We start from the raw sequence: 224,579 nt of genomic DNA, 5'->3' as shown, positions 1-224,579 counted from the left end.
TCACGAGGCCACAGGCTGCGGCATCCCAAGCCAGCGCTCGGCAAGGTCCTCACGTCCAGTTGACTCGGAAAAACCTAAAGCTCGATGAGTAGCATCCTGAAAAAGTGACCCTGAGGATTGTGGTAGGTCCCAAATCCAGTTTTACTGTAAATTAAGCTTTACTCCACTGAAAATAAAAAGTACACCCACAAATAATAATAAAAAAACCCTTTAAGTATGAAGCATAGTCCTGGGCCCTTTTAAAAAAAAAAAAAAAAAAATTAAAAAATAATAATAAAACAAAACCACCTTCCCAGCTGGAGGTTGCGAGACAGTAACGTACAATGTCACCCCATTAATGAATTCTCCAGAGAAACCCAGATCAAAACCAAGGTTGATGCAGCGTTACTATCCCAACAGACTGATATGCGGTGCCATACTGTTGTGCAGCAAATTATATGGTGCAATAGCATTTTTTTTAAAATGTTTTACTCTTATTTTTGAAAGCCTTAAAATAATGCAACATAATATTTTGATATTACAGTATTAACAAATAGTGCTTGATTAAAGACATCAGCAAGTCTTCATAGCAACACACAAAGTTAAAATTACCATCAGAGGTAAATATAGAAATACAATAATCTGCGCCATAACTGACAGCTAAGTAAGAACATAGCTGAGGATTTAAATATAAATCCATTTATCTTTAATTATTTCAGAGAATGTTAGAAAGATCTAAATGTTACAGCTACTTTTAAAATGTGAGGGTTGTTACAAGTATGGCTGGTGGCCTTGCTGGTCTAGCAACAGTTTTCAGAAAACTAATTCAAATAATAGTGAATCAAAGGTGACTAAAAGGCTTAAATGCAGTAATATCTGGGTTAAAACATGTATTTTTAATTGGAATGGAAGCTTCTCAGCTTCTTCTTTCATTGGAAGAGATAAACCTCCACAGCTACTTAATGCACTGACAGGAACAACATTTTCTTGCAAGACCATTTTGAAAAGCTGTAGCTGAAATTTTCAACTATTTAAGCTTGTACTTGCTAAACAACCTCGACTTATTGGATTGTGACAATTTTATTTATAAACCAGCTATTATGTGCACTTAAAATAGTTAAATGAAAGTAGCTAACAAAAAAGTATGCCCAATATAGTAGTTGGCTCCGTGGTGCTGGCAGGTTCGATATGTACATTGCCGGCTGTGACTATCACTCCAGAAATGGCCCTTCTAATCTTTTATAGTGGTTATAATATTATAATTTACTTTAATTGCATTTGATGGGGGGAGGAGTGGGAAACTGGCAGCTTTCACAGTAGGAGTTTCACACGGACGGCTGGTCCAGGTAACAGAATACAGTTACACCAACATTCAGGCAGCTGATTCACTTACCTTTAGGAATACAAGTCAGATTGAACACAAACAAAGCCACACCAAAACCCAGCCCTTGGAACTTGGTTAACTGAGCCAGGGTTAGAAATAACCACTTAGCAACAAAGCTCAAAATAAAAAGGACATACACTTTGAAAATTCCAGTTTTAGGAGCACTTTTCCACTTCAAAAATGTCAACCAAATGAGAAAAAAACCTTCTGTAAGACAATAATGTGCCGTTTAATCTGTGGTGCATTACCGAGATAAAGTCATGGACAGACCCAGTTTTTAACTCTATTTATCAAAATATGCTAACTTCTGATTGCACTCATGTTGTTCTGAAGAAATGACTGAAAATTCTCATCACCAATTGTACAACTTCTTTATACAAAACCAAAAAAGTTGCTAATATTGTATGTACACAATTCAGTGAGACTGTTCATACGAAAAAAATCACCTCAGGCAGGTCTTTTGCATTTACGAAACGAGATTTTCATGAACACAGTAAGTTTGGTAAATGCAAGCAAATTCTTCCTTGTAGAGGGCTAACAGCAGGTGCACAGATGGATCTTAAAACTTGCTCCTTTACAGGTTTAAACCAGCGAGACAGACAGTATTAAGACCCAGGACTTGAGTTATAGTGACAGGCTCCCAGGAGCGCTGCAGGAGTTCAGTTTTTCATCTGGCAGTCAGATAAGGAACCCAGAAAAAGCATCTGCAGCTGCTCGTCAGCACCCGTAGGGGCTATTTTAGAGCAGTACCAGACATTTGGCATGTGCTAGGAAAAAGGAAGGAAACTACTGAGAAAAAATGGTGACTGGAGATAGAGGGAGACATTTAGGAAAGCCTTGTGGTTTGTCAGTCCCTTCCTTGGGGAGGGCAAAGCCTCCTTGGCACATGCCCCAGCCAGAGCCTGGAAACGGGATATGGGGAAGGCCATACACTGATACTTGGGACCTTCACCACAGTGCCAAAAATACATGGAAAAGGAAAATGTTCAGGGTTTCGTGCTGTTTTTTTACTAGTGGAATAAAATCTGAATACCAGAATTCACTGAGGATCTATATACACCACATTTTAGTTAAACACACACCAATCTTAAATTCAAGATTGACTATTTTTGCATTTGTAAAATGGCTAGAGCTGGGCTAAATTTCAGCCTGGCAGGAGACTTTGGATAAGGTCAGAGTTTTCTGTGTGTTCCGCCTCAGATTCGCATTTTATGACAAATGTGGAAGCAAACAATGCAATGAGCACAGTGCCAAGAATATCCAGGGAGCAACAATGCACAAGAGATATTCTTGTGATATTAAAACTTGTGTCCTGGAAGCGGATCTGAGAATCTAGCCACAGCCCTGAACCATAACACAAACTTCAATTGAAGAGTTTATTCGTTTTATTCTCACTACAAGTTAAACCACCTACAATATCACTTATATATTGCCATTGTTACTCTGTAAAGGTGTGATATAAAATGCTGTAAGACCCAGTACCTTTTCAATTTATATAAACACAGTGAACTTCATTACTGTACATGTACTCTGCAACTACAGCTTAGCTGTAAATCCCCCACACACAATGGTATGGACATTAACCCCTCTATCCCCATTAAACTGTACATCAAGACAATACAAATTTACTGTCCCCACCCACCCCTTACAAAAAAATAATACTCTAAAAGCAACCTACTGCAACTTTTAATTAAGACGATTACATATATTTTAGACCAATTGCTTTAAAGCAAGAAGGCAGTATAAACCTTCTAGGAAAATTTTTATAAAAGAGGTTAAGAAATATAAGACAATTTATACATTTAAAAACTTACAATAAATAAGAGATGCAGGCATTTTTGAATACTAAGTACTATAATCCAATACAAGAACATCTTGATGTTCTGAAGCCATAGGTTGAAACTTAATTGTTCCTCATGTTTCTTCTCATCTCCATGCTTTTAAAATTCATTAACCATGACTGGGTACTATGGCTCATTACTCTTCACAAATACTGTGGCTGGGGAAAAATGGTTAATTTTGCTACTAAAAATGTTATAATACACTTTCTGATCATCATTCTGAAGTGTCCCCCATAGTCAGTGACTCAAAGACAGCAGGGCGATGGGTGCCCCTCTCACAAGTCAAAACAATATTTGCTGGAAGTAACAAGATTCATACCCCATCACAAACAACTTGCACTGAGAAGAATTATAACTTAGTCCTGCAGTGAAATATCCCTTTTCCTCATTTTTGTCTTGCAAAATTCAGATGAAGATCACAGCATATTCATGATAAAGTTATACAACTGATTCAGCACCACAAAATGAATTGGGAGACATGACCGTCTGTCCTGGGTTGCAGGATCACAGGTTAGCCAGGAGAGTGCATTGTACTGTTCCAGAACAAACCTGAAAACAAACAGCCTTCTGTCAGGTCAACACATTTTCTCAGCACAACTTTACAGCCCTAATTTACTATAACCCACTTTCTTTGGCTTCAAAACGTAAAATAGGTTTGTTAACATTCAGAAATAACATGTCTTCTGAATTAGTACAAGCAGTTCAGAGCTAAACTTGCTTTCAGTGGAAAACTATCATTGTAATAGTCTATGCTTAATTCATATAAAGAGGTTCACATTAAAAAAAAAAAAACAGAAAAAAAAATCTGATGTTTTCTCAATTACTATCCAATGTTTACATTGGTCTGGGCTCCCGTCCTTCAGCATTTCTGATTTTCCATGAGATTGCCATGCAATGTTCTTGCTTAACTATTACTGTCTTCTGTGTTAGACCTCAAACTCTCTTCTAGTTTGAGGAACTCATTGTTTTTCAAACATTTTCAAACACTGATTAGTTAAAGAAGGGCTTAGAAATGTTTGGTTTTAATTCCACTGTTCTGTGACACTTAATCACTTAAAGCACAGCAATTTATCTGCACTGAGGGTATCAGCTGTGCAAAGAAAAAAACTCAGAGCAGGAAAAACAAACATGCAGCTTCCCTGCAGCAGCATTTAAAATTAAATGCACAATATTTTTGCAAGTGATCAATGATAAATACCTGAGCACATCAGAAGTTTGATTAGAATCAAGTGGATGGGAGTGTTTACTGTGGAGTAGCTCGTCTGATTGCACTGAAGGCACGTGGAGGTGCAAAGAGGCCTGAGGAAGGAAGAAGGAAGCCAGAAGTTACTGCCTGATCAACTACACCGTATTTCCTTCCCCCATATTGTTGCAGCCTGCAGTCTCCTTCTCTGTCTGACACACAAGCCAAAACAAATCTTATCCTTAGGCCATCAACAAGTTCAGGAATTATCAGAATATAAGGTCTTCCGTTATATTCTCTCACACAGATCTCTCCTAAAAGCACAGTGCGAGTAGTGCAATATATTTTAGTGGGTTTTTTAATCCCTTTCCTACATTAAGTGATTATTAAAAAAGCAACTCAAGTGGCCCAAGATGTCTAATAACACACAGACTTGGAAGTTTAGTTATTTTCCATAGGCCTGGTCTATTTATATTTCATATATAGAGCTGCTTAGTGTAAATAATAAATCCCCTCTTCAAAATAATAACCTATACCAAAGCCACAGCTGAGCTTAGGCCAAGAGGAACTGCTAATCCATACATAAACAAGGCTGCAGAAGATATATCTGTATCATAAGAAAACAAAGCACAGTATTAGAGATGCTGATTTGTTAATACAGAAAGTTTCTCTGTATCCCAATGTATGGCCTTAAATGTGCCAAGTATGTCTTGCTTGTGCCATAAGGAGATAAGGGGCTCAGACAATGCCCAGACAGATGATACAAGGGCCATAACTTGGCAAAGTCAACTTTGAAAAAACAGCTTTTATGCTTTGTGCAATACAGAAAGAGATTCCTTATTTTACCCAGTGCAACTGAGGTACTGCATTGCACTGTGTACCTCCTTTTCTACCACCAGTCCCCACCAGAGTCCAGCCTTAACCAGAGCTCTGTCCAGGAACTCAGCCTGTTCTTACAAAATCCTGGAGCATAAAGCCGGCAAAAAGAGTCCAGACTACCAAGAAGAAACCACGAGCAAGGCAGAACCTTCCAAACAGCCAAATCTCAAAAGTTTCACACCTGGCCTCTCCTGAAGCAAAAGCAGGACTATTTCCAGAGACAGGCACTGACTTTGGTTTCACCAGAACAGCTTTCACCCCCAGATCCCTCAGGCTGCACAAGTCTCTGTGCCAGTACAGTACCTTAAGAAACAAGGGACACTGATTTTGTGCTTGAGGACACGCTGACCAAAACCAGTCAGGCAATGGACCTGCTTTGGCAGTTGACACAAAATAACCGAGGGCCAGTGGCTGCTGCAGTATATTTGTTACTTCATCATGAGATTCTGTGGAAAGCAATCGATCTGTGCCTTGACCCTGGAACACAACAGGCAATGGTTTCAGATTAGGAGGGCACAAATTTAATAGAAATTATCTGTAGCTTCTGAAACACAAAACATTTTGAAATATCCAAGCATGACGTGACAATCCAATATCCAAGTGTTTCAACATCTTTCATTCCACAAAAGGAAATTAACAGATGGAGAAAAAACAGACAAAACACACACACAAAACGGTATTTACTCCAATATTTACCTTGCCCATATCACCTCCATGGGGGTAGTGGGACCCTGGAGAATGCACAGGGGATCCACCAGGAGATGCAGGAAGAATATTTATAATATCAGGATCAAGATCATCTCCAGTGTCTAACAAGTCAAAGATTCCCATTCCATCTGCTCCATCTTGAAAAAGAACAAAACCAGTGAATTCCCACAGTTTCACTATGTACAGAACGTGATGATACATTCAGAAAAAAAGTGAATTTCCATAGAAATGGAAATTGTTCTTAGGAAATTATTCTAACTAAATGGTTTCTTAGAATGAACAGTTTATTCTTATTATAGGGGGAGTGACAAGGAGTTTTTAGAAGGCAAGAACAAATCCAAAGTACAAACCATTGTTTGTGTTAAAGGCCAGATCCAGGTTCTCAGTGGTGTAAGTGGATGATGCCACTTGCACAGATGCAGACGTGGGGAACACCAGGATGTGAGTGCAGGACGTGTCCTGGGGTGTGTTCAGCTGAGACGTTTGCATGTTCAGGGTGGTGCTGCGCCCAAACACAGAGCCGGTGGATACAGAATCTTTGGGAGAGAAATCAAGCATTTCCTTAGTTTTGCAAAGCCTGAACTGTTCTTTCTCGTGCCAAAAAGAGAAAGAGAGAGTTTCCCAAATACCTGGCATAATAATGAAGGATCCCTGGGGTTCCATGGCCACCAAGCAAGCACTGAGAATGCTGGGGGAGTCTGCGGCAGAGATCCCACACATCCTGCACATGTCCTTCAGCCTCTTGCTGAGGGACTGCAGGTTCCGGCGGCTCAGCAAACAGCTCCAGTCTGAGGGTGGAAATGCCATTATTTAGGTTTTTTTCCAGAAACAGGGATAGACACTTGATATTACTGAAAAATTAAAGCTTTAGACTCCAAAAAATGCTACTGTTACCTTTTAATTCCCCATGTCCTATTCTCCCTAAGCGGCCAATTACAACTCTCCATGGCAAAGAGCTCATCTGCACAAGTCCCAAGCACCATTCCCAGAGTTTCTGGAGACCAAGTCTGCGGGCAGAACCCTTTTTCCTGCGAGCTCTAGAGTTAAGAAAGAAGGGAAAACAAAGCTAAAACCCACCTGCAACAAGTTTTTAATGCCACATTTAGAACTTTTTTGTATTAACCCGAACATTCACAGGACCCAAGAGCGTTGGTATTGCAGTCCATCAGCAGCAACTTCAGGTTTTTTGGGTATTTTAAATTAATCACATTCAAAAACTGACCTTAAAAGCCAGTAAGTGAGGAGGGAAAGAATGAACGCACACACAATAACACTCAAGAATCACATGAAACTAAACAACAGTCTTCTAGAAATTTAACTGAAAACAATATACACATAATAGGGAAAATATTCATCTGCTTTAGCCAGTTTTACAACACAGCAAGTCTACAAAAGTCAGTTATTCTTACAGCACCAAACCCAATCCAATTCTTCAAGGGGAGTGAAAGAAAATACACTTGCTAAAAATGAATTAAATAGCTGGGTTCTTACCTGTTTGGTACATCAATATTAATTATGCAAGTTTCTAACTGCTCTCCATAGAGGTCTGTACAGGATGCAAGCAGCCACCTCTGATCATGAGACAAACAGTAGCCCACAAAAAGCACATTATACTTCTGGCCAGCTTCTCCAAAGGTTTCTCCCAGCTCTGTTTGCTTGTCCTTTACTGGAGCCAGTATAAAAGGAGGGGTGTAGAGTCGAATACACTCAGGTCTCTAGAAAGATGACAGAACAGATAATGAAGTTTGGTTATTCCTAACATGAAAGATGGTTGGTTGATAAGCAGAGACCTTTCTCTGATCTGGCTAATTCCACAATCCCATTAACAATACTCACATCAGGGCTCCTAAGAGCAGTTTCCATGGCTAAACCCGGGCCAAAGCCAGTTAAGGTTTTCACGTTGGTGGAAGTTGGGAGAGGTCTCCGACACTGAGTGAAAGCTGAAAATGCCAAAGATTTTAAATGCTGAGTGTAAATCTGCCGGTCCTCGTGTTTCACAGGCTGGAGCAGGTACTGACATGGGACAATCTAGAACAGAGGAGAGGAGAAAATAAATAAATCATTGTTTCATCAATACATTAAATGGCTTTTGACACAGTACTTGGTACATTGCTTTTTGAATTTTACTTTGCAGTCAAATTTCTTCCAATTCTTCTAAAGCCCCATGGGATTTCAAGAAATTATTCTCATCGAAACTGTGTTCAGAGGAAAAAATAATTTGTTTAGAAGAGAAGCTTAATGATCCCTCCAAAAAGCTGCCCTCTGTTAACTGGTCCTGCAGCTCCTGCTGGAAGGAGCTCTGCCTACAGCCCAGCAGGGTTAGAATTGCAGCAGATTCCAGTACAGGACCAGCAGCTTCCCTATGCTTCACTCATCATTGGAGTGGGCACTACATTTCCTCTGAGATAAGACTGGTGAATTTGGAATGTACAACAGGATTCAGCTTTGGTTAATAGCACCCAAACTGCTCTAAAAGCTATAACCTAATGATTTAACAGCTGGAGACCTGTAAGTAATGTTTGCAAAGGAAATGAAACTTCCACCTTGAGGGTGTTATTGCTCCCAAAACACAGCCGAAGCCAAGGATACTCTGTTTGTTTCTGTTGGCTCACCTGCACAGAAATGATGTTCTTGATGTTGGGAGGAAGAACCTGAACCATCTCTAGAAAGCAGCGCAGAAGTCCAAGTGTCCACAAACTAGATGAGCTACTGTTCTCATCCTTTTTTTCATATGTGAAAGGATCAATTATGTAAACTACAATTGCAGGTGGATAGGTGATAGCATGTGAATCTCCATCTGTGGGGACTCCGACTTTATCACGATCCATAGTGCTGGAAATGAAATTTTGAAACCAGTTACAAACAGCTGAGTTTTATAAAGATTTGGTTCCACTTCAAAACTAGATCAAATTGTCAATTATTAATCTGAAAGACCTTTGAGTCAACTGTGGTGTAAGAAACAGTCCTTTTATGTCATTTTTGTGTGGGAGCTTATCAGTAACCCTGAATCCCTTTTCTTTCCTTTAGCCTTTTTTATTACAGCAGCTCAACAGCTCAACTACTGCTTAACTGAGGAACAAGAATATCTACAGTAAGAGCTGTCTTCACCACTCTAACTTTGAGTATAGAAAATAGAACTCTAAGATGGTGCCAATTATCCATCTCCCCCTCCTTCCCCAGCCCTTTAAAATATTGAAGTGAGTAGTTTGGTGAATTTTCTCTCTTTAGAGAGAGAAGAAAAAAAAGGAAGTTTATTTTTGTACCAGAGCAGACAGTGAGATGCAATTAGAACTGCAGCTACAAGTGGAACCAAAAGGTTCGGCTCCACCACAACAGAACTCTCATTCTCCCTACAAAGCAGCTTGGTGAAAATAATTACAGGATTTTTATTGATGGGGTGAAAGTGCATTCATAAGTTCACATTAGTTGAGCTGACTTTTCAGGTGCAGGTGTGATTGCAGTTCCCTACCTTTCAGAAACCTCTGGATGGGGCTGTGCAGGTGCTGCAGCCGTGTCTCCAGACATCCCTGCTGTTTGCAGTGTTGGCTGTTGCTGCTGCCCCCCAGTTTGCCCATTTGGGACCGGTGCAGCCTGGGCAGGCAGGGAGGCAGGAGTGGTATTGTTCATATTGCTGAAAGGTGGGAATGAGGAAGGCTTGCTCGTTGGAATGCCACTGCCCAGACTGGCAGAGGAGGAGGATGGGGCAGTGGTGGTCAGGGTGGAGTTGGCTGTAGTGGCTGCAGAGGACATGGCACTGGTGGAGGTCACTGTGATGGTGCTGCTGGTGGGAGCTGCAGGAGCTGACGACGGAGTGTTGGGATTTGCAGCAGGGGCTGTCACTGGAGGCAGAGCAGAGGCTGCCTGGCTGGAGGGAGGGACCAGGTTTGTTTGGGAAAGTAAAGAATTGTCCAAAGGCTGAGAAGCAAGATAAGGACCTAAAACCAGGGAAAAAAAGCATAAATTTTATATTGCAGCTGTTTTGATGCTTACGTCACCTGTGGAAGTCTACGGTTCTCACAACACAGAGCAAACCTTGAGCATATGTTTTACCTCTTAAATTAAAATACCCGCATTAAATTTCCAAATCACTGCTTCAGGATCAAAGTCACCAATACAAGAAGACAACCAAAGTCCCTGTCAGGCAGCCACACTGCCATTCCCTAAGGGCACTGCTGGATGGTAAGAGGCCATTTTAGCACATATTCAAATACAGCTTAAAACCAGAAAACTGCCCCAATCAATAAGACAACAAGCTACAATTCCTTCTTCTCTAATACAAAGGAGTAAGTGGCAATCGTATGAAATAAGGAATATCAAAAAAAAGGTCATACCCAGCTCATATCTGCAAACTTGAGCGTAGAGTTTGAGTTTGGAGAATGCCTCGTTGTTGGCATTGGCTGTCTGTGAGAACCACTCTGTGACTAGCTTCTCCGAGAGCTTCTTGGAGGCTGTAGGTCCAACCCTCATGATCCCATCAGGCAGTAACTTACAGATAGGTCTGTGCTGACCAAGCCTGCAGGACTGCAAAAAAGGTAAAAAAAAGCCTTAAAAGCTGTTAAATATCACACAAAGGATATCATATATGTATATATTTATATATATAAACTCTCCGTTTATTCACAATATTCCAAAGTAACATTATAATTCTAGAATTCCACCAGTAGGAAATGTTGAATAGTGATTTTATGGCTTATTTTCAGCGTTTTCCCAAATGCAAGCAAACCAGGTTGATAATCACCTACTCTAATCTTCATCCCAATCCAAGCAGTACAAGCATGTAATTAATTAATTAAATGGAGGTAACACAATTAGCGTGGCAATGCGGAGCTGTGCCACCGGGTGGCGTTTATCGGATGGAAACGGCGAATACTGAAAGGAACGGGGAGCAGCACGAACAGCCCTTATCTTCCAAGTGCCCATTCCTAAAATCCCTCCGAGCAGCTTTCCCAGATAGCATTCTGAGCAGGCGTCGCTATCAGCTCCGACAAGCCTGATAAGTCCTTATGAGCACGTATTAGAAACAGCCTTTCCCAAATCCATTTCACTACAAACTGCCACAAATCCTGTACCTCGTATATTGCAGTCAGATCCCTAAAGAAGCTTTTGGCTCCATTGAGCAGAGCCTCGTTCTCCGGGCACACCACAACATAAGCAACGTCTCGCTGAGATCCGTAAGGTTCCAGCATCAGCCTCTCCCAGTAGGGCAATGCAAATGGAGACAGCACCAGGAAATCGTAATCATATCCCAGCAAAAATGTTGGGATTGGCAGTGGTTCCGGGGACTCATCGGTTCCTGGAAAAGCAAGACATGTTTTTAAGCAGAAAGCTTAAAATTAACTTCAAGGAAACATGACTAGAACAGCCTTTGGTGTTCCCAGCATCTCACAGGAAGGAGCACTGGCTATCAATGGAATAGTTCTCATTTTACAGATCCAAAGTGTAGGATCCAACCCTCTGCAAAAAACCCATCAGCTGATTGTTTTTATTTGAAATATCTCAGGGCCTCAAGAAGAAGTTCCACAGTGTTTTATATTTCTGTCAGTACACAGACAATCAATAATACATCTGCACTGTTCAGGAAGCCTTTTCCCACAGAGCCAAAGCAATCAGGGACCAAAGACGGAAAAAATGTAAATATTCTAAGCAAATGGGTAAAGAGACAGAGAAAGAAACAAACTTAAGAACATGAATTTACATGTACTGTAAATGTATAATTGCCACGTTCTAAATATAGCTACAAGAGATCTGCTGGTGAAAGGTCACTCTTGTAACACAGTGGTAAATCAATCTCATATGCTAATGAAGTCATTAAATCGTGAGTGCACAAAATTCACCTTCTATCTGTAAATGCATCACGTGTTGGCCACTCCAAACATTTATCAGAGACAAGACACTGAATAACCCCAGCTCTTGAACACAGTTCTGACAGGACTGAGCAATAGAGCACACTGTGTCAAGCATTTCAAAATCAGTATTGTTAACTCCCTATTTTTAGGGTAATAAAAATGGGGTGACTAGAAGAATTTTGAGTATAAAAACCTGAGCAGTTACTCTGTTTTTAACATTAAACCCATCTTTGCAACTTCAGTCCCTCACTGGGTGAAGTGTCAGGTGTATACAAACAGTGCAACTGAAGTTGTAAATTTTAAATGCACATCTTTAATTCATTGCCTGTTTTAAGGAATATAAATATTTTCTGTTTTTCTAAAGAGAAGAATTCTCCTCTGTCTAATAGCTCTCGTTAGTTTAAAGAAAGGTCAAGTGCTGTTCAGAATTCCAATAGGGCTGAGCAGCACCAGCCGCCGAGTTGGGCTGGATGGAGCAGAGGTAGGAGATTCCATGGAGCCGCCGGATTCCATGGAGCCATTACCGTAGGAGCCTCTCCCAGCCATTTTGTGGAACTGCTGCCACGTGAGGGGGCCCTGCACCCCCCAGGACCGGACCGTCCGCTTCTTCTGGATGGCGTCCTGCAGCACGGGCTGGAGCGAGAGCAGCATGCGGAGGATGTCCTGGGAACACTGCATGCTCACATCCACCACTGCGGGGACACAAACGTGGTCAGGGCAGCTGCACAACAGCCCACAGTCCCAAACCAGCTCCATCTTAAACACTCTCTTCTAAAAAACACGTGCAGGCCACCCAAAGGCTGGAATATATGAAGTTGAGCATGCATGGATTTACAGTTCTCCCTCTTCCCCTGACAAAATATACAGATGGATTATTTCCCTAATTTTTTTTTTCCTCTAGAACTTTTCCCATTGAAAGGGCTCCCATCTTATGAGTTAAACTAAGGGAAAACATCCTAAAATAAAAACAAAAAAACCAAACCAAATAAAAATAACCCACAACCCCCAAACAAGTTGTAGAAGCCTGAAACTCCCAGATTGTCCCTCCCAACAAAGGCGGATTTGCAGGCTGCCACCCAGTGCTCATTTCAGAGAAGTCGAGGGAAGCCTCGAGCAGACTCAGCCCATTTCATCCAGAGCCACCACCGGGCCATTTCAGGTACAGGGCTTTAAAGTGAAAAACTGACACAAAATTTGGCATGGCTACAATCTCCAAGTCTTCTGTTTTAAAGTATCTTTGCATCTTTTTATCCCAAATACCAAAGTCACAGTAACACGGAGTCTTCTCCTGGGTGCCTGAAAACATCAATTTATCTACAGCCTGGGCTTTCCAAGTTAATCCCCCAGCAAGACACAGGAACCTGGCTCGTGTTCTCCCATGAGTTCTCCTCATCTTCACTTACAACTATGAATTGCAGCTACCTGTGAATCATAACTTTATCTTTCACCCTAACCCTGTTAAGAATTGCCATGTGAAAATTCTATTAGAGAACAGTAAGCAAATACACATAATAAAGGGTACTCCAGGAGACACTGCATCATTAATCAGGCCCTCAAAGGAAAAATCCAAGGATTTCTGGCAGACCCAACATACAGTGAAGGCTACAATAATGCTTTTTTTGCCACATATGCCATTAACCCACTGCCCCCCTCTCCTCCTTAAAGAAGGGGGGAAGCCAACTGAATCAGAGCTGTTGTTTGATTCTGCCACAGTGGCCTTGACAATACGGTCACCACTTTAACCCCCTGCACTTCCTACAGGCATCAATCATTCCAGAGCCTCTGTAGAGCCAGTCACCAACAGCTCTTTAAAGGATAAACCCGGTGAAGTGTTGTGGACATTGACAGTGCTCTCATGTTACACTTTAGATATATATTGGGAATTTACAACTGAGGGTAGCCAAGGCCTTACTCTGCTTGGTGATCAGCACAGGACATAGAAGGGCTGCTTATTCTGAACACCATCAAAGAGAAGTTTGTACGAGCACACAGGTGGCAAAAACAGCCTGAAGCATTCAAAATCCACAAAGGAAAACCACAAAAACGACCCTACAGAAACAAAAACCCAAACAAGGGGACGAGTAGAAAATAAGCTGTTTTCAATATTTACCGTTTCTTTTTGACCAGTGGTGCAAGCAAGTAGTTTTCACAAGTGCTTCATCAACTTTCCCTCCTGACATATTGTCCATGAACTGCCGTCCATGTTCCAAGGCTAAGTAGCAGTCATTGCAACAATCCCTTTCTTCTACACGTACCAGGTTGCTAACAGCACCAACTTTGGGGATGGAGTCTTGGTCTGCTGCTCCAAAGGGTGAGAACAGGTTGGTGCATTGATCCTGCAGCAACAGTATCAAGTCATCGGGCAGTTTCTCGGGTTCTTTCAGCCCTCCACTGCCGTGTTCAATGGAAGTAGCTCTGAGAGCTTCAAAGCGTTTTTCTGCCTCTTTGCCACACTCCGTGTTTCGCCCCAGAATATCCAACTCATCTTCAAGAAATAGCCCGGAACTGTTGCCAAATTTTCTATTCATAACAGCACTGAAACCACAGGTACACCTATACTGGGCCTCTTGTGTTGGATCAGGAATGTAAACTCCAACATCAGCACCTTTGATGTTCATATTGCAAACACAAATGCAGCAGCTGTCAAAGTTGCAGTCTTTGAAGAGATTCATGACGGACTCAGAGAGGATGAGATTCACATACAGGCTGTGTGCCTCGGGGATGGAAGGCACCGTCGCAGGTTCCACGGAATTCAGCGGCCGACACGTGGAGGGCGTGGAAGCGGGGGAGTACAAATCCGAGTTCTCGTATTTCACTGAGCCCTGGGCACTCGCAGGCCCGCCAGCTCCACGGGGCGTTCGGGGAGTCCTTGGTGTTCTGGGAGTTGGGAAGCGAGGGGTGGAAGGAGAAGGGAGAATTCCAGCCCCGCTGTTGCTGGGAGGGGCACTGCTCGGGGGCATCCCAAACGGAGTATGGGTCTGTGGGGTGTAGGCAGGGCCGTACTCCTGATCCAAGGTGCTCCCATCACTGACAGCAGCCACAAGAGAAGGAAAGGCTTTAAGTACACAACATACTGGGTTTGAAGTTTAAGACTCAGATTTCTAAAGAAGGACCTTCCTAATTAATATTTGCTTTTTTAAGCTAGTCTTTCATAATCCACAGCAAGATTTTCATTCCCTAAGGAACTTCAAGAGCATTTGTTCTAAATGACTTTGCGGGACTCCTGCTGACAGCACCGTTAAGGAATCTCTCCCTGCCTCCTTTCGTCTTTTCCTTTGCACAAAGCTCCCAGGAAACAAGTGTGGTCAGAATAAATTATAAATTCTGTGGTTGTAAGGAGTCTAAAGGACACCTTTCTCATTCATGTTTTATTTACATGTTGTGTTGACACACACTAAGAAAATAGACCAGGTCTATTGACAGCAGATTCAGCTGAATCCACGAGGAAAGTATCACCTGGAAATGTTTAACGTTTTCTTTCCTAAGCACCTGAGTATCTCCAAAGACTTGTAAGGCTAATGAGACCTGGAAACATGTTGCTTATGAGTAGCCTTAAGAGAAGCAACATCAGGATTTAATCCAAGATTTAATATTCATATAATTTTATCAAGAAATACACAACCTCCTTGCTGCCTAATCCATTTATACCAGCTACTAATGCAGAAGAAAAAAAGAAAGAAATCTTTTCCTCAAGAGGAGCTGCCAGCAAGACCATCCCTACCAAATGCAGGGTACAGAAATGTCCCCTGCAGTTCTGCTGTGACCAGGCCCAGTCGCACAGGGCACAGGAAATGTTTTCCTAGTCCCAGCACAGCTGAGTTTACTGCTACTTAAGAAAATAATTTAAGAAACAGCAGCACCACCTACTAAGCCCTTCCAGTACCAACTACACCACTGCAAAAACAAGGTCCCAAGTTTACATTTATCTTGATTGTTACCATCTTCATTACTTATTAAACCTGGACTTGCACCATTAAGCTTCCCCAGGAAACCTTTAAAGGAGACAACAAATAAAATGTATGTACAGTTAAGAAGCTCTTTGAGAAGAGAGTCTCCTGCAGTAGGTTTAACCAGAAGGATATTTTTAAAGGCACTTGTCAGTTGTATAAACACAGAGTACATACAAATATTCCCATTACTGATTGACAAAATAAATATTTAGGGGTGGCAAAGTGAGCACCTCACAAAGCTTAACCCCTTGTGGTCATACCCATCTTTGATGAAAGGCATGGCAGGGCCTGGAGGAAGCAAATCCAGCTTTCCCACAGTCCAGCTCTGGCGGTAAATGCATTCCTCGGGCAGTTTGATGGGAGGAAGACACTGGCTGGGAAGAGTCTTCAGTGGTGCAAACATGGAACATCCCACTAAAGCTTGACAGTTCTCAGGTTTATAAACGTAAGAATAATCCTGGAAGTCAGACATGGGAAAGCATTAGTGTGTAAATTAGATCACTGCAGCAATTAAATGCTTCTCCAAAAAACAGGACTAAGTTCAAGCAGCAGCTTTTTAATCCAAAATCCTGACACAGCTGCAAGAGAAAGCTGAGATGTGTACACACAATATTCACAATACACCAAAACAAACAACAGTGAACTGCAGTGACTGAAAGGAATTTCTGCAGCTCACTAATGGCTACTCAGGTATTACTCCCTCTTAAAGTTTAGGTAGTAAAACACTACATACTGACTACAAAGTGTATTACCTCCCCCAGAATAATGCAGTTACAGATTGTACTTTATCTTTCCCCCATTCCTACTCAGATCTAAGTAATAAACTGATCAGTAATCATCACAAGCATTGATCAGGGCTATCAGCACTACCTACCTTGATTTCAGCAGGTTTGGGACTGCAGAAGCCCTCATCTACTTCAATTCTGAACTGAGCTCCCACAGTAGAGCTATTCCCTTCCAGCACTGTTCCTCCAAGTGTAGTGTCCATGCTGCCATACTCCTTATTGTTCATGTTCATGGGAGAAAACCCCATAATATGTTGTTCCAGTGAAGGGGGAGTTGGATACATTTTATGGAGATCTGCAGTGCCTAATTTCAGATCAGAAGCAGACTTTAGAGCATGAAAACTTTCTGAAGTGCTTCCTGACTCTCAAAATTTCAGAAAGGCAAATGAAGGGAACATCCAAATTGCCACAACATATTAGAGTCAAATGTTTAGGGCTAGTATTCTCTTTAGGCAAAAAGAAAACACAAATAAATCTTACTTATGCATGACAGTGGGTCTAGATTTCCTGTTTTTGCCTCTTTGCAGTTGGATTTGTCATCGGTGCCATTCACTGTTCGTTTAGATCCAGGCTAAGAAAGAAGTATTGTCATAAAATCATTTCAGACATAAACACATGCTCATGTTTCCTGCTAACAGGAAATCTCACCTGCACATACAAAGCTGGGACATTGTATAATATTTAGAAAAATTAAAATAGCTCAGAAGCCTGAGGTTGGGGTTACACTTGTTCTTAATTCTTGGAACCCAGAGGACCTCTCCCAACAGGTCACAATGTTGTTGAAGGGAAAGAGCAGCTACAAAATAACCCTCAGCCTGTTAGCAGCCAGTAAAAGAAGCTGAATTAGGCTTGCCCACAGTCTACCAGAACAAACCATAACACACCCAGAGCCACATTAACATCACTGGTGTTACCACAGGAACAGAAAAGACAAACACAAATCCTGCAACAAGAGATACAGGGAAGAAAAACTGTCAAAAGTAAAAGAATGAGAGATATTTTACCATATTTAAACAGTTCAGATGTCTACAGAAACTAAGTGTTCATGTTTAAGAGCAAACACACTTCCTGTACACACTGATGACCTTTGGTGGCTGTTAAGATCTTTCAGCCCTTACTCAGCTACGGCTCCCATTAAAGTTGATGGGCATTTTGTCTGGGTAAGGGGATTTAGGATTAAACATGGACCAAAGCACAGTTCAGAAAAGACAACTGATTACATACACTATTGGAATAGAAACTAGAAAGATAATGGATTCAGAGCCATCAGAGACTGCAAGAGAAACTGTTCCAAGATAATAGCTGCTGCAGAGAAGCAGCTTGTTTGGCAGAATGTCCAGTATTTAAATGCCTTTTCTCTTTCAGAAGTTGCTGTTTTGTTTCAATATTACCTTGATGAACCAGTTAAACAGAGCCTAGACCACAGGAAAAGAGCACACTAGGACCTGCTGAATCTGTACAACTCTAACTAAAGGTATGTTCAGGCAGCACATACTGTGGGGATTGTAAGGAAGTAAGATCAAAAGGTTGTTTGCATCAAAAATCTGCCTGCATGAGTCAACCAGAACAGTCCGTTTGCCACTGAGGGGCCACAGCTCTTGTTTGTGTGAATGTTTTGCAACCTCTCCTACAAATGCCAGGAAAAAAAAAAAAAAAATCAAACCCCAAACCACAAAAAGACAAGAGTTGGTCCTTGCTGGTTTTTGGCTGGCACCTGCCCGGACTTTTTGCACATCACTTACTGTGAGTTCATCTTCATCAGAATTGAAGAGATTGTCCAGGTCAGTGTAGGACACCACCAGATCTGTCTCGTGGAACAGGCTGGTCGAGGCAGTGCGGGCGTGGGCAGCCAAACGTTGGGCATCTGTGGAGAGAGACCAACATCACAACACTGGCAATGCATCTTCATTAAAAACTTCATTAAAGAGCTCTTTCCACAGCTGGGGGGAAAGGAAACCAAGGGGGGTGAGATGTCCTTGGTTCCACTCGTCCATCTTACACGTGAGGGCCCTTCGATTTTAGAGCATTTGGATTTTATAGCCAACATTTGTTTGCAAGGTGCAACAAAGAAATGTTCCAAGCAGACTGAAGGGAAATACAAACAATAATAAAACACAAAACTTAGCAGCCTATTAGAACCTATTGACTATTCAAGACACCATTAATATAGCACAATTAAGATAGAGAGGGGGGAAAAAAGCCTCTTTACCTTGCTTGACAGAAGGACTAAACAGAGACATTGCATCCTCTCCTTCATGGGATAGAACTGTAACACTGGATGTCCCATCCTCAGCCTATTAAAAAAAAGAGAGAAAAGTTTGTTTAAATTAATGGGTGGGGTGGGAGGTATTTGATGTCCCTGTGGGAATTCTGTACCTGGAGAAGTATCAGGTTCTCATTACCCTGTGAGCTCAGCAGGGGCAGGCTGGGGGCTGGTGCTGGCTCCGGGAGAGCAGAGCTTGGGCTGCAAACACAGGGCTTGTGTTGGGGATAAATTTACAAAGCAAGTTGTGGATTCTTGCTACAACACCTTAAGGAAAAACCCTTGCTATCAAATGCTACACATTAACTGTACCAGTCCCTGAATGGAATGCATCTACACACAACTAATTCTAATAAGCAAATTTATTTCATAGACCAGCCCCCAGTGCTGTTATATTTTCTCCTTTTCTGTAGGTGCCCTTTTACTTTAAGTACAAGCCTCATGTAGCTGCACTAAAGCACAAAAAAAGAATAAAAATTGCAATTCACTGGCCAGAGAACGAGTCAGGGCTCACCTCACCTACCCCTAGACCTTTCCACTCATGAACAAAGCACTTGCCTTGTTCCTCCTCTCTCCCCAGGCACCTGCCAGCACCTATTTCCACAGGGAGGCCACTGAGCCAGACTGATCCAGCAGCTTTCTCCTCATAAACCCTGATGCAGTGGCACCACCAGTGTGTCAAAAAAAAATTAGATGCTTTTAGAGACATGCTGCTTAATTTCATTGATCATTTCTGCTAGAATATAATTTGTTTTTTAATTTGTTTCTAAACACATAAAGAAGGATTTAAATTCTATCCGGTGCCTAAAGCAATTTGTTTTAATCTCATCACTGATTTGTATCCTCACTCCTTTACTCACCTTGTGTTTCTTCCCCACTTCCCTCTCAATGTTCTGCCTGTCCTTTTTGCTGTCAGGAAATAGGAATTCCACATCTCCATCCACAAAGGCATAAGGATCAATTTCAGGTTCCTGGTCAGCTTCCGTTGCTACAGCTGTTAAATATTGGTTTTTACTCTGATACTGTTGCACCAGTTCATCTGAAACCTTCAAAGGTTTCCTACATTGCACCATTAATCTGAACAGAAGAAAAAAAATCACAAAATCATTTATTTAGCATTTATTATGTGGAATTATTTCTGCTATCACACAGCCTTTACAAGAACAACCTCATCTTCCCACTTCCTTCCTTCACACCTCAGCTTCAGAAAACTTTTGGGGATGAAGATTAAATCATCACTCATTTAATATCACCTCCTTCCACACATCAGATCCAGCCCTGTGATTCATCCTGCCCCTCTCTCCTCAAGCACTGTCAATTCACATAAAGATTAGTAATTTATCCCAGGTCATGGCTGTCATTTACTATAAGGCACAAATGGATTCAACTCTCCACATCCACTAAAAGAAACTCACCAGGCTAAAGAATTACTCACTGCATTCCCAAAAAAAGCCCAAGCAATAATCACAAGTAAAGCACACAAATGCCACTGTGCTCAGGAGCCACTTATATCACTTAGATCAATACAAATGAAGCTTGCAGCACACCAGTAACTAATTTACTAATGAGAAAAATCAAACCACATTTGCCTTTATCAGCATTTTTCTTTTGTTAACATTCTGAGCCATAATTGGAGATGGTAAGTACACAGAAATTAAGGTTTTCTCTCAGGAGTACTAGTTTCACAAATGTAACATTGCACCAGGAAAAAAAGATACTGGCAAAGAGAAAACTGTTCTGATTATGAGCTGTAGATCTGCCCCTGAACCAGCTTTATTTTCTGTATCCCAACATACAAAAGGCACCAGGAGAGGAAGGTGCTCCCTCAAACAAGATGAGTAGTTCCTGCACATTCCTCTCAACTATAGAAACAATTTGACTTTGTCAAAGACACTTCCTAGAAACAAACTGTCCCATAAAACACCTCACAGCCCACAACAATGCCAAATCCATCCATGCTGCTCTTCCATGCTCAATAAACCAGTTTTCTAAATCCTGCAAAAACTGCCATCAGAAAATAAAAAAATAAGGCAAAAAAAGAGATGGGAACTACTTTCTAGGAATGGGGAATTAAAGGCCTTTGCTGTATTTTTGACCAGCATGAGTCAACCAGAGGAAGAGAAGTTAACAGCCAGATATTCTAGGGGAAAAAAACTGGTTTTGGTAAGTTTTCACATCAAACTAGGAAAGACCATGTCTTGAAGAGAAAAAAGGAAACATCTTTCCTTATCTGCTTGGCTGAAGTGAATTCAAAGCAAAGAAAAAAATGCACTAAAAAATCCTATAAACACACATCTTGAAAGAGTCTCTTAAACACTGACCACAAGATAAGAAACTGTGTTGTGAGCACAGACCAACAGCTACAACACATTTACTCCTTCTCCCAGCTTTCCTGCACAGCCATCCCAGTGCTGCCACCAGTGGCTTCCCACTGCCAACAACAGGACAAAAACCAACTCCAACCTTCTGTCTTGTGAGTAGCTGCCTTCCACCACAAATTCAGCACCCTAGCTCCTAAAATAAAACCCAAAGCTCTCAATAATTTGATCCGCATCACACTAAGAGTCTCCTTTCACCTGAACAGGAATATAAAAATTTGGACCAAAAATAATCAACAGAAGTGCACGGATAGAGGCAGCTCTGGGTGCAGTTCTTAATTCCTCGATCACAGCCCTGAGCCCAAGTTTGTCACCTCTTCATCCACGTCCCAATCCTGTTAAGCTCTGACTGCTATTAACAGCCCTGTCAGCACCTGTTACTTCCCATTGCTGTCCTTTTGCGGCCGTGTGTCCGCACGGGGAAGTGCTGTGAAACAGGGATGACAGGAACAATTTCCTACTCACTGCAACAGCACAGGGACACAGCCCACGAGGCCAAGGGGTTCTGGTTCAGGTTTTTTGTTCTTATGGTTTGGGTTTTTTGGTGGTGGTGATCTTTTTTGTGGAGTTGGTTTTTGCTCTAACTGGTAAAGCAAATTCATCTTAACTCAGTCTGCAGTAAAACGGAGCTCAAACCTAAGCTTTAAGACTAAAACCACCAGAGTTTTATTTCCTCCACTGCCCTTAAGCTCCAGAATTTATTAAAACTTAAAACAATATCCAAAGTAGACAATTCCTTTATCCCAATGGAAGCAAGCAGCAGAGCAGAATGTTTTACAAGCTAGGGCTTGTAACACCAGTCTTCTTCTGAGTGAAGACAAGAGCAGAAATGAGAGAAGAAACTTTAACAGGATCTCTGCAGCTCAGACCATTCATATTTTCTTCAAATAATGAAGAAAGCACACACTAAAGTGAAAAGGTTATTTCTGGGTTGTTTTTTGTTGTTTTTTTTTTTGGGGGGGGGGAGAAGGGACTTAAGTCCCTAATAGGCATCATTTGGCTACAGATTAATTTTATAGTATAAAAATAAATATTATTGCTGTCAGCTAAATCAGAACTAAAATGAGAAAAAACTGGAAAGTCCTGCTGCAGATCTGACTGTGCTTTGTGCTCCCATTTCACAAGAACTAACTTCTTGTACCCAGAGTTGTGCTCACACCCTCAGCACTACTGCTCCTTATATAGAGAAACTCCTGCCTCTGGCCTTCCTGTTCCCTCACTTCTTGGGTTACTCCAGTACCAAGCACCACTTACTCTGTAACTGATGTTACATTTTCCTGTCCAGCAGGTATTACTGGATCATCTCTCAACTTATCATTTGGAAGCTGGGGTGGTAAGAACTCCACATCCTTTTTCTTTGGAACTTTATAATACTTCCAAGTCGTGTCAGCTTCATCCTCCTCCAAATTCACGGCAGTGCCGACGTACATGGTGGGCTCTATAACTTCGGGGAACGCGGCTGGAAAAGGCTGGGACAAGCCATCGAGCCTGTCTTCCATTGCTTTTGTGGGAACCAAGGGGTCTGGCGTTGGCATCTGGTAGAAATGTTGACTCTGGGGCGTGGAGGGAGCTTTGGGCACCCCCTCGTCGGCGCCGTCGCAGGGGTGGGGGCTGAGCGGCGGCGGCTGAGGCGAGTTTGCCAGCTCGGCCCCGTGCAGCTGGGGGGGCTTTGCTACATCGTTAGTTCGGATATTGGCAAACCTCACTTGGCTGTCTGGTGCAGTCATCACAAGCCTCTGACTCGCTGAATCTGCCTCCATGGCAACATCATCACTGATAGATACACGATGATGAAAAGGAGTCAAAGGGCGTTTCTGTGGCTTATCCCCTTTGTCTTGCTTCTCATTTGTCTTGTGCTTCGGAGCCGCCGGCTGCTGGGGGCCCACAGGTGGGGCCTGCCCCTGTTGACCTGAATTTCTTGGTTTGAGATTTTTGTGCCTGCAGAATTAATACAGGGGAAAAGACTCCACATTAATCTTTCAAATATGTCTGTGGTGTTCTTTTTCACTAGATAAGAACCTGCTTCTAGGCCATTAAACAGCCCATTAGAGACGTCTGGAACTGAAACCATTTCGAAGTGAAGCTGCCTCTTCTTTCTGACCAGAATTTGAGTGACTTGAGTAGCATTGTAAGATTTTTAAAAATTGTTACATCTGTCCTATGAGCCAAACACACAAATTATCCTCAGAATTAAGACAGTGCTTTATAACTGCTTTAGCAGAAATAGATTGTCACATGAATACCTCGTCACTTTTAACTTGTGCCAGCACTGATGAAGCAGTAGAACAACATAAGAATTAGTGAATGGCTTCTGGAATTCAAACACTGATATGAGTCAAGAGAGCTGCCCAAGCCTCAGAGGGTTGACTGGAAAATTAACACCAAGAACTAAGAAGCCACACTAAGTCCTACAAAAGCTCTTTCCAAGCTATTTCAAGGCTTTTGTAGCTGCTTACCTACAAGTTTAGCAAGTGTGGGAATATGAAAAACTCAGTGTCTCAACTGCATTAATACAGTTGGGTTTTTTCAGTGGAAATGCACTTGAGCTAAAACATTTCATCTGGAAGTTCAAGATGCCAACTTTCAGGATCATCTGACAGAATGAGGCACATGAAATACTGAAGTGTAGAATGAAACGTTTATGATTAAGCCATTGAACTGCACGTACATCCTCAGTGCCTGGGAATTCTTTGCCACTCTTCCATTAGCAAAGTTAAGCAGCACTTGTATTGAAAAAACAGGATTAGGCAGGGATAAAAGGTAAGAGGTATCAAAATCTATTTTTACTTCAAACTCTCTCACACATCCAAATGTTTTTCTCCACTTAGAATTCAAAACACACGGAATAATAGGGGGGTTTAGGTCTTTGCAATTTCTCTTTAGGCAATTGCATATCTCTAATACACACCTCACATAGTTAATTGATTGGTTTTCTCTTAACTAGTGCTATCATAGCTAAATTCTCCTTGAAAAGGACATTTAATCCTCCTCCACATCCCAGCTCTTCTCAGGACACAAGTATTTCCACAGAACTTTAACCAACCATTTCAATAAGGGAGTTAAAAAAATGCATTTCTCTCAAAATGCTACATCCTCCAGACATTAATTTTTTTCTAAGATACCAATATTCACTGCAAAGTAATCAGTGCAACATTTAAATCAGAGAAAGTGTTTAAACCTTTTGCAACACTTCAGTCACCTAAAGATTAATTTTCCACCATAAGTACAGAAATTGAGAATTCACTGAAATTAATGTTTCCATTTATTTTAAATACCTGTATTAACAATCTGTGGCATTACAGCCTCAAAAAAGGCTGTATTATATATTTTTATTTAATCTCAGACTTTTGCCCTTTGTTTTGATCTCTTTTTTCCCCAGCTAATATAAAAAACATACACTGGCATCCACTCCCAGAGAAGTTTTCCACTCAGCCACCCATGGAATGCCACCCTTCCTAGACAGCAGGTTCGGGGGTTTTATTCCTATTTATCCAGCTCATGATTAACAGCTTTGTCCTTTCAAGGCTAATGCCACAGCCCTCTAGAAGAGGTGCTTAAATCCTAAATAAATAGCATTTGCTTCCCATTCCCTGAGAAAGCCTCCCATATCCATAGAGAATTCCAGCCCAGGACTCGGGAATCGTCCCTGCACTGGCAGCAGGTCCCCAAAGCTGATTCACTTGACTCCAACCTCTGCTGTAACTTCTTGGGCAGACTTTGAAGACCTCCAATGACATTTAGGAGAGGAGATACGAATTTTGTTACAGCTTTCCTACGAGCAGCTACTGCTTAATTACCCCTGCAGGAGCGATCAGGAGCCTCTCCTGAGCACTTCAGCCCCGGTGAACATCGGAGGCTGCGCCTCTGCCAAGTGCTGTACCTTGAACAATTGCAATTTGTCCTCTGCGTGGCTTCAACAAAATCCCAGGATGCCACCTTGTCAGCTGTCTCCTCCTCACACAAGCCATTTGATGTAGCAGAATACTTCCTCCTAGGATTCAATACCAGGAGAGTTATTTGGGAGCAACATATGTTCTTCTCTTATCTTCTGGCAAAGCTCAAGAGCAGTTTGGTGACATGGGATTCAGCAAAGAAATGATAAATAGCCTTTTCCTGACATATTAAACTGAGAACTAAGTAAATCATTCCTAAATAGTTAGGAAAAAATTAACTTCTTTAAAAATGGTTTATTAGAAGAGTAAAGCACATTCCACCAGCAGCACCTTTAACAGAACTAATTGCTGCAAGGAACACACAAAATATTGGTATTTTTGGCTTCAGAGGATGAGTACATACTTGTTCTGTGCTCTGTTCATGTTGCACTCTTGCCAGACTCTGTCCACCACTTGGTTGGCCAGTTTTCTGGGGATTTTGCCACCGTGATGGCTGGTACTGTCCGAGATAAATCCGTCTGAAACCGAGGAAAACTTCACCCATTTCTGGGCAGATTGAGCATCAACTGAAAAGCAGCACCAGAGGAAACAGATTTAGGCTGTGAGACAATGCAGTGTCTATTATTCCAATTCAATCACTACAGGAGCATGATAGGAAGAAAAGTAACTTCTTGACTCAATGTTAGGAAATAAAAACACACAGAAAATTTGGGAATAGTAGGAGATTATTATAGGAGATTTTAAAAAGCACCATATATGTTTATGTTGCAGGTGGACTGGCTATTCTTTATCTTTGATGAAAGTGACCTGAAATAGAAAATAACTTGAGCAAAGCCAACATTATGATTAAAAGAAAGGGTCAAGCTCGGGTAACAGAAGATCATGGAAGCAGAAAAGAAACAAAACCTCTTCTGCGCAATAAAACTTATGTAAGTCACCTGAAACTATCTGTGAGTCTCACCTGCTGTGACCTAAATCAGCTCCCCATAACCACTGCCCAGGGCAGAGGGCACACAGCCTTGCTGGAAACTTAACTACAGCCAATCTTCCTGGACTGTGAGAAAGCATCACCTTCTCACTAACGACCAAGGGCACAACGGGGGTTATGAAGCTGTGTCAGAACACAGACATGCACACAGGGGAAAAAGCCCCAAAAAACTTCCCCAGAAGCAGAGCAATCTAAAGGACTGGTAACAACCCCAGCTACAACAGCAGTTCTAATTTCAGTAGCTTACAGAAGAGTTTATTTTGCTCACAACTGAGAACATTGGTTTTACTACAACAAACACAGGACTAAAGAAATGTGATTTTTCCTACCAAGCCAGCTGCACACTGAACACCTGAATCCCCTGCAAGCACTGCTGGGTTTGAAGGAGAAGCCACGGAAATGATTCCCTCATGCAGGAGCCAATTCCTTCCCACCTGTTTGAACTTCCTCCGGGGACGTGGGTGGAGTCAGTGTGACCGAGGACATGGCAGGGTCTCTGGTGGAAGCAGGCACTTGGTGGACCCCCAGGCAAGCAGTGGAGCAGTGGGGAGCCCCCACGGAGCTGGGAGCAGGGATGTCTGTCTGAGGGACCAGCACAAAGCACGCAGGGTACACCATCCTCACACCAGCTGCCAAGAGAGGGCATTTCCCAGTTACTTACCAAGGCTGACACTCAAAGTCATCAAATGGATCATTTTAGCACTCACTCCTAAGCTTACAGACCCTCTTCTACCTACTGAAGCATCTCCTTGGACAAAAAATCTCTGTTGTCACCTTCATCATGACTTGATTTGCTTTATACAGAAGATCTGGGTGAATGAATAAGAAGGGCTTTGTATACACAGGCAGAGACATCCACATGCTGCTACCTGCTTCTATCATTTTGTTTTATAAAGGCTGAAAAAATCCTTTTTAGTATCATGTAACACTGCCAACATCCCCATCAGCACGAGGGTCTCCAGCCATCATTGCACTACGAGCTCCTCACAGAGAAGGGATTGCATTAGCTGGCAAATCAAAGGTCACAAGCCCACAGCAGGACAAACTACTGCATCCAGGAGCTGGGATTTTGGGAAAAATGGCAAATAAAGGCAGTGCCTGAGTACATCAGGTTCTCCAGGACTGTGGTTTTAAAGACATCACTAAAAGGCAAGTGCTCTGTTTGAATTTGCACAGACTCTGAAACAGCACAACTTGATTTTGATGAAGCTCAGATGTCAACAGTGATCATCCAGGGTGGTTTTTTATTCTCTTTATTATTTATTTTTTAAAAAATCTTGCCTCTCAGGGCACATAAGAATAAGACCTCCTACTACTGGGTCTGCAAAATCTACTTTGAACAGCAACTCATCGTAGATAGTCCCCAGCACCAAACAGGAAAATAAAACCCAACAACCATTGTTGCAAAAGGAATCAAATGGGGTCACTTCTGCATTCAGAATTTTGCAGACTTAATCAGCCAGTTTATTTCAGTAATTAAAAGGTAATCAGGCTCACCAACAAGAACTTCAACAGCAGCTAAAGAATCATCCTCCCAATCCATTTCTTCTTGTTTTTCCTCAGATCCTTCCTTCAAGTTGGATGTGACGGGGTAGAATTGCTTCCACTCCCCAATCAGCTTTTTTGTGGATGAATCAGAAAGCTTGAAGGACTGCCCTGTGAGTGTGCCATTCAACCCAAAGGGGCTCAGGATAACTAAAACAGAAATAAAAATCCATTGGAGAGGATATCCACCCCAAATTCCCTCTTCCCCCCTGCAATAGCAGCACTCTTATTTCGGCCACACCAAATGAACAATTTACCATGGATAAATCAAAATGCAGCCTAATCATGATTTACACTACGTGAGTTTTTGGCAATAGGCTCACATTGTTAAATTTATATGTACTATAAGAATTGAGGGACCACAATAACAACTACAAATTAATCAATTCAAACAAGCAACAGGCAAGTTTTCATCTTGGCTTGCAAGGAGTCCCAGATACAGGTGGGATAAAGAAACACTTCCAAATCCTGGCAGAGTTAAGGTGTTTCCTCATCCTTTCATTCAGCTTGTTACAACAACAGGGAATACAGAGGAAATAATCTGTTTCATGTTTAGTCTTGTCCATAGTAGGGAAGCACAGCTGCTGGTAAATTGCATTCAGAAAAAAAAGCAAGTTTGGACACTGAGCATTGCTAAAGGTGTGTGGTCATGCAGGAGAGGTGATTTTGATTTCTGCAGCAGCACAAGGGTCTGACACAGGGAGGGATCACACAGCCCCACTGACCAGACTCAGGCCCCAGCACTCCTCTGTCTTCCAGAGCACAACCTGCATCTGCTGGGGGAACCACAGGGATTTACAGGCAAGGAAGAGCCAAGTAAAAAGGGGAGGGGGTGTGAACAGGTTAAATACACTGAGTCAGAAATGGGTTTCTCACAGAGGGTTGGTGAAGGTATGTGGGGGTTATAGGGTTGAAACGGCAAAATACTTAAGTCACCAATAGGACAGTACTTGGGAACTGTGTCAAGAGGACAAATGATTCAATTACATGCCAAGAGATGAATATGCAAATGCTCCACCTGCAGAAGGGCCAGGACACAGCAGCCTGACAGTGTGAGGACAGGGCAGGACAGCCTGACTGTGTGGGGACAGCAGGACATGCTCTGCCCCCACTGCCAGCCTGCCCCAAGCCCTCAGTGAGCACCCAGAGGATGAATCCAGGTGTAACAGCCAGCACTGGCAGCAATCCCACCTTGGAAGGGGCTGTTGGACTGCTGGGCCAGGGTGAGGTGCTCCTCACTGAGCAGGTACACGGGCTGGTGCTGGCTGATCTCCACGCTGGTGCACACATTGCTGTCCCCGTGCAGGAAGAAGGTGAACGAGCAGGACAAGTGCTCACTGCAAAGGCAACGGCAGAAAGTAAGTCTGAAGTACAGAATTTCAAATAAGTTGGTCTCTTTTTCAGCAGTTTGAAGGCATTTCCTCACAATATATTCATTAATGGAAGTAACTGAAACACTCTTATACCTAAATAGCAAGAAAATGCTAAATATGTGCTCCCTTTACAAGGCATTCCAGCATTAGAGTCAAACCCAAAGAAAAATCAGCTAGAAAACAACAGGCACTAAGTTTTCCATTTCTTCAGCCTGACACATTATATTTTGCTGTCTTGAGGAAATTTAAAACACAATCTTTTACGAGACAAAAACCTGTAACTTAATATTTTTATACCTTATGCATTTATTTAAAATCTCTAGAAATATTTCTGAATGTATTTTATTTTTAATGAGGTCATATCTAGGTTCTCCTGTAACAGCTCCACTAAGCAGAATTTAATAACAGCCAACAAGTCACTTAAATTTAAGAGCAAGAAGAATGGCAACAGCTTTGAGAAGTGCCTTTGTTTTGTTATTTAAATTGAATCTTATCTTCATGTTCTTGAAGCCAATCAAGTAACTAAAAATGAAATCCCATACCTACACACAAAAAGGAAGATACAATCAATTTTAAAAAACCAAGGCTCAAGACATTCTTAATTAAAGTCATTAAGGCAAGTGTCAATGTTTAATAGCAGATGCTTCACTGACAGCGTCTCTCATGGTCCAGAGTTTTAGGGAAAAAAACCCAAAAGGCTTGAACAGCAAAAATATCCCCAACCATAAACATTTCTCTCCTTCCTACAACACTGGGCTAAATGCTGTTTCCCAGTGCTGGGCACAGTTATTGGTGAGCATCTACATGAAACCTTCTGCTCCCCAAGATCACGCTGCACAGAATTCCCAATTTTGGGGGCCCTGCTCCCTGCTGTTGTTACAAAAATACAGCTGGCCCCTGCAAGGACAACCAGCAAAACATTTTATGTTGCATCCACATCAGTTCCGTGGTTTATGTGAAATATATTTCACCAACTTTAATTAGAGGGCAGGAGGAAAGGAAGGCAAAACCAAGCAGAGTGAATTATCAACTGCTTCATAACAGCTGAAATCCCACACTGCTCAGGAATCTCAGGAAAATTAAGTTTCCAAAACGCAGTGAGGATGGAGCTGAGCATCTTGTTGATGATTTCAAGTTGAAGAGAAGTCATGTGGCCAGGACACACCACTAAATTCCTGTATGGAAATCTGATTAAACTTTAATCCTTATGCAAATAGTGGAAGACTGATTTCCAAACTGAATTTTATTTTCCAAACCATATTGGATGTTTTGAGGTGAAGGAGTTGGCAGTGTCTTGGTTCCCAGTGACAGACACAATTCAGAAGCTCAGTATCAGCAAGATAAAATTTAAAAATAAAAGCACATATTCCCTATATACACTTTAAATGCAATTAAGCTTCACCTCTTGTAAACACCCCATTGTTAGCCAGATAAAGGGCAGACAATCACAGCATAATCTGATGGAATTCAGATAAACCAAGACAAAGGGAGGCATCAGCATGATAACAGAAGCATTTCAATTCATCACACTGCAAAACCAGTCCTAAGGAGGAGCAAGGAAAACTCAAGGTCACCATTCGAAAGCCAAATCCAAAAATACAAACAAAAAAAACCCACCCAAATCAGATCTCCTGTCTCCCCCAGCTCAGCAGGGGAGAGGTTTCCAACAACATAATCCAGTGAGAGAGCACCCAGTGCTGGCACCTCCATTGTTCCCAGCCCTGGATCCATGGCATGGAGAGAGGATCCACTGCTACAATTCATCCTGGAAAACCCAAATATCACCCCACTTCCACTAATCCTGGTTATAAATTTAAGTGTTAAACAGCAGAAGGATGCACAGCACTGTGGGGGTTTCTTTCAGAGGTGCAGCAAAGTCGCTTTATGGCCAGCAGAATAATATGTTTCACAGGACAAATACACAGTAAAAACAGGGAAGCTTAGGATAAGGGAAACATCCCACCAGGGACAAAAAGTATCCCCTGAAAGCAGGAGTTTGCTTTAAACTAAAGGTTAACCTGAAATGCAAACTTAACACTTCATGGACTCAAACACAGTTTGTTTCTTCTGAGCCAGTCGTGCGCAGAAACTGCTTCTTCACATTTAATTTCTTTTAGGTTACAGAACTTAAGAAATACCAATGCATGTGGAAATAATCACAAGAAATACAAATAAAGAATCCTAATTAAAACAAAAATCAAAACCATAGAGAAGCTCTTTGGAGGGAGTGGAGAAAAGGAGGAAGGAACACGAAGAACCAGAGCTTTATGGTACTGGATGCCCCTACACACATTATTTTATGAACTTAGCAAAAAATTCTAGAAACATGCATGCTTTTTATTATTGTTTTTTTTTTAGTTAATACATTTGAACATCCTCCAGTTCTTTAAGTTTCTAGAGCCTGGCTGCCAGTGTACAACCTCAGCTTAGGAGGAATATTCCAAACCTTACCATAATCTATTAAAAAAAAAGGTGTGTGTGTATAGATATATTTCCACTATTTCCTTAAGTCTGCCTCTAATCTTCTCAATAACTCACCTCACAGCCAAAAATCCTCATCAAGCAAAAAACCCACCTCGTATCACTTTGGGGTAAATAGGCAAATTATCTTCACAAGTCAGTCAAGGACACAGTAACAGAATCAGGCTGGTGGTTTCCTGCCTGCTAACGGAGAGTTCATCCTATTTTTATTTGCAGACTATTTTAGGTAGCTCAGAAGATCACTGGTAATTTGTGCAGAGCATCTCACGACTGAAATATTAAAAAAATCCCTACATCTCAACACTTTGAAATTTTATTCTGCCTAAAGAGAGAATCAGTGACATCCTTAAGGTCAGATATAGGAAAAAATAGCTGATGGTAAAATCAGCATTGATAACCCCCTTTTTAGTACTTTTACCACTACCACCATGTACTGTTGCACATACTTTTATTCAGAAAATTCTGAAAACAAAATCCTAACTCTCAAAAAACCTCTTTTTCTTGTCTGACCCCAAACATCAAGTTGCTCCATTAACATTTCTAATTAATTTCATTTCAAGTCCCCATCACAGAATTTAAGTATCAATAATCCAGTTTCCAACTGATCTCTGAATAGATATGAAGTGCCATCAGAAAAAGCATTCTTTATGATTTTTGATCTGAACACACCAGAATTCAGTTAGATTGAGGCCCAATCCTGAAAGCAACTTTAAAAACAAATAAAAGATAAAATAAGAAAGAGATTCCTTGGGAATAACGCTATTTGAAGCAACCTTCAATCCTTACCTACACTCCATTAAAATACATTTGTGTAAAACCATTTGATTCCCCCATGCTCCCTCTTCCCTCTAATCATACAAAACAAAGATGTTTTAGTTTCAGAGACAAAGGCTTATGATTTAATGGGGGGAAAAAAACAGAGGCTGCTGTGGACAAATTCAATACAATTTCTCCTTCTACCTTTTTAAGAGTAACTGAAGGGTAGGAGGGGAAACCACACTAAAATCCACATCTACAGGAGGTTTCCATTAGCAAATCTGAAAATATCTTCTTGATAAAAAGGTAATTAGGTCTGGTTTTGTCTCCACATTAGGACTTCTGTAGAGCTTTAGATCTTTAAAGTGCTTCATTAGGACCCCACTAATCCACACTCAAATCACCTCCCCTCAACACCGACAGCACCAGCACAAGGAAGGCTCCAACTAAAAGCACATTCTGATAGTAAATTAAAAAAAAAAAAAGGCATCCAAATGTTTCAGCTGAAAGAGAAAATGTTTGTTTTATGTAATTACTATCTCCTGTTTTCCTAGGCTGTCTTTGTGAATTACTTCTGAGTTGAAGTGGGAGCACCTTACACTGCCAAAGCACTGCTAACCCAACCAAAATATTTACTGAATCCTTATAAACTACACACACTCACTGCCACTCCCTACACGAGGGAAACAGACAGTGCAGACTGGAATTTCTGTTCCAGGACTAATGCTTGTCCCAGTTCTGATCCCACCATTTCCCTTCCAGTGGGGCAGAACACACTGTTTGTTTAGGAGCACAAACACATCAGCTGAGGTAAGGCTCTATGTAATTAATTAATTTGCACCATTATTTCAGTCTGTTATAAAATGATTGCCAAAAACTGGTACATCTTGCCCAGTGCCCAGAATCCTTGGGGCATTTTCCCCAAGAATCAACACCAGGACTGGCTGACAATAATTGCCAGCAGCAGCCACAGACCTGAGAGCTCCCAACTCTCAGTCACCCCAAGAGCTGTCCTTCACCACAGACAAGTTCTGGGTGCCACTTAAATAAATTCAAAGCATTAAAGAACCTCCTTTTGAAAATGTGACACTTCCCTTCTCTAGTAAATTCTTGGGCTGGAAAACAGAGTCTTATAATTAAACAGAAATAAAAATGTGAATAGGTTTAAGGTGACACCCCCCCCCCCCAAAGCCCTAAGACCCTTCTTTTGTTTTTTGTTTTCTTTGCCCTTTAACCAAGCTGGGATACAACAGAACAGTTCTTTGGGACTATCCACACTTCCAGGTGCAGCTGGAACGTTGCAGGTACTGAGGAAAAGCCTATTCTCCACCTCCTTCCCACCTCTGCTGCTCCAAAATCCCATCCTATTTCAAATGGGGCATCTTCAATTCCCACTCACCATCCACAATCCTGAATTGCCAAACCTCCCAAGTCTTAATTCTGACTACAAAGGAGCAGGAAATTCAGTGTGCTTGTGCTGTGATCAGCAAAATAGGAAATAAGTGAAACACTAAAACCAGTGCAAAGAACCTCAGCAAATGCAACGCTACAGCAGCTGGAGAGCTGCACATTCCGTATCATAAATGAAGCATCCAGAGCTGAAATTCCAGCTGCTTCTCTCACTCTGGACAAAGCCATGGAGCAGAGATGTTCTTCCAAGCATCCCTGAGTAATTCCCCATGGCCAGGAAGGGAAATACAGCAGAAAGCTGATTTTGATGATAACACAAAGCAGAAAAACATAGCTAATAGCAAAGTAGAAAAAACCCTTCCAGTTCAAAGCACATCATTAATGACTCCTGTCAAAAGGCTCTCCAAAGCATTCTTTGTGGCTGAGGATGTTTTGATTTGACTTAGACCTGAGTTAAAAATATTTATTTATTCCATAACTGAGTTATGTGCACTAAAACAAATATAAATGTAGCAAGCAACCTGTATTCCAGAATAAGCCACAGCTGCCTTAGACTTCTAAATTTTAAATTAACTTCATTATTAATAGGCTTAGCTTCATCCCAATAGAAACAATTTTACTTTTATACACACTAAAACTCCAGCATGATATTTTAAAAGGAAGCAAACTGATTTTTTTCAGAAGGCAGCAAGAAGGTTATATACACACACAAAGGTATAAATTTTTCTAGATACAACTACAAACAATACTACAAAAAGAGTTTGCTCACGTTCCTGTATTTCAGAACTTAAATGAGACTAATAAACCTGTCACCTTGTATTTTAGCATCCTTTAATTCGAGGCTGCAAATCTCAATTATCTGAGCTTGAGCTTTCACAGGGAAAGATACGTGTGCTATAAAGAATAAGGAACCAGAACATATTTGGGAACAGGATAATAGCTGAACATCCCTGTGTTCCAAAGCCAGGGGAACAGCTTTCCCTGTATTGCTCTTTCCCATTCTGAAACATTTACAAACATCTTGTTAAGCCAGATTTTTTCAAAGTTCAAAATGGAAATGCATTATAAAATTGTGATCTAACAAAATCTGAAGTATCTGTATGGCTTTTGTATTATTTTATTGTTCAGTGAACAAAAAGAGCAGATTTATGGTTGAAAGCTAAAAACCAAGAGCCATATCATTTTTTTCCTTTTTCCTGATGAACCAACTACCAGTGTAATTTAAGCTAAATAAGAGAAAACTGCTTTGTGATGTAAAGTGCTAAATTTGTCTGCTTGTAGTCTCTCTAGCAACCCAATATTCCAAAGAGACAATCATGTGATCAATGCTCTCAGCTCCTGCTGTTTATCCTGCACTGTCCTACTTACAGCAGCTCTCAATTCCAGCTGTCTACAGCAAAAGGAAAAACATCACCTGCTCTCCTGCCGGGACATGATGCCAGAACAGCCTCATTAGAGCTGCTGTAAAAAAATGTTGACATTGTTTGATTTAAAGATTAACATAGGGAGGAAATTTACACTGCAAAGACTTGAGCAGCCTTAAAAGAAAATATTCCAGCACTATCAGGGAAGAGCCACTTGGTTTCAGACTAAATAGACAGAAATACACCCAAAACCTGTGGTTGAACCTTGTTTTGGTAGTTAACTCTCTCAAGTATGAAGGAATTTTTGAGCTTTAGCACCCAGAAATCTTATTCTATTCCTTAGTAATAATTCCCAGCAGCATCCCAGGGGATCAAGAAGTAAAATTTTCTGTTCCTGAAAGACGTCCTGAAAGACGACCATGGGAACTGGGAAAAAGGGATGCAAATGGGGATGAGGCAGAAATGTGGGTTGAAAAAGACCAAAAGCAACATTCCCTTTGTCTTAAGGGCAGTGAAGACCAGCCAGGCAAGAGCTGATCCCATCCATGCTGTTCAATGGCAACACAAATATTTCTGATGGCACAGCAGGACCATTTCCAGGGCCCAAACTAAAAAAATATTCCCCAAACACACAGTGCAGCCATGGCCATCCCAATTCCAGACTGCAGGGTTGCCACCAGGCTTGCACCACGCTCAGGAATCACACCCACAGTTCCACCTCTTCCTCATGGCAAGATGAGGTAAAGAGGGAAAAAAAAACCTCTCTCCAGAACCATGATAAGCACACCTTCAAAACAAGATAGCTACATGTACAGAGGTGTCAAATAAAACCAAATTGACATCTAGAATATTTTACAGCAGTCATTTCCCACGAAGTTATATACTTATTATTTACATTACATGTTATTTACATAGCTCAAATAGTATTTCCATGGAAAAAAAAAAAAAAAAAAAAAAAGAGAATGGTGCCCTGGCCTTCTAAAATCCTGAACCCAGACTTGTGGTAAACAGAATTACCCTGAAACCTGTACAGCAAGTTATGATAACCTTATCACTTATGAATTTCCAAGTGGCTTGTGGGGTATTTTTTTTGTGTTTTTTGTTTTGGGTGTGTGGTGTTTTTCTCTGGTGCTTTTTCACAATTTTTAAGTGAACTTATCAGACACAAGTTCTGCTTTGCCACCCACTGCAACTGGCTACATTATTTCCCAATTACAAAGGGGGGAAAAAAAAGCAACCATGAAAGTCATATAGCAGCTTTTAGCATTCTAGACTTTCAGTTGTCTACCAGATCCACCCACAAATTCAGGATTACTCAATTGTTTGCTTACTGCTATTTCAATTGTGTTAAAGTTTAGCAAGTTGTAATTATTACAAAAAACTTCAAGAGATGCCCCTCACACAAACACTTGGTACTTGTGCTTCATTAGGAGTGTCATATTTGATCAAACTAGTATTTAATCTGACGGGTTTCCTAATCATACTTATTCCAGGTATACCCCACTAATGCACTAATGAGTAAGAGGAACAGTCTCACCCAAAGGAAGTGCAACCAGCACAGGCAGACAGACAGTGGGATGAAGCAGATCACAGTCTCCATCTCACATTTTTGAGGGGATTTTGGAATAAACCATACACAACCGTATTCTTGAAAGTGGCAATACCAACACAATTGGTTGGAAAGGAGAAAAGAGAATGACATTCCTATTTGTCAAATTTTAATTTAATGTGTACTCATTTAAACCCCATTATTGAGCGTCTGTAGTCTCCAAGTGACCAAAACAGGTTGTGACAGAGACGATTTTTTTTTTTGCTTAGTTGCAAAGACCATTAGCAAAATCCTCTCTTTAGTCTTTTATTCATCTGGAAAACTGAAATCACCTACTTAAAAATGGGAAACAAGACCCCAGCACACACTGCCCCCCTCCCTTCAGGGAGCTGCTCCATCCCTGCCCCATCTACCACCAGGAGTGGAACCAGCAGACGTGAAAACCTCAGAGAGTTTCCCCAGGCAGGGTAATCGTGTGACTTGTTCTGAGATCAAATTTCAGCCCATCCACGAGTGTCTCACTTTCCTCAGTGCTGGTTTTAGACTGGGGAGCAGCAGGGGAGGGAGGGAAGAGCAGGTCACGGTTGTTACCTCGCAGCACGTGACTGCACAACGCAAACAGCTGAGGCTCCCACAGCAAAACTTTTAAGAGATATCATATAATAGAGGTTAGTTTAATAAGTTTATTTGTTTAGGAGTCACATCATTAAACAGTGAACACTCAAAACTATTTCATTCTGACTTCCCTGTCATCTGCTCATGTGCCACACCGGCATCAATTATGAACATTTGGGACTGGCCTTTTAAAATTTAAATGTACAATGACCTGAACTTTTTTTTTTTTCAATATAACCTTATACAAGGAGGAAAAAAAAACCCCACCACAGCAACAGACAGGAAGCCAGAGCTGCTGGACGAGCTGTTATCACAGCCCAACACCTATTAGAATCACAGCCTCCTGGCTGCTGCGCCACCACCGACAGCTATTGTTGGGAGAGCAGAGCACAGAAAATCTCCCGTTCTGGAAGCACATGCTTTCAAACAGAACTCGGAAAAATCCAGACGGGATCAGCTTCAAATGAAAGAAACAGCTCTATTTGCACATCCTTCAAAGGGACAGACAGGGACAGAGCAGGGCTGAGGTCCCGCAGGTCGCTCAGCCACAGCCCCAGAAAGCCCAGGGGAAGGAGTCACCTCCATACCAAGGGCACTGACTGCTCCATTTCCAGTCAAATTCCTTGAAACTAAAGATTTCCAGCAAGAACAACCAACCTGATTGAAATCTGCAGTTGTAAAACACAGGGAACAAGTCTCTAGAGTGGCTGGCCAAGCCCCAAAGTGCAGGGTGAGATAAATTATGATCCAAAGCACACTGGTAGCAAACTTCACATCCCCAGGATACCAAATTACCTCAAATTACATAGGCACAGGAATTCCTTCACAGGGTTTCTGAACCTTAATGCAAAGAACAGTCCCAAAGACACCACAAGTAATATGAGATGAAAGACAAAAATACAGCTTCAAAACTGATTCTTAAGATATGTGCATCAGTACTCACAAACACAAGAGGGGCTGTTGGGAGTTTAGTTTGGTTTTTAATTAAGTCAGCCACATCTACAAAAGAAATTATAAACTTTGTATAGGTTTGGCTGATTAAATGGATCCTAAGGAATGAAAAATATGCAGAAGTTGTATTAAGGTTTAGTTTTTGTTAGTCCTAGACCAACTGTCTGGTAGGAAACATATCAGCACCCTAGGTGCAACATTCAGAGCTTTTTCCAGGCTGGCTACAAGTCTCTTTATGTGGGGCTTGCTGCAGTGTCACATTTAACTTTTGCCATGAGAGAAATGTTCCTTTTACTAGAAGAGTGTTCCAGACTGGAGCTACAGAGGTGGCATCACAAAGCACCCATGGCAGTGTTTGGGTTTCTCCCACAGGCCTGAAGTGACACCTCTGAAGAGCCCAACTTTCCTGAGAGCAGAGAATATCCCAATTCTAGATATTCCTGGAAGGGATGAGCCAAATTTGCCACGAGAATACACATCTGTTAACCATTCCCCCCACTTCATTCCATAAAAGCCAGTGCTCGGAGCATCACATGGTATCGAGCTATCTGGTAGGAAATACTGAAATTTCTCAACAATAAAATATCTTGCACAGATCTGCCAAAGCTTTTTACATATTTTTCCAGTAGTTCCGGGCTACACATGATGAAATTGTGTGAGTAAGCACACAATTCCTTCAGTTATTTGCATCAAGCATGCTGATATTCTGACCTTCTTTAAAAAAGAAGCAGAGCCTCCAAATTAAACAAACACTGCTATTTTATTTTAAAAGCTTTCATCAGCTTTTCCAGCTGCTCTAGAGCTTTACAGAATTACTCCAAGAGAATCCATGACATAACTAATGCTAGTTTAAAATCACAATTTGGTAAACCAGTTCCTCAAAGGAGGAAAGCCCAGACTGTGCCAACACGATATTGGCCAAAATAGTTAAAAGTAAACTTCTTACTATTGATTTATAGCAACAACACACAGAAAAAAAATGGATGGGCAAGGACACCCTGGAGAGGAAACATTTGCCCTGGCCAGGGTGGAGAAAGAAATGCCTGGAACTAAAGGACAAGTTTATACATAAATTAAAAGCAGCAGTTCACAACTACTAATAGAAACACACACAAACATGTGCTTCTGCTTCTTTTGCTCCAAAACAGCCTCTAAATTTCTTTCAAGTTTAAATTTATTGCAGAAGATGCCAACAATGGCCAACTCCACACCCAAAAAGCAAAGCCACTGATCTTAAAATTTCCTGCATGCAAGATTTAACACATACATAAACACACACACACACACAAAAAGCCACACAAAAAACCCCATCATCTAAGCTTTAAATTACTTTGGATTTTAAAAGCTGATTTGGGAACAGCGATTAAACTTGTTCCAGCTAACCTAGTTTTTATTCATTTCATTATTTATTGCTAGGCAACATAGACCGTGTCAAACCACGTTAGAACCATGAGAAGAAGTCCTTCCAATTTAGATCAAAAATTCTCTCCTTGCCCTCCTCCCCCTCAGTGTGGAGGCCACATGGATTCTTTTAACACCAGCATTCCCAGACACCATCCTCTTTCTGACCAGGAGCTGACATTCCAAATGCTCAGCATCTCCCATAGGATGCAAATTATCCAAAGCTCAGGTGGGATCTGCAAAGAGCTCTCTACAATGAGTCTTTCTTGGTGTTTGCAAGCAGAATTAGTCCCAGTAACCTGCAGGTCCAGGGCAGATATCTCTTCATTCAGGTATCTTTTTCTTCCTTTCTAGAAGGCTCTACCTTCTTTCCCAACCTCCCCATTATCCATGGTCTGGACATGGGCAGCACAGAAGACATTGTTTACCACATTTAGCATTACTTCCTTTCATCATAAGAAAGTTTTGAAGAACTCCAAAAAGGCAGAAAAATAAGAAAGCGCAGAGACCCAGGCTCCAGAATAAATCATGCATAGGAGTCTTTTAATTAAACCTTTCTTGTAGCACAAAGAATAGACCCTCCAACTTCTCTAATAAAGCAAAATAAAGCCTCCTACCTTTTGTTTATGGGTTTCTCATCTTTCTCGTAAGGCTTCACAAACCATTTCCCGATGCGGACGAAGTTCCTGTTCATCAGACACCTCTCCAGCAGGTTGTGCACGGCTTTGAACAGCAGAGTGCGGCACTCGTAGGAGAGCCCATTCTCCCAAACCCCATCCTCCTCTTCTGCAAGGCACAGGGAAAGCAGAAATCAGCACTGAATTCCATCCTCTTATTTCAGACATATCACAATGCCCTTTTCTCTCCCACAAGTTTTTAAGATATTCACAGCGTAACATGCAACCAAAACCAGCCTGTAATGTTCAGATAACTCTACTTACTTTATAATAGAGCTGCTAAATGTGATCAGCTATAAAAATATCTCAGCCCCCACAAGGAAAGAAGATTCAACAGTTATTTGTACACAAAAGGAAACAAGTAGCACCAGCACGTTACATATTTCAGCCTGCAAAAGCACTGTGTGATCTGTCTGTGAAGTGGCTCGTGTTTTGGGTAGTCTGAATTACTCATCCTGCAGAGTTAGGTGACAATTAGGCTTAAAAATAAATTTCCCAAAGCCAGACTTTTAACATATCCTGGTGTCTTTTGATCAGCATTGACTGAGGAAAGCTGGGAACAAAAGTCAGCAATCAACTGACCTTCAATGATCAACAATTTGCTAGAGATGACAAAAAATACTCAGATTCAGAATATTGGTAAGAGCAATCTGAGTCTCCTCAGAAGACTCAAAACTGTCATTAATCTCTTTAATTCAACATTAAAAATGAAGATATTTAAGCAGCCTAGCCCTGCTTTCTGGTGTACACACAGAAGAGAAAAATCAGCAAGACAAAGCCCAGTTCCTACCAATGGGATTCTGAAGTCAAACACTGACATCTTCTGTGCCCCACAAATCAAACACAGGCATGGAATGCAACTTGCACAAGCCAAGTTGGTTTGCCAAATGGAAAAGCAAGATTTATGACAAGAAACTGCAAACTCTTCCACCACTCTGGCTCCTGCTCAGCGTTTGAACGGGGTCTAGAGGCCCTCAAAGCACAAGCACTGGTCCCAAGAGCAGCACTGGCACTAGAATTCCCTTAGCCAGGTAAAACAAGGAACACCTGAAAGTTCCTGGGGTGTCTCTCAGGATACATCTGATATCACTCATCCCCAGCAACACTAATAAGGAGGATAATATAATAAAGCTTGAGATATTGTCCTTAAACCACTGGCAATCAGATCTTACCTTTATGGCTCTAATTCCTCATATTTTGTGTTTTACATCTATCCCTAAGGATCTGCTCCTGGTATCCTTGGACTAACCTAGCAGAGTTACTCTTCAAATGCCATTGCTTTTATACTCCAGGTAGCAGCAGAGACGAGAAGTTTGTCTGACATAGATAAGGAGACATATTTTTACTCCAGTCTCTGGATAGTCATGGAATAATTTAGGTCGGAGGGGACCTGTGGAGGTCATTGCTCCAACCTCCACACAGAGCCCAACGTGAGAACAGGTTGCTCATCTGTCACATTCACTGTCCCTGCACATCTCCAGGGACTGGAGCTTGAGTCCAGCTTTGCTTCAGCACCACAGGTCTGACAGCAGTGCCCTGCCTGCTCACCTCTCCTTCACAGAGCATTTTGGTTCCACTGCTTTGCTCCATGGTCAGAAAACCTCAGCAACACAGCCAAGTCCTTGCATTTTAAATCCCCCTTGGAAATAAGCCCCTTCACCTTTCTCTGGAAGCCACTTACAAGCTTAAAAGGTTGCAATATTATTAACTAAAGTCTCGGTATCCTTAAATTAGAGAGCATCTAGAAAACCAGACACCTAAGAGTTTTAATTAGGAAAAAAAACCTTACAGATTATTACAATAAACAATATTTAAGACAAGGATGACAGAGAAGGGAATTTCAATGCTATTGGAACCAGAATGTGGTGACCATGTTTGTGTTTTGTTATATTCCACATAGGGAAAAGTACATTTTCACACAAGAGCAGTATTGTGAGTAAAGGAAAGTTACTCCCGGTAACTCTGAGGGACAGAATAAGAATAAACAGACCTGCCCCATCATTTATAAAAGAGGAGGTGTGCATCATTACAGATGAATCATTCCATGAAATAATTTTCTGGGTAAGACAAGGAAAAACAAGGAGCAGCATTTCCCAAAGCCGAGACCTCACCACGCCTTTCCCACCCTACCACCTTACCCCAGCCTGGAGTTCAGCAAAAGCTTGTTTTCAAAAACTGCAAAGCTACAAGATAACACAGTAACTCACTAAAGAAACATCATACACCATTCTTGTAACAAAAAGCAACAAAAGTCCAAAGTCAAAGGGTGTAAAGTGCCCGTGCCAAGCACAGAGGCTGTTCCCCAGCTCCAGCCCTGGTGGATGCCCAGGCACAGCCCTGTCCCACAGGCAGCAACTCTGCTCCAGAGCGGGGCCAAAAAGCAGCTCAGCAGAGCAAACATTAACTCCAGAGCTCAGTCATATTGGACTTTACCTGCACAATAAACTCCACACCATTTCAAAGGTTACAGACTTGGTTTGTACACGGCTCTTGTCATTTCAAGGAATCCTTCCAAGCACATCCCCTGCATCCACGACCTTCTAGAAGAGGGAATGGAAGGAGCTAATTCCAGTTCTATGCCTAATTTTGTTTGGGCATGTTAGTGTAGCAATGACACAGAAGATGCCAAAATTGCAGAGACTGAAGTAACACCAGTCTTGTGTTTTGATGGTCACACTGTGGACACAAAGGAGAGGTTTCCATTCTCTGTACTCAGGTGCTTCCTTTACCATGATCAGCAAGTTTCCAGGCAAGAACTTGCCTCAAGATGTAACTCTTGAAAGCTCTCCTCCCTTGGATTATTACTGAACCAGAGAGTCCTTAGTTGAGTGTGTTATGTGGGGAAAGTATAAGGTGTGAGATGGAAATCACAATTAAAATTCCAGTGTTTGCTCACCAGGACCCAAACCCGGACCACCTGTTCTGACTGAAGTGCACCTTGCCACAGAAAGGGAAGGTAAAAGAAGCTGTGAGTTCAAGAAACCCTCATTTCAGAACATTATTCAAATTCATGCAAAAAACCCAGCAGTAAGTGTTCTGTGACTTTCTGAAACCTATTTAGTCATTCCCCTTCCCCCATTTTTAGTGGTGGAGAGAAGCAAACATGACATCTGCTCACATCTGCCAACTATTTTTCTTCTTAATTCGAACTGTTGTTTCTCAACATGAGAAAACCCCTCCCACTTAATAGAAAACTGTACACAGCAAACCATTCATTAAAAAGAGGGGGAGAGGAAGAGGCACTTTTGTCTTCTAATCTTCCTTAAACAATAAATTCAAATGTTCAATCTGATAATGGTAACAAAGCAAAATAAGTTGCTGACTCATTTTCAAAAGGTGCTAAGCCACAATTTCACTTTGGACAAGTGTTATCCACAAAAGTGCTCTGGCAACCTGAAGGTTACAAGTACTTTATTTTTGATGAGTTCTCTCAGCTGTCCAAAGCACTCAACTCTTCCCCAGCACACTTATCTTTATGTCAATCCATTAAACAATTTATACCCATATCCCACTGCTCCCTCTCTCTTTACATCACATATTAGACAGTTTTCCTCAAATGAAGCTAAAAATTATCAGGGAATGAAGAATTTATGGAAACAATGGCCAGGAAAAAGCAATTTGCATACTACACATAAATAAACTTTTTCAGTCAGCACCTTTTTGATATTTCCAATTTTATTGGAGGCCACTTGCCTTCAGTACTTCTATGTTCTCCTTTCCATTCTTCCTACAGTTCACCTGAACCAGTAAAGTTCATTTTTACTGATTACGCCCTTCTGTCTGTGTGCTGCTCTTGGAGAAGTGAAGAAAAAATTTGGAGCACCCTGAGAATATAAAACTCTTGCAATTTTTAGTGAATTCTGAAATAGGAGTATCTTTAAACCTTACAATTTAATTCATGTCAGTTTTTTAAAGCCTATTGTTATTCACAGATCTTTAGCCAAATTTATTAATCAAGGATTTCTAAGAAGTAATATATATATTATATAATGACAAATCTATATTGTAAATACAGAGACTTGAAAATACAATTTTTAACGAGACTTTTAAGAACATGGATTTCCCTCCTTCCTTTAACACACAGACCACCAGTAAGCACCAGTTCTCACACAGGCTGAGTGTTTACCACACCATTAAAAATATCTTCCTAATGCTCAATGAACCTCTAAAATAAACTATGCAAAGAAACAAAGCCTCCACTTTGGACTACAATCCCCCCCAATTACTTCAATTACACAGGATTTATGAAAAAATCCATTCTTTCATATCATGATTGAGACTTGTCTTTTGGAAGCATTTCTTACCTCACAGGCTCCCTTTTTTGACATTATGTGACTTTGCCAGTTATAAAAACACTGACACAAACCTGATATACAAATCAAATTTCATATATAAACCTCAGATTCCAAGGGAAGTAAATAAGCAAAGCAATGTGAAATTGCTGCAGTACACAATATTGTAATGATATGACAGAAACACTTTGAGTAAAAGTTTTCTATTTAAAAAACAGATTTTTGAATTAAAATACCTTAAATTGCTCAAAGTGAGAATTACACAGCAAAGCTACTGAAATACTGTTTTGGGGGCCTACATCCCTTATGAAACAAGTGAGAAGCAACAGATTTTGCAGGAAAAAAGGAGACCAATACAATTTTAAAATATCAATTTAAGAATCTGAGTAAGACAACTGAAGTTTGTTCCTAATAGAGTGGTATCTCTTATCTCCAGTCATTGAACAGAATCTAAATACAAGACTCTGGATACCCAAACTGTCCAAAATACCACACTGAAAATACTCCAGCACCATTCCAGGTTAGGTTTTCTGCTGCTTGCCCTTTACCAGTCTCACACATAGAGGTTTCATGCTCTCTACCCAGCAGAATATTTTCTAAATACTGACAATTTAAAACTAGAACCTTTCTGTAAGAGTGTAGCTACGGATGTTTAAAAGGATAACAAGGTAACTGCTCTCCCTCACTCTTTGTGGGGTGTAAGTTTGGCTGCTCTGGGCTACACAGCCACAAGAAAAGCTGAGGAACTTCCCAGCTAAATGACCCAGCGTCCTCCTCCTTCACTGAGTAATTCCATATGCAGGTACATGTAACAGTGTAAGTAATATATTTCAGTGTTCTGATTTATCCAGGTCATTATGCATGTGACATTGTACACACAACCAACATGACATGATGCCAAATCCTCACTGCCTGTGACAAAGCATTTTTCACCTGATTCCACAGAGATTTCACACCCATGTTGGTCAAGAAAGAAAGGGGGGAAAAAGTTAAATCTTTGTCACCTTTGAGCTCACAGCACGTCACAGAAGTTTGATAAAACTGCTCCAGTAATTTTTGCATAATGCTTATCAGCAGTTTTGCTTAAGTGGCTACATCTCTAACATGGAGGACTAAAGAAATGCTGAAGCATCAATGCAGCAAGAACACTTGGAATGCCTCTCCTGACTGACACAGAACACACAGATCCTTCCCAGACAAGGGGCTGCAGCTCACCGTGCTCACATCAGGTGCAAAATGTTTTTAAAAGCATCCTTTCCTTTTGTATTTTTTTTTTCCTGTAGGAGTTAAACGATCTTAGGGAGCAATTGTTATTTTAAAAAAGCATCACTGGCTGAACTCTTTTCCAAGCTGCCTTTGCCAACTCCTTGCAACTGGCAGGGTTTGCAGCCCCTTGGAATGATAACTGGCTCATCCTCTGGTTTCCATTGTCCTGGAGTAATGAGACACTCAGTGCTGACATCAGCACAATCTCACTGATTTTTTGGGGACAGGGATTTGATCTATAATGCACATGCATCGAGAACTACACAACACATATTAGTCTTTGGTGCCAGGACTGTTTTTACCACACAAACAAGCATCAGGATTCTTCCAAGCTCTCCTCCAACCCGCAATATTTTTATACATTTCCCCCTCACAGAAGCATGAGCAAGATTGTTCAGCAAACAAAAACTGATTATCTTCATATATGACAGACAACTCTTTAATCTTTAAAGTAAATTAACCAAATCTAATAGACACCAGAATGAAGAAGATGCATCTTGCAGCTCACCATTTAAAAGATGCAATTTGAAGGTCAAAGCCATATAGCAGCATTCCCCTATCCCAGCATTAATCAAATTGTAACCATTTCCTTGGGACTATGTCTTGTACATAATTCATACCCGACTGTTCTCAGGTTTAAAATCATCTACAGTCAATTTAAAAAAAAAATAATCCAAGTGTAGAGGTAGCCACATGAAAATAAGAAAGAACCTTTCTAATAAAACAACTGCTGATCAGAGCAGTGAGAGACCATTGCCTTCTGAAATTGGAAGAGATATCCTACTTTAAGGTTTGAGTTGCAAGAATTACTATAATCAAGCCTCACCGTCAGAACAAAAACATAACCTTTGAGGTTGTTAGAGGCTAAAATAACATTTCACTAACTTCTGTCTGCCTCTAGCTACGTTGGGTTAGAAATAGACTTCTGTTTTTTCGGCTGTATGTACAGTAAGTAGGTTCCTAGGGAAGGGAAAAAAAAACATGATTGAGTGAAGTCAATATTCCTGATCAATCAGCATCTCTGAACAAGTCTCCTTTTGACATGCCCCCAGGCAACAACAATCCCTGACCATCAACAAGACACTTAGCCAAGGCTTGGAATGAGAACTCCGACACAGCCATGAGCAGGATTCAAACGTGACTCCAGGGCAGAGAGTGAACTTCTAGAAGGTACAGCTGAACACAGAGATAGCATTTATTTTTTCACCGTAGCTGTACATTCACAACCCTGTACATCCCCTTTTGGAGGGATCTTGGGAAGGGGACAAAAGGGTTCTGGAAGGCTGACATTTTTCAAATCCCTCAGGGCTGATAACCAAGATGTGTTCCAGTCACTGAACACCCATTGTTCACTGGAACTACACATCACCAAAAAAGTCACAAACTGTCAAAATACCAACCTCTCTTTAACAGGCAGAATTTCATACCAAAGGGAGCCAGAACCAAGAGTTACTAACGTGGCTCTGGCAGATTTCTAACCAGGGCTCTCTCAAGGGCCCCTTCCCCAGGAGAAATCTGTCCAAAGGCACTAAGGGAGAAGCTGCTCCTTCTCCCCATCCTCCAGGACAATCCTTCACCTATCCAGCAGCAAACTTCTAAATGAGGCAACACCTCAACCTCCAGCAGCAAACAATTTCCAATCAATTTTGCAGGTAACAAGCCTGTACTAAGAAGTCATTTATCATTCCCATTGAAAATGTTACAAGCAATCATTGGGAGAACAAGGCAGTGTGAATTACCAGGAGAAATTGTCCACCGATGAAAAAATCCATTAGGCTACGACAAAGGTCAGATAACATTGTTTGGGTTCAGCCATAATTCTCTCTTCTATGAGATCCACGTTAAGATTTTGTGTAACAGCAAAGAGAAAAAGTGCAGATGTGGGCATCCGCTCAGCCACCTCCTCTACAATCCATCTGATGAGGATCTGTATCAACTCCTGGGCAGAAGAGCCTCACACACACTCACAGATTATGATGTCTCTTTTCCATTAAAAGAGGACAAAAATGTGTCTGCAAAGCCCAAGGTGTCAGACACACCCACACCCAGACACAGGTGACAGCCTCAGGAGTACCAGCATTACACAGAACACGTGTGGAACAGCTCTGTGGAAGCACAGGCACCCACAGGTGACCTGAACAAAGAAAATACCCAAAGACATGGCTGGGAGACTAATCCTCCACTATCTCTCCCTTATACCCTAAGAGAGGTTAAGAATTGGTAAGTCCCTGGGATGATACCTGCTTATCTGCCTGTGCAAAAGGGTAATTCTGTACAAGCACAAACACGATGCTGATCTCAAACTCCAGCTACAAACCACCACTGTTTTCAAAAGGTCCCTCTGTGCTAAATCACCAGGAGACAGACTCAACAGAAGGCAAAGAAAGTTGCTCAAACAAATAATTTTAATGGTTAGGTAGCACAAAATTGCACTTTCCAAGTGGCTTAAACTTCATTGGATTTCCCATTCAAAACGTACTTGTCTTGATTTAATCCCACAGCCAAGAGCACACAAAATTCACACAGGTCCTTCCACACAAGTGTTGGTCTTGGCTCAGGGCAGGCCCAGGCCAAAAACACCCAGCACTGGGTCTAAGTTAGATCTCAGACACACAAAGGATGTTCCCTGCAGGTCAAAACTGAGGTTATTTATAGGTCAAAATAAGGAAGCCTTAAATGCACTAAAATATCAAGCAAACTCCAGTGTAAGTGCCATTTAAAATGCAAAGTTTGTAGTTCCAGGACAGACAGGAATAGGAGCAACAGCCCAATCTTTGAAGTCAACTATTCAAAGAAGTAAACATCATTTCAGTGCATCAATTGTTTTTCAGATCACAGTATTTTTGTATGAAAATTCCACACGTTATTAAATTGTTTCAAATCAACTTCCTCAGTGGCACTTTAAACTCCTGTTTGTTCTCCAGCTTATCCACACACACAGGCAGCATTAACAATTTCTGGTTACCAGGTCACCAAACCTTGGTCTCATTTTACACTTCAGTAATCTGAATACTGTACATTATTTGAAAGGAAATTAGAGTGATGTGTTTGTTGGTCGGTTTTTTTCTCCCCTAGAATTAGTTTAGTCTCACCTTTAGACTCACCCAATTTAAATATCTAACTCCGTCACCTTGCTGATAAGCAGCTGGAAACCATCTACGTGGGGAATTGAGCTCAACAAGTAAACATTTCCAAAGGAAGGTGCCAAATTCGAAGTACAACATTATTGAGAAATACAAATATTGTCAGTCTTTCAAAAGGCTGGGTTTGAAAGCAGGTTCAGAGCACCAGGAAAAGGGGGGAGAGGAATCATAAAAACTGAAGGTTTACAGATTTTTGCATGGAAACAGCTGGTTAGTTCCAGGTGCCTCCTTCTGACTGATGGCTTCTCACTGATGGTGTGAATTCCAACCAAAACAATTCCGAATGGTTCAAGAGCTGCCCAGATCTCTACAGTTCTTATTACATAATAAAATGAACTTTACTATTTGAATTTGAAAACTCTAATTGCCCAAGATCCCAAAGGGATCTTATCAAAACATGTGTAAGCCATCACTTGTGAATCACAGGCACAGCTTTCAGCACAGCTTTCTCATGAAGAAGTTGCCAAAACTCATAAGCTTGTGTTTTGTTTTTTTCAAGAAAACAAGTGGGGAGCAAACCCCCTGTTTCTTGAAAATCCAGCAGTCCAAGGTGAGCTGAACACAGAGGGGATGGTTGATCACTGCTGTAATAATTTGGTGAGGGTAACAGCAACAAATTTCTCTTTTCTAGAGACAACATTCCACCTCGTACAGATATCAGCAGTACCAGGATGTTTCAGTGACCACAGGAAGGTACGACCAAGCTCCTACCTGAGAGATCATGATGGATCAGGTCAGCAAAGTTGGGGTCATCCCCCCACCAGAATATCCAGAGCTCCCTGCGCCCAGGCCTCTGGTCCCGGCGCCAGACACTGAGCACGTCGGCCTTGAGACAGCGGCTGAAGCTGCTCAGGATGGGATCCTCCTCCGTGACCGGGAAGAGAATGGGGGCAGAAGTTGGGCCCTGCCACACGTAGCGCTTCCATTTAATCCCAGTTAGATCAGCCTGGGGGAGAGAAAAGAACAATCAGGTTGCAGGTACCTCCAGCAAGCACATCCTGCTACAAGGAGATGGCACGGGGAGAAAGGGAGGATTAACCCCCCAGAATTTAACGGGAACCATGTTGGTAAATTTTGTGTGCCTTAGGAGATAAACTGGGAACAATCAGGCATCCTGGTTTAATAGCTCATTAAATAACTGCAGTAAAGCAAGAGCTGCTCATTTTCGCTGCAGCTTTAAGGTTATACAGAGAAAAATCAGATTTGATTTAAAGTAAAAGAGTGAAAGACAAGTGAGCAATGTTATTATTCACAGACTGCAACTGTCCAATCTCCTAAACGCTTGCCTTGTCAAGGAACATCTTTCTTTTTGCTTATTTATGCAAACACTGCCTTTTCCATCCAAGATTACTCCATGGAAATAGGTGATACAGTAAATCACACATTCTTCCAGCCATCTACCACTCTGGAAAATTTCACAAGTTTCTCCATTGTAAAAAATTCTCTGTATTTCCCCCAGGAAGGCTCTCGTGTTCACCGATTTTACCAAGAGCTATCATACTTTTCATTCCTCACACCACATTTCTAGAATTTAAATCCTAGTTTTATCATTCAATTACACATTAGACCTTCATCCACACTGATTATGATCCACTAAACCCCCTTCTAGGCAAAAATTAATTTGACTTTACACAGGGAAAGAGTTACTACTCTGCGTAATGGGAAGCAGACAATTCTTGGATTATCTACACCACAACACCAAGTTCTAGCACTAAGTTTTTCACTCGAGCACCTCACCTTAAGGCAGGTAGGGGAGGCATTGCCCCGGGTTCTCTTTGGGAAGGGAGAGCAAGGCAGGCTGGCATTTGTGAAGAAGTTACTATTTTTTGTCTTCCCAATATGACAACACACAAAAGATTACTGCAACATTTAAACCTAACATGGCAGCCTCCCTACCTTCAGCAGGAGAGCAATTTAGATGAAAGGTTGCCTGCAACAGTTGCTACTTTAGAAAGACTTTCAGATTTAAAATTGCACTATTAAGATGGAGCTGCAGGCCTGATGCAGGCTGCAGACACGGTCAGGCTAACCAGATTCCCCTCCGTCCAAAAATATGAGTGCCACAGCTTGGCACAGGATTGTTGTAACAATCTCTAGAATCATAAATATCAGGCAGGCAGCTAAGATTAGCTCATTTGCATTAAAAGCTGATGAAACAGCTCAGCACAGCCACCAAAAAATTGCATCACAGTCCAGTTATATCGAATTTACTTTCGGAGCGACCAAAACTCAACACTGTGAGCGATTTGATACTCGGGTTAAAAAAAGACTACAAAATGGTGCACATCAAAACACAAGACAGGGAGGGCATCACCAAAAGCAGCCCTCCAGAATAAACACAAGCAAGGAAAGGGATTCGTTTAAAAGCGAGGAAGAAAGGAGGCTTCGCCTCGGATTTGTCTGGGATGTCACGAGTGGGGAGGGAAAAGAGAAAGTTCCCCGAGATGTGGGGCTGGGAGGAGCAGCAGATCCCTTCCCCTGCGAGAAATACCACGCTCAGAGGCAGGAATAGGGAGAAAGGAGGAAAAGTTGGAAGGCACGGAAAGGGAAGGAAAAGGCGAGTTGCAGGGAGGCTACTATCCAGGAAGAAAGCGGAGGGAGGGGCGAGGCGAGACAGACAGCGATGGAGGGGAACCAGAGGGGCATGGGAGAGTTGGCTGCTCCAGGCAGGGCCTACTCCGAGGGCTCATCCAGCAGAAGCTCTGCTAAAAATGGCTGCTTTGCTTCCACTGCCCCTTCCCCCTCCCCCAGAGCTCCGAGCCCTTCCCTCGGTGGCCCCGGGCGTGTGTGCGCCGGGGGCCGACACTCACCAGGCAGAAGAGGTTGGAATGGCAATCCTCCAGGCTGGCCCCGTTCGGCACGAAGCAGGAACTCATCCTCACAGCCACAACCCACACGCCATTATCCCACAGCCTCCGACAAGAAAGAAAGAGACAGAGAGAGAGAGAGAGAGAGAGGGAGAGAGGGAGAGACAGACAGCGAGAGGGAAAGGGGGAGGGGGGCTCTGCACACGCACAAATAATAATACAATTAAATAAGGGATTTACAGACACACGCACACGAAATAGTGGCAGGGGAAATAACCCGCGAGGAGAGAGAGAGGTATGGGAGAGGGGGGTAAAAAATATATTTAAAAAAAAATTAAAAAAAAAAATTAAGGAGGAACTCAGAACATTTTCTCGTCTTCTGGAGCTCAAACGGGGGTGTAAAGCCGCCGTGGAAGAGGAGAACAGAAAGAGGGAGGTGGTAAGTAATCCAACGACGGGAGATTAAGATCAAAATCCTCCCTGTTCCTCTTGTCTTCTCGTTCGCATAAGGAGGGGAGGGAGAGGAGGTAAGGTGAAGGGGTAATTGATCCAACAAGAGAATAAAAATGGGGTAATTAATCCAGGGGGGCTAGGGGTAAAAATCAGTTGACATCCCTCCTTCCTCTCTTCTCAGATGCCAAGCAAGAGAAGCAGGAAAAAAATAAATAATCCAGCGGGGGCAATTAATCCAGAACCCCCCCTCCGCTTCCTCCTGTTCCTTTAGTCATCAGATGAGAAAGGGGCAAATTGTGGAATGACTGGGAACGATTGGCCGTGGGAGAGAGAAAAATCCAGGCTCGTCTCTTCGGAGTCCGAGGGCAACAGGGTGTGGGGGGGTCAGATTCTTCTCCCCTGCTCCAAAAATATTCCAAATAAATTAAAATTTAAAATCATAAAAACAAACTTCAGGGGCCAGAAGCAAGGCCAGTCTGAAGAATTCGTAAAGGCAGAGCAAGAAAAATTTCCTGGGGTGTACCCCAAAAAAACATCTGCGGGGGCAGGGGAGGGGGGAAGGTATTCCTTGAGAGAGAAAGGCCGCAAAAGTCTCCTTAGCAGCCCAGCGGGGGATTAAATTCCCGTGTGGAAACCCCCCCTCCCCAAAACGAAATACTCTTCGCAGCGAGGGCGAAACCAAAATATCATCCGCTGGGTAAAAATTCTTTCCGTGGGGAAAGGAGGGAGGGGGAGAAGGGTGGAAGGAGGAAATTGCGGGTGACCCTCGAAGTCTCTTCGGGGAAGGATGGAGGAGTCTCCGGGAGGCCGATCCCCAGCCTTTTCGGGGGAGGAGGACGCGGTAAATCGCAGAGTGTCTTCGGGGAGCCTGGTCCCCCCCAGCTGTCCTCGGGGGCCGGAGGACCCCGCAAAGTCTCTTCAGGGGAGCCCGGACCGCGCCGAGTCACCGCGGGGAGGGGGAAGCGACCCCCGCCAGACCCCTGGGCGCGGGGGGGCGGCGAGGCGGGGAGGGACCAGCTCAGCTGCGAGGCCGGTCCTTTAAAAATAAAGGGGAAAAAAAAAAAAAAAAAAAAAAAACCAAGACAGGGGAAAGAAAAAAAAAAAAAAAAGGCGGTGTGGGGGGGGAATATAAAGAACGATCGTCTTCGGCCGGAGCGGTCTGTCCTGGGGGGGGCGGGGGAGCCCCGAGACCGCTCGCTCTCCTCAGGTGCGGGTCCCCGCGGGGGCGGTGGGCGGAGGGCCCCCTCCCCGAGGCTCCTGGGCAGGGCGGGGAGGCGGCGGCCGAGCCCCGGGCTCTGCTCAGCCCGAAGGGGTCGGAGCCCCGCAATTCCCGGCGCCGCCGACACACAGGGACGCGGCGGCCGCCGCCGCTGCCGCTGCTGGCGGAGTCGGTGCCGCGAAGCCCCCGCCGGCGCGTCGCCTCCCCTCAGCGGTGCCTCTGTCGGCGGCTGCCCGGCCGCGGCATCCTGTGGCGGCGGGAGCCTCAGCGCGGGTCCCCCATGGCCGGAGCGGGAGCGGATCCGGCTCCCGGGTAATTCCGAGACCCTTTTTCTTTAATGGCGGCCACAGGGACGGCGGTCGGGGCCCCCCTGCCGCGCTCCCATTGGCCGCCGCGCCGTCACGTGGGCGCGCACCGCCATGGCCGCCGGCGCCGCTGGGGGAAGGCGGGTGCGGCGGCGGCGCGCGGCCGCCAGGGGCGTCCCGGGCGCTGCGGAGCCCCCGCCTTGCTCGTTGGGGGGGCGCCATCTAGCGGCTGCGCCGGGCGGCGATGCGGCGGCAGCGCCGAGGCTGCGGGTTCGAGTCCCGCCCCCGGCCGGGCCCGCGGCTCCCGGGCCCGCGGCGCGGGTCAGGGTGGAAGGGCCGCGGTGGGGCAGCTGGGCACACCGCCCTGCTCAGGCAGGGTCAGCCGCGAGCACAGAGCACGGGATCACGGCTGGGATATTCCCATGAGGGAGGCTCCACAAGCTCTCTGGGTAATCTGCTCCAGTGCTCCGTCCTTGGACAAGTTCTTCCTCATGTTCAGGTGGAACTTCCTGGGCATCAGTTTCTGCCTATTGTGCCACGTTCTGGTGATTGGCACCACGGAGCAGAGCTTGTTCCATCTTTTGGCACCCCCATTTAGATATTTATACACGGGCTCGCCCTTCCCTTATCCCTGCCAGGGCTCCCATCCATTCCTGGGCATCAGCGCCAAGGGTGTGAGGTTGATCCCCGTATGGGCCATAAGGGTTGGAGTCAGTGGTCCTTGTGGATATCCTGGGATTCTGTGCTCACCCTAGGGCCCCTCTGGTCAGCCTGGGGCTAAGGTCCGGGCACAGACTGTCCCCCAGCACGGGGAATGCTCGCCTTGGCTCCCCTTCCACAACTTCCACCTCCTGGCAGAGGATTCCCAAGATTTGTGCCGGCGCTTTGCACCACGGAGCAAATTCCAAACCAAGGATGTCGGAGCCTTTTTGAAAAGATAAGCAAGTATTGTGAAAGCTGACTTTAATATTTAATGCAAGCGTTAATGCTCTCACTAGTCCCCCAGACAGCCTCACTGCCAAAGCAGAGCCCTACTCCAAAACCCAGTTTTTTTCATGCCCAGATCCATATTGTGCAGTTCAAGAGGATAAAGTAGGTGGTTTCTCTGTTACTATATGCACAGATTTGCAGAAGGACTGTGAGATTATTCAGAATTAAGATGCTACAGTGACAGTGAAAGCTATTTTTAAGAGATGTTTGGAAAGTGTATGCATCTTACTAATCCTCTCATATTACACATTAATTTTCTAGGCAATGCCTTGCATGTAGAATGGAAAATTTTAAGTTACTATATGCAGAATTTTTACTGCAATGTTCAAGTGAAAACATAAACCAGTGTAAAGCACCTAAAGTAAAGGAAAGCCCTGAATGTCTCATCTAACCTGACATTCACATTAAAATATGATATGTTCATGCAACAGCAGCACGTTGATCACAACTATGCAACACGATGATGTTTCAAAGGCCCTGCAAATTATTTCAGGACTCCTGAACAAGACGAGCGACAACCTTCTGCAAATGTCTTGATAGAGTAGGAGGAAAGAAGGACACTCTATAAATAAACTTATATGATAAGTTTAAAAAAAAAAAAAAAAAGCAAGGCTAGATATATTCACCAAGAGAAACTTTGAAGATTTACTCACACTGAGCCTATTTTTGTATGTCAGTGTAGGCAAGCAAGATTCTTCTTTTCATCTAAATAGAAGCAGAGTATTTTTAAACGCAGGAGATTCATTCCCTCAGTGCTCATCGAAACACGGCAGCTGGGGCCGGAGCCGGGATGCGGGGGGAGGGCTCCGGGTGGAAGCAAACCCCTTTCCAAGGGGAACAGATGGTTTTCCCTGCGGTGGCTGCAGCCGAGGGCTGTGAGGAGCATTCCTGGGTGCCCAGGGCCAAGCCAAGCCCCTCGGAAGTTCCAGCGCCACCGAGCTGTCCCTGCAGGAGAGGTTCTCAAGTCACACCTCCCCAAGGAGAAATCCAAGGATTTGAAGGAAATTAGGGAAAGCAACATTTGGTATTAAGTACACAAGAGCTGGTATGGATTTACTGCTAAGAGGAAAAAGAATCATTTGGTAAAAGGGATTTGGTAGATTTGGAAATCCAGGACAATGGCTCTTGCATGTCCCCACTGATTTCAGGACACCACCGAATTTTCCCTGCTTGGGAATCAATTTATTTTCCTTCTAACAGCACAGCTCAGTGTCTGGAAGAGATGATTAGTTTCTAACACTGGGTTTGGTGTGGATGCACCTCCCAGTTTGGAGGAACTCTTGTGTGTCTCAGGTCACTTCCCTATAAAATGCATTTTGGGATCCAGTTCATCAGTCCTGACACATTCATCCCAATAAATCCTTCTACAGGATCCCAGCACAAGTGCAGAACATAATTTGCCCAGTAAACTGAAACACAGGATAAGCAATTAATAAAATAATCCACTAAAGAGGAAAGAAAACTAACACATCAACTAGAAGTCTTCCTGACTCAGAACCTTGAAGCTGTCCCAATTCCATGTACAGCACCTCAGAACAGTGAGACACACTGGAGAACAATTATATCCATGCCTGGCAAATTCTGGACCTGCTTGCCCTTTGTACTCTTTGGGATACAAAACCTCCTGGAAAACAGGGAAGAGGCAGATAAAAAAATAAAAAAAGAGGAACAAATGCTATTGCAAATACGCTCTGTTTTATAGATAGGTTCTTATAGAGTTCTCATCTCTGCAACTTCCAGAAGTGCATTAAGCTGCATAATTAGCATCTGTCACATGAAGCTTTTTCCTTCCCTCTTCCTCTCCCTAGAGGGAAACTGCATGAAGAAATTTTAATATAAATTTTAGTATCTACTCTGTGCAGTGCAATCATATTAGGAAAGCTACAGGCAAGTCAGTTTGTGCTCAGTCTAAGGTTTATCTTTGTGTAATAGAAACTTTACCAGTTAAAAAAAAATGCTGCTGATCCAATTTAAAAATTAACCAGTCTCTTGGAAAGACAACAGGGTGGGGGAGAGATGGTCCCCATTGCATCAGATTTAAACCAGTGGAATTGCCAGGAAAATTGGGCAGTTAAAGCCAGTCCTGGTATTACATCCCTCCAATCTCACATGGAAACATGCAGCCAAAAGGAGTAAGGGATGTGTGATTTCCCCTTCTAGTCAAAAGCATTTATTTTGAAAGGAATATTTATATTTTAAAAACATCCAAACAAAGTAGGAGTTCATATTGCTTTTTCATTCACATCAAGAGATACTCTGCTGTTGAATATAAAAGTCAATGGACTACAGCATCTCATGGTGAATCTCTGCAGGCAAAAGAAGATGCTGCCTTTTAGAAATAAAGATTAACTAGAAATAAATGCAGCTTAACAATAGCAACATGACAAACAACTCTATTATTCAGCCTCTGATTTCCATTCTGTCTCCTAATTTTTTGAAGTATTTATTTTCTACTTAATTATTCCAAGAAAATTGAGATTATAGGATTGAACATATTGCCAACAACCTGAGGTATGAAGTGCAGACTGAGTGCTTAAACTTCAGTTACAGAGGTGGTAATTATTGGAATTGGTGCATGTGCAGTAAATATATCAAGCAGTGTAGAGTTCAAACTCGTGCCAGTCAGTCTCCAGTTGGCACCAACAATTCTGTCAGGAGGATACAGAGGTCTCAGCAGGACTTATTACTGGCAACTGTTCAACAGTTCTCTTCTCCAAATGGTTTCAAGGGGATTTGGGTGGGAAGAAAGATAATTTTTAACAAATTAAACTACCTAAAAATGGCGAGCTGCCCAGAGCCACCTAGTCTGCCTTAGTCACTACTACCAAACCATTTTAAAAAAGGAGATTAAAAATATTGCTGGCAAAATTGCCTACCTGGCTTTAATGACTTAATCAGATCCCTGCAAAATTACCCCAACATGTGCTGTACACCATCCTGCAAGTGTGTGTAAAATATGTCCTGAGTAAAAGGTAGAGCAGAATATTCACTCAGTGTGTGTTTCTCAGGAAAAAACTACCTCAAGTTACCAGAATCCAAGTATCCCTATAAGGACATGGGCTCTAGTCCCAAGAAATTAGAAAAACAGCTTCACTAAAAAAAAAAAAAAAATTACAAAGATTAGGAGGAATGTTTACTTCCCATTAGTATTTATCTCACAACATTTGTGAGGTGTAAACCAGAGTTCAGCTTTGCACTGGGAGCTTTCACAGGAGCCTCTGTGCTGTGCCAGATTGATGTCCAGCTGCTTTGTTTAGATCTTGCTAAAATGCCTTTTTCAAATGGTGAATATGTCATTTCTAGCAGAGGTCTCCAAGAGAAGATTTGAGTTTAATGCATGGCAATAAAAAGAGGAATATGAGAATTCTTGGTCTCTTTAGTGTCAGCTTTGCTTAAGACGTATGAATGCACATGAATAGTCTTGTCAGAATCTCTGGGGCTACTGACATTCAAGATCTAACATATTATTACTTCTGACCAGAACATTAGCTGCTGTGCAGGAAGGAGAAGGGAAAGAGGAGAAAGGGAAAAAGATAGGACCACTCCCTAATCAGAGAGAAATTGGATTTCTCTGGCTGGAAATCTCTGAACAGAACTTTTCTGCTGTGGAAATACAATGCTCATGTTCTCCAATTTGATTGTACAGCCTCTTTAAAATGTGCAGCAGGAAAAACAAAAATCAGCATATTTTAATGCCTGATCTTGCTCATTTTACTCATGGAAAGGATCCTAATTAACCTATAAATAATGACTGTACAACCAACTACTACATCCTTGTAAAGGACATGTGCTAAGAAAGATTTGAGCATTTTGAGCTGCTGACTCTATTTTTTACTATTTCTTTGAATCACTAGTTTCAGATACAAATAAGCTAATTAAAGAATTTAGTTAAAATAAGCTAATTTTCATTCCAATCTCAGTATATATCAAATCTGGATACCACTACAATGGAAAGATTTGCTCACCAGGAGCAAAAATCTTCCAATGTCCTCCTGGCTGAATTAAGAGAAAACGCATTTCAGATATTCTTAATTGTTGTTGTTGTTCAAAATTCATTTCTAAATAAACTGAAAACATTCAGAAATCAGTTTAATCAGTGTATCTGTGCTCTGAAATTTGAGCTGAAGGAGTACCTTTCACTTAGAGTGCAACCAAAGGGAGTATCTTGCCCTTTGTGACTGAAACCACCTTTAGAATCCATTCAGGAGCTCCAGCACGTCAGACAAAGGCCTGAATTTGTTTGGAGCAATAAATGATAGCAGACCTTTACATATTTGAAGTGCAACAGATGGTCCTCCAAGGAGAACATAATGACTGGCAGACAGTACTTCGTTAGAGTGGCTTGGAATGTCTTCAGCAATTACACAGGCAGTGTTTTGGGGGGAAGCCCTGTCATCTCTGTGATTCTTCTCATGTAAATAGCTGTGATTTCCTTGTTTAGATGCTAAAAAATGACATCTTCTAAAATCCAGGCAGTGAACTGGAAAAGGAAGCACCTTTGGCCCTCCCAGGGCTACTCAAGCTGAGGGTCCACCTGAGAAGAGAGATGTGAATATAAAAAAAAAATCAGCATTAAAGGGAAAGAACTTTGGGCACATAACTGTAAAACTGTTAATCCATAGCCAAATATTCCATGGAAATGTAATTCAGGAAAAAAGCCAAGGTTTAACACAAGGTCCATCAGACTTTAGAAAGTGGGAGGGCTACAGGTACAACAGGCAGAATATCAAGGAGAAAACACTCACAAGGCCTAAATTACCAAGTAACAACCTCCTTCCTTTGGGAAACTGGTGATTTTTGAGGAAGCCTCTTCCACATGAAACACTGTGGCTGCAGTTCGTCAGGGCAGGGGAAAGGGAATTTTTCAAGGCTGTCCATTCTTTCCATTTTCACAGACAAGCTGTTTCACAAGCCAGCAATTAAGAACTAGAATTTTAAAGAAAGAGTAATAAAATGCTGCTTTTTATACGGTAGATGTAGCTTAGAACAATTTAACTTCCATCTCTCCTGTCCCTGTAATTCTAGGATTAGTTCTTTTCTGTTCTAAAACCTTCCCCACCAAACCCACCCCGAGTAAAATTTTATGTGGCAACACAACCACAACAAAAAACGTGTCCTTTCCCAATGTAACTTAAATGTTGATGGAATCATAACTGCATTACTCCCTCTCCAATTAGCAGCAGCATTCTTTATGTTTGCTTACGAAGCGTGAACCCTTCGCTTGTCACTACAAAGACCTTCTGTGGAGGACTTAAAAAAACAGCCCCAGCAATTAAAATGACAACAACAGAGGTGGATTGGTCACATTAAGACACAAAATATCCAGCTGTTTCTTTCCAGCAGAAGGATGAACCAACTCCATGAAATATTATGACCAAATTTTGACAGCCTACGTAATGCTGCTGGATATTCTGGGGAAAATATGGATTTCCAAGAAAGGAGGAGACTAATATGGAACTATGTCTAAGCTCACAGATTGATTTTTTCCACATGATCAGGATTGTCATTCATGCTTTTTATCCATACAAATTTCCCTTTTTTCTTTGCTGGAACTAGAGTTACTCTATTTTGCGAGAAGTTCTCTAAAAATAAGAAAAATGTTGGGGGTTGTCCTCAAAAATAAAGCAAAAAGTGATCTGATAGGGTTAGAACTAGAAAATCAGATTTTAAACTTACTTAATTTGGTTGTGTTGAAAACATTCTAAGAGTTTATTAAGACCATAAGTCTCATTACAACCAGAATATTATTTATAAAACAGAACATCTTTTATAATCACATCTGTCTGCTGCTGGTTCCTGCCTATTCTGCTTCCCAGTAAGATGGGAATTTATTTGTAATACAAGTAGGGAATTTAAAAAATCATTTAAAGCATGTATTTAAATAATAACAAAGGCTGAAAATGAAATGTTTCAGGTTAGCTTTTCCTAGTTAGGATTATAGGAGAGAGATATAGAGAGAGATATAAATACAGATATATTTATACTGAAGTGATAAGGTAGCTTTGATTTCTAATAGAGCAAGAGAAAATAACTGACACACAGAGAACCAGTCAGGGGGGGAAAAAACCCCCAAACACTGTCTATAGAATCCACCTACAGATATGTCCTTGGAGAAAAACTGATGAGAAAATTATCAGGCAGATTTTCCTTGCTGCTTCCTTTCTGGAAGTTTTTGCCTCTCATAACAGCACAGCCATGGCAAGTGATATGTATCAGAATTCATCCATGCAGTATATTTTGCACATCAAATTGATTACCCATGACTTCTTAGGCAAACACAGGAATGCAGAAAACATGTCAGCTGTTATAGATAGAATATATGGGCATTGCACTCCTTACTTTACATTTAGAAAGAGCTGCAGATAATGAGCTCAACCATTACCTTGAGAATAAATTTCATTTCCAAGTTCAGAAGTATGTCTGGATTCTCATCTGTTTTGTGAACCAGAACTTACAGGTAGCTCGTAACATTTGTCTTCTGACCTGTGTTTGTCTCCAGAGTAATTGCCATAAGTGGGCAAAGGCTTTAATGTCCTCATCTTCATGCCTTCAACCATGATGACCTCACAGATTCAAAGCAATCACTGCAAAATACAGAGGACAAGGAAAAAAAAGTTAAGAAAATAAAAGCCCTTTCTTTTTCCTTCCCTAAATTCCCAGAATTCATCTTCAGATTCATGCCTGTAGCAAAAAAAAAAGACTAAAATATTACCCTTCTGTATGTTTCATCTGATATAATTGCTTGACAACAAACATCTCTTGCTCTGCAAGTATTCTACAGTGAATTTATTCACATCAGGAAAAACACATCAGAAAGGTGCCTAGCTTGAAAGTTTCCAAATCAGACACCAGTGACAAAAACCCAGAGTGACAGAACAGGCGAGACACAACCTGGAACCCTTCTGGGGACACACAGACCATCATTTTCATCAACAGCCACAAGAAGTATTAGACAACCAAAAGTTCTGAGGTCAGCAGGTTTTGATAAACCAGTAATTAACCCTGAGCTGTAACAATAATAATGTATGTTTGAGCAATATGTCATAAATATAATTATTCTTTGCAGATGTTTGCTATTCATTACAATGGAAACTGTTCCATTCTACAGTGTGGCCAAGTGGTATCAGACACCATTTTTACCAAGCACAAGATGTTCAATCTCAGGAGGTGAATTCCTAGACATTGGGCTGATAAAGCCATTTTAGATTCTGTAAAATATATATCATACAGTAATTACATTTCATTTTGTGGTTTACAAAAAGCTATTCATGAAACTACAGGAGCTTGTCACGCATTCTTTATTTCCAAAGAATAACACTCACCCATGAAAACTGTCTGATTTAAATCACTGTGAGTGCTGGCAGGTGAAAATTACTGGATAAAGCAAATAGAGCCTTATTGGGAATCAAAGCTCCAAGTTTGAGTCACTCTTACTCCTGAGATACTCAAACTTGACCAGGCTTTAGGTACTAGAAATGCCATCTGCTTTCCAACACATTGGCCTTGCTGTTGGCAGAATTCTTGCAGGATTCTGCAGTGATATCAAAACAAGTCCAAATCTGGAAGACTTGAAAACAGCCTCTGAATGACTGCAAAATGCAAGTAAAGCATTGGGTTGCAATCACAGTGTAGGAGTGGAGATGGAGTTCCAGCTGGAAGTTCAGTTAAACCCCTTTGTATGAAGTGAGTGACCACTGCTCCATATTGCATTTGGCATTAGACTTCAGAACTTGTGGAGCAGAAAACCAGGGACAGGGCAAAACTCGTGCTGGAAAGATCTGAAAGATTCAGTGAGGAAACTGGTGGGAAGTGCCCTTCCTCTCCATGCAGACACTGCACAGCCCCAGCAATTGCAGTGAACAAAGGCAAGAAAACACAACATATGGATCCTAAAGCCACAATTTCTGGAATACAGCATCTGGAAGTATTACAGAGAATAAACCCCCTCCTGTCAGGTAGAGCAGAGCCTGTGTCAACAAGAATCACACACTCCCACTGTTGCTCAACAGATGTACTTGAACTAGAGATAAGGCACTTCAAAACTCCAGGGAAGTTATGTGCAAAAGGTGTTGCCTCCTGTGCCTCTTTCCATGCAGGGAAGGGAACACCAGGCAGGATTCAGACACCTAATTCTGCAGTAAGTAAGGAAAATTGAGCAAAAGAATTCTTGTCAATACAAATTATCCAGAGTAGAAGATGGGGGGACAACCTTAAAAAGCACAAGCACAGATAGAGTCAATACATTTATAAATTAGAATACAGCAAGTACACTTACCATTGGAAAAAACTGTGAGTAAATCTCTCTCCTGAGGAAGGCTTTAAGCCTATTTTCCTTTTTCAAACCTATGTCACCAGTGAAGCCTCATAAATGAATATTCTCTTGCAGATGAAGTGGTTGTCTTCACCTTTTGGCAGCTGCAATAAGGACAAAACATATCCTGCAAGGAGGTTTTACTCCTAAGAGTAATCTCCTCAAAGACTGAGGAGAAAGCATGAGTGAAAAATCACTTGCACAATCATGTTTCATAACTGTTCCTAGTCTGGTGGTGTTGGTTCTTCCTGAGTACAAAAAATGCACAAACTTTTCTCCCTCTTCTACTAAGAGGGGAAAAAAAAAAAATCTGCTTATCCTTGGATACACAGAGAGTTTGGAGGAGCTCCAAACAATGGAGCACTGTGTGCCCCACTCATCACACAGACACTGAAGAAAGAGTGTGGCAAAGAATGCACAAAGTATGTAATTACTGTTTCACAAGATAATTCCATTATTAATACATCCCCAAAGATAGCATGCACAGCACTGGAGTTTAATTAGATGGTAACTGGAGGGGGTTTGAATTTATGAGGTAATAAATATATTTTGGACTAATAAACTCCAAGGCTGAAGTGTTTATTAATCTAGAATATAAAGATTACATAGTTGATAGGAGACAACCTCAGGTTGTGCTGAGATGCCTGTTGTTTATGTATTTCAAAATTAATATTTTCCTCCTTTTGGGAGCTAGATCAGAAAGCCAAGATTTCTGTGGATGGTACTGAAAAATACTAGAAATTGTCCAACAATTCTATGTTCTCAAAGGCAAAGGCTATCTAAGTCTCAGCAGATGGTGTGGTTTTAAAGTTTCACCTTTTAATCAATTTATCACCTCCTAAACTATTAAGCACTGCAAATAAACTGCCTTCTGATGCTGTCAGTGCCTCACTCTGATGGTAAAAAGCACAGATTCCCTTGCAGGATAACCAGACCCTTTACAAGACTAACAGATCTCTCCTCTGTTGCCCCCAAATAATCAATTCCATCTCTATTTTCCTGCTTTTGGATTCACCTGCAAGACCACACCACGCTCCACATGAACAATTTTGGGGTCTCACTGAATTTCTTTCTTTCATGAACATGGTTGTATAAACTTTTTGCCTAGTGCAGCATATTAAGGATTTGGAAACCAACTGTTGTGAGGATTTATATCCCAAACAGCTGTGCCAAGAATTGAGAGGAATCAAATGGTCTCATCTATTAACTTGTCCTCAGGTAGCTACAACTAGAGCTTAATAAATTACCCCACAGTTCAGTCCATTTAAACTACATTTCTCTGTTATTTTGGAACTGCCAATGCCTCACTCAGGCAAGACAGAAGAGCAGATTTGGTCCAGGAAAAAGTGGGCATGATTGAAGTCACGGACCAGGTTGCTTAAGCCAAAGCTAAATTTAGGCCTGAGGGAACTGCAGAGAAAGAAAAAGGAAGAAACATGAGGAGGAACAACTTGTGGGACCTTGCAGGTGAATCAAGACTGACAAGTGCAAAGGAACTGTTCCCATACCTGGCTGAGTGATGGCTGCTGGACATCCTGGATGTGCCAAAGGAACCATGGGGCAGGAAAAGTGGAGAGAGGCACGAAACAGCACAACTTGGATTTATTGGTAAGGAAAAACCCTGCTTCTCTGAGCCAGCCCACGGTGGGTGCCAGCAGGAAGAAACTTTCATTACCAAGGGCTGTAAAGATTTAAAGATATTTAGGAAAATGTTTATTAAGGAGCTTAGGTGATCCAAATAGAGTTGGCTGTGTGTTCAGACAGATTCCAGGGTGGTTCCACAGGTTCAGGGCAAAGGGCTCAACACTAATTCTCAGGAAGAGTCTACAGATAAATCATGGAAGATGACAAAGAACCATTTCCAAAGCTCCTGCTTTTTCATTTCAGGCTTATAGCCTCTCACCAACTGAGACAAGTCACAGAACCAACTTTCCAATATTAAATCTCCAGGCAGTGTGTTATTCATACAGCTTATGGAGATGTCTTTACCCTCTGGAAAAACAAAGTTTAAGAAAAATGGCTCTATCTTTGGGGAACAGTTTAAGTCTCAGGGTAACTACATTAGGAAATCTAACTCTATTACTTTGTATCTTACATTTTATTACAAGATTGGTAATAGGAAATTACCAAATAAAATTGGTATTTTACTTGGTAATTTTTTTCCATGGGCCTCGTCTAATATGAAAGATGGTGATCATCAAATTTATTCAAGTTTTCCTGTCAACAACATCATTAACCAAATCCCTCAATTTCAAAGTAAATAAAAGCATCTGGGCTTCTCGCACAGCAAGACTGACTTGCATATTTAAGCCTCATATATAGATGAATCTGCACTGGACCAAATTTGCATATTAATGAAGGACTAATTGCTCTTTGCAGTCAATTTTATGCAGATGAATTTACTCCTCTCAGTACAATTTTCATAATGTTCAGAAAGAACCAAAAAATGTAAAACTTTTTAAAAGTACACAAATGTTAGACAATCAAGGAAGAAATATCATAATGACTTCCAACAGCTTTCCATTAAATTGTATATAATTCATCTTTTATACTGTTGCTTTATTTTAACAGCCTCCCACAAAGAACAGAACAATCCATGGAATAACTTCAGCCTATTCCCCCTCCTCGGTCTCAAATTTTAACAGCTTGTAATAACCCATTATATGATCCAGTTTCCAGCTGGAAGGATGGAGCCTGAATTTTTAGGAGAAGTTAAATTTGCTAAACAGGAATTTATTTGCTCCCAGTCATCCTCATGCCACAGGACACTCAGGACAGAGTTTGTCCCACACATTTTTAGGGTAGTTTCTATCCAGTTTCACACTATTAAGGAAAAAAGGCCCAAATTCTTGTTGAGTCTCCCCTGAGCTGAAGTACAAAATACCAAAAAAAGGACAGGAAAGTTCATGGAAAAGAAAAACATCAACAAATGCTGAGGGGAAAATGATAATATTAGGGGGAAAGGGGAAAAGATATGGAAGTAGAAGAGGAAAGGAAGTGTAAATGAAAGGAGAGGAAAATGATGCTTCAATGTGTTTATTCAGGTCTGGCTAAAAAGAAAAGAACTGAAGGATTTGGGAGACAGTTCAAGGCAAAATAAACAAATAAAATAAAAAAATGCAGCCACAAATGTAGCCATAAAAAGAAAAAGAACAGGACAGATAATGAAATAAGTGAGAATCAGAGAGCACACGATACATAAAGAAACAAATAAAAGAAAATACAAAACCCACAGTTTTTCCTAATTCTGCCAGAACAGAAGGGCAGAGTTAGTGGGAATGCATCAGGAATCTGAATTTGCATGTACAGCCTTTCTCCTGCCAAAGAAAAAAGACTTATTTTAACTGTGAAAACTGATAACCATAATATTTATATGTATCATAAAATCACTTACAGAAGACCATTTTAATCAGAAAAGGAATTGCATAAAAGAAAGTCACATCTTTAAATGACTTTGGGGCCTTTTGTAGAAGGAACATGGGAATATGGTTCACATTCCCCGTATCTGCCATATCCTTGATTGCATTTTTTGCCCTTCTTTACAGCTTTTGCTGCTTTAACATCTCCTTTTTGAGGCAGAGAGTATTCACACAGATATATGATGAGTTTATAGTGGTACCAAGAAATCTGGTGTGGTTTTACTCTATTTCTTCTCTAATAATTCCTACCATCCCACTTCCTGGACCACGCTGAGCTTACAGTTCTCCTATGATCCCACAATTTGGTTCCTGAGAAGCAACAGTTTATAAACAATATTTCATGATCAAAATAAAATTATCTTCAGAATGAACATCTTTTGACTGAGCTGTTGAGTTCTTCCCAAAGAAGAATCAGAAAATCTGCCAGGTCACTTTGCCATCTCTCCTTTGGTCTTTCCCACCTTGATGACAGAAGCCACAATATACAGAGCATTTTTCTGGGATAAACTCACCCCCTCATGAGCAATAAAGGCAATGGTTTTATGGAGGCAAGATCCCACTGCATGGAGAAAAATGGAAAAAAAAAAGGCTTTAGGGCAGAGGAGTTGGCAGAAAATACCAAACCAAGGGGAAGGACAGCGAAAATGACAAGAGGCTTTCACTAGCTCTCAAAAAAAGATCACAGAACAAAGATAAACAGAACTATAAAATAACAGTAATAACTGGAAAAGAATGAGAAATACTCCACCAGGAAAATATTGGAATGCTACTGCTGAAGAATTCTCACTGAGGAAACAGGACTCAGTTCAGGTGATCAGCCTGGAGGTTTGGGTTTTAAAAGTTATTTGACAACAAATTACAGTTCTTTGTGTACTCTGAATTCTGGATTATTAATACAAAATGTTTCCCTATTTTGCTCATGGAGGAGAAGGAAGGGAAATGTATCTCCTTTATAATTTCTGTACATAGCATTTGAAAACCTGCTCTGGGCACTCCCCCTCTTTCCCAAAAAATGTCTGGTTCAAGTGATTAATGCTGTGTGAATGTAAACAAAGATAATTATTCAAACAAGAACAAGATGTTCCACCCAAAATGATTTGCTTTCCAGTGGCTGAGATGCCTACTTCTAATCATCAAGAAAGGTTAACCTGACCAGATTTAATTAACCGCTTAATACAATAATAAAGATGCATAAATAATGGGTGAGGAAGCCCATAGAGGCAACAGTGAGTCCAAATAAATCCCTCCAGCAAGCACAAAGTCTGGGCTGTTATCACCCAATTACACTGATGTAAGAATTCCCAAGTTTTTAGATCCACTAGGCAGAGTTCTGCACTTGTCCATGTGGAACTTGATTAATAGATGGCTTTAATTATTATTAAACAAACACAAACAACAACAACAACAACAAAAAAGGCAAGAAACCAAATCCCTAAAATTCAATGATAAAATGAACCCAGTGATATTTCTTAACACTGTGCTTCAAATTCACAGGTGAAGTCAGCTGGTTTGTACAGACTATTTGAGGAGTACAGTGAAATAAGTTACTATTTCCTCATATATAAATATATAAAAATATATAAAAGTACATATAAAAGGAGATAAAAGACAGACATTTTCAAGACAAAGTTACTATTTTCAGTGAAAAAAATAGTCTTATTCTAGAATATTCCCTAGTAATGAAGTAAAAGCTTTCCACTACAACAATAAATAATTTGCAAGCATTACATGCCATAAATCGGGAACACTGCAAAATATTTTACATTTCAAAGAATGCTAGGAAATGTTATTGGCCCTGCATCTCTGGATAATGTGTACAGCACTTGCTGGTTGGGGCAGGCTGTACTCAGTGTTACCAATAATGAGTATTAGAGGGGAGGACTGGGCATCAGCCCTTCCATTTTCTCTCAGTAAAGTTTAAGCATCCCTTAAACAACCCAGTGCAAACCAACAGATCTGCTATTGATTCATTCTGTTCATAAAAAGTAACAACATCGTGGTAAATTCAGTCTAGTCAATGAGAAGTTTATGAGCCTAAATATATCAAAAGGGCAATGAAAGCTAATATATAGTGATTAAATAACAATCTGTGAGGAAAAGACACCCAAGTTTCAGTTCCAGGGTGGTGGAATCATCTCCTGATGAAAAATAGGGTTTGAATTGTTTCAGAGGACACTGCAACCATTTGCCCTTTTTAACAGCCTGGAAGTTCACATGGCAAGATTAACTTATAATTTAACTGAAGTGGATCTCAAATAAAGTTTTTTGATTAAAATCTACATTTCTGTGCCTCCTGGCAGCGCCAATATTGCTGGAACAGGACATCAGCTGCAATGCCAGCGACTCTGCAATACGCTGCCATAGACTGTAAATCAGCTTTGTCCTAGTTTAATACTGGTTTAACAATAAAAAAAAAGAACTCTGGTGTTTAATATTTAAATAGGATAATTATGCCTTTAGAACTGAGTGCAGAAGGACAGCGTCCATCGCGGGTCAAGTGATAGAGAGTCAGTGGAGTATAGACAGGAATATGTAAACTTGACTTAAAATATTCCGTGCAACTCAAGCTATATAGCTTGGGACCTTTGTCGCTACCTCTGTGCTGGATCCAATACTTCTGTGGGGGAGCCAGGACTGTCTCTGAGCAGAAAGCGCAGCTGTTTACAGTGATTTGATTACTCAAAGCAATACTCAACTCAAAGCAGCAATTCAAATAGGCAATTTCAACAGAAACCAGAGCGAAGTAACGGAACAGCCCACCAAAGGGAGGCCCCAACCACAGGACAACACAAACAAACGAACAAATAAACAAATAAACAAACAAACGAACGAACGAACTCGGAGCTCGCCGCCGGACCGGGACCGGGCTGCGACCCCGGGGCCGCGGGCCCCGCCCCCTCCGCCCCGCGCCCCACGTGACGCGGCGCGCGCTGCCCACGTGACCCCGCACTGCAAAACTTTCATTTCTTTTTCTCCGAATTGTGTGGAAAGATGCACGGACACAGGGACAGACAGAGGGACGGACACAGGGACGGACAGAAGAGAACGGGCCAGAGCCCCTTGGGGAATCCGCTCCGTTTTACCAGGCACATAAAACTGAACTGGCCTCAGCTGCATGTAACTGGTGTATCCATCTCCAAAATGAGTGTTAGACGTGAAATAGCAAACAGGCTGCTCAGCCAAATTTATCCTATGGATTTGGGGTTTTTTTCTATTATTCCCTTTCAGAAGGAAATGTATCACAAATGTCTCTCAAATTATTTACAACCTCAGCTGCAACCTCCTCCATGGTAATTCAGTCTGGCTGTTTGTTACTCTTTGTGAGGAATAGTTCTGCTCAAGTTCTCCACAGAGAAGGAAACAACTCTGTTTTCCTGATGTACTTCAGATTCAAATTATTGAAGTGCAGGATGGAGAAATGAATTAGATAAGGGCATGGGAAATGTGTAATTCATACCTGGCTGCCGTGATGAGCTTGCTGGTAACTGATAAAGCTGTGAGCGTTAAAAGAATTTTAATGCGAAATGATATTAGCCTAAGCACCACTGTTATCAGCACTACGACATTTAAAATAAATGAATTTTAAAAAAAATTAACTTTGACTTCAGCAGTGTCCACTAACAAATATTTTAGTTTAACACCTACTGCTGATTTCCATTAAAATACCTTTAGACGAGATTATCAAAAGCAATTTCCATCTTACTTTCCTAGAGTCCAATAACTTTTTATGCTCTTATAATAAACTGAAAGCAATTCCAACTTCTTTGTCACTAATTCAAAGACAGATGTAACACATACTTTTTCTACCTCCTGTTTAATTGACAACATTGTTTCTGTTGCAGCCCGTCTGAAAGTTTCCAGCTGCAAACAAGTGTCCAGAGCAGAGGGGGTGCTGCTCCTGATTATTGCTGGAAGAAACTCAAACCATAAAAGTAACTCTCATGATTAAGATAGACTATCAATAATCATCTATTTTTCAGTGCAGCATCCTATAAATCCTTCTAATTAGTAAACTAGATGTCTCCTTTTTAGCAAACAATCCCCAGCCTCCCTCCTTATTTATTTCCCTGAATTCAATTATGTTTGCACCTGCTGGCCCAATCACCTAAATGACAGATTCTGGATGGAAGGGAGAAACTGGGCCTTAAGCATTAATTTCATTGTAGTTCAATTTAAAGTATTTGCCTGCACCTATTTTCTCTGCTTCATGAAGAATGTTGATGCTATTTCCTGCTCTGTGGCTCTGCTCTCCTGTCAGATGCAGCAGCATCAGCAAGAATTTCACACTGCTCCCAATCTATCCTTCACTGCTGACTCCAGAGGAATCAAAGCTGAGATTTTCCTGGAGGGGAAGGACCATTAGAATAAAGAGGGAAGGAGTGATTTCCAAATCTGGGCTGAAAAACTGATAAAAGTAAAAAAAAAAAAATTAGTTGGTTGCTATGAAGGACTCTTTGTAAAATAAAGGTTAGGAAATATTTCTTTAGAATAAAAAAAACAACAGAACTACTTTTACCTTGAAAACCTATGGAGGAGGGGGTACTCCTGGTGATACTTACCTACCACAGGACCTTAAAATCCATCTACTCCCTAAATCAAATTAGTTACTTTTCCAAAACTCTTCCTGAATGCAATTCAGCCTCTGGATGAAAAATCCTGAAAATTTCTTGTTCTTGAGTGGAAACTCAACATCCAAACCATCACAGTTCTACAGCTCAGGTGTTCAGAGAAACCCACATTTCCTTCCATCACCTGAAACACAGTGTATCTTCAAAATATGTTCTGAAGCTGTTACACTTGGAATGTTAAGTCAATATTGGGCAAAATTATTAATTTACCATACTTATCTCACAATAAATAGTAATTTGGGTGAGTGTGTAAAACTGGATTGTGCATAAATTAAAACAGTGACCAAAGGGGAGGCAAACAGGCAGCTAAAGCCCTAAGAGAGGAGCCTTGGAGAGAGGAACTGCACAGCATTTTTATGTAACACGTGGGGAAACCGTGCAGCATGGGAGTTTCAAATGTTAATTCTGCAGCTGTACTAAATCCAGTGTGTCAGACTCTGACTGCAAGCAAGCCAGATTTAAGGAAGAACATTTTTACTGCAGCACTGGAGGCTGAAAAATAGTTAACTTGGTTGGGTTCACCAAGAGGAAGTTTATATAGGAGTCTAAGATGAATTCCAATATTCCTTCAGCAGTGTTTCACTTCAGAAGTAGTTCTTAGTTAAACAGTAAAGTACTTTTCTAATTATTCTTCCATGAATTCTTTCTATTAATGAAGAAAAGCATGGCATGAGCTAGAACTCTTCAATTAAGATAATCATTATCATAAACAGATGTTTTGTTTGACAGTTTGAGGGATATGGGTGTGCTGTGATTTAGTTCAGAGTTGTTAGTTCAACTGAAGGCTTCAATTAAATAACCTCACCCTCATCTCTAATTGTATCAACCAAAAAAATCACCATTCTGAGGGACAGAATTGGAGATGTTTAGTTTTGCTGTGTGACAGAAATGTAAACAAACTGCTCAGGACTGGGTTTGGGGGCAGCATGCAGGAACAGGGTACATGGCAGTGAGATAACACGTGTGGCTTAACAAGCACCCCTGTTATCTCCTTGGAGCAGACACAAGGAGCTGGGCCTGTCTCTCACCCAGAGGCTGCAGACAAAGGCTGGAGCAGGTTGAAAGTCATGTATCAACTCCTAATAAACCTCAACCACTGGAAATAATGGACAGCCAACTATGATATAAATATGAAATGTGGCGGGGGAGATTCTTCTGTGGAAATGAACTTGCACATTTGGAAATGTGGTCTAGTCAACAATAAGGATCTAAAATTCATCTCTGCACTTCCTCCTAAGCCATACAAGCCTGGCCACTGTGCTTTGACTTAACTGAAAAAATGGCTAAGTTAGTGCTTGCTTTCCAAAACAAAAATAATTTTCAGAATAAGGAGTACTTTAATTTCACTTTACCTTCTGAATTAGTGTCTGCATCCTAATTTTTACTGCCTAATTTTACAGACACAAGCAATTACTTTTAAATTTGGTAAGACATTTAGTCACTTGACCCTTTCAAGCAAAAAAATCCTTTTCATACTTGTAAAGTGTTACAGGCATAATCTGGATAATCTTATTACATGACAAACATGGTCTTACTCGTGGATAACACTTCCTAATAAACTAACACACCTCTGTCAGAACAAAATCTTCTTTTGTTAGAAAAGAAATAGAAATGCCCCCATACCCTTAAGATAATTTTAAATATTGTCAGCAAGCTAAAAACAGCAAGTAAATATTAACTCTGTGAAGTGCAAAACAAGTTTTATTGACCTGTGAGGTAAATATTGACTGAAATGAAGCAAATATTTATGTGCTGATGTTAACGGGACGAATCCCCTTCACCACAGCACACAAGATTTTGCCTACTACATTTCTGGGTTTGTATTTATTCCAAAAGGTCTGAAAGGAGATATTTCCTTTTCCAGACATCTGCTTTTTAAAAACAAAACTGTCCTTCCTTAGTGACGAAATTGGACATGCATCCAGAGGGCTGGAATATCGTACAACACAAAGGTTTGGCAAATTGCTTTCAGACAGAGAAGTCAATTAACTAAAATCTGACCAGACAACAACATCCAAGACCCCTCTTTGATCCCTAAAAAGGTAAAGAGAAAGTCAGATTCCATGTTATGAATTATGTTAGAACATTAATTTGGATTTTGAACATAAAATATATTGCTGTATATCACATACATGGTGGGATTCTTGGGGCTGTCCTGTGCAGGAACTGGGCTTTGATGATCCCAGTGGATCCTTTCCAACTCTGGATATTCTCTGATTTAACAAGGAAAATACAGAATAATTAAGGATATAACTACTAGCAGGTACTACAAATGGAATATAAATTAACAAACTCATCTACTCCTTCTGGTAAATCCACTCATGTTTACACACATGAGAATTCATTGTTATATTGAACGATTCACACAGGGATTCACACGTTCAGATGAACACATTAGATGGGAAAAAAACCCTGATTTTCAGAAACTTCAAAGATTCAATTGAAAATTCTGGCACCTTTAAGGACACCCACTAGAGAATACCAACGTCATGATCATTACATCTTCTGACCTAAATTCCTCCGTAATGGTCTAACAGCAGCAATTAACACACACCTCCCGAAATTCTGTAACAGCTGAATAATTTTTGAGTCACTGTATTTAACAGTTCCTCCAGTGTCACTACAGGAAAAGCCCTGTTCAGGAAACAGCCTCTCCACTTGGTTCTGATGGCCACGGGAATCGCTCCTTCCTGCAGATAAAGACAGAGGCTGAGCACCCTCCTGTGCAGGGAGCAAAAACTACAGCTGCCCTTTGTGGCTCCGCTGGCTGATTCTCATTCAAGGCTTTATCTTTACCGAAAAAAAAAAAAAAAAAACAAGACTCCGGGATCTAATTCAGCAGCTTTGGAACAATTACACGACACCATTGCAGTAGAATTACTCTCAGTTTAGAATGACTTCACACGCTGCTGTACACAGAGGGCTTGTAAGCTTTCTGGAAACCTCAGGGAACAGGGTGATGTCATTGCAATATAAAAATATCTGCTTCGAATTCCTTGCGAGTCTCCTTGACAAAGCTGAGAGGATCAGAGTTCAGCAGTGAAACTCAGCCATCACCTCAGGGATGTTTTCAAAACTGGGCTCTATTCTTCACCATCTCAGATACAGGAGCACAGGAGCTGTTATCCTGTGCTTGAAATACAAACTAAAGTCAGGGTTTGTAGAGTTGCAGGAGACAGTTTTTAAAAGATGGAGCATTCAAAACTCAGGAAGCATTCGAATTTTAAAGGTTATTTGAGCCTCTTGGCAAGACTTTCAAATCCTTCAAACAGTTTAAACTAAACCCTCTTAATTTTGCAGAAGTCTTCCATACTCAAGCAGCATTTTGGGTAAAATGAAGACAACCAATAAAGCCTTTGAATATTCAGGACATTCTGCTATTCTACAGACTCTTACCAAAAAGCCCAATTTTTATCATATCATTAACTAAAATTGCTTTCCCTGTATCTGAGATCAGCTTTTTAAAATTCCACCACAGATGATGCTGCACACCTCATTTTAAAGCACCAGTCCCTTCCACACCTTCTGATGAAAAAAAGGTGATACAAAAGATTGTAATCCCTTAACCTGCTCAGATCTCTGCAGAGCTCCTTCAGGACACAAAATATGTTCTTCTACTATTTTTGTCTATAAAACACGTTCTCAGCAACTTTTAGCACAGAGTGACTTTTGCTGCAGAGGTACTGAGCTGCCAGGGCATCCCAGGCAGAGTTCCACAAGGATCAGAGTTTGTTCCAATGTTTTCATGCACTGAACAACCCCAGGAAAAGCAGGTACACACTGATGAAAAGCAGTGACTGTACCAATTAAAGAGGTACCACCTGTTCCTGGGAGGATGAGAAAGTCTGGGACACTTCTGAGTGTGTAAACACCTGGAAATGTGCCTGGGCACTCTAAGAAATTTATTGGCATCCTGGGAGTATGATCCAAATACAAATTGGTAAATTTATCACCAGGTATTCCATGACCTAATATGTGCAATACCCATGGGAAAAGTCTTCCAATTTTCTGTGAATAATCTCCCAAATCTCTCTTGTGTCAGGAGTTACTAAATCCAGAGGTCATTAATGGCACTAGGAAAACATACCTGTTAAATAACAACATCTCTGAAGAGTTACACACCTTCTAATGAGCTGTGAATTGGAGATAAATCAGCAAGTGACCTGCATGAGCAAACACCATTGATTAATAAGCAGCCAGGAATTAATTTCATATTTCCAGTGCATGTAGCAATGAGAAACAGTTTGAGAACAACGTGGATTTAAAGCTACATTTGTACTTTAATGCATTTTATAATTACAAAAAAGAAACAGCTGAACAAATCTTTTATATTTATACCCTTCCAAGAGATGTACAGAAGGCATGCATAATTTCCAATCATAAAGCACTATTTAAAAATAAAAGATTTATAATTGCTTTCCCTGATTTGAGAAGCAAAGTAAGAGTTTTTTCACATTGTCCTTCATAATCCAAACACGATGCGAGTGACTGACTGAGCAAAGAGTGGGAGAATGAACAATATGGCACAGCATAAGCCAAACACAACAGGTTTATGTTATCCTTGGAAGGATGGGGACATGGCCATGAAATTCTTCGAGTGCTTCCTGCCACGCATCTGAAATCTGCACTGGTGCTGCTACTGAGCAGTATTGTGATAATTCGACAGAAAAATTACACAAATGAGAAAGGTCTTCTGAGTTCAGAAGGCCTACAGGAACAGGAGGCCTGTGGGTATGTTTAATACTTAAGTACACCTGTAATAACCAGCCCAGGTTTCTTCCAATCCATCAGCCACAGCCCGAGTGAAACGCAGAGGATATGTGACCTCAAATTTCCAGTCGGGAAATTCTAGGCACCGTTTTCAAAAACATCATAAAAGTGGACCACATTGCCTCCTCAAAACCTACCTCCAAGAGACACAGAGATGCAGCCAGTGTTTTCAGCTACTTCCTTGAAAAGAAAAGAGAAGGTTTATTGTTAGATGGTGTCACTGAACACCAGGCCCCTTAACTCTGCCAAACACTTCATTTTTCACCTCATGAGATCTTTGTCTAAGGGCCCATCCTTTCCCTCTCCAGGAGTTACTGACCCCACAGCATTTCTGTATTTAAGCTTTGGAATTAAACCAGCATTTCTGTTCTAAAAACAACACTGCACCGATTTTCAAAGCTGCTCAGATATTAGCCCCACTTTCCATGTGAGCTGCATATCTAAACACTTTTTCTAGAAAAATATCTGAGCCAAGGAAAACAGATGCCATTTCTGGACGCAAACTAATTTATTCAAGAGCATATTTCAAAAGAAAACCTGTATCTATTTCATTCCAAGCCTCTCCCAAGAGCTACAGCAGCATTAACTAGGGCAGCTCTTTCCTCAGGTTTCCTGGGAGGCAAAGCCAATTTCCAGACAGCAGGACTCCCTTAATCGCCACCGACAAGTAATGATACCGCAGTACACATATATTTATATATATCCCTTCATTTCCTTCCTTATTATTGCCTTCCCAGATTAATTTTAATTGAGGCTTTCAACAAAAAGCAACAGGAACCTCCCCCCTCGTTTTGGCGGGGTTCAGGCTGAGGGGAGCCGCCCCTCACGGGCCATGACGGGGCGAAGGCCGCGACGTTGCCAGAGCAACGCCCAGCTCAGAGCCTTCCTTCTTCTCCTTCCTCTTCTTCCTCCTCCTCCTCCTCCTCCCCTCACGGCTCCTCCTCTTCCTCCCCCCGCCGCACCCTCTCCCACCCCCTCGGCCCCGGCGATGGCGGCGGGCGGCGGGCGGGAGGCGCCGGGCGCCCCATGAGGTACCGGGCAGGGGGCGGGAAAGGGGCCGCCCCCCGCGCCCCCTCACAGCGCAGGGCGGGAAGGGGGACGCGGGGAGGCGGCTGCGGGATCACCCTTTCCTTCCCTGTGCGGGGGTCCCGGGGGTGCCGGCGGTACAAACCCTCCTGGGGAGTTCCTGACGGTTCAAGCCCTCCCGGGGGTCCCGGCGAGGTGCGGGAGCAGCTCCCGGAGCGCGGGGGAAGCAACGGCCCCGGGAGAGACAGGGAATGTTCGAAGGGCCTTTACCAAGCGCCTTAATTTAGCTAATTTGAGCTTATTTTTTGTGGGGGGAGAACAAAATCTGGGTGCGTGCGGGAGTCTTCTCTGAAATCCCATTTAATAACTCGGTGATTTGAAAGTTTGCTCGGCGCGGTGCCAGGGGCGGCTGCGATCCTCCAGCTCCGGCTTTTTAAACACCAAGCTGTCAGTTCTTGCAGAACCCGGCCTCAAAACACCAACTGCAGTGCAAATGAGGTGTTTTTTTATTTCTTCCTCTTAAAACAACGCTCAGTAACACTGTTTACACAAAGTCAATACCAGCTCCAGTTCACTGGCTTTATTCATGTGCAAAAAAAAATGAGGATTTTGGCTGTTTTGAAGTATGATGTCATCTTTGGCCAACAAAAAAATAGTAGTAGGAGCAGCATTTGTAAATAGTACTAAGTTCTCATATCCATATGTTAAAATGGTTTTACTCTTGAATATTATCTTCATTTTAAAGGCTAAAAGATTTGAGGTTTGTGCAAATGCATCAAGAACTTTTTGCTGTGCAAAACCAATTTTGCTTTAACCTTTTTGTATCCCCAGTGAAACTAGCTGTGAAAAAAAACCCAACAAAACATATCAAAGAGGAATCTGTAAGAGCTGGAACAATACGGAAAGGACTGTAACAAAATTCTCAGTGTTTCAATATTACTCCATAGTGACAAGTACTGGTGTCAAATTCAGCTTCAAGGCATTCTCCAAAATCGTTACTCTGATGTCACACCAGTCCAGAGAAGTTGATTTAACCCTATTTGATCAAAGACTGACACAGAAGTGAAAAACTGCCTAGAAGACATCCAAAAGATGCCAAAGGAAAGATAAATCAGACCTCATTTGGCTGCATTTCATTTTTCACTCTTAAATGCTTCTTAGAAAATGGCCTAACCTGGTTCTGCTCCCTTCCCCAGACAGGATAATCTCATTAATCTCATAATGGCCCTCAGTTTTGAGCATGCACTGGCTTTTGACTGGACGTGTCTGAACCAGTGCTCATCAATTAATGGATGCATGGAAATGTACTCCTTGCTTCCTTCCCATCAGTGTTTGCTCCTTTTCTGGCCCACTGCTGTTTCTATCTTTGTGAAATTATGCAGCACTTCCAAGATCTCTCCCATACAAGCCAGTGCTGGTCTCCTGTGCAGCAGCTTTTGATGTTCTCATTTGCACTTTTAGCTGTTCCTAAGGCAGCCAGGTTACTACAGGCTGGGATAGAGGAAAAGAAATCATTTTAATATGGGACACAGGAGGTTGTCCTGTGGAGAAAGGGTGTGAAACTCAGGCAGTATCTCGGAGAATCTTAACCTTTGTGCAATCACTCAGTACAACCTGTTAGATTATCTTTATTTTCCTGAACTATTTATCTCTTTCTTCAACTGTTCCTTTTGATGTCCTGCTCTAGGAGACACAAATTAGAAAAAACTCCAGGAGAAGACCCCACCATGCAACCCAGCTGCGCTCATCTCCACAGCATCCAGGGAAGCGCTGATGACTCTTCCTCCTCGCCGAGGCTGTCGGGAGAGGGCTCCTGCCACTCCAGCACAGGGGACGTGCGCATCCAGCTGAGCTCCAGCGCGGGGGAATCCAGGGAAAACGCGACCTCCCGGGCCTCCAGGCCGGGCTCCCAGAGCCGCTCCCACGGGCACGCCCATGGGGAAGCAGGAGGGCTCGAGGATGCCGCTCCAGAGCCGGAGGAGCAGGGCAGCAGCTCCCTCTCGGAGCTGCGGTATCTCCTGCAGTGGCTGCACAAGAGCCTGCCCTATCTCCTGATCCTGTGTGTCAAACTGCTCATGCAGCACATAACTGGTAGAGTATAACAAAATCAGCTCTGAGGGAACAGACCCTCCTCCCCCCCACCAAGAAATATACTAATAACCATGCCTGAAATGTAATTCAATTTATTTTTAGCTTTATTTTTATTTGCCTTATTCATCAGAAAGAGAGATTTACTAAACTACATTTCACGGGCTTCTGTTTCCTTTGCTGGCATATGTACAATGTGCTTAATTATCCTGGCTTGAGAGTCTGAGCTATTAATTCTAATTACAAAGACATATTAGAAGTGGCTGCTTTTTAACCCAGTTTAGTGATTTTTTTTTTTCCTTTTCATGTTTATAACTGATGCTATTTTCCTAATAGGCATTTCTCTTGGAATTGGGCTGCTAACAACTTATGCGTATGCAAACAAAAGCATAGTAAATCAGGTTTTTCTGAGAGTAAGTATCACCCCATGCAACAAAATTCTTTAAGTTTCCTAAGACTTAAACAAATTAATCCATTTTTGAAAGAAATGTGAATGGAGATAGTGTTTTATTTACTTAATAATATTAGGTATCGAGATGGAAGTACAGTCTTAATGCTTCTGTACAGGGGAGCTTCTCAGATAACAAGGTTTGCAAAATTCAAGAGGGTGATTTTTTCCCCCTCTGACTACTGAAATCACTTTTTCATAAGTTATGGATTAGCTTCTTAACTGTATTTGTGGAATGGAATAGCAGTTGACAGTTTAAATTTTCAGCTCTGTGTTCACTGCCTAAGGGAAGCCTGTTGTTTCTTCAGAGTGGGGTGGGTTTTGGTTGTCTTCAGAAAAAACCTTGGTACACCTAGAAATTGGTAGGTTGAAAATCCTAAAATTACTGCTTTTCCATTGAGTTCTCCTATTTTATGGGGTCTAAACCCACTAAGATAAAGTCCTCTGGTAGCAACTGCCCAGTTGCAACACACTTGGTGTTTGGGGATGTATTTCAGCACTGATTCTGAGGCAAGGACTGCAGATGTGTCTTTACAATTACCTTGCAGGAACGGTGCTCCAAGTTGCAATGCACTTGGTTATTACTCTACCTAAGTGGATCATCTCTCCTCTTGTATTACACCTTCCACTCTCAGTCCTTGTATCACAGGTAAGTAGAGAAACAGCTTTACCCCACCATAAATTACTCAGACATGAACTGGGGACACTTCATCTGCCGTTTTTCTTTAATTGTGGCATTGGTTTCTCTTTCACTTTAATCTCCATTCCTCCTCTTCTGCCAAACTCAACAGGTGCTGTCCTTAGAAATAAGTGTGTTGGAATTTCCTAGACTCCATACTCGACTTAATGGCACTACTGTACCACAGAGAACATTCCTGGGTTTGATTCCCAGCTCTGACCCTTGGGAATTCCAAACGTGGCATCCTGGGGCTCTGTGGAGTTTATGACTCTTAATTGATTTTCCCCCCTTGACCATTCTGTAGCTGCAGCCTTGGCTGGAAATCAAAGGCTAAGTGCCAAACTGAGACAGCAAACTGAGCTCTGGAGGATGGAGGCTGTGGTGGAGATACAGCAAAGGTTCCAAGATGGAAAAGTTGTCAGAGATCCTCAATGATCCATTTACAGTTCATTTTCTTAGCAAATGTTTTCCTTTTGTGTAAACCAGGTTTCCTTTTTTAATTAAACATGCTGTGATAAGCTCAGGTTACAGTTTCCTCTAAAGAGGGTGCTCCAGTAACTTCTGATACTTCTTTTTGTAGCTTAATCTTCTTAAGCCCCACTGTGGATTTTACGAACTTCTGGGAGGTGCTTTGGATTGTGGGAGTCACAGACTTTATTCTGAAATTCCTCTTCATGGGCTTGAAGTGCTTTATTCTCCTGGTGCCTTCTTTTATCATGTCCTTTAAATCCAAGGTAAGGAAACAAGCTATAGTTTTGCTTCCTTGTGAAGATTCTCTTACGGTAAAAGTAACTAATTATTAAATTCTACCCAGAGAAAAATCTTTAATTAAATGTCTGTATATAATCCACCACTTCACCATGGGCAAGAAAACCCTGTGGATTTCATGTTCTTCTCTGCTTGGTGCTAAAAAAGGTTTTCAGTCTGATCTGAAACAATTGCTTGTATTATATCATTGGATAAATGGATTTATTTCTGTCTCCAAGTTGGGGGTTGAAGAAACCTTTTATTTTCTGCTCTGTCGGAATGTGTACACGGGCAGTTGGCCTGGAGCAGCTGGAGCACAGCAAATTTTGTACATGCTCAACAAGAACTGTGAAGATTTTAAGATCTGCATATGCAAACAGCTGTTTTTTTCTGTCTCTTCAAAAATAATCCTGAATTTTCTTTGTTGTTAATAAACTTAGGCAATATTTGTGTCAGATGAAGGAATTTGATTCATAGCTTAACTTCTCGAATCAGTGAGGTTTAATAATTTTCTCAGAAGCTTACACTCACTGGTGGTTTATTTATCTGCTTCCCGAGGTGAGGCAGGCAAAACCAATTACATTTTATCTTAAAACTGCAACTACTAGTGCTGGTTCAGAAAAAATAAATTAACAAGGACACTTTGATGTGGTAGCATTTGAACAGAATGTTTTGAGACGTTTTTATCTCTTATAATGTACCAGAACAAGTTCTTCTCAGGTACAACTGGCTTCTCTAAATACTGATTTATAATCAAGATCTCTATTTTTTTTTTTTACAGCTAGTGATGTAACATGCAAAAAAGTTATTGAAAATTCCATTACACCAACTGTGGCTAAAATAAAGAAGGAAATCTAGTCAATAGTGGCAAATTGTGGCATTATCCAGAGTACAATATAGAAAGAGTTACAAATACAGTTTTTCTTAAAACTTTTGTTTCCTTAAAAGCTAAGCTAAATATTTATGATTGTACATGTACACACAGTGTTCTGTGCAGGACACTTGGGGTTTGTTATTCACTAATTCTAGGGTGTTACTGAACTCTGGTTCAATCCAGCTCCCCTATGCTTCTCTCCTGCCCCCCAGTTTTTGTATCACCCCATCCTTAAAGGAGTTTACTGTCACAAGGTAAGGTTTTTTAGGCATGAAACAGTGTTTACAGGAAAAGAGTTTGTAATTTAGGTTTATTAATAAAAGAATGGGCCTTACTCTCATTTTTTAACCCTGAGTGCAGGACACCACGCTGGCTCATGACAAACTGATCTGTGTGACCAAATTTGTGTTATTCTCCTTTTACATTTAACTTTGCCTTTTTTAATGCTTATGAAATTAAGTCTGACAGCCTTGTTAAGCAGGTAGGCATCTGCCAAGCCATCCCAATTCAGCCTATTAATTGATTTTCTGCAGTTCAGCAATGAATTCTGTTACTGTTACTTGGACACTTGTGGTGAAACTCATCCTCTGATCTCTTTTTTTGTGCTTCACATTTGTTCCATTATGAGAAGAAGCTACTCAAAAGAATAACAGTGCATCTTTTCTGTGTATTTTGCAAATCCTTTGTGGTTTAAATCTTGAGCTATTCCTTTGCATGTCTTGCTTAGGGCTACTGGTACATGCTGTTAGAAGAACTCTGCCAGTATTACCGTATGTTTGTCCCCATACCAGTTTGGTTCCGTTATCTCATTGCCTATGGGGAGCTGGACACTGCACTGGGATGGACCCTTGGGATTCTGCTGGGCCTTCTCTACCTCATCCTCAAGGTATGGAAGCTTCCTACTCTTCTCAAACTTTATAGAAGCTTCTGAAGTGATTGTTCTGCAGGAATAATCACTGGAGGGTTACAGACACGACACATTTCTGAAAGTTCCCCTCTGAATTCATTGGCAACTTGGTGCTTCAGTTTTACTGATGCAGCCTTCCAGGAAAACTGCCTCAGGACTCAAAATCATCTTTTTCTGGCCATGGATTGGGATTGCAAAGCAAAGGACACTGCTACCATAGGTCCGCTCACATCAGACACTGATCAGGCCATCAGCAGATACTGAGGAAAAGAACTTGGAAAAATAAAGATAAAATTACCAGCTAAAAGAATCACCATTTACCAGGAAATGAAATCCTCTCTGCTGGACTATCCTGTGTGATGCTAAGCAAGTTCAATGTGTTCATACTGGCTCTCTGCTTCTCCAAAGAGCTCATCTGCCCCATATATAACCAGGCTTGGGAAAAGTTTGGCTTTGAACACGACCAAAACATCACCATGCTCTGGTACCTTAATTACAGGACTAAAGACCACTGCAAATATGATATTAATGCTGATATATTTGCACTCCAGTGCTTCATTTCAGAACCTCAACACTTTTAAAAACCAGACACCCACTAGGAAGAACTTCAGCCTAAATTCTTAGTTTGGTTACCTATCAAACATTTAAAATAGGGTCAGTCTGAACTATAGCTGTGCTTATGTTCCTTCCAACTTCCAACCAGCAACGAGACCTCCAGTGCTGGAATCAAAAGCTTGGAAGCTTTTTAGTTCACAGTGAAAAAAATACTAAGCATAAGTTTTCATTTCCATTTCAGCTTTTGAACATTTTTGGACAATGGAGAAACTTCAGGCAGGTCCTACGGATATTTTTTACACGCCCAGTGAGTACTGAATTCTCTTATGACAAAACAATAACCCCAATTTAAGTGAAAATCCTTCTAGAAATTCCTCATTCCTATTCCTTTGCATTGTTCTAGCAATAAACAAATGCATTTTTAAATTAAACCCTGTATACTCATTCTTCCATTTCAGAGTCTGAATATCTTGACTGCATGAAAATGTTGTCACCAGAACAACAACAAAATCACCCACCAAAAAAAAAAATCTATTCTGCACATCCCTTCAGATAAAAGGATGTGAAATAATCCTTTTTGTCCTGCTTCTACTTTAAAAATTAGCAATGTTTCCTTGGATTAGGGATTTAAGCTTCCCTGACACAGCAGCCCTTATTCCAAATTCCTTTCGGACTTGGTATTTGGGTTTGGCTTTTTCATCCCCCTCAAAATTAATATTTGCTGAAAATCCTTTGTTTTACAGCACTATGGGGTGCCAGCCAGCAAGAGACAGTGCTCTGAATCTGATGATATTTGTTCCATTTGCCAAGCTGAATTTCAGAAGCCTATTCTGCTGATCTGTCAGGTAATACACGTAATCCCAAATATTTTTTGTGAAAATTAAAGAGTATTCTAAACAACTGGTAATCAAAATGGCATAAAATCAGATGAGTGTATGATGATTATTTTTAGAAATTACACTGTACAAATAATATACAACCTTATAAATGGAAGAGCTTAGAAGCTCTAAGCTGTCATTCTTTTCATTACAGCACACATTTTGTGAAGAATGCATCTCTTTATGGTTTAATAGAGAAAAAACCTGTCCACTCTGCAGAACTGTTATTTCAGACCATGTTAACAAGTGGAAGGATGGAGCCACATCTATGCATCTACAGATTTTCTAAAGCTTATCAAACAACTTTGTTCATACTAAGGTTTTTCAGTTTACTGCAGATTACATTGTAGGTGGCACAAGGAAGGAGTTTCCAAATTCATGCTTCTCTGAAACGTTCCAGGATTTTAAACAGTGCAGAAAATGGTAACTTGACCTTTTTTAAGTAGAGAAAACTTAAGTTTTCAGAATGAATGTTGAAAAGCCAGCATTGCTTCTCTTGTGATTCTCATAGGAAACAGTCAAATCCTTGAAATGTGCTGCATTATTTCTTAATTCAACATTTTATTTTAAAGTTTAATAGGGTTCCAGACTGTACTAAACTGCATTTATCCTTCTAACACGACTCAACCCAAAAGGTCAACCTACTGATTTTCTTACAATTGTGAGCAAATTTTATACTCTGGACTATAGTGAGAATTAGAGCTGCTTGTCACTCTTGGCATTAAAGATCTTTAATGCCTGCCCAGTAAATGAGAGAAATGAGCTCATTAGTGCACCTGGAACAGCATCTGTTTGTCCCTGCATCTGTAGATAAGCACAAGAATAAGGCATTTCCCCTTTAGGTTCTTGTGGGCTTCTGATGGATCCTTGGCTTAATCTTTTGGCTTTAAACCAACCACTGATGTTAGTTTTTCTCTTAGCATTTTATAAAGCTGGTATTTTAAAAAGAAATCTTTAATACTATATTTTTGTCATAACAGGAACCAGATTTTCTTACAGGGGAGAATCTATTTTATACTCTATTTGCAATTTGTAGTTTGCATAAAAATCAGAGAGAATAAATGCATTTGAATCTATTTGTTTGATGCATGTTGAATAAAGAAAGATTTCTTATTGTTTTGGTATTAAGTCATACGTAAGCACATAACAACTGCTCACTTCTTGCTAAAGAAAACAAAAACCCTTTAAATGATACAATTTATTCATGATCAGTTTTTATGTAATTTCTAGCACTAACTTCTGTATAACCTCACTTTCTTCCCTGATTTTCTTTTTTCCCTTTGCTATTCAGATAAGACTGAAAACATCACTCAATTATTCTGTTACAGGACAGTTACATTTAGTTACCATTAAGTTGAGCTTGTCTTGCCTGAGGACGTTTAGAAAACTTGTAAATTCGAGAAAAACAATTAAAAAGTGAAACACTTATTTGAATACCCTTAAAGGTACAGCTCCAAGGGCAGAATCCAGTATTCAGAATAAAAATCTAAGGAGATAGCAGATTTGAGCTAAGAAATGTCATTTACATCTGGCCTATAAAGCTCACCAGGATTATTCCATGGAGCACAACAAAAACAGTGTCAGTGCTTTGAGTCAACCCTCATCCTTTGGTCTTTGTCTAGAACATTGTACTAACAACTGGAGTAAGTGTTGAGACTGGTCAAAAACAGGGATCAGGGAACAATTTCTCTTCTTTCTCTCTTTCTGGTGATTTTTTTATTCAAACCCAGTAATATTAACAAACATGTTTTATTTAAAAACCAAGAATGAAAAGAGATTTTTATCAATTGGTTTAGATTTACACTTCATACATGAAACAGGTCATTCTCATCTTAGTTACAGAGGGAAAAAAGTGAGTACCTCACATCCAGGAATGCCATCCTCTCTGCTCCACTCTTGGGATGGAACTCCTGATCCAGGCCAGGGCCACTGCCCTGCTTGCCACACACAGACACCCAGCAGGTCTGAGTGTGCAGGGACACACAAGGTGACAAATGACAACCAACAGCCACTTTTTAAAGCCCAAGAATCCAGGGGAAGGAACCAGAAGGGACCTCTCAGATCCTTAAAGTTCTAAGGGAATTCCTCCTGCCTCCCTTTCAGAGCTCTCAGGAAAGACAATGATTCACATTGACTGTTATACTTAGGGCCTACCTACTCCCTAAAATAAAAAGAAATCGGTCACTTGGATTAAATTTGCATTAAATTTGTTTAAATTTGCATTTAGTTGCTATTCATGTACACCTTGTTTAGCACTTGAGGATATTTAGTTCCAGTAAACTGTGAGAGATGAAAACCAGGACAGGGATTACCTTTGTTTCTGCTAAGGCAGCTCAAGGGTGTTCTTGCAGACAGCTACAGATGGATTTAGTCTAGAAGAGAACTGGGGAAGTTCATATACGGGAACTGGATCTGCAGGAAAAATATTCAAGTAATTTGCCTTGTTCTTAATGACTCTCCTTTGGATAATGGATTTCCCTCTGAACTCGGAAAATGAAACAGCAATGAGCCTGCTGTAGAGACAGAACTTAAATAAACCAACCAAACCCCAAACATCTGCCCTAAAACCAGAACAGCTTCCCTCAATGTTTGATGCACTTTTTGATTAATACTGAGAACAGGCTGGAAGTTAATATTAAAAAGAGAACTTCAAAATAAACTTCAACTGTACACTTAGAGTGGACTCAAATGTTCTCCAGCAGTTCAGCTTTTAAACAGCACAGCAAAAAAAAAAAAAAAGGGATATTCAAAAGAACAATTGACTCGTTGATTTTTATCTTTTATTATGAGCTAATACCAGGATGACATTCAAATGTCAGATGGCACAATTAAGACAGTCTTGGTAGGAATTATTCCAGCATTCCCAAAATTACAATTTAGTACACGAATGGCGTCAAATGTATGCATCACTCCCACAGAGAAAAATTATGGAATTCTGAATATCTTATACCAGAATAGCTTCTGCATCAAATGGGAAAAAGAAAAACTGCTGGTAACACAGCTGACCTAGAAACCTTTTCTGATAATGACCTGCAGAACAAAATATTTCCCTATTTAACATCTAGTAAAAAAAAATATGACTTTTGTTCAAGTTTAAGATTTAATACTTTTATATGGTTAGCCACAACAGGTATTAACCTCAGTTTTACTATATTTTTGTAATGCTACAAAAATCCTATAAAATCAAATTATAGTGAATTTTTCAGTGATTATAATTAAAAAAGCGCACCTTGTACAAAATAAAAAAAATAAGATTCTATACTCTAATGAAAAATTTAAGACATTTTTAAATGAACAAAAGAAAGCACTTGTTAAGCTCTCCAATATTCAATGCATTCTGCACTTATCTGAAATAGCCAGACAGGAGCTAGAACTCCACTCCCCTTAGTTCACAACTAGTAATTTTGACACTATTATATATATATATAGAGGATCTATGTCTGATATTTTTACAAATAAATACAGGATAAACCATATTGCATAGTGTGTGCTTGCTGTCTGAGTCACACTCCAAAAGTTTCACAGTTATGGTAGGGAATTCAACTTAGAATCTACGGGATGAAACATTGACAGTACATGAAATTTCCTCGGAAAACCAATGGTGGGATTTGTAATTGATCAGTGAACTCAGACAAACAACTCTTGCCATTCTTGCCAGCCATTAAACCAATTCCACTGGACAATTCTATCCAGCCAAGCAAAAAGCAACTGTTAGCTGTAACTAGGATCAAGAGAGATCTGCCTCTAAAAAGTTCTTTTTTTTTTTTTTTTTTTAAACCAAGTTCCTTAATCCTCAGTGAATGTCAGGAAAGTCCAGGTGCTGTGTGTTTGCAGACAGGCCCAAAGCAAACACTCCTGAGCACCTGGATTTTGGTTCCACAAAATCACCCGTGGCCACGTCACCAACTGAACAATGGCAATCTTCCAGTATGTCACTGTAAGGTAACTTGATTTTCCTGTTAAAACTAAAAAAACCCCTAAGTTTTCCAACAAAAGGCTTATCAAGAAGGAAAAAAAAAATACTAATTTTTGTTCAATCATAACCTTTTTTTTTGTTGGTTCTTTGTTAGCATCAAGGTATCGCTGAATCCTTCTGCCTTGCCAATTTTAGCAAAGAGCACTGTGATTGGATTCAATGCTTAGAGAGAGTTTTATGGCTTGGATCCTATGGCTCAAAAAGATTCAGTATCCACAGAGTAAGCAGAATCTAGAATAAAAAAATCCCTACTGTTGTGAAACACCAGAAGTAGACTTTGCACAGTTTGACTAAAGATAATGCAACGTGTGGCAGGCAAAAAGTGACAGGACTTGTATGCAGCTGCATGATCATCTCCACACACACGCACACACCATCCACACTCTAACTCTAGGGTAAAGCTCTGCAGATATTAACCCTTTCACCAGCTATGTTCATGGAAATGCTTTCTCTTTAAGGCAGGAAGTATTTAAAGTAAGGTAAAGTTTACCTTTATTTTATTCTTTGTACCTGTAAGTCAGTTGTACAGATCGTGACAATTTTAAAAACATAAATAGTGTCCTTAAGAACATGTTTGCTAAATTAAAGTTTGCTAAAGTTCTGACCCACTGTGGAAGACATTCACTGAAAGGCCATTGAACACTTTTCTCATACAATCAGCAAATTTATTGCCCCAGCATAGAAAAAAATGTTGATAAATTTAGAAATGTATAATGGCAGGGAACTACCATAAGCAAAATTTCATTATTAATAATAATAATAATAAAAAAAATCCTCAAATTCTTACCCACTGGTTACAAAAATATTTATTTCCTTATACTCTGGAGGATTTGTCTGTGTTTCCTGTGGTACTTCCTAGAGATTTCTCCTGACCTTGTGTTCTGCTGCACTGTTGATCTCTCTGTGGGTAAGAATCTGAGCTGCTCAGCTGTGCCCAGCTGAGGACCAGCGTGTACAAAAGTGATGTTTCCCAGTGAAATGTCTGCTGAGGACAGGGATGAAATAAGCAGGACGTGTGTGAGCCCATGGCTTCCAGTTAAGCCTAGAACATAGCAGCACTGCTGTTTGATTAGATCCATTTGTCTTTGCAGGAACAAACAGGGATTTCAGCTGGGGAAGCAGGGAAACAGTTCTCTCCCACCCCACACTGCCAGGCTGGTCAGCAAGTGATTCACTTATTGATTGGTTGGTTCATGAGGAGGAGAATCAGAACTAGAGCCTTGAACTTTCTTCACAGCAACCAATTAAGTTTGCCTTTTTCATTTTGGGATACTTTCCATAATGAGCTGAATCAAAAAATCTATTTGAAAAATATATATTTTTATATATATATATAAAAAAAACTCATTATGTTTTGAATGTGAAACACCAATTAAGTTTAGCTTTCCTCTTTGATTCCACCCCATTGTAGGAAACCACTTAACGAAGCTTGCATGCTAATTACCCCTCAGCTGCAAGCCTGTAGGCATTCCAAACTCTGCCTAGTGAAAGGGCCAACCCTCCTCGACACATTCACGACTACACCAGTGATTCTGAAGCAACATCCTGCCCCTTAATACTGTCAGTTTCGAGCTCTCAAGCTGAAAGATCCTTGATAAGGTGAGAAGATGTCACTGGAATCAGTAAGATGATGTGCCTAGAGTTCTGCAATACCATTTGCTAAAGTTTTTTTTTATGCACCATTGATTGACAGGAAAAAAAATCCGTTTTTCTTTGCTTTCCAAGTCTCTCTGTGCAATGACCGATTCTTTGATACTGTCACTTTTTAAAAGTAAACCAAGCAAGCCCTCAAATTTCAACTTCAAGGGGGGCTCATGTCCATTCTTGGTTTTCCACCTTCCAAGGCTTACAAAAATGGTGTTGTCATAGATTCATGCGCAAGTGCTCCGGTCGTTTGGAAATCATGGGAAAAGCCTGTTTTTTGTATGGCCCAGAGTTTGGTTGCCGGATTGGAAGTGGTGCTGAAGCCTCTCCACAGACTGTCACATCCATTTGTTCTATTCCACTGGTCTCCATCGGGTATTCCACAGGTGTCTGGGTGTTTGATGCGCCGGCAGAAGCACCTCTTCCCCAGAATTCCCCAGGGGAAAACTTTACAGGGCTTTAAAACAAGAAACAGAAAAATCAGAGATGGAGACATACACAGCACACCAAGGTGTATCCCTCACGCTGCAGGAAACTGGCCTCAAATGCCCATTGAGAAGTAATTCCAAATCCTCCTTCCACTTCCAGGAGTTTGAGAAATTTCCATGTCTGGCTTCTACTACAGTCTCTCTCTCTCATTTCGAGGTGATTGCAGAGGGGTTTTTCTGTACTAACACAATTCTTTAGTGCTTAGGATGTTCTGAAACAGTTTTAGGTGTATCAAAGTCACCACTCTGAGGCTGTATCAGCACTGAAAAGCAACAAATTAAAACTTCTTGTGCTGCCCAACACCACAGATTTGTCTTAAATAATGTGGTTTATAAAACAGAATCACTTTATTAGAAGTCCTCTGCTCAGTCAGAAGCAAGGCTGCATTTTTTTATTTCTAGTGCAGACTTATTTCAACTACTTGTCAAAAAGTGTATTACAAAAGAAAGAAAAAGAAGATAAAGAAGAAGTACCTGACTGGTGTCCTAGGGCTACCTATGAATCTGCGAGGTGATCGGATTTTTGGTTCAAAAGAAAATTTCTCTTTCACGCTTTCAAGTACAGATGGAGCCACATACGTAAAACCCTGCAAAACAGGAAAAAGGCACTGCAACTCACAGGCAAGGCTTGCATTCAGGATCACTTAAACAGTCATGAAAATATTATTATTATTATAGGAAAATTACAAAAAGAAGAGTAAATGTAGACAGATGAACTTCCAGTCACGCCTTGAAGCAAACAGTGGGACTTTAGGAAGTTGCTACACCCCAGCTACTTCTCCTCAGATCACATATTCCCACAGGCACTCAATTTAATTAATTTTGCTCTATAGACTGGCCATTGTTGTCTCTGCATGACTGTGAAAGCAATGCCATGTGCAGGGCTCACAATGCAACTCTGAATCAGAATGCTGACATTCCACATGGGCAGCACTGTTTGTTGGCTGCTGTATAAAGAAAACGTCAGCAATAACCAAAGTATTTTCAAAGCCTTTAAACATTTCAAACCTGTTACAGGATTTGGGTTTAGAGAGTTTGCTTCAAGGGTTAGGAGTCAACAGAATGAACTTAGCTGAAATGCCCCCATTTCCAGTAGCAAACCTCCCTCTCTCCAGAGCCATTCCTCACTTGTCCCTGACTCACTCACCAGAAAGACCTGGTTGGCACTTTCACTGAGAGTTGAGTCATCTGGGCTATCAACAGGTGTCTGACGTGTAAACTTTGAATCAAACTGGCTCACATCCTCTTCAGATTGCTTTGCAAAAACAAAATGATTAAGGGTTTATATTACAGATATCAACCAAATGGCTTAGCGGTGAGCAGTGCAGCCTCTGGGTGGAGTTCATTCCATAGGTTTTTGGCAGAGCTCTGCTGGAGTAAAACCCTGGAGTGGTGTCGGAATCCTGTCGCTGCCAGTGGGAGGTCACTATGGGCACTGACACTGAGAAATAAAGGCAAGGGGGAGGGGCAAAAATTATGGATCAAAAAGGAACACAAATTAAAAAGATGCCTTAAAAAAAAAAAATCTCAAATTACAAACAAAAACTTTTAGAAATACAATGCCAGTTTCTTGCAAGTTTAGCCCTTGTCACAACCAGTATAGAACAGTTGCAACTATTTAGTTTTAGGAAGCTTCTCCAGATAGTTTTGTCCCATTTTTGCAGATACAGAAGTGTTTATAGTCTGAGGGATAGAGGACAACTCTGGAATAAGTGATTATGAGGAATATTGTTTCATTTGCTCAAAGAACAACAGTAATTCCAAGATCCCTTCTCTCATTCCCTCGTGTCACTGGAAAGGCAGCAGGTATTCATTTGTGCAGGCCTTCATGCAACCATGGAAGCACAAGTTGAAAAACCATCTGGTTTTTACAAGAAGCTTCCATAAAATTGCTACTAACAGAAAAACCCAAAACCATCTTCAGATAAATATTTGGAAATATCAGTCTTGAATCTTTATGAATTTCATTCCAAAGGGGGAGGGGGAAGAGGTCTGGAGTCCTCATGCTGTAGAATGCTTGACATTAGTGATGCTTAAGCCAGTTTAAAGTGAGAATTTTAGTAGCTGGGAATTACAGAGGTGGCAATACCCACAGCTGCTGTAGCTGATTGTACCCAGAGGGAAAAAGAGACACCATCAAAATATAAGATGGGATAATAAAAACTTGTTCATCACATCACTGGTTTGAGGTAAACTCTAACTACTGCTTATAATGCACAAGATGCATTGTAAAGATTAATAAGCAAACAAAGAAGATGCTTAATTAGGTGATTTAATTTACTTTTGCTTAGCAACTCTATCATTTTAGTTGAAACTAAGTACTGACTTACTGTATAGGGTTTAGAAGCTGATCTCAGAGTGAACTGCACTTGCAGGTCTGCTTAACCTACGGGTCAGAAGCAGGAGGAATTCAAACTGAAGCAGATCAGGTGCTAGATCAGATCTGCCAGCTTTAATCGACAAGAGTGAATGTGTCCCCTGAGTTGATGTAACTCAAGTACCAGGAATCAGTGGCACTCCTGTTTGTAAAGTGAATGTTTCTAAGTTTTATTAAGGGCTTTCCTAAAGGCACACAGGGAGTATCTGTCACCCAGTATTCCCAGTACATACCAATAAGGGTTTAAAAGGAGGTTCCACCTTGCGCGCCAGCAGCTCGTCCCAGTTGATGTGTCTGAAGAACGCGTGAGCCTGCAGGAGTGGCAACAGCACAGAGTCAGCACCTGCCTCCAGGCACAGATCCCAGAGTTTAACTATTAACATGTTCTATCCAGACCCTTTTTCTGGTGTCTTTCTTTCTAAAATCACATTTGGGTCCATATTCTGCAGCACTACCTCGGAGTAGCTGGAAAAGCTGAGAATTGAGATCACACCTCCAAGTCAGACAACACGTCCCCATTTCCTTGGAAGTGTTAGAAAAAGCCAGTTTACATGCAAAATACATCTGCATTTTCCAACTGTCAAAGTTAAACCATGACAAAACGCTGCATTAATGACAAATTATCAGAACTGTGAAATATGAAGGACTCTCTAATACTTTGTCAGTGTCATCACAAAAACAAAGTCAAGCTGAAGCAACAAGGACTCAGCCTCTTCCTTAGCATTTATCTATGCTACACTTTTCCCTTCAAAGAGCTGCACTTATGCAAGGGCTGGCAGGTTTTTCATCAGACTGCTAAGAGTATCCTCAGTCTTCCAGGGCTGCACAATTAGCATCGTGCAATTACTAGAAATGATCTACTGCAAGACAGAGCTAAAGAACAGAAGTTATTTTCCAAATCTCATATTATCAAATAGGTAGACAGCTGCTTTTGTTAAGCTTTAAAGCCTTCAGGTTTTGATGAGCTGCCAATGTGGCTGTCTTTCTGCTCATTACCTTTCAAGACAGACACTCTCCTTCCCTGAGGTACCTTCAAAGCTGTTTTATTTTCAATGAGGTAATTTAAGAATTCTCAAGTTAAGTTCAAGTTACCTGAACTTCTCCAGCATCTCCAGGACCAGCTCCTAGACGTGAGGCAGCATTTCTTTTTAGCAGCTTGATGACGAAATAACATCCAAAGAAGCTGAATTAGTTATGCTGTTATGACCAGACTAGTTCTGCCATGAATCATCACTTCAATGAGTACAGGATGAATACAGAACAATCAGAAAAATCTGCATTCACTTGAAAACAGTTGTATTGTCAAGGGAAATCACTATCTGTACCACTCAACAAAAGGTGACTTATTCAGTAATAAACCAAGCTTGGACTGAACAGCCACAGTGGTATCATTAGATTTTATATTTTCTACATACATGTGGAGTACTGACATTCATGAAAACTCTACCTTTTTAAGCAGATCTCTGGCTTCTTGTGTGAGGTAGGGAGGCAAGTTGAGTTTACACTTGAGAATCTTGTCAATTGTTTTCTTTCTGTTCTCCCCAGTGAAAGGAGGCTGGAAAGCACCATTGAAACAGAAGGAAAAACAGGACTTGTTCAGATCTCTTATTTGTGTACACAGAAGTCACTTTAGTCTTTTACAGAGCAGGTAAAATTACTGCAAATTATTTAAAGCAGCTCATGTCAGTAGTCAACACAACTTGAGAGCTGTCTTTTGGTTCTTTCTTACTTGCAGTGTGTATATATATACAATTATAGGTATTTATACATGCAGCTGAGTTAGGGTACAGGGAAGCAGAAAAGCTACAAAAGGGAAATACATGCAATTATAACTGTGCACCTACTGCTCCAGTCAGCATGTCATACATTAATGCCCCCAAACTCCACCAGTCCACTGCACGATTATGCCCACTCCTCATCAAGATTTCAGGGGCCCTATAAGCAGAAAGATCAAAAATATGGAAGTGTTTTAACAACCTTAATACGAATGGTGACTGCCAGTTTTCAAACAAAATCCCATTTATCAAGTAAAGTTGCCCTAAGTGACTGAACACATGAACCATCAGTTAAAAAAGGCAAAATGCAGCCATTACCCCCAGAGCAGAGTAATACTTTTGTATTTCATCATGCAGCTCACATGTATTCAATTGTTCCACAGAATGTGTGTGTGACTGTCCCATCGTGAATGGATTCTTTACATAATCCGAAGTCAGTCAGTTTTACATGACCTGAAATTAGATATATCAAATTTAAGGCTTCTCAGAATTCTGCCATTTGTAGAAGTAACATTGAAAAAAATTAGGATTTTTTAACTTGGATATGTAATAACTCTAAACTACTTCCAGACATCTTCAGTGGTCTGACAAAGCAATGAAGCCATAAAACAGAACAACTTACAGAGAAAACCAAGCAGTGCCACTTGACAAACTACCAAAACTTGTTCAAATACAGACAAATGTATTTAAAGACTATAGAGCATTATTTAGCTAAAAAAGTAGGTTACTGAATTTTACTGCTTGCTTCAAAATTCATAGAACGATCTTCCACAAACTGTAAAGTGCTCTGAATAATTCAGTACAAAGACTCAGACTAAGTAAATAAGTTGTTTAAGAAAACATGAAAATTCTGGGTGGTACAGATTGCCAGACTAATCAGTGTCACACAGTCACTGTAACAGTGCAATCAGGAATTGAAACTGCTGTCAGTGGGAAGTGTCAGCTGCTGCCGAAGTCATTTCCGCCACAGATGATTTGGCATCCTACCCAAACTGCCTTTCCTACCACCAGTCATCCCCATGGACTAAAATGTCACAGATTCTACTTCACAATGATCCAGCAGAAGAAAATAAATCCAGAGGTGCAGAAATGGTAAATCAACCCTCAAAACATGCCTGGGTCCATGGAACTTGGAGCTTGCTGTGGCCTATTAAACCAAGGAGGCTGTGTTTCAGGGCAGTTAGCTCTGGCAGCTCTTCACTCATCCCAGCAGTGGTAACAACCCTGCCACTGTTCTAAGGAAATTCACCTAAAACTGAGGTGTTGTGACCTTTTGGAGAATTGTTTGCAAAGGACTGGCAGCCTGACTCATTACTAGGGTTCTACCTTGATGATTAAGCATGATATTTTCTGGCTTCAGATCCCGGTAGATGATTCCTTTTTGATGCAAGTGCCCCAGTGCCATTGAGATTTCTGCCAAGTAGAAGCTGAAAGGGAATTTAAGCAACAAAATCAGACATATTCAATCATGCAGAGCATCTTAAGCAACTCTTTCACAGTCTTCAACCCCCAAATCTTGACCACAGCCCTATGGACAAGAGCCTCACTGAGCAGCCAGCAGTGGACCCTCCTCTGCTGTAAGACTGGAGTTCCACCAGCACAAACTGGTGAGTACAGCACACGTACACCCTCCCCAAACCCACTGAACTGCTCTTTCACTACACCCTATAATGAATGAGTAGTTAAATATAGTTTAGCACTTGGAAAAAACCCCAAACTATTAGTTTACAAAAATAGCTTCACTTACCAAGCTGTGTCTTCCATAAATATCCCTTCTCTCTCTAACTGCATAAATAGTTCTCCTCCTGTCATGAGAAAAAATAATTATACTCAATTAAAAGTATCATTTTTAGTCAGTCAAAAGCCTATTTTCTAGGAAAACTATAAGCAATAGGTATTTTTGCCTGCTGTACAATGGGCTGTTTCACAAAAAAACAACTAAGCCTCTATTCTGCTACCCTCAGGATTCCAGCAACCTGAAAAAATCAGCATTTAAAAAACAAGAGCATTTCTGTCCCTGCTTTTTGTTGTTACAGCTTGAAAAAATTGCTTCTAATCTGTGTCTGTTTCCCTAACCATGGCATGAAGGTAACACTTCCTTCTGTCACAAAGAACCTGCAAAGACTAAACTCTCAGGTAACTCTGTAGGACTGCACAGAACCTAAGTGTAACACACAAAAGTGACAAATCTAGTGGAAGAAAAAGTATTAAGACCCCTCCTGTCCTGTACTGTCATGAAAAACAACTATTTTATGTTTCATTCCTCTTTATTGTATTGAATTAGAAAGTTTATCTCTGTTGTTCTATGTATTTTTAATACAAACCTGTTTCAGTTTAGGACACCAAGCCATCATTAATTGGCCTTTTACTTGTAGGGTAAGAACCCAAAATTCTTGATTGTCTAAGACCCCAAGAAGCATGTAAAAGAATGTCATATACTGACCACTGAGATACTCAAGGATGAGGTAGAGTTTTCCACCAGTCTGAAAGGCATAAATTAAGTCTACAATGAAGGGATGTTTCACTTCCTCCAGTATATTCCTCTCTGCTTTCGTGTGAGCTGTATCCTTGGCATTCCTGACAATCATTGCCTGCAAAAAGCAGGGATATGTGAGCACAAAAACATGCTAAACAAGGCAGACTTTTATATTGAGTTCAATTCTGAGTTTATTAAATCCCAACACTACATATGAGTGACAGCATTAAAAAATTAAATTTCACTATAGTATCTACATGAGAAGCTTCTTGCAGAAATTTAAGTCTTTATTTCATAGAATCACGCAATAATTTAGGTTGGAAGGGACCTCTTGACCTATTTAAATGAGCTGCTAAGAACTACCCAGACAGAAAAATTTGAAGTTTAATTCTAATTCCAACTGTATCTAGGCAACAACTGCATTTACACTAAAAGTTATTTTTAGAGATATTAAATCATTAGATAATTGTAAAAGGTAAATGGAGGGATAGATTTTTTTTTTTTTTGATCCAGACAGTAGTGAAATTCAGGTTACCTTTTTAAGAACTTTCATGGCAAATATTTTCCCGGTGTTTGCTCCGGTTACTTTTCGTACTTGAAACACCTAAACAACACCAACACAACAGCAATCACATGTTTCAGCTGCATTAACTGCCACAAGTTAAAAAGCAAAGTTGTGCAAGAGAGAGAGAGGAGATCACCCCCAAACTGCAAGGCAAGAAGCAGAGACTGGATGCAGAATGAGTTTGGGACATTTCCTGCTGCTTCCAGCAAGTGAGGCTCTGCCAGGACCTCCTCCCCACGACACCAACCTTGGCAGCTGGGCTTGGTTCTACCCCATTCTACCTCTGGCAGAATGAACTTTTCAGAGAAGGGGAGAGGGAGATCAGAGCAAAGCAAGGGAGCACTGAGGGCCTGAAGGATTTAGTGCTGTGGAGGGTTTCTGACCTTGCCGTAGCCACCTTTGCCCAGCACGCGCAGTAACTCGAAGCACTCCGGGCGGATCTTCTCGGGGCCTCTGTTCACACTGGTCTCTGAGATCTCAAATTTCTCACAATGTTCCATTCCACTGCAGAAGAGGAAAACAAGGGTGTGAATCTACCTGGTACTGAGAACTGAGCAAATGAAAGCAATGATTCCCTGGAAAGTGTCTGTCTCACCTAACAGTGACATCCTGGGAGATCTGGAGAACTCCCAGCACAGGAATTATTATTTATTGTGTGCAAAGCTGCAACTTGCACAGAAAAGGTTACCTGCAAATTTGGGGGATTTATAGTAAAAGATTTCCTTCAAACCCCTTCATTTTAATGCACATCTCTGCATTACACCAGAATTAAGATTAGAGGATGAAAGCCTCAAACTGACTCAGATATTTCTTTATATTGTTTTATGTCATTATATCCATATTACAAATATTATTCAAAGACAAGAGATTTGTTAGGAGAAACAAGGATCAAAAGACAAACAGCAACTTTCACCAGATTTTTTTATTATTATTTTTTTTATTTCAAGATACAATTGACAAATTTTAATGTGAGGAAATAGTGAAACATCTAGAAACGACTCAAAATTGAACCAGAATGACAAAATTTTCTATTTACCTTAACAATATAACACAATTAGAAGTTATATGTAGTTAACATGAATCATACAGAATATTTTCCAGCAGCAACTTACAGGTCATATTGGCCAACTCCTCCATGGTCCATGCTCTCACTTAATTGACCCTGAGGATGAGAAGGGAAGAAGAAAGATGAATTAGAAAAAGAAAGCGTCAAAAAAAAATGCATTGATGTGTTTTACAACTTTTTAAGTTTGAAAAGACAAAATCTCTACGTAATTGTAATTCATAGTATATAATTAAACAGGTCAGGAATAATAAATTATCAGCAGAAGATCAAAAAATCTACTGAATTCTGTGCAAGATTTGCAGTACTGCCATGTGTCTCAAACTGTGACACAGGGAACCACTGTCTTACCTGGCTGCATTGTTATTCAATCACTTAAATATTAGAGGTACAACTTCATACCCCCAGGTGAACTTGAAAAATGTTAAGGTACTGCAATTTTCTTTAAAATTGCTCTTACATAGAAATTTTCAAGTCCTATTGCAGTACTATGCAAATTAGACCAGTAATAAGGATTATAAGAATAGATGAACTGGGACTCATCTGCACTAGAAACAAATAATCTACTGAGAAGGTTTTATTATTTTGTATTGGTAAATCAAATCCCAATAGTGATGAAAGAATTCGGCTTTACTTTGGTATTAAACACCTTTTCTGACCAATAATCAGTACTGAAGAAGTTCCTGCACTTCAGCATCAGAACCAGTTACTACTAAGGAATGTGGCTGAATTCTGAAGAGATATTTTCTTCAAAGAATTTCCAACCTGATCCCTTCTGCAAGATAATACCTCCCTCTAAATGTGGCTCTACATGGCAAAAGAAGTGCAAAGCAAGCAGACAGCTGGAATGAATACAAATAGAATGTAATGGACAAGCTTCTAGTGAGCTTGACTGTACCTTCACATTCTTATTTTTAAAAACATGGACACATAATAACAACTGCGAGTTAGTGGTGAACAGCCTGGAACCTACAGACTGAATATAAATATACTGAGTGACCTGTGAAATTCAGAGAGGCAGAAGAAAAAGAAAAACCACTGAGATCTGCAAAAATCAGCCCAAGCCAAAGAGTGCATTTTAAAATATTACCCAAGTGAAAACACTAACCGAAGAAAACTCGAAACTTTCAACAGCTTCCAAACCATTCCAACGTTAAAGTTTACAGAGGCTGGTTTATTTTGGGTTATCTAGAGGAGAATTTAACTCCTGGTTCCACCTACTAACACCACAGGCAATTAGGGAGTCCAAAAGATCAGGTTTGTTTCCAGCTCAGAGAGCTGCCAGCTCATGTCCTCCTGCTGACATTTATTATAGAAATCCAGCTTATTGACATGTTTCACAATAAAACCCACTAAAGCTGCCCTTGACCCCACTCTTAGATGCCAACAAATGAATTTTAAAAAATTCATCACAGAGAATAAACACCCCTCAGTTCCCACAGCAACTCCTCCTGTTACCCAATGGCTCTGGCAAAGTTTACGTGTGCTTCTCTTGCTCCTGTGAACTTTGGGTTTCATTCTCAGTATTAATTTAACCAAAACTCACTTCAGATACCATTCTGGTATCTTTTTCAAGGTTTCTTCTCATTTTGCAACACCAAGAGAGGCACTGGAAAGCCACCAGCCCTTCAGTCCATACATTGTTTCATTCATTACAAACACCGAAATTAACGCTGAGGCTTCTTTCACCATAACAATTAGTGCAAACAACCACCTAGCTTTTGAGGAAACTCCTTTTAAACAACTCTTCAGATTTTCCAGGATGGCTGTGCCTATTCAAACCCATGACTGAGCTGTCTGGGCTCCTCCTGAGCTCACAGTTTTTGGGAGATAGCAGGGACCAGCACCAAAAATTTGACGACACAGTCCTGAGTGTCCCCCTTGCTCAGCCCAGGTTAATGATCTCCACTGCTCTGGCTACATCATCTCTCTGATCCTTGCAGGACACGCACACCCTATGGAGATAACTTCCACTGGAATGTTCTTCCCCTTACACATTCCTGATGTTCCCCTTCTTGCCTGCTCTTACATTTCCTGCTGTTCAGTTGTTTTAATCTCAAGTCCATTCTCACCCTCCTTTATCTGTTTGCCAAAAGGCACCTGTGACCAACCAAGGTTGCCAATGTCCATAAAAATGCCAGTCATGGCAATGTTTTAAAATCCACAATGGTTTAGTTGTTCCCTGAGACTGAATTACAGGAACACAAGAGAGAACAAACTCAACTTTCTTGCCACCTCGCTCAGAACCTGTTCTTGGCAGCATTAACAGTGTGATGCAAGCAATGTTTTCTAAAGCCAAGTGTTTCATTGATTATTGAGCTGACAGACAGAGCTTTTCCTGCAGGTTGAGAAGCTTTCGAGCCTTCAGCTGTCAAACAACGTCTCTACAGGTTACATGGAATGTGGGCAACAGAACATCTGCTTATCTCCTGAAGGAAAGTACCTGGAGGGGAATCTACAGGAAACACAAAGAGAGACTTTTTACAAGAGCATGGCGGTTTAGATTAGATATTAGAGGGAAATTCTGTCCTGTGAGGGCAGTGAGGCGCTGGCACGGGTTGCCCAGAGAAGCTGTGGCTGCCCCATCCCTGGAAGTGTCCAAGGACGGGGCTTGGAGCAATCTGGGATAGTGGAAGGTGTCCCTGCCCATGGCCTGAGATGATCTTTAAGGTCCATTCCAACCCAAATCGTTCTATGATTCTGTGATCTCAAAGACTCCAAGAATGTCATTAGTATTTAAAGAGCAGAACATAAATGCAGTAGCAGTTTGAGCAATAGCAAACGGTTGATATACAAAACAACACCAAAAAGCAACAGAAGCTCTAGAAAAATATAAACAGATGATGCAATAAAATCCCCTAAAGCCTTAACAGAATCTAGATGAACATCACGAACTGCAAACCGCACATTATCAGGTGCACTGCTCACGAAAGCACGAGATGCAAACAGCCGCTAACCCGCCTAACGCAGCATTTTAAACCTCTGCTTTTAATTTTGGCGCGAGAGCAGCGACTTTGCACTGCTCCAGAAAGATCGGCATTTCTGCACTGACGTTCGGACATGTGACAATAAATAAATAATTAAAAAAAACCCCGCTGCGGCGCTTGTGCCGGGATCGCAACGCCGAACTTCCGCGGGCAAGAGCTGCGGCGCTGCCCGCAGCCCCAGCCCGCTCCGGGCGCGAACGTACCGGGGCAGCACGGGCGGCTCGGGCCCCGCCGCGCTCCCGCCGCCGCCTCAGCGCGGCCCCCGCCCGGCCCCGGGGCGCCTCCCGCGCCCTCCCTCCCTCCTTCCCTCAGGCCCCGCGGCCTCCCCCGCTCCCTCCCCGGCTCGGCTCTCGCTCTCACCCCCTCCTCCAGCTCCTCGTCTGAGCCCGCGTCCTCGGGCTGGTCCAGGTCGATGTCGAACACTCCCGCCATGGCGCCGCCACCCCTCGCTGGCTCCGCCGGGTGCCCGGGGCCTGCGCCGCCTCATGGGCCCGCGCCCCGCAGCGCCGCCGCGGCCGCCATCACCGGCTGCGCGGCCGCAGCGCGCCTGCGCACCCGCCCCGCCCGCGCCCGCCGCGCACGCGTAGCGCGCGCCCCGGCCCCGCCGAGCCTGCGCGGTGAGCGCGCCGCGCGCCCGCCCGCCCCCGGGACCGGCGCTGCGCGTGAGCAGAAGGCGCGGTGAAGCCGCGCGGGCGGCGCGTGCGCAGAGAGCGCCGTGAAGCCCCCGCGGGCGGGAGCGCCGGGCCCGCCTGCCCGGAGTGCGCTCTGCGCAGGCGCGAGGCGGGCGGTTCGAAGGCGCGTCCGGAGCCGGGGTGCCAAAGTCGGCGACGAGGTGAGCCCTGAGGGGCGAAACCGGGACCCGGACCGAGATCGGAATCCCGGAAAGGCATCCCGGGACTGCCGGGACGGGCTGTCGAGGAGAAAGGCTCGGGGACGGGGCTCGGGACCGAGGGGCGTGAGGGCGGGCAGCGCCGGGAACATGGCGGCGTTCCCTGAGGGGCGTCCTGTGGCTGCGGGGACCCGAGTGGGGCTCCCTATGCAGAGAATGGGGTACAGGAGGGTCGGTATCACACGCGTTGGACATGAGCCTTTTTTTGGGACAATTCGCATAATTTTGTATTTATTTTCTGGGTGAAGAGGACTCGGTCTCCTAGTGACACCCAGGCTGGCCCCAGGCAGGCTGGCGGCAGTGCTGAAATCAGACCCGGGAATGGAAATGAGCTCGTACCTGCCTGCAGAACGCGTTACAGGCACTGGCAGCGATCCAAGGAATGCTGGTACAGGAGTGCTCCTGCACAGCTGGGGTGGGATTGAGGAACAGCAGCCCAGAATAACCAAGAGAGCTTAAAAAAAAATTGACCTTGTTTCAGTGAAAAAATAGAAAAGTGAGGAAGCAGAGCTGCTGTCAAATGCTGAGTGGGGAAAAACGTCAAAACATACCAGGATGGAGTCAAACACTCTGGTCTGTGGAATTCTGCAGGGAATCCTTTTGTCCCCTCAGCAGGCTCTGGCATCAGGCCTGGTGCAGTACACAGCTGGACAATAGCTACGGTTTTGAACAGGCTTAAGATTTCCGATTTTGCATCCCAGTTCTGTAATTCTTGAGTTATAATTTCTTGTTTCCATCCTGCTTTCCTAAGCAAAAGTGCGAAAGCAAATAATTTTCTTTTTCAGGCTTAAATACCAAGCGAATAAGGATGTCAATTGTCACGGTGCAGCTTGGACAGTGCGGGAACCAGATTGGGCATGAGGTGTTCAGTGCTCTCTGCAGTGACATCCGTGGCAGCCATGGGATGTGTTCCAAGAAGGAGAACGAATCCTACCATGATTCCTGCAAGGAACGGTTCTTCTGCGAGGAGGAATCTGGAGGTACAGTTTTAAAGGGGTTTTTTTCCCTCTCTCAGGGTCTGGTTTCAGCACACAGAAACATCAGGTGGTTTCTTTCCTGGAAGATCTATGGTCTCTGGAGTTCAAATTTGGTTTTGACACAATAACTGGTTCAGCAGAAATCAGAGCATGGCCAAATCTGTTCTGTTTTGACCCATTAATGGTGTGGCTAATGTGGGTGGGAGGAATAACCTTGGGACGTTGTATCCATCCAAGTCCATCCATCTCACCTAAATAATTGGCACATTTTCCCCAATTTTGTTTTCCTTCCTGTGCAGTACCCATTGCCCGGGCTGTGCTTGTTGACATGGAGCCCAAAGTGATCAGCCAGACCTTGTCCATGGCTGCCAGGTCTGGCCACTGGAAATACGACAGCCACTCCCACTTCTGTCAGAAGCAAGGATCTGGGAACAACTGGGCCAACGGGTAGGAACAGCTGCCTCAAGCTCCACTGAGGGAATTCTGGAGGCTGATGAGCTGCTCAGACTCCCTAGGAGTGGTAATACAGCAGCTGTGAGAGTTAAAGTAAAACTGGCTTTATGAATAACTTCACCTTTCTGCTTTTATTTCGGTATAACCTGCCCTTTGTTGCTGTTTTGTCTGTTACCCCACAGTTACTCTGTTCATGGGCCCAGACACAAAGAAGCCATCATGAATCTGGTGCAGAAAGAAGCAGAGAAATGTGACCGACTCGGGGGATTTTTCACAATAATGAGCATGGCTGGGGGCACAGGATCAGGCCTGGGAGCATTTGTGACCCAGTGTTTGAGAGATGCTTTTCCAACCTCGTTCATACTAAACCACCTTATCTGGCCCTATGGCACTGGGGAGGTGAATGTCATATTGCCTTTTAATAGATAATAATAGTTTATATAGAATTTCTATGTTTATAATCACAGTTTACTTTTAAGCAAAATATCTACAACAGAAATAAACTAGAAAATAGGTACATTTTACACTGAAAAAGTTCCAATGACTCGGTAACACAGCTAAAGAATTTTCACCAAAAAATCTTGATAATTTAGGTGCTGAAGTGATGCAGATTCACAAGAAGCTCTGCTGTCTAACTAGAAATCTCCTGATATGCTCTTATCTCAGCATTATAATCAGTTCCCAGGCAGATCTTGTTCCAGCATGTTTCTATGGAGAGAGATGGATAACCTGATTTTCACGCCTCTTGCCCTCTTTCCGTGAAAAGGCTCTGAGCTCTTGACCTCATTCTGCACTCTGGCAAAGAAAATTAATCACTTCCTAAATTACAACTAAGGAAACAGTAGGAGCCAGAGGATTATAAACTAGAAAGAGAATAAGTTGTTTGACTCTTGTTTGTGTGTGTTTTTTTGTTTGCTTCCAGGTCATTGTTCAAAACTACAACTCTGTTTTGACTCTGTCACATCTGTACCAGTCATCAGATGCCCTTCTTGTCCATGAAAATGATGTCATCCACAAGATCTGTGCCCAGCTGATGAATATCAAACAGATTTCCTTCAGGGATGTGAATCAAGTCATTGCACACCAGCTGGGCAGTGTTTTCCAGCCCACTCACACAGCAGGAGAGGGCTCAGGCTACAGCAGAAACCCATTAGGTACCAAACCCAACATCCACACACACCTTTCTGGAGTCAGTTCAGCTGTGAATCGAAGTTCTTCAGTCTCCTTGCTCAAGTATTTGGATACATCCCAAGTTTTAAGACAGGAAAAGACCAATTTAGAAGTTCAATCCCAATGTTGTAGCAAAATCAAAAATAGATCCCCCCACTTCTTGTTTCATTCTTTACCAAAAGAACCCTGTTTCTCGTTTTTCAAGTGATCACAGACACCCTTGTACCTATTTACATTTCAGAGGAAATTTGTGCAGGGCAGTAATTTTGGACTGATTTTCACACTTCACTTTGGGTTAGAAGTTTGTATGAACTGAAACAAACCAAGAGTTTTGTGTTTTGCTCAGGCAGAAGAGGTGAGCAGACAACTGGGTAACAACACACAACAGGCTGACATTTGTACTTTTAAGGAATTGGAAAAAGTTGTCCATATTTCTTGTAAAATTAAACTTTCACATCTGTCTGGAGTGCAGAGAGTCCTTGAGATTTTGAGCCAGACTAAAGTGAGAAAGTCTAAATTGTAAAATAAAAGCTACTAACACCCTGTATAGAACTCAGTAATACACAGCAAGTTTGCATGACTTTGAAATTGCTAAATCTCTGAACATTCCTCACTCTTCTCCCATTTTAGCTGCCCTATGCAATATTTTTGTCAAACATGAGCAGCTGTTGATCTCTTCTTTCAGGAGACTTAATGGAGACGTTGGTTCCACATCCCGAGTTCAAGCTGCTGGGCCTGCGGAACATCCCCCAGATGCCTGAGAGCTCTCTGGCTTACAGCACCTTCAGCTGGCCTGGCCTCATCAAACACCTCAGGCAGATGCTCATTGCTAATGCTAAAATGGAGGAAGGTAAAGTAAACACCATTCACTCCCCTCCAGTCTCCATCGCTCTTTAAACATTTATTTTTACAGATGGAATAAAGCTTAATGTTTTGTGGAGCTCACAGTTCAGAAAGGAGCTGCTGCCCTCAGCAGGAATTTGCCCCCACAAAACCAGCTGCTCCTTTAAGCATTCCCTCAGCTGCCACAGCAGCTCCCAGATTGCTCCTGTTCTGCTTCCAGACATCTCAGTTAATTATAACTATTGAAAATACACAAACCAAATGAACAGTTTGTGGCTGTGCATTTAATTTACATAACTCATTTGGAACATTCCTTGGATAGTGAGCTCTGCTTTTTCCTTTTACACCTTCTACTCATAAAAATCAGGCTCAGCTCTCCCATATAATTTACATGGAGAATTCAGTTACAGCTCCCAGTTATGCAAGGAATGGGCTGGAGGCTTGCTAAGTATAGAAACAGGTATCCATTTTCTCTGGCAGAGTGACTACCAGGCAAATACTGCTGGATTAGCAGTGGTTTTCTCTGGGCATTGTGTGATTGCTGATTAATTCATGTGCAGCAGCTACAAACTCCAGTATGGGCTCAGTTTGGGGCACAGTGATAGTTCCCATCTGCATCTTCACAAAACATTAACTTCCTTTTATATCTCTTTTTCCCAAATCCCAAAGGTATTGATTGGCAAGTACGACCACCACACCCAGGCTCCTCCATCCCCTCCACAAACAAACCTCTGCACTTCAACACTTCCATTGCCAACCTGGTTATCCTGAGAGGAAAAGATGTGCACGACGTAGACTTGGGTAAGAGGGAGAAGCACAGCACCTCAGGGATTCTGGTTTCACATCTCACTGCTCTTTGAAACCGTATCTGATGTAAGTGGAAACATCCCAACACCACATGTTTTGACTCCTAAGGTCAATATTCCCTCTAGAAACATTTTGCTGTCCAAGGCCACATTGTCTAATTGCTTAGGGCTGTTGTATTTTACTTCTGAGTTTCCTGAAACACTTCAGGGAAGGAGGAAGAGACTCAAGTCTGTATATCTGGAATTCTTGGCTATAATGTCTGAAAATATATATAGCTGTTTCTGGAGTGATGAGCATTGCTGGCAGCTGAAGTATCCACACAAGAGTGCTTCTAGATAATCTAATGAATCTGTTTAAAAGTTGTATTTTCAACAGGCTGCCTACTCTGCAGATGTTTCCCCAGGCCTGAATTGATCTGACAGCATTGATCAGGCCACACAGGGATCAAGTTTGGGTTTTGTCCAAAGGGCTGTCCTGTTTCTGCTACAGGAAGTTTCCAAGATCCCTCATTATACACATCATGGCTAAACCCTCAGGATGCTTTTAGTGCATGGAAAACACCCAGAGCATTTAACAAGTATGAGAAGTCTGCTTCTTTGGTCAGCAACAGCCAGTTCCTGCTGAAACCTCTCGACAGCATCGTAGGAAAAGCTTGGAATATGTTTGCTTCTAAGTAAGTGAAAATAATTATGCTGATACTTCACTAATACTTGCCAATATCTTCATTGATTTCTAATGTCTGACCCATTCTTCAACACAGAGCTTACCTTCACCAGTACACAAAGTTTGGAATTCAAGAGGAAGATTTCCTGGACTGCTTCATAACCCTGGAACAAATCATCTCCAGTTACACCAACCTGTGATTTCATTTTTTTGTTAAAATGGTCTGAAATAGAGATTTACTGGAAGAACCAAGCTGGGAAACCTTCCATCAACTTCCTGAAGTATGTGAATTATTGTACTGGAGTTGCTTTTCAGTCTTAGGAACAGTGTGTCTGTGTTTGAATAGCAAGAACTGAATCTGAACTGAATATATTGATATATTGATATTAGTCTTTATATAATTTATTTATTTTTATATATATAGGTATTTAATATATCTAATAAATACCTATTTTTCAATACATTTTCTATATACTGTAGCTATGTCTCTGAACATCATTTTTGGCCCTTCAGTATTCAACTACCATGATCTAATATTTGATAAAAATTGAACAAGTGCTTGACTGCAGCAGTCAGACATTCCTGATCCTCCACTTTCAAATTTTCATTCTAACACTTTGCCCTCTGAATGCTTCAGTACTGATACAAATGCACAGAATCAGAATTATTAATCCAAGCCCCATCTGGGTGCCATTCAAGATACAATTTGCTTTCCTTTAAAGCAAACCAAGATTTTAAGGACCTTAATTTTGACAAAACAACAAAAGTTTTGAACCATCTTTTAAAAGAAATATGAAGAGTTCTTCATTTTCCTGTCATCCTCAATTTATATTAGAGATGATAATTAATTATGTCCTTTTCTGACCATTTCACTTAGCAAAACTACAACTCCTGTTCTTCTCCCTGTAAGTTATAAGCTAATTAAATTGTTAATTATTTAAACATATTTGATATGAGGAGGGCTGGTAAATTGCAGCTCTAAGAGCATTTATTCGATATAATATAATTAATAGAATACATTTTATGATTTCCAATGTCAATTTATGGACTTGGCTCTTTTTTGCACGATTTTACCACGACCACAAGGTGGTGCCCTGGGAAGCTGCAGCTTCTTCCTGGCAGGAGAAGGGATGGAATGGCTTGGGAAGGCACACACTGAATTAAAATAAAATAAAAGAGTACAGTAGAATTAAAGAATAGAGCTTTCTTCTATTAGCCTCTATTAGCTTTTCATTAATGGTAGGGAGAGCTTTGGGAATTCTTGCCATTCCTCCCCCCATCACACTGTTCTCCCATGCCATTTCATTCAAAAGATGGCAGCTCAGAGCTGGGGCCTGCTCTGGTCAGAAGGGGTTTTCTGATGTGTTTCTGTCACTTTCAACCATTGTCTAATTTGGGTGTTTTCACAGAAGAAACTGCAGGAAAGATTGCACAAGAAGTTCAGGCAAACAGCACAGGCAATTTGAGTTTGCAAGGGTCAGGAAAGGAGACCATGGTGAGCTTCTCCCTCCTCCAAAAGGCACAGCATGTTCAGCAACGCAGAAATAAATTGCCCTGGTGTTTTCAGCAGATCCCAAACAGAATTTCCAGTATCAGAAATGAGAATAGGTAACTCCATGAAAAAATGGCCAAGTCCCAGGAATCCTTTTCCTCCTCACTTCACAGAACAGGTAAAAGAGACTTTCAAAAGGCTAAGGACAGGTAAGTTCTCTGAGAAATAAGGAAGAGAGCAATAGGTCATTGTACTGCTGTAGCAATAAATAACTTTATTGCAGAAATAACCTCATGTTATCTCTATGTAGTCATAACTCTGAGCATGAAGCAAACACAGCAGGTGCTTAGTGCCCTATGAATGATACAGACCCATATTTATTATTTATGGCACTTCTAGCTAATGGAGCAGGATATTTGGTTTTTCTTTGTTTGTTTGATGGCAGAATTTGTGCCACGTCAGGAAACACAGCACACAGGTAAGATGTCTAACTCCAAAGCAAAAATTCAGATTTTAGCTGTTATAATCCCTTACTGTTCTGGAGAAGGGGCTGACAGGAATTGTTTTATGCATCTCTAAGCTTCTTCCTGTGAATGTTTTTCAGTCCTGAAATTCTCACACCCTTTCCCAAACTGAGCCTTCATTTTTTTGATCTGTGATGGGATTCCTTTATTTTTTCCCCAGGATGTGGAAAGGGTCAAAGTGACAGGAAGTAAATAGCTACTATCACATATTCATCACTTACAATTACATTAAAAGGTGGAGGAGTAATTCTCTCTGTTATTGATAAAATTAATTATGGAAATGGAGCCTGGAAGAAGGCCTTAATTTCATTAACAGTTACAGTTAATGAGGTAGATCAAAGGTCAGCACAAGCCAATGGCTCAGAGACAGGAAGAGCAGAATCAGTGGCCTTGACCTTGCTTGTTGTAGGCAAAGTCCCGACAGGATGTCCATAAACCAGGAACAATGCTCCAAATCTCACTATTGTTTGTTGGAATGGACAGGTGCAGCTCACTTGGAAGCTGATTCAAGGACTCCAACTATAGCAGACATTTCATGAATAGGAGAATATTTGAACACAAATAACAAAACAAAACAAAAAAGCCCTACCCCCTAAAAAACAACCCACAAACAAAACAAACCCACCAAAATCCAACCCAGGAACAAAAATAACCTTTAGTAACCTAAAATGCTTTAAAATGTTTGGCAAGTGACAGGCGCTGAGGTAGTTACAGATACAATTTTTTGGGGGGGGGCATAAATAATAGATATTGGTGCTTTTAAGGTTAAACCCAGCACCAGCACAGGAAGGAAGGAAATATATAAAGGAAAAAATCTGTAGTTCCCACAACAACCAGGGTTTAATACATGAAAGGTGGAAGTTGTATTCAAATTACCAGTTGAAACATTACTGAGAAACACTAAGATACAAAAGGGTATTGAATGAATAATTCACTTCTTTCTGCATCTGCTAATAAATTTAGTAGGGATAAATATTATGAAATGAGAGCCCAAACATCCAAAAGGAAATAGGACCAAGTGTACTTTAAAGAAATCTGCTTTTTGCTCGCCACCACTTTAAACACTGCACAGGAGGAATCAGGAAAGTGATTCATGGATCTGATAGAGCACAAAAAACTTCCAAAAGGAACTGAGCTGCTGCCTTTCCTCAAGGGCAGCCCAGACACAGCTTTTCCAAGGCAGCAAATTCCCCCGGAGCTTCCTGCTCCAGCCTCTGCCCACGCTCCAGAGGCACAGCCCGGACACTCAGGCAGCTTTTAACGGGCTGGAAGTGGAGCTGATAATCCTGAATTTGAACCATTGAGCCTTTCCGGCTCTTTCAGTCCAACTGGGGCTCACAATGGTCCCTTCTGAGCTCACATTGTGGGAATCCTGTCCCTGCAGACGGCCACTTCCCCTGCCCGGGTGGGGCACTGACTCAGCCCCCGCCCTGGAGCAGCACAACCCCGTTTAACCCTTTCCAGGAGCTACAGCAGGGTGGCCAAACAAATATTCCTGCCAGCCACAGGGAGCACGTGGAAAAGGTGAAAACAGCCCGAGAGAAGAGGTTGGAGAAGCTGCTCCTTAGGAAATAAAGGCAATTTTTAGAGTAAATGTGTTCCATGATAAAGATCATGGAAGAAATGTAAATTTTAACCCCATGTTCATACAAGTGTGAGAGATACCAAACAGTGGCTCATAGGAAAGTCACACTCATCTGTGTGAATTAGGTGCTAGAAACCTTCTTGTCTTAACTTTAAAATCCCAAATGTTACACTGTAAGATAAAAAATAAGTAAAATGAAGGTGCTCTCTAGGCCAATATTCCTACTTTAAAAGCATTAAGTGGAGAAACTAAAATAAGCCACTGGTTAAACAACAACAACAAGACAGAAAAACATTGCTTGAGCTTTTGTTTCACTGGTTGTATGTGAGCAGAAACAAGCCCCATGTTGGATTTGCACTGAAATGGGTGCGTTCTGCAAAAATGATCATTCTACATACTTGGTTACATGGACAATGTCATGTTTATTTAAGGCTCACAAAAATACACTTCAGTTGCCTGAGAATGGTGTAATTGTGGTCAGATGGCAGGATTGAATTTGAACTTTTGCCCAGCAGTCTCCAAGATGTAATGGATCATTTACAGGAGCACGTCAGGAGAGCAGAGCCCATGGAGCCAAGTGGGAAGTGGCCTCATCCCACAGGCTGAAGGTGGAATAAAATCCTGCCTGGACTTGGCTGGCAAGGGCAGCTGTGGCTGCTCCCTGGAATATCCTCAGTGAGGGTGGTGAGAGCTGGGCACTAATTCTGAGCTGCTGCTTTCCAGATGGCCTGGAACAATCCTGAGTTCAAGGATCCATCTTTCCATGCTTGCTGCTGCCTGTCCTGTCCTTCTGCCACTTGCAAACACTGGGAAATTTCCTCCCCACCCCACTTTGTGTAACTCCAGCCTGTGTTAGCTGACTGTGAGTCATTTAAGTCCACAATTGTGTTTATGTAGTGATTTGAAGTTGTGAATCTCTCCTTTATAGGCCAAATTTGGGGAAGAAACTTGAAGTTCAGGCTTCAACTTGGCCAAAAATTGCTCCACACCGAGGGCAGAGAGGGCTCCAAGGCCCAAGGGATGGGACATCAGTGACAGTTTCAAGCAGGGGCTCTCAGGATCTGCCAAACAACACTTAAACCCTTTCCTTCTCCACTGAATTGGAACAATCTCTCAGTCACAACTGAAATCTGCTGCCAGAGATTGCCTCACTTCTCCCACAAACACCTGGCTCCTCCTCGGCAGCCACAAGGCTCCGGTGCTCCAGGGCTGCAGTGGGGTTTGCCACACATAGAAGTGTGAGAGACACTTTGTACAGAAGTTAAAGGAGGCAACAGAATTAAAATCACCACTTGCAGTAGCAAAATATTGCTTTGAAAATGTTTTTGGCCTCCATTACTTGGAACTCAAGTAAATACCAGCTTCAGGCACCTTAAAAGTTTCTTCCTTGCTGCTCCCCACCTCGAGCCTTACACAACACCCAGGAATGCACTGACTGTGTCACAAGAGGTCAGCTGGGCTGAGGAGAGACCTACAAATCCAGGAATCTGAGAAATGAAATGTGTTGTTATGAAAATATCCTAAATATTAAGAGCTCTCCAGAAAACAGCTGCAGCAAACGAGGCACTGAGATCAGTGAGGGTTTGAACCAGACCAGAGAGGTTTTGTGACCATGGCAAGATTTGCACAATGTTGTAAATCTGGACGTGTGTTTTCTCTCTGAGACAGAGAAATGTCGAGCACAGCAACCTGCTTTTCTCATCAAAGGATAGAAAGATCCTAATAAACTTTCTGAGGAAAGCCACAGCCCCTCAAAGTGTGAGCCTTGAACAAGGTATTGATGTTTTAATCAGCAGCAGCTCCTGCAAGGGAACTGCCAGGTTATTTCCTGAGGGTACAGAAGGAAAAAGGCACCACAAGGTCATTTCCGGTGGATACAACAAGCTTTGGGAAATGCACTGGCTCTCTTAAGAATTTCTTACAGGTGGTACCAGTCACCAACCCGTTTGACAGGGCCAGAAGAGCAGTTTCCAGGAGCCGGGTGTGGCCGCGGGGCCGTTATCGGAGCACGAACAATACCCCGAGCTGACAGCTCCTATCTCTCGCCTTTCAGCAGGAAACAGCCGCCAGTTTCCTTATTGCCACTGCCCGGGCAACCCCGGGAACAACCGGGAAGCTTCTTGGAACACCCGAACAATGAACTGGGAGCGACTCCCCTGGAACACGAAGATGCCACATTGCCCCCGACCTCAGCAGCTCCTCAAACGAACTCTAGAGAAAGGTGACCTTTGGTTTAGTGCTAATGGAGCCACTGCTCTTTGACTCATTCCAGGGATGAGAATAATAATAATAATAATAATAATAATAATAATAATAATAATAATAATAATAAAACGCCCTCAGCACAACAAAGGGCAGCGTTAAAGCAAACTAAACCCAAGCTGGGCCCATTCCACAGGTTCACATTTGCACCTTTGTTTTACCACACCTGGACACTACCAGAAGTGAACACACGAATGGCCTCAACAGCCTCTTCAGATGGGGTAATAATCACCTTTTTTGACCAAAATACCAGTTTTTCTCCTGAATTCCCAACACATTCCAAGCACTCACTGACTGCTGGGCTCTCTCCGTTTGCTTGTGCCTGGGAGGTGACAGAACAGAGGTGAGTTTCTATGTTTGAGCTCCTTCCCCTCTTGTCACAACTGACCCAGGTTGTTCCAGCCTCTCCCTCTGACACCACTGCCAGAACAATGTTCTGCTGCCTTTTATGAAAGCCGAGTGGATGCATCAATAAACAAGTGAAATGTATAATGAAATTCATGCCAGCACTTCATGCCCTCAATTAGGCACTTGAATTAGCAAAGCCACAGCAGGCTCTCAGAGTTTTTCGGCATAATCCTTCTAAAAATGAGTTTGCAAGAGCACATGCAAATATTTACCCTCATGTCTGAATCCATCAGAGGTGTTTCACAGGGAAGGCGATTGCTCCACTCCCCTCTCCTGAGGTTACAGTGATCCAGCACTGATCCCTCACCTGCCCAGCAGGATCCCCTCCCACACCCACACACCACCGGCTGCTGCAATCCGGAGAGACCTAGGGGAAGTACTTACTGGTTTTCCTTCTTCTTCTCCAAAACCCCACCAAATTTACAGAAAAAAGGGCAGAATATTAAATCTCAGAAGAGTAATTTCAATTACCTTATCTATAATTACATGCAGCCTTTTAACTGCTGATTACAAAGTATTTTTTAACCATGTGCTTCAAAGAAAACCGATTATTTTTACCTCCAAGGAACTCACCCAACCCCCACTTATCTTTACACCTGCCATCAATTTTGTTCACTAATATTTACATTTCTGCTTGATAATCAGGGAAACATCCAGAATGTTTAGCTTGTGCCTGCAGCGAGAGGGAGGCTGATTCTAACAAATTAAATAATGAAGGCCAAAAGCACAGCAGGGAAGGACTCTCTGGAACAGCATTAAGCCACTGTCAAGTGTTAATGACAAGGATCTTTTAGCAGGAACAGGCAGCTGGGGGAGTTCTGAGGGAGCTGCTTGAACAGAAACACAGCGTGACACTGACACGGAGGGAAGGAACTCCAGGACAGAGAGCAGCCAGCTTTCCTGACTGTTTTGATGGATGTGAGGCTGGAACTGGACGGTTTGACTTGACCTGGCTCGGTGTGACCTGAGCTTTGCTTACACCAACAATTCCTGCCTGCTGGGGCACGGGGTGGCTGCCAGCAGAGGGGCACTGACACCTCTCGGTGCCCTCAGAGAGCTCGGGGAGGCACAGTCCTCAGGGCAGGCAGGAAAACAAGGAGAGAACGCAGAGGAGGAGGAGCTGCAGCCCTACCTGACCTCGTTCCACAGATAATGAGACTAAAAAAAATAATCTCCATCACATTAAAGTCATTAGCTGTTCTTAGAGGGCTGTTACTTCCGTGTGATTTTCAGTCATTCCCAGAAAAAAAAAAAAAACCAAGATACTTTATTTAGTGGCTAACTACAAGAAACAGCAGCTAAAAATAGGGATTTGTGCCAAGATTGTTCCTCTTGCAAGAGCTACTTTGGATTTGTGTCCAACACACTGAACTGACTGACTGCTTCCAATGTGTAATGAAGATTATGTGCAACAAAAGGAAACTTTGGGTTAAGGGAGCAAAATCCATGTTTTCAGGTCAAATGCTAAAGGCTGAGTCTTTCTCTGAAGACACAAAATGCAACTGCTGAATTACCTTCTGTGCTCCCACTGGAGAATGTTTGGGACAGCAAATGTCACAGTGTTACCAAGAGAGTTCAATACAGAGAATGGAAACAATCCAGCTGAAATAAACACTGGGAAACGTTATTTCTTTGTTTATTTAAGCAAACATAAAGCTATCCATTGCAGATCTCATCAGGTTTGTGTCACTTTTGTTTCTGTTATTAGTTTTTTTACCTTTTACCAAGTCTTATATCCCAGATAGAAGCAGGTAGAATGATCACTTCCTTAAGTGTTAGAAAGCTTCAAAATAACAGCAGAGCTTATTGGAATGGACACATGGAAACACAAGCTGAACAATAGATATAGATATATATATTTCACACTGTATATATGTAAACATATTGAACCAAAAGTGGGAGGAAGCTTTCAGTTTTCCTTGTGGTTTTCCAGCAGGCAAGAGGCAATTTTAAGGAGATCTCTAAAGCATTTAGGAAGGTGCAGTTTGTTGGCTCAGGCTCTAGGAAAGGGGTTTTTTTTTTCTCTTTTAGTTGTTGTTGCAGAGTCCTAATTCCAACCTGAGAGCACACAGGAACCCCAACCCCTCCCAAAAGTGTGAGAGGTTAATAAATACCCGTGTCCCTCAGGTGACAGATTTGGGGACCAAAAAGCTGCCACTAGAAGTGGGGAGAGCAGCCAAGGGCTGTCACTGATGCAGTGTCCTGAAGGGAAATGCAACTCTGAGGGGTCTGTAGGCTGAAAAAGTGAAGTTCCAAACAGAGCTGTGGGGTTTGGAATTGTACCAGAACGAGTTCTTTGTGACATTATTTTCAAAGGCCATATTTAGGGCAAAAATTGGAAAGATTTAGTAAATACTGTTCACCTTTTAAAAATCACCAGGAGCAGCTGAACGGCCTTTGTGCTTTCAACTCCCTCGTACCAAATCCTGTGCTCAGACTTTCAGATACTGGAAGTGAATCTGTCAGAGCAGTCAATGCAAATCCTCCCCACTCATTCCCAGCACTGCCTGAAGTTCCCTGTGAAGCCAAGAGAATCGGTACAAACCTCACCCCCCCAGGGGAAGCTTTACAAGGGCTTTGTTCTGCAGGACTGCGGCACCAGGGCCCTCTGAGCTCATTTCCAGCCCAACCAAAGACACTGATGTGCTGCTGATGCTCAATGGAAACAGCTGGGGATGGATGAGAAACAGTCAGATGAGAGATACCAAAATGTCAGACAGCCTACCGACTGTTGTTGCCATGAGATCCAACAGTCAACATCAGTCTGATAAGCTATCCGACAGGATGGTACAGCCATGGCATGGCACGACGCTGGCAACACGACAGGACACTCGGGCAGGCTCGAACACACCTGGCTCCAGCCCTGCCTAACCTGGGGCACGGAGCAGCCTAAGCTAAGCAGGAGCAGCAGCTCAGCTGCCCCGGACTCTGGGCCACCTCCTGAGAACGCTAATTAGAAAGGCAAATTAATTCTTGGTGCTTACCCCCCCCTAGGATAAAAGTAAAAAACAATCGTTCAGAAGTGATCAGAGCAGCGATACAGGTACAGCAGCAGTGGGGATTTGTGCACTAAAGAGGGAAAAGAGCCATTTTAATATCAATTCTGTTCCTGTACATCAGAACTGACACACGCAGATCGTAACAAATCTGACTTTAAAAGCATGAGGTTAAGGGTTCTTAAAAGTTCTCTGCACCATTGCTGGGTAGCCATAAAATCTGCTTTCAGCTGGAATCTTAACTCTTCCCCCTCTCTACTCCTCCACTGCCCACAGTTCTGGCCTCAGGGGCAAACACCTGAGCAGAATTTAGGATAACCAATCTTGTTCTCTATTTAATCTATTTAAGCAGTGACAGTGCTTCAAGCAAGGCATGGCCTTCCCTCCTTCCTTTGCTAAGCAAGAAGTTCTGAAGAAAAAAGAACAAAAAAAGAACAAAACAAAACAAAACAAAGAACAAAGGATTTGAGCACCATTAGTACAGGAAGGATGAGCAAACATGCACAGAGCATCCAAAAGTGAGAGAGGAAAAGAAACAGCTTAAAAAGACTGACACAAGAAATTCTGGAATGATCAAAGATGACTTTATAAAGTTTTTATCTTAACTTCATTCTAAATATACAGAATAAAAAATGTTGGCTTCAGCATTTGACATCAACCATCTCTGCTAACATCATGAAGTGGGAGAGGGTGGCTTTTCCAGCGTGCAATGCAATGGGACACTGGGAATTCAGACAGAACAGCCTTACCATGAGGGACATGCAACAGTTGGTACCCAGTCTGTACTCAGTTATTTACATTTTGATGGTCTTGAAAGTTATGGAAAAAGCAAAACAGCCACCCTTCAAAAGGAAACGTTACCCTCAGGTCAGTCTGAAGTTAAATCAGGAGATGGAGAGTATTAAATCATCAGTTTTGGAAGTAATTTGGATGGACAACATTTGTGTTAAACTCCATTTAACATCCCATTGTCCATCCTGTAAACCACAACCCAGACTCGTGATGCATTTACACCTTACCTTAACATTTATAAGTTTGTCAATGAAACCTTTGCTCTAATATCCAAATTACTTTTAAAATCAAACAACAAAAAAAAAACCAACTTGTTAAGAGTTGAAAATTGATGTTAAAAAATTTTTCCCCCTTTTGAATAATGCTGATTTTTAAACATATGAAAAGATGTGTCATTTCTCGTGTCTGCCAAAACCCATCCTGGGTTTTTTCCCATTTTTCCCAAGCTCATTTGGTTTTTTCTTCGGAGTACATCTTCTGTTGCAGTCGCTTGGCATAGCTCTGGGCCATGGAGTTGATTATAGATAAGATAAAATAACAAACCATGACAATCACCAATTTTTCAAACATCCAGGATAGCCAGTTTTCCCCCTGAAGAGACAAAACAGAAGGAGGAGGAGAATGAAGATTAGTGGACAGAACAACGGAGAGTTCTGGGTGAAAGGGGAAAGCCTGACAGTGTCTTTATTCTGCAATTAATCAAATTAAAAACAGGAACCAAGTGCAAGCCGACAGGATTCCTGCAGGTCCCTCTGCAAAGCTGACTTTAGTCCCTTGAAAGACAATGCAGGAGGGGCTGCCAAATCCACTGGCGGGCAGATGACGAACCCCGAGCGTTCCCAGTGTGCTCCCACAGTGATTTATTATTCCCAGTATTGTTTGGTCTTCGCTAACAATTCGTGGAGTTCAGAATTAGCAGCCCCTGCCTGACATCCCCCGTCATGTTCCTCGCAGAGAAAACAATCAGGTCATTGGTTAACAATGTGTTTTTTCCCTAAACTGCCCATTCTGGGTTATCTCCCCATTAGGATCCGACTCTGGTGTCCCTGGAAGTTCCGGCGCCGGTGCCACTTCACGGGAATTCTCACGTTGTGCTTTTTGTCAAAGGAGGGCAGCAATGCTCTGCCCAGAAATCCCTGCCCAGAAATCACTGCACATTTCCTGACTCCAGCCAGAGCCTCCCCAGTCCGGCTCTTTTGTGGTAAAATGGGCAAAGGGACATTCCCAACAGCCACAAATATTGCACGTGAAATGTGAGTTGGATTCACGGATTTTATCTCAAAACGCCTCAGCAGCCTAAAGAATTTCATATCAAAGCTGCTCTATCCCACTGAAAATTCAGGGCAAGTTTTTTAAAATACCACTTTTTAAATTTTAAGGGGGTTTTTTTCTGTATGAAAGTACACTTCTGCCCCTTGTACCTGCTCTAAACACTGTAATTTTTTTTTTCCTTTCAAAGACTAAAGGCTTGGGGATTTTATTTCTCTTACTGTCCACTGAGCCACAGATCCCACTGGCTTCTAAGGCATCGGTGCTGCCCAGTTTGTTACCATTTCACATGGAAAGGCAACTTTTTTCTCCTTAAGTTTAACTTTCCCAAGAGGCAGCTAATGCAGAGGCAGGACAAACCACTGGTTTTGCTTTATACTTTCATTTATTCTCGAAAGGATTCAAATGCAGTTGCACACAATTAATATTTTTAATTCCCAGGTTGCTTTTAAAATGAGATTTTTATCTATTCCCTGGGTCAGTGCAGATCTTTGGAAAACAGAATCGGGAGTTCTAATCGGTAAAAACTACAAGGCAAAGACACGCAGGGAAGGGAAAAATGAGCTGGGGAGGGAGGGAGGCAGAGAGGGTCTTACCTGTGGCACAGCACTGTCGGATTTGTGGTGAAGTTTTATCCTCTGAGCTTCCAAATATTCTTGAAATGGCTTCTGAAGAGAAGGACCTATACTCGGAATAGCACTGATGGAAAGTTCATCCCAGAGAACAAGACAAAATAGGGAAGAAAAAAAAAACAAAAACAAAAAACATTTTTTTTAAACTTACCACTTTACCTAATCAGAACAAAGTTCAGGCTGAGCCACAGCTCAGAAGGAAACTTGAAGCTACTCGAGAAAACAGAAACCCACGAAATAAAACACATTTCATCTTTTGATCTGATACTTCGGGAGGGATGTATTTCCCCAGATCCTCAAAAAGTGCTTAAAAAGAAAAATACTTCTGAGCAAGACAGTGCTGGGAAGAGAGGAAGAAGCCGGGAGCGGGAGCATTTCCTTGGAGGCAGGAGGAGGCAGCGGCGCTGAGAACCCAATGAATGACTTCGGAGAAGTCCCACATTTATCAGCGGCAGTTCCTGTAAGAACTGGTTTGAACCGATTAATAAGGAAATGACTGGGGCTTGTGTCATCCCTCGGTTAAAAAAGAAACTGCTCGCCCCAAGCCTCGCCCCCTCTCCCGCACGGAGCCGGCCCCTCGCCCCAGCCAAGTCCTTATTAGGACAATCCGTGCGTCATCCCTTCCCAAAAAGAATGCGGGAGCAGATCCTGGAGCGCCTCCCCCGAGCCGGGATTAACAAAGGAACAAAGGAGCGATCTGAACCCTGCCCCGAATCGGGCCAGGCTCCCTGGCAGAGGGCTCGCACAAAAGCTGAACACCTTGTTCCCGATGTTGGAAACATCCCGGTTTGGGAACGGGAGCGCTCTTGGTTGATGCTGGGCAGGCTCTCAGCAGCCTCCAGGCTCTCAGCAGCTTTTCCTTAAATCCTACTTAGCAGGAGATCCAAAACCCTTTAAGAATGGTCACAACCTCTCAAAAACTCCCAAATGAAATATAAATTCTAAATTGTCACCATGGCCTGAGCTGTGTGGGGAGAACGCTCCCAAAGTTGGATCCACACCATCCACCCCATCCTAACTCCAGCCACGGGGGAGTTCTCATTACTGACCACTTGGATTTCAAAGAGAAAGGAGATTTTTTGTTTGATTTTAAAGAAATCACTACGCTCTTCCACATTAAAAAAAAAAAACCTCACCTAAATTTTGATTATTTGGTTTTATTATTTCCACCACTCCTGCTGCTACTCCAGGGAGGGTTTAGTAAAACACACTTCAGACCCAAGATACACCAGTTGTACATCCAACAAGTTGTACAATTGACCATCTCTGGGTGACTCAAACCATTCCCCTCAGCCTCCTATTCTGACACCATATTCCCTTTTCCAGGCCGAAGCCCAATTAAAAACTAACAGCTTTCTAATTTTAGGAATTTATGAAAAGCACGAAACAAAGTGTCTCATTCTCCTCCAGTAAATCTATTTCCTTCATGGCCAGGGGCAAAGGAGGTTTTTTGAACCCATTTCCCAGCAAAAGGTCGCTTCCCCCCCTCCCCGTGATTCACCGCCCCGTGAGACAAACGGGTGAGGAAATTCTCTGCCCGGACTGGTAAAAATTCAGGGAAACAAAAACCTGTGGAGCCCAAAGCACGTCCCTTATCCATTTGACACAAGAGTGTGTCAATGTTCCAAAGGATTCCCAGTGTTCCAGAGCCCTCTCAGCGCTGACTATTCCTGGGAAAAGCTCTCCCAGGGACTCCGGGACGAGTCACACTCTGAACATGAGGAACATTTTGAGGTTTCTTTTCTTTTTCAGACAGTTCTTGGGAGCCCGAAGAGCGACTGCAAGGTAATGGTTTACTTTTCGACTTCTGCATGATTAAGAAATGAGGAATATTTAAATGATGAGGGATCAATGATTAACAGGGTGGTGTTCAAATGACTCCGTTCTTCACAGAAAACTGAACTCAGTCAGTCCCCAAATTGAATTAAACACAGAACAAAAACATGAAACCCAAGTTCAGAGACTTGAGGAGCTCCTGGTGCACCAAAACAATATTTCAACATTTTTCTCACTAAACAATTCCCTTTTTTTTTCCTTTCCTGAGCACGACAATTAATTAAGTGCACAAAATAATTTTATTAAAGCAATTTTGAAGATCTACAAGATCCTGAATGCAAGGACCTCAGCTTCTAAATCTGCAATTTTTTGTACATTTGTAGAGACTTTAATTCTGAAAAAAATTGTGCAGAGATTTAAATAAGGAGTAAAAAAAGCAGAGGAAAACATAAAAAATCAGGAATCCACATGAAATTCTTGAAATCCCATCTTGCCAGCACAGTATTAGTTACTGGTGCTTTTTTGGATCAAATTAAATCATTTAATCACCCAGATATGTGCCACCTGGTATCTGAAGGCATAATCTTAAATCTAAAAATCTTAAAAATAATTTAATTTAATTGGAAATAAGTGAGTTCTGTGTCCCTGCAAACCTCACAAATCCAACTCGGAGATCCCTCTGCGCTGATCCGAGGAGGAGGGGGAGGACTTGGGGATGAATTTTGTGGGATCCGGGTAGGACCAGGCAGGGCCGGGCCAGAGGGGCCAGATTTGCATCACAATTCCTGCACTCAGCACCTTCAAAAACCGCGAATTTCACAGGACGGGAGAAGGAAGATGCTGGAAAATAATCCCGGAATAATCCAAACCCCATTCCCTGCGTGTTCCTTCGGGAATCAAACCCATTTTCTTTCAAATGCAGAATATGGAAGGAGAAATTCTGATTCAGAAGTAGTTTTGATTCAGAAGTTGTTTTAGAAACTCTTAACGTTAAATATTAAATTTTCGTTTGGATCCATTCTGATTCTCTGCTAAATTTTAATGTTTCACAGGGAACTGAAACTGAGAACAAGCTCCCCAAAATTGGACTAGCCTTTGATAATCTTAAATGTATTAAAAGCATAACATTTCAGTCAAAAACATGACTTCCAATACTACAACACAGATTCCCACTAAAAATCTGTATTCCCTGAAAAAACCCCTTGGTGCCTGTTTTCAGAACTGTTACCTGGTATTTGTAATTAAACAGATGCACATTTATTTATTTTTAACTCAGAGCTATGATTTCTATCCAAGTGACAAATTCCAAAGCTCTTTTTCCAATAAATCAAACAAAATTCCCATCTGTTTGAAGCACCACATGACAGAGATTCAGCAAAATTGCTCGAGGATTATTTTTAAAATTACACTAAGAACCTGCAGAGTCTGACTCCTAAAACTTCCAGTCCAGTTACAGCAAATCTCTGTTTAAATTTATTAATTTGCTTTTCCAAGAACAACTGTCAACAGCTGCACCTCAAATGCCTTTCACTGGTCATTAAGTGATTTTTGGGAAACTTTAAATCTTTTTAACAGAACCATTGGAACTACAGGGAGGATTTTTCTCAAAGGCACCAGGATGAAGCACCAAACCCAGAGGAGAAAAAAGTGTATTTTCCCTAGGCCAGCTTACAAAAAGGAGGAATTTGATATTCCAGTCATCTGCATTTTTGCTAATATTAAAAATACTTACACTTAAGACTACTTAATCATAAGCCATAATTTTCATTTTACAAGATCTTTAGGAGTATGGGTTGCTCTTGAGTGACTGAAATCTCTCAGCCCGTGCTTGGAGAGGTTGGGAACACTCAGGAATTAATTCCAACTCTGCTAAATGCTGAAGCACAGGTCTCTATCAAATGCTGCCTTTCAGTGTCATTGTACCAATATCTCACAAAAAATCTGTCAGACCATCAATTAGGATGTAGAATTCCCATTTTATCAAAGCACATGTGGATATTGGCCTGCTTTTCCAGAGAGAAATGTTAGAATTCACAAGTGTTTTCCAAAAGAAAGAAGCTGCCACTGAAGACTCAAATTTTGGGAACAAAACCACGCGATTTTTCATGAATGAAAATTTGAAAGTTTATGGAAGTTTCCCATTTATAAGAGACCTCGAACATCCAGTGATGCTGAAGCAGCTGATCAACCCTGAGCTGTTCTGATGGAAATCAAAAATGTAAGTAAGAACCTCAGTGCAGCCAGCCCTGAGCCTGACCTCTGTGAACAACTGGGATCCTTCCCCCAGGGGGATGCTCAGCAAACTGGGAGCACTGGGGGGTCACAAACATGGGATTTATTTTATTTAATTTAATTTAATCAAGGAAATTCTAACCTGGAGGGAAACCAGAGCCCTGTGGGGGAACAGAAGGTGCAAACAAGGCTGGACACACCTCGGGAAGGTGATGCAATTTTGAGTCACGGCCCCACTTTATGGATAATCCCTCCAATATCCACAGCCCTCAGCTTGGAAAATCCCTTTCCCTCAGACTCCACACGCTCGGGGACTCGGGACAAACACCAGCAGGTTTTGCCCAGATTCGGCTTTTTTGGGCTGAAACAGCGAGAGAAAAACATCCTTTGGGAAATGCCACCACAATTCCAAATGAAGACAACAGGGAACAACAGAAGAGCAGCGAGAGGCAAATCCCCGTGGGGCTGGCACTGCCCAGGCACTGCCCAAGGCCAGGGATTATCTCCCGCTGCAGAAAAGGGAGCGAAGTGGCACTGAGGGATCTCACAAAGAAAGGGAACGTGCTGGGATGGGCTCCTCCCTGCCTGGACCTTCAGCTCTTCTAAAATAATTTATTTCAATCAGATTATTGACAGCCAGGCCAGAGGGGGAAGGCAAAGGCTTTCACCTTCCCAACAATTATGGAAAACACCATTAAACAATCCCACCAACACCAATTGGTTCCTATTTCTCCATTCCCTTGTGAGAACACAAGAAAAATCCATCCTGCAGCTCCAAAGCCATAAAACATTTAGGAACAGGCACCGAATTTGGGTATTTCAGCCATCCCTCCCTCAGAAGTTTCACTCCAGCACGGTGGTATCGACTTCTTTGGAAGTCAGACATTTTCTAAACCACTGAAAAACAGATTCCAGTGGAAATATTTTTATGTCACTGGCCAATTAGCAAAGCTGAATCATTTGCATAACGTGTCCCCTGTCTAAACAGGGCAACCTTTCTTCCTGTGAGTCCTCTGAGCCTTCAATGGTTAATTTTTTTCCAGACAGTGATCTAAACTGGCTTAACGGTTAGTATTTTAATGAGCTGTCATTTCCTGTGCTGATAAAGATTCTCACAGTATTTAAACCATCCATTTCCCCGAGGCTGCACCACCAGCAGGACCCTGCAGTGACTCAGAGGGGCTCAGCCTGAGCCTGACTCAGCTCTGGGACCTGGGGCTGCCCAAAACCTGAATCCTGGGATCTGGGGCAGTCCAAACCTGGATTAGGCTTAGGGATATCAGGGGCTGCCCAAAACCTGAATCCTGGGAGCTGGGGCAGCCCAAAGCTGGACCCAGCTCCCTTTCCAGACAAACCTGGGCTCCCCAGCCCCTGAGGAGCAACCAGAGCCCCCAGCTCCCACCACCACCCCGGCTCTGGAGCTGAGCTGTTTTCTGTGCCCAGAGCTCTGAAGTTGCAGAAAATAAATCTGGTTTATGGTCAGGATCAACAGGAAGGTTTGGGGGTTAAAAGGCTCCTTGGCAGCTTCATTTGCTTTATGAGATGAAGAAAGGAAAGATCTTGGTGAAGTTTACAGAGCTCAAATGGGCCCAGGTCTGACGTGGTTTCCACCTGAGCCATGCTCCAATGCCCACGGCAGCCCAGGAGGCTCCAGGGCTTTCTTCCTTGGGACATTCTGTTATGTTAAATCAATCCTTTCAAAATTAGGAATTGCAACATCCCTGACCTGCCCGTCCTTAGCTCTGCTCACTGCTGCACTTTGGAACAAAACTTCTGCTTGCTTTTAAAAGATTCTTTTTTTAAAACTCAATTTAGGGTAAAAACCCTTGCTTATTCAGAGTTAAATCCTTCAAGCCTTTTGCAAATAAACTCTTCTAATTCTGTTGTGATCCACTGGAAGGCTTTCAACACCAGAGCTCCTCAAATTTCAGCCACATCTGTGTCCCTTTCAGGGCCATTTTTGTGTGGAGCTGCTCTGTTGTGCCTAGGGCACATCCCCCAGGTTTCTGATGAACCTCTGGCAGGAAGGTTGTTGAGTTTTGAACCAACAAGTGCCAGGGGTATTGGTTTAACCTCTCAAAATTCCTCTCAGGAGGTTGTGAAGTGACTGCCCAGCTCTTCCCACCCCAGGACAAGATTTCTGGTTGTTCCTTTATCACTTCTTGCCTTGTGTTCTAAAGAAGTAACCTAAATCTGTATTGTAAATGATTTTTGACTAAAAAACCCCAACAGTCTTTAAGCAAACTTTCCAGTCACATCAGTCACCATGATCTCATTTGTGCTTTTTTGGTGAAAGGAACACCACGCTCCCTTTACCAGCATCACCTGAGATTAAGTTGTAAGCAAAGAATTATGGCACAAGAAATAGCAGCAAACTGGTTTGTCCAGGCAATGCTTCCAGTACCTATGACCAAAAAATTGCTTTTCTTTCAGCTGTGCAATCACTCACGCTGGCCTGCAGAGCTGGGAAGGGTGGAAAGCTGTTCCACAAAAACCACTGAGTTAAGGACACTTCAGAAGCCCTGATATTTTTGGGTGGATTTGTTGGATTCTCAGAGGTGACACCCACAGAACACAGCACTGAGCAAGGGACTTAAAAATCAAAGTAGCACAATCTCACTGGTTTCTGTTTTAACCTCAAATCAGTTTATTCACTCACTAATTACCTGGATAGATGAGTCTTAAAATTAGGAAGGCATCAGAGAGGCTGTGGCTGCCTCATCCCTGGAAGTGTCCCAGGCCTGGCTGGATGGGGCTTGGAGCAGCCTGGGATAGTGGAAGGTGTCCCTGCCATGGCAGGGTGGGATGGGACTGGATGAGCTTTAGGATCCCTCCCAACCCAAACCATTCTGGGATTCTGATTTACTGCAGGTAGAATTCACTGCTGCTGCTGTAGGATCCAGCCCTGGTGCAGCTCCTGGGCACCTCTTGGTGAGCAATCCCAGACACTGCAGCCCGGGTTCATCATCACCCACAGCCAGAGGGAATCTCTGCCTGCAGGGTGGGATTTCTCCCTTAAAAAAATGCAGATTTTTTTTTTTGCTTTCTGAACATTTACCACCAGAATGGATGGCCACGGTTTTGTGGATGGTGTGTGCTTTGAGAACTACTTCTTCAGTAGTTTTCTGGGCATTCTTAATCTGCATTTAAAACTGCCACTTCCCAGCAAACATCATCCTGCTTTGAAGCACTTTGCACAGTGTGACTTCACAAACAGCCCTGCAGCTGTAGGTAAAAAATAGGAACAGAAAGATAGAGGAGCCAAAAAACCCTACAACACACACCATAATTAAATGTCTGAACAGGGCTGGGTTTGGCCTAAAATCAGCATTAAAGTCTTCTTGAAGGGACAGAACACAGAACTCCTCCAGAGCATCTTCCCTCACCAAAGCTCAGGGAGAGCAGGATCCTCTTCCAGCACAAAACAACTCAAAGCAGTGACTGGTGGAACTGGTTGGAAATTCCCAGCCCCAGTGAGTTCCAGCACCTCTGGAAATCCTTTTCAGCTTGGATTTCAACCTCACACCAACCCCACTTCTCAAACCCACTCATCTCCCTCATTCCCCAACAAGGTTTGTTGCCACCACTCACCCTCTGTCCTGTTTTTGTTCTCCAGCTACCACCAAAAAAATTCTCAAAAAATTTCATTTTCTATAAACAGCTTCTTAATTTCCTGCCATGTTTTCTTTTCCATTTCCTTTTTTATTTAATTAACCCAAAAAAATATTTTATGATCTGTTTGTAATGGAGACCTAGACAAAACTATAAAATCAAATTAAATTATATTAAAGCAGCCTGATTATGGCAGGCTCATTGTGGGACCCAGCAGCATCCAGTGACAATAAAGAGCAAGGTCTGCACATGAATCAGCTTTGCTTTTTGACTAAAAATCACATAATTGTCAAAAAATTCTCCTTGGCTTATAAAATCAGATATTCTCAGACTTTATCTCACAATTTAATCTTCTGTCTAGGTTCCATTTATCCTGTCTATCAATATGTTCATTATTTTCAGGTGTTGTGCTCAGATATTTCCTATTGTGTAAGAGCAACAGCCCAGACAAAGAAAGTCTAAAGTCATTGTGGTGAATAGAATTTGATTAAAATAAAGTTACTGACCATTAAACAGAGCTCTGTTTTAATTCAATAATAGGGCTTTTAGAGCAAGGTATTGTTTAACATGTTTGAGGCTCCACTCTAACAGAAATTGATGAGGTAATGCTGGAGACAGCTTGAGAAAAGTCAAGGATACCGGGACATTCCAAAAATCTCACTGTCTCCCAGGAACATTTTTTAACTCTGACATCAACCCTCCAATAAAACTCGAACCCAGCAGAGCTCCTGTGAATGCATTCGAAGTAATTCAATGCAAAATTATCTCCAAGACAGATGAAGTAGGAAAAATCTACTGGTTTTGGCTCAAAGCATCCACAGGAGAGTAAATCCTTGGAAATGTACCTGAGCTAGGGGCAGATCAAACTGTCTGGAGTGATTGATACTGAAAAAAACTCAAGATGCTTAAAAGAAACCACATTTCTCTCTCTTCTCCCCCTCTTTTCAAAATAATGTTCAAAGCAACAAATCCATTGTGAGTTTCGGTACAAAGCAGATGCCCGAGCAGAAGATCAGGAATAATAAAGCCAGGATTTGTTTCATCACTGAAATGCCCTGCCAGGTTCTTCTGACACTCCTTTTCTTTGTACAGCATCCCTGCCTGGAGTTTTGTTTTTAAAGGAATTATTTCTAGACATTCCTCCCCTCAAACTTTTCTTGAGGAGTGTGGATTTTATGTGAAAATAGTTATTACACTTTGGGTAGCAAAATATCCATTTGCCCCAGAGAAGAAACCCTGGAGAAGCAGAAACACCTTGGAATTCATTTTATGGATTTAGACTAAGTTGGATTCATTTTAGTTTAAAAAAACCCAACCCCCCTGACAATAAAACTTTCCATTTCCACGTTAGAGACTCACACTTAAAACTCCAACTCTGCATCCCTGAACCCAGCAGTGCCCTGAGAACAGGCAGGAGCTTCCACCCTGCTCTGAACAATTAAATGGGAATTTTGGATGCAATCCATAGGGTTTGATGCAGCTGCCTACATTTAAATTCATTAAACTGCATCCTTTGTTTGCATCCAAGCAGTTTATGAAACTCCTGCATGGTTTCATGGTATTTGCTGGATTATCTGACAGGGAAGGGGAGCATCAAGAACGGATTTTTAAATGACACAGAATTTCATGACTGAACAGGTAAAATGTGAGGCAAATAAATCCAACACTTCACCTTCAGTGTCCCACCTTCATTAGTGTAAATCTAGGTTTTGTCTCTTTTTTCCCCCCCTCAGTTGCCAACTGAGGGTTTGCCTAATTTTCCTGTTTTAAACTGATATTTTAACTTAAAAAATAAAATAGGCACCAGTTACTAAAAAATTCATTAAAAAATAACCCAAACCGAACCTTCTCGAAATCAGGACACTTCATCCATGGAAACTCATTTCTACCAAATTTAACAGAATGGGGATCAAACTCTACAGACCAAATTCCTCATTCTGATGTTTTATGAGAGATTTAATGTTGTAAAAGTATAAGGTAGTTCCAGTTAAGGAGGATGTTTCTTTTCATCCTGGAGCACTGCATAAAATCTCAGGTTTTTAATAGAGAATCACAGAATTCTATGATTTTTCCCTGTAATTTTCTATAAACTTTCTCATTTTTTGCCATAGGATCACACTACACCACTACAGAAAATGCAGGGCAAGCAGCCCATGTGCAGCTGTAAATGCAGGGATCAGTGAGTGGAAGAGCTGGATCCTGCTTTGGGGTGAAGGTTCAGTGCCGATCCCACAACCCTGAGCCTCTGGGCCAGCAAATTTCTCCAAGGACTCGGGGAAGGAGCTGCAAGCGAGACCTAAACTCTGTGTGGGGCTAAGCCTGGAACAAAGCACGCCCTCAGCACATCTGAGCTGACTCCTCCAGTACTTTTCCACTTAATGGGTGCAGGTATTAATTACTGTGCTGGGAATTACTCACCCGATGAGGGCCACCATCTGCTCCACGATGTGTTTGCTGAACGTGATAATAACGAAGAGTTTCTGTAGGAAGGAAAAGAGCAGTTACAGAAAGCCTGGAGCCGAGGGGAAGCACAGACAATGGAGGGGACACTTTGTGTTCCTTCCCAAGCAGCTCCTACCCAGCTTTCCCTCCTCTCCTCTTTATTTTTCAACATTCTCCTCAAAAAGAGGCAGGAGAGAGAAAAGCTGCTCGCTTTCTGCCTCTCTTTCCTCACAGTCTGCATTTCTTGCAGTGTTTTTGCAGCCAGTTGCTGCCCATTCTCATCCTCCCCAAACTCCCATTCCCAGAAGCTCAAGGTCACTTTACTCCGTCAACAATGTCTGAATGGAAAAACAGCCAGAGAAATTCACAGCCCCTCACACAAACACGTGGGCTTCCAGATCACAGGAGGGGAAAATAATGTGTTTTAGTCCCCCTGATTCAGACAGAAACAACAAAAAATACTCAGTGAAAAACAAAGAAAGAGCCTTTGGGCACCTGTGACAGTGTCTGTGATAAACCAAACTGTTTGCAACAGAGTAATTTCAATTAAAAACTTCTGTAACACATCTTGTTTCGCGGAAAATCTCAATGCCCATGATTTTACCACTTCTAAAACCACTTAAAATGCTGTTAAAACAGCCTCTGCACATTTGTCCTGCTCACCAGCAAGGAGTGAGCAGCCTGTGAGTGGTAGCTGAGGGTACACACAATTCCCACAGCCTCCTCAGACCAATTTAAGCCTGGCCTAAGCAGAACTGCCCTCCCCAGGCTGGGAACAAGGGCTGTGAGTCCAGCTAGAGGCTCCTGTGGTCCGGAGGAAGGGGCCAGTTCAAAGCAGCCCCGGGATGGCCACTGCACCAGTCACTCACTTCCTGTCTGAACATTGCATTAAAAGCCTTTCCATGACTCTCACATTTCCTAAATTCCAAGTCCAGCCAGATCACTCAAAAAAATCAAGGCTATTGCACAAGGGTGTGCTTGAAAAAGAGAATTCTAAAAGCTGAGCCTATTACAAAATCATATGATTTACCAACTGTACAAGACACTGGGAAATGTTTTTTCACTTACATGGGATCTGAGTGTGGAGCACTATAAATTACACAGCAAACACTGTGGTAGCTGAACAAGGCAATTAAAATAATAAAAGGAATATTGATCTAATATTATTTCACTTTTCTGTGTTGCCAGAACCCATTTGAGCAACACACGGATTTAAAAGCAGAAGAAAATTCAGATAATACAAAAACAAGTGTGGAGAAAAAGCTGTTCTATCCCAGTAAACAGAAGAATTTCCAAATCTATTTATTGTTTTCTGTTTAAGCACTGGGCAAAACAAAATAACCATTTAAAAATGATTGGAAGAAAAAAGCTTGTGTTTAGGGCAAAATAAAGATTTTAAAGCAGCTTGATGAGGCTGTAATACAAATTATTTTATACTAAAAGCTTCTGCTATTTTGATGGGAGTCACAGCAGAGATTTCCAAACAACAGAGGCACAAGGCACTGCAAAAACCCAAACTCAGCTGAAAACATCCCAAACAGAGACGTAGCTCATGATACAGCCCTGACCACACCAGAAAATCCTCCAGGGAATCAAAACTTCATCTCTCCTTGGACCAAACGGTGACGCACTTACAAGCAAAACCCAACATTTTGTGAAAACAACTGGATTGTCAAACTCAGCACATCTGGTACAGCCCTGAGCGAGCAGGAAAAACGGGGCCCAGCAAAGCCAGGCCCTTTCCAAATGAGCTGGCCTGGGACACCAAAAATCGCTGCCCCAGCCCCAAAACTGCGGCAAATCCGCCCAGACTGCGCTGGCCCAGCCCCGCAGGGCTCAGTGGGGTTTTCTGAACTGAGCTAAAAAGGGCATTTCAAAGTGCAAATGAGTGTTTGCTACCAAAAAGGCGAGTTCACTCCGAGTGGGAGCCCTGGCAGTCTGGTACAGGCTGTAGGTAAATACCTTGGCTAACCACCAATTTCCTGAGCAGGTCAGCAGCTATAAATTACTCACTTGCCTCAGTTTGGAGGAGCCCAGCAGCTCCTTTATTGTAAATCCCTTGCACCAAATTAATTTCCATTACTTCAGGTCGGGCAAGGAGACTCCAGGATTCATTCCCAAGTAACACAGTGGAACAGGCAGGGAGAGAATCAAAGGCTTCACCTCCCCCCCGCCCCAGCCCCGAGGAAGGGGCAGCACTTGCCTGGATGTGCATTTTAATCACAGCTTTTCCAATCAAGGTTGCACCAAAGAAGGTCCAGAAGGGAACCAGAAAGTGGCCACAAGTTATCCCAGCCAGGTCAAACAGGGGGTTTGGGATCTGTGGAGTGCAAGGGAAAGAGGTTCAATAATTGCAGCACACATTGGATGGACAGGAACACGACAGACCTTGAAATTTTGAAAAATGAACAGTTTCCCCTTCTCCCAACTTGATCCAAAACTCTTGTGCCTTAATAATTACAAAAATGTTGATGTCACACCACATAACTTAAGTCTCTGGGAGTCAGCTAGACAATGTCCCAGACAATTCCATTCTCATGGTCCCCCCTTACCCCTGGATCCTGAAAAAAGCCAATGAAAAGTTTTCCATGTGAAATGCACAGAAACCACAGCAAAGCCATTTTGAGTGATTTATCGAATTTTCTCCCTGACAGGCACATCACTCTTGGAAGCCAATGTTCCAGCTGATCCCCAGTGATTTCCAGCTGAGAAACTACATTAAAAACTGGCATTTATAGTCATATGTATCCAGTTTAAAAGCACTGATTAGATTTTATTAAGCATATGAATTTCATTTAAAATTAAAAGAATTTTTTATTATTATTAAACTGTTGGCCTGACTTTTGGTATTGTGATACTATCTGTAAAATATTTCTGAAATGAAACCAAGAAAGTATCCGAATTCCAACCTTTCCCTCTCAGCCTGGAGCACAGGGGCAGTGTCTGAGCAGGGTCACTCCCAGGAGCAGTGTGGTGCTGGGGTGACACTGCAGCACTGGTGGTGTTTTGTGACATAAAGAAAGAAAGAAAGAAAGAGTGCAGATTGGGAAAGAATAAAGGACACTCTGCCACCAAGCCTGCAATCTGTGAGAAAGGGTTGTACTGGGCTGTTGGAGAGCAGCAATTCAGATTTATGAGCAGCCACAACAGCACCTGCAGAGGAAGAAATCTGAAGCGGGCTCTAATCATGCCCCGGAACGGTCCCTGGGCAGGCTCGGCTGCAGCAGCTCCCTCCCTACCTGGGACAGCTGCTCTGGGCACGGGAGCTGGTCAATTATTGACTCCCCAGCGTTCTGCTCCTCGGAGCCAAGGCTGCTCCAGGTCTCCAGGGTGTTCCTGGCTGCTTGGTCTGAGGGTTCTTTTGTCGGTTCACAGAACATTTTAATCCCTGAAGTGAGTTTGGGGTAGGGGTGCTGTGGGTGCCTCTGAGCACACCTTGGCAACAAGTTACTCAGCAAGTCCTCAGGAGGGTGTCTGAGCAGCCAGCGAGGTTTTCTCTGTGCTTGTTACTCAAAGTTGCCAAAAAAAGCCCACAGAGACAAGAGGGCAAATTCTCACAAGTCACAGTGAGGAACTTCGGGGCTGATTCTTGCTTTGTTCCTTCCCCAGAGCTGCCTTTATATAGAAATAAACTCCAGACAATCCTGACTTCCTTACTGCCACTAAACAACAGGACAGTCAGTTGACTTCACTGGATAAACTTGCAGACTTTTAATTTCCATTTGATGGTGTTTTTATGCAGCATTTAGAAGCCACCACTTAACAGACAAGGACCCACAGCTGGGACAGTTGTTACCACTTCACCAGCAAGTCCTCCAGTCATAAAAAACACATCAAATAAAACTCTGCCTAAAATCCAGAAGTAAGATCACAATTTTAAGGGAGGCAAGCAGAGGAGACACCTGGTAGTGCAGAGAGAAGCAGCAAGAAGCCAGAGAAACCCTGAGTCAAAGCCCTGGGGCTCGTGGGGGTAGGGCCAAATGCAAGGAGCACACATGGGGGGCTGCCTTGGACCCCCTGCCTCACCCAGAGGTGCCATGCAAAGGGACAGCTCTGCATCCCTGCTTTTCCAACGCCTCTGGAACCTTTCACCCCTCCCTTTCTCCTGCAGTTGTTGTGTGAGCACATTTGCAAACCCTCAGCCGTGCCCTGGTGGCTCCTCATCCCTCCCCCAGCTCAGCTGGAGCTCAGGGCCCGAGCAAGGCCTGGGCAGCAAAGTGGGGAAGAAGTTAAGCAAATGTTTAAATATTACTGAGCAGGAACTCCAGGGTGTTTACAGCCACCTCTCTTCCTCCTGCTCTCCATTTCTCCACCTTGCCCAGTCACTCATCCCTGCCACCTCCAAGCTGTGGGGGTGACACAGGAATAGGGAATGGGGCAGGGATGTCTCCCAGGACACTGAGTCAGAGCAGGGAGCAGCACCCTGAGAGCTCCCCAGCCGGGAGGATTTAAGGAGCAGCTCGTAGGCTGCGACTCCACTCTAAACATGAAGACATTTCAAAGGATTAGTGAGCAGGAGCTTTATGTCAGCAACTCCAATCAGATTAATTCTCTCCAGCTAACACAGGTTACCTACATTTGAGCAAGCAGTTGGCTGTGTCATCTTTACAATTTAGGAAACCAAGAGATGCTGGGCAAGTGTGGAGTGAAAACCTCAGCAGCTGGGTAATGCCATGGTTATTCCAGAAAAATGGGATGGGGGGGGTCCCACAGTTCCCCCCTTCACTGCAATCACATCCCACAGTTCGTGTGTGGGATGAAGAACAAGGCACACCATTCCTCCCAGTTCCAGAGAGAGATTTAAACCTCCAATATTTTTTTTATTCTGAAAGAAGAGCATTATCCTACTCAAAAACTAAAACAGCATCACTGGAGATGCTCCTTTCAGCTCTTGCTTAAAAAGGCCACGAGCAGTTTGTAGCTCCACAGCCATGACTGAAATTTGTTTCCTTGTTTTGCCCTCTCTGGATCCTAATGACCCAAAGAGCAGATTTGGGAGGATTGCAATGGATAGACACCCTAACCAGGATTTCTGCAGGTGGTTTTCCACTCTCCAATCCATGCACACCTCTGGATTTGAAGATATCAAGAATGCCAGATACGACACATGAACACCTAAAGAAACCATAACACAATTCCAGCAGATTTTGTTTCCCTGAGCACCCAGAGATCACAGAAACTGCAAACAAAATTAATCCCATGACAATACATCCAAGCTGCAGCTTGTGCCCATAAATCCCCCTGTTCCTGGGAAAAACTCACCGAGGCACAGGCCAGGATCCCAAAGAACCCAACCTTCTGCACCAGGTTCTGCACAGCCAGCTTAGCCCGGGAAGCAAAGTCCTGCAAACAGAAAAACAAAGGTGTTAATGAGGAAAACCCCACACAAACAGAGCCCAGAATGTGTGTTATTTCCAGGATTTCCTAGCTAGCAATTGGGAGAAATTTTAAACCAAAAAGGCCAGTTTGAAACCCTAAGTTTAGAAGGACAATCGTGGTGCTCAGGGTGGAAATCTGCCCACCCACAGCCACTGAGTTTTGTTTTTCCAAACCCTGCAAGTGGCACTAAGCTCCCACTGCTATGGAAACAGGTTTTCCAGTATTTATTCCCCCATATCTTTGGAATGCCTGTGCTGCTTATACCTTATTCCTCAAACAAGCAGAGGGAATGAATTCCTTCAGTGCCATTTCCAGTGTTAAAAAGGTACTTTTTGAGAACAGAAAGAGCACAACAATCCCATTATATCCTTAGATCTGTTCTCCCAAACCCACGATCTCAATCAAAACAGCCAATTCCAGGTACTGCCTACAACAGACTTGTAAAATTTATTAAAATCCATCAAGTTGAGCCCAAATGACTTTAAAAGCAGGGAAGGTGCAGCCCCTGTGACTGGAGCTGTTCTGTACAAAGCTGCCTCCTTTTATTTTGTGATCAGACCTTACTCCTGAGTCCCAACATTTGCCAAACACCCAGGAAACCCTTTAAAAAGCAAAAATAAAGATTCTCACAAGCAGTTTGTTTGAATGTGAGAAGTGAATTTACAGGAGATAAAATTCTTTTGAAGCAAAACTGTCCAGAGAAATAAAAGCAAGGTCAGTGCTCCCTGCTCAGGCTTGGCCACAACAGTTACAGAAAGCTGGGAATCCTTGGGAATAGCAAACATTAAAAAATAATTATTCATTCCTTTTAAAAAACCTACAAATAAGCAATAAAATTCTGATTTTCCAGGAGAAATGCAATAAATTACACAAGGAAATGACTTTAATCAAGAATTAATGATAGTCTAAATTCCACCCTTTACTACTGAATTGTAGAATTTAGACTATCATTAATTCTTGATTAAAGCAACTGCAGTGTAATCCAGAAAAATCACATTTATGCTATTTTAACTTTGTTAAAGTTCTGTTGAAACTTTAAATTCTAAACACCAATGCAAGAAAACTACAATTATTTGACAATGTTCTTGCATATTATTAAAATTTTGAGTTGTAAAATTGACAAAATTTTCTATGGTAGATTAAAAAATAATAGATCTGTGATGATCTTTTTTTTTTTTTTTACAAAACCCCACCTTTTTTAAACCCCTTTTTCAAGTAGTAACTTTTCTCCATTACTGTGCTTTCAAACAGTTAAATTCTCAACTCAAAAATTAAAAACCCCCCAAAAAACTACTTTAGTCAGAATAATTCTGTTTATTGTGTTTAATGTCTGGAAAAATAACTCACATTAAAATTGTGAGTTATTTACTACATACTTATTTAGGAAATGAGATTTCCTAAATCTTAAAGTGGGACATTTTTAACCACAGGGGAGTATTAAAACCCTCTAGAATATTCTTTAAGGGTGAATTTGCACATTTTGACCAGGAGTTACACCTCAGGATCATGATTACAAAATGGAAGAGATCAAATATTCACTCTTTTAATGAAAATTTTTCCTGCTATTTTCCCATTGAACTCAGATCCCCACAGAACACGAGGGATTAAACCTGCTCCCAGCGAGGCTGACACCAAACCCTTGAGCTCATTCTGATAGGAAACAATCTGGAAAGTAAAATTAATTTTTTCATGGTGGTTTTTTTTCATTAAAAGAGCAAATTTTGCCACAAATTGTTATAAACAACAAAACATGACCATTTACAGACGACCAAGCCCAAAAATCTTGCAACATCCAGGGCAGTTCCTGCTCCAGCTGCAATTCCCTCGTGGTTATTTCCAAGGAAACAGAACCCAAAAAGGGGATCCCAGATCCCTGACATGGGGACCCTCAGGATTTGGGATGGGCTGCCAAGGATGGAGGGAATAAAATACCTAGGATTTTCCCCAAGGAAAACAACAGCTCTCCCAATTCTCCAGCCAAACACACAAGTGAAAATCACTCCTCAGGATTTCTTTACCAATTAATTTAACACCAAAAAGTGCTAAACCAGATTTTGTCCTTGGGAAAGGTGTCCTGAAATAGTTCCTTCCTCAGGGATTTCTGGAACAGTGTGACCAGGACATTTTCAGTTCCTATTTTCTCCCCCATTTCCCAAAGCTCACGGGGTTGGAGCAATATTTTCACTTTTATAAGCCAATAAATATTTTTTCTTGCAGCTCCATAAATCTCAGGGCAAAGAATCTTTAAAATAAAACACTCCAAGACAATTATTCAAATGGATCCATGATTTATTTGCATGGAAGTTGTTTCTATTCTGATTTTAATTTATTCCCCCATTATCTTTTACTGTGTTGCTAATGCACTGTTGTATTCATTTTCACAAGCTGGAATTGCAAATAAACTCTCTAGCAAATGACCTTTAAATTAATACTTGCAGCACAGCTGCTTTAATAAAATATATTATTATAATTAGATATAAATTGTATTAACTTAGGGTAAGCACAGTGCACCATTTTAAACCACATTTCTTAAAAAGAACCAGTTTCCCTCACCCACATTTCTCAACTGCTGCAAAATTCAAGGCTGCCTTGAAATTAATATTTCCCCTCCAGCTAAAAACATATAAAACATTACAAAACTAATGATCAAAGTCTTTAAAAAAAGTGTAACAAGTTTCTCTTAAAAAAAAAAACAACCCAAACTGAAACCAATGTTGGAGCAATTTTTCTCACCTTATTAATGAATAACTTTAAAAAATTAAGTTATTACTCAGCTTGTTTCTTTGTTAAGTTTTGGTTTTACATTGTCTATCACGAAGTACTTCATGGAAAGCACAATTTTAAGTTCTAAAAATTTCACTCAAGAACTTGTCATTTGTTTTCCTTTCTTCAAATTTTCCAAATAAGCCAAAAGGCAAATTAAAGATTTTTAAACCTATTTTCTATGATCTAATGTAATCACAGCTATGAATAATTTTCAGGGTAAGAAACCTACCAGGGTTGCAACAAAACTATGAATTCCAGCCTCAACATTTACTCTGTGAAAACAAGTTCAGAACTATTTCTCTTTGGTTCCTTCCTTAAATTTTGTTTGACAAATCTTTGCGACATCTGCAACAATAAAAAAGCCTTAAAAGTTTCATTTCTCCGAGAATACAATCCCCAGTTTCACAACTTTTACCTATTTCACAACAGATTTTTTTTTCTTTTCTAAAGCCTGCATGGGGAAGAATCTTTCCTCTGTTTTTTTAAGCATTTGAAATGAAAGAAAATAACTTTCTTAACTTACTGCTTTAAAAAATATTACTATTTATATATATATATATATATATATACATGAAAAAAGACAAAAGTTCAGCTACTTACAGGCAAACCATTTTCCCCCCAAATTAAAGTTTCTAGACTGGACTGGCCTCTCAGCTAACTGTGATTCATTCTTTATAACATTTCAGGATGCTTTAGCTCACTGTGTCCCTTTCAAAGATGATGGAGTTTTTGGGGTTTGGAAATAGATTTCCTGTGAGTGCCACAGCGCAGGCAGAGGAAGGTTAAATGATTAAACATGACTTCATTGGTTAATCATCAGATCCCAAGAACTGGGCTGGGAACAAGAGGCACGGAAAGGTCAGGGATGATTCCCCAGGCCCAGCTGGCAGCTCAGGGGGAATTGTCCTGGATCTGCTCAGCCTCTGGAAAAGGGAAATTTTCATCATTTGATTGACCCCAGTGGCTCCATAGGACAAAAAACCCTCCCAAAGCTCCACACCTAAAGGGGTGGTAAAGAGAATTTACATGTTCTGCCACAGTGTTCCTCCTTTGTGGAGCAGCTCTGTGTAAATATGGACTTTTTACCCCTGGAAAAGTCCTTCCTGAAAGAAAGAATGGACAACCTTGTCTAAATTACAAGGCTTTGTCCCATCCCTCTGTTTTATTTCGTTTCCATTTATAATTCAAGCTCTCTCTTCTTTTTTCACTGTAAAGTTGGTGAGCTCCTCTGAAGGTGAGGGAAGAACAAAGATCACCAGATTTAACTAACAAGCTCAAGGAAAACAAAATAATTGTAGTAAATAATTTTTCCTCTTTTCCCTCTGAAATTAATTTCAATTAATTGTTCCCATTGAAACTGTGAAACCTCTTTTTTCTCTGCAAGAGCAGAGCTGGTTGATGGATCCACAGGAGTAGTTAGAGGTATCCAAGGAGCTCTGAATAATCAGAGTTGGACTGAATTCCACAGAGAAAACCTGTAATGCTTCTGCAGATCTGTTCTCTGAAGCCTGCACAGATTATGCAATGTGACAGTTCATTTTCTAACAGCTGCAATCAGATTTTAGGAGCACTGAGAAACCCATGGCTCCCATCACATCCCAGCTCAATCTCTGAAAAACACGATCCAGATTCCAGGGATTTGAGGCCTGGAAAACCTTATCTTCTCTCCCATTTCTTTTCTGCTGTAAACACCTCAAGCACTTTACAAATACATTGTTAATATTGGCAGATTTAACACAAGGATGAGCATTATTTCTATTATTGTTATAATAAAAAAATTTAATTATCCAGATAATCATCTTAAGAGGACAACATTTTTCCCCCCAAAGACTGAAGACTGCATATGAAGCTACCATTTAGATCACCAAAATTATAGATTCCTTAACATTTAAAGAGCTGCCTACAAAGACAGTGCCTCCCTTTATGTAAAAATCCGAGTTATGTTAAAAATGAGCTGCACAGTGTTTTGTTTCTTCTGGCTTTCTGTTACAACACAATGGAATCAAACACAGCTTATGGGAGAATGACCATTTGTGGCCAGGCAATGGATTCCAGGATTTCAGAGGACTGGGAAGAATTATTAACTCCTTGGAATAATGCACTGACTGCAGAGGAGCAGTTGCAAAGGAGTCAGAGAGGTACCTAAGGCTGGGAGGTCACAACACATCCCTGCAAACTGTTCATCACTCACTGACCAAAAATGACTTCTCAACCCTCCCCAAAACCTCAGAGGCAACAGATCTCATGAGTGAGTTACAAGCAGGAATATTGTGATAGTAGCTCATGGATCTTTGTTCCAGCTTTCTCCAAAATACTTCCAGTTAAATGCAAACAAGGGGCAAACTAAAAGGGGATATTTCCATCTTGATGCCTGGAGAGCAGAGGGTGTGAGGGGTAAGGTTTAAACCTCCTTATCACCCAAAAATGCAGGAAAGAAAGGTCCTGTCTGGGAAATCAGACCCCCAAAAGAGGAAGATGGATAGAGTTTTCAAGGATTACTGAAAGCAGTGAAGGGATGGCGGCAGAACTAAGCAAGTACTAAGTTTGATGAAAGAAAGGGATTTACACACAACAGGCATAGGACAGACATTCCAAATTCTAAATAAGTTTCATTTCATGAGAAGTCCGGGTTTTCTGAGACATTAAATTCTGGAAAAGGAATTGGGTAATCATGGAAAAGCTGCAAGAGAAAAAGATGTCAATGTTGAACATGAAAACAGTTTTAAAAGGACAAGATGAAGGCGACCAAACAGCAATAAAACAGCCTTGGCTTCTCCAAAGAACTGTGGAAAGAAGAGAGTAGCACCCACAAAGCCTCATTAAATAGTCTGTGCTGGAGATCTGAGGGCTTGAAACTGGTAAGACTTCAATATTCAGAATATTTGTAGGCAAGGATGAATATACAGTAGGTATTACAGACAAATCACAAGTCAACAAGAAATTAAATCTACAGGTGGATTTTTCTACTACATTCTACATTCTGAGGACGAGAATGCTGGACACAGATTGTGAGGGATTTATTTCCACATCTGTTTGTCTTCAAATTCCTGAGGTTGGTTGCATGTTAAGGTTAAGGGGTGATGCTGCAATCCAGAGACAATCAGGAGGATGATCATCTTTGGGACTTTGTAAACTCAGACATGAGTAACTACAGTTAGTTCTTGGGTCAGAAAAGCTGCAGTTTTTCTATAGAAAATACAATTAAACCCATTGTCCTCCTAGCAGATTTTAAAAGTGATGTTAGAAAAGACAGACAAAAGAAGCCACGGAGTCGTGTGAGGAGCTGAAACCTTTGCAAGTCCTGTGGGAGCAGAGACAACAGAGTGAAGTGTCCATTCCAACAGCAGGCATGGCTTTCTCTGGTCATTTTAATTTTAGCCTGTCTTGGAGTAAAAGTGTGAAACTTCCACTTTATGGTAAATAAGATCTCCCCATGAACAGGAACAGGAATGAAGTCAACCAGCTCTAGATCAGTCCATTAGTTCCAGTAGGAACTTCCAGGTATTTTCTTCGTTTCATTAATCATCTGTATCATGGTAGGAACTTTTTATTTCCATCCCCCTTCTCCAAGGAAGAACCAGCAAATGCTTCTTTACAACAAACCCCATCTCAGGAGCTTTAATGTCAAGATTTCAGCCTGTTACAATCCAACACGACACTCAGGCTCAGCAGGGAAATGCCAAAAGGAACATGGATTATAGAGCTCAGTGAGCTCCATAACTCAAATTTAATGCCAGCTTTTTCCACAACTAGAACTGAAACCCTCAGACTTCTATATAAAAAGTCCTTTTGCTTCACACACTGTATGAATAAAGAAATTTTGTAAAGAATGAGACACAATTAAAGGAAACAGCCTAAAGGAAGAGGAAGGAGCGTGTCCTTTCGGCCTTATCAGATCTGTCCTGCAGAGCTGTAGCCCCTTTAACCACATCCCCTGCCACCTCTGCTCCTCAGAGCAGCAACGTGTCCACTTTGAGACTCTGCAGCTTTACAGCCCTGCACAAAAACATGAAATGAAACAATTTCTTTCCTTGCTGAACAACCACTTTCTATTCACATCTCGCAGGAGACCTGGCAGAGCAGACCCTGCAACCCATTTTCAGGGAAGGAAGCTGTCAGTGGGAATGTCACCAGCACTGGAGGAGATTTCCCAGGGAGGTTGTGCAGCCTCCAGCCCTGGAAGGCTCCAGGACCAGCCCAGACAATGCCCTGAGGAACCTGAGCTGGACTAGAAAAGAAAAAGTTGGACTAAGAACTGCCTCAGGTCCCTTTCAAGGTGACTTTTTCTGTGATTCCATGACAAGATACTACAGCCACAGGTAGGGAGAGGAGTGGAGTAAAGGGACATCCCAGCACTCCCCCAAACCCCACTGCAGCTGCTCATTTATCTCAAAGCTACAACTGCCATCAGTTATTGTGGCCACAGCTCTGCCAATTCCAGGACATTGTCAATTTTTTAAAAAATCCATTCTAGAGCATCAAGCCCTATTTTGAGGCAGTTTAAGATCCAGACACTGTAAGGAAGGAATTTTTGATAACCAGTCATGAAAACTGACATTTTCAATCTCTGACAAACCTGAGAACTCAAAGCCATCAGCTGAAAAAAATACTGTTTCTCCACACAGGACTTAGACATAAGTTAAGGATTAAAATAGAATTGAAGTGAGGAACTTCTGACAAAGCCTTTAGCACACACAAGTCTTCTCCCTCTCAGCCCAGATGTGCAACCTCACCCCTGTTCTCCCTGGAAGGGACAGAGGTTCCCAGACAGCTCAGAGAAGTGGTCTGCATACCAGACTCTTGTACAACACAGATATTTAAACAGTGTCTGGAGCAGGGGGGAAAAAAAGCAGCCATTTTCTTGATTATGATACTATAAGTAATTTCTATCAGTTATTGAAGATTGTCCTTAAAAAAATATTTAAAGCAGCTTTTCTGACCTAGCTTTTGATCATTTATTGGTCTTTCTCAGAATGCTGAGGAGTGAAATATCAATTATTTAGGGCCAAATTTTCCCCTTAGAAACTTGTGTTGAGCATTCCCAACACACAGAGAACAGGGCACGGCAAATCCAATGGCAGAATCCAACCCTCTGCTTCTCCACAACTCCTGTGTAAATGCAGCTTCCAGCATTTCCAGGACACATGGTGACATTATTTCTCATTTCTGTTGCAAAGTGAGAAATTTGTTACTGAGAAAATCCTTCTGATGTAATACTGAGCGAAAATGTTGCAAAGTAACCCAGGTTTCCTCACTGCCTGGGTGATTTCTGATTTATGTACTTACACACTAAACATTAAAATAATTTTTTAGGGAACAGATACAAAAAGCCCTTCAAAACAGAACTCAAAAAGTCATCTCCAGTCACCATTAGTAATTAGTGCAGTGCTCTGTGCTGTTTCTTCCTTATCTGTGAGCAGGTGTGCAAATGAATAGAACAATGTGGGCACGTTCTCCTGCCAGTGCCCAAAGAAATCCAACCAGGAGGTGGTTTACACATTCCTTACTCACAGCTCTTATTGTCTACCCTCTGCCTGTTTTAACTCTTTGCTACATCTTTTCTCAGCAAGTGCTCAAGATCAAGTTCCCTTATTTAAAGCTGTCATTGACTCATTCCAAAAGTTATTTTAAACTCGGTAATTTGGAGAAGAGTTCAAAACGAAGCTGTTATTCAGTGTATCCACTGCTCATTATATTGTCTGTGAAAACACACTGTCACTTTGCCACCTCACTCCCCAGTGCTTGTGGGGAGTTTCTGAAGTGCAGCTTCAAGGTTTGATCAGTTCTGAATTTCAATTTAATTAAAGGCCACCCTAAAAGAGGGGAAGAGCCCTCCCCTACAGCTATTAACAAATACAGGCATCAAAGTTGAGGAATTCAGGGTGTGAGGAGCAGCCTCCTGGTGACCACCCACAGCAGCAACCTCCTTGTGCAGCACAATTAATAAAGAGAGGAAGCCGATGAGGAAAGGGGGTGATTGGAAGAGTGAGCAAGAGGAAGGATGAGTGGAGTTTGATGTTCAGTTTAAACAAGTGATTTCTGGGAAAGCAAAAAAAGGGGGAAAAAAGAAGTCAAGGTTTCCCAGTTATTGTACGTGATCCTTCCACTTCCATTTTTATGATAAATGCTTTATAAAAACCTGCTTGTGGTCTGCTTTAACTTCTTTTTTCTTCTACCAAGTACCCTTAAACGCTGTTGATTAAACAAGCCAGCAGCCTTTTCAAGCAGGAACTTATCAGATAGGAGCTGTTAATTTAATCACGGGAGAGATCCGTTTATAATTTGGCCATCTTTAACGCTGCTAATTAAGTGAGATTTCACTTATTAGTTGAGCCTAATCATTCCCCGTGAGTGAAGTCAGTGTCGTGTCAGAACACAGCGCTGGCTTCTCCGGGGTGTGGCACGGACTTTGTTCTGCTCCTGCACAGAGCAACCCCACGTGAAGATGTGGAAAAGCAATCCAAGGTTTTCAGAAACGCTGGGAAAATGGGATTAGCATGTGTGTGACTGTCACCATCACAGAATCCATGGGTTTAACCCCTTGCAGCCCTCGGGGAGCAGGAAGTGGCTCGGTGGAACTCCTGACGCAACCAAAGCCAGGCGGTTGCAGCTCAGTTGAACACGAACCCTCTCGAGTCCACGTTGACAAATTCTTTAACAAGCCCTGTGGTTACAGGGAAGCTGGTTTCAGTCTGAGTCACTCCTGTTCAAACAGTTTACTGGAAATGGAGGGGAGGGGGAATTTTCAGAGAAGTCATGTGATGGCCAGACAAACCACAACCAGTAAAGGTTCAGTGGAGGCAAAAACAGGTCCCAGCAACAACTGACAGCCAGTGTGCAGATAGCACTCGATCATTTCCAAACCAGTCCTGCTACATCTCGGCATTTCTATGCATTTAACCCTTCTCCAAGCCTGTATTCCTCCCGAGGCAGGACACAGCTTGGAAAGTAAACAAACAGCAGTGGCTGATAGTAACATAGGCAACTAGAAAATATTTTTACATGGAAATTTGGCTGCGGCAAGGCTGCACAGAAGCAAAGCCCCGATGTGTAAATCATTAGTTCTTACAGAAATGCCACTTAATGAAGCCAAACACTTACAGCCATTAAGGATTAGATATGCAAAGATATCAGTACTTTCCCCTCCTAGCAAGGAGTACCAGGATACAGCAGTGCCCACGCACTGTCACTGAGCACCTTGAGGGAAGCTGGCACCAAAAGCTGCTTTTTCAACTCCTCAGCTTGAAGTGTTTCAGCATGACAGAGAAACGAGAAAAATCACCAACCAGCAACTATTAAACTGGCAAAAAGAAAGTCCCCGCTCATGTGTGTGGGGACACAAAACTGCACGAAGTGTCTGTGACTGTGTCATTACCGAAGTGCTGCCCCAGCACTGAGCAGTGGATTCACTTCCCCTAATTGAGAGGTTGCTTTGAACGGCTGCACTGGAGATACTCCCTGTGGCTAAAAGGGGAGCTCTGATAAAAACACTCCTTCACTCTGGAATTCGACTGGAAGAGAGCTAACAGCAGCTGAGATCCCGGTGGGTTTTAAACACTGCCTTAAGTAGGAACAAATCCCAGCGAGCTGCTCTGTCTGGGGCGTGCTGGGCTCTGCCTTGTGGCAGCTCTGGGGACAAAGAGCCTGGAGTGAAAACCACCCCCCTTCTGCAGGGCACGGCCACGAGGCAGCTCTGACACTCCCTGCACGGAACTGGGACTCGCTGGTGAGCACACAAAGGGACACAGGAAGGAGAAGTGAGTGTTCCTTTAAAATAAGGGGCTTTTTCTCAAGTGTGCTAATGGAAAGTACAGGACAGACACATCGGCTGCAGGTTAATGAGCTCTCTCAAAAGCCAGCACAAGGAGACAGGTCACTCAGATGTGAAATTCAGGACAGAAAATCCATCAATAGACTCTTTAAAGTAAATGGCGTTTTACTCTGTGTAACTCTGAATGGAGCATTAAACCTTTATGCTGTTTAATCCTCTTAGGCCCCCCTTTTTTTAAGTGCCCAGCCAGCAAGCATATTCCCCCCTCACAGATCCTTCAGGCTGGATGCTGTAGCCATGATCTATTCACACCAGAGAAGATGCTCATCTGTTTCTCCAAATTACCATTGTTTTTGAGGAACAGCAGCAACGAGCCCTCTGAACAACACACACGCAGCAAAAACGTCAGAGCAGCTGGCTCTGCCTCGTAGGCAAAGAGCAGCTCAGCTATTCTTCAAAATCCAACACCCATTCCCAAGCCTTTCCAAAAGGCTGGATGTAACGAGGCCTTTATACTGAAGGAAGGCTCCTGTCACCTGCCATCAAGCATTTGCAGCATCCCCAAGGCACAGGACACTTGTCACAGCCCCCGTGTGAGGTGTCAAACTCGGGAGAGTGGGAGAAAGCTGATGGAGGTAATAACAATTGTTAATGAGCAATTCAAAAATAGACATCACCACTGCTCATGAATACAAATTACAGGGCAAAGAGTGATAAGCTATGGTGGAGACTGGGATTTACAGAGGTCATAGGAAAGGCAGGCCTGTCTCCCACAGACATCCAGAGAAAACATGATTGAAGCCAAAAGCAAAAAGGAAGTCACATTAGCAAATGGAAAAAACTGAACTGTCAGTTTTATGAGCACAATACAATTTAATCGGATTGTCAAAGCCTCATGTTAAAAGAGTTTATAGAAACCAAACCACAAGTGGAGTTTAAAACACTTCTTTTTTTTTTTTTTTGCTGGCCATCCATCCACCAAACAACACGCTTCAATCCAAATTCAATTGCCAAGAAAATAAAATCAAAAGTACTGGTAAATAACACCATCAGTTTTTTTCATTAATTCCACAAGGCCATTTGTTCACTCCGGGCAGTCAATACAGCTATAGTTTGGCCTGGCCTGACAAAATGCTCTCTAGCAAAAATTTTCTTCCCAAGAATCTCACTGTGCGTTCTGGAAACCATCTCTGGCTGCTCCCACAACTGTACACACATATAATTTGCTGGGAGAGTTTCAGTAAACACAGATACTGAAGTCATGTATTGCACTGGTTTCGTTGTTGGTTTTTTTACCACAACTTGATTTTCATACAGTTAGGGGGATTACTTTGCACAGCAAAGATTGATGAGAGAGTAAAGAACAAAGCAGATTCTTTCTTCCCCCTGCTGCATCTTTAAAAAAACAGAAGAATTTACTATTTATAATAGCAGAAAAACCCTTTGGAACCTTCTAGTAGGGGGAGGCTCTCAGGAAACACAGGGTTTACTGTTAGAATTACTAGATTGCATTCAGTATTTCCAGACTAACCACTTTCATGGAAAAGCTTCATCCATTTTTTTTGAAGGAGAAAAAAAAAAAGTATTTATCTCCAGAAAATACCCTGGCAGAGGAGTTTAAAGACATCAGTGCATGGTAAATAGCATCTGCTGGTTTTTAACAGCAGTCTCATGACCCGTTTCAACTTAGTGGCAGACAAAACAGGATAAGAAGGAAAAATACAGAGGGAAAAATTCAGTGGCAAGCAGCACGAGGAAAAAATGTTTAATTTCTTCTAGAACACTATCAGTAACTTGTGACCAGGATGCAAACTCCTGACCTGAAGGAAAAATTATCCACAGTAGTACCAGACTGATGTGCAGCATCAATTGCAAAATGTGCTCTGTTTAACCCCTTGAGAAAATAAATGACAAGAGCAACAAAAAGGCACTTGGAGCAGTTTTGCTGCATTTCCACATCAGGAAAAACGTTTCCTCAGGCTGATGAATGGGTCACACAATGGCCCCTGAGGGTGTCAGTGGCAGGCAGGCAAATGTCATCTGAAAGGGATGAGCTGAGGCTGGAAATAATCTCTGGCCCAGGGAGGCTTTAAATGCAGCCAGAACCACCAGCATTATGGAACAGCAGCTCCTCTACCCCTGTTTTCCCAGCCCAGTGTCTCCCTACCTTTATTGTGCTGTTCTTGGAAATCTAAATCATTGCGGTACTTGTAGCAATACTTGGCTGCACTATTTCATCTGCTCCAACAAGCTGCATTCTTGTCCTCCCATCACCACGGGTATCTACCCAGTGTAGGATCTTTTTCCATCCCCGGGAAGTCCCTTGTGAACTCACACCAACTGATTTTTTGGCCCCTTCTTGTTTAATTGGAATGCTTATTTACTCCTTAGTTGTTCTGTGTTTTATTAATTCTGTTGTTTTGCACGCTGTCCTTACTTGTGCAGTCTCTGCGTGTTCCAGCATCTCCTCGAATTCCTGGTACTCCTCATCATCAGGTTCAGCACCAGAGAGCCGGGCTGCCCTCGCCATAAAATACGGGGGCAGCTCTCCAATGGCTGTACCAGCACCCTGGGAAAAGAACAATCCTGATTTATTTTCCTGTTTATTCCCAAACACAAAATATGTGACACGCACAAATCCCGTGGACATTCTCCGAGCCGACGAGACCAGCTGTTTGGAGCAGTTTGCTTTCATCCACCAGGTCAGAATTCCCATCATTTCCAACAGAATGCTGTCCCCTTTGAATCCCTATTTCCCTTTCTTTCCCTGTGCAGGGGAAAGCCTGGGGGGGTTGCAGGGTCGGGCAGACAGGACCTGTGCATCGCTGGGGCCCCGTGGAGCGGCGCGTGGAGGAGCCGTGGGAGGCTGGAGCTGGTGGCCCTGCTGTCCCACACATCCCTATCCCACACATCCTGAGTCAGCACTGCTGTGTCTCACCCCACCACATGATGCCAGACACATTCCCCAGCATGTGACAGCCCCTGATCCCGAGGGGCCTTCAGAATAATCCAGGAGCTCCTCCCCGGTGCTGTCCCGGAGTTTGCTTGTTCAGTCATGAGACTCTGGGCAAGAGTTTGTTAGAAAACAGGCTCGGGTTTTACTACAACAAGGAAAATAAAAGGTAAAGCAAAGCCTGAGCTCGAGTTTCCCCTCTCCTTCAGCTGGGATAACTGGAGCCAACCCCAGATGAAAGGAGGGCTGCTTTCTCACCGCAGGAAAATTATATTTGTTTTCTCAGGACATCAAATGACTCATTTCAGTCTTGTGGGTAAAGGCAACTTTAGCTTAACCAGGAGAAAAAAGAGAGACAGCTAAGATTGAACATATGGATAAACAGAGGCTAATGGAACAGGAACTTGGAATTAACTCAGGATGGTTTAAATTTAGGGCAGGTAAGAGACAATAGTTGAGCACTGTATGGGAATGTGCTCCCTGCAGATGGCTTTTCTCTCCCAGGGTCAGCAGTGAGTAACAAATGCTTTTCTCCTCCTTTGAAGCAATGTGAAAGCTTTTCAATTTCCTTTGTTCCTGCTCTATACACAGCTGCAAGCAAGAATTCCAGCTGCTGTGGATATTCCAAATCAACAGGTTGTGGTTTTAAATACCACCGAAGTTACCCAAGCTGTTAAATTCTCAGTTTAAGCATCCAAAGTGCACGGCCTCCAATGTTTATGCCCTTGTTTTCCACAGAAGAAAAAATTTAAACGACTGCAACAAGCTGAACTCCATTAATCTGCATATTTCTGACACAAGGGGAAGATAAGCCTGAAAACAGTAGCAACAACACTTCAGAAAAATTAACTTGAGGTTATGTTCTCAGGGTGATGCAAGAAGAAAAAGTCACATTGCTCCTCCAGGCTCTGCCAATTTGCTTTGGCTTCGTTCTGTGAACTGAGGAAGAGGTTTGCATGTGTGTACTGGACATGAACTTTCTTTAAATTGGTTAAGTCACATGCTCATTATTACAAAACATTTCAGAAGTGCAACAAAAATCATATGATTTCATGTCTGCTGCAGATAGGTTCCTTAAGTGCAATTAAGGGCTCCAAACCAGTAACTATTGAACTGCTTTTTGTAACATTAGCTATTTTCACCACTTAACTCTGAATGCCAGTTTTACATGGAGATTCCTTGGACTAACAACAAACTGGAAAGGCAAATGCTAATCAAAATTCTTTTACACAAATACATTCAGAAAAGGAAACTGGGAAATGACTCCACTAGAAAGAGTCTTTCAAACAGATTTGATCCTGCTCAGGACACAGGCTGCCTGTTCTGCTAATCCCGAGCAATTAAACATTTTTATTCTTTCCCCTTATTTCTTGTAAAAAACCAAAAAGGCTGCAACACATTAAAAATATAGGGCACTATTGAATTCCTTGTCCCCATGGGATGGGAGGCTGTGAAAACTGGCATTCACCTACGAGATTGTTTCTGAGCCCTTCTGCAGGCCAGGGCTGCTGGAGCCAACTTTTACAGGGATTGAAAAAAGCATCATTTTCATTCCACCTAATAATTCCTTGGGCACAGGGATATTTAATCCTTGTAACACTCATTATCAGCAGGAATGGCCATCACAGACATGCTGGGGACTAGTAATGATTTTAATCTCTGGCTGAAGTTGGCTGCTGATGGTTTGGTGACCTGAATGAAACCCCTTGTGCAGGTAAATCCTCACATTTCACCCCACAGGATGCTCAGCCTGGGCACTCACAGCTCTGCAAAGTCATCCTGGGATGATTTGCAAAAATCAGCCTTTTCACTTTCTGGAAGTCACCATTATCTTTGCTAAGTGGACATTTAGTTTCAGAGTGACAGAAGCAAAAATAAGTCTCTTTAACAGCTTCCATAAGAAGTGAGCTGGAATTAGGACAAAAGAAACACGCTGGAAGAAGGAGCAGCAATTGCCAACTTGATTTGGCTTACAGGAAATTAGCAAGCAATGTTTATGTACTCATGAAACATTCCAAGAAAGCATAACATTACATTAGACACCACTGGTAGACAGAGGATGCTCCCAAGGGAAAACCTAGAGGAGACAGAGTTCAGTGCAAAGGTAGCTGACAGGGAATTTGAAGAAGGGGGGGAAGGGTGAAAAAGTGGGATACAAATAAATGTTCCTATTCCCTCGTCCTTTCCCTAATCTAATCCAAGGAACACAGCTCAGACCACGAAGGCACTGCCTGTTCTCCCTCATGGCTGCTCTGGAGGACATGAGATTCCAGAGGCTGCAACTCTGTTAATTCATTCCTAAACTTAATTCTTCTCATAGCTCAGTTTTTAAATGCTGCAGATGAAGCAAGAGATGTTTACCCTCAGCTGCATTTTTATTTTCCAGCCCTAGAAACTTAGCTGTAAATGCCATTTTTACTGCTTGTCTCCCTTAAACAGATTTCAGCAGAGGAAGAAAATAAAGAGAAATATATAATTACAGTCTTGTAAGTATTTGTATGTTTAGCTACTTATTGAGCATTCAGGCAAATCTGGCCTCTCATTAGGAGTGAAATTTAAGGTGTAGTTTGCTTTTTGACAGGGCTGTGAGTCCACTTTCTCTGTTACTGTTTTGACTTTAGTCTGTGAATTCACACAACCTGACTGGAATTTTTTTAACTAACACAACTGCTTACATTAAAAAAATTGTAGTGACCAATTACCTGATAAATTAAAGAATACCAGGGCAGGCATCAGATACTGTTTTTAGAATTTCCTTTCTCTGCATTTCAATTGGACAACCAAGAATTTAGTAATTAAATCATCAGCTAAGACAGGAAGTCAGCAGCAAAATAAAAGTTAATTTGGCAGGTAGTTCACAGCAGATCCATCTGTGTAAACTGCAATTCAAAATGATCTACATGTAATGAAAAAAACCAGCCTAGCTGACCAAAATCCTCTAAAAATTAAACTTCTACAAGAAGCTGCAGAGAAAAAAAAAGAGGAAAAGGAAGTTCCAAAGGCAGCATTTCCTAAGACCCTGATTCACTTAAACAGGAAAAGCAGGTCAGCTTTTAAGTGAAACATGGAAACAGGCAGAGAAACAGAAATAAAATATGTAAAATTGTGAAAAATAACACTTTTCTATTGAATCCAATTCACTGATGCAGCCCAGAACAAGCTGTGAGACGAGGGCCTGGGTCCTGCAGATGAGGAACTGCAGCTTCTCATGTCAGGGCCTAAAATTTTTGAAATTATTTCTTGCTTAGACCTGAGCTGCCAGATCATCTGGGGTACAGACACCCTGCCTAAAATTTGCCTTTTACAACAACAGCCTTCAAGTTTTCTGCTGGCATTTAGCAAACAGCACTGCAGCTGATAAAAGATATCCTATTAAAAAGCATTAAAATTATCAGGGCTAAAAGGTTCACCAGGAAAGCAACTTTTCACATTACCTTGGGCAGTGTAAACCATCATTATTTTGCTAATTCAGGAATTTTTGTCTATTGCTGGCCACAGAAATTAAAGACATCAATGGAAATTGCTGGTTTTCTAAACAAGCCTTACCCACATGCAGGCCTCCAGCCTGACTTTTGAGATGATTGCCCACAAGGAGATGGAGCCTTCAGTTGTCTCCTCATCAGGGCAGATAATTTGATCCGGGTAAGGAGGCTCAGGGAAATTCACAGAGTTACATTCATAGGCAGCAAGAGTGACTGATGCTATGTGTGGACCCTGAAAAAAAAAAAAACCCAAAGAAATTTCAATTGCATTTTATGTTAGAATAAAAGTTCAAATTAGCCTCCCCCAACTGTCCCTAGGCTAAAACTTAGTGCTTCTCACTTTGGCCACTGATAATGTGATTTATGTAAAATTCTTGTTTGTTGGCTGTTTTTTTTTTTTTTTTTTAGACTATCTGAATTGCAATGCTGAGCCACTAATGTACTTTAAAAAAATTAAATCTTTCTTTTGAGCCACTAAATTGTTAGGGAGCCTTTCAGTTTTTGCCCTGCCACTTATGAGGTTGCCAAGGAAAAAAAAAGAATCCTTACTTCTTATAAAAACCAGGAATTTTCAAATATTTTACAATGCTCTCCTTAAGGTATTTATGACCTACAGCTTTTATTAGAGGAGGTGTTTTCCCTACTGCTGCTTTTAGAGGATTAGGCATTTAAATTATGTATTGATTTTTTTAATGACTGGTTTTAATGACATCTTGCAGCAGACTTTCTTAACTTCTGTATTTTTCTCCAACAGCCAGTTGTTTAATTTGTGTCTGTTTTTTTCTGAGTAAACAAGAACATGACCTCACTGCTGTTTGCTAAAAATGGTTTGAGATGTAATTCAAAACTTAAACATTATTTAAATACCATTTAACTGAATTAATTTTAGTCTCCATCTTACATTGAAAGATTTTTTTGGCCAGACCTCCAAATCAAACGAGCATAAAAATCTATTCAAGAAATGAACTGCTGCATAGTTTAAAAACCTGAAAGAATTGCCATTATTTTTAATACAAAAGAATTGAGAAGCAATTCAAACAATCTGAACACCAGACATTGTACCTAAAAAACAATCACTTAACAAAGGTCATGGAAACACTGTCCAGGGAAAAAAGAGGAGGAAAAATAAAAATTACTACATTAAGCGGAGGTCTTTATGTAAAAACCACAGATTTAAATAAATCTAAAAGTTTCATTAAGTGCAGAACAAATTACACAAACCTTAACTTCTGCTATTCATTATTTGATGGGTTTTGACATCGGGCTGGGAAATATTGTCAGCAATTTTCTTCTATGTTTTTATCTGCAATCTTAATTTATTTTCACTTTATTAGAGTGAAAAGGGAGTTTGATACCCCCCCAAAAAATCAAAGCTAAATTTATTACAGGCCAGAGGGAAAGTGTGGCAGACCTGAGCACTGCCCTTCCCTGCACAGGGCTCCCAGAGCTCCCTTTGAAATGCGGGAGCCAGGGACACATCCAGCCCCCAAAAGCTTCATTTGCACATTAAAGGATGAAATTCCACCGTCCCACACAAAAGGAGAAGCTCCATCACTCCTGGATTTGCTGGGAAGATGAGGTTCACTCATCAACATTTCACAGCTCTGGACTGAGGCAATTACATCCCCACTGTAATTTTTCAGTGGCAGTGAATTAAAGCTGAAATAAAATACCAGTTTATATTTTCTGTATGGCAGCTGCAACTACTCTTGTCATATGCAAACAATTCAAAATAAACCCATTCTTCTGGCATGCAGTTGATAAAGCACAAGCTGCTCCGATAGCAAAAAAAATTCTTGTATTTATTCCTTGTTACTTTACAGGAGACTAATTCCAAGTGCTTGGGTGTATTTTGGATTGCAGAAATACAGAGCCTGTGAGATGATAAATGAGGCACAGTTTCTCTTGGGGAGAAGAAGATTCATTGAAATAAAACTGAAAAAGAGTGGATCTAGAAATTGATACACAAGAGTGATTTTGATATGGAAGGGAGAACAAAGACTGGGAGAATGAACCAATGAGCAATAATTTCTATTATCAATATTTCTATAGGCCCCAGTGGCAGTAAACTTCTTGGTACTTGTAGCAAGATCCTCTGTCCACAGCAGCTTCAGAGCTAAATAAATAACATCTCTCTATTTTACTCATCGAGGGCAGATGCAAAGAGAGTTGAAACTTCCCTAAAATTGTGAAGTACATTTATGGCAAACCTGGGAACCTCTTTCTCCACTGCACTCTGAAACCTAGGGAATTTAATCCCATCCCCTGCTTGCCCCTCCCTAGGTCTGACAGCTACCTTGGGACCAAAAAGAAAGTCTCAAGCCATTATCCTAAAATTAGTGGTTTTCACCTGCAGAAATTTGCAATGAAACTCTCCTGAAAGGGAGATTTGCATGGAGGAAACTCCCCCGTGTTTGAGTTGTAAATGACCATTCCCTCGGCTCCCTTGAGGCCGTGGCCAAGGCAGCAGAGATACCTGTGGGAATCCAGAGGTGTGGCTTTCACTTCCACAAAATTTGGAATACACACCATAGAACAGAGCGACTACAGCCAGCTGCTTATTTAGAATAGCAAGAGACAAATTTAATCACTACTATCAGTAGTGATAAACAGCCCCCAGCCCTTGCAGGGCTTCAGGATTTTCTTCCCAAAGTGCACCCAGGGTGGATAAAGAGGATCCCAAAATTCCGAGGAGCACACAAGGACAAAATGCCCAACTGGAGATGTTGCAGGAGCCTCTCCCAGCAGAGCTGCCACACTGAAGTGGCTGAACAACCTCAAAACCCTCGTGTTGAGAGCCCTCCCAGTCTCAACAAATGTCTGCAAAAGGCAAGATTTCACAGGGAATAGCCAATGGAAAAAAAAAAAAAAGGCATTTCACAAAACAGCTGCAAACAGCCACCTGAAGCCCACGCCAAGGGAACAGAACTCTCCCAGAGCAATGTAAACAATTCTATAATGGAAAAAAGTCGGAGTGATGGAACCCACAGAAGCCACATTTGAACTGGAATGAGGAGTAAAGCCCAAATGGTTCGTTTAGAGTGATGAAGTGTGGGATGGAACCGGAGCGAGCCGAAGGGAAGCAGAGCAATCCTGCATCCTCCTCCCGTGTCTGGGTGTCCTGTGGGTCACAGGGACACTGTTCCAGGCTTGGCAGGCTCAGAGCAACACCCCCAACATCTGCTTTTGGAGCTTCCCCAAAGCCCTGGTTACCAAGCACCTCCAAACAATGCTTGGCTGAACAGGCCCAGGGCTGCAGAGGGCTGGGAGGAGGAACGGGAGGCTTAGCAGTGGTTCATTTATATTTCATTTATATTTAGTGATGATTTAACTCTGAATAGAGCAAGGAACCAGCTTCAAACAGGCTTGAGGTGCCACCTTTGGAAAACCCCTGACTATATACCCAGGAGGATTCATTCTCATCCAGTTTTTTAATCCTCTTCACAAATAACACCTCCTCCACCCTCTCCTCCTCCTCCTCCACATGGGGCTGCAGGAAATACTGAGTGTTTTGCCTCCCTGCAATAGTTCAGTTTGTTTCAACACTTGGGGAAGTCCTCTCAGATGTCCCCCCCTTGACTGTGACTGCAGCTCTACCTTTGAAAAGGGCATTTGCAAAACTGCTTCAAACCCCATCACACCAAATACTAAATCCCGGGCGATTTAAGATGTGCTCCTTGCCAAACCAGGAAACGTTGCTGAAACTCAAGGCATGTAAGATCCTGAACACCAACTGTCTTTCCTTCACCCTCTTCCAATGATTTTTTTTTTTTTTTCTTTTAAGCTGCAGGAGGCACTAACAAGGGATAGCAGAGAAGAAATCGAGAAGCATTCTGCTGACTCGGGTGAGAAACATTCGCTTGCCACTGCTGACGACCAGAAGGAGCCTGTGGTCAGGCCGGAATGTGATGTGTTAGAAATATCTGTACAATTTGCAAATCAAACAAGACAAGATTTGGTCATCGAGATGAACTCAACATAAATCTATTTTTTAGCAACAGCAGTTTAGGGGAGATTGGAAATCCCTGCCTGCACAACCCCAATGTCTCAGAGAAGGTAACTTCGAACTCTTGAACTCACAGGCCTTCAAAGGAGTTTTGTTCCAGTGATTGAAGGCACCCAAGTCGGAATGGCACAGCTAATCCTCAGAAATAAGTTACTTAAAATGATGTATTATGAAATTTCTAGAAAGTAAAATCTTTTTATCTATAAATTATGCTTGGAAATTCATCTGTGGAAGTAGAAAGAGACAGCAGCCACATGTGAAAAAAATCAGGAGTTAAAAATCCTTAAAAACATGCTGATCTGTATAATTCTTACAGCAGAAAGTCTTTACCATAAGGAAAAGTGACTGAATATCCAATTAAAAATTAATCATATTTTCACATTATTAATCATTCTGAGCACCTGGACTGGGAAGTCTATTAAAGCTCCAAACAATTCCTGTATCGAGTGTTGGTTTCTCACATCCCCCTTCACAGAACGGTCAGGCTGCTCAAGTGATACAAGAACAACCACATCTAATTTTAACCTTTTATTTTGGGGCAAGATATAATTTTAGACTGGCTTTAATTTAGAAACATTTCTCAAAGAAAAGTGATATGTCTGCCAGCAAGAAAAATATTACCCTGAACTCCTTGCTGAACTTAATACACTAAAAATCTGTTTTCTTCCATGGATATGCTGCTTTTCTTACTGGGTTCAAGACTCAGCCCCTTGCACGGGGGTGGGGAACTGTATTTGATGGAGATGAATTGGAAAAACAAAAGCTTGCTTCTCATGGGAAACATCCTGCAAGCGGTGCCCCAGGCCACGACTCATCCCATACTTATCCACGAAGTCATTACACCTCTCCAGAAAGTCACACCACGGTACAGCATCTTTTTTATCTCTGAGAGTGGTGAACAAATACCCACAAAGAGAACTGCTCTGTGATTAAGAGGGAGAAGCTTGGTCTGGAGGTGGCTGGTAAATATGTCCAGTTTGTCTGTGTTACGAGATTAAAATGTCTCATGATTCTATAACGTCTGGTATGTGGTGCTGGCTGCAAATCAGGGCTGGGGATGGAGGATCCTGTACCTAGAGCATCCTCAAGTGACACAAACATCCATCAAGTGGTCAGGGCTGGGTTTAGAAGACCTTGGCATTTGAAGCCATGTATTAATTTTACACTCACGTGGCTGTGGGTAAGTTTCTATTCCCACTTCAGCCAAGCCTTGCCCCACACCACAGAGCTGATGGAAATTCCAAATGATCGGCCACAAACTCTGAATTTAACTAAATAAGAACCACTGAGGGAGCAGCACATGGCACCACTGCCTGTGCAAAGGGCCACGGTGCTGCTCTGAGGAGTAACATGAAAAGCAGATGGTTTTTAAGGCTGTGGTCCCCACTACCTTCTGTAGAGGCAGACAGACTCATGTCAGGGGAGGGCACAATTGCAAGAATCTAAATTGATCCTCTTGTGCTGATAGAAAACTAATAATAAAATAATCTGTCAGGGTTTTCTCCTTGCCCTTCCCTAGCCGTTCACTCATTTCTGAAGAACAAACCTCAGCATCTATTCAAATTGCTACCAGCAGCTGTGATTGGCTTTAGAATCTCCAATTAGAGATCGGTTTGCACAATTATCGTTATTTTCAACCTGCTCCAGGAAGCAGGACATGAAAGGTATAAAGTTCAGGCCGTGCATAAAGAAAAAAAAAGTAGAAACTCCAGGGAGCAAATGAGGAGAAAGCACAATGTGCCCTCCCGGCAGAGATCTGACAGAACAAACGTTGAGGAAGTGGAGAGCAGATAATGAAAACAGGGCGTCAGCTTCTAAAAGGTAAAGTCCATCAACCTTCAGGAGGAAGAAAAGGGTGCAGCCATCGTCCCATTAACTCCTCCATTGTCCCATTAACTCCTCCATCACCCCACGGGACTGTTCTTGCACAGTCTGACCTAAGCCAGCAGTGTTGGGTTTACTCTCTGTAGGTGTCTACAGGGATCAGACACAACAATGGGTGCACTTAGAGGGACCAGGACTTCAAATGAACGTTTTTCTCCTTGAAAACACCACTTTCCATCTCAGATTTTTAAAATGCAAGCGAGCCACCAGAAGATTTAAGAAACACCCAGATTGCACAACTGATTTAGCAGCAGTGTTCAGTTAACCCAGCAGACCCTCCCAGTTCATCAGTGCATTATTAATATCAGTACTGCAGTTTCAAGCAGAACAGAGCCCAGGTGAGCTGTAAGCAGGAGTTTCTGGTGAGATATTTGCAAAAATGATTTTTTAAAAAGTTTTTATGTTGATTCAAGTATTCCAGCTGGAGGAAGTAGTCTAAAGACAGGAAAGAAACAAAGGACACAGTAAGAGACAAAAACGACCCTCACACAAACAGGCTCCATTTCAACTTATTTTAGAATTAATTTCTGCTTTCTGCACCCTCCATGTATTTTTCTTTAAACCCCCTCAGCAATTCAATAGCAGTAATCCGAGCACAGGTATTAGACAGAACCCTTTTTTATTTCCTTTGTTTTAGGCTTGCAAGTTGACGTGTGAACTGGAGAACAGCGAGGGCTGGAAATGAACACCTCACTTCACAAGAAGAATTCAGCGCTGGGAAGGGGAGCACTGCTACACCCTCCCACCTGGCTGAGGCAGCTCAGCCTTTGTTTCTCACTTTTTCCTTTACACACAGAACCATCATTTTTGGGTTACTCACAATGGTTTTGAATGATCTGCGTGGAAAGTGCAAAACCTCTCCTGAAGCTGATAATTACTATGAAAATACTCCAGTATTAGTCACGAGGAAGTAAATGGAGGAAAAAAAAAAAGAGAATAAGTTGTGTGGGTTTCTAAATTATTCTGTCTACTTCATAAAAGTGGAGTAAGCCTCATTTTTGAGCCTCTCTTTTAAGAAGGACTTAAGTAATTTTTATCGTGAGTCCTCTTACAAGCTCAGCTCCTGGAACAAGAGAACTAAAAGGAATTAGGTTTGACTTAAAAAAGCTTTCAGTAGTCCTGACAGGAAACCGTTTATTTGTGTGGGTTTGTTTTTTTTAAATTATTTACACCACCAACATCTTTTTTTTCCAAGATAATGGATTCATTATTGCACAAGTGGTCTGGCTTTTTTTAAATCTTCAAATTCTAACCTAAACCAGTTTGGGTAGGGCCAACACAGGACTCATTTCAGCTGCAAACTATGACTGTTTGGGGAGGCCAGAATGTGACCACTGGTGAGGGGAACCAATTCAGAATGAAAGTGAGATGCTGAGCCCTCAAACCCAGACAAATCCAGCCCGGCTCTCTAAGGGTAGCACTGGCAATAAGGGCACTGCCTTTCTGACTCACTCTTCTCTTTAAAGGCACATTTCTGCTCTTTATTTTTGCTGTGCCCTCTTCCACTCTGCTGCCGAGCAGCCCTGTAAGAATTCCTGACAAACCCACATATTCCAGCGCTGAAATATCCGGGCTGGTGTGACCTCGGCACAACCATGGCTATTGTACCTCACATTTCCTGTTTGTGCTCGCCCAGGGCCTGGCCACCAGCACAAACCCCCTCAGCAGTTGCCCCCTCGGCTCCAGCAGCAGCCAACAGAATCCACATTTAAGCAACAAAAACACAAACAATACAAACAGCCAGAGCTCGCCCTGAGCTTTTGACCGGTGAGGAATTCGGTGCCATTCATCCCTTCAGGGATTTCCCATCCCCAAGGAGAGGGGACGTTTCCCGACCTCAACCACTCGTTTTCAAGCCCAGTTTCTTGGCCACATCTTTGACAGTCCGTTTTTCAGAGCTGAAGTGAAACCAAAGCACGAGGCAGAGCGTTGGGTGGGGATGGCCACAGCCCATGATCCCAACCCAGCACTCCACCTACTGTCCCCTGCTCCGGAGCCCTCCGGCACCGCCACCTCATTCATTCATTTTCGGCAGCAAAGATCTCTCAGAGATGAACAAACACAAGAAATTCCTCATGAGTTACCCTCAGCCATCCTCTGCTGGTAATGAGGTGATTCATGCTGTTCATATTTTAATCTACCACCAACAGAAAACATCTCAGGACCGAGGAAAAAGCCATGTGCTGCTAAAACCAGTATTTAGAGTCATTAATCATAATATTTTATTTCCTACAGAACCACATCATAATTACTATTTTTAAGGGTTGTTTTTAAAGAATTGTGAAAAACCTTTAATGGGCTGCAGGAAAATAAGCCAGCAGACTTGTTTTGAAAGTGTCAGAATGGAAAGGATTCTTGGAAGAGTGGTCTGCTTCCCTGTTCCTGTGATGAAGATCTGCTCTGTGCCAGCCCTTAGCTCAGTGCCAAGTGCAGCATGAGAATTGTTTCCCAAAAAGCCATGTCAGATTTTACATCTAGTGCTGGCAACAACTAAGGAAGCAGCATTAAACTAGGAACTGACACATCAGACAATGTTCAGGCCCTTTATAACACACAGAAAGCTCTCAAATCACAGGAACAGCAATAAAAAGCTGGGTGTCAAACTGGCACACTCGACCTGTCCCTCTTGCACCAAGGATTGGTGACCAAAAAAATCCCAATCAGATGTGAACCAAAATGATCCTGAGGCAGTAACACCCCTCCCACACTAAGGCTGCTTTAAAACTGTCAGTTCCACTTTTAGCAAACTGTTTCCAAGTACTCTCTTCTCAGCTAACCCTGGGATCTCTCCTGGCACTGGAATGCAGCTCCAAAAAGCAGCTGGTGAGAGATGCTCTAAAGGATCCAGACAAATGACAGTTTTCAACACTGGAAAAACAGCTAAGCAGGCCAGGGAAAGCAAACATCAGAGTCATTCATATACTGCAGCCATTGCATAACCACTTCCAGTGCTTGGGAATGGCCATATCCAGTAAATGGATAATCCACTGTATTTAATTCAGATGCACCTGTGTGACAGCTGAAGGAGCCTGAGCAGGTGCCTACATGCCATCAATTCCTCCACGTGCCCTCAGTGGCACAGACAATGCTGCAAGTCCCAGCAGAGCTCAGCACCACATGGGTGGGCCCAAGGGCATTGTTCTCCCAGCATGTAATTGCATTCCCAACAATCTCCCTGTACATCCAGCTTTAAAATGAGCAATTAATTAAAAGCAATTTGAAAGCACTTACTGGGTCTATTCTCTATTGCCAGCAAATCCAGGCACTAAAGCAGGGGAGGATTTGTTTTGTAACTTTTCATTTCTTTGAGTCAATGGAAGAGTAAGTTTTACCATAATGAAGAAATATAATTAAAGTATATGGAACTTGAAAAGTAGAGCAACGGTAATGCAGAAGTTAATACTGAGAGCCCCACTTAATGTGTCATATTTCTACTTTTAGAGTGAACTGCTGTACAAATAACAAAGCAAAATAGTTACAACTCCTCCCTTTGAGAGCTGGAGCTTCTAATTGCATTGTTTCCAGATGGGTTAGACCCAGGGCACTTCTCTGAAAGAGTTCACCCCTAAAAGCTGCAGCAGCAGCCTGATGTTAGTACTCTCTGTTCCCTCTCACAGCAGCTCAAACTGAGCAGGTATCAGGCACTGTTTTACTACAGTGATAACATATTCCATGCACACCTTGCTGATACAGCTGCAGTGATAAGAATATTAACAGTTCAGGTACTTAAAACGTGGTTTGCCAGGGCCAGGAACTGCTGTTTTTACACTCCTTCTGCCATCTAGTGGCAACAGCCGCGTGGGTTCCACCGAGGTGTAAACCATGAGGTGCTCAGACAGGGCCCAGAAGGTGTTAATTGACCTCAGCAGACCATGCTAAGAACTAAATCTTGCTCAGGAGAAAAAAAGGGAAGCAAATCCTGACTTCTCGTTCTTCCTACACTCACTGCCTTCCCTCAGTGTAATAGGAACATGCTCATCTGCCTCATATATTTAAGGCAAACCAGCATTTCTTCTGTAGTGTTTACATTTCAGATGTTGATGGTACATTTTTATTAATTTTACTCTATAACCACCTTCTAACCACTCAGTGTAACCTGTTCAGTCTGTTTCCCCTTCCTAACAAAGTTATGTGAAACCTTTCCTCTTATGTTCCAAATAAATACCTTCCCTAACAATATTAAACTCAATTTCTTCTCCTGGGTGACACATCCCTGTAATCTTTGGAAGATTGTTCACCTCTTGAACATCCATTGTAAGTTATACTGATAAATCAACTGAGAATTTATAATTTCTGTAAGTTACTTCAATGTCAGCTCAGGTCATGGCCAAAGTACATCCATGAGGTTCGTGTACCCCACAGTATCACCAAAGTGATGTATTATGGAATTTAAGTTTTCTACATTGAAGTAATTTAGAACTTTGATAGAGCAAAAGAAAAGTTAACTCATTCCACCTCCTTTAAGAAAAGAAGTGGTGCTGTCTTAGGAGGATTTCATGTGCCAAAATCATCTTGAAGGGGCCTGGAGTATGACAGTGCTCAATGCACAAACTTGGTTTTGTTTAGTAGGAATTCCTTCCACAATCTTTAGGACAGAAGCTCCACTAAGAGTAAATCTGATGCTACTCATCCCATGCCATTCCATCTCCCAGGCACTGCCCTGCTGGGGGGAAAGGCAGGAGTTTCTTGTAGTGTTTTCTGTGTTATTGTTAATGATTAAAGCAGCTCTGAAAGTAAACATCTGTAATTGTTCCAAATACAAGATGACATTTGTTGCATGAACTGGTTTCAATTATTTTGTGGCCATGAATCCTTTTCTTGAATCCAGGACAGTGGTTTCATAAACCAGGAACTAATCCAATGGCCAAAAGCAAAACACACCCAAACATCTCCCTGACTTTCATAGCTAAGTTGAGATAAACAACATCATGCAAATTTTCAGAAGATATTTTATCTTCATAGGAAAACATTTTTCGTCCTATTATTTCCAAAGCAAAATTAATACAGACTGAACTTTAAACCAGCTGCCTACTTTTGTGGTTTCAGTTAGAAAAATGATCATTTTAAGCTACTAAAAAAATACTCTGAAAAATTTTAAATGGAAGCACTTGAGCTGCACACAGCAGAAAACGCTTCATTTAAATGAGGAGATTAGAGGATAGAGCTTGCAGATTTGGCTCATTGTTTCAAAGTGAGGATTAACCAACAGCAGGCCAATATCCACATCAATAAACACAGAGCTTACAAACTACAAAACAAGGTGATGCAGTGTAGAACACGAACAGCATCCACTAGAGCACCAGCTTTAGAAGTATTTGATGTTTAGAACTTGCAGAAAATTATTTATTCATGTATTTTAAAATCTGCAACAATTAAAGTACTCATTCAGAAAGGACATGGTGTGGAAATATCCTTACCAAGTAGAGCAGAAAGGTGTGGAGACCTGTTCCAAGCCCAACAGAGGAGAGAATGCCCAATCCTACCCAGTAGGCACACCAGAAGAACTTCTTCTCCATGTACCGCACATACTGAGCAAGGAAAGTCACAAAAAAGAAAAAAAAATAAATTATGATATCTCCAAGGGAGAAAATTAAGCTACAAGCCAGCACAGACATTTATCTGGATTATAACAACTGAAATAGAATCCTAGATACTTCTGTTTGCAATTTATTATAGTTACAGCACAGACACATAGAGAAAACAGTGCACTTTCAAAAGAAAACCCCCACATCTTGCAATCAGCAAGTTTCCAAGGAGATAGATGAAAATTCAGGTTCAACAGTAGGGGGTTGAAATCCAGAACAGGCCCACGAGAAGCAAGCCCCAGACAGTGTCTAGTAGAGCCCAGGCAGCTCAGAGAATTGTCTGAACAGCTTAAATAAAGGAATAAAATCGGTGGCACTCCCAGTGAGTCTGTTGGATGTTGTATCTTGAAGCAGTGAGTAGCAGGTTTGTTACTTTTAAGAAAACATTCAAATGCTGGTTGTCTGCTGCACACAGACATCAAACCATTTTATATCTCCATATGTGCCTCTCCCAGCTGGGCAGGAGACCCTTGCACAGAAACACAAGAATCATTTCTTGGGAACCATGAAGCTCTGCCACGACTCAGGGTAACATTTTCCCTCAAGAGCTCCCACCACTATGAAAAGCTTATTGACAGCAGCTGTGAAGGAGTGCTGCAGCACCTGAGGTGTGCTTTACTCAGGAACAGATGAGACACCTTCAGACCCAACAGAACAGATCAAATGACACAGCTCATCCCTCCCCACCTCTGAAACACAACTCATGCACAGCCAACGGAGCGCTCACGACTTGAGAAACAAACCCGGAGTGAGCAGTTCAAAAGATACATTATAGATTCATGGGGATCCCAGCACAACTCATTCAATTCCCAGAACAGGGACAGGGAGTGTGAGGCAGCCAGGGAAGCAGAGGTGGTACCTGTTGATGTGCTCCTTCGATGTAGTACATGGCTGTGAGCAGTGCCAGTGCCAGCAACACACACACCAGGACACCTCGCCGACGCCACAATCTTAAAGACAAATGGCAAATTAGGGTTTTTCATCATTGAGCATGCATTTCAAAGTAACTCAGTTACCCCTGGGGACTGGGGCTGCCTGGATGTACTCAGCAGGGACAACGGCAGCTGAAAAGTTTGTTCTAATAGAAGTGTAAACCTCCCAAGAAACTATCTGGGGAGCCTTTACTCTTTAGGGAGAAATCTCTGCTTTACTGTCAAGTGAGATCAAAGTTCAGCCACGCATATTTAATTTTTTTTAACAAAGAAAAACAAAGTAACTGTCTGAAAACAAACACAAGTTGAAAACAATTCAGCTTCTGGAGCCAAGAGTCAGACCCAGGCCCTGAGCAGCAGCTGTGGCCAAGCACAGAGCAAAGCAGGCCCTGCACTGGCCCTGGGCAAGGACGAGCTGGGTGGAATTCAGAAATGCTGATTTCCAACTGTGCTGCTGGGCAGAACCACAGTGACAGTCACAGGAACACATCTTTACATTATTTTGTTTCCCCATATCTATTAAAATGAGTATCTTGTAACAGCTCCAAATTTGATAAATATATTTTAGGTAACTCTGAAGCATTAGGTGAGTAAAGGGAGAAGAGTGTTTTCCAAAGTAATTTGCTACCAAATAATTTTTGAGCATGTTTGGTTTTACTGTTCTTTTTTTCTGCTTGATGTGTATGTGGCCACACACAGTAGATTAGCAAATACACTTATTATTTTCCAGGAATAAAATTAATAAAGATAAATAAAAAAGCAAGTGCTAGCATCACTTAGATTTCCCAGACTATAACAGCAAACTGTGAATGTAACTTAGACAGAGATAGAAATGTGAGACATAATACAGGAAAACAGTCCCAAATATTTCATATTATGCAAACTGAAAAAAACACTCAAAATATTTTAAAATTAAAGTTAGTGCTGCTTACATTAGTACAACAACTGAACCTTCAAGTAATTTTCATTCAAAACACAACTTATGCAATGGAACACAGGAGATCATTAAGAGTCAATCTGAGGTCTCAGCTTAATAGCTTATAATAGTCAGGGTTATTTTCTGTAAAGTTTCTGTCAGGGGAGTGCCAGACAACTGAATGTGCTGCTCAGCAGAGGAGGCAAGTGCTATCTGTAACAGAATTGCATGTCTAGGAAGCCAAATAAAAGCTGAGGTCTTAAAATAAATCCTCAAATGTTATTTCTGCTTAGTTTAAATAAATGCTTGGAGATTTTCAGAAATTACAGATGTCAGACCCAGTAAAACAGCTCTCAGAGACAATTCCTAATGGTAGTTGAAAGAATGCACATAGTAAAATAAATAGGCTTGGGGGTTAGATTTTTTTGGGACGTGTGGCGTGTAAAAGGGAATTAAGACTACACTACATAAACCTTGTATTTTTCATACAAATAATTTCAAAAGAAAATGGAAAATATAAGTTTCTCTCAGTAAATCTGAACTGCCAGCACCTCAAGCCTAGCCCTGAGGGTCAGTGAGCACAACCCTGAGCACCAGGCTCAGCTCACCCTGCAGAGGAGCAGCCCAACAGCTGGAGTCACCCAAGGTGACATTAGATCCTGCCTCCTGACTGGGAAAAGCTTGCTGAACTCAATCCCAAGCACAACAGAGCCCAGTTACCAACACAAGTGCTGGATGGCTGCTATTCTTGGCATTTTCATTGCAAATTGTACTCATGTTTTGGCAGCCTAAACCCTCGGGCCTTGTGCCTTAAGAACTGGCTCTACATTTCAGCACTAGCAGGGAATGGCAGGACTGGTCCTAACAAATTCTCTCACTGGAATAAAAGCTGATTTTATCCAGTGTGAAAATAACACTCAGGGAAAGTGCTTTAATAAATCATTTCCTGCTGTAAAAGGGCCCACAGAGAAGCAAAGTCCTCTTTACAGCATCATAAACATCACTGCGAGCCCCACATAACCCTGATCTCTGCCCTGGCTGAGCTATTTGAAGATTACTCAGTGATACCAATACCTGCATTAGTGGGTCAGTGCTTAACCCCGCAGTTGTAACTACAATATCCCCTGCCTTAAGGGTCGCTAAACACTGTCCCACTCCTTCAAATTGGAATATTCAACTCTTCAGAAAGGCAGTTTGCCATTTGCTCCCCCAAGCACCTTGCTGCATTTAGGTAATTTAGGCAGAAGGTCTGAGTGCACAGCTACAAGTGAGGGATGTTCCAGCAGCCACCTTTAAGGGACAAAAATAAACACGTTCTCTGAAAAAAACAGTTTTCAAGTTGTGAATCATCAGGGAAAGTGAGATGTCAGAATGACCTACTGAATCAGAGCATGGGTTTCCCCAGAACGCTTAGTAGAAGTTAAAGAAATGATCTTTACTTTATGGTCCATTCCTTCAAGTTTATTAGAGTTTCCAGGCAAAAATACTGCAAGGTAACAAGCGGTTTTTTCCACAGTACAATATTCAACCTCTCCTCTCGTTCCCTTCGCTTCCGCTCACTCAACATAGAGGAATCTGCAAATGAAAAGCAAAAGAAATATGTAACAGCACAGGCTGGCAAGTCAGGTTCTATCCCACTGAAATACACTGATTTCTTTTTTATTTGTTAGGAAGTTAACGTGAGCTCTCAGTCATCTTTTCTCCTGATCCCAAAGCATCTGCTCCCAGCGCCTCAGGATTCAGGTGATATCCAGGAAATGCAGTGGTTTGCTCCCCCCTGTAGCTGGCAGGCATTCAGGAAACCAGGGTGCCACAGGCCTGGCACCTCCAGCAGCCTTTCTGCAGGGCACTGCCCGGGGAGCTACAAGCAGCCACCACCCCAGGTCAAACGTGACTTTAGCAGCCACTGCAGGGACATTTCACTCCAAACTTCGGAGTGGTTCTTTGGCAGGAGAGCTATTCCCAGCCTCCTGCGCTGCAGGCAGATGGAATTACACGTGCTCTTTATCCCCCTCAGCCACCGTGTAACTGGATAAGAGCACCTGCCCTCCCAGCCAGGAGCCTGTTCAGCTTCCCCCAAACTCCTCCTGTGGAAAGGAGCTGCTTTTGGAGCACAGCCCTGCCTGGGACTGAGCTCACACCCAGCCCAGGCCCTGCTCGCTGCCAGGCAAGGACACAAAAAGGTTTTTCTTATCAAGGTGTTATTTTGTGCTCACAATCAGATGAGCAAACCCTCAAACTCGAGCTGGTTTTTTTGGGGGAGAATGGTTTGTTCAAAGGTTGTCAAGCTAAGGAGCAGTAACAATTTTTAAACTTTTACAGAAAAGGAATTCTGGAATAAGATTTAAAAAATAATACCAGTAAACAATGACAAAATACACTTGTATCCAAACAGACACCAAACTTGTTTAAACATCACTTACTACACAGTCACAACACATGTATGCTATTTTGCATTGTAATAATATTCATAAATTTTAGATTTTTAAAAAGTTGTTGCATTTAAAATATTAATCTCATCTGATCTCCAGCATATTGCAACCCAAGATGTATTATTTCAGTCTTACTCCAGTAATTGAAACATTCTGCCTTATCAGATGCTGATATTTACACAGGAATTGCAGATCTCATTAGTCACACAGCCCACTTAATTCTGTATTCCTTAGCTGTAAAATCAGTTGCTTTAGATGAACTAACAGAAATCCTGCAATGGCAAATACTGGAGAACATCCACATTCCCTCAGAGTTACAGAATGATTTAAGGCTTTAAGTAAAAGGCTTTAATTTGTTCCATATATACAAACATGCAGTTAATCTTTCTCGCTTAATATGTGTAATAAAAATGTTTCAACCTTGTTTTTATGACCTTGTTTTTAGTAAAAGGTCGTAAAAGACAATGGTGTAAGACTGCACACAACTTGAGAAATCACTTGATTACAAAACTTAATTAAATATGGAACTGGCACATTCAAAGCTGACAGGAAACAAACAAAGAGGATTATAATTTCCATACTTTACTACACAGCACAGATAATTCAGTGACACAAAAATCTTCATTAAGTGTTTTCAGGTTATTTTGCATGAGTTCTAAGCATTAACCTCAGACTACTTCAGACATACCAGTAGGAAAAACAGAGGAGAGGCAGGAGGTGAAGTAGTTAAAACTGTTTTGTTGGTAATTTATCACTGAAACCAATAAATTATAGTGACATTGAATTTCAACAGAACAGCTAGAAATTGGGAGACTAATAACTGGATCTGTCCCAGTGTAAAACAGATTTTTATTACCAAGAACTAACTTTTCAGTGCCAAAGGGTGGGGTTGTACAGCCTGACTTCCACAGCCACACATTTGCCAACAGAGTTTAATTTTTTTAGGTTTTCTTTTTTTTTTTTTTGTTGTAGCCCCTGTTGGTACCCAGGTCAGCTTTGTGAGGCTTAAATGTATGTGAACCACAGATCAAGAGGAGGAGAAAAGAGTGTAAGAGAAACGTGAATGGAAATACACAGCATAAATCTATTCCATGGCTTTGAAATCCTAAATCCTCCAGGCTTCAGGTTTAGAGCTGACTGAGGTTTCTGAGATTGATTCAGGCATTGAGGCCCCTTGAATTATGTGGGAGTAAAGTCACAGAATCCCAGAATGGTTTGGGTTGGAAGGGGCCTTAAAGCCCATCTCATTCCACCCCCTGGCACTGGCACAGGTGCCACTCACTAGATCAGGTGGCCCCATCCAGCCTGGCCTCAACAGAAAAGCAACATCAATTCCTTTTCAATCTTGTGCTGGTCATTTTCCACCCCAAACAGGCCAGCTGAGAACACAAAGTGATTTTCCACCTACCTGTGAAGTTTCCATTGTGCTGCTCTTTGCTCATTCTTATGCGTCTCTGGTCACAGTCTGTGCCATTCTCTGCCATTTCATAGATCAGTCACGTGTGGGGATCTAAGAGCAGAAGAAACCCAAAAAGCACAAGGTGTGTTCCTGGTTAGGAGGACTCCACGGTCAAAGGATACAGGCAAACACCCAGCAGCTCTCCAAATCCAACTCACAGTCAGTCATCCTGCATTACACCATCAACCAGGAGAAAGTGATTCAATTCCCACAGTGACAAAGATTAAAACATTCCCACCTACATAATTCTAAATTTTTCACTCAAATGGCAAAACTCCCTCACTTCTAACAGCTGAACAAAAGCTCTTTTAAACAACCCCTTCCATGACCCAACCCACTGTTTGGGCTCCAGGAGGAGCAGAGCTTCATACAAACCTCACTTCCATCCTGAGATTGGTGCTTCAGGTTCACTCCTCATCCTGGCACTAAAGCTTTGCAGGTTGTTACTATGTCAAAAACCTCCCTGGCTGAAAGATTAGCCCTCAGTGTGGTAACCAAGATACAGAGCTGCATCTCCTGTTTTGCACAGTCTGGTATCTGTGAAGCACAAAAAGCAAACTCTTCAGAGGACAAGAGCTCTCTGATGGAAGCTTTGCTCACACTGTCCATACTCTGCTGGTTTAGCCTCTCTCTAGAGATATCAGCCCTAAAAAAAAAAACCAAAAACCAAAAGAACAGAAGTGGTTTTCCTTATCCAGGAGAGTAAATAATGCACGAACTGGGGGCCAGCATAAACCAGAATGTTGCAAGAGCTGCCTTTTTTTTTTTTTCCTTAAAAAAAAACCAACCTGAACAGCTGACAATTCTTATGCAATCAAACACAAAGAGAGTAACCAGTCAGACTCCTTGTTTTAAAAACCCTCTCCTCAATCTTAGAACAGTTTCTGGAGTTTTGTTTTGGAAAAGAGAGTCCCACAAAGCTAAAACATCTTATTTGCACTGTATTTCTCCCTGTAAGCAAACCTGATTTACAGTTTCTGATACATTGCTTTTGTTGGAAAGAAAAGTGGTGCAGTATTAAAATGACAAGTTATATAAAACTGTCCAGTGGAGGAAATTAAAGTTCTACAGAAAAAATACTTCCCCATTGATTTATGTTAGGCTTAAGAGCCAAGCAGCAACTCAGGTTTGGTAAACAGGAGTGAGATCACCCCCTGGATTCAGACTGCAGCAATTTTGTCAAATTGTTAAATAAAATGTTCCAAGATTTCAGGTACTGTATTTGACATTTCCAGGGTCTCACAAGTCAGTTTTAAAAAGGTGCTTTCTAAACAGGTACAAGCCTTGTGCATTACTTGCATTACAGATGAAATTGCTAGCTAGAATCTGATTATTAAAGGTTTTAGTTAAAATCCAGTAGTGAGAAGCACTGAGGTCTAAGGAAGGAGTCCTTTCTCCAGCACCTCCCTCTGACACAAAATGTGCAGAAATAGAAATCTGTCTGATTAAGCAAGGCAGCAGAAACTCATCTCAAGCGTGTTACAGTTTTTATTCACTGCAACGTGAACCCCAGAATACCCAAACCACCTAAAAAATTTGCAAAAGCTGAAAAATGCCAAGGGCTCCAGAGTCAGCCAAGGACAAGAGCCCTGAGCTGCTGCAGTGGGAGCTCTACAGCATCACTCTGCAGTCACCTGCAACCCAGGGATTGCTCAAACCCCAGGGAAATGTGAACCTCTCTCTCTCCCCAGGTGAGTTTAGAGCAGCCTGACACTCTGGGAGCCACTGGAGCTACCCCAGTCCTCAGGTGAAGATAACTGGCCAGTTGCTATGGCAGTATCAGGATCAAATGTTCAGCCACCCCTTAAATCCATCAGGACAGCGAGTCCAGGTGGATGGTGGAGGGTTTTGTTTCTACTGACTGCACTTACTTGTGCTTATTTTTATATACGTTTAAATAAGTATCTATGAACATCTACAGTGTAAGTTTATATACACAGATACACATGTATGCCACATGAATTTACACACACACAGCTCAAATTGCAGAGGGCAATATTTAAATAACACACCCACACATGGCAAGCCTGATGTTCACAGAAAGCTGCTTAGGAAGCAAAAGCCATCCAGAGCTGTTGAGCACCCACAGCCACACTAAAAAAAGTGGTCTGGTTTAGGGAACTTCAGTCACATTTTGTTGACTTAAATATAGCAAAGATTAGAAAAAACGCCACAAATTTCAGTGGAAGCCACACGTTCCTCATTTTGAAGTCCATCTTTTTTCAATGTGGGCAAATCTAGCCTTCAAAATTAAAGTCTTAACTGGTTTGGTCTCTGCTCTCAGCTTAATTACACTCCAAGGAAGTTCATTTATTGGAATGCCAACTGCTCTCCATGTTTGATGCTAAAGCCCAGGCTGTGCACAACACTGAATTCCAGTGCAATCCATAAAATTCCTGCATCTCTGGGGGGGTCTCAGGTGTGTTGTTCCCTAGGCATGACAGCTTTTTTTTCAGGAGCTCAACTGCCAGAGCCACTTTTACCCTGCCTGCTTGGAAAGGCACTAATCCAGGATTAGCTTTGCATAACACCACCTCAAGTACACAAGTCAACGTTTGCAGTAAGGCAGATGAATAATCCTCATCCATACTTCTGTAGGACAAATACTTGTCAAGAAGGTCTTAAAGTTCAACCATTCTGAAGGAAAGCTCTAAAAATTCCTATTTAAAACCAGAGCTGGCTTGGAGAGTGGATACCTATCACATGGCAGGGCTGAACGGGCTGCAAACCCTTCCTGGCTCCAGAAAAGAACCTCCCTGGTTTGCCCAAGTCTAATTATACTTAAAGCATCTTAGCAAAGGGACTGGAGGATGCACATCCCCTCAGCTCAGCACCCTTGATCTGCTGTGCTGCTTGATGCCCATTAGAATCACTAGTCCTGCACTAATGCCTTCTCACAGGGATTAATTGGAGTGGGAGTCTGACCCCAAATGGAGTTATCCTTCATTAACTCCCTCCATATCCTCAAGTCTACACCGAATCCATGAGAGCTCACCACAGGAAATTAAATTCCATCTGCTAAACAGAACTTCACTTCTGACAGATGCTGGGAAAGACACAGAGCCCATCTCTAAAAATAAATTTGCCTACTACATGCAGTAGTTATCAGCAAACATAAAAATAAACTATTTAAAAGAGCGAGGAAAACAACTATGGACAGTTTTTGTATCAGGGTGGCTTAGATCATTTGTTAGAGCTGTGCTCACACAGGAACTGCTTTGTGGGGCTGAACAAAAAGCCCACAGTACACCATTGTGCTTTAGTGCAACCCAAACCATGAAGTATAAAAAGACAATTATTGCTAGTCAAAAATGCAAATTGGTCAACAAAAAGGGTTTATGGTAACTGTGACTGGCACTTCACAGCATAAGTGAGACAAAGCAAAACAAGCTATCAGAGCATGAGGACACAACAAAATTGGGCACTGCAGTATCTGCTTTCTGTAATCAGAGAAAAGGACTAAAGTCTCTTCTCTGAAGCTCTGGGGAGGCTGTGGAAGCACCCAAGTGTTGGGTGCACTTCTGCAAAAGGAAACGGTTTTGGACAAGGCAGTTGGGTGTTTGCACACTCACTTGGAGGAGCAGAATGTGGACTCATGTTCTGTACTAAGGATTTTTGGAGGACTCCTTTCCAGTGTGCTGGAAGAACAAGGAAGCTGTTTTCATGATCTCACTGCTTTCCCAGACATTGTTTGAGTCACTAATTCTTACCACTTCTTACTGAAAGAGCCCTGACTCTCATCTCTATCAGTTCCTGGTCACACAGCTCCCAGAACCAGGGCTAGAGCATGGAGCATTTTGTTGTTCCCCCCCAGCCACCTCAGCAACACATCATTTCCAGTTATTCCTTGCATTTTAAGCCAAATGTTCCAATCCTGCTGCTCTTTCTCCTCAACTTTTCTGATAACTATTCCTTCTTCTTTCTCTACACTCCTGTCCTTCCCGTACAATAAGGAGAACAAAGGATTAAAATCCAGCCTTTCCAGGTGGATAAGGAATTGCACTAACCTAGACAGTGCTGCACATCTGTGAGGGGCTTTTTTTTCAGTCATGAAATGCTCTACAGAGAGAATAAGTTAACAATTTCCTGGCAAAAAAACAGCTTGGAGAGCACTTGAAAGCCAAAGACTGCCTGGCACAGGAACACACTCAGGTGAAGGATGGGATCAGTTTGGAAGTGAAACATTACATACCCCTTTCAGCTCCTCACAGTTATTCCCTCTCCACCACTTCTCCAGGATCTGAAGGCAGTGGAAGAGCCAACCACGTCCTCAGCTCTGCAGCACTCGAGCCCAAAGCGACTCCTCTTGCAAACCTGCTGCCCCTACAGAGCAAGAGAACACCGTTCATGTGACACTGAAGTGACACAGCCCCTCACTTGGAGGTTAATGACTTTCCTGAAGATGACAGAAAATAGAAAAAGTAACTGCTCGATTTTTTCCAGTCCTTCAGCACTCCTGGGAAGCATTCAATTAAAATAAATTAGGCCACATCTGAAAGATGTTCCAAATCTCCACAGATTTAGCTGTAATGGGTTATTTTGATATGAGTGCATTTATTCCCATACTAAAAATGTTTTCCCAACTAAAATAGTTTAATTCCTCAAAGGAGAAGTAATTCAGTTAAAGACCACAGGATTCCATTTTGTGGGTTATGCCTCTGTACACCAGACCTATTTTCCAATTCCTACCCGAATAAATCATCTTAGAATTTAGAGTTAAAATTCCCATTTTTTTTCCAAAAAGACTTCGGGATGCCTTTTAGGAAAGACCGTTGTAACATGAGCTTCAGGAATGCCATGCAATTTCTTTTGAGTTGACAGAAAGTTCTGTCCCTACCATTAAAACCACATATATTAAACTGTTCTTTTTGGTGTGTTTTTTTTCTGGTGAAACATGCATTTTGATTACATCCAGAAGTAGAATCAAGTGCTAAAATAATTCAGTAGAGACGCTGTGCAATAAATAGATGAAAAGGTGAGACCCAGGGATAAGAGGATATGCAGAGGAGGCACAGCACAGATGAAAAGGGATGAACATGAGGACCTGACAAAGCCCAGAGTGGCTGAAAGCAGCTCCTTAGGTAACAAGTTCTGCTTTTCACAGGAACAATCTCTAAGTGGAGCCAATTCAGATCTCACACTTGGCCATCCAGTGAGGACACACTGCCCAGACAAGGCTCACACAGGCCAATTCTGAGCCCTGGGAGAAAGAGAAATATTCTTTTCATAAGCTTGAACAACTGCCTGCCTCACTAATAGCATCTTCTGTGTCCCTCTGGGCCAAGCAGCACCAAAACCAGCAAGGTTTGGTGGTTTTGGTGCTGCCCCATGCCTGTGTTGGAAGCTGGTACAGGGGTACAAAAAGCTCAGTGTTGCAACAGCTTCGAGGTTGTGCCCTTCGTTCTCAGGGAATAGCAAAGTCCACCCAGCTCACACTTGTCCACAAGGAAGAGAAGTTAAAGTTCCAGCTGGCAGATAACAGTATGTCTCCCATCCCCACGCATCAGGAATTATAGGGGTTTTTCTGTTTTAAAGCCACAGCTTTTTAAGAAATAAGGAATCTCCAAGCATGCACTAATGACACAGATCACCTTAAGGAGAGCTGTTCCTGAGATGCAGTCAGAGGCAGTTATGACATTCAGAAGAAATTCCAAGACAACAACTTAGGAAAAAAGCTTTAAGGTGGAAAGAGTGTAGTTGTTCCAGCCTACTCACCTTCCTCATTGTTACCACCCACTTGAAAGCTACTAAGTCTCCTACTACCCTTCCCCACAGCAATTACAAACACCCTTAATTTCAGCTGCTCAGCAAGACGTGAAACAAAGCTCAAACTAATAAAGAGAGCTCACCTCCCATTGCACAACTGGAAACTGGCTTTTGAAACCCTCATCTGAAAACAGGGGATGAAGCCACCGTTACAACTGTCACTTATCCAGTAAAGAATAAAGGAAAGTTTATTCCATGCTGCAGAAATAATGAATTGGAAGAAAGAGTACTGACATAACAAAGACTGTTTCATTACAAAATTAATGCACTAAGAAGAGCTGATATACGTTATTATGAGGTGTTATGAAGCATGAGAGCCCCCCATCAAACTGAGCAGAAACAATCTCCAAAAGAGCAGAATTCCTAACATCAAAACAACACCAGAATCCACTGCCCAAACACAACACATGTGCTCCAAGGCATGAAAGAGTAACATCACACTTTCTCCACCTAAACCCACATTGTCACCATTAACTAAACCAGGATACACACTTGTTGGTAAGCACACAGCAGAGAAAACAAGGGCAGGAGAAAACCCTGCAGAAATGTCATAGGTGCAGTTGAAAGGGGATAACCTGGGTTCGTAATACCTTATAGATAAACAGCTGCTATCAAACACACTTACCACCCCTTCCCTCAGGTCACCTACATGACCTGCCAAGCATCTGAGAGGCAAAACTGGAATAAAACAAGAACCTTGCTGCTTTATTATCTCCTGTAAACACCAGATAACATTGGCTAGAGAAATAAAAACCAGACGAGGTGCTTAACCCTAGTCAGCAAAAATGTTCCCATGGATTTGGGCCTCACACCCACAAGCCCCAGGCAGTCCATGGGGATGCAGGGAGGACCCAGCCGGGAAAACACAGCCCATTTCTATTGGAAAAGCAGACAAAGGCCATCGGTATCTCATTCTCCGCAGGGAAAAGGACGGATTTCTCCCTGTGTCATCAGGCACCGTCCCTTGGGCCGGAGCAGGGCGAGTCTATCTCACCCTTCCCGGGGCTTTGGAAGAGCAGAGCCGCTCTCCAGCAGGGTGAGATGGCAGCGGCACATTTCTCGCCCTGAAGGCCGGCGAGGACCAGCCTCTCCTCCCGACCTGCTCCTCCACAGCGTTCCCGGCCGCTCCCCGGCTGGCCACACGGGTCCCTCGGTTCGCACAGCACCGCCCGGCCCGGGGGTCCCGCCGGGGCTCCGGAGCCGCCCGGCCCGGGGGTCCCCCCTCGCCGCCGTCACCTCAGAGCCGGAGGGGCCGTGAGGGGAGCGGGGCGGCGCCGCGAGCAGCGCTGAGGGCGGCGATGGGCAGCGCTGAGGGCGGCGATGGGCAGCGCTGAGGGGGGCGATGGGCAGCGCTGAGGGGCGCGATGGGCAGCGCTGAGGGCGGCGATGGGCAGCGCTGAGGGGGGCGATGGGCAGCGCTGAGGGGGGCGATGGGCAGCGCTGAGGGGCGCGATGGGCAGCGCTGAGGGCGGCGATGGGCAGCGCTGAGGGCGGCGATGGGCAGCGCTGAGGGGCGCGATGGGCAGCGCTGAGGGGGGCGATGGGCAGCGCTGAGGGGCGCGATGGGCAGCGCTGAGGGCGGCGATGGCAGCGCTGAGGGGGGCGATGGGCAGCGCTGAGGGCGGCGATGGGCAGCGCTGAGGGGGGCGATGGGCAGCGCTGAGGGGCGCGATGGGCAGCGCTGAGGGCGGCGATGGGCAGCGCTGAGGGCAGCGATGGGCAGCGCTGAGGGCGGCGATGGGCAGCGCTGAGGGGCGCGATGGGCAGCGCTGAGGGCGGCAATGGCAGCGCTGAGGGCGGCGATGGGCAGCGCTGAGGGGCGCGATGGGCAGCGCTGAGGGCGGCGATGGGCAGCGCTGAGGGCGGCGATGGGCAGCGCTGAGGGCGGCGATGGGCAGCGCTGAGGGGCGCGATGGGCAGCGCTGAGGGCAGCGATGAGCAACGCTGAGGGGTCCCGCTGAGGGGCCGGTGACGAGACCCTCGCCCGCCGGGAGAGCCCCGGGCCCAACCCCGCACTCACCGTGCTCCACGCCGGCGGTTCCACTGGGCCCGGCACAACGCGGAACAGGGCCCGGCACAGCACGCCCCGTCCCGCCCCTCGGGCTCGTCACTTCCCGAGCGCCGCGGCTCCGTCACCTCCGGGCGGGCGCGGGGGAGCGGCAGGTAAGCGGTGAGGGGGGGATGCTCCTTCATGGCCCCCTCTTGGCCCCCCTGAGGGCCGCGGGGTCCCGCACGGTTCAGTTCCCGCTCGGTCTTTGCCCTCCATGTCCTCTCGGGCTCCAGCGCGGCCGGGCCTGGCGGGGCTGAGCTGCCGCAGCCCGCGGTGGAGCTGGAGGCGGCCCCGCTCCTCAGTTGAATTTGGGGTATTGGCTTAAAACCTCCACCACTGCACCATTTCTCTCCCCATTTTTAGGTGTAATTTTGACATGAGGAAAGGCTGAGCGAATTGGGAGTGTTCAACCTGGAGAAGAGAAGCTCCGGGGTGACCTAACTGTGGCCTTCTAATACGCGAAGGGAACTTACAGAGGAAAGGTGGGGCACGACTATTTACAAAGGCCTGGGGTGACAAGACAAGGGGGAATGGATTCAAATTGACAGAGAGGAGGTTTAGATTGGATATTAGGAATTGCTCCCTGTGAGGATGGTGAGGCCTTGTCACAGGTTGCCCAGAGAAGCTGTGGCTGCCCCTGGATCCCTGGCAGTGTCCCAGGCCAGGCTGGATGGGGTTTGGAGCAACCTAGTCTAGTGGAAGGCGTCCCTGCCCATGGCAGAGAGTGGAACAGATGAAATTTAAGGTCTTTTCCAACCCAAACCATTCTGTGGTTTTATAATAATTTGCCATTTTATCTTAGCTCTGCTTGCTGAGTCGAAGCCCATCACCGGTGAGGTGTTTGCAGTCAGAAAGCTGTGTCTGGGGAACTGTTCCTTTGTGTTTCTAACAAATGTTCTTTGTCCTCAAATAACCAAGTACAAACCAGGCAAGAGCACACAAAATGCTCTCAGAAGCTGCAAAACACTCAAGTAAATTCTGTCTTTGCCCCCGTTCAGAGCCACTCTCCAAAATCCACCATGATTTCTCTCTTTGAGCCCGAGTTGCTGAATGTCATCATTGGAGTTGTGTGCGGTGTGTGCCTGGGCTGGGGCATCCGGGGGAGACTCCACAGGAAGCCTGGAGCTGGAATGCCAGAGACTCCCAACAGCCTGGGGGGTGAGGCCGACATCATGGGAGAGTCTGGGGAGCTCAAGCTGGTGCTGATCGTCCGCAACGACCTGAAAATGGGCAAGGGCAAAGTAGCAGCACAGTGCTCCCACGCTGCTGTCTCTGCCTACAAGCAGGTCCGCAACAGGAATCCCGAGCTCCTGAAGCAGTGGGAATACTGTGGACAACCTAAAGTGGTCCTCAAAGCTCCCGATGAGGAGACTCTGGTGCAGCTCCTGGCTGAGGCGAAGCGCCTGGGGCTGACTGTGAGCTTGATACAGGATGCTGGGCGTACTCAGATAGCTCCAGGCTCCAGGACAGTCCTGGGGATCGGACCAGGACCAGCTGATGTCATAGATAAAGTTTCTGGTCACCTTAAACTCTTCTAAACCAGTACCAAAAAGACCTGGATGTGTTCATGTATGTCAGTACTGACGGGATAAAAATCCAAGTTGGGTTTTTTTTTTCCAATGTTAATAAAATAAGCAAGTTTTGTAAGATTTAAATTTGTAAATCATGAGTTTCTCTAGCTTGTGTTCCAAAGGGGGAAAGAAAATTCCAGGCTCAGGGCAGGTGAAGAAAGCAGAGCTGGCACAAGAAGGAACCCAGTAAATTTACAACTTGGGCAATTGGTTGAGGATTTTGCATGTTGGTTGATAGAGTTTAAGAGTTTCCTCTTTCTGCCTATTCTTTGAAGTGAATGCATTCTCTAATTGACAAAGGCTCAGCCAGTGAAGCAGTTAAGAACTGGAGCTAGGAGTAACTGTAACCAGCTTCCTGCCCAAACAACTGCTGCAACAACTTGTAACTGGTCCCAGGCTGACCAGTTCAACTGGATTTGCAGCCCAGACCAGTAAACAGTTGTGGGGAGCAGCTGTAAGCTGAGCTTCCCTCTGGAGGGGTCTGTGTAGCTCCTACACGTGCAAAAATGTGCAGCTGAGCCAAGGTGTGGGGAGTTACCCTCATATAAACAACTGGGCACGCAGGGACAGACTTAAATCCTGGTTTTCTTGGCAACAAAAGGCCATCCTGGGTTTAAGGAAGCACCTTGTTACAGAGTTCAGAGCACCCTGGGGTTCCAGTAAATTCTTTCCAGACTCAGTGCAGACTTGTGCTCTACCACCACGAACCACAGAGAGCCTGGGGCAGGTGAGCCCCTGCCAGCGCCCCTATTCCATGGAAGTGCTGCAGTGCTCAGCCCCAGGATCACAGGACACAACTGTGGAGCTCACAGGAGGAAAAGGGAAGGGGATTTGGCCTTAGAGCTGCATTCTGATGCCCAGTGTGGCTCCCAGAGCTTCTACAGGTGTTGGAAATCTGGCCAGTGCTGTCAGACTGGTTACACTCAAATATGACAGTATTCATAGAGAACCATTTAAGTCAATTTTATTTGAAGCTAAATATGTTTAAGGCAATTTACATACCTAGAACATGATCTCAATTTAACTGGCACACCTTACTACAATCCTAACGTATCATCTGGTCAAATATGCTGGAGTTGACCACAGTGCAGCCAACTGGTGAAAAGTGCTATTTTCTTCTCTCTGGCATAATCTCTCTCTAGAAAAAGCATTACATATTTTCCTGTATTGCCCCCTCAGTGCAAGACCCCACCACTGGTCCCCATTGCTGCTCTTCTGCCGGCCCCTCAGACCCCTGGCTGCACACACCTGCATTGCCCCCCACTACCAGCACTGGAATACTCGGTTTGAGTCCAAAGGTCCTTTTTTGAAGACAGTAAAGTGAAGCTACCACTATGCAGCATGTCCACAGTCCAGTAATTTATTTTTAAATTGCGTAATTTCAAATTGCACAAACAAAACTGAACAGCAATATGCTTGAATTCTCTCTTCTGTACACTCAAAACAGTGATCTAAAACACCACAATATCCAACATACACAAACCTCAGGGCAGGGTTAGTAAATACACAGATTGGAATCATGGTGCTCTGTTCCTGAATGGAATGTCCCACAAAAGCACAGGATACAGCACAACATAAGGTCATCTGTTACATATGGAGTGAGCAAAAAGACACTAGCATTTTCTATATGCATAACTGGAAAAACCTGCATAGGTTAAGGGAAAAAAAAGAAACAAAACCAAAACTTTTACTCATTTTAAGTCAGGCAAGGTTGTCTGTACGCATTTTAAATTCTTTTAGAGCTATGCAATCCAACCCAGGGAGGATATGCTGATTAGTGTTGTCTCTTGTCAGCAGTTTTGCAAGGTCAAATACAAGTATCTTGGCTTTAGCTTTCTCCAAATATACAGTGAGACTTAAATGCATTTAGAATAGACAGTACATACTGTAAGCTGCTCACATACAATGAACTTAAGATTCAATATTAGAGTGTAACACTATAGAGTGCAAATCAGAATCTTCACAATAGACTTAATGGTAATAAGCAGTCCTGCAAAAGCCCACTTGAACAAAGTCGTTTAAACTATTCCCCTTCTGAAAGTAAAAGTCTAAATGACATGGAATGTGAAAAAGATTTAACAGAAGTGATTCAAATCGTTTGCGCTAGAAAAAACAGTCCTTCATGAAATAAAGGTTACAAGAACACGAGGCAGAACTCTTTGCTTTTCCCTGTTATGAGTTAAAGCGGGGAGGGACGGTGGAGTTTCAGTAAGAAAAGTTGCTGCTCCAGACTGACTTGTGCTGCATCTCACATGCTGTAGCCGAAGCCGGGCTGTGGCTGCCCGTACGGAGGGGCCGTGTAGCCGTAGCCGAAAGGTGCCTGCGGAGGAACTGCCACACTGGGTCCCGCTGTCAACATCAGCTGGGGCTGGCCTGCAACACACAAGGGGCATCTCACACCTCCTGAACTCAGTCAGCAAAATGCCTGCAAATTTTCTGCAGATATTTGTATGTTGAAGCAGGAAGTCCCTACCCTTCGGAGCCAGAATGGGTATTCCCCACAAAACTCAGGGCACAGCACAGTGAAAACACTACAGTGTAAAGGATACGAAGAAACTCCTGCTAGAATAACCTGGATATAAAGCAAATACCCAAGCTAGACATAAAGCATATTGCACAAGATCCAGATAATCACTTGCTGGAAGCCTGGAATAGCAGAGCCTCCTGTAGACCTTTCCTTAAGGAGCCAGGACAACCTTAAATCCTGCAGTCCCCAGCCCACCTTAGCAGCCACAGCATCAGAGTGGCACTTATCCAGTATTTTGGAACACATTTCTTAAGACTTGATTTCACATGAAGAACGTTCCCATTTCCCAGACTTCCTCAGGAAAAAAAATAAGATTAGGGAAGGGTTGTTTTAAAAGTGAACTATGTTATTGGTAACACATGAACTAAAGCATTACCATAAACAATAGGTTGTGTTTCTGTAGCTTGTTCCTCTTCCTTTCTCAAAGACTCTGATGCATCCAGTTTATCCACCTGGAATTGAGACCAACAATTAAAAAATCTCCTCTAAAACAGGTACTTATTCGTGGCAGAGAAGTGGAAAAGCCTTAGTGGTATGTTAACACCCATCAAGAAAAGGAGACCATTTACAAGTTAAGATCAATTCAAGTAGCAATGTTGGTACTGGTGCAGTCAAGATTGTCTGTTTCCTGAAAAAAAACCCTCATTGAGGGATTTTCAACTACTTTGAAAGCTCACTCCAGACTGAAGCTTTGTACAAAATGTTCTGTACTGGACTGGAGCTGGACACAGACTCAGATTTGAGCTCAGTCTCAGTTGCAGACCTCTGGCATTGGAGCAATTGTCAAGATAATGCCCAGACCTGGAGAAGTTTCCCTGGAGGTGACATTGAGGCAAAGTAGTCTGGTTTGTATTTGGATAGAGCAGACTGCAATAGCATCCGACATGTCACTTGAGCCTCAAGATTTCACTTTCCAAACCCATTCACTCATGCAATTTAAGTTCAAATGCAGAGAATGCATGTGTATAAGACTTGCTTTTTCCACTCCAGAACTGTGTGGCAGTCAGCCTAAACCCACAGCTACTCCAATTCTTCCAGCTTTACACACAGTAACAGACAAGCCTGGCCAGCTGCACTGCGAGCGCAATGGTGCTGTTTGCCCACCCCTACAGAAAGGCAAGAGAAGAAACTTCTTCTGTAGTGAAATATAGCTCATTTCTAAGACAGATCCAAGGGAACTCAGCATTTCTACAGTCTAAGGCAGGCCCTGAAACTAAAACCACAAAATGAGGTATCGGTATTTTACCTGGGAGGTAAGATTTAGAACAAAGTCAGAGATAATCATGCCAATTACTTTGAAAGACAATAATACAACTCACAAGATTAATGTTTCATTTCATTCATGTCCTTGATAAAGGTGTTTGAAGGTTTCCTGCACTTACACAGGATCAGTGTTATTTATTCAGCTACAACATCCATGAGTGAGTTTGCAGCTTAACTGTGCTACATGAGCAAATATCTGCTGGCAGCTCCAAGAGCTGTGAGCTCCTCCTTTCAGCTGTGAGTTACAACCTGTGTTCCATAAACCTGTTCCTCTGTAACCTCAAGCTGAGGCACAACTCCAGGGAGTGGCAGAAGTCCTGAGCTTGAGTTCCCTCATTGACTGGGCTTCCATGGCCAGCCTTGGTGGTTGCCTCCCACAGTATCTGGCTTGCTGCTGCCAAAGTGTACAGGATCGTATCCAATGCTCCAAGACTCATTTCCAGACACCGTGCTGGGAACTGCACTGTTTTTAACTCAAAACAGCAACACACTGAACACAGAAGCACAAGTTTAGAGATGCAAATCCAAGGAGAATGTGCAGAGTTTGCTACTAAGCAGAGGCATTTGGCTTACTCACACTTGGAAAGCCTCCAGCCCAGGACATTCAATACATTTTGGACCCAGTTTTGATGCCTCCCCTCAGAGCTGAACAAATACTGACAAGAACAAGCGCAAGTTTGAAACCAGCCTGCAGGATGGTTCTTACACCACTTGCTCGAGCATCACCAGCTTCAGGGCCCTACACACTTGGAGCAAGATTGATTTAAAGGCTTTTCCACAGGGACTGCAATAAGCTGCAGAGGAAAAGAAACATGCATTCAATGTTATCGTGTTATGTGTGCATGAAAAAGAGGCAAAAGTACTGAAGCACGAGTGAGGTCTGAAGATGACTGCCAGACAGGCTCCCCCCAAAAAACCACACGCAGCCCACAGCAATGCCTTGGAGCTTAAGGAGTAGTGGGATGTAATTGCAATGACTGCTACACATGCGTAGTTTATGCAAACACTGCAGTTCAATTACCTTTTTTCACACACACGCTTTCCTACTTTCCTTACTAGCTGCTGAAGGACCTTACACTACGTGTCTTAGCCTTCAGTTCCAGTGGTGTCTTTACAACCAGCAGTTTTTGCATTTAGTCCATCTTCAAAGCTGTTTGTCACTTTGGTTTGCCCTTTGCTGAACCACATTAATGAAAAACTCATGCTAGGGCTGACCCCTGGGCTAAGGAGGATCACGGTGGCATTTGTAGGGAAGCAGATGGACAGAAAACCTTGGATTGCCCTTCTGAAGGTCAAAGTTACATAGCAAAAGGCAAGCCCTGGAGTAGCCTCAGAAGAGCAATAAGCATTACCATTTTTATGTATTTTTTTAAATGAGGTAGCAAGAGAAGTTTAGTGAAGCTGGAGAGCTTGGAAGGCAGTCTTTTCTTGGACAACTATTAGAAATTTACTACAGGGAGGAGAACCACAGACTTGGTGTAACAGCTGAAGTTTTAAGTTGCTACATGAACTAGAGAGCACTGTGTGGATTAGATCAGCACCATGAGAACTGACACCTGAGTGAGGAAGAGTCCCTCTGAAAGCAGCCAGTATCTACTCTGCCTACGGTCAGCACGCATTAGTCATGGTCCAGAGATCAGGAACTGGATCACAGCCCTTCAACTAGCAAATGCCAGACTGATCTGTGCATTCACAGACTTATTTCTTATTGTAGGAGGTTCTTCCAGTCAGATTGGCAGTCAAATAGTAGCACTTGTGTAAGTATTTGTGTGTTGTTTGAATACCAGGCTGACTGTGATCCAACTGATCACCTGTATGCCCTTCCTGAGGATCTATTAGCTTATTAGTAGCAAATGAAACTACTTTTCTCCTACAGCACTAGCTACTGAGAGTTAAACAATTTGCATATGCTTTAGTGATATTTTGTTTGGGGAAAAAGCAGTAGCAGCAGTGTAGTAAACATAGGAAAGAAAAAACTCATGCAGAATCCTTAGACTTAGTCCTCCAGACTTAAAGATGGAAAACAAGAATCAACTTTCACCTTTTCCTTTATTGCATCAACCTGCAAAGGAATTCAGAAGGTGCAGCTTAGAAAAATCAAATTCCATATTTAGCATATAAAAAGGTAGAAACAAAAGCGTCAGGGAAGAAATAATTAAGGTACAGGCGAGTAAAAACAAAGGTACACCAGAAGTATCTGCTTTAGAAAGGCAGCTCTGCTTGTTGCTAGCTCTTACTGCATTGATTTCATTAGCTACACTAAAGCTACATCCTAATCTTTTAGCAGATCAGGAGATTTTTATCTTTAAGAATCCTCCTACTCCCACCAAAGGCCTGGTGTTAGCTTGGTTCATCAGGCACCTCTGACAAACAGTTTTATTGCTCAGCCAGCTCCCCACCTCCCCCAAAACAGCATTTCAGGCTGGCTACAGAAATACAAGGTAGCCCTGCCTTTAGAAGGAGCAGCCAGGCAAATTTCTGGACAAACAGGCACCCTGGTCTTCACTGACTGCATGAAAGTAAAAGCTGAACTTCAGCTTGGAAGAGTCTTAATCATTAAGGAATTTACAGCATTTCACTGAAAGATACTCTACAAGCTTGAGCTGGGCAAATCCTGCTAGTGACAGTTAGATTTAACTCAAGTCTGTTCAAGTCTGTCAGAGCATTACCAAGTAGTTCCCCCATCCTGAGTCACTTCAAATAAGAGTTGAGTCATAATTAGTGCCATTAAGTATCAGAGCCACATTTTAGAGTTAAATGCACAGCAGAATAAGTTATCTCCAGATCTAGCTACAAAGCTGTTTTAGTACACAGTCTAGAATTTAGTTAAAGCTTGATCCCAGCGGGGATTCCTGACACAGCACAGGAAAAGCCTGGAGCCTGGAACTACTTTAGACACTGCCCAGGGTCAGGCAAATACTACTGATGTAGGTTCTGTAATTGGTAGAGAGGGTGGAGCCTGTAAGTGTTTCAGCCTCTTAGAGGGCGAAGTCTCTCCCCAGATGGACTGAAAAGTAAGTGTGGACATGGACAGACAGACATTGGACAAAGCCCAAATCAATGTTAGTAGCAAGCAGACAGTCTCAAGGCATTCACCACAGTGACTAAGAAGCTCTGGATGTTGGAAAGGCACCTGCTCTTACCTTGGTCAAGTATTCCTTCATGACCTGAATAAAGTATGGCATGGCAAAGTCCATAATGTTGTGCCTCCACGCTGTTTCCAAGACAACATCCGGCCTTAGGAGATCGTAGCAGGTGAAGAGACAAGCACCAAAGCATTCCCTCTTGTTCTCCTGCAGGAACCACTGCAGCAGCTCTTCTGCCAGCTCGATATCTTTGGATTCAGAAGCGTACTGCATCGCATCCTGCAACGGGAGAGAGCCTCAGCCTCGGGGCACACAACAACCCACAAGGTGCTGTTAACTGAGCTCCCTTCAGAGCCAAACAAGCCAAGGCTGCTAAAGCTGACCTGGGTGGGGTCTCACCTTGTACAGCCTGTCCTTCTTACAGAGCTCCACACTCTGTTTCCAGCGGTTGTTGCCTTTGAAGAGATAGGCAGCGATTCTTCGGAACTCTATTAGCTCGTGCTTCTCCAAACGTTGGGCAAGAGAAATGTTGTCAAAGTTGTCATAAGCATCTATAGAAGTCCTAAGAGCCTGAGTGAAGCACAAAAAAAAAAGTTACTCACACCTCAGATGTACAAGTGCATCCACAAAATGCAACATTTTCCATTAGTTCTGTATTCCTCCTGTTAGGAGGATAAAGTATTCTAGCCAGACCCGCAGAGATCTGCTGTTTTATTTGAGAAGCTGCTGTTTGACACACGTGGAGTTTAGAGTATTTCAGTCAGTATTTTTCAGTAGGTTAAGAGCCTCTGAATACCAGGCAGCCATTCTCTGAAAACAGTGGAACAGCCAGACATCACAACTGTTTGCCTCCTCTGTGAGTCCTTTGCTTAGCACCCACTGTTTGTTTGCCTTAAATAAAAGCTGTCACACTCATAACAAAGTAGCCACTCTACCCCCAGTAGGAATGACACAAAAAGCTCTCAGAAAGCCACTAACACTTTTCCACTTAATCCTTGGCGCCTCACCACTAATTCAGTTTGAAGTGTTAGAGAACATGAACTTAAGGAATTAAAGTTAACAGCAAGCAGGTAAAAACTACTGAAAATGAGAAAGAAAACTGTGTTTCTACACATTAAACAAAGACTGAGGATATGAGGTAAATCCAGAACTAAGTGCTTCAAGACAAGACATACCTGGTAGTCTTCTTCAATAATGAAGAGGTTGTTGAGGGACTCATTGACTGATTTGTTGTTGTGATTTTGAACAGAGCGCAGGTAAGGCTTAACCAGGGGCAGCTGTTTAACCTTCAAGGAACCAGGGAGATACATTTAAGTCAGTTATTGTGGAAGTCTCTTAGCATCTTCCCTGGCAGGCAGGGGAGTAGCTAAGCATTTTAAAATGCCACTACAGCTCAATGCTTCCCTAGCTCTTGCATTGATCTGGATAGCAAGAAAATTACCTTTGTGAAGAAGGTGACAGCACGAGTGTGGTCAAGCCGAGGGGACAACACCATCAGCAGATCATTGAGCAAGAGAGGCTTAAATTCCAAATAGAACTGAATTGCCTTGTAGTACAGCTCCACATTGGCCACCTAGAGAAGAGTAAAGATGCATGTTCAGAGCAGGAGTTTGATTGTGGGGAAATGCAAAGGAAAAACAGACATAACTTTCACTAGGAAAGCAATACCTTAGTGATGATATCTTTGAACTGGCCTTCTTTCCAAGCATCTGTTGGGTGATTCATCATTGTGATTATGGCATTATCGTATTCTTCATACTTATCATATAGGAACACCAGCTCAGCCCAGAGATGGGCTTGTTCTGCAGCTCTCAGAACCTAAGCAAAAGGCAGAATTAGCAATATATGTTAACTGCAATTTCCACCAGTGCTCAGGCTTTAGTGCCATTAACAACCTCAAGAGCTGCCGGTGCAAAAGCCAGGGTACAGACAGCCCAAAAAGGTGTGTTTTAAGCTAGATTTAAAGCCTCAGACATTCACCTTAGGAATGTTGACTCTGGACCAGAACAGCTCCAAGTGCTCCCTCATCTTCTGTGGCTTGAACTTGGAGTAGAGAATTGCCAGCTCTGTGAACATCCCCATGTGTGCTCGCTCCAGTCCAAGCGCTGCTTCCAACATAGTGATCAGCTCTTCAAAGTAGCCACGATCCTTAGAGACACAGACATTTCACATCAGGAAACATCCAGAATCTCAGATTTTGACAGGGTTGCCATGACAGAACTGACTGTACAACAGGAGTCAGCTTAATTACCTGGTAATAGTTGATTAGTTCTTCCAGCTCATCTGCATGCACCACAATGTGGAGCCCACACATCTGAGCCAGGCGGAATTCTTTTCCATCCACACAAGCGAAGCAAACCTGGAATTGAGAGTTGTGTTACTGCTTATAATCAAGGTTTCTGAACAGGCTACAGCTTTGAAGTCCTTGAACTCAGAGCCAGTAAATTCACCTCTTTCCACGTGCGAGTGCTGTTGGCTTTCCGAGCACCATCCACGGCTGCCTGGTACTCGCCCAGGTGCACTAAAGTTGAGGCCAAACGGCCAAAGTTGGACACGTTGTTGTACAACAGTTTGGCTGCTTCATACATCTTCTCATCATAACAGCGATCACCAACCTAGGGCAGAGCACAGCCAGGTTATTCCTGCACATTTGCAGCCAGAGGCTTACATTAAATGTGTGGCATTCAAGCCCTTACCAAAATGGATTTAAAGGCCAAGATCTATCTGCATATCCAGAGAGACAGAATTCCCAACACCCCTCTGTGATGCAGCAAAACAAAGTCAGTCTCACTCACCTGCTGGATATGTGCATTGTTGGGTCCATTGATGAACTCCTCGAGCTCTGCCAGGCGGTTTGTTTTAGCAAGAGCAAAGATTAATTCTGTCTCCACATAAGACTCCCGGGCCTTCTTGCGTGCCATCTGGAGATACTTTACCAGTTCTTCCCAGTTTCCTACGGAAAAGAGTTCAGAATGTTTACTTCCCACCACTAGGGACACTTGTGTTCCAGTTAAACAATCAGCTGAACCTCATTTTGACATAGTTCTACAGCCATTCCCCAACAATCAACAACCTTCACACTGCTCATTATGCATTAATCAAATAATCTTAGAATGGGCCTAACTAAAATCCTATTTAACTTCATGCAAAGCCTCTGAAAGAAGCCTCCAGCTAGCTAAAGAAGGAAGTTACAGGCCACTGATTATCTGCAAATGGAATACACTACCTTTTCCCATTCTTATTTAGGGCAGTCCTTGAAGGGCCAGATTCCTCTACTTGCACCAAGATACAGGTCTGGCAGAACTGCAGTTTGAGCAGACCAGGCAAAAGAGCTGAGCAACATCAACAGCCAAGATGTAAATAAAACTTAGTCATACCACTGGCATTAGCAGCTTGAACAACTTCCATGTATGAGGAAGGATCATCTGCTTTAATGTAGGAGTCAATCGCTTCCTTTACCATCCCCTTCTGGAGCTGTGCTTTGGCCAGCTGGCTCCACACTGCAGGTTCATTGCAGCGCTCAGCGAACTCGTACGCACGGTCCAGGTTCCCAATGTGCTCTATCAACACCTGCAAAGGATGACCATGGTCAGCCACTCTCACAAAGGTCACTTTTACAACACACTAAGCTCTGGTTTATGTAAGTTCCTCAATGGATCCACAGCTTTTAAATAGGGACTAACTCCATACAACCCACACAGCGTGAGTGATTTTAGGCTTACAAAGTTTCAATAAACACTATTTGCTCTGCTTCATAAGACAAGACACTGAGCAGCTTCGTGCACTTTGCTAATTGGTTTTAAGCATTGAAGGCACCAGCAAAGTCCTTGTGTGGGGATGCACAGGGAGTTTTTACAACCTGAGAATGGAAGATACCTGCACAGCTGATGTATTGACATCAAACTTCCTGAAGATAGCAAATGCCTCCTCGAAAAGCTCGTTGCTGATAGCAATATTGGCTATATCAGGGGCATCGTAGTTATCCAGGCGATTGATGTACTCCATGACACGGGTGCGGTCAGCCTTGATAGCTGTAAGGATGAGAAGGTTCTGCAGATTCCTGAACAGAGAAAGAAAATAGTACTTATCAAATCATGATCAAGAAATTTCCCCTGCCCTCTGGAGAAGGTATTAGTTTATTTGCTGTCTCACATTACAGCAGTAACTCCAAGTTTCCTGTGGCTTAGTTTTGATTCCACACACCTGTGCTCACTGAACACGGAGTTATCCAGAACTATTTTCTCCAGCAGTTCAATGAGCTCATTGGGAAGATCTGCAGTCATGAAAGCCTTCACAGTGACAGAGACTTCCTCGGGGTCCTGGGTCTCCGACAGCGCAGTCTGGACAACCTGCAGGCAGAGTCAAGGCATGGGCAAATCGGTGATGTCAGGTTCTGCAAGTCCAGTTAGGACAGGCAAGGCTGTGAATGTCCTGCCAGTGGTACCTGGTCAATCAGGGGTCTTCTGTAGGGGTTGCTTTCCAGTAGCACGCTGGCCCAGAGCTCGGGGTCTTTACGACGAACTAAGTAGCGGGAGAGGCTCTTGAAGAGGGAGTTCTCATTGCACACCTGGAGAAAGGCACAGCTCGGTCAGAGCGAAGGCACAGCTATGGAGCCTACAGCTAATTGCACTGCAACTCTGAACTGAGGTGCAGACTAGAAATCTCAGGCTTTGATATTTCCTTAGCCTCCCATTTTAAGATGTGCAGGAGAGCTTCCTATTTCTCACTAAGTTGCAGAGGGAGATTAAACAGCTACCTCGCCTTCTGTGTTAGAAGCATGCACTTCCCAGCTTAATACATTTTAGGAAATAGAAAGCTCTTTGACAAAAGCATGTATCTACCCCACGACACTGATGCTAGAACCCCACCCACGAGGCAGCTGCCTGGGCATACATACATTAATAAGCTCCAGATCGCACTGTCCACGCTCGTAAGCCACACAGGCCAGGTGAGGGTCCCTCTTCTCACAGTACTTGCCAACAACACGACTGTCATAGTAGGGATTCTCCCGCAGGAATCTCTCTGGGTTGTTGTTGCTGTCAATGTATATCTTGGCCAGTGCATTGTGAGTGGCAGGCTCCTCACAGCCCTCGTGAATTCTTGCTTCCAGCCAGGGCAGAAGCAGCTTCAGCCTAGAAGGAAGTGATTTTCACGTTCGAGGTTGAGTAAGTAAATATCCAGTTGCACAATTTCTACACTCTGGAAGCCAGCCAGCCTTGGTGTAGGATAGAGTCAGGAACTAAACCAGAGTTACAGTGCTCTGTTTTAACCTACATTTTGGCTCATTATTATAGTGGTGTAACTTTCTGACACTACGAAGAACACACACCAAAGACTCATTATCTATCTGGAGAGATCCCCACATCAGCCAAGAATTAAAGCTGATTCTCACCAATGGCAGCTTCTGCTTGTGTCAGTACCAGCTTCAGCTGTGTGACAAGGATATGCACTGATGGATGAACAGCAAACACTGCCAGACTGGGAATTGTTAAGAGACTTACAGAAGTTTAATACCTGTTTCTTTTCTCAACCTCTGCAACAAGTTCATCGGTCGAAAATTGACCTCTCACTACAAGGATGAGGTTCTTTATCACATCTTCAGAGCAATCCACATCAAGCAGTCCCCCAATAACAACTGGCAGACGGCTTGGATTCACCTAAACAGGAGCATTTGAAGAGGTCAGTGTGTTGTCAGGGAGCAAGGGCAGCCAATATTTGTCCCCAGAACTACACATGGAAGTTGCTTGTTAAGACTGAGCCCATCTTCCTGCCTTTACTCCCAGCCTCCTGAAGTTCTGAACAAGCTTAAAAGTCAATTCTTCAGTCAACAGGTGTTCCCATCCCAGCTCAGTGGCTCACTCAGTTCCCATAGGAAGAGCTCCTGAGCAATCCACTTTGTCCCTGCAAGAAGTAAAAAGGAGAACTCCCCCTCCTCCAAAATGCTGAGCGTTAAAATCACCCCAAGAACTCCAAAGTTGTTCTACCAAGTCTTCCTCCTTCAAGAGGCACATGAGTGGGAGTTATTGACTGAAGAATGAGATCTGACTCACATCAGGGCTAATTTACTGGAGGCCACTAATAATCACTTCAATGTCAGTCTCAAGTACAAAGCTGTTTGCAGAATACTTAAACATGATGCCTGTAGTTGTATATAATACTGTAAAGATTGATCAATTTGACTCACTGAAGGCAAGGGACGACTTGTTGCTTACCTTCTGTACATAAATCTCAATATATTTTTGGAGATTATTTCTATACAAATACAGCACCAAGTCGTGGACAAAGTCAAAGCGGTCGCACACAATGATGAGAGGCAGCTGGTCAGTGAGTTTAGCTTCCTAGAAAGAGAAAAGCTTTAGTAATTTGGTTTTGCTCTTGGACTTAAGCAGACAAATAATACAGTCACTTAAACTGTCAAAGCAGCTGAATTTGGAAAGCCAAAACTCAACAGTCAACCAAATAATGACAGCTTGTTGTTCAGCTGATTGTTTGCAGTATGTAGCAAGTGGGAGCACTCACACCCACTGCAGGGCGTGAGGAGCAAGAAGCTTTTTGGAGTTTAACCCTGCTCCTTTGCATGGCAGACTCTACAGAGTTGTACAACACAATACAACTATTACAAGCCTAGGCTATAGAGAGTATTTTTAGCTGCCACTGGTGTTTGGTGTGCAGGATTAGCACTCTGGGATTTCAAAAGAAATTTAACCAAGACTAGATAAGGTTGTATAACATAAAACTTATATACAGAATTGACTTCGAGTGCCATGTGTCTTGTGATACCTCCTAACTATGGATTTAGAGAACAATAAGAATTAAGCTCTATAGCAGTACTGCTTAAATTGCTTATCAGATTAATTCTCTAAAAGCATTCCAACTTTCAGCATAAGGTTACAATGGTTACAGTACAGAAGCTTAGTCTATGTGGCAGACAGTATTCCGGATGCATATTTCAGATCACTTATTCCAACATGCACATCCCAGAATATAATCCTACATATAAATTACACTTAAGGACTTTACACAGGGAGGCCTGTACTGGGAGATTTACCTGGTACATGTCCTGCACATTCCAGACATGGAACAGCACAAAAAACAATAACTTTCATCAGGAATTTGACAGCTTGATAACATATCTTAGGTGGCTTGATCAAATGACATACCTTACACCTCGGTGACACCAGGTTAGTTTTAGAGAATTCTCTTGGGAAGAGTTTTGCCATCTTCAGATATGATCAGCAAAATCTATGACTATGCTATGTAACCAACAAACATGAAGGCAGGAAATGTTCCCAGATAAAGTTTTCCCCTCCCACACGGTTCCTCAAGTATTTCTCAGTGTTGTGTTTGTCAATAAGCTCAGCATTAAGACTACAGAATCTGAACTTTGAGCACACCATCTTTTCCTACTCTCCAGCAATGCTCTGGATCAGTCAGGATATATTCACACTGACTGGCATCTCCCAGCAGAGCTAAACCATGGCTCACCTGGCTGAAGTTTCAGTGTGTATGAATAAGACAGATCAGCCCTGAATCTGAAAGCATTTATGGAATTAATTTACTCTATTCATCTGTTGTTTCTGTAGCTGCTCAGTTGGAGTTGATTGCATTGTAAATAAGCATTAAGTTATCAACTCATTTGGTACTATGGGTGTTCTCAAGTTAAATAAACTGTTTCCTACTTTACAGCAGACATTTGGAACAAGTTCTAGGCAAGCTGGTGCAATTATTACAGGTTAAGAGTTCAAACCAGATTAACCTTACCAAGAGCAGTGAGGAACTGACCTGACATTCTCATTTTTTAGACAATATTCCAGGCCTGGACTTCATTAGGAGGCACTGTCAATATGGCAGATGCCTCTGGTTTGAGGACACTTGGATTCTTAAGTGCAAAGGTTAAAACTCATCTATTTTCACAGAGCTGCCTCATTTTACTAGTGACACACCATCTTTTATCAGAACCCCAAACAGCCCCAGATGGTCCAGTGTTACCCAAACGTTACCTTGAGGAAGTTTTTAACACGTTCTGGATCATAGCAGTTACTTTCCCTGCAGATTCTTTCCACTTCTTTAATTTGTCCTGTCTTGCATGCAGCTTGAATGTACTTGAAGTGCACATCTGGATCCTGGCTGAAGTTTACAATGGAGCCGAGGAAGTAAAACAAACCTGGAGAAAAACAGTTCACACATTATTTGCTAGTCTTGTTGAAAAGTACAAAAGCCCAAATCCCAAAGGCTACAGAAATTTAAGACAACCATTTTGGACAAAGGAAACAGGCCAGCATTTTGGGTTTTTCTACAGCTCCAAACATTTTCCAGGATTTCAGAAAAACAACATGCAACTGAATAATGGTATCCATCCTAAACAGGAAAACTTTAAGGTTTAGGTCTGTTTCAAGACAGTTTGAGGCCTAACTACTTAAGTTCGTTATGGCTTTCTACATTTCAGCAGAGAGACAGTCCTTCATACACACATCTATAACAAGGTGAGCACCAGCTCCTCTTGCAGAAGTACAAACTCACCTTCAAAGCTCTTGAAGGACTCAAAGAGCTCAATGAGTGACTGTGTTGACAGCTGTTCATGGTATTTGGAAGCTACCTGGACACAGATCTGCAGGTTCTGACGGATGTTAGCGGACAACATCGCACGCAGACACTCCAGTGAGTCTTCTACTGATAAGGACCCAAAATAATTCACTAACCACTGCAAAGACACACAAGCCACTTTAGAGCTGAGCAGAACAGCAGTTATTAAAGGCTGGATTTGTTAGATGCAGGGTGTTTGATGCCTCACCTCAGGATTGAGGAGGTGAGTGTGAACTACCGCACGCTTGATGTCGTACAGGTCTGTGAAGTGCTCGAGTGCTCTCTGCAGCAAACCAGCCTTCTCACACAGCTGAGCTATGTGAGCCCGGTCATAGTGAGTAAACATTTGGTTTCCCAGGATGGCATCTGCAACCTAGAAGGAATATTGAACATTTTCACTCAGTTCCTGAACACTGCCACCAGTATCTGTCACGTCCAGCCCCAGGAACTCTGAGCACCTACCTGAGGTGCGTGCATGAGGTTCATCTCAAGTAAACGTGTTTGCAGGGGACCTTCTGAGGGACGATTATTCTTCAGTGCATCCAGCAGAAAGGCTGTACATTGCTGGATTAAATTATATTCCATAAAGACATCCACAATCTGCAAAAAAAAAAAAAGCAATTTAGGTTTTTGATTAGGAACTGGAAGCATATTTAAGCATCAATGCAGCTTCCAAAGCTAAATTCAAACTCATAGCTCTGGTGGTTAGAGCATGGCTCCTCTTACCAATTTAATGCTTTGAAGTCAACGTTTCATAGCAATAAAATATAGTTATTTACCTGTGTTATATCTGCAAGAGGCTCTTCATCTTGAACGAGCATTTGTGCAAACTGCTGTCCTTGATCAGGGCTGATTCTCATTACATTCCTCAGCAAAAAAATCCAGTCTGGAGTATATCCAACCTGAAGAGATGATGAAAAGTGAAAACTCAGCAAGAGCACACACCTTGTTAAATATAGAGCTCAGTAAAAGCTGCTGTCAGGAGATTACACAACCCAGCCAGGATTTCCTCTTTTGGGAAGGGATACACGGGGAAGTAGAAAAAGACTCATGTATGAAGTCTAGCAGTGATTATTCATAAAGGCAAAAGTAATTATTCATAAAGGCAAAAGTAAATAACTATACAGGCTCTCAGATTCCCCCACAGTTACTTTTAGCTACTTGGAACATGCAGTTGTTATTCTTAAACACAGGATAGAGACAGCAATTTAATTTTCTCTCACCTTCTTTGCATACAAAACAATCTTCTGGACTTGTCCGGTTTCAGCAAAACACTGGATGACCTTGTTTGGAACGTTGGCTCTCAGATAGACACTAAGTGCTAGCGTGGGATCTACAGATTTCACAAGGTCTCCCAGCTCCTCCGAGCACTCCAGCTGTTCAGAAACAGAAATGCAGTCAGCCCACCCTGACAGTGCCATGCTAAAATGCACTACCACCCCCTTCCTCATTTATCTTCCTTTTGGACTTCTTTTTAAAAAATTAAGGCTCAGCTTGAGAGCCTGAGCTGACTTTCCCAGCAGTCATCTAGTGGGCTCTGCTCCTCATGCTGTTCTACACGAGTCAAAGGCATTTTCAGAGCCAAAAACAACTGGGTGACACGTTGGATCAGTGTGTGTCTTCCCTAATTACACAAATGTAACCACAGCTCAAAGCACTTGCAGTCAGCATCCAAAGGAATGGTTTGGCAAAGCACAGCAGCAGCTCAGAGGCTTTCCACGCTCATCCTGCTGTGATTTTAAAGATAGAATGAGTGAAGCTCTGCGTATTTGATCACTGCTCTTGCAGTAACTCGAGTCACAGTGACAGGTAGAGTGAGCACCTATTGCTCAGCTATTTGCTGTCACAGCTGAGCTCCCAGCTGAGTTTTCCTGGGAAGGGGGGAGGCTGTCACACAGTGCTGCTCCTTCCCACCCATGGCTCTGAAGGTATGGATCCCGAACTTACCTTATCTTCTTTTAACCATTTTTCCAAGAGCTGCTTGCGGCCCTGCTGGAGCACTGGTCTGCAGAGCTCCAGTGACTCATACTTGTTCAGCTGCCCTTGGTCCAGGAGAATGCCAAAATACTGCAGGAGAGGGGAAGTCTGCCCTGGCTGAGCTGGAACACTCTGGAACCGGCGTATGGTGTCTGGAGTACGCAGGATTCCCTGCCAGAGAGAGAGAGAGCCACTTTAATTTTGTTTTCTGCTATTGTGGCTTGGCAAGAGTTGCTCCAGGAAGCTGGAGGTAATGTCATTGTAGCTGTCACAAGCATTTCTATGTTTTGCCAGCCCAGAATGTCAGGAGCAATATGGCTGAACATCAGCTCAGGCACTGAGATGCTTTGACAGAAAATGTGCTATTAACAGCCCATTAAATTTATTTCAGTAGCAATGCAGATTTAAGTCCAGAATTACGACACCCTTGGCCTTGCAAGCAAATTCCTCTCATCTGAATTTAGTCTTAGTCTGTACATTTTTATCCTGTTTCCAGGATAAGCCTCTGCTAGAGGTTGTCTTTTCACAGACACTTTTTGGCGTAACTGGAGAAGTAAAGGTAAGTACCAGAAACACTGTGACTCATAGCCATTAGTTCATCATTTATTCCTCCCCTCCTCTGTGGGCTTTACAAACTCATAAGATCATCCAGCCTGCAATCAGTGTCAGCACCCAAGATACCTGTGAAGCACCTGTACACCTTAGGACAGGAGCAACAACAAGACTGTGCCCTTGCCACTTAGAAAATTCACTGAGCTTTCCTGAAGCAAGAAGCTGAAGCCAGCAGAGTTCAGTGCTGTTCTGAACACTTTACCTTTGGGGCATTAGCTGCCACTTTTGCTGCCTCTGAGTAGTTCCCTTGTGCAAAGAGTGCATTGAATTTTCTGGCAAAGAGCTCCTCGGCCCCCGCCAGGTTGTTGCGGACAGCCATCCGTAAAGCCAGGTCAGGATTCTGTAGCACGTTTGTGATGTAGGGAATGATGTTCTCCTCTTCCACACACACTGAGAGCACCTGAATAAACCATCAGGGGAAACCTCCAGTTAGTCCAATTATCAAAAGTGAGACAAAGGCTAAGCTAACTTCTAAGAGGAAAGTTATGGTACTCAGGGAAAGCTTTTCATCCCTTGGTAACTGATACTTGTCATTTTATTAAAGAGACCTCTGGTTAGAAAGAGCCAATGTCATCCATTGTCTGCATCAAAGCAGGCAATTAATAGTTTAATTAAGGTATTCACAAAGGTAGAAACACAATGGATCTTTCAGGCATACAGGGCTCTTTCTAAAACCTGTACTCAGTGTCTTAAGTAACCAATCCTAGGGGATACCAGGAACAAGTCTGCTCCATACTCCCCATGCTCAGCAATACCACCCAAAATCAATCTGGGCTAAAGGCATGGCTGTACAATGTTAGTAACTGGTTTAAAGCAGTTAAGTTAGATGTGTATGGAAATAGAACAGCAAATTTATTTTGGGGCTCACAGCACTGACAGACCTCACATGATCTGAACAGAGTTCAAAGTCACCATCTCTGGAAACTTTTAGACATAGATAGGAACCTTGCAGTGTATCACAAAGAGCCAGTGGGATTAGCTAAAGAAGTGGTTTCCAGGCCAAGTTTCCTTACTTGTCCCTTTCTGTTTACTCCAATAATTCCAGCTGTTGCTTCGTGCTGTGCAGTAACAAAAATGGTCTCTCCACTGATCCTGTTCATGTAGATACAGGTGCCAGTTTCCAGGTCATACAAGTGGATGTAGCCATACTTTGTTATGAGGAACACCACATCGTGCTTGTCACTGATCTGCAAAACACAAATAGATTACTCAAATTTGGCACTGGATAAATGAGTTGGTGCTTTTGAGACTCAGCAAACAGCTGGGCCATTTCAGGACAGCCAGAAGTGCTGTTTTATTTTTACTTGAGTAGTATCACAGCAGAATGATGTTTGAAGAGCTTGAAAAGCAGTTAAAACACATGGATATTTCTTCCATAAATAAGAATATGCTGCTTTTGAATGCTGCTTGTCTCCACCTTTACTTTACCACTACTGAAGCAGGAGCAGCAGTCACACCAGTCACACCAGTTTAGGGCCAACCCTCAGGTCCACATTAACCAGCTGACTCCCAGTGCCCTGCTCCAGTCACATCCACCAAGAGGAGCTGCAGATCTGTTTGCAGCTGTCATACCTGCATAGCAACAGGAAAGTCACTTTGTGCTTCAGGAGGAAAGAAGACATCCACAGCTTTCTTTGGAAAGGGCTGATTCCCAGTGGGTGGTGTGCCAACCTCAATGATATGCAGCTGTGCAAGAGATAACATTAGTTCTTGCATCTAATTTATTTAACAATAGATTCAACAATGAAGTTACAGCATCATCTTGCTGCTCAGCCTTAATCCCAAATTTATGAAAAGACAAACTAAATTAATCTTCCTAAATTCACTGGCTAAATGTCACTGGCTAAAGGTGTGGCATCTGGTATTCATGTACCATAGATGAGGGAAACAGTTAAATACAATCTTTAGTTACCCCTAATTACTTGGAAGTTTCAGGATTCCGTTGGGTTACTTTAGATGCACTCTTATCTTGGTTCACATTCTACAGAGACAATTCTGAAGATACTGAAGATTCAGTTTCTCTCTGATTTTACCCTGGTTTTGCTGTAATTCACATAATTCCAGCACTGGCATTGGAGCACTATTTAGCCTTGCAACACTACTGCTTCATTTTAAAAAATTTTCATCCAATAATTTGGAAATTAGTTGAGTCTGATACCAGGGATCAGCATCAAAGAAAGATTGCGACAGCTTTTCCCTCAAGCTTAGCCTGTGAAGCTGAGAGTCACATGTTTCAAGCAGCTAATTAGGCTGGTCAGGACATGCCACTTAACTTCTCCACTCACAGATTCTTGCTACACCAGGTAGTCCAAGCTCTGCATGCACCATATGCCATATCCAGACTGACACAGTCCTTCACTTTCTTCCTTAAATGCAACTTTTTGCATTAAACCACTTGTTCTCCTGGAAGCAGAGAACCAGGGTGAGTCACTAAAGATTACAGTATATTTAGAACCAAGCCTTACCTTACCCCCAGCTTGCCCTCTTACTGCAAAACAGAAGAGAGTGGATTCTTCAGCATTCCCTTCCATCTTGAACTGTGCAAAGCTGGCTGCATGTCCCTCGATGGGCTGTGACACTTTTCTGTCCACAGAGTACAGCTGCATTGCTCCCACTACACGGTTTTGCTACACAAAAAAGAACAAGTGTCAGGAAAAATAGGCACTCAGTAATTTCATTTAAGTTAATACTGGTAAATATGCTGCCATTTCAAGCTTCCTCTTACAACAGCATCATTTCAAACTCTTAACCTTGTCCTAGTGCTGATATCACTACAAATTCAATTACTTTAAAGTGAGATTTTCAGTTACACTTAGGTTTGTTATTTGAAGTTCAAGACAAGCATTTACATTTAATAAAATAAACACATCAGTCCTGTTCCCATAGAAGGAGACAACAAGACACGCTCTGGGGTTTCCACACCTTCCTGGAGGTGAAGTACCTGTGCAGATATTCCTGTCAGCAGGAGCCATTTCTGCTTGGCATCAGTCCTGTAGTTGATGATCTGGCAGCCAGCAAGGCTGGAGTGGCGATCAAACATCTTCACAGGCTGGGACTCCCCCTCCATGCTCCAGTGGTAAACTGCATTATCCGTCACAAGGGCAACAGTGTTCAGAGAGATCCACTTCCAGAAGGTGACATCATCTGTCATGGTGTGAGCCTTCATCTTGCTCTTCATTTCAATGTTAAAGATTTGCAGCGTTTTCCCAGCTAGAAGACACAGCATCGTTAGCCACGTGACAGAGCAGAAGAGCTGCACTAGGACATGAAACCCTGGGGACTTCCTTCAAGAAAAAACTGTTCTACACTGGCAGACCTTCAGGGACCAGCTTTTACTTTGAACCAGACCACACTCCTAGGGCTGATTTTACCAATTTGCCACTACTGAGCAATCAAACAGATGTGGAGAACAGGTTGGTAGGAGACAAAAGCTTCAGCCACACAAATGGGTTGGAGGATACTTCACATACATCAAAACCAGGTTACAATCATGCTGAGGCTCTTTGGAGTTGTGAGGGAAGCTATGCCAGTGGCATTAAAAGCTATGTCCACATCTGTTTTAAATATTAAAAGGGCACAACATGGAACAGTCAGGTTGGCAGAGGGCTTTTGTAATTCAGGCTAATTAACCAAAACCTTGGGGTTGCACTAATGGGATACACAGCTACTGACTGCAAACCAGACTGACAGGAACTGTGCAAGGGAAGGAATCTAGTGACCAACACAAGCTCTAGAAGGCAAGAGGAAAAGTTCTCCAAATCACATAGAATGGTGCATACAAACATCCTGAACAGCCACCTGCAGTCATTTCTACCAGTTTTTATAACACAGTGGCCTAAGAAATTATTTCTTCCTGTTGAGAAGATAAGAAAGGTTCAGACCAGTTCTACTGCTTATAGGAAAGAGTTATTTAAGCACACACAAGTGTAGCCCAGGAGGAATATAGAAGATCCCATGAAACTGGATGCAGGTCAGAATATCTGCTACAGTTACTACCTGCAGCCCAGCTTGAGGAAGTCACAGTGCCACAGGGGCAAGTGCCTGCACTCACCAAGGACTGATCTAGTTCAAAGCCATTAGTTCAGCAATTGATGCAAGATGCTCAGTCAGGAGTTCCTCCAGAACTTGGAGAAATCTCTCTACTACAGAATTACTCAGGCTATAGGCAGCAGTTTGTTTCCACATCTAGTGCAGCTGGAGCTTTAGGGTCAAGGGAGAAGGACATTCAGGTAACACATTCCTACATTCTAGGCAAGGTATATTACAAGGCAAAATCTAGACTTGAGTCAAAAGGGTCAGTCCTGTTCATAAAAAGCTCAGTATCAAGATCCCAGTGATTTAAGTACGCTTTGGGTTCTTGAACGGGATAGTTTTTGGAATCTTAAGGACTCCCCTGTTTGGGAGGGCATGAAAAACCTCTGAGTTTTAGGCCTTCAGTTGCTTAAACACCACTGTTCAGCCATGTGCACCATCAATCTGAGCCATTTTATTCTGCTTTTTCTTGTCATAAGACACAACAGGAACTAGTACAGTCAATTGAAGTAACTCACCATCTGCACACACAAGAAAGCATTAAAGTTGTGACAAAACAGTAGCACAGTATTAAAGTCAAAGTTAGGTAACATTGGATACATATAAATCTTTCCATTAGCAATACATGCATTTCTAGAATGACTGCACTGAAAGCTTTTTGGGGCTCTTAGGGGAAGAGACAGACATTTCTGGGGACTCCAGAGGAATGCTTGTTCTCTGTATCATCCGAGATACCAAGCTGGCTGACCTTGTACTTCCTTCACCACATAAGTCTTCTCTGCGTAGTTCTACTCCTCTTATCACTGACTGATATAATAAATATGCACTGGTCTCTTTCAGCAAGGCCAAACTAAGGCCTTCAGGAATATTTGTCCCCCCTTCCCAGCCTTAAGTTTTCCTTTCTCTAAGGAAAGGTTTCGTTGATAGACCTTATACTGTTCCCTCACTTCCCTCTAACATGATTCCTTAAAGCCCACGCTTGGCTTCCAGCTCTCTCTGCTCAGAAGCTGCAAGCATTTGGACTGAAGGAAAAAACTCATCCTAATGATCAGCAAATGGCAGGAAGCTTCAGCTGAAGCTCCCTGCCCAGCTGCCTCCAGAAGAACTGAAAATGCATTCAACTTAAGCTCCCATTAAGCTGTGGAAAATTGCTACAGGATCCTCCCACATAAATTACCTGAGAGACCTCAGTCACTCATAAACTAGTTCTACAGAAAGCCTTCCATCCACTTCAAACAGCCCTTTATCAGGACTTCATACCTTTTAATGCAATGACTTTACTGGCAGGGTTCATGATAGCACTGTCAGCTGAAATTGGTCTTCGGATTGGGTTGCTGGGGTCATTCATGTCAATGATCACCACTTGAGCCTGTTCTCCTACTTTCTCTCTGATGCAGATGAATTTGTCAGACTCCATTGTCAGAGTGCTGAACCCAATGTTTGCTGGGTTGATGCCCAGATTTTGGAGCTGGAAGAGAAAAATAAGGTTTAACATTAAGTGATTACCTTGGTATAGCCACAAAGTTTTTGTGAATGTCACAGGAAATATCAGACTTTGCTTTGTTTTGTCACAAAACAGCCATGCTACCCAAAACCAGCACGACACACAGTGTTGCACAATTTCAACTAAGCCCAGCAGGCTTCCTGGAGAAGCCCTGCAGCATTCAAGCACTTGGTGTCTTGTCTTCAAGGTCTATTTACAACTTAAACATTAATAACTCAATTTTTGAGCCCCCTCACGTGGTTTAAGGCACACTGAACTCGCCGTGCTGGACTTGCAGCTTCAGTCCTCACTCTCACCAGCTTTCCTCCCTGAACTCACCCACTGGGTTTGACAGCTATCACTATTTCAAGCTTAACATTACACGTGAGGTGTCTGAGCTTTATCTTTATCCTTGTGGAGCTAAAAAAAGCTGCCTGTCTAGCAATTAGCCCAGGCCTGTCTCGCAGCAGGAGGCAGAGCTGGGCACTACTGAAATCAGCAATGGCTCAGTCACAGCCCTACTTAACACCAAAGTTATCAATAAACTACTTCCTTCTCTGCTGAGCCACAGTCTGCTCCCCTAAGCCTTTCAATACCTACCTTTAATTTCTGTTTCTTGCACTGCTTGCAACAAAACAGTTTAGTTAACAGCGCTTTTGCAAAGCTACTGTACGAGGATGTCGGTAGGGAAACAAAGTTTAATACATTTTTAACAGTGAAAATGCAGGATGGTCAGTTCACCTCACACACAGATATCCAGCTCGTCCATACCTTAAGAACTCCAGTTTTCTACTATTAGAAGAACTATCACTTCTAATATTCTGGTATTTTTCTTTCTGGAAGACCTTCAAACCCAAGATGTCCCAAGAAGGGCGAGACCTTCAAAGCCAATTTAGGATGATTGTGCTGGTTTGGAGCACTCAGCTCTTATCAGTTGTGCTCTGCACCAGCTCCAAGGAGGCCATGCCCCAGCTGCTCTGCTCCTGCCTGTTTGCAGTTCCTGATAAAGAGGATTTTACTCCACTTCCCCTTTGCCCAGGCTCTCCAACAGCACATGTGAGGAACAAGTAACATCTGAGCTATGGCACACCAAGTTAACGGAACAAGCTTCACAAAAGTCACTTTGATGGATGATGTTGATTGCCCAGGGAATACCTGACAATAAAAGCAGGAAATTTCCAGGTGACAGTGTTTGACAGCTGTTAAAAAAAAAAAAAAAAACCAAACCCTACCTCCTTGTCAGGTCAGAACTCTTTAACTCAGATTTAAGTGAATGTTTGAGGTTCATCATCCCAGCACCTGACTACATATTGTCCAGCCACTTAGAAAATTTTAGATTCAAGCTCCTATCTCCTGTTCACACTTGGAGCAGTGTCCTCCAGACCTGGGACTCTGGCATTGTACATGAGCTAGGCAGGGTTATATGCAACCCAGTCACACCCCTGCAGGGAGGGAAGGTTTGAAGAGGTGAGAGTTTGGTGTGACTTACTGGAGTGACTTACTGGGATGTGGCAATTCCTTTTGCTAGGGCTGCAGGCTTAACAAGTGCAAAATCATTTATCAAGCACTAAGTTTCCTTGTTAATTTGGTAGAGGGGGGCAGCTGCAGAGAGCCAAGCTTGGCAGTGACTTACAGCACTGCACTCAAAGGTTGTCGACAACAAATCAGAGAAGCAAGTCCGAGCAGATGGCAGGACCTCTTACAGAGGTCTAGACAAAACCACCACATCAAAGGTGCTTGGATATTTCAAGACAGATTTACCTTAATCACAGCAAACTGCCATCTGCTAGTGCCAGGTCTGAGGCACTAACCTAGGTGGGAGATGGGAGACTTTTTGCATTTCTGTTATCAAAGGTGTGGTATTTCTCTGCGAAGGTTTAGAAGACTGGCACAGGAGCTCTGAAGAAAGCCTGGAGAAGTTTTCTGATGGAGGTGCAACCATCAGCAAGGTCTCTAAGCACACAAACTCCTTCTGCTAACACTTCATCTTTTCACCTCAACAAACCAAGTGTGTGAAGCAGTGTGAACCACGTCTGCTTCAAGGGTCAGGAAGTTGGCTCTGGTGGTGACAATCTCTTTGTCTGGTTACACCAGAGTGTCACTGGCCAAGAGTGGCACTTGCCTCGCCCAGCTGGTAAAGCCAACAGTAAATTTCTTGGCTGCACCAGAACTCTTGAGCAGAGATCATTCCCTGGAATATAGGTTGTTTTCCTGCCCAAACAGACTAAAGTTCAGGTGAGTGGGGCAGGCGTGTTTACAAAGCTAAGCAAAGCAAACAGAGATGAAGATTACTGTTAGGAAACATGACAGCAAATATTTCTTTGAAGGCTTTTATTCTGAAAATTTCAATACTATTCCATGTACAAACTCATGAGTTGAACTACAACTAAAGGTGTACAGGGGTTAATGGCAGATTTTCCACCTCTCCTCTTTACACAAAGGGAATAAACTCCAAATATTTAATGTTGCACTAGGTCCACTACATTTCACTGATTCATAAATTTAAAAAAGGAATTTAAGACATTGCTACATTTTACTACAAAACCCACTTCCTTGGCTTTCAAGCAGATATGAAAGCAGAACTTGCTAACTGTGCTTAGGCAACTGATTTACAGTTCGAGTTATTTTACACCACCATTTGTTGGAAAGATCAGTTACACCACACTCCTGCTAGGAATAAAGTGTTCTGTGAAATAGCTGCTCCAGTAGAGTGGAACCATGAAACAGATTGTCAGGGACAGCAGCAACCCTTGTGTTCAGCAGAGATGTCGCCTCAAAGGACTCATCTCACCCAAGATCAGATACTTCAGTCACTTGCAGGCTCTGCTGAAGCATGGAATTCTGTGATGGCCTTTATCTGAGCGGCACCAAGATGTGAGTCATTGTAACATAGTAAGGGAATGTCTGATTACCAGAATTATTTTTTCACTGCAAGATAATTCAAGTGCATTCTTGGTAACTTAGCCAGAGAAGTTGTCACATGGATGGGACATCAAACTGAAGGGTAAAACTGCTGACAGGAGTCTCTTTGTTGACCCCTTCTTGTAATGTTCCCTTTCTTGTGACAGTCTGCTTAGCTGTCAGATAATTTCTCCTTGCCTATGAGGAAGGGCACAGAACTGCTGAGCACACATTTCACCTCGACTCTCACACTCAACAGGATATAACCATTGCTCTTGTGGCCACAAGCAGCTGCTCAGCCCCTGCCCAGAGACTCCTTATCTACATGCAGCTAGAAATGACAGAGCTGCAAAATGCCACTTAATTGGAAAATTCCCATTTTTTTGAGAAGTCCCCCAATGTGCAGTGAGTCACGTTAGCTTTCTCTCAGGCCACGCTTTACTGGGCTTTGACTGAACAAGGCAGACACCAGGCTACACTTCAGCTGCTCTTTTAATTCTATATGTGAAAATTCAGAAAAGCAAATTTAAGTCACACAAAACCATTTATGTTTGTGCTGCTCTGTTAGTTACTGCCTGCAGTTCTGAGAGTCCCAACAGTCAGTCCATGGCAAAGTACTTCATATTTACCAGTGCAAGGTAAGAGTTACAGCTTGTGGCAGGCTAGGAAGTCGTGTTTTCAACAGATAAGGGACCTCTCCAACATTCAAGAGCTCTCCTGTTTCTATATCCTTCCTATTTTCTGCCTCACCCTCAGCAGGCCGAGGCACCACCCGCTCCCAGCAGCCACAGACATGGTTTGGGACTGTTTCAGCTCCACCACTGAGGCTGTACCTGCTGAAACTGGAGTTCAGAACCACTGAATCCCAATCCTTATCTTTGGTTGAGGCCCCAATCCCAGCAGGAAGCACTAAATCAGCACGGCCACCAAGGCAGGCAGGGCCCTGCACCTCAGTGCCTGCTGTGAGGGACATGCCCAGAGCAGCTTATAAACTGCTTAACTAATTGCTCCTATCCAATTAGTTGACACACACACACACAATCTCTCTCTCCACAAGACATTTCTATTCTCTGTTATGTATTTTCCCTCCACAGGAATACTCTAAACTCACTGGCTTTAGGAATTCAGATCCACTAAGAAGCAGAGAGCAAGAATCCCACCAAAACAGCATTAGGCACAGCAGTCCTCTAATTCCTGACTTGTATTATCAACAAAGGATGTAACTGCTTCAAACTAATGCTGTTACAGCAGAGATTTAGTGTTTTAGGCTGTATTAAACTCACTGTCAGCACAATACATGGAAGAATTTTGCTCTTTGTCATTTTTTAGAACAAAGTATTGAATTTATGTTTTATTCTATGGTGCTCTGGCTGTCCTGTTTTATTCTTTGGCACAGCTGTGATTCCAAGAGCCATCCAAGCACCACCACAGCAGTACAGCACAGCTGCCATTCAGGTTTGCTCCATCAATGAACAATAGATACAAACCCCCTTTTCCTAGTGTTAAAAAAGAAGTTCTGTCTTGGTTTCAAGTGCACAGCCTGAGATGGCAGTTTTCTCTACTGTCTACATTGTCTTACAAAAATATTTAGATTCAGAAGAGTACTTATTAATGCCTTAACTCAGTACAGCAGGGGGCCTTCTCAAAGTTCAGTATTTATATATTTCAGGGTAGTGTGGTTAAATTAACTGGGAATCACAGTTCATCAGCTGCTAATTCATCTGGTTCCTTCTCACTCACCAAGAATTGTCATCTTAGAAAAGCTCCACTGACCCACCACAGTAAGCAGCTGTTTTACTTTCCCCCTCGAACACACACTGGCACACTTTAGGAATCCCTGAAGCCTGGATAGGAGCAAGCAGATTTGCAATCATCCCACACACTGAACTCTGATCTCCCACTACATGCACAGTGGATTGTTTCCTCATAGCCACTTTGAAAAAAAAAGAAGCAGCTATATAAAGTTTAATAACATGAGTTTTGATAGCACAGGAATCAGGCTCCTCCTTGAAAATTCCCATGGAAAGTTTCTCCACAGCCTGTTGTTGATGTTCTTTGGTGGCAAGGCAAGGATGTCCAACAGACACCACACAGATAACAGCCTGCACACCTGGGGCTGCTGAGATTGCAGAGCATGTGATGGGACTCAGACAAACAAACCCTGAAACCTGACAACACTTTTTGGTTTAAGCTCCCCAGAAATCTCCCTCTCTTAACTTCTTGTCCAAAGTACACCTTTAGCTCCAATTAGGGGTACAAAGCACTGTGCACCCAAGAGATGAGGCACTTAGGAGCAAGGTTTCTGGAGCTTTTATCTCTTCATTCCCAAATCACACAGCTGAGCTGCACAGCAACAGGTAATGGACTGGCCTGAAGCTGAAGATCAGACAAGCTTTGTACTTGACCATTTTTTAACCTCTAATAATGAATCCATGGAGAACTACAATCACACTGTGATGATTGATTTCAATAAGAGCTTGCAAAAACTTTCTCATTTAAATCCATCACCTGCTTTTTATAGATAAGGCTCCAGTTAGGTACCTCATCTTTCATTAAGCATCACTACAAACTCACAAGTGCTGCACAACACCTGTACAAGTTTCCTAGACAATGTGGGTCAGGTACAGCTCAAGAAATTGTATTACTGAGTCCATGAGGACTTCCTAGGAGCAGCCTGGATAGCAAAAACATCGCAATATCAATGTTTCTGCTCTCAAAATTTATGTCAGAACCTCCAGCAGAAAAGCAATTAACTCCTAGAATTCAAATTCCTCTGAAATTTTTCAATGAAACGAAAGGAGGAAGTTCAGTAGCTGCAGCATTAAGGACAAGAGCCATGTGCACCCAGGCTCAGAGGGGTGCACACCCATCCGAGAAAGGATCAGCTCCTACGTGCAGCTGTAAAAGATTCTGGTTCAGCCAGTGTTCCACACTGAATAGGCACAGGCAGAGAAAATGCAAATTAAACCCCAAATAAACAGATAAGTCAGTCAGAACAGTCCTGCTCCACCATAGTGCTAGCCTGAAAGCTCCCAGCACCTCTGGCGTGAAGCAGATGAGTTTCATTATGTAACAGCACTCATGTCATTAGAGACCTGGCAGTGGGTCACATGCAAGGTTGGGGTCTTAAATAATGTATCAGAGGTGTGTTGCCACAATACTTGACTGAGAGTTGGGCTGCCCAGAGGGATGAGTTTCTCCTGAGTGTGCAGAACCTCCTCAGTACCTGGTTCTGGGCTTTGCAACTACCAGGACAAGGCACTTGCTTGGAGCTGAAGCTCTGGCCAACTCCTGAGGTTCTCCTGTCTGTGCTGCTCACTACAGGGACACCTAAACTATGAATTCTGGCCAGACTTTAAACTGATATTGGAGTAAAATAATTCAGTGCTCAGCTGCCCACCTAAACATCAGCAGCGATTTTAGACACTACGAACAGCTGCAACCTTCAAATAAGTATTAACTTTTTCTTATTTGAGTTTGGAGAAAAGTCACTATAAATCATGCAAATCCATCACTACATTAGTGCCCACCACAGCCCCAGTTAACTGAACACAAACTAAACACAGACACTGGCACCACAGGGCAGCAGGCTGCCAGAAGACCTTGGCCAGGTGTGCCAATGCAGCTTTTATTACACGAATTCTCCTCAAAAAACGCTCCTCAGCAGTGAAACCAAGTTTAGTAACACCGTGGCCCGTAGTACTTCGCCCTTCAGACCTGTCAGATAGGAAGTGCCCATTGCACAACTGGATCACCACTTCCAGACCCCTCCCTGTGCTCCAGCTTCACCCACGGCCACGGGAGGCACACACTGCTCCGGGAAGGTAACCCTGCATTCCCGCACCAGAGCCCGCTTAGGATGTGCTACCAGCGCCTCCAGGAAGTCACGTTAGAGAAATTAAAGGCCATCACTCGGAAATAAACGATTAGCATGTGGTTATGGTGCAATGAGAGCCAGAGCTGCGACTGGGAAGAGGCCAGCGGACACTAGAGCTGGCACCTGGGCACCTGCACTGCCACAGCTGCACTGCAGGGAGCCGCAGCAGCTCCCACATTTCACTGCGATACGTGCTTTTCCTTCCAGAAGATGACATTACAAGCGGGAACACCGGCAAAACGATTTAGTCTGTCCTTAGAACTACAGAGGCTTTACCACCATTCAAACAAATAAAATTAAGCAGCACACAGAGACAGCTCGGCCACCTGACCAGCTCACCCCTCGTGCCTTACAGACCCCGCGCTGAGCCGGGATTTCCCCCCGGCGCTGCCCCGGGAAGCGCAGAGGAGCCACCCGCGCCCCGCCCGCACCGCCCGGCCCGCACGGGCACCGCGCCAGCCTCGCCCACCCCGCCGGGCCACGGCCCGCGGGCCACCGGCAAGGGCGGGATGCCCGGCCCCTCCCGGAAGGTGCCCTTCGGGAAGCGCTCCCCGAGCCTTCGGACACCTGGAGGGCGAACACCCCGCCGAGGGCGCCCGGCCGCCCCACACGGAGGCACCGCGGGCAGGCCCGGCGCTTCTCCCCCGGCACCGTCCCCGGGAGGCTCCCCCAGCCGAGCGAGACAGCGGCCCGCCCGCCCCCGCGCCCACCTGGAGATGCTCCTGGAAGCGGATGGGCAGAATCTGGGCCATGGCGGCGGCGGGGCGCTCCGGGCCGGGCCGGGCCGGGCTCAGCGGTGCAGGCGGAGCAGGGCCGCGATGGCGGAGCGGGGCCGTGCGGAAGCTGCCCCCGCCGGCGGAAGGATACCGCCGCGGAAGGATACCCGTACCTGCCGCCGCCGGCCTCCCGCGCGGAGGGATCCGGGCGAGCAGCGCCAATGGGAGCGGCGTGCGGTGATGCGCCGCCGGAAGGGACTATTTGAGGACGCATCACTCCCTCCCTCCCCTCCCCGGCCTTTTTTTTTTTTGCCACATCATGCGACCGAGGGGCCGCGACGTCACTTCCGCCCCGCGCGCGGGCCGGCCCGCGCGGTCACGTGGGCCGGGCAGGGTGGCCGGACAAGGGGACACCGAGGGGACACCGGGGGGACATCGAGGGGACATCGAGGGGAGACACCGGGGGGACAGCGAGGGGACACCGGGGGGACACCGGGGGGACACGGGGGGACAGCGAGGGGACAGCGAGGGGACACCGGGGGGACATCGAGGGGACACCGGGGGGACAGCGAGGGGACACCGGGGGGACACCGGGGGGGACAGCGGGGAGACACCGGGGGAGACACCGGGGGGACAGCGAGGGGACACCGGGGGGGACACCGGGGGGACAGCGGGGAGACACCGAGGGGACACCGGGGGAGACACCGGGGGGACACCGAGGGGGACAGCGAGGAGACACGGGGGAGACACCGAGGGGACACCGGGGGGACACTGGGGGGACACCGAGGAGACACCGCGGGTGCCCCTAGACCACCGCTCTTCCCCACCGCGGGGTGTCCCTGTCACCGCACTGGGAGGGATCTCCCCCCCCTTGGGGCCACCGAGGGGACGGGGATGGCCCTGGCACCGGGATGCCGTGGGTCCCCCACCCTCGGCGTGTCCCCGGCACCGGGATGTGATGTTTCCCCTCCCCCGGTGTCCCTGTCGCCGCTGTCACTGTCCCTCACCCCCCGGGGATGCTCCCCAGGACTCTTCTCACGGCCTCCTGTTAATGAGTACAGTAAAGGAACGAAGCTCCACGTTTCCTTCTGTGTTTTATTAACTCACACTTTAACTCCAGCACGTAGAAAACGGTAAAAACTGAACTCTTTTTCTGGGATGATTGCAGCATTCCAGGTGCTTTGCCCAGAGCTGTGTGTGCTGGAACACTTGGGATGGCTGAAATCTTATTTTGCATCTCACCGTTATTTCCCCAGATATTTTTTACTTTGTCTTAAATTCCCCATTTTCAAAACCTCTGAGAAACCCTGGAACACAGGGTGGGGGGGAAATCCCTCATTTCTTACTATGAAGAAAGTGAAAAAAAAGAAAAATCAGAAAGCATTAGGATCTGCCAAGAGATTTATAGCCCCGAGGAACAGTGGGCATTCTGTGTACTCATTTCAGGCCCACTGGGTGGTACAGATGGCATTTGACTCATGAGGGGCTATGACACTGCAAATATAGATCAAATTAAACAGCAAAATCCAGAGTAGAGGATGAGTCAAGCCCAAGTGCTGCTGCTCCAAAGCAGAGCCTGAGCAGCAGCGTGAAAGAACAAAACCCTTTGCCACCCATCACAGGCAGAGGAACAATGAGCAGACCCAGCACTTTTATGGACCATAATATTGTCACATTCCAAAGAATCCTAAGGTTTTGGAGAGTTTGTGATGCTGGGCAGCGCTGGAATGCTTGAGGTGAGGCAGAGGTGGAATGGTGAAGGTTTATTCAGGCTACAGCAGCACTTGAAGCAGTGCCCAGGGTGACACAGGGCACACAGCTGAGGCAGGAAAAACGACAGCAAGTTCTTCCAATTATTTGGAAATTCTTATACAAACTCCTCACTCGAGCCCTGGAGCGTTTTAGGATTATTATGGTGATAAAACAGGATTATTTCTTTACTGAGAAGGAAACAAACTTTATGATGAGAAAGCACCACGGCTCCTTGCTTTTTTAGGTGCTTAAGGAAAACCACTTTTATTTCCTCGTGTGTTCCTGGCACAGCACAGCACAGGGCAGGAACAACACGGAATGCAGGTGGGAAATGTCCCTTTGGAGTTAATCCTGCTGGTTCCATCCTTCAAAGAGCCCTTTTCCTGCACATTTTCCTGAGCATGAAGTCTGTATGACCACCATCAGACAGAATAAAATGGGTAAAAAAGTTACAGTTCCACTCCTTAAAAAAATAACCCCCAACTGACCTTTAAGGAAGTTTTATTTATAACGGCACTGAGACCTTTAAAAGTCAAATAAATGCCAGAGAATTGGCACCACACTTGGCATCAGGGCTTCAGCCACAGCTGAGGCCACTAAATTGTTGCCACTGTTGCCATTGTAGCAACAGAATTCAGCTTGGGAAGTTCTCCCTGCTGGATGCAGCAAAGGGAAGGTTGTGTTTGTCCTCTTTGGCACTCGAACTGAGCACAAAGCAGAAGTTTCCCTGCACTCCTGTCAGTCATTTGGCATTACGCAAACATCCCCAGACCTGCACAAACTGCCTCCCCTTGCAGTGGGAGCAGAGCTGCCACCAGTGTTACCCTATTTCCTTCACTGGGCTGCTTAAACCCTGAGCTCTTTGCTGCTTCCTCTCCAGGTATCGAGCTCGGGCATCCTGGATGGATTGGTCATCATTCCTCCTCTCCATCTTCCTTGCAGAGTTGTCTGTGACTCCTTCTGGGGGCAAGAGGAGAGAAAGAAATAAACTCTTCTGTGTCAAGACCCCCCCCCAGCATTTCAAGTCCTCCTATTTGTTAAATACCAAAAAAAAACCCCAACAGAATCTCAAGTTTTTTTTCCAAGTCCCAGGCAGCCATTTGAATGACTTCCAGTGAGGACAGACTGTACCACAGCAAGGAGGGAAAATAAATTAAAAATAAAATCATGCCTTAGCTCCCATGTCAATATTTGCAGCTGGGCTCATCTCATCCCCAAATCTTGCTTTTTATTCTAGCAGAGAATATGCATCCTGCCTTCTACACACCCATTTCTTCCCTAAATTGCACATCCCAAACTCAGGGTTTAGGCAGGACAGGGACAGCACAGGCAGCAGGAAAAAACATTGGGATAAACTATCTTCAAAAAATTTCCGGAGGCAGGAGGAAGGGAGAGGAAAACATACAGATAAGGGAGTGGGAAAAGTCAATTCTGCAGATCAGCCACCATTAGAAATGCACATTCCCCCACAGCACTGAGACCTTGGGACTGCTTCTCACAGAAGGGAAGAGAAGCAGAAAATATTTTCAGTCTAAAATAACTATAAGAAAAATAATCAAAGACTCTGAGAGCCTAAAATTTGTGTGAGTGAAGCAGCTACTGCAGCCTGGTCCTGGGGGCTGGGCACAAAGTTCTGTGATAAGAGGAAGGAGTTTTAATCAACATCCACTGTTAGACTATTTGTAATTATGTCTTGTCAGCTCTTCAGCCACCTGTTTTCATGAAGGTCCCAGAAATAAAACATCTGTAAGGTCAATATTAAACTCCAATTAATTGGCAGTTGCCTGATGAAGCCATGATGTAAAGGGGGACATGGAGAGCGTTTCCTTGGACTTCAGATAAATTGATGAGGCTCCTCTGCATTATTTATAACCAAATCAAATTCATCTTTAAATTAGTGGATTTATACAATAATGCAGGGCAGAAGGAGATGCTGGTCTGAGCCCAAAAGTCTGCATTTTTTCCTTTGTTAAGGAAATTGAAGAGAATCTGTATTTACTGTACAATAAATTGATGCTTTGGAAGGGTCAGCTCAGGAGTAAAGAGGCCCTCTGAATACTTGGCTGCTTTAGGAACCTGCTGACAGAAGAATCCCAAGAATGTCAAGCAGCCAGATCAGTTAGCAGGCACCAGTTCTAATTAAAACTGACTATTTAAACATATGGCATTAAATTCATTGTCAGAATGAGACATTCACCAAAATGTGAGACTTTTTCCTCTGTGTTTATTCCTGGGTGATGTTTTTCTTTTTTTTTTTTCTTCCCTCTGCCCCATGGCTCTTAGGACTTCTCCCAGGGCAGCATCATTTGGGCATCAATGGCTAAATGTCCTTCACAAACTTAAATAACCAGACTCAAAATGTTTCCATTCAACTCTGTTCAAGCTCTGCTCTTGGACACCAAAAGGGGGGAGCGTGGCAAGAAGCAGCACAGAAACACCACAATTCACACTGCTGGGACAGAAAAAAAGGACTGCAGAGCTGTGGGAAGAATAAAACAACCAGAACTCCACACATCAAACACAAATGAACACCTTCTACCCCAGAAGGTGCCAAAACAAACACACAGGGCTCCAAAACAACAACGAAAACCACACATACACGGACAGGGACGAGCACTGTGCTTACCACACTGCCTTTTCAGCTCCTCTCTCTGCTTCCACTTGGTTATCTCCTCCTCAGTCACCTCTTCCCTGGCCACACTGCTCAGCTCGTAGGCATCCACCTGGTGCAGCCTGGGCAGCAGGTCCTTGACCCACTCGTAGCGCACGGGGCACACGGTGCGCACGTAGATCTTGGAGGTCACGGCCACGTCGTGGAAGATGATCCACTCCAGCAGGGTCTCCTGGTTGTAGAGCTGAAAATCAAAAGATCATCTCCCAACTGGTCTGATTTTTAGAGCCCCCACCTCCATCAGAATGGCAGTGATTCAGATGCGAGGGGGTGTCATCCTGGATTTTTAGATTGAGGTGCAATGATTTCCAATTGCTCATGAGATCCAAAGAGCCAGAGAGATAGTGCAGCCTGTGTCACACTCACTTCATAAACCAAATATTTACCAAGTTTGAAAGAGTGAAGCTCTTCCCCACTCTCAAAATGAACACTGCAGCAAACACCAGGGAGAGTTTAGGGACCTGCCCCGTATTCCTTTTAGAGATCCCTTTGCTACTTTATCAGCAGGGTTTGGGCACTCACTGTGGATGAAGGGTGGATGTAGACTATGCTGCCATGTCCATCCATTGTGCAGAATGTCCTGGCTGCAGATCTGAAAGGTTTGTGAAAAAAGAAATTAAAAAACCAACAAAACAAATCACACACTGCTGTGATTAGACAGCGACACAGACAGCAACACTCAACTAAACAAATCAGCAGCAGCATAGAAAAAAAAATTTCAAGTATGTAACTGGAAGAAAGTGCTTCCAGAATTAAACTGTAAAAAACCATTTAAAAAGTGAAATACAATATATCTAATTTACCACAGCAGCACTGCAGGTGTAACACCACAGTAACAACAGGGTGATAACTGGAAATCTCCAAGCCCTTTAGTTGAATATCTGGAACCACTCATCAGCTGGTTCATTTCACAGACAGAAAAATTACATTCCTGAGAAGCTGCTGACATCCTTGGAATAGTGAAGAGTCAAAAGCAGAGAGCCTCCCAGGCTTCCAGCCCCTTGCAGAAACATCTCCTTCACCTGCAGTTACTACTGTGCTACTTTTACCAACACACAGCCACACTTTTATGCAATTTGCATAGCATCTTTTCCATTCAGCTCTCCAAATTTCACTTCTTACCTCCTAGCAACATTGATGAAGTATCCTGCACATAGGCATCTTCTCAGGATTTCAGTTCTGGAGCCTTCAAAGGTCTCTTTAGGGAAGTCTGGCAGCTGGGAAAAGAAAAACCAACATGAATGAGGATCTTTCTTCAAGAAAAAGCAGTTATACCCCCTCCATCCCATGGATTTTAAACTGTAGGTTTCTTGCTGTATGGAAACCATGAGGAAAGGAGAAAAGCTCTCCCTCTTGCCCGTTACCACCACTGTACCTGTGAGTTACGCAAGCAAAGGTGCTCTAAAAAAATATTTAAGTGGATCAGTTTCTCCTGGAGAAAGGCAGCAGCCATCTGGCAAAGGCTCAGCATCCACTACATCTCTTAAATATAAACTTACACAGCTCAAACATACCCAGAAATTCTATTTTCTCACCTGTTTCAGTTTAGTGGTTATTTCCCGCAGCTGTCTTTCCACACTGAAAGCAGATTTCACAGCTCTCCAGTGGATCCAGTACTCCTGGCACCAGGCTGAAGGAGACTTGCTGAGAACAGGAATATTTGAATTATAAAGAGGCCTTTTGTAAGCTGCTTGTAAAGAAACTTGCCTCTTTTTTTTTTGTTATGGTCATACAAAGGCAACAACCTACACAGGCAGATACTTTGTTGGGTTAAATAAAAGGTGTCTTGATGGAAATTACAGACCACACCAAGGAATAAATCTGAAATTAGGAATGAGCACAGGCATGTGTATCTGCAGCACATCTAAAAACTGGGAGTTATGAGCAATGCAAAACCACTTACTGTAAAGGGAACATTTTATACCTTGCTTTGCACTGTTCAAAAATATTTAAGAGGGTTGCAAAGTCATTGCATCCTCCCACTTGTGAGGCAAGTTCCTGGTGTTGAAGCTCAGCCTCCTTTTGCTTCTGAGGATCACCTGAGGAATAAGTTATATCTCACTTAAAGTCATCTTTATTTATCACTACCTAATACTCTGTTAGTGTGTGTTGGGCAGCCTTGGCTCTGTATTCCTGTTATTTTTAGTTTTGTCTCTCCTTCTACAGCTGCATTTACAGTTCTTCCTCCTTCCACTACTGCTGAACAAGAGCACGTAGATGCTATTCAATCTATGATCAATCTCATCAGTCAGCACCAGGCATGAAGAATTGCAGTCCCTTAGAAAGTATTTCTCACTCACAATCAATCCAGAGGCTGACATGGAAAGGTAAAGGAATAAACAAACAGCTCACAGGGATCAAGTGAGAGGAAAACCAAGACTGTTGAACCCACCCCATCAGAGCACCCTCTAATCTATTGAGCTCAGCTTTGTCCTACTGCCACAGTAATGGAGGTCTTAAAATAAGTAAGAGCCTGGAAAAAATGAGTGGATCTGTGAGTTCAGTGGGAATTCACAGTTAGTGAACAGCAAAGATAATCCAGAGGTGATGCCCCATTTGTTAAAAACAATCAGTCCCTGCTGTCTGCACTCAGACCAACAGTAACACATCTGCTGTGGTGCATTTGGGTTTTCTGGAGGGTTTTTTTTCCTTTTATTTTTGCCTTTTCCGTCCTGTAACAGAGATTTCCCCTCAAGACCTCTCAGCTTAGGCATGCGCTGCTTTCCAGCTCGACAGACTTAGGACAGACACAACCCAATTCCTGCTGCTCTGAGGTCTCTGGAACAGCTGTTGTCCAATTCCTGGCACACAGAATGCCCTGACTCCAAGACCATGGAAAGCTGTGAAAGCTTTTTCTGGGAAAAGGGTCTTCCCACCTGGACGGATGAAGACGTTTTCCACGGACAGCATGGCTGCAATGGGAAGCAGGAGATCCTCACAGTCCAGGGAAGCAGCTTTTATGACAGCACAGGACAGGTTGGGAGGAAGGGGAAACTGCACCAGGAATTCTCCCAGTCTTGTCACGTGGCCTCTCCTTATCCCAGGGGAAAAAAAAAAAAAAATAGCAAACTCAATGAAATGATGTTTAAATGTAAATTGGGTAAGAAGCACTTCCCTCTGGACTGTGAGTGCCCAGACAGGTGCTGGGGACATGGAGAAGTGCCACTAGCAGAAGAATTATCCACATTTCTCCAGCTTGCTTGTCTCTGCTCCATGGCAGGCACAGCCAGCTCTTTTTTAATTTACAAGAAGAATTCCTGGAAGCTTAGGATAAGATCTCACTTCCTGTCTTAAGCTCTTGGATGGACCTCCCAGCCAGAGCCTGAGCTCCTGAGCCACAACAGTCTGGGATGTGCCCTCAGGAACTACAGAGCTGAGGTAACTTGTCTGAGGTCACTTAGGAACTCCAGGACAATGTGGAGAACCTGATCTCTATCTCCCAATCCCCAAATTGTGCTTTATCCCTGTTTTTATAGACAGTATATTAAACCCCAGTAAACTTCCTGGAAGTTAAATAAGGAAACACATTCTGCTCCTGAGGGGGGAATTCCTTTAGTTCACACAAAACACCAGCTTAAACATTAGATTTGAAATTCTTGTGGTGACTACATCCCTTTGAATTTTACCTGTCAATAGCACTGCACTGGTAAAGTTCCTTCAGAGCTTCCAAAATATGTCTTTCTTCAGGGGGGTCCAAATAGGGAAATCTATGGTTTAAAAAATGAAGTCGCTTTGTTAGTTTTCATACTTATTAAAATAATTTTTAAAACCTCCCAATGCAGATTTTCTGACCAAAGTTAGATAATCATAACAATCATCTGCAGCATATGGGTGTGTTATTGCATGTACAGCCTCCAGCTGAGGAATTTCTGATGACAAATCCCAGCATGGCACACACTAAACTGCATTTTCTGCACTTGTATGGTCTTAGAACTAAAAAAATCCCACAGAGGTAAAGCTTTTTGGGTATAAAAATCAGTATTTTGAGGATTTTAAGTATTTAAAGGAATGCTACGAACTATGCATTTAATTTGGGAGGGATGGGAGTTTTGGCAGAGCCTCAAACTGGACTTGAGCTCTAACTGCATTTTCTGCACTTGTATGATCTTAGAACTAAAAAATCCCACAGAGATGAAGTTTTTTGGGTATAAAAATCAGTGTTTTAAAGGAACACTACGAACCATGCATTTAATTTGGGAGAGAGGGGAGTTTTGGTGGAGCCTCAAACTGGACATGAGCTCAAGCTCCAAGCTGGAATTACTCTGGGGAACAGCAGCAAAGCTGATTGAAGTGTCACAGTTGGCTGGGGACCTAATCCTGCCTCCTGCCACTCCGGGGGCCGTGCCAAGACTCTGGGACAGGGATAATCCCTCTCCAGGGAGGTCACCTGATGACATCATGCACGGAAAGGCATTTCAAGGTGAGGATCACAGATGTCAAGCTGGTCCTCCTGATCTCTGGCACGGTGTGGTCGGGCATGCACTGCTCCCAGAACTCTCTGCTGTACAGTCTGTAGCTTTTCCCCGCCGACGTCCGGCCAGCCCGGCCAGCTCGCTGCTTGGCTTCACTCCTGCCCAAAAAAAACCCAACATCCAAACCTCTCATAACTTCTGTGACCACCCAAAGAAGTACAGAAAGCTCTCTGGTTGGAGATGGAAGAGATATTCCTGCGTAGCAACTCAAAAATCCGGCCGTGACAGAAATAAGGAAGAATTTCTGTGCATGGAAGAGTTTTTTTAAGCTTCCAGTGCAAACCCTGCTCAGAGAATGCACTTCCAATTCCTCCCTGGTGTCTGTAACTTTTAGGAAATTGTATGTCCTGAACCACTTTTTACTTGGCAACAAATAAAGTGGCTTTAAACCATGGAGCTTTGAGGTTGCTGCCTAGCTTTTTATTTATTTTTTTAAAGATCAACCAATACAGAGCATTATGGCCAGAGCAGCTCCCAGAAACAGCAAGTAAGTGACATTTGTGACTTACTTGGAGATGGGAACCACCTCCAGGATGTCCAAACCAACTCGGGGGTTATGATTCAACTGCTTCACAAAGCCACTGTCTACCACATATCTGAAAAAACAAAATCCAGAGAGGTAAATATAAGAGGGCTCAGCAGGTAACTGCCAGATGCATTTCATCAAAAAAAAACCCACATTTACCCTACTTTTTATTTAGTGGAGCCAAGATTTGATTTCAAGTTGAAGTCCAAAAATACTGGTCACCTCTAAGACTATAATAATATCTAGAATTTTCTTACTACACACCCAAAAAAAAAAAGGCAACAGGGCAGGTACAGTAGCAGAATAAATGTGTTTTTCCAAAGCCAGACCTTTCTGAATTATTCCCTCTGTTACAGCTTTTTATGAGGGACAGAAATCAGTACCTGACTCCTTCAATGGTCAGAGATGTTGCAGCAATGTTTGTGGAGACCACACATTTTCTGATGCCTCTGGGAGCTGGCAAAAATATCCTTTTCTGTTGATCTAAAATGACAGATATTCAGTCAATCAGTCTGTTCTGTTACAGAGCTCTGACCTCAAACCACACCTCTAACTGTGCACATTTACCCAAATGCTTAGTGAAAGTCATTTGAATGGCATTAAAAAGTGAGTCACATAAAATTCCAAAATACAGATTTGGTATTATTTTAGCATGTGCCAGAAATCAGGGAATATTTTCTTTATTGCTCACATATTCAAGGAGATTTGGAGATGGAGCAAGGCCAACGCTCCTGGATGTTTCCTAACCCAGAGCTAGGAAAAACAAACAAGATGCCTGATCTTAACAGAATCTTCAAGAAAGATTTGAAGGGCTTTAAAAATCAGAGAAAATAAATGTGGACATCAAAAAATTGAATTATCCCCCCTCATTGTTTCCAGCAAATCTTCATTTATCATGTCACAAAGCAGCTTATGCAGTTCCCATTCATTCATTTGGCTTTCCAAGGAACAGAGAAGAGGTGGAAACTCAACCCTCCCCTGAAATTTTCTCACTTCTTAGTTTTGAAAGACAAAAAAATCACTTTGAGGAACATTTTCTCTTTAATACAACGGCCTCTGAAACACTGCCACAAAATCAAAATAAAACATCACTCTCAGGTTGGAATCACCTGTCATGGAGTAACAAAGAGGCTTTGATTTCCTTTTATCCAATTTTTCATTTTGCCCTTTCTAGAAGATACAAGTTTTGCTCTTTTTGCAGATCTTTTTTGGAGGGAAATTCCTGCCCTGCTCTTCTGAACACTCACTCAGCCCCAGGTCACTCCAGTCCCTCTGAAAATACAGTATCTGTGTTCAGCAAAGGTCAGGGGGGCCTCTGTTTTTAACTCTTTGAAACTTAACTGTGATATTGCTGCCAAATAAAACAGTGACTCCTTCTGATAACCTTATTTTCTGTCCTGGAACACTGCACTGCTGCTATCTCCCCCTCTCACCACTAAAAACCCACTGGCAACATCTTTGCCATATAAAATAACATAAAATAGCATAACATAACATAGCATTAAATAATATAACATAAAATAACATAACATTAAATAACATAACATTAAATAACATAACATTAAATAACATAACATTAAATAAAATAACATTAAATAAAATAATGTAAAATAACATCACATAAAATAAAATAAAATTAAATCAAATAGAATAGAATAAAATAAAAATAAAATAAGATAAAATAATATAAAATAAAATAAAATAAAATAAAATAAAATGACAACTGGACTTTCAGTTACACAATAGCCCCTTCCTAACTGAGGATCTTGAAGTCATATGCACTGGATTTGGATTTTAACTGGAGGCTCCTGTGCAAGCAGAGAAGGCTGAAGTTTGATTTACTTTATGAAGACCACAAAAAAACCCCCACCCCAAAGTGCCACAGTATGGTAACAAAGGGGTTAATTAACGCCCTTTTCCCAACCCCAACAGCAAATTTGATGAGGATAATGTTTATAACAACTCCTGCAGTTAAGATTTATGTGAATTGAGTGACCTTCTGTGCTCTCACCTGTGGACATGGAGCCATACAAAGGCAGGATGAGCAGACCTTCCACAGCCCGGTCGTGGACCTCGTACCGGTAATCGATGGATTCTGCTTTCTTGAAAAGCAAGTCACAAGCTCTTTCTATCTCATTTTGGCCTAAAAGACACACAAGAGCATTGCAGTGACTTCAGAAGCTACAGCTCTGCCTTCCTGGTTTGCAACATCTTTAACAAGGTTGCTTTGTCACTGCTACAGAGTTGTCAATATCATTAAAGTAAGGAATTAATGAGAGGGGGGTTTGGAGGTGATATCCAGCCTTTCCACAGGGCCTCTCACCAAGGATTTTCCTTAGAAGATGGCTGAGGGCCTGGCCCATGCACTGATGTAAGGTTTTACAGCTCAAATAATTCTCCCTCCCTGAATTAACAACAAAGTCAGCCATGTAGACAACACAAGAGTCAATCTGGCTATTCCTAAAATACTCTGGAAACTATAATTTCACATCAACCATTTTCTTTCTCACTGCTCTGGGAGAAACCAGACAGGCTTTGGAAGCTTTTTTGCTTTGCTTTGCTTGGAGTAACCAGGAAAATTCTCACCTGTGAGGAAAACCAGGATGTCACCTTCTGGTTCATTTAAGTGCACATCCAGAGTGACCTTCACAGCCTGAAACAAACAACAAGCAAGCCAAAACCAGTTGAAATCCCACTTATTCTGTCTAGGACTCATCACACCAACTGATTCTCCCCTATTTCCTGCAGAGATGCTGAGAACACAACACAGCAGCTCATTCTTGTGCCCCCTCCCGATGAAAATCACCCCAAAACCAGAGGAAACACAGAGAAAACAAAGCAAACCAGACCTCTGTGACATAGGCAGAGCTGCCCACGTCCCTGGGGCTCAGCAGGTTGCAGAATATCTCCTTGACAGGGTAACTTCTTCCTGGAATGTGCAGCACTGAGCAGTGCCCAAAGAACTCAGAGAGCTTTTCCACCTCCAGGGTGGCTGACATCACCACCACCTTCATGTCTGTCCTCCTGCCTGCTGGCTTCTTCTGCAGGAACAGCTTCTTCAGCAAACCAAATAAAATATCCTGGCAGAAAAACAGAAGCAACTGATGTTAGTACCCTGGTTTTGTTAGAAGTGCCTGACAAACTTGGAAGTTTGAGGATTTTATCCCACTTGAGACGGTGAAAATCACATATTCCAGGCCTAAGCACTCTGAAGAAAACCTACATTTACCCCGGACATTTTGGTTTCTAGAGTTTAATTAATGTTTTTCCAGCTCTTTTCACAGCCTACCGACACCACCAGCGTAACTTCAACTCCTTTGTTTTTCATTTTTATACTCTCTTGGTCAAGTCATTTGTGAGAAGTTACCTCAGACCCTTTTTTCATTCCCTTTCCCAGCCTATGTCCCCTGACCGTGTGTGCACCCTTCTTTGGTTTTATTTATTGGTAGAACCTCAGGAAGTTTATTTTACTCTGTGGTGCTCTGAATTACAAATCTGCTCCTTCCATCACCTCAGCTCAGTTATTTGCAATACCCTCAGATGCCTGAGGGCAAACTGGGATTCAGAAAGCATCTTCCCTTTTCCTAGCTGGACTGGGACATTGTTTGCTGGAGCAGGAGGTTGTCTGACACACAGCACAATCTCCTGAGGTCTGAGTGACTTGAATGTCCCTTTGCTGGCCACAGAAGGGTCAGGGTGACATTTGAGAGCTTTTGGGACTCAGGTCTAGATACTTCCATGGTCCCAAAAGCCATAATCTCTTTGCACAGTCATATACACACCCTAAGAAACATTGCTTAGGGCAAGAAGGGTGTTTCAGTTTTTGGGGGGTTTTTTTTGTGTTTGGTTTTTTAAATATTTGTGTCTTTGTTTTTTTAATTCTAGAAAGTTTGTGTTCTGGCTCAAACTCCTGGAAATTTTGGGAAAGTATTCAACAGCCAGCAAAGTTTTAACTGCATTTAAATGCAACAACTACAAGAATTCTAACACTATTAGAGGCCACATCTTATGTTCAACTTATGTAATAAACAAAGCAGCAGTTCTGTGCTCTTAGGACAGCAAAAGGATAAAGCACATCCACGGAAAGTCAGTCAAAATCCCTGAGGACCGTGCTGAAGTGAAAGGAAGGTACAAGCAGAGCCCAGAAAAGGAGAAACAGCGACCCAAAATACAGATACAAGGTGACACTCACAGTGCTGAGGCTCCGCTCATGGGCTTCATCCAAAATGATGACACTGTACTTGCTGAGGAGAGGGTCTGTCAGGATTTGCCTCAGAAGGCACCCATCAGTCATGTACCTGATGGCAGTGTCCTGAAAGGTTTAATGAGACATTCAGCTGCTGGCCTGGGTTTTTATTTCCAATGGAACACTTCTACACCGATCACACCTTTGTCCAGGACACACTTGAGATTCCAGCACAGCTGCTCATGCACCACAGCACAGGTGCTTGGCAGCGTTTCACCTGCAAGGTGCCCAAAAAACTTCCTCAGGTCAGTTACAGCACACGAACAGCTGGGACAGACACTTCCAGAGCTCCGAGACAGCCCCCAGCCCACCCTCACGGACCCTGCCACACCCCCAGGGCAGTCCCCAGGGCCCCACCTCGGAGGTGCAGTCATCGAAGCGGACCTGGTACCCCACGAGAGCCCCCAGCTCACAGCCCATCTCCTCGGCCACCCTCTGTGCCACCGACACGGTGGCCACGCGCCGGGGCTGGGTCACACCGATGGCACCGTGCTTGGCCAGGCCTGTGGGAGATACAGAAGGGCTCGGGTTGGAAGGGACATTAAAGATCAGCTCGTTCCACCCCCTGCCATGGGCACCTTCCACTAGACCAGGTTGTTCAGAGCTCCATCCAACCTGGCCTTGGACTCTTCCAGGGATGGGGCAGCCACAGCTTCTCCGGGCAACCTGTGCCAGAGTCTCACCATCCTCGCAGGGAGGAATTTCTTCCCACTATCCCATCTAACCCTGCCCTCTGGCAGTGGGAAGCCATTCCCCCTTGTCCTGGCACTCCAGACCCCTCCAGGTACCGGAACGGGCTCTAAGGTTACCCCCGGAGCCTTCTCCAGACTGAACGCCCCCAGTGATTGTGGGACAAACAGGGACCCTGGGTTGCGCTGCTCACGGTCATCACTTTATAACACGTACCTACATAACGTACACACGGCCACAGTTTGGTTTCTTTTTTATTTAAAAAATTTAATCAATCCACCTCCTCTCACCACAGCCCAGCCCGAAGTTGCGTCACCCGCGAGGGGACAGGGAAACAACTACATGAGTTTATCGGTGCTTGTGTCCCACATCCGCAGCCCGCGGAGGGGGGCAGGTGGGGGGGGGGTTCGTTACCTGCCTCGTAGAGATACTTGGGCAGCTGCGTGCTTTTGCCGCTGCCCGTCTCGCCGGTGACGATGAGGAAGGGCCGCTCCCTCACGGCCTCCACCAGCTCGCGGCGGGAGCGGCGGATGGGCAGGGCGGGGCCGTCCATGGCGGCTCCCGGGCCTCACCTCAGGCCCCGCCCGCGCGCGCACCTGCCGGGACCCCGCGCGCGCCCCCCGAGCCCGCCCTCCGCGCGCGCCCCGCGCATGCGCGCCCCGCCCTCACAGCTTCCCGCCTCCTCATTAAGCCACGCCCCCCGCACCGTTTCCCGCCTCCTCATTAAGCCACGGTTTCCCGCCTCCTCATTAAGCCACGGTTTCCCGCCTCCTCATTAAGCCACAGCTTCCCGCCTCCTCATTAAGCCACGCCCCCCGCACGGTTTCCCGCCTCCTCATTAAGCCACGCCCGCACAGGCCACGCCCCCGCTCTCCCCTCAGCGCCTCACGGCGCCTCGGAGTTACAAAGTCTTCGAGAAACTCCACAAAAAATGAGAAAAAATCTCAAAATTACAAAGTGCGAAGGGTTGGAAGGACCTAGAAATCAACGGGCGGGGACACCTCCCACCAGGCCAGGTTGCTCAGATGTATTTC

The 224,579-nt window shown here is 42.9% G+C and overlaps 8 protein-coding genes and 1 long non-coding RNA gene across 24 annotated transcripts; 3 read left to right on the top strand and 6 right to left on the bottom strand.

The window, feature by feature from the left end:
- Positions 1-1,821: 1,821 nt before the first annotated feature.
- MED13 (mediator complex subunit 13) lies at positions 1,822-52,151 on the bottom strand. Its single transcript, XM_069033713.1, has 30 exons — positions 51,711-52,151; positions 49,612-49,846; positions 40,140-40,308; positions 28,814-28,959; positions 27,575-27,772; positions 26,512-26,706; positions 25,493-25,655; positions 25,077-25,187; positions 22,451-23,134; positions 19,679-19,895; positions 18,765-18,849; positions 18,298-18,419; positions 17,036-17,126; positions 16,645-16,859; positions 16,031-16,227; positions 13,931-14,847; positions 12,345-12,512; positions 11,044-11,267; positions 10,306-10,495; positions 9,444-9,909; positions 8,587-8,806; positions 7,811-8,002; positions 7,466-7,689; positions 6,869-7,011; positions 6,604-6,762; positions 6,325-6,510; positions 5,963-6,111; positions 5,570-5,743; positions 4,403-4,503; positions 1,822-3,753 (listed from the first exon to the last, which is right to left on the bottom strand). The coding sequence occupies exons 1-30, from the start codon at positions 51,774-51,776 to the stop codon at positions 3,621-3,623; spliced, it is 6,540 nt and encodes a 2,179-aa protein (XP_068889814.1). The 5' UTR covers positions 51,777-52,151; the 3' UTR covers positions 1,822-3,620.
- A 3,117-nt stretch (positions 52,152-55,268) lies between these two features.
- On the bottom strand, positions 55,269-76,709 carry LOC138120572 (uncharacterized). 9 transcript variants are annotated; one of them, XR_011155903.1, is made up of 9 exons: positions 76,340-76,679; positions 75,940-75,982; positions 75,120-75,195; positions 66,917-66,963; positions 64,494-66,302; positions 62,950-63,089; positions 61,057-61,258; positions 59,420-59,600; positions 55,269-59,208 (listed from the first exon to the last, which is right to left on the bottom strand). It is a non-coding gene; the product is annotated as an uncharacterized lncRNA (long non-coding RNA). The 9 variants fall into 9 exon arrangements; XR_011155906.1 differs by having other exon boundaries at positions 75,155-75,195; XR_011155901.1 differs by having other exon boundaries at positions 64,494-66,963.
- A 45-nt stretch (positions 76,710-76,754) lies between these two features.
- On the top strand, positions 76,755-87,776 carry RNFT1 (ring finger protein, transmembrane 1). Its single transcript, XM_069033356.1, has 9 exons — positions 76,755-76,833; positions 78,516-78,919; positions 79,253-79,329; positions 79,913-80,013; positions 80,624-80,777; positions 82,392-82,550; positions 83,368-83,433; positions 83,870-83,971; positions 84,159-87,776. The coding sequence occupies exons 1-9, from the start codon at positions 76,829-76,831 to the stop codon at positions 84,291-84,293; spliced, it is 1,203 nt and encodes a 400-aa protein (XP_068889457.1). The 5' UTR covers positions 76,755-76,828; the 3' UTR covers positions 84,294-87,776.
- Positions 86,763-101,899, bottom strand: RPS6KB1 (ribosomal protein S6 kinase B1). Of its 3 annotated transcripts, XM_069033354.1 has the most exons (15): positions 101,716-101,899; positions 98,418-98,467; positions 97,689-97,809; positions 97,276-97,344; positions 96,708-96,855; positions 96,012-96,069; positions 95,591-95,691; positions 94,627-94,717; positions 94,334-94,424; positions 93,937-94,044; positions 93,582-93,644; positions 92,723-92,800; positions 91,260-91,367; positions 90,587-90,699; positions 86,763-90,081 (listed from the first exon to the last, which is right to left on the bottom strand). In XM_069033354.1, exons 1-15 carry the CDS (start codon positions 101,785-101,787, stop codon positions 89,844-89,846), a joined length of 1,509 nt encoding a protein of 502 aa, XP_068889455.1. In that variant the 5' UTR covers positions 101,788-101,899; the 3' UTR covers positions 86,763-89,843. The 3 variants fall into 3 exon arrangements, 2 of the variants coding, with proteins under 2 accessions (XP_068889455.1, XP_068889456.1); XM_069033355.1 differs by lacking the exons at positions 86,763-90,081; positions 90,587-90,699; positions 91,260-91,367 and adding an exon at positions 91,374-91,553; XR_011155900.1 differs by lacking the exons at positions 86,763-90,081; positions 90,587-90,699; positions 91,260-91,367; positions 92,723-92,800 and having other exon boundaries at positions 94,330-94,424.
- A 216-nt stretch (positions 101,900-102,115) lies between these two features.
- Positions 102,116-107,574, top strand: TUBD1 (tubulin delta 1). The gene is made up of 9 exons (XM_069033266.1): positions 102,116-102,187; positions 103,030-103,224; positions 103,521-103,668; positions 103,857-104,073; positions 104,597-104,828; positions 105,530-105,694; positions 106,357-106,488; positions 106,984-107,167; positions 107,255-107,574. Exons 2-9 carry the CDS (start codon positions 103,053-103,055, stop codon positions 107,355-107,357), a joined length of 1,353 nt encoding a protein of 450 aa, XP_068889367.1. The 5' UTR covers positions 102,116-102,187; positions 103,030-103,052; the 3' UTR covers positions 107,358-107,574.
- A 9,412-nt stretch (positions 107,575-116,986) lies between these two features.
- Positions 116,987-176,612, bottom strand: VMP1 (vacuole membrane protein 1). Of its 4 annotated transcripts, none has more exons than XM_069033654.1 (13): positions 176,531-176,611; positions 172,937-173,067; positions 168,694-168,795; positions 166,293-166,428; positions 163,865-163,955; positions 162,838-162,948; positions 151,595-151,762; positions 147,533-147,664; positions 134,442-134,522; positions 131,383-131,499; positions 129,156-129,217; positions 119,082-119,184; positions 116,987-117,807 (listed from the first exon to the last, which is right to left on the bottom strand). In XM_069033654.1, the coding sequence occupies exons 3-13, from the start codon at positions 168,767-168,769 to the stop codon at positions 117,664-117,666; spliced, it is 1,221 nt and encodes a 406-aa protein (XP_068889755.1). In that variant the 5' UTR covers positions 168,770-168,795; positions 172,937-173,067; positions 176,531-176,611; the 3' UTR covers positions 116,987-117,663. The 4 variants fall into 4 exon arrangements, 3 of the variants coding, with proteins under 3 accessions (XP_068889755.1, XP_068889756.1, XP_068889757.1); XR_011155948.1 differs by lacking the exon at positions 116,987-117,807 and adding an exon at positions 119,269-120,924 and having other exon boundaries at positions 119,097-119,184; XM_069033655.1 differs by lacking the exon at positions 172,937-173,067 and having other exon boundaries at positions 176,531-176,612.
- Positions 176,594-178,223, top strand: PTRH2 (peptidyl-tRNA hydrolase 2). The gene is made up of 3 exons (XM_069033657.1): positions 176,594-176,673; positions 176,924-177,042; positions 177,559-178,223. Exon 3 carries the CDS (start codon positions 177,580-177,582, stop codon positions 178,096-178,098), a length of 519 nt encoding a protein of 172 aa, XP_068889758.1. The 5' UTR covers positions 176,594-176,673; positions 176,924-177,042; positions 177,559-177,579; the 3' UTR covers positions 178,099-178,223.
- A 1,252-nt stretch (positions 178,224-179,475) lies between these two features.
- Positions 179,476-209,352, bottom strand: CLTC (clathrin heavy chain). Of its 2 annotated transcripts, XM_069033624.1 has the most exons (33): positions 209,183-209,352; positions 201,472-201,679; positions 199,121-199,389; positions 198,645-198,806; positions 197,752-197,865; positions 197,193-197,366; positions 196,382-196,579; positions 195,538-195,738; positions 194,814-194,966; positions 194,370-194,492; positions 194,053-194,190; positions 193,799-193,963; positions 193,528-193,708; positions 193,008-193,171; positions 191,220-191,345; positions 190,522-190,664; positions 189,905-190,139; positions 189,452-189,574; positions 189,211-189,356; positions 188,884-189,067; positions 188,385-188,577; positions 187,803-187,960; positions 187,458-187,622; positions 187,259-187,366; positions 186,988-187,155; positions 186,676-186,825; positions 186,449-186,580; positions 186,183-186,293; positions 185,407-185,577; positions 185,065-185,286; positions 183,963-183,983; positions 181,035-181,110; positions 179,476-180,504 (listed from the first exon to the last, which is right to left on the bottom strand). In XM_069033624.1, the coding sequence occupies exons 1-33, from the start codon at positions 209,222-209,224 to the stop codon at positions 180,380-180,382; spliced, it is 5,049 nt and encodes a 1,682-aa protein (XP_068889725.1). In that variant the 5' UTR covers positions 209,225-209,352; the 3' UTR covers positions 179,476-180,379. The 2 variants fall into 2 exon arrangements, with proteins under 2 accessions (XP_068889725.1, XP_068889726.1); XM_069033625.1 differs by lacking the exon at positions 183,963-183,983 and having other exon boundaries at positions 209,183-209,351.
- Positions 209,353-210,265: 913 nt separating this feature from the next.
- On the bottom strand, positions 210,266-224,171 carry DHX40 (DEAH-box helicase 40). 2 transcript variants are annotated; one of them, XM_069033317.1, is made up of 17 exons: positions 223,960-224,171; positions 223,213-223,358; positions 222,802-222,921; positions 221,459-221,689; positions 221,196-221,262; positions 220,621-220,752; positions 218,993-219,092; positions 218,593-218,679; positions 217,999-218,181; positions 217,238-217,318; positions 216,488-216,645; positions 215,536-215,650; positions 215,147-215,255; positions 214,734-214,828; positions 214,134-214,203; positions 213,567-213,795; positions 210,266-211,900 (listed from the first exon to the last, which is right to left on the bottom strand). In XM_069033317.1, exons 1-17 carry the CDS (start codon positions 224,096-224,098, stop codon positions 211,761-211,763), a joined length of 2,202 nt encoding a protein of 733 aa, XP_068889418.1. In that variant the 5' UTR covers positions 224,099-224,171; the 3' UTR covers positions 210,266-211,760. The 2 variants fall into 2 exon arrangements, with proteins under 2 accessions (XP_068889418.1, XP_068889419.1); XM_069033318.1 differs by having other exon boundaries at positions 210,266-211,897.
- Positions 224,172-224,579: the final 408 nt, after the last annotated feature.

Source organism: Aphelocoma coerulescens, chromosome 19, assembly GCF_041296385.1.
Source record: "Aphelocoma coerulescens isolate FSJ_1873_10779 chromosome 19, UR_Acoe_1.0, whole genome shotgun sequence".
NCBI classification, from domain to species: Eukaryota; Metazoa; Chordata; class Aves; order Passeriformes; family Corvidae; genus Aphelocoma; species Aphelocoma coerulescens.
This window is presented reverse-complemented; position numbering and strand designations above follow the sequence as displayed.

What these genes read in the sequence shown, in the direction of transcription:
- MED13 (XM_069033713.1), bottom strand. Translation starts at nt 51,776, where the DNA reads ATGAGTTCCTGCTTCGTGCCGAACGGGGCCAGCCTGGAGGATTGCCAT. An exon ending in ATGCCTTTCATCAAAGATGG is followed by an intron (nt 14,848 to 16,030) that starts GTATGACCACAA and finishes GGCTGCTGTCAG; the next exon opens with TGATGGGAGCACCTTGGATC. An exon ending in CCACTGGTCAAAAAGAAACG is followed by an intron (nt 12,513 to 13,930) that starts GTAAATATTGAA and finishes GTGTCCCCGCAG; the next exon opens with TGGTGGATGTGAGCATGCAG.
- RNFT1 (XM_069033356.1), top strand. An exon ending in TCTCAGTCCTTGTATCACAG is followed by an intron (nt 80,014 to 80,623) that starts GTAAGTAGAGAA and finishes TTCTTTTTGTAG; the next exon opens with CTTAATCTTCTTAAGCCCCA. An exon ending in CTATTCTGCTGATCTGTCAG is followed by an intron (nt 83,972 to 84,158) that starts GTAATACACGTA and finishes TTTTCATTACAG; the next exon opens with CACACATTTTGTGAAGAATG.
- RPS6KB1 (XM_069033354.1), bottom strand. Translation starts at nt 101,787, where the DNA reads ATGGCGGGAGTGTTCGACATCGACCTGGACCAGCCCGAGGACGCGGGC. An exon ending in GGAGTTGGCCAATATGACCT is followed by an intron (nt 97,810 to 98,417) that starts GTAAGTTGCTGC and finishes CCTCTTCTGCAG; the next exon opens with TGGAATGGAACATTGTGAGA. An exon ending in CATCCTTGAGTATCTCAGTG is followed by an intron (nt 96,070 to 96,707) that starts GTCAGTATATGA and finishes TTCTCATGACAG; the next exon opens with GAGGAGAACTATTTATGCAG.
- TUBD1 (XM_069033266.1), top strand. Translation starts at nt 103,053, where the DNA reads ATGTCAATTGTCACGGTGCAGCTTGGACAGTGCGGGAACCAGATTGGG. An exon ending in GGGAACAACTGGGCCAACGG is followed by an intron (nt 103,669 to 103,856) that starts GTAGGAACAGCT and finishes GTTACCCCACAG; the next exon opens with TTACTCTGTTCATGGGCCCA. An exon ending in TGTGCACGACGTAGACTTGG is followed by an intron (nt 106,489 to 106,983) that starts GTAAGAGGGAGA and finishes TTTCTGCTACAG; the next exon opens with GAAGTTTCCAAGATCCCTCA.
- VMP1 (XM_069033655.1), bottom strand. Translation starts at nt 168,769, where the DNA reads ATGGCAGAGAATGGCACAGACTGTGACCAGAGACGCATAAGAATGAGC. An exon ending in GGATCCTGGCCTGTGCCTCG is followed by an intron (nt 131,500 to 134,441) that starts GTGAGTTTTTCC and finishes TGCACTCCACAG; the next exon opens with ATCCCAAACCCCCTGTTTGA. An exon ending in TGATTAAAATGCACATCCAG is followed by an intron (nt 129,218 to 131,382) that starts GCAAGTGCTGCC and finishes TCCTTCCTACAG; the next exon opens with AAACTCTTCGTTATTATCAC.
- PTRH2 (XM_069033657.1), top strand. Translation starts at nt 177,580, where the DNA reads ATGATTTCTCTCTTTGAGCCCGAGTTGCTGAATGTCATCATTGGAGTT.
- CLTC (XM_069033624.1), bottom strand. Translation starts at nt 209,224, where the DNA reads ATGGCCCAGATTCTGCCCATCCGCTTCCAGGAGCATCTCCAG. An exon ending in TGACAGGAATATCTGCACAG is followed by an intron (nt 198,807 to 199,120) that starts GTACTTCACCTC and finishes TTTTTTGTGTAG; the next exon opens with CAAAACCGTGTAGTGGGAGC. An exon ending in TCAATACATCAGCTGTGCAG is followed by an intron (nt 188,578 to 188,883) that starts GTATCTTCCATT and finishes CATCCTTTGCAG; the next exon opens with GTGTTGATAGAGCACATTGG.
- DHX40 (XM_069033317.1), bottom strand. Translation starts at nt 224,098, where the DNA reads ATGGACGGCCCCGCCCTGCCCATCCGCCGCTCCCGCCGCGAGCTGGTG. An exon ending in GCTCTGCCTATGTCACAGAG is followed by an intron (nt 221,263 to 221,458) that starts GTCTGGTTTGCT and finishes TGTTTGTTTCAG; the next exon opens with GCTGTGAAGGTCACTCTGGA. An exon ending in TCCGTGCATGATGTCATCAG is followed by an intron (nt 217,319 to 217,998) that starts GTGACCTCCCTG and finishes TTTAAACCATAG; the next exon opens with ATTTCCCTATTTGGACCCCC.